Here is a 205,407-nt window from a genome sequence, read left to right on the forward strand (position 1 = left end):
TTGAAGGGGAGTCTTTTTTCGTAGACTACTCAGACTTCTCATCAGAGTAGAAATCTCTGGTTGTAACCACGTAGCTTCTCAGCAAACATGGGACCAGTTCTGCTGCTAATTCCCCGGGGAGTTAACATAAATGTTTATTGACAGTGCAGTCCTCAAGAAAATAAAGTTGCTGATTCACTGCCTTACACTGAAACTCTGTGTTTCTTCCCTCCTCTTCCTTCCTCTTTATAAGGAGACACTCTGACGAACAGCACATTTTGGGGACCCACTTGGTGTGTGTGTTCTTGGTTGCCTGTTCCTTCTTCCGTCTGTACAGCGTGGTCCCTGTAACGGCAGGGGCATCAGCCTCCCTCTTTCCTCTGGAGGACCGCCCCTCTTGGGACTCTGAGGAACAATGGAAGTCTTGGGGTTTCTCAAACTGGAAGTGAATGGCCCCATGGTGACAGTGGCCCTGTCAGTGGTCCTCTTGGCCCTCCTGAAATGGTAAGTGTGGCCAGCAGGTTCCCATGACTGTGACAATGTCAGAAACAGCAGCCCTGGAGCCTTGCTGGAGCCAGGGAGGGGTATGTGGGAGTGTGTTTTTCTTCTTTTCTAATCTAGAGGGAGTTGAGTATTAACACAGCCTCAGAATTAAAAGCAAACAGCCAGGTTAATCTTTTGCTAAAATGCATGAGATCGAGGTGTCAGGAAAGGCTGGTGATTCAGTGACTGAGAGCACTACACATAATTAAGTTTGCAAGAGATGGAAAAAGAAACAAGTTGGAAAGGTTTGGGGAGAAGTATTTCCTCGTACCCATCATATCTTCCACCTCACTTTTCTGAGATCCTCTCCCCCTATTGGATTTACAGCAGATTCAGCTCTCGGTTCATATGCCATTAAAAACAAAAAGGACATCAGAGCTGTCTGGCATCGTGGACCACTTTGCAGGAGGTCATTCACAGGGATTTCTGCAGGTTTAAGGACAAAGCAGTGGAACTGATTGCGTAGTTTTCTGATATTTGATAGAAGGGAATGGATTCTGATGAACATAGCGTGTGCCGTGCCCACAAAGTTTGAGACCCCGAAAGGACCTCGGATTTGAACTGAGAGCAGCTGCCTGTTATCTTGTTAATTCAACAGGAGGCTTTCTGAAGTTTGGCTCTGCCGAAGGCCTGTGTCTGGAGATGCAAGGGCCCACAATATGCTCCATTTATGCGTATTCACCCTGCTGGTTAAACTTATTACAGTTACCCACTCAATCCAAAGCACCTGGATTTAGGTGGCTCTGGTTTTTGAGGGGAAAGTGAAAAAATTAATGGAGAACTTGAGTTTGAACAGAATTTCAATTTATGTTTCTGGTGATAATAAAGCCTTCCCTAGATTAATAACTGGGAAAGCACTTTGAAAAGCATCAAGCATTATGCAAATGCGAGGTATTATTCTTTTGGAATTTGCATAGCTGAAAATGGAATTCACGTTTGATGTTCTATGATGATGAAATTACTTCTTGGAAATTGGCTCTGAAACTCCGCTTTAGTCCCAGTGCTGTTTTTGCTTTTTAACTGGTTTAATTATCTTTTGAACTTAGTTCTCAGTGTAGCTTCTCTTCCTTGAAACCAGCCACATGCAAAACCAGGAGCAAATGGTAGCCCTCTTTCCCTGCTGCACCCCATTTATCCATCTCAACGTGTTTCTGTGCTCAGTGATGCACACGCCTTAGTGCCAACACATAGCAGGTGCTTCATAGATGTCCACCGCCATTGTTCACAACCATTTAGGTAACCTAACAACTGAGGAAAATAAGTCTTCAGTGGTTCAGGCATATTTGAAATTCCTTATTAGTATGATTATGGATATATTGTCCCATCAATAGCTATGCTCTGACTGTGGTTCTCAAAGTGTGTCCCGCCTGAATCCTCCAGGTGGTCTCAGCATTAATGTTTAGATTATACATTTTTCTACACATTTATGTCTTTAGCATGTGTGTGTGTGTGTGTGTGTGTGTGTGTGTGTTTTCATTTCTGTATCCTCAACTCCCAGCTCAGTGTCTGACTTACAGCACGGCCTCGATAAATGTTTGATGAACGAATGAATGAATTGCATACGTTAATGTTGCTCTGGTCATGGAAAAGGGCATGTGTCCTGACTGATAAGCTGCTGTAACTGGATGTTTATAATCAGTGTAGATCAGGGAGTCACGGACAATAACACCGCACCATTCAGCAAGGCAGCTCTGCATTTGTAATCTATTCCCAGGGCCATATTAATAACCTGGGTCAAAGACACAGAGATTAGATAAAGGCATGAAGCAGAGGTGGTAAATAGGAAGTGAAAGCTGACTTCCACTTGTTATCGCAGAAATATTTGTTGATCTGTTAATGTACGCCAGGCAGAGAGTGGGAGGCTCTGGTACAAGGTCAGGAAACAGGAGGTCTGGACCAGATGCCCAAGGCTGGGGGATACATGGAGGTTCTGGGGTAAGCTTGGTGTCTGGAGGGAATAATGCTGAAGGAGAGCAGGCAGCAGAAGGGAGTGGCTATGGCCATGGCTCTGGAGCTCCTGAGTCCATCCCTTGATCCAGCTCAAGGTAACCATCCTCAGGCTCTCGACCCTCCTCTTCCAGGCAGGGCTCTAGGTAGCCTCTGAGCAACGGACTCCAGCTTGAATGAGGTGGGGTCTCCCTCCTGCTTCATTCTCTTAAGAGGTACTTGTGGGAGAAGAGGGGTGCTCAGGGAAAGCTGAGGTGGAGAAACCTCCCCCACCCCCCACAGCCATCTTGCTCCTAAGAAGAAACTATGGAGGGTGGTGTGCCCTGACCAGACTCCTTTGTCTTTCCTTTGAGAGTTACCTTTGCCATTGGGCCAGGTAAGACTGTCATGGAGAAACTAAACTCTGAGAATGAGGATTATGAGGATTGCTTCTTGCCTCCTCAACCAGCCTGTGAGTTCTTGCAAGGCAGGGGCGAGGTCTCAGATCTCATTGCAATTCCAGAAATTTCTATCCATGGCACAAATGTTCTTCTAGCGTTTGGTTTAAAGGGGGTAAAGTGAAGAAGTACAGCACCCAGGATTTAGGGTTTGGCTCCTGCCTCTTCCAGTGGCCTCATCTCCCTCATTCATCCCCCATATCCTGTTCTGAGAGCGGCCATGTTGCTGCATGAGTCCTTCCTTTGCCCTTGCTAGTCTCCATGCTTGGAATTCCCTTCTTCTCTTTCCTTCAGCACTAAGTTCAGGGGCATCTCCTCATGGAAGCTTCTCCTGTTTGTCCAGGGCACTTACAAGCCCCAACTCAGTGCTGCTTTTATCATCTCTCATCACCTCCCCTCCCCCAATGCCCAGTATGTAGCACTGGCACATAATAAATGCTGGCTATGCGTGGCTCAGTTGGTTAACCGTCCGACTCTGGCTCAGGTCATGATCTCACAGTCTGTGAGTCTGAGCCCCGCGTCGGGCTCTGTGCTGACAGCTCAGAGCCTGGAGCCTGCTTTGGATTCTGTGTCTCCCTCTCTCTCTATCCCTCCCCTGCTCATGCTCTGTCTCTCTCTGTCTCAAAAATAAATAAAAACATTAAAAAATACATAAAAAAAATTTTTTAACGTTTATTTATTTTTGAGAGAGAGAGAGAGACAGAGCTTGAACAGGGGAGGGGCAGAGAGAGAGGGAGACACAGAATCCAAAGCAGGCTCCAGGCTCTGAGCTGTCAGCACAGAGCCCGACACAGGGCTCGAACTCACGGACTGTGAGATCATGACCTGAGCCTAAGTCAGACGCTTAACCGACCAAGCCACCCAGGCGCCCCTAAAAAAATTTTTTTTTAAATAAATGTTGGCTGAAGGCTAATTCCAGCCTCTGATCTCTGCTGGTACTTTTTTGCCGGTTCTTCTCTGAGCCTTTATAGTTCAGTACAAATCTTAACAGTTTTGCCCATATGAGTCACTCCTTTTCCTGAAAGCCTGTTGTGTTTTCAGTTTGTACCAACTTGGTGACTCCTTTTTAAATTGTTGCAGGTGTACTGTTTTTGTATCCCCACCCACCTTGTAGAACAGAGACCATGCCATGTACTTGATAAATACTTCTTAATTGTTAAGTGTACATGTGAATTTGGAAAGAAGACAAAAGAGTTAATTTCACTTAAAAAGAGACCATTATAAAATAGGCATAGTATATTTCAGTAGTTCTCCTCAAAGTGAATTTGACACGATTTTCAACAATACTTATTTAAGTTGACAGATATGTGGCTGAGTAGCATGAACTGGGGTATAAGGAGATCAGGGCTACTCCACTGGGGCTGGAAGACGGAGCAGACATATAGAATATAGTAGCTAGGAGTACACACAAAGGTGTATGTATGAAGCACATATGAAGCAGTCTGGAGCCTGCTTCAGATGCTGTGTCTCCCTCTCTCTGTGCCCCTCCCCATCCCCGTGCTCTGTTTCTGCCTCTGTCTCTCTCAAAATAAACATTAAAAAAAAAAGAGTATCCCAAATATTAATAGTGGTTTTTCTTCATTGGTGGGATTATGGATGATTTTCATTTCTTTTTTTAGTCTTTCTACATCTTCCACATTTCTTTAATGAGTATGAATTACGGCGCAAAAAATTGTTACTTTATGTTATTTTTATGTTTTATTATGTTACTTTATGTTATTGAAAGGAGAAGGAAATTGTTCTTCTCTAGTAGTGAAGAGGAAACCAGTTTTATGCTGTGGGAATGGAGGTTTCGGGGCTATAATCTCACTATTTCCACCAACAGAGTAGAATATACAAGGGGAATTTAGAGTAATGAGGGAGCTTCTTGGCTAATGAGGCAGTGTGAAAGGTAAACTGTAGCAGTTCCATTAAGTAGCTAAAGAGTCAAAGCAGGTAAATACATGAATACGCTGGCAGCTGAGAAGTGCTGTCTTACAGAGATGCAAGGGCTTTTCATGCCAGGCTGCATTTAAGGCTCAGGAGCCCAAGACTCAGAGGAATGAGTCGACTAGTTGTGAAAATAGGAATCAGGGTGTTTTAGAGTTCTGATCAAGTCTCATTCTAAGATAACGTTAAGGTAAAATGTTATTGGTGATTATCAAGACTTAAGACTATAATGAAAATCACTGTACCTGGAAGTTTCTTTCTGATAGAGCTTGCTTTACATATAGGAGGACTAGATTCTAATTCTAAACCCAGACCATATCTGGTAATCCAGATAATCTAGTCCCAGACCATATTTAAAAGAAACCATTGCTCCCTGGGATGGAAGGAAGGCTCAATATCCACAAATCAATAACACAATATACCACATTAACAGAACGAAGGAGAAAAAAAAAATCGCATAATCATCTCAATAGATGCAGAAAAACCATTTGATAAAATTCAACTTCCTTTCGTGATAAAAACTTTCAATGAATTAGGTATAAAAGGACTGTGCCTCAGCTTGATAAAGGCTGTATATGACAAGTGCACAGCTAATCTTATACTTGACAGTGAAAAGATGAAACCTTTTCCTCTAAGATCAGAACCAGACAAGGATGTCCACTCTCACCACTACCATTCAATATCAAGCCAGAAGTCTTAGCCATAGCAATTAGAAAAGGAAACGAAATAATAGGCATCCAAATTAGAAAGGAAGAAGTAAAACTGTCTCTGTTTATAGATGACATAATCTTACATACAGAAAATGCTAAAGACTCCAATCAAAAAGCTGGTAGAGCTAATAAATAAAGTTTATGAAATTCAAATTCCTTAAAGTTGCAGGATATAAAGTCAAACATGAAAATCAGGTGCATTTCTTTATAATAACAACAAACTATGTGAAAAGAAATAAAGAAAACAATCCCATTTACAATAGCATCAAAAAGAATAAAACACTTAGGAATGAATTGCATCAAGTGGGTAAAAGAGCTGTACACTGAGAATTATGACACTGATGAATGAAACTGAAAAAGACACAAATAAGTGGAAAGATATCCTGTGTTCATGGATCGGAAGGATTAATATTGTTAAAATGTCCATACAACCCAAGGTAATCTATAGATTCAATGTAATCCCTATCAAAATTCCAGTAGCATTTTCCACAGAAATAGGAAAAAAAATCTTAAAATTTTTATGGAGCCATGAATAACCAAAGCAATCTTGAGAAAGAAGAACAAACCTGGAGGCATCACACTTCTGGATTTCAAACTATATTACACAACTGTAGTAGTTAAAACAGTATGGTTCTTCCCTAAAATTAGACATATAGACCAATGGAACAGAATAAAACATCCAGACATAAACTCATGCATATATGGTCAATTCATTTTTGACAAAGGAGCCGAAAACACACAATGGGAAAAGGATAGTCCCTTCATTAAATGATGTTCTGAAAACTGGATCAGTTTTGCTTGTGATAAGCAAAAGAATGAAATTGGACCCTTATCTTATACCATATGCAAAAATCAGCTCAAAATGGATTAAAGATTTAAATGTAAGGCCTGACACTGTACAACTCCTAAAAGAAAACATAAGGGCTAGCCCTTTGACATTGATCTTGACATTGAGGTTTTGGGTGGGACACTAAAAGCCCAAGCAACAAAAGCAAAAATAAACAAGTGAGACCACATCAAATTGGAAAGCTTTTGCACAACAAGGAAAACAGTCAACAAAATGAGAAGACAACCTACAGAATGGGTGAAAATATTTGCAAGCCATATATCTGAGAAGGGGTTAATGTCCAAAATATATAAGGAACTTAGACAACTCAATAGCAACAAAACAAAATAACCCATTCAAAAAATGGGCAGAGGAACTTAACAGACATTTTTTCAAGGAAGACATACTAATGGTTAACATGTCTATGGAAAGGTGATTAACATCACTAATCATCAGAGAAATGCAAATCCAAAGAGAGATCACCTCACAAGACAAGAGATAACAAGAGTTGGTGACGATGCGGAGAAAAGAGAACCCTTGTGGACTGTTGGTGGGCACATAAACTGGTGCAGCCACTATGAAAACAGTAGGGAGGTTCCTCAAAAAATTAAAAATAGAGCTACCACACAATCCAGCACTCCTACTCTTGAGGCTATATCAAAGGAAATGAAATCAGCATTTTGAAGGGATATCTCCACTCCCATGTTTCCTGCAGCACTATTCACCAATAGCCAGGACATGGAAACAACTTAAATGTTATCGACCCATGAATGGAGAAAATGTGGTCTACATATACAATGGCATATTATTCAACTTTAAAAAAGGAGACCTGCCATTTGTGACAGCATGGAGGAACGTGGAGATTATTATGCTACATGAAATAAGCCAGACACAGCAAGACAAATACAGCATGATCGCACATATATGTGGAATCTAAAATGTCGGCTCATGGAAGTAAAGAGTAGAATTGTGGTTGCCAGGGACTGGAGGATGGGGGAGACATACTTTTAGTTATAAGATGAATAGGTTCTAGAGCTGAATGTACAGCCTGGTAACTATAGTTAGTAATGATGTAGAATACATGAAATTTGCTAAGGGAGTAATCTTAAGTATTCTCACCACACACACACACACACACACACACACACACACACATGGTAACTATGTGAGATAATGGATATGTTAGTTAGCTTCATTGTGGTAATCATTATGTATCAAACACCAAGCTGTATACCTTAAATATATACAATTCCTTTGTCAATCATACCTCGATAAGTTAAAAATAATAATAATTAAAAAAGCAAACACCACTGTACTGGAATATGGAGCCCAGCTAAGAAAACTTGAATTTGTCAGAGTAAGGAAGCCATGTAGGTGTTCCCTGGTATAATCATAGGTAGAGGGAGGGGTGTCTGGCTGCAGAATGAGGGTATTTGAAAATCAGTTGGCTACCATTTTCCCAAGTTCTGTTCCTAACAATGTTTGGGAAATTAACCATAAGGTAAGCCTTCTTGGAGAATCATAGCATATCAAAGGTCCCAAGAGGTTCTGCAGTAAAGAAATCTGTTTAACTTCATTTAGTCCAGTTCTTCCTAAACTTATTTGATTAAGAAACACTGTGGGGGTACCTGGGTGGCTCAGTCAGTTAAGCCTCCTCCAACTCTTGGTTTCTGCTCAGGTCATGATTCTCACAGTTCGTGAGATTGAGCCCCACATCGGGCTCTGTGCTGACCGTAGAGCTTGCTTGGTTTCTCTCACACTCTCTCTGCCCCTCCCCCTCTCACATTCTCTAAATAAATATGTAAATAAAGATTAAAAAAAACACAAGCGAACAACAACAAAAAAGAAATGATGTGTAGGATCATAGAGAAAAGGTCAATTTTGACCAGCTGAGATATTCCCTTGAAATGAGTGGTTGGATGTGTTGTTGGTGATCAGGCAGCTGCGTAGTCTGGTGGAAATGGAGGAGCTGCCGAACAGAGGAATAAAACATGAAAACTATCCTTTTGCAAGCTCTGAGGCACCAGGGTTGATGATATTTACTTCAGAGCATAGAGGGTATAGATAGTCTGGAGGGCAAAATAGGGCCAACAGGCACGCTGGCTCCAGTTCAACATCAAAGTAAACGAATAACCACAGCTGTCTGGCTATGGCAGGAACGCTGCCTTGGGAGGTGGTGAGCGTCCCTCAACATCCACCAGGAATGCTGCCAAAGCACTTCCTACATGGCATGGGCACTTGGCACAGATGACCACTGAGTGCTTTCTGGATCTAGATTCAGTGTATGGAAGGTCTGCACGGAGCCTAGCTACCACCAGGGAAAAGTCAGATAAAGCACAAGAGATCCACTAGTGACTGCTCCCTCTTCTGCCTGGACACACCTCTTGTCCCCAGCAGCAGCTCCCATGGTGAGGAGAGCGTGTCAGCTCCCACGGTGAGGAGAGCGTGTCCCAGGCAGGAGCCTGGAACACTCTCACAAAGCAACTTCGTGGGGCCTCATTATGGCTTCATGCAGGACACTCTTCTAGCCTTCCAGCCCTTGCTCCTCAGACTTTCTGGGTCCCCAGCCCCTTGGAGGTGGCTTGGAGAAGCAGAAGGGTCTTGGACTGGGTCTGGAAACATAAGGGAGAAGTGATGTGGCACAGGAGAGAAGGGGGAAAATTTCAGGTGAGGAAGGGTCACAACATCAGGATTTGTAACATTTGGTAGAACAAGACATTAAGGGTGTGAATAATGGACACATTTTAGAAATACATTTTAAAGGCCATGGATAATTTCCAGTGCCCCAGAGCATCTAGAGAAAGATGCATGCTATTTCCCTTTTTTATTTTTTGTACTTTTGTTTAGGATATGATGGGTACTTTGGTTTAATAACTCAGTGATGAGCTTGGAGATAAAATTGAACCTGCTTAGGAAAACTAGGTCTGCACTTCCTCGAGGACCATTTCCACAGAATATTTTTTTTTGTTTTCCCTCTTTCACATAGTTATACACAATATCCCTAGCTTTCCCCTTACTTTATTGATTTTCCAGAACGAGAGTACGAGGCGTGACTATAAAGTAACGTGACTGATTATTTTAGCATACACACCAGAACTTATACAGCCAAATGAATTTTATGACCTTCAAAAGCATTTTCCTGATACGCTAAACCTTTGCTGCAGAGATGGCACTATCAGAAAAGGCATTCTTAGCACTTTCCTTTAGGAATGGCCCTGGTGTCTAGAGTCAGTCTTTTGACAGTCTCATGGTAGCCAGTCGCCATTTTTGTTGAGAATGGACTAATTTTTTTTTAAACAGTCCCAATATTGGCAAACAGGTGATTAGACTGGGTCGTCTTCTTTTCGACTCAAAATAAAATGTGATTAGAAAACAATAAGTCTTCTTCTATATTCGAGAAGTTTATGAACCAGGAAGCCTGGGGATTCCACTTGAGGGGCCACACTCCTAGGGCATATGCATTGTTGCTCACTTCCTGGTTTGTTTTGTTTTAAAGAAAACAACAGCAATGATCTTAAGACTTGTGGTCAAACCTTCTCTTCTTATCTTGTAAGGAGTTCAGGCTTCTGGTAGCATCTACTCTCTGGGGAGAGATGAGAGAAGGATCTCATTCATTCTATAAACAAAGCAAATCAGCGGATTTATGTTGGTGCTTTAATGAGGTGCTCAAGTATACGCTTGGGACTGCTTTCCCTGGGAGGACAGTGGCTCTTCCAGAAATAGAGCTATTGAACGAACCCTTCCTTGCACCCCTGAATACCATAATAACAACCATCTTCCTAGGCTGTCATTTGCCATTGAGGTTAAGTGCTCTTTGGGAACATTAGCAGTGTTATATATACAACATATATCTGAACATGGGCACAGAACTTTGGGTAGAGAAGGGACAGGGGACACTTGTTCATGCAGCTGTACGTTTGGTGCTTCAATTATTAGGAGTCACCTTTTTCTGGTTTGTCAGAAATATGTGATGTTTCACAACTTCCTTGGGATGGGCAGGGTTGGGGTGTTGTCTGACTGGGTAGATTCTGGAGCCCTCGGCTCTCCTGGCAGAGTCTTTGGTCTCCTGGCAGAGTCTGGCACTGGGCCACACTGTGGGGCCATCCTCAACCTCCATATGTCCTTGCAAAGCGGTGTCTTGGGTTTCACCTCAGCAGACGGCAGTTCCTGAACATGGTCCCAGAGAGAGGGCGACCCTTCCTTTGCTCAAAGGTATCTGGAAAGATGGTGTCAGAGATGGCCTGAAAGCAGAGCCAACCTCTACAAATAGTGGATTCAACCGAAACCCTGTTTTCTGAGCACGATGCATAGACACCCTGGGGAGAGCCAGCGCTCTGTATCCAAACTGGCTTCTGCTTCCACATTTCAGCTGAAAGGTGCCCTACAATCCTCCCCCGCATTTCCCTCCTGGCTGCACACAATGTGCCTGTTCTTCTCCCTACTCTTGCTCACTCATTACAGCCCCTGTTGTCTGAATGCCCTCCTCTCTCTGTTTAAATCCCAGCCAGCCATCAAAACCTGGCCAAATGTCACTCTTCTTGAAGGTCACCTTAACTAGGCCAGCCCTCTGGAGCTCTGCCCCCACCTTGAACACCTGTAGTGTCCTCGGTCTCTATAGCCATCCTGGCACTCACTCTATTATCTTCCTGTGAATGCATGTGTCCTGTCTTCCTGGCCTGACTCCAAGCCCCTGAGGGCAGGGCTGAATCTTAAGCCAGTAAGTGCCTTGTGCACAGTAGCTGCTCAGTAAATGTTAAAGATCATCACCATGCCTCAGGTAACGGAGATGGTGACACTGCTTCCAAATGATTACTGTTACATGTGTGTGTGTGTGTGAGAGAGAGAGAGAGAGAGAGAGAGAGAGAGAGAGAGAGAGAGCAAGCACAGGGGATGACAGGATCAATCTCCCTCTGACTTGCTGGCACACTAGTGGCCTGTGTTCCCACTACCTAGCAGAATGCCTTGCACAGGGCTCACTGAAAGAGTAAATAAATGACTTCTTCGTTCGCACACTCATTGAATGCTGAAGGCTTTCAAGGCTGTGTGCTGGTTCTACCTCATTGATGTGCAGTGGATAACATTCTCATGAATTCAGATAGATAAAGTAATTGTCACATTAGGAATCGAAGAGCAGGGCTCTGATACAAAAGGAAGGGATGGGACAGAATGTAGGACATAGCCATCTAGATGTGGCATATGAGGGATCATAGAGCTCTTGGGGTCTGACCAGGGTACCCTGACAATAGTGTGGTGGAGGGGGGCATAGGAGGCATCTAGCCCCCTGCAGAGAGGCATCAAAGGACACACACTTCCTCTTACCCTGTTCTATTGAACACTAATCCTCACAGCTTAAAGCAATGCTATCTAAACTCTTCTCCAGCATCCTCTGTTTATATTACTTCCCCATATGTCCCATTGTCTACGTAACAATGCATATTTAAGTAATGATTGATTGATTTTCCCATTTTAATCATTCAAAGACAATGATAGTAGCTCTGCCAATGAGAACAGCTGATCAATGAGATAACCAGCATTAGTGTACCAAGTTATCATTCCACTCCAAGGTAAAGAAACTTGGCATTTTAGGTAACCCGCACAATCTTATTGTCAATAAATGCATGATTTGCATTAGGCCCTTTGAAATATGGAAAACATCTCATGTACCCCCTTCCTACCTTCACAAGTCAGTAGGTATCTGGGGACCTCAGGCCGTAAACACTGTAAAGCATAGTCACTTATACATTTAAGGGTTTGAACTCTATTTGTAAACAGAGAGTGACCAAAACTGGTAGCATCATCTCACGATAAGAGGGATGGTAAAGGAAGGTCATTGGGAAGTTCTCAGGAGAAATATGGTGCCGTGGAAATCAGCTAGGTCTTTACAGTGTAGGACAGACACACTTTTTCTTCTGGATGACCTTGGGCAAATCATTCCATCCTCACTAGTTTCCTCATTCATAAGAGAAGGCTGGCAGTCCCTGCCTTTCAGCATATGGCACCTTTCCAACTGGCCACCTAGGCCAGCTCTCACTCACCCCTACCTGCCAGTCAATCCATATTCTTGCCAGTCTGGTTTCCCAAGTGGTCCTTGAATTGTTCTTTCCTCTCTCTCTGCTCTTCTACCACTGTAGTCCAGGATTCCCTCCCTCCCTCCTTCTCTCCCTTCCTTCCTTTTTGAGAGAGATAGGGAGAGTGCAAGTGAGGGGGAGAGGGGCAGAGGGAGAGAGGGAGGGAGGGAGAGAGAGAGAAAGAGAGAGAGAGAGAGGATCTTAGGCAGACTCCATGCTCAGTGAAGAGCCCAATGTGGGGCTGGATCTCACAACCCTGGGATCACGACCTGAGCCGAAATCAAGGGTCACACACTCAACTGACTGAGCCACCCAGGCCCCCCTGTAGTCCAGGATTTCAAGAGCATCCCTTGGCTGGAATAGTCTCCTAACTGGTTTCCCTGCCTGCTGCCTGGGTCCCTCGAATCTGTCCTGCAACTCTGCAGCCAGAATAACACCACAGGAACTCACCACTCTCCTGCGTAAAACCCTTCCATGGCCCTCCCTGCCCCCAGAATGAAGTCTCCCTGGCCTAGCACCCCCAAGTCTCTCTCTGATCTGGTTACTTCCCACTCTGCATGTTCATTTTCCATTGCTTCTCACCTGGCACTCCCCTTTCTGGTGCTCACACTTTCTTCCATACAGCACGCTGTTTACCATCCATTTCCTTCTCTCCTTCATTCAAGTGAGAGCCTCTGCATTCCCTGTGCTCCTGGCCCCATTGCACCTGGTTCCTTCTCTCGCTTTCCACTTATCTAAGGTGAGTTCCCAGAGGCAGGACTGGGTCTTACACAGCTTTTGCTTCAAGTACCCAGTATTGTGCTTGGGCCACTCAATACATTTCTATGCATTAACAGGCACTCACTTTTTTGTTGAGCCAAACCAAACTGAGAGATAATACACAGAATTTTGTGTGGCATGGGCCTCGCATATATAGACACCCAATACATGTCAGCTGCTCTTTGCTGCTATGAATATTATCATAGAGAATTTCCATTTGTTTCTGGCTGCATTCCACCACGACCAGCTACAATTCTCACTTGTTATATAACAAAACGTCATCGAATCGAATTGTGGATCCTTTTTTTTTAAGTTGATTTATTTATTTTGAGAGAGAAAGAGACAGAGTATGCGTAGGGAAGGGGCAGAGAGAGAAGGAGAGAAAGAGAATCCCAAGCAGGTTCTGCGCTGTCAGCACAGAGCCTTGATGCGGGTGTTGAACTCACAAACCATGAGGTCATGACCTGAGCGGAAACCAAGAGTCAGACACTTAACCGACTAAGCAACCCAGGCACCCTGAGCTCTGGATCTTAATAAAAGATTATGTCTCTGTAATTCAGCCTAGCCTGTGCTGTGGGTGAAGTTCATCTCTGCACTATTTATAAGGGAAGGACTGCTAAACAAAATCACAGTGCAAAGGTGACTGGGGAACCCATTTAGGAAAGCAAATGACTCCCAAGAACTTCACCAGTGTGTCAGTTCTCCAATACTGTCTTTAAAAACTCACTAAAAACCACTTCACTCATGGCTGCCTTTCTGCATTTGTGCAGTGATCCAGAGTTTGAGCCTGCAGTCAGACTGCCTGGATTCAAACTCTGCCCAGCCTTGTAAGCGTAAGCACGTTGGTAAGGTCTCTATGTCTCAGGGTCCCCTTTTGTAAAATAGGGATAGTAACAGTACTGGCTTCATAGCATGCTTGGAAGATTAAGTGAGTTAGGACATGGAGTAGACTTGCCCGGCCCAGTAGTGTTCAATAAGTGTTAGCTAGTTGTTACCTATTAACTGCAGGCTTATACTCAGCCGTAATTATGTAGATGCTGGGTAGGTAGATCATGATTTTGGTTTTGTTTCTATTAATTTATTAATTAGTTCTAGCACCGTTCAGAACTCTCCCATGATCTTTAGGAATGCATAAAAGTGAAAAGGGTGGAGAGCTGCATTTCAGACTAGTGGTCTTATTTTGAATGATTGTGGGCTTACATCACTAGGTTGCTTTTGACCCTGAACAGGTAAGATGAGGCTGAAAAATGCCTGTGATATTTAACAACTAAGAAGTCTTAGGTGATACTGGAGATGGTCACTAATGGGGTGATGGGGACAGAAGCCAGAATGCAGCAGGTTTCGAAGCAATTAGGAAGGAAGGCAGTTGAGAAGAGGATGGACTTTTCTCTCAAGAAGAAGGTTGAGATGTCAGCTGCCTTTCTGAGCTTCAATTTCCAATAAATCTCAAATCCGATAAATTTCAAATTCCAGTATATCTTACATCCATGTTATTATTAGTCTATTGATGGCAATTGTTTATCTCTTAGTTTAGGTGTTTTAAAAAAAGTCTGTTTCTCGAAAAGTGCTCTGTAAACCAAGCTTTAGACCCATTTGCTTTCCAGAAAAATTTAAGATTTTCCTGTGACAAAATTTACACGTATCCTCTGAGTTGAACAGTAACCGCACAATTGTTTTTGCCATTTGGCCTTTGTTTCATTGGTTGATGCTTGCCTTGCCCATGCATCAAGTGCCCATGCACTTGAGAATTGGAAGTGTCAGTGATGCATATCAAATCAGCACACAAATCCTGGTATGTCTTCCTCCACTCTCTCTCTTGTAGATCAGACCTTTCGTTTCCTGCACACTCCTGTCTAAGCCCTTACCTCCGTTATCCCTTAATTATGACATTATAAATGTGTCTCTGCAGAATCAAATCCCTCTTGTCTTATATGCAAGTAAGGCAGCCAGCCAACCAACCAATCAACTAACCACCTCTTTTTTGTGTGTTCCACTCAGCTACCATTCCACCCATCTTTCTCTTTCCAGCCAAGAGACTAGAAAGAGGATCCCACACTTGCTCACATTCTCCCCTCCCATTTGCCCTTCAGCCCCACTGAAATGACTCTCTCCATGGCCACTCCTAAAGGGAATTAACATTTCCCCATTGTTCTCTTTCTCTAGTGATTTGTAGTATTTTACTCTGATACATTTAGTCTCTGTTACTGTTGGGTATATTCCAGAGACCTCAGCAGTGCAGGGGTAGAAAAAAGGTCAAGCACCTTGATTATAATCCAATGGCCTCATTTTATAGTTGAGGAAATGAATGTGTAGAGAAGTCAAGTGACTTGACCTGTATTAGCCATTGTTGCAGTGCTGTATAACAAACCCCTCTAAACTCATTGGCAAACAATATCATTTATTTGTCTCACAGTCTGTGGGGTGGCTGGGGTGGCTCTGTTTTAGGCTGTGGGTGGGGTTCAGATCTACTTCATATGTGTTTGTAATGGGGCCCACAATGAAGAGGATACTTGGGGAAAAGCTCTACACCTGACAGATCACAGGAGTGCAAAAGATGCTAGAGGAAATAATGTCTCTTGAGGCCTCAGCCTGGAAGTGGTTTACTGTCATTTCTGCCCCTATTTCTTTGGATAAGCCAAGTGACATGCCCAAGCCTAACATTAATGAGGAGGAAGAAGACTCCGCCCACCATGGAGGGAGGTACTTAAAAGACACCAAAAAAGGATGATGATATAGAATTTTGAAACAAGGAGGGTGTGAAAAATTGGAAGCAATGATTCAATCTACCATATGCTCCAAGATTTCATGTCTGGGTCCTGATCTCTGGCGAAGCAGAAAGAGGCCACGAGTAACAAGACAAAACAAAATAAGAAACAAAAATAAAAACAAACGAAGAACAAACAAACAAAACCTTAAAGCTATTGGACACTTGGATTTTTACTGTAAGTGAGAAAAATGATCTCAAAAAAAAAAAAAAAAAAAAGGAATGGACATCGATGAGGACTCTGGCAGCCGAGACACTGACATGGAGGGTTGCGGTGGTCTTAGCTGTGGAGTGATGAACTAGCACCAAGAGTATTACCATGGGGTCACGAGCTCAGGGTAGGGGTGCAGGTTGGACCTGAACTGAGCCTGGGGATGTGACCAGGTATTTCTAGGTGAACAGACAATGGAGGTCAGGGGTGGGCTGATGACTGAGCTGGAGCATACACTGAGAACAGCAAATATTGATTCAGGGGATCAGGTGGGGAAGTGAGTAGCTAACACACTGAGGGCCCAACTTCAGTCAGGAAAAGCAAGATGGAAGGGAGGCATTGCCCAAGTCCAGAAGACCCAAAGAAGCCTAAATATGGAAAACCTAGTGTGTCCACCCTATCCTGAAATATATTATAACCAGGGGACACCCTTGCAGATTGGGAGCTGTGTTGTTTAGGATAAATGTATTGTTCTATGCTGCACAGTGAATTTATGGATGCTGTTATGCCAAGAAACGGCTATGGCTGAAAACATAAATAGTTCTAGAATTGCTTTAAATATTCTCATGAGTGCTAAGGCCTACTGTGTTCTTAAAAATATATATATGTTTTAGGATTATCTCTTGCCCTTCCAGAAACTACCCCTTGGTGCTGGCTGGTGGTTATAAGAAGAAAGGGCATATCCCAGTATCGCAAGGCCTGTTACACAGGGTGAATTTCACTTGGGGTTTCAAAGATAAAAGGAGACTTAAGTCACTTCCACGATCTTCCCTGTCATACACTTGTGCACACTGTCCTCTACGAAGTTGCTGGCAAATCCGAATTGCAAGTGCTCTTGTAATCCATAATCAGCCAAAACTTCATTTCCTTTTTCTCTATAAAATGGGTGTGCTGAGTAAAACAACTAAATATAGATGAGCTAATGTAATCATAAATACCAAAAGAGTCCCCACACCCCAGTAGGCAAAAAACAAAGCATGGCATTCAGAATGAGCTAGGGAAAAACGTTTTTGAATTACCATCTTCTTTCATTAGGATCAGGTTCTTTCTGTATCATCTTTTCTGTCCCAGGATGGCATGGAACACCCCTCTGCACCAATATACACATATTGGTTACTCTCTTCAGGCTTTTTCCAGGTTTGCTGACAGCTCTGATGGTCTTTGCACTGGGTTGAGTAGTGTTCCCCCAAAATTCATGTCCACTTGGGACCTTAGCATGTGGCCTTAGCTGGAAATGGGGTCTTGGCAGATGCACTGAAGTTCAGATGAGGTCACAGTGGGTTCGAATGGGCCCTAATCCATGACTGATGTTCTTATAAGAAGTGGGAAACTGGATGCAGACACAGGCAGAACGAAGGTGATATGAAGACTAAGACACACACGGAGGAAGCCATGTGACAGTGGAGGCAGAGTTGGAGAGAGTGGCTGTAAGCCAGGAACTCTGGGGATTGCCAGCAACTCTAGAAGCTAGGAAGAGCAAGGGAGGATCCTTTTCTAGAGTCTCAGAAAACATGGCCCTGTTGACACCTTGATTTCAGACTCTGGCCTCCAGAACTGCAAGAGAATACATTTCTATGGTTATAAGCCCCCAGTTTGTGGTGCTTCTCTTTTCTTTTGTTCTTAGGAGACTCTTGTAGTCTCCTTTTTCTTATCAGCTTTGTTGGGCCAAAGCAGACACATCAGAGGCCTGGCTGGAGGCTTAGGCCATTCCATCAGTCAGATCAAGCCTGGGCTGCACCCGTGGGGCCAGCTTTCAGTCTCAGTTTCCCCATCTACATAGTGGACATAACATGGATGTGGGTGGAGACGAAAGGGCACAATGTTCACGAAGCATTTGGTACGATGCCTGACCCATAGCAAGTGCTTAGGAAATGTTAGCTATCATTAGCCATGTGCTTTCTGAAGGCTCTCCATCCATTTTCACTCTCCTCAGTTGGCAACTGCCCCGATCTTACTCTTCAGTAAAAGCCAAGAAGGCTCTACGTATTCTCTTGGTACAGTATGATGGCATCTGGCATAGTGCTTGGCACAGAGCAGGCACTAGATACATCTTTATGGAATGAAGAATGGAACAACCAAATCTTGTTTCAATACCTCATCATAGGAGAGAAGAGCTTACATATTTTACAAGGCTCAGTAACCGACTTGAAAAACCCATGGTGAAACTTTGGACGACAGATGTACTTTAATTAAATTTATTCACACTGTGGCACAAGTGATGTGGCAGGCAGTTCCCCTGATGGCGAAGGTCAGGCTGATTCCGTAGGTCTGCACATCTGAACCAGGGCTCGGAGGGTTAAGAGCTGATAAGCAAAGGGCATTGACACTCTCAGTGATTTTAGACTGGAGCTATTGCCTTCTGCCTTTTTTTCATGCAATTTCCAGTTGAACCTACACTTGAGCATTGTGGCTAGGAGATGAGCAAAGACCAAAGAGTCAGCTTGCTAAGATTTAGGTCAATGCAAAGATTTGGGGATTACAGTAACAAACAAGATACAATGGGATTCTAAATATTTTTGAAACACTCACAATATCCTTTCGTTATTTCGATTGCCTAAGCATTTTAAGCCATTTGCTAAGCTGGAAGACAGAATTGGGTTTCCCTGGCCTGTTCTAGGCTATTGGACAGGTCACAATGCAATAGAAAGATGGGAATATTGGCTGGGTTTATGAAGACATAACCTCACATCCAATTCGCAAGTATTTTTTGAATGCCTACTAGGCAAGATACAAAAGAACAGAATCCTTCTGTACCAATACCCAATGCCCCTGTGTATCAACCCTGGCTACTCAGACATATCGAAACTCAGCTGGCCTCCACTCTGCCCAGGCCAGTCTTCACTTTAAGTTTACCTGTCCTTATATCAAGTCTTGTGGCTCTGCTGACTGACTGGCTGATTTGATCAACTGATTTGATCCCAGGGGATGACAGAGTCCCGTGGATGGCATCTGCCTTTTAGCAGGGGTCTCAGAGTCCTTAACCCACAGAAGTGAGCAGGGCAGGGCTTGTAAGACAGGTTGGGTTCCAGGCAATCTGCTGCTCTGCAAATGTAACATGACAGACTGCGGAGGCTGCCAGCTTAAGCACAGACTCCAGAACCAGACAGCTCAGCTGCTTACTGGCTGTGTGACCTTGGGTGAGTTACTTAATCTCTCTGAGCCTCAGTTTTCCCATCTGAAAAATGAGGATGATCCAAGTAGCACCTCTTGCACAGAGTGTGGAGAGGAATAAATAAGTTAATAAAAGCAAAACACTTAGAACAGCTCCTGGCCCATGGGAAACATTCCGTAATTGTTCGCTATTACTATGCAGGACACAGAGACAAGAGTAGCCCCCTCTGCCCTCTCTGCGCTCTAATTTAATTGTCTGTTAGGGTTCACTTGAGGCAGATGTCTCCTTTTCACAACAACATCTAAAGGGTTCTTTAAGGACTTCATAAAAACAAAAGGATTAACTACAGATGACTAAGTCCGCATGATAGAAACAGAACCAGGTACAGTAAATAAAGAACTTAGACAGGATTATATTCTCACAAACAATATACTGAGCTTTCCTGCTCTTCATTTGCAACCCCTCCACATTAGGGAGCTGGTGGCCAAGGAGAACATCTCTATTCTGGGTGGGATCCTGGAGGAGGTAGCCCTCTAGCAGAGCCTGAAGAATGGTTAGGACTTTCCAGGTAGAGGAAGAGGGCAGACACAACAGGCAGAGAAGAGTGTGCTGGGACCAGGGTGAGGAAAACAGACATCTGGAACACAAGATTTAAGGAGGCATTCACTTTCAGGGTCATACAAGAGCTGGGTTGGCATTTGCACATCCCTGGAAGTGAGTGCCTCATTAAATGTTGCACCCTAGATGCCTCACTTGCCTCACCTCAGTCCAAGCCCTGGAGAAGAGCATGGGTAAAAGCCTGGAAGGGTAAAATACGCTGGTATAACTAGAAATGTCCAAGTCATGCAAGATTGCTGGAGTCTAAAGGCAGGGGAAGGGACCACTTGGAATGACACTGAAGAGTCAGTCCAGGGCCAGATCATCCAAGGCCCTGTGTGCCAAATAAAGGAGTTTAGTATTTGGTGACAGGGAGCCAACGAAGAACTCTGAACTGGGCCACAACATGGTCAGATTTGCACGTTACCAAGATTCTTCTGGCATTGGTGTGGATAGCAGATTGTTGGATGAAGAGAGAAACCAGAGGCTGGGAGGCCATTTCAGGACACCAATGAAGAGTCCATGCCCCAGGGAGACAGTGATGGCTGAAATCGTGCAGTGCCAGTTAGAAGAAAGGAGAACACATTCGAGATGTTTTGAAAGCCGAACTGCCAGTATGTGAGGATTGGTAGCAGACGAAGACTGATGGAAAGAATCAAAGATGACACTGAGGTTTCTAACTGGGGAGTTAGTAGGTAAGATAAGAAGCAACTAGAAGGCAGTTAGTTATCAGGCTTCACCCAAGTCCAAGGGAAATCCCATCCCCTCCCTCCCATTTGATCTCCAGAATGTAGGCTCTCTGGGGGCTGAGATGTGTCTTACTCACCCTTTGTATGGTATCCAGTCTGTAAGGATCGCCGAACTGAATTGGGTGGCTGCCAGACCCCATCCCCTCATCCCGCTCATCGGCTAACAAGTGGCCTTGGGGGTGTCAATGTTCTTTTAGAGACGGCCACGCAGCTGGAATCAGGCCAACACAGCAACGTGTTCAGCCTTCCATCCTGGACCTGCAGGATCCTGGGGCTCTGACCTGTGCTGCATGATCTTGAGTCGGGGCTTCAGTGTGACTGGATGCCAGGGCTGACCTGGGCTGGCGTGGGGGTCTGGGAGGCAGGGAAGCAGAGGGCAGTGAGGGCGTGTGGGGAGGCTGGGGAAGTTTGCGTTGTCAGGTGAAGAGAGCCAATTTGAGGTCAGAGAGTTGGCCAGAGAGCAGGCTGAAGGGCAGGTGGGTTCTGAGGTGAGCCCAGAAAAGGCTGAAGCGGCTGAAGTGGGGGGAAAGGGGAGGTGTTCGGTGGCACTCCAGAAGCCAAGCCCGGGCAAGAGGAAGTGCTGAGGCTCCAGGCAGCATTTGGAGGCAGATGCTGGGACTAACTTCCTCTGGCCCAGGCTCAGCCATACACATTGACCCTGTGGTTAACAAAAGCCCCCAAATCTTTTTCTATGAAGCCAGTGAAGTCAGGCCTCACTCTTCCTGCTCTGCATGCATTTCGCTGTGCTCTCATAAAAATAGAGTAAAAAAAGCCAGCCTGAGCCCTTTGAAATATTAATTACAGACACCACAGTTTCCTTATTTAACCGAGGGTTGCTACCTCATTTGGGATTATTAGCAAAGCAAGACAGCCTTTGTTGTGCTTGACAAAGTGATTAATTCAGACTCTAGGTGAATTTTGGCTTTCTCAACATCTTTTGATGTGCTAAGATTCCCTAGTGAGGACAAACATCATCAATTACTTAAACAAGCCACTACCTTGAGAGCACAATTATCAGTGAGGCCCAGTCTACTAATTGGCAGATGGAGAGAGAGAGAGAGATGAACCCTCAGCTCTGGCCTGGACCCTTACCTGTCTAGGAGGAACAAGAGTCTTTTAAATCGTCTCACCGTGATGCTCCTGCCGAACTGGGGCAACCTAGTTCTTTTTCCGCCACTGCAAAAATACGTCGTGGGTGACTTGTGTTTGTAGATCTAGAAGCTGCCTGTATTCTCACTGCTGAGAACCTCATTCTTATGGGCAGGGCTGCGGAATCAGCGGTGGGGGGACTGAGAAGAGAGGAGTTCACCGAAGCAAAATTCTTTCTTGACAGGAGTTTGTAAGAAACCTGGGAGTTTGCTTTTTTCCTCTCAAGAGCCATATTCGCCAGCTTCTGGGGGAAGCAGAACGAGGCAGGGGCTTTGGAGGAGGCCACGTCCAGGCTTACGGCCTCCGGACGCATGAGGAATTCAAGGCCCAGCATTTAATTTTCAAATAGATAAACATATAAAATTATATATAAGTAGATCTGTATTTAAAATTTATAAAATTAAATACCATAAAAATTTAAAAATATTTTATTTAAAAATATTTACTATGAATATATTTTTTATCTATTTAAATTCAAGTTAGTTAACGCATAGTGTAATAATGGTTTCAGTAGAATTTAGTGATTCATCACCTATATATAACATCCAAAGCTCATCCCAGAAGTGCCCTCCTTGATGTCTATCCCCCATTTAGCCCATCCCCCCCAGCCATCTCCCCTCTAGCAACCCTCAGTTTGTTCTCTGTATTTAAGAGTCTTTTATGGTTTGCCTCCCTCTCTGTTTTTATCTTATTTTTCCTTCCCTTATGTTCATCTGTTGTGCTTCTTTTTTTTTTTTTTAATTTTTTTTTCAACGTTTTTATTTATTTTTGGGACAGAGAGAGACAGAGCATGAATGGGGGAGGGGCAGAGAGAGAGGGAGACACAGAATCAGAAACAGGCTCCAGGCTCTGAGCCATCAGCCCAGAGCCTGACACGGGGCTCGAACTCACGGGCCGCGAGATCGTGACCTGAGCTGAAGTCGGACGCTTAACCGACTGCGCCACCCAGGCGCCCCTCTGTTGTGCTTCTTAAATGCATTAAGCCATTAGTCCTTTTTTTCCTTCTCCATGCTAGAAAAGAGGTTTCAGGGGAAGATTTTATGCTGCACTTATATTTGTCATTGTATCGCTTCTTGGCCTTTTGGCTAAGATCAGATACTTGTCATTGTATTTTCCGGCGTGTCTGTGGCGGGGGGCTCAGTCTAGTTAAATTCAGTCATACAACCAACACTTTAAAAAAAATCCGGAAGTGTTTCATAAATATCACTTAACCGATTTTATGACAAAATTCAATGGCTTTGCTCTATTTTTAAAATAGAAAGCTAGGTTGTATGTGTTTCCACCTTGTGAAACTTCTCTGTGCTACTTCATCATTCTCCTTACTTCTCACTGATGCAGAAGGGCAAGGCCTGCTCACAGAATCTGTCTGTGGCCAACTGTGATGTGGAGCAGAATCGGGGAGCAGAGGGAGAGGCGTCTTCACCGAGCCCCTCTCCCTTCCTAACCACCAACTCCGATTCCACGCCCTTTGCTGCCTCAGCCCCAGAGGTGCCAATTAGTCCCCACTGGTGGGTTTTCTGGGGGCGGGACAGGCATTGGAAATCCTGGGATAGCAGGGCCCACTCAGTGTACCCCCTTTGCTCCCTCTGTCTGGCCTCCTGGTTTACCAGCCCTTCCAAAGCAGCAGTCTCTTCCAGCGCCCTCACCTGCTACGGTGACACAGCTCTTGTTATCCATGCCAGTGTTGATCCCTCCGTCCTCGGCTTAATGGTTTTCAGGAGACTGGTCCCCTTGGGAGGGCCCTGTTGCTTGAAAACTAGTCTTGAGGGGGAGTAACAACCTTAAGGACTGCTTGCCATTTTTTTCACCTGCGACAAATTCCATCCAGTAGTTGGACAGGAGGAGTGCTCTTAAGTTAGCAAACTACAAAGCATACATTTCAACAGGCATGGGATGCTTCTTTGCTGCAAAGATCATACTGTAAATGCTTAATTAACTGCTTGTCATTAGCCATGGAAAATCTGTCTGGTCCACTAGGTTGTAAGTGCCACGTCCCAGCAGCGTCTCTAGCACCCAGCACCGTGTCTGCAACGAAACATGCAGTGAATCTGTGTCGACCCAGTGATACTCTTCATTTGTAACATGTCGGTTAACATTAGCCCTCACAGTGATAAAGCACTTCACTGCTAGGACCTCACCTCTTCGGGAGGGTAAACTACTATCACAGTTTAGAATAAATCCAATGGCAAAAGCAGACTAGCTCTCTTCAGTACTGAGAGAGAGAGATACAGGACAATAAGATTCATTTGCTCTAATTCTCCACGTGCGCTCTGAGAAAGGTCTTTCATCGTTCTCTGGGCCTGGTGTTAAGCTGTCTGCTAAGCTGGGACAAACTAGACAGAGCACACTAAAACATGTGGCCTGCTCAGATTGTCCTCAAGAGCCAGGTCTTCCCAGCAGTGGCCTATGGACCATCCGTGTGAACTTTTAGGGGGTTCACAGGCTTAAAAATTTTTCCATGGTATAATGTTGATTTTTACCATTACTTCTTATTTATGGAAGCGGTAATAGTTTTCATTTATGGTCATGACATAAGGTTTCCTTTTGAAATACATGCACTTAAGTTTATTTAAAGGAAATTGGTAAGCAAGTAATAGCATAGGACATTTGCAGACACGGCAGAAATTGTAAAGATGTTATACAAATGACTGAGTTTAGAGATTTATTTCCTCAACGGACTCTCCCGCTCCGAAAAGTTGGGATAGAAATGAAAAAGCTAGCTCTGTGCTATAATAGCCATCAACTAGATGACATATTATTTGTTTAAAAAAATTGTAATATTTTCTTTAAAATACGTATCTGTTGGCTGTTTAGTCGGGAGGGCCAGTAAAGCTTAGTTCAGCGGTTGGTGCCTAAGACAAAGGCTTAATGTCAAGTGAGCCTTGGGCTTGCCTCCTCCCACCCCCAAGCAGATGTACCATCCAGTTCTCTCTAAACAGGAAGCCCTGATGATCTCATGGTCCCCACCCAGGCACTTCCCCTTTTCAGGCACACTCCAAAATAAAGTCAGGGTGTATACATAAATATAGGTTATATTTATAGAAATATAAGTTGGTGTGGTAACTGAATAATGACTCCCAAAGATGTCCATCTTCTACGTCCTGGAAATTGTGAATGCCACTTTATTTGGCAAAAGGGACTTTGAGGATACGATTAGGGATCTTGAGATAGGGAGGGTGTACTGAATTACCCTGGTGGGTCCTAAATGTAATCACGAGGGCCTTTATGAGGGGAAAGCAGGAGGAGTCAGAATCAGAGACGTTAATATGGTGACTGAAAGTAGAGATTGGAGTGATGTGGCCATAAGCCAAGGAAACAAAGAACCAATACTCCCCTGTAGCCTCCAGAAAGAACCAGCCCTGTTGACATCTTAACGTTAGACTAGTGAGATTCATTTGGATTGGTGGCCTCCAGAACTGTCTGATAATACATTGTTTTGTTTTAAACCATTAAGTTTGTGGTTATTTGTTATAATGACAATAGGAAACTAATACAGTTGAGAAAGCTTACTTTTAAAAAATTCCTTCACCTGGGGTCCCTGGGTGGCTCAGTCAGTTAAGTGTCTGACTCTTGATCTCACCTCAGGTCTTGATCTTGAGTTCAAGCCCCATGTTGGGCTCCATGCTGGGTGTGAACCAACTTTAAAAATGTCCTTCACTTTTTGATAGTATTCACCATATTGATCTTTTTTGTAAGGTATCATTCTACATTTAAAATAATTCCAAGTATAGAGGATTTAATTTAAAAGTTTCAAGCTCTATTCACATTTTTGCATAGGCATTCATGTGATTGAAGTATCAAAATGGTATCATGAAGTATCACCAAGAGGTACAGTGAAAAGTCTTCTCTTATTATGATCCCCAGATAGCATTTTCCATTAAACAGAACCACGGCTTCTTGGGAAAGTGGCTAATCTAGGTCTGGGGCAAGAAATGTACAAGATGAACCTGAAGCATCTTGACATTTCAGAAAGCAAGAAAGACATTCTATCAAAAGTACTCAGGAGCAAACTTATATGTGGTCCCACTAGCCAAAGGTGGGACAATTTGATGAATAAAGCAATCATTACAATGGATCAAAACATATCAAATATACTTAAACCCATGAATTCAAAATGATACAAAAATAACAGGAGTTACTACTGTACGATGTTATACAATCAACTCATTATTTTGAAAACTAACAATAAAAGGAAAGACTCAAGCACTGATCCTACTTTTCTTATATGAACTGCTATAACCATAGCAGATGAGGGTAAATTCAGAATTATTCCAGCTAACAGTGCAGAAGGAATATCACCCTTTTGCAGCTCCTAATGAATTAATGGATCTAGGTGACAATCTTCACAAGTCCTAAGATCAAAATAACAGAGAAAAATAGATATCATCAATCTCCTATAGTGCAGTCTGACAGAAAAAGCCTCTGGATCAGGCTTTGAACACTGCAGTCAATGGAGGATCTTTGTAAAATTCCAAAGCCCAAGTCACACCCTACATAATTAAGTCACCATGGGGGGTGGGGAGTAGGACATAAACATGAGGATATTCTGAAGCTCCTCAGTGTGCAGACAAATTCAGGAACCAGTGGTTTAGATCAGACTACCAGACTGGGACTGAAGAACATGTTAAACTACACCATGGAATATGCAACTATTGAAATTCAGACTATGGGAGACTCTACAAGACACAACCTGTTTTGTTTATAAAAAATCCAAGAGGGAAAAAGGTAGGTGGGGGGGGGGGTGGGTTGAGGGGAATTTAGAGACTTAGAGATACTCAAGAGGCATCTGACCCAATTACAACACATAGAATTTATTTAGATCCTCATTCAACAAATGTACTATAAAAGAAAAATTATGAGACACTTGGGGAAATTTAAACACTGACAATGTGTAATATTGTATGTTAACAACTTTCCATCTTTGTTGCATAGTATATTATTAAATGGATGCATCATGATTTATCTAAAGAGCCCCAAACTGACAGGCATCTAGGTTGTTTCCAGTCTTTTGATGTTGTAAAAATGCTGAAATGAATACCTCTGTATATGTTCAAGGATGCGGGTAGAACAAATTCCTAGAAGTGAATTTGATGGGTCAAAGGGTAAATGCATTTGCTAGATACTAGCAAATAGCCCTGCTATGGGGCTTGTACCAGGGTGGAAGCAATGTAGATGGAGAGAAGTGAGCAGTTATGGAGAAGGAGCTAATTTGAAGATGGAACTGTAAGGATTTGCCAATAGATTGTATAGTATGAAAAATGAAAGAGAAGGATAAAACAGGTCTAATATCAGTCAGCTTCAGGTAAGTTTCACATGGACAGCAACTGCCTCCAATCTCGGTGATTTACATCAAAAAATATTTATTTCTTGCTCACACTAAATGTCTAGCATGGATCACTTTCAGCTCTGCTCCTCCTCATCTTTATTACAGGACCCAGACTTCAGGAAAGCTCTCACCTGGGAGACTAGGGGTCTCATGGCAGAAGGAAAAATAAATGGTTCACCGTGTGCTACTCTTTTGACTTTTGCTTGGATGTGGTTCATGTTGTATCTGTTCACGCTCAGTTGGCAAAAAAGAAAAAAAAAAGCCACATAACCAAGCCTAATGTAAATGGGGTGGAGATGTATAATTCTCCAACTAAAAGGGGTAGTCATATATTAAACAATTACACACTTGACCATGCCTCAAATGTTTGTGGCTTGAGCAATGGGTGGATTGTGTTTGCAATCGTGACATAGAGATGACTAGGCAGGATGAAATTTAGGGGGAAAATTGAACTCAGATTTAGATATGTTAAGTTTAAAATGCCTAAAAGACATTAAAAGGGTGCAACCAATTTGGCAGTTGTATAAAGATGAGTTTAGTGGAGAGAATGGAGAATGGAACTAGAGATAGAAATGTGGAAGTTATTTTTTTTAATGTTTACCTATTTTTGAGAGAGAAAAGACAGAGCACAAGCAGGGGAAGGGCACAGAGAGAGAGAGACAGGCAGACACAGAATCTGAAGCAGGCTCTAGGCTCTGAGCTGTCAGCACAGAGCCCATCGTGGGGCTCCAACTCACAAACCACAAGATCATGACCTGAGCCAAAGTTGGATACTTAACCAATTGAGCCACCCAGACACCCCAGAAATGTGGAAGTTATTGATGTATAGATGGTATGCAAAGTGGTGAGACTATTAGAAGGAAAGGAGGTAGCAAAGACACTGAGGAGCAGCCTCTGTAGTAGGAGGAATGCCAACAGGGAGCAAGAGGAGGAGAGTGTTTCAGGAAGAAGAAAGTGTTGATTTGTGTCAAATGCTACTGAGAGGTCAAGTACAAAGATTGTCAAGAAATCATTGGATTGACAAGATAAGAATCATGAATGACCTTGACAAGGGCAATCCCAATATAGTGGTGGGTACAAAAAACATAGTTGGAACAGGTGGAGAAGAGACTAGGGGTATAGAAGGGGAGAGAACAAGTCTAGATAATGCTTTCAAAGGATGTTACTCTCAAGGAAGGACGAAAAAGAAGGCAATGACTGGAATCAAAGGGGTTTGCCCTTTTCCTTTATGATGGAAGACACTGCAATATGTTTGTATCCAGACAGGAATGATCCAGGAGAACGGGAGAAAGCAACACAACTGAAAGAAGACATAGTTGAGAATTCTGAGTAAGAGATGGGTAAGAAATACAAGTGAGGCTTTTAGATAGACAAAATATATCTCTCATCATGATCATCAGTTCATTAGTATCTGTTATTACTATACCTTTGGTTTCTAATAAACCTGCCTTTGTTCTCAGCATATTCTCTGTGTGTTCTCATGTGGTGGCTTATCCACAACATCCTAGCCTAGAGGATGGAAAGGAACAGGTTAGTGGAGTTAGTGGATACCAGCACCTGTTTGAAATGTGGCAGACCTGGTTTTCATTCTGACTCAATTGCTTAGCAGCACTTAAGTGCCTTCCTTAACCTCCTTATGACTTAATTTCCAAATCAGTAATGTGAAAATAATATTGATTTCTACCTTTATATGATTTATATGATCGTATGTCTGTATAAATGTATTTTTCTTGTGTTGTGACAAAGCTGTTGTCAGGCTAATGACTGAAATGAGTAGGCTTTTGTGGTTTTTACATTACTAGGGAAAGTATCAGTCAGATACGTATGTATTTATTCAGTACTCATTTATTTTCTTTTCCCCTAGAGGAGTGAGGACTTCAAGCAGTTCCCTTTTCTGGGTCTTTTGGAACAAATTATAAGGAATTTTACTTAGTAAATCTTATAGGTAAGGCTGGGCAGAAATGAAAAACAATAGGAAAGTCTTATAATTCAAAAATACTTCCCTCTGAGTTTTGCTTGTGTCCATCTTACAGCACATTTTATATTCAGAAGTTCCCTGTTAGAATGGAACTATCAGACAATGAAAGCACCACATTTCAGAATGTGTGGGATGCAGGTAAAGAAGCATTTAGAGGAGGATTTACAGCCTTAAATGCATTTATTTTTTTTAAATACTAAAAATAAGTGAATTACAATTATTAACTTAAAAAACTAAAACAGATAAACAAAACCCAAAGAAACAAAGAACAAAGAGTAAACCCAAAGAAAATAGAAGGTGGACCATGATAAAAAATGCTAAACAAATAGTGAAATAGAAAACAAGCAAACAAAAAACTAGAAAGGATCAATAAAAGCAAAACTTGGTGCTTTGAAAAGATTAATAAAATAGATAAGCCTATATAGCAAGACTAACTAAGAAAAACTTTTCTAAGCAAATGAGGAATAGAAAAAAAATGTCCTTAACCCAATAAAGGATATCTGTAAAAAATCTGCAGCAAAATCTCACTCTTGAGTTTGAAACATTAGACACATTCTTATAATCAAGAATATGAAAAAGATGCTCTCTTTTATTGCTTCTTTTAAACACTGTACTAGAGGTCCCAGCCAATGTAATAAGAAAATAAAATGAAAAGTGAAACAAAATGATTAGAAAGAAATAGAACAAACTGATATTATTTGCATAAAACATGATTGTCAGCATAAGAAATCAGATATCCCACATGTAAATCCTACAGAACTAACAAGAAAATTTAGAAGGATCACTGATTACAAGACTGGCATAAAAAACAAATAATGTTCCTACACATGAGCAATGTCAATAACCAACATATGTAAATGGCAAAGAGATATTCTTGTGCATAAAATTATAAAATGTTACTGAAGGACAGAGACAACAGAATCAATGGAGAGATATAATACATCCATAAGTGAGAATACTCAATGTTGTAATAATGTTGATACTCTATAAATTTAATGCAATTCCAATAAAAAAAATCTCAGCAGACTAGTTCATCAAACTAGACTAGTTAATTCTAAAACTAATATGAGAAAGTAAGATATTAAAAAGTAATACAGAATTGTAATAGTTAAAATAGTGAGGCATTGCCATAATCCAGACAAATGGATCAAAATAGAACCAGGCACCTCTAGTACTAAGGAGTGTGATAGAGGCGGCACTACAAATCGGTGGGGAAAGGTGGGTGGGACAGCAAGCACACTGTCTCATTGCCAAACCTTTATAGGGATGTGCTCGGCATTAGGGCAGGATTATTTTACCAGGGTCCCAGTGGCATGCCTCTTCTAATGAGCCACCTCTCATTATAGAACCTGACTCAACACTCTGATGATTGATTTGACTTCTCAAGTACTAGGAGGGGAGGGGCTCTGAGGAGGGACATCAGATTCCTGTTCCTGGAAAAGGATACCTACTCTGACAGATTAGTAAATGAACATTCTGGTTTGTAGGTTGTATCTTAGTAGATAATCTAACTACTACTAATGGAGACATGAATGTACACTAGATGGTTTCCAGCCCTGAGGACAAGCTGAGAGCATGGTCTTGGGGCAGCAGGTTCTGGGAGAGGGGACCGACCACGAAGATGCTGAACAGAGATGAGGTGCTAACAGGGGACCTGGGGTGACCTCATCTAGAAACTCAGTATTTCTAAGGAGCTCCTGCCTGGAGGCACGGCTGATGCAATTTCTACTTACAGTTTCTGTAGTATTAATGGGGCAAGGAAAGAGAAGGAAACAGAATTTAAAATCAACTAACCAGCCTGTAGAGAGTTATTTTCTTTAAAAAACAAAACAAACAACAAAAACCTATTCAGAATTCATCTGCTTATCTTCGTTTCCCTACCCAAATGTGTGCTTGGAGTAACCTCCAAGTGCTTGGAGTGATGAGCAGTAACCCATCAATGACTGCTCATTTTCCAATTAATTATTTAACCAGTTGGTGTGGCACAATTATGCCTGCCACCTGGATCAGCTATGGTAGTAATGAGGGGAGAAAGGAAGAATTTCAAAGGTGGGAGATATTTTTGAAATTAGAGAAAAAGAGATGGCAAAATATTCTCATTCTCTCTCTCTTCCCCCCTCCCCCATAATCCAAGAAATGCAGACATCAAGATACATTGATGTGTCTAAAAAGGGGGGGAAATTTTATGAGAGCATTTGGTGAAATGGATACACTGCCAGTGAGACTCACTGGGACAAACTTCCTGGAAAGCATTGTGTACCAATATTTGAATCCGGTCACTCATGGATTTCAGGTCTAGAAAAGCTTGATGCATAAAGTGCTAGAAAAGGTTGATGCACAGAGATATTCGTTGTAGTAACAGACCTTAAATCAGCTAAAAAAATCAAGAACACCCTAAATATTTACCAATAAGAATAATTTAGTAAATTATGATATGTCCACAAGAGGAATATTCTGCAGCCATAAAAATAATATTCACAGGCACCTGAGTGGCTCAGTCGGTTAGGCATCTGACTCTTGATTTTGGTTCAGGTGATGATTCCAGGGTCGTGAGATTGGGACGCGCATAGGGTTCCATGCGGAGCATGGAACCCGCTTAAGATTCTCTCTCTTTCCATCTGCCCCTCTCCCCTGCTCATGCTCTTTCTTTCAATCTCTCTTTTTAAAATAAATTAATAACATTTTCAAAAAATAATATTCATAAAGGATTAATAATACAGAGATTTATTCCCTTATATCAAGTTTAAAAGTAGAAATAAGGGAAATAGAAATAGGAAAACATTATAGAGAATGTAATCTCAAAAACAGAAAAAAATCCTCACAGAAAAAACTAGAAAGAATTACAGTAAAATGAAAGTAGGCTTTGTCTAATAGTTGTAGTGGTTTTTTTGCCCAAATCTCTGTCAAAGTTGGCAAACACTCTGCTCCCGTGTCTTAAAACCTTTTGAGAAGGCAACAATTTAAGGCCTTGTTTCTAATGTTTCCAATGTGGCCACAATTTTAATGGAATTGCTGGCAAGTCCTCTGATGGCCATACATGTCACAAGCATCGAGTAACCATGACAAAGGGCTTTTCTTCTCCAAAGAGCAGGACAGGTGGGGTTACCTGGCTTCACTGGAGAATCACGATTTTTACCCCAGGAGATGTGTTATTTGCCAAAGGAATATTTCAGCATTTCAAAAACACATCAATAGACCTGAATCTCACCAAGTAGAAATTCTTCAATAGTAATGTTGAGAACATAATGGATGAACCAAGTTGCTAGCGGTTCCCGGAAGCACACAAGTGAGAAACCACGTCTTCTGTGGCTGCTTAAGATATACAGTGAGGGAAATCCTGGAGGGCAGGCCATCACTTGACTGTCTTCTCTTGCTCCAAACCTCAATCAGCTTGACTATCTCTTTCATACATGATTCATCAAAATATTTCCTCAATTTATCGCAAGTGACTTCTTTGGCTAACCAAAAGGCTGACCACTTTTGTGGAATCCATCAAGAAAGGGCTTTGTCTCGGGGAAAATGAAATACTGGGGAACTTCTAGACTTTAAAAATTGAATCTTATTTTGAACATGATTCATATTATTCAATTTATTTTGAGAAGGTGTAGAAGACACACCCCTGGCAGTGCAGGAATTTGTGTGCTATAGCAAGAAATGACTATTTCAGCTGTGAAATGAAACCAGAGAAGGGTATCTAAGGCTACTATATATACTTTTTGATGTCATTTTCCAACTTAAGTATCCTTAAGGTAAACAATGATAGATGTCCATCATCATAAGGGATGTTTTTATTAATTCCCATCAAAGACAAGAATACTACAATATGGCGGCTGCATGACAACTGCATACTACTTGCTTTTCACAGTAGCATCCCAGGCCACCTGCACTTTTTTGATGGCACAGGACCTAATGGCACAATTTGACATAAAAAAGAAATTTCCTTCATGGTGACAATTTTTAGAGTAGCAGGAGGAGATTTTTTTAAAGATATTTTTTCATTGATTCTCTGAAACTCATTCATGGGTATTCTTGGTGTATCAGTTTCCTAAGGCTGCCATAACAAAGTACCACAAACTGAGCTTAAAACACCAGGAATTCATTGTCTCACAGTTCTGGAAGCCAGACCCTGAAATTATGGCTTTTGCAAGGCTATGCTCCCTCTGAAACCTATAAAGGGGTATCCTTTCTGGCCTCTTCCTAGCTTCTGGTGGTTTTCTGTCCATCTTTGGTGTTCCCTGGCTTGTAGTTGTGTTAACTCCAATCTCTGCCTTTGTTGTCAGATGGAATTCTCCCCGTGTCTCCATGTCTTCACGTGGCCGTCCTTTTATAAGGACACCAGCCATAAGGATTAGAGTTCCACTCTACTTGGGTATGATCTGATCTTAACTAATCACATTAGCGACCACTCTATCTCTAAATAAGATCATATTCTGAGGTACCAGGGGTTAGGACTTCAACTATTCTTTTTTGGGGGTGACACGATTCAACCCATAACAGCTAGGGTCCATGGATTGTCCAGAGAGTGTGTTGAGACAGACAGAGGGCAGCATGAGGACCCTGGGACCAGGAAGGATGAAACAAGGATGCAGAGAAGGAAGTGAAAGAAAGACAAATGGAACTCACTTTGCAATTTTGCCCAGCAGTCTGGTGCCAGTGATCCTTCCCTGTTGATTCTGGTACGAGGACTCTGGTTACTAATGGCAACTTTTGGCCAATTCCCAGCTGAAGAGGCCCAAGTCTATACTTGGAGTACACGTTGCAAAGTGAAGTTTATGGTTATGTCCAGAACATTCTCTGCTGATGCCATATGTTTGAAAATGTCTGAATTTTGTGCAGAGACACACAAGCAGTATTTTTGTAAGTGGAGTTACATAATTAGGGCATGGACTTGCATAATAATTAGCACGTGTAATTAGGCACAGACTTCTTGTCCTTTAATTAGACAATCAAGACATCTAATTAAAAAATTAAGATGTAATTACGTGGCCCAAGATCTACATATCTCTTTCTACCCATTAGAGATCACATTTAGAAAATAATTCACAAAAACTGATAGAGAAATGAAGATAGAAGTCAGATTCAAGGATGCTGAGGGAAGTGTTAAGTGCACTGGTAAGTCTTCTTTGGTTTTTCCTCTTTGGGGTGAGGGGAATTATTTAAAATATCCTAGTCTACTTGAATGAATAACTTTTGCACACTATGCTGTTGACCTTTCGTACACAAGCTAATGAAGAGGAATGATGGCCTGACTGATCCGTGTAATTCACACGTGGCTCTTAAGTGCGGCCTGTAATCATACTTGAACATGGACTTACATGTGATGTCCTGGGAACTCATTCAAACCCAGTAATGCAGCCAGATGGTGGAAAACTTCTTCCCATTCTTGGTTCTCCCTTGTGACTACTTTGAAAGTAGACCCATTGCTCAGAGTAACACAAACCAGCACTTAAGCTGGGTTGTCCTTTCCCTGAATTTCTGAATATTTGATGAAAAATTTGTATTTTAAGTGCTTCTTGTTGGACTACAGGTGGGAAAGGGGAAGGTCAGAGACTACCACGAACATTCCATCTTTCTAATGATAAGTGAATGATTTTTAGAGCAGCATTTTGTTCGTCTAAATTCTAGTACTCCCAGGAAGCTTGGCTGTAATGATATGTTCTAAATTTTTCCTTGCTCCTGAATTGAGATTTGGCTGATCTCTGCATGATGCTAAACACCCAGTTTGACTCATTAATTTTTCTGAACTAACTGAACTTTTGACCTAATTGGCTGGCTGATTAGGGATTTTAGCCATATGTCCAGGTTTTTCTAAGCCAGTTCTGACTTTAACTGTGTTATCCCTCTGTTCCCATAAACTGGTGAAATATCCTAGTAATTCCAATGTTTTGACAGCTACGCTGCACTTCTCAGACTGCTGCTTTCTCCTAGAAAGTGGCACAGAAATCTGTCGGGCCACGTTTCCTGATTTTTGGTTAAGAAAATATGCTTCCCATATGGTTTCAGGACATGAAAACAAAGACATAAAGAGGTTATAAGCAGTTGGAGATGAGGTCTTATCTCCATGGTGTGTTTTCTCCCTCCTGGTTTTTATTCTTCTCTATTAGTCCATGCAATGTGATGAGGGACAAATTATGTGCAGGGGTCAGTTTTGACCAGGAAAACACAAATTTGCACAGGGAACTTATTTTTGCCATTGTTACTTTTTTTTTTTTTTTCTGCTTTGCCTTCTGATAATTGTCCATGGTAGATGTAGAGACAAAGGAACTGAACTGGGGAGAGGTACATTTTTAAAAACAACGTATTGATGGAAACTTTAGGTGGGGAAGGGGCATTTAGACCACACCATCACCTTGTCTTCTAACTGTGACATTTTAGGATTCCTCCATCTCCAGCCTGTCACTCAATCAGGAGGAATTTCCTGGGTTCTATTCCACTCACTCGTCTCTACGTCTCTACCTCTTTGGTCCTTAGACACTGTCAACCAGAAACCACTCCTTCCACCCTTCCCTGAGGAGAGCTCAGTAATTCTGTTTCCTAACAGGGCCAACGTATGAATGAAAACTTCAGGTCCTTGGTTTTTAAATTTTGCTTTTCCCCTCAGGTACTCCACATCAGCGTTTTCAAGACTGGAGAAGCTGGGCATCAGACATCCCAAGCCTTCTCCTTTTGTTGGAAACTTGGCATTTTTCCGCCAGGTAAGGGAAGCCTTACATTGTCTTCCAGCATAAGATATGCTGAGCCCAGGGCAACTTTACCCATGAAGCACTGCTCCCATCTACATCGCCTACACTGGGGTGGTCTATATGTGAAGGCACTGTGTGTTGAGCCTTCCCCTACTGAACGAATTCTCACATGATGACAACAATCCATTGTTTATTACTCATCAGCATGCAGTGAGTCCTGTCACCCATTCATTCATCCATTCACCCCAAAACGCATTGACTGAGTGTCTAAATGTGCCAGGGCCTGGGATATGGAAGAAGCAGAAGTTACTTCTTCCCTTGAGTGCACACATAAAATCATGGTGTTAAACATGAGATAGGATGTACCCTAGGGTTTGACTGGGCAAGAGAGATGGTAGCTGTGGTGTCTTTCAGAGGAGAGGGAGATCTGTCAGGGCTAGAATCACACTGGAGGACTTCCTAGAGTAGGAGGTCCTGCAGGAACAATAGTCACAAAGACAAGAACACAAACCAGGTGGGGAGCAACGATGTGTGTGATCTCACTTAAATGAAAAACAAGGCACAGCTTGACGAGCAGCCTGGACTTACTAAAAGCTGAAGATGGGGGAGCACTAGGGGAAGCAGCTGTGTGAGACAGCAATGGGCTGGCTGGCTGGCTAGTGTGCTATCATTTTCAAGCAGGAGAGGGACCTTGAAGTAAAGGGTGACTCTGCAGGGAGGAAGATTTAGGTTAAGTCTAGGTGAATCGGTGAGGGCTTGGCCCAGGTGGTCCGTGTGAAAAAAGAAGGACATTGGGGGCAAAGTTAGTGACTCCTGGAATGAATTGGGTGTAGAGAATTCAAGGTAAATGAGCTAAGTGCCTCTAAGTGTTGAGCCAGGTTAATAGGGAGAATGGCCATGAGTTGACAGAAATAGAAGGTCAGGAAGGCAGCTGGTTCAGGGAGATACCCTTGGCCAGAATGACATGCAAGTCGATATGTCCAGTAGTCATTTGTAGATACAGCCCCAGGACTCTATCTTCTAAGGGTATTCTGTTTTCCCTCATTGGGTTTTCTCAGAAGCCACATGGTTTAATCTGTGAACTCATGGCCGTGTTGCCACCAGCCCCAACATCAGGAGCCGACAGGTCCTGCGTGTGAAGGGCCGCTGAGCCAGAGACAGGAAGGGCTAAGTGTGGGCCAATCCTGATCATATCTGTTCAACATGTCTCTAGCATTTCCCCACCCCTACCCTCAGAAAGGCTGGCCCTCAACACCAGACAGATAACAATAGCTATTTCTGTCCTTTTCCCTCCTCCTTTCTTTTCTCTTCCTTTTTGTCCCTTTCTCTGTCCAGTGTTCTTTTCACTCTTTATTGTTGTTGTTCTGCTCTTCTTCGGGTTTTAAATACCTTCTCCTCGTCTCTGTCTTGGGGGGATGTTCACAATGTGAAGCCTGCAAATAGCGATCTTATCAAGGCTTCCTGTGAGTTCTTGAAGCAAGTGTGAAGAAATTTCTGAGTGTCAAAATAGAACAACACACTGGATAGGAAATTAAAGTAAATAAATTTCACCTATTTCAGGGGGTGGGGGGAATGATCAGTTGCATTCAGTTGAGTAATTTAGTACTAACATTTTTGAGGAAAAAAAAATAGTATAACCGTCCATGTGAAGAGAACACTGTGCTCCTGCCTCTGGTTAATTTCCACATATGCTCCTTTTCAGCTCAGCATCCTTGTATGTGCAAACCTTGCCAAGTTCTCTCCAGAACATAGTAATTTCAGCGACTATTTTTATATTCATAGAAGCTTTCTTTGATATATGGCAAGCTTAGACTGCGAAAGTCTATGTAATAAGAATGAGATGTGTTTCCATTAAGGATATCCACCTCTTCCCCCCTTCCCCTTCCCTACCCATCACATGTCTCCCTGTGTACTCCATTCCCACAACACAGGGATCTGTGTGACATCTCCATCCCTTCACCCCTACAGCTCCTCTGTGTATATTTGCACACACACTCCATCCCTACAACACTACTGCATCCCTACAGCACAATGGATCTGGCACCTTCTGACCCTCCACCCCACGTGTAACTCTAAGTATACTCGTTCCCTGCTACAGAACATGTCTAATGTTTAGTCCTACTTAGGGTATCAAGTTACTCTAAGGTTCTTATTAGTCCTATATCAAGTTACCCTAAGGTTCTTATGTTTTGACTCTGTTGGTCTTAGTTAAAAATTGGATGAGGATCATGATAATTCAGAACTTGTGATAATTTGGATAGATTCAGCAGGCGTTTACACATATAGTGGCTGTCAAGAGAGGCTTTGCCAAAATTAATAATAATATAAACCAAACTGCCGAGGGGAATGTTAACATAGTTGAGAAAGCAAACGGTTTTCAAATATTTTAGAAGCAATTATACACAAATACTTTAAGTACAGATGATCTCTTCTGTCCATTAAAGCAGAACTGACCGAGATTTTTCCTCAGCGATATATTTTTTTAGGGCTACCTGTTTATTCTAATACTTCAAAGTACTTGAAAGCAATATAACTTCAATTCTTTTTTATTGTTTACGTAATTGTGTTCTCACAGTTCCAGACTTTTTTCCTGAATCAATTTGAATACTCAAAATTTTGTTTAATCTTATCCTTACTATAGTGCTGTGTTTTCTGCAGGGTTTCTGGGAAAGCCAAATGGAGCTCAGAAAGCTACATGGACCTCTGTGTGGGTAAGAGGGAACCTCACTCTTCTACCTCAATTTCTGCATGTTCTGATAAGGAAGTAATAACCAAAATGGTGATGTTGCATGTGCTTAGATCTTCCAAGAATCCACAAAGAGAGTGCCTGGCAGTACAGATAAGGCACTGAGAGGAGGCCCCAGGGTTGCCCAAAGGGGCCCCATCCTAGGCTGAAAGAATACCATTTCCCAGCCTTTAAGACCCTGGGGGTCTTGACCATCTCTCACCACTGCTGCGATCGGACACACTGGTCCCCGTGCCTCAGTCCCATGTGCCTTGATAACCCATGACTGGTCTTCTCAAGAACTTACCTAAACCTTACTTGGACCTATTTTGTTCAACTGTTTGTTGACCATGTTTTGTTCAGCATGCTGTCAGTTGTACGACCATATAATCTACCATCCAATACAGTACTGTATTGAACGTGAAAGGGGGTGCTGTTAATAATTACCGCAGGACAACAGTGGAAACTAAGACTGTCCTGGATATATTGGGACATATGGTCACCATAGTTTTCAGCCATGTAAAGTAATAGAGTGTCTCTTTTTTCCTTGAAGTTTCCCTTTTTATGCCTGAGTGTGCTCCTTCTTTAAAAAAAAAAAAAATAATAAAATTCCAGAATCTGGTGAACAAACATATGTTCATATCATTTACTCTATTCAAGATTTGACAGACTCGAATCATATTGATTCTCAACATGTGTCTTTCCACACTGGAGCCCTAATCGTTTTAGTCTGTTTTCACATCACTCCTCTTCAGCCACTGGGTGATTTTTCCCAGCTCCTTCTCCAGACCTCCAGGTCTGTGATCACTTTTTTAGGTGCAGTGAAGTTCTGTTCCTAATGTACATGCTAATGGGGGTCCAGTGGTTTGTGAATTCTTCTGTCCGTGGGACCCATGGATCCCATCGTTCTCCCTGGGGGTGATTTTCAAAAGAGATTGACTTGTACTCTGTGGAAATAAACCTACCCTGGAAAGCCACAGTTTTAGCCAAGTTGTTCTCTCTGCTGTTTTGTTTGTTATGTAATCCTGCAAAAGTGATAAATTAAGATGTCATACTAGATGTTCTCCGTATTAGTCTGTTATTGCTGCATTACAAACCCATCTAAAATGCAGGAACTTCAACAACCAATTATTGTTCACCACGTTGCAAAGGCGTGGTCAGAATAGATTGATGTAAACTACACTTGGTTGAGCTTAACTGGGCTTTCTAGTGAATCTCCCAGGCCTCTGGGTAGGTAAGCTCATTTAGGACAGGCTCTTCTCAAGGTGAAGGCAAACATTCAGGAAAGAAAACCTAACAGCACAAGAACATTTAACGTTTCTGCCGCATCATGTCTGCTAACATCCTATTGGCCAAATCACGTTAGAGAGCCAAACTCAAAATCAGGGGAGGGAGCACACTCTGTGGTGAGGCCAAAGCAAGTCACTTGGCCAAGACTGACACTGATGGGGTAGGACGTGGCACGTGTCTTTCAATAATAAGCAACTCTACCTCTTTAAGATCCCTTTTAGCTTGGTCTTTACTTACTTTTTTTTTTTTTTTTAAGTGCATTGCTTCTTGCTTTAAGCATGATAGATATTCAATAAAGGCTAGGGGACTGACCCGTTTACCTTTCTCTTACTCTGGTGCTGTTCCATGGCTTTTTAAAAGTTCTCAGTCCAGGTCTAATAGTGTCATTCTGTGGCTGACTTGCCAGTGACCTTGGGGACTGTCCCATACATTTCTGAGACGTAGCATTGATTCAGAATGACAGTAGCTTCCCTGGAAGTAGGAAAAGGCCTCCCGCAGTTTGAATTCTAGGAATCACTTCCCTTGAGCACTTCTTGTGCAGATTTCCAGAGAAGAGCACTTGGGTGTTTTAACATAATTTTAAAATGTCAGATAAAGAGTTTATAACTAGTGGGTGGTGTGGTGTGCATGTCTGTATATGAGAGAGAGAGGAAGCGAGAGAGAGGGAATTAGTTTCCTTGACAAGATATTCAATCAACCCCACCCCCTAACTTTAAGTTAACACTATTTATCCTTTTCATTTCAAGAAAACTTAAAGAGAATGACTTCAAATTGTAGAGATCGAAATCGCAGTATCATCTCTACTCTTTGTTCCCACCTCTGGTAAAAAGGGGAAGAAAGAAAGGTGATGGCATACTTTCTTCCTACAAAGCTATCAACCTTTTCTGCTTTAGAAAAAAAAGACGAGTCATAAAATGCTGACTTGTTGTTAAACATGTCCCTTCCTGGATTTGGAGGCAATACAGTGGTGGGCAAAGTCCTGACTGAGCTCTGTAATCCGGATGAGACTCCGTGTGCTCACCTTTTACAACAAAAGGGATGAATTAGCCTATATTTAAGGTCCATTCTAGCCCTAAAAATGATCTTGTGACTGCTTAAGTTTTAGCAAAATAATTTCCCTGGTTGGGAATGTCGAGGATGAACTATGTTCAATGAAAGATCCTTCCTTTATACAGTGATTTGATTTAAGTTATATTAATTTTTAGACTACCTTTAGTTTTTAAGCAGATATTATCAAGACCAGATTGGTCCTCTTAAAAATTGGAATGATAGCCTGATTCGCCATTTGACAAAGGAAACCCCACACTGTTGACACCAAATAGAGATGCACTATGTCATTAGATGGCAGGATAGTACTAAATGTTGGAAGGAACATGGCAGAGAGGATGTCCTCTCTGCTCTGAAATTGAACACCAAATATGGGGATTATTATGCTTATTACGTGGTTGTTATCATAGCAACTCAGTCAGAGAAAGGATCCCCAAACTGAAGATGGGCTCCTTATCTACTTTCCCTCCCACTCACTGCCATGGGGAAGATACTGCTAGAGAAGCTTTCTGCCAAGAAGGGCTGACAACATCACTGTTTATTATCACCACCAACACCACCACCACCAAGAACAAAATGTCTTTACCAAGTATCTAATTATGTAGCCTGCTTTGCCATACTCTGTGCAGATAAAACTACACATGTAGTCTCTGCCTTCTTTGAACTTGAATATAAAGCAGATGGACTGGCATGCATACCTATACAGCTCTTATTCACAAAACTTGATTAGAATTCTTTTGAATTGCACAGAGTTGACAACATAATAGGAAGAGAGAGAGGCTTTACTGCTTTAGATAACCTTGAGTCGATTAATGGTTACTGGTTATCTTCTTCAGTCTGAGCATGAGCCCCAAGTTGGATTTATATTCCTTCCCAACTCCTAAAAGAATGGTATCAACATAATCCCCATACATTTGTGATTGGATATAAACAGGATGGAGATTATTTTCCCTTCTAATTTGTAACTGACTTTACAATCCAGTGGATGACAGCCTTTATTATGCTATTACTATTAATTACTTATAAATACAGCACCTAAAGTTCAGCTCATTTGCAACTCCTAAAGGCTCCTATCTAAAGCTTCTTATCCCTCATACCATCCCTCTTGTAAATAATGAGGCTTTTAGTTAGCCTCATCCCCATTTCTTCTTGCCTTCACATCCTTTTGATCTTGATTTCTGGTATAAACTTAGCTCCCCCTTGGATTTTCATGCTTCTTGGCATCCATCACCTATGCCCCTCCATTTGATTAGTGGCCCCTCATTCTTGTATCCCTTTATCAAGCCAGATTTGTTAAATGATCTCATATATTCTCATTAGAACATTAAGTTGTAAGTAGGCAGGCATGCGCATTGTACATAACTCATAAAGTACAAACAAGTATACAGAAAAAAGTAAAACTGACTCCCACCTTGGGCCCTTAGCCACTCCTCAGAAGCAACCTCTGTTATCAATTTCTTAATACCCAGATGGATAATATATGATTGATGTTGTTCTTTATCTTGCTTTTTTCATTAATGATATTTGTGAAATTGTCCCATTTTAATACATTCATTCTTGTTAAATGCTATTCTATTTTTTAAGGATTCCATTGTACGGATGTATCCTAATTTTAAAAACAAGTTCTCTGTTGATGAATACCTTTTGTTCTTATAAACAATACTGCAGGTAATATTCTCGTATATACACCATTGCTGTCTTGTGTAAGTATGTCTGTAGGATAAATTCCTAGAACAAATTATTAGATCAAAGATTATCTACATTAAAAAAATTGGTTTATTCTCTTTTTTTAAAGTTTATTTATTTTGAGAGAGATAGAGATAGCACAAGTTGGGGAAGGCAGAGAGAGAGGAGAGAGGAGAGAGGAGAGAAGAGAGAGGAGAGAGGAGAGAGGAGAGAGAGAGAGAGAGAGAGAGAGAGAGAGAGAGAGAGAATCCCAAGCAGGCTCCATGCCGCCAGTGTAGAGCCCTGATGGAGGGTTCAGATGCTTGAAGCCACGAGATCATGACCTGAGCCCAAACCAACAGTCAGACCCTCAACTGACTGAGCCACGCAGGTGTCCCAAAGATCATCTACATTTTTAAATTTTATTTTAAATTGCTCTGTCCAGGAGTTGTTTCAATTTACATTCTCATAAATAAGTGTATGAGAACACCTGGTTCTCTCATGTGATTACCATTAAAATATGGTGGTCATGATTTTATATCTTTATCATGTGATGGTAGTTTTGATTTCTGTTTTCCTAATTGTGAGCAAGCCTCAATATCTTTTCATATGTTTAAAATCCATTGTATTTTGTTTTCTACAGAATTCTTTGCTACCTTTCTATCAGGTTAGAGATCTTCTCCCTATTTATTTGTAGAAGCTCTTTATATATTAAAGAAAATAGCCCTTTACATCTAATATACATTGCAAATTTTCCTTCTTTATATTAACTTTGTTTATTGTGCATATTTGCAATCAGAAAACATTTTTTTATTCTTCAATTTAATCAATTTTTATGATGTCCACATTTTGTATCTTACTCAGACATATTTTTTAACTTCTACTTTTCTAGTGTTTTTTATTCTAATTTTAAAAATTTAGATATTTAAGGGGCACCTGGGTGGCTCAGTCGGTTGAGTGTCCAACTCTTGGTTTTGGCTCAGGTCATAATCTCACGGTTTGTGAGTTCGAGCCCCATGTCAGGCTTTGCACAGCTAGCGCTTGGGATTCTCTCTCTCTCTCCCTCTCTCTGCCCCTCCGCTGCTCACACACACACACACACACACACACACACTCTCTCTCTCTCTCTCAAAATAAATAAACAAACTTAAAAAATTTTAGTTATTTAGTACATCGGGCATTTATTTGAGGGGAAGGACAGGAGTAGGCATTCACCTTTATTTTTTTTGGATGGTCGTGTTCCATCTGGAAATTCATTTTTTTTCCAACTGAAATGAATGTCATTTTTATCATTTATTAGCTCTCATATATATATTTCTGACTTCTGTGCTCCATTCTGCCTGAGCACTTGCCGTGCTACATCAAATAACCTCGTTTGGATATCATGCATGTAGCACCTTGTGGTACCTAGCAGCAGTAGAGTGTTCTAAGAGCATCTTTGCAAGTCTCAGACTCTGAAGCAATCTACCTCTCAGGGAACTTTGGGTCCCTGGACTGAAAAAAAAATCAATTTAGCAAGCAAATAAGACTTTGGTTAAAAAGACGTGGCACTTAGATAGAAGGTTCATGCCCACAGGAGATCAAGCTGTCTCATATGTGTCCAACTTGGAGGTTTTTAGCAGTGTTTTTATTTAATTAGCTAACACACATGAACTAATAGCACCTTGTCACCAGGCAGTGAAGAAGTTGAGAACTTTAGGATACATATGGAAAGGCAATGAAAATAATAAGGTCATTTCAATATTTTTTAAAGCTCAGATTCCATTATGCCAGCCATTAGAAGAGTGTGTGCTTCGGAAGTGAGTGCCATCCAAAAACTTCTCGCCATCATGCTTGTATACTATTTAGGTGCAGCTGAAAGGGCAGAACCGAGATGGTTTGCTTTAATTCAGTCATATGGCTGGGTCATCAACGTGTGGGACATTTGCTGGCCCACTCCCCTAGATCAGAGTTAGAGGGCTCTGAAAGACTCAGCCCTCTTGCACCCTTGTACCTCCTGGTTGGTCTCTAAGAAGACACAAGACACTTGAACACACTGGGCTTGAAAATGTGGCAGAGGATGGGGTGGGGTGGAAACTATTGCTCTGTTCAAGAAAATACAAGCATTCAGACTCACACTGGGCAAGTGATACGGGGCGATTGTTCTCATTTTTAAGCTGGACTGAGCTCAATAGAATCATAGATGGTGGAGAATGGCAGGACTCAGGTGGGAAAGAAGGCACAGTTGCAGAAAAGCCATATAGGTGCTGATGCACAGGAGTCAAACAGTGAAGTTTCTGCCACTGATTTGGAGTGTGTGCCTCACAATGAGACTCATTTAGGTGTTTGACCCAAAAATGTGACTCCATTTTAAGAGGAATCGATGAGAATGAAGACTACAATGACCACTGAGAAAACACGGTATCCCTGAAGCCCTGGAATTAAGCACAGAAATCCTCAACTATATTTACATTACTGGCCATGAGGCCAGACTAGGGGGCAAAATTTGGGTCTCCTAGCTTGGTAAAAGTTGAGTCTTTCACAAAAGTGTGGGAAAAAAAGCTTAGAATCACCACTTCCAAGCAAGATGAGTCTGAAAGCAAAATTAATATGAGACCCAATGATCTGTATGCAATAACTATTGGCCATCATTCAGTGAGTTAAATATCCATATTCTCACTGATCACAATAGATTAATCGCTAACACTCAGCCTGTAAGGGCCCACTTTTAAATGAGCAATTACACTGGTATTGCATTTTGGGGGGGAGTACATTATTTTATAAAAATGAATACCCTGGTATAATTGGCTGGTGTTTTTTTTTTTCTAGGAGACTTCTAAGAGAAGGAAGAAAATTGTCAGTAGGAAAATATGTGACAATTATCACCACTTGAAACTTGTAGCCCAATAGGTAGAATTATCAAAGGAACAATTGTCCTAAGATAACTAGGCAATCTGGACCAAAAAGGACAGAAGAGGGGTGCCTGGGTGGTTCAGTCGGTTAAGCGTCCAACTCCTGATTTTGTCTCAGGTTATGATCTCACGGTACATGGGTTGAAATTCTCTCTTTCCCTCTCTCCCTCTGAAAATAAATAAACTTAAAAAAAAGAGGAAAAGGACAGAAGAATTCTATTAGCATCTCACTTCTCTTGAATAACCTTGAATAGACTCTTCACCTCTCCTATCCCTATCTTGGTCTTTTGTCAGACCGAATGGTGAATTACTACAAAGCTTCTGTTCTTCCTTGTGGTTTAAGATCACCTTTTATTTTAGTCTTCATCCAAAGACCCTTCTAAAGTTTACCCATTTATTTCTGGACTTGTAATCTCTTCTTTAAAAAATTTTTAAAAAATATTTATTTATTTTTGGGAGACAGACACAGTGCAAGCAGGGGCGGGGCAGAGAGAGAGACAGGGAGACACAGAATCTGAAGCAGGCTCCAGGCTCTGAGCTGTCAGCACAGAGCCTGATATGGGGCTCGAACCCATGAAGCATGCAATCATGACCTGGGCCAAAGTTGGACACTTAATTGACTGAGCCATCCAGGTGCCTCTTGGACTTGTAATCTCTTCTTTTACCCACTATTTCACACCACTTCCTTTCCCCTGTTCTTACTCAATGACCACCTGTAGGTGGTAGTTGCTGTAGGACTACTACTGTGCACATCTTTGTGACCAACACTCCTAAAGATCAAGAACCTATGTTAATTCCTCTTCCTTGGCTGGAAAAAACATCAAACAGAGCATGCCAACTTACAATAGAAAATGGGAGTTCAAATGCCGGCTCGACTCTCCTATTTGCCACTGGTTAGCTTAATGGATTTAGGCCACTCTCCCTGCTTCTCAAAGCCCCAGTTTTCTCAAAATAAAATGAGGGATGTGGACTTCAACACTTTAATTATGAGCCTCAGTGAATTATATATTTTACATTGTGGTCCAGGACACACACACACACACACACACACACACACACACACCTGAAATAAAAGTCTTACAAAAGAATATCTGATTTACTGTAAGATCCACACTGAACTATTCTATTATTTCATGAAAAAAAATTCAAGGTGGTCACAACTCCCTAAATCGGTTTTATAACCACTAGTAAGTCAAGATGAGCAATTTGAAAAGCAAAGGGCCAGATGATGCCTGAAGCCCTTTGCTTGATGGCTCAACCCCAAGAGTCTGCAATTGAAAACTTTTTTTTAAATGTAATGTTTATTTATTTTTGAGAGAGAGAGAGAGAGCGAGCGAGCAAGCTGGGGAGGGTAGAGAGAGAGGAAGACACAGAATCTATGAAGCAGGCTCCAGGCTCTGAGCTGTCTGCACAGAGCCCGACATGGGGCTCAAACTCATGAATCATGAGATCATGACCTGAGCTGAAGTCGGATGCTTAACTGACTGAGCCACCCAGGTGCACCAGTAATTGAACATTTTTATAAGCCCCTGTTTTTGTGGTGGTTTAAGACTCTGGGAAATCTCTGACCAGATCGGCAGCTGAAGTAGAATGTAAGCCGAAACCGTTCCTCTGGAAACGGGGCTCCGGTCCCTGACTGTAGAAACAGGGCCAGCACTGGCTGCCCAAGAGCACCTTCCTTCTTTAAAATCACAAGTTCAGGCATTGTTAAAATTACTTCCCAGTCTTAACACAGAATCTTTCAAGCTAAAAAAGCTTAACAATATATCGGTTGACAATTTAAAACATCTCTCGTGAAGATTTTTGCACTGAGGATAAATACCTAAGTAATTTATGCAAAAATCCTGTCTTAGCTTGTTATGGCCATCATTGCTTACTTCTAGTGGATAGGGCAGCAGAGGGAATGGCCTAGAAACTGGAAGTGGCCCCATTCACTGGGGTGTCCAGGTATGGAAAACTGACCAGCCTGTTGGTGTTGATAGCAGGGTCCAGCTGATGAGCAAAGCACCATGTTTAAAGGGTAAGAAATCAGCAGTTCCCCATTCTAGCGAACACTGGCCATCGTGGACAGTTCAGGAGAACGCTGCCCACAGAGAAGGTGTCAGTTGGACAGTAATCAGGCCAGCAAGCAGGAGTCAAGAAGGCCTGTCAGTGGACAGTAGGGCCCAATGAGGGGGTGTTCTGAGAGTCTGGCAGGAGGCATGCAGCAGCTCAGGGGGAGAGGCGTGGGGACAAATCATGTACAGGCACTCAGTCCTAAGACTGGGAGCATGATGTGAGGCCCAGGATGCAGAAACCAGACCCAACCCTGTTATCAGCTGGGGACAAAAGATCTATCCTGGCTGGAACAGATCAAGGTTGAGGATGCTGGGGGTTGTTCCACTTCAGGGGACAGGCTGGACTGCAGGTGGGGAATGAGCACTTGACTGGGGAGAGTGCAGGGTCTCAGAGGCAGGGAAGTCAGCCTTAGATTTTCAGTTTCACATTCCTTGACATATGTTTCCGAAATCTACCACTATAGCAGGTTCAAGGTAGAAGGGAGCTCATTCTCCATCAGTGAAAATCCAATATGGCATCAACAACTTCTTTACCTCCCTGATAACGGCCCTGCACAAATGCGCCCCCAAAGAACAGAACATCTCAGATCGAAATTGCATAAAACCTCTATTTCAAGCTGATATTTTCAAATAATAAATTCCATATTTAATTGAATTGTACCTGCAACAAATCCAAGTTGTTAAACCCAAAATGCAAAATAGAATTATGTAACCTAGCCATGAATCACTGTGGCATTTGCCAAGGCATTCTCCCATCTGGAAGCAGGTCCAGATAGCACATGGCATTACGCATACCTCTTCTGTCAAGAACTGTTTTGCACAGATAATCTCAAAAATTGCACACACTTACCCAATTCTTATGGCTCGCAACCCTAATTAATTGAGAATGCAAATAGCATTCCTATTCTGTCCAAAAAGAAGAGTGACAAACCATCTTTGATTTCAAGATTTTAAAGAAGTTATTACTCAATACAAAGGAGCAACTAATTCCCGATTCACACAGAACTTAAAGTTCCTCTTTATCATTATTTTGGGAGCAGAGAAACTTTTTTCAAGTTCTTGGAACACTTGAATGATTAAAAAATAAAAAACAACAGTTTTAAATCTTGTTACTCATGTAGGGCAAAAGGCAAAGGCATCTAAATAACTAATAAGTCTAGATACATACTACAAACTTTCACACAAACAAAAATCACATATCATCACACACATTTGAAATTCTACTAAATTTTGAACTATCAGATTTTGTCTTTAAAATGGACCATACTCTTTTTTCTTCCACGGGACTCTTAAAATCTTTTAGAGTTTGGGTTATTTACTATGCACTCCGATTATTCCTGGTCAGTCTTATGTGTAACACTTCCACAGCTGTGCACACGAAGTAATTCCTAGCAAGGGACTTCCAGGTTTTATGATGCCTGCATGCCTGGGGCACACCATAGCAACTTAATTACTAAAATAGGTTCCCTGATTATTGTTTGCATCTCAAGACCATGCCCCTAACAGCTTCTCCCCCATCACACCCCAAAACTGCAAGAATTTTGCAACCTATTATACAAAGTTTTCCACTCTGAGTAAGGTTCTGGGTGTATTGGCCTATTTACAAAGGCCTGACTCTCTGGCATGTTCTTCGGGCTCCCCACATTAACCACTAAGGAGGCACTGTTAGCAGATGATGCTATTTTTGCCTCTGTTTAAAGAGGAACTTATAACCTTTGCCCTGGGCCTTTGGCTGGTGGATGGCCCATTACCACGTGTTAGGTAGACGTGGTCTTTTGTGTTACAACACTTGCCAGCACTGCCTGATACTACTCGGGCCATAGAGGAAGTGGGCATACAAGTATTGATCAAGACTACTGCCTTTCCCAACAGGACCCTTGGGGAAGGAAAGCCAGGTCCTCTCGGGGTCACCCTCCTCCATCTCCTCCATTGCTAATGCAGTGCCCGGTGTATATCAACCACCAGAGAGGCCATCGTTGAGTGGACCTTCCACTGTCCTTTGAAGGGCATCTGTAACTGTCCAAGTTCTCTTCTCTGATTCACTGCCAGACCACAGGTTTTGTCTTATGACTGACATGGCCACTGGATTTTTCCCAAAGACTCCAGCCTAAAGATTCTTAACTGCTTCCCCAAAGTCTTAGATGACTCTGGTAGAGTTTGGGTTCCTTGGACCATCCCAGTTCTTTGTCCTCCTTAGCCTGCGAGCCCACCATGATGCTTTATCTCCTGAATGGACACTTAGCATCCTGAGCTCTACCCTCCCCCACATCCGTACTTGTTAAGGAGTACCAGGCTTCAGTGTCTGAGACCCCACAACTGACACCCACAGAATAAAGATTCCATCTGACTCAACAGAAAGGGTCATCATGCCTCCACATCCCACGGTTGTGGCATTAATGGGTCCCCTGATCCCTGGTCATATCCAGGTACTGAGGATGGCATATGCATGAAGGACACTTGGCTGGAGGGATTTTTTTAATTTATTGTGCTAAAACACAACACAAAAGTCACCACCCTAATCATTTGTAAGTGTACAGGTCAGTGGCATTAAGTACATTCGCAACCATCACACCACCCATCTCTAGATGGGTTCTAGATGAACCCTTTTCATCTTGAAAAACGAACTCTGTACCCATTAAACAACAATGCCTCATTCCCCACTTCCTCTAGCCCCTGACAACCACCATTCTACTTTCTGGCTTTATGATTTTGACAGACTTACTTCACTTAGCATAATGTCCTCAGGGTTCACCCATGTTGTAGCATGTGTTGGAATGCCCTTCCTTTTTAGGGCCAAATGATACTTTACTGTATGGACATTCTGTTCATCCACGCATCTGTCTGTGGGCACTGGGGTGGCTTCCACCTTTTGGCTGTTGTGAACAACGCAGCTATGAACATGAGTGTACAACGTAGCTCTTCGAGACCTCACTTTCAGTTCTTTCAGGGACATACGCAGAGGTAGAACTGCCGAATCACATGCTAATTCTTTTTTTAACTTTTTTTTTTTTTCAACGTTTTTTTAAATTTATTTTTGGGACAGAGAGAGACAGAGCATGAACGGGGGAGGGGCAGAGAGAGAGGGTGACACAGACTCGGAAACAGGCTCCAGGCTCCGAGCCATCAGCCCAGAGCCTGACGCGGGGCTCGAATTCACGGACCGTGAGATCGTGACATGGCTGAAGTCGGACGCTTAACCGACTGCGCCACCCAGGCGCCCCACTTTTTTTAACTTTTTGAAGCACCACCGTACTGTTTGCCGTAGTGACCGCACCATTTTCCATTTGGAGAACATCTTGTGGCAGCGCTTTATTATTCCCTTTAACCATGGCTAAGTGGCCATGCCTTCTTGCCTTCAAACCTGGAGCGTGAACTCCTGAAGAGGTTTAAAGTTCTCCTTGTGCTCTGGAATCCAACTGGTCAATGTGAACCACACAATCCTCGTTGGAATGCATGGCCCCAGCCATCTTGCCCTGACTTCCTGTTGACTCTACGCCAGTGAGCACATTCTTTACCAGACTAGCCCTGTTATCAACAAATACTTGAACTGCACCATAAATTCAGTTCGTTTTAATAAATTCCCAGTAGTCCCTCCCGGAGCCCCTTCTCCCCTTATCTCACTCCCTGCCAAACCCTTTACAATTTATGCCTTTGCTTTCCAATTCTGCTTTCAGTTCCCTCCAAGTTTCCTCTTTCCCACCAGGTCATTGTGGCCTTTGTGTCTCATATAAATTTAGTCCTCTGTGTCTGGGACTCCTGTTGACTTCTACTTTCTCGTTCGCAGGGCCACTTCTCTTCTCCTTGGCACTGGCCCCTCACTATCTGGGCTTTCTACCTGAACTAACTTGTCAAGATCGTGGCCTTGCAATGTGTAGCTTGTTATTTGCCCAGCTATGGCAGAGGCCTGTGTTCTGGCTTTGTGATTGTTTGCTACTCGAGGAGGCACACTGAAGTTCCCCTTTGTCCCCACAGTCTCTGCACCAAGTGTGCACTCACTGAGAGAGGCTGACTGGCTTCACAGCCATGCACGTCAAGGAGAGATGACAGGTGGCCTGTAGAGAGGAACACACACCCAGATGTAAAAGCTTTGGAGAAAGTGTCAGGGTTTTGGCTGAGATAGAGAAAGGGAGAGTGCAGGCCGAGGATGTGCTAAGCAAATGTGATGTTTGGGGCACTGATGGGGAGCACAACCTTGACAGTGCAGGAGAGGAAACAGACCTAAGCCGTGGTGTTAAGGAAGTCGGTTACTTGAAGGAAGTTGTGTAGAGGTACAGAGTAGAGACAGAAGGCAAGGTGTGTGGGTGGGGGAGGGGTGGGGATGGAATGTACAAACAAACAATCATTCTAATAGCCCAGGTGAGCCATAACAGTGATTTAGGTCATCAGAAATGTAAGGTCTAAAGGAGAAGGAAAATTTTATACAGAAAACGTCATGTAGCAGCAGAACTGAACAACTTGTCCATTCTAAGGAATAAGACACGAGTCCACATTAATCACCAAAGCTGGCTTTGAGTTTGGGAGACAAGATGGCTATTTCCCCCCTACAGAGGAGGGGGAGCATGGCCGAGGGAAAGACAATTCCACCTTTGCCACAACAGGTCGGAGTTACGGATGAGACATGGGGTCCTGGGTGGCTTAGAAACAAAGCACCTTAAGGATCACCGAGTCACATTAGGAAGGCGACAGGAGGGTGTGGGTCCCAGAATATGCTTGGAATCTGGAGTCTCCGGCCTCCCATCCTTTAACAATCTAATGTGCTGTTTCCCACAGAGTGTCCTTTGGACCATTTCCATGGACAATAATAATTGTTACATGGAAAATAAAAAGGGGGAGTTCCCCCTGGTCAAATGCTAGAAACACTAGGTTAGTCAAAGGAACACAGGTCTCTTTATTATAGGACTTCTCAGAACCTTTCATGTAATAATGTGCTTGGAACATCTCCAAGTGAGAAATATAGTATGCAGGGTCTATTTGGCCACAGAACTTTTGTTTTGTTTTGTTTTCCAGAATATCTCTTGGGACTAGAATATAGAGAACAGGCTTTGAGAGAAAACACTGATCTAATAAATAGAAGCATTTTAATCCCAACGTATTCCACATAAAAAACAGCCATTGATAAGAATAGCTTACTTCACCATTGTGAATTACCTGTGTTGCAACCAGCAATTACTAATTGCCTCCATTTCAAGGTTCTGTGTGTGTGTGTGTGTGTGTGTGTGTGTGTGTGTGTATGCGTATGTGTGTGTGTGCATGTGTGTGTCCATTGTGAGACATCGTGGAGAACAGGAAACACACTGCCACATGTTTTGCATGTTTATTTATTCTCTTTTATCCTCATACCTTTCTCTCATTCCCTTTCTCTCTCCAACAGACAACCATACCATTGTCCTTAACACGTACATGTTCTTGCAAACTGTGTGTTTGCATGTATTTTCTTTAGCTAATACCAATGGTAGTGTCCTCATTCCACACTCTGGTTTTTTCACTTAGTGCTATGCTTTGCAGACTGTCATGTCACTGGGCTCCATAGAGTCTGTGGCTTGTAACCACTGCCTGTCCCTCCTCAGGGTGCCCCCACCCATCTTGCCCATCCACTCTCCTGGAGGGGGGGACACCCAATGGCCTCCAGCAAGCCATGCTGCAGTGAGCCTTTCACAGATGCTTTATGGAATTGCGTGCGCATTCTACAGGCATGTATCTTGCTTCTAGTACTGTAAGAGACATATATCTTTGTTCCCTGGGGCCACTTATGTAGTAAATATTAATCCATAACTGTTTTCTGGTGTTCTATCTGGATCTTGTCCTTTCAATACAGTATCTCACGTGACCACCTCAACAACCCTGCGGGTTTGGCTGGGCTGACTGCATTGTCCTCAATTTATATGGAAACATAAGGGACTTTATGACGAGAATAATACATGGTTAGCCAGAGATGTGTGCAGGGCTGTGCAGGTTTTGTTTTGTTTTTTCTTTTTTTCTTTTTTTTTTTAAATATGAAATTTATTGTCAAGTTGGGTTTCCATACAACACCCAGTGCTCATCCCAACAGGTGCCCTCCTCAATACCCATCACCCACTCTCCCCTCCCTCCCAGCCCCCATCAACCCTCAGTTTGTTCTCAGTTTTTAAGAGTCTCTTATGTACTGGCTCCCTCCCTCTCTAACCTTTTTTTTTTTTCCTTCCCCTGCCCCATGGTCTTCTGTTAAGTTTCTCAGGATCCACATAAGAGTGTTTTTTCATTTCACAGGCTCCATGCCCAATGTGGGGCTTGAGCTCACAACCCTGAGATCAAGAGTAGCGTGTTCCGCCGACTGAGCCAGCCAGGCACCCCTGGTTCTCTTTATTAATCCAAAGCCTTTTCTGTTCCAGTGTCCCTTATTATTGTTCCTCGGATGCTCTCATGCGTCAAACACTCCTGCCTTAGGACATTGCCCCTAATGATAGCTCACATCATTATTTGTTTATTGCCCTGTGCTCCTGCCAGCACACAAGCTCTGTGAGGACATAAAGTCCGTCTCTTCCCTGCTGGGATATTCCCAGCGCCCACAACAGTGCTGGACGCAGAAAAGGTGCTCAGGACGTGTTTGCTGAATGACTGGAGAAATCACCTCTGCCACCTCTGCGCACATGCCTTTCAGGGCAAAACCTCAACAGGAAAGTCTTGTTATTTTGATGATTTTGGTGATTAGTATTATTTCTTTGGGACATAATGAAAGGAATTGGGGAAAGTCTCTCACTAAAATCAAGGTTTGGGGTGGAGGGGTCTAGTGGGGCTCCCCCCACTTAGATCATTCATCAGGCTCTTAGGGGGGCCACTAACCCATGTCCCCTCCCGAGGGGCCAACCTTCTCCTAGCCTAACCCTTGGGTGTCTCCCCAGGGTGCCAGAAAGAATACTGGATTGGGAGCCAGATCTAGATAGGTTCTGGTCGTAGCTCAGCCATTCCCAGCCATGGGACTAGAACAAGTGACTTAACCATCATCCTCAACCCTGAAAAAGTACTTGAGTGCCTATTACTTCACAGGTCTGACATGAGAATCAAAGGAACTATCAGTGAAGCCTGCCCAGGGAGTGGGGTTGATTCCTCCACTCTTCAGCTCAGTCTTTGAAAGGTCTTCTTACACCAGCAGGCACCCTGTGATAATGCCAACTTCCGGGGCTGTCGGTCCCTAGCCAGGTGTAAGGCGAGTTTCACTCCTTTCTGCTGCGGGTCCTCAGGAAAGCTGGGCAGGACTGTCTCTAGCTTTTCCCGTCTCCCAGGGAATTCCTGTCCCCTCTCCTCCTCCTGGCCATGGCAAGTGTCCATGTGGTGCCCACCAGTCACCTTACCTCTGGGGACCTTTATTTTCCTAGCTATGAGATGGGGAGGTTGGGCTAGAACAATCATCCTTCTCTAAACCACTATGATCTGGGCTTTAATTTTCTTTTCCTGCCCCTGTTTTACCCCAGCTGTGTCTAAAATCCTTCTGCCTTTGAATTCTCCTTTCTTCAGAGCCACACACCTGCTCTGATACCTAGCCCAGGACCGCACGCCCCTCCCTGTTCCTGGGGCTCCTCCCCTACCTCATTGTCTTTCTAGAACTGACTCTAGCTTTTGTTAAGCCCTGCTATTCATATTCTAAGTCCACATGTCTTTCAGAGAGAGGAGATTTTGCTACAGAGTCTCACACAAATAATATGCCCCGCACGTACTCTCTGCAACAGGACACACACCCACTGGAACACACACACACACACACACACACACACACACAGCCCCCTCCAATGCCCAGGAATCTACATGCCTGGGCATAACTGTGTGGGCGCAAATATTCAGGGACAGCCAAATGACTATTTTAATGTTTCTTTGTCCCTGCGGTGCTATCTAACTATTTATTTAGTAGCTTGATGCTGTTTGCATCAACAACTTTGCCTTATAGGCTCCTCTTCACGTTTATGATTCTTACTGTGAAAAAAATTGCTTGCCTAACATCTGTTCTGAATTTGTTTTTTCTGTATTTCTATTTATCTATTCCCTACTGAATTAAATTTGCACCAAGGACAGTATCCTGGATTGGACTCTTCAGTGTCCTTCAGGATTTCTATACACTTCAATACATCTCTTAATTACTCTTTTTTTTATTGTTATGAGCTAGACGTCTATACCCATACTCACACAGGCAAACTGGTTTGTAGCTTACCTCTGCCTGTCCCCCTCTGGGGAATAAGTTTTATTAACTGAATAAATTAAATGGGCGGGTATATTCAATAGTGTAGAGAGGTTTATCGTTATAGGTTTGTTTCAGATAATTTTCCCCCTTGCTGTCCAGTTCCCTTTTTTCACCATAGCTCTGTTCTGGAGAACGCTCGACTGTAGCTTGGCAGAGTCACAACTCACCAGGACTGGAAGGGCCACTTCATCTTATAGGTGAAGAAGCTGAGGATCAGGGGGAGAAATTAACTTCCTGCCCCAGAGCCAGAAACTCACGAAAAATGGAGCACTGCTTGAACCCGTGTCTCCTGGCTGCCAGGCCTGGGGTTGTCCTTTGGCAGCAGAGGCCTTGGGGTGGGACCCTGCCACCACGTTCATACTGTGCCATTGCCATGGACCTGGGCCCCTCAGGAGCACACATTTGCATGTTTTCCATGGGTGTGGTGGGGTTGGGTTAAGGATATTCGGGGCAGGGGGTGGGGCACGCAGGCAGGGAGGGTCATGGGCAGGGCCGTCTCTCATGGACTTCTCTGGGGGTGCTGTGGTTGCCTAGCCTTTTCCAAGCTGGCTTGTGTGAACTCAGCAGAGTCCTCACTAACCCCACACTGTCACCACTAGAAACCCACGTCAGCATCGACAAAGCATATTCTTGGCAGTAGCCAAGAAGGTCCTGAAAGAAGGGTGGTGAGACCTGTTTTCTACCTGCTACCTGGGAAATCTACCAGGTGTAGGGACTGGACCCCCAAGACTCAAGGGCCCAAAGTCCAAATGCAATGCTGTCTCTGCCATCTGTTCTTGGCTCATCCTGGGAGGAATGTTCCCTTCTACCCTCTTTATCACTTTTCCAACATTCTTTTCAGCGTCTGTGTCCATGTCTTCCAGTGGCACAAAGACAGAGGGGACATTTCTCCCCTTATCTGGAAGAAGTCACTGCTGGCTCCACCCCAGGCATCGTCTACTCAACAGATATTTCGGTCTTGGTTATATGTATAGATAGCACTGAGCTGACGGCCCTGGGGAGACCATCCCTCCCTTCCAAAAAAAAAAAAAAAAGTACCTCTTGTTTCCTGAAGAAATTTGGCATCTGATTTAGAAGAAAAACACAGACAAGGGCCAAGTTACACCAACATGCCAGGTAGTAAATGACTGAATACATGATTAAACAGACAACCTGAAGCCATGGATTGGGTAGAATCATGGACCAGTGAAGGCAGAGAAGGCTTCGAGGAGCAGGTGGTACTTGAGCTTGGTCTTGAGGGATGACAGGGAGATGAGGAGGAAGAGGGAAGAGTATTCCACCCAGTAGGAACAGTCAGAGAAAGACCCTGGGGTGGGAATGGTTGGAGCAAGAGAAGTTGACATCTGGACGTGGGGACAAAGGTGGATCAGCTTGGTCCACGTTGACCCGTGGTCCTGAAGGGAGACTGGAGGCTCTCTGGTGACTACATGCTCATTGGCTGGACAGGTCCTTTCCCAAAGGGGGAATCTGAGCAGCTCATCTTGGTGCCACCATGTAATGGAAACTTTGATTCAAATGAAATCTGGCAGAGCCATGGAGTTGCAGTGCGGAGGTGATGTAAGGGTTCTGCGTGCTCAGCTGCCCCCCAGGGGACTGTGCACAGCCAGAACCGAGATCACCAGTGCTGGTCACGAAGGCAGACACACAGGTGAGGAAGTCAGCCAAGCGGCCCTGCAGGTAGATGCCTCCTCCATAGTGGTGGAAGATAAATAGCAAGGGTGGGCCACAGATTTTAGAAGGAACAGGAACCAGGTGGCTTTTGGAATGCCGGATAAAGGTGAGGAAAGAGAAACAAGGTTCTGGAGTTTCAAGTCTGGCTTCAGATCAGCCTGGAGCAGGAGTTGGAAAAGTCAGCAGGATACCAAGTGATTTCCCAGAACTAGAAAGGCAGATTCAGGACCATCCCTCCGTTTATTATGATGTGTGAGGTGCCCTGCTAGCTTCTCGGGGATGCAAGGGAAAAAAAAGGATAGGGCTTTGTCCTCAAAGAATTCATAGTAGTAAGGAGCCCATCAACAAATAAAACAGAATGAGATGCAAATCAGTGGAGGGGTGGACCAGGTGCTGTGGAAACTGCAAGGAGTGAGGGGTCTGAGAAGTTTCCACAGCAGAGGGAACAGGTGGCCCGACTAATCACAGAGGGTTTTCCAAACTAACAAGATGGAGACAAGACATCAGAGGGAAAATTGGGTGCATAAGATGGGGCCTGGAGATAACTGCGAATTTGGGGAACCACAGATAACCTTTTTCATAGCAACTGTATGTGGCTGTGGTTCCCAAACCATGTGCTAAGGCAACCCAGGGTGCCACAGTGAATTTATAGGGGCTTCCTGGGATATTTTAATATTCATGGGGAACACAGTGACATCTGTTGGTCACTGTGAGAAGCACCTTCAATTTATGTGTATTCCTTTTTCCAAAGTCCACTGTTAGAATACAAATAATCATTGAGTTGTTTGGAGGTAATTTGCTTAAAAATGAGACTCTTGGGTACTTCCTTTGGCCTTGGGGGACTATGAAAAGCTACTGCTATGAGTCCCTAAGGGTGCCATGAATTGAGAAGGTTTGGCAACCTTGGTGGAAGGGGAACAGGGCAGGGAGAGAGGTTACGAGCTCCTGCAGGGAGCCCTCATGACAGGCCCAGAAGCTTAGACTTGTTACTTCAAACAATGGAGAAACATTAGAAGTTTATCAGGTGTGGGACAACATAGTCAGCGTCTATTTTCAAAGGTAGTTTTGGCCTTGAGGGGGGAGTTGGTTTGGAGGCACAGCCAACTGGGGGCTACTGCAGAGGTCCTAGTAAGAAAGACGGCGCCTCAACCTCGCAGCATTAGAGGTTGGGACTAATACACACGCTCTGTTAACATTACGGAACTCCTACGGCTTGCCCAAAACTGTAGTCTCAGTGTTAGACACCAAAGAGAAAAAAAGGTAAGATCTCTTTGTTTAAAGCACTCACAATCAAGTGGAAAGACAGCCAAAAAAAAAAAAAAACCCATCTCACTACAGTTAGTGGAGAACCACTAGCGGTTCACCAGGCAGGAAACTGAGAAGGAGTGCTGTTCCAGGAAAGCAGGGAACAGCATGTGCAAAGGTGTGGAGGTGAGAGATGATGGAGGGTTTCAGTGAATCGGGATTATCAGTAGCGGATCTTGGGGTTATGGGGAATATGGAGGGACAAGGCGGAAGAACAAGGCAGGGGCCAGATTGTGAGAGCTGAAGACTCCCAAAGCCCTTGATGATGACCAACCATTGAAGGGTTTTCAGTAAAGGACTGGTACAACTGGATTTGCGGTTTACAAAGTCCTAGATGGATAACTGAGTCAGAGCCATGTGTAGATGAGCAGCAGGTGGGGAGATAAGCCAGAATGATGGAGACGTAAGTCTCTGAGTGGGAGATCCAAAGTCCAGCCAGGAAGTGAGAGACCAGAGACTCTACCAGTAGGAAAAGGGCAGGAGGAAGATGCTGAGCAAGCCCCAGACCCCACTGAAGAGGGGCAGGGCTGATAAAGGGCCAATTCAGGCCATAGGCTTTGTTGGGTCTGAGGTCAGGGTCAGCCCCAAGGCGTGAGCACCCTGAGGCTTTCCGGCGCAGGTGACCCACTCCTTGCTCCCAGTGATTCCAGACTCCATGGGCCTGTGACTCTGTCACCACTCCTCTAGAAAAGTATCCCTGGCAGCTTGAGTCTGCTCTGCCTCTGCTAACACAGGCCTCCTCAGCTCTAATGACAGACCGATAGCAAGATGCCTCAGTGAGCTGAGCAGGGACAGACCTCCAGGACTCCTAGGGCCATTCTTCCTTCTAGCACTGTGCCAGCTGCCCCGCCCAGGGGAGCCCCTAGGAAAGCCAAATGCCCTAGTACTCCTGGACCTCTACTTAGCCTTTCTAAGAACTTTCTGGAAGTTGAGAGTCTGAGACTCTCACAACTGTGCCTGCCCGGAGTCTAGGCCCCCTCTCTGCACTGAGCTCCCTCCACTTCCAGACCAGAGGTCAGACTTAAGGCCAGGACAGCAGTTATCCTTTGAGCATCCTCAATCTGCTGGGAAATCACACTGTCACCAAGGCAAGGATTTATCAGAGGCTTGATGTTTAGCAGCTGCCAGAGTCACTGAAGGCCTTCATCCGTTCTTCAGTCTCTACCTGGAAACCAGGAATCTCTGGTGGAGCATTCAGATTCCTTCTGAGGACTTTGGGGGGAGGGAGGTCAGCAAGTCACCTGATCTCCCCAGGGGCAGCCCCCATCCAGCCTCTTCAGCTTCTACAAAGTGGCTCTAGCAGGGTGCGGCATGCCCTCTGGGACCCACAGGGGCCCCGTGCTTCTGATGGAGAGGTTATCATGACCAGCATTTACCTAAAATGTGGTATTGCAGACAAAGCATTCTATTTTTCATCTGACCCTCATAACAGCCTCTTTCATTAAAGAAACTGGTGCAGGAAAGTTGCAGTTTACTCAAGGTGACACAGCTGTTAAATCACAGGGCAGGGCCTTGAACCCAAGCTCCAGCAGCTGCACCACTGCCGACCCCCCACCCTGACTCTTGAAAGACGCAGTGGGGCCGATCCAGTGAGAAACCCTTTTTTTTTTTCCTTCTTTTTCTTAATACAAAAGTTACAGGCACTCATTATAAAATACTGGGATGTTAAAGAAATACACAATGACAAGTACAAGTCTCCCGTAATTTCCTGCTCCAGATACGTGCACTGTTAGCTAAGATATCTTCCTCTAGACTTTTCCCAGGGGCATTATTACCATGCCTTAGCATAGCACCTGACACAGAGTATGTGCTCAATAAATGCCTGTTGAATGAACAGTCAGGTAGACTATTGTTTATTTGCACAACCACATGCACTATTTGACAATGTGCTCGTCTGTTCAGCTGTGTAACATGGCCATCCTTTCGTGTTGGTTCCCGTAGCTGCCACTGATGACCAGCCCTGATAGCTAGGTCACCCCTGACAGGGGCAAGCCTTCTGGAACAGGGCCAGGCAACCCATGGGCTCATACCAGCTGTCTACCCTGCCTCGGGTCCCAGAAGACAATTGTCACCTATTTCGATTGAACTGACTGGTCAGTTAAAAAAGAAGAACAACAACAACAACAACACAGAAATCTGATAATTAAACAAGTCAGACAAGTGGGTCTTCTTGTTCACACAACACGTCACTGATTTGCCCAAATATTCTCTTCCAGCAGGTGCTTTGTAGTTCAATAAGCAAATTCTTATGTGCATAAATAAATATAAATTAATATAATTGGCTAAGAACTTTTACCAAGAGGTGAAGCAAGCAGTTACCTTGGTAATTGGACTGGAGAAGGGGTCCTGGTCCATGAAGCAAGAAGTCACCCTGAGTTTCCTCCTTTACAAGACAGTGGCGGCACAGCTGGCTTCTGGCTGCTTCCTCTTGCACACCTGCTCAGCACTGGAGCCACACCACACCGGGGCGTCGGCCTGGGAGAAGGGTGTCCGTTGGAACAGATGGCAGCACAGGCAGTGATGAGGGGCTCGGGCTTCCACAGCTGTCGGGCTCGGATCAAGTCCTCCCCTTGGGCAACTTCTCTAGGTCTCAGTTTCCCATTCTGAAAAGTGGGTATAATAACTACCCCATCCATTTTCTATGAGGATTAAACGAGTTAATACAGCAAGGTGCTTAGAACGAGGCCTGGCAGGTAGTAAGCACTCAATAAAGGCCAATAGCTGCGGTCAGCTTCAGGGTTCTGAGGAGGGTCCTCAACCCATACAAATACTACTAACTGATTTTGCTGACATAGGGAGTTCCTTCACACACTATATACAGAGGAGACTTAAAATTCAAAGACCATGATGGAATTTCCTTGTCAATTCATGGGAATTATAGGATTGAAGGCCACACCAGACTGCAGAGATTGTCTTGTTTTACTTCCATATTTCAGAGGCGAGGACGCTGAGGGACAGGGTGTTTGCAGAGTACACCTGCAGTGTTTGTCTGAATGAGTTACAGCACTGGATGATCCCAGATCTAGCCTCCCGGGCTCCCATGCCTATTACTTTCCAGTATGTCACCCCATCTCAGGAAGCAGTAAGACGCCCCCATACCGTCACACCAATGTACAAAGCTGAGATCAAGCCCTCTTGGGGAAGTACATTTTGAGAGGCAGGATGGCATCGGGTATTCACAAAGTTGAGAAGGAAAGGGGGCGCCATATGAGTTAGGACTTCTGGATTACAAATGATGGAAACCCAACTCAAATGAACTTAAGTACAAAAGCTAACCTAAGCTTAGAGGATCCAGGAAGACCGCAGCAGGTGGAGACTTGAATTGGACTTAGTACTCCCTCAACACCCTGTTTGTCTTAATCTCTGCCCATCCCTGTTAGCTCCTTCTGCAGACAGTTCCTACCATGTGGTAGAAAGATGGTCACCAACAGCCCTGTATTCATTCATCCCCAGTTCAGCAGCTCCAGGAGAAAGACCAAGTTTCCCCCCTGCAGCCTCCATATATACATCCAATGAAGGATTCCAACTGGCCCTCATTGGGTCATGTATCCACCCCAAGACCAGTCACTGTTGCCAGGGAGATGAGATACTGGGATTGGCATCCCTGGGTTGTGAGTCCAAGTCCATGACCAGATCCTGGGGATGGACTTGGTGGGTGGAATGGAAAGGTGCTATAATCAACAGCTCCTCCAGTACTGCATGGAATGGGGAGGGTGCTTCCCAGTGGAGGGCTGGGTAGACTGGAACACCAAAACCTTCCCAGGCATCCAAAAGGAAAGCCTGAAAAACAATCTTCATTACATGTTTCTCTGTTCAAAATGTTTCTAGGAGCTCCTCAAACTATAGATGAGTGTTTGTATAAATATAAATTCACAAGATTACACAATTTACATGTAAAATGGGGCCAGTTTTCTCATGAGGTTCATAAACCAGCTCTGAAGCAATTCTAAAGGAATTGTGACAAAATTGTTTTTAGCATTAGCAATATTACTAGAAAAAAGCACAAAGACTCCCAAGGTGCCCGCTTGGAAGGACAACTTCCATTTGAACGTGGAAGTATTATTTTGTTTTTTTGAAAAATCCAGATTACATGTAAAATTATTTCAGCAATAACTAAATCGACACAAATGTATCACCAAAATATGTGTGCACCCCAGTGTAAATGCATGTGTTTTAGATCTAAGAACATAAGGAAATGAATGTGAACTCGGGTTAAATATGGAACAGGGCTTTGAACTTGGGGTTTGTGGGTGGCCAACCTGGTTACCGTCGGTCACATCAGGATTCCCTGGGGAGCTTGTTAAAAAATAAAGGGGACTGGGTTCCACCCCAGAGATTCTGGTCAGGTAGGTTTGGGTGGAGCCAGGCTGTATTTTCTGAGTGTTTAACAGACAGTTTTGACCAGCCACTGTGGCTGAAAATCACTCCCTTCAGACAGTATTTCTCAGATTATGGAAGTTGTCTTCTGGTACCAGAATCTGGAGAGCCTATTAAAATGCAGATTCTTGGAGCGCCTGGGTGGCTCAGTTGGCTAAGCATCCGACTTCAGCTCAGGTCACGATCTCATGGTTTGTGGGTTCGAGCCCCTCATCGGGCTCTGTGCTGACAGCTAAGCCTAGAGCCTGCTTTGGATTCTGGGTCACCTTCTCTCTCTACCCTTCTCCCACTCATGCTCTATCTCTCTCTTTCAAAAATAAAATAAACATAAAAAAAACTTAATGCAGATTCTTGGCCCCACCCAGGCCTAGTAGATCTGACTTGGTGAGGATCAGAATTGCTCATTAAGCTCCCAGGTGACTTAAAACATTTTTTGTTTTGAGATAATTAGATAGATTAGATAGATTTAGATAATTTTCTAATTATTTTCTAATAATTTTCTAATAGTTATCTAATTAGATAAATTAGATAGATTTACAGGAAGTTGCAAAAAAAAAATCCATACAGAGAGGTCCTGGGTACCTTTTACCCAGTCTCCCCCAGTAATGACCTCTTACGTAACTACATTAGCAAACCGGGAAAATGACAATGGTACAACCCATAGTGCTTATTCAGATTTTATCAGCTTTACACACATTTGATCACACGCGCACACGTGTGTGTGTGTGTGTAGTTTTATGTAATTCTGTCAGATATGTAACCACTACCACAGCCAAGATACACAACTGTCCCATCACCAGAAGGCTCTCTAGTGCCCCCACCATTAGAGCCACCCCAACCCATTACCACTCACTTCCCTAACCTCTGGCAACTAGTAATTTCTTCTCCTTCTCTACAATTTTGTTATTTCAAAAATGTTATACAGAGTCATGTGTCACCTCTTTAGATTGGCTTTTCTCACTCACATAATTCCCTTGTGATCCAGTTAAATCATTGCATGTATCAATAGTTTGAGGGGTTTTTTATTGCCACATAGTATTCCATTATATGGATGGATCGCCGTTTGTTTAACCTTCCATCTTTTGAAGAACATTTGTGTTGTTTCCATTTTTTGTCTATTACCAAAAAAAGCTGCCATGAACATTCATGAACATGTTTTAGTGTGAACATAAATTTTCATTTATCTGGGATAAATGCCCAGGAGTGCTCTTGCTGGGTTATATGGTAAGTTTTCCTTAGTTTTACAGGAAGCTCCCAAACTGGGACTCCTGGGTGGCCCAGTTGGTTAAGTGTCTGACTCTCAATCTCAGCTCAGGCCTTGATCTTAGGGTCATGAGTTCAAGCCCTGTGTTGGGTTCCACGCTGGCTGTGAAACTCATTTTTAAAAAAAAGAAAGAAACTTCCAAACTATTTTCCAAAATGGCTGTATCATTTTACATTCAGATGTAATTCATGAATGATCTGGTTTCTCCAAATGCTCATCAACATCTGATGTTATTATTATTTTCTATTTTAGCCATTCTGATAGATGCATATCAATATCTCATTATGATTTTAATTTGCATTTCCCTCATGGACAATGAGGTTGAGCATGTTTTCATGTGTGTCATTGGCATCTGTATTATTCTCCTTGGTCAAATATCTGTTCCTGTCTTTTTGCCCATTTTTTATTGGACTGTTTGTGTTTTAACTATTGAGTTTTAAGAGTCCTTCATAGATTCTAGATGCAAGTCCTTTGTCAGATATATGGTTTGCAAATATTTTCTTCTAGTCTGTTGACTGTTTTTTCATTTTGATAGGGTTTTCAGAGAGCAAAAAAATTTATTTTGAAGTTAAATTGATCAATTTTTGTCATTTACGGATTATACTTTTGGTGTCAAGGCTAAGTACCCTTTGTTTGGTCCTAGATCCCAAAGGTTTTTTTTCTACAAGTTTCATGTTTTACATTTAAGTCTGTAATCCACTGTGAGTTAATTTTTGTAGAAAGTGTGAGGCTCAGTTTTTTGCCACTACATAATCAACAGCTCCAGCACTTGTTAAAAGGCTATCCTTCCTCCATTGAATTGCTTTTGTATTTTTGTCAAAAATCAGTGGAGAATATTTGTGTGGGTCTATTTCTGGGTTCTTTATTTCTGGGTTCTCTATCTCTGGGTTCTGCTCCACTTATCTATGTCTATTTTTCTGCCAATACCACACATTCTTGACTAGTGTAGCCAAGACTTAGAATCTGGTAGACTGATTCCTCCCCTTTCACTTTTTTTTTTTTTTTCAAAATGAATTTAGTTATTCTAAGTCCTTTGCTTTCCATATAAATTTTAGAAAAAGGTTGTCTATGCCTACAAAAATGTTTGCTGTGCTTTTGATAGGAATTGCACTGAACCCATGGATCAGTTTTGAGAGAACTGACATCTTTACAGTGTGGAGTCTTCCAATCCATGAACATACTGATTTTTTTAAAAATATTGAAACAGTCATGTATACCTATAATAAAGACCACTTAGTTGTGGTTTGTAATTTCTATACATTGCAAGTTTCAATTTGCTGATATTTGGTTGAAGATTTTAGTATCCAAATTTATGAGAAATACTGATCTACAGTTTTCTTTTTCTGTACTGCCTTTTTCTGGCTTTGGTATCAGAGTTATACTTGTTTCATAAATTGAGTTGGGAATTGTTCTTTCATTTTTTATTTTCTAGAATAGTGTGAAATTATTAATTATTCTTTAAATGGTAGAATGTTCCATTGAAACAATCTGAGCTGGGAGAGGTCTTTTCCAAGAAAGTTAAAATTATGGATTCAATTTCTTTTATGGTTATAGGATTATTCACATTGTTTATTCAATCTTGAATGATTTTTAGTAGTTTGTGCTTCTCAAGGAATTGGTTCACTTCTTCTAAGTTGTCAAATTTATTAGCGTAAAGCTATATCATCCCTTACTATTTTAATGGCTGCAGAATCTGTAGTGATAGCCTGTTTCATTCTTGATATTAGTGATTTGTATCTCGTCTCTTTTTATCTTTATTAATCTTGCTAGATGTTTATTAATTTTACTGATTTTTTTCCAAGAGCCAATTTTTTGTTTCATTAATTTTTGTTTTCAATTCCATTCGTTTTTTCTCTTTATTATTTCCTTCTTTCTATTTGATTTAGGGTTTTTTGCCCTTCTTTCTTCTAGTTGCTTGAGGTAGGTACTTAGATTATTCATTTAAGAGTTTTTCTTCTTTTGGGGGTGCCTAGGTGGCTCAGTTGGCTAAGTGTCCCAGGGTCTTGAGATTGAGCCCCAGATCGGGCTCCATGCTGAGCATGGAGCCTGCTTAAGATTCTCTCCTGATCCCTCTCTCTCTCTCTCTCTCTCTCTCTCTCTCCCCCCTCCCTCTCTCCCTCTGCCCCTCTCCCCTACTTGCTCTCTAAAAAAGAAAAAAGAAAGATTTTTCTTCTTTTCTAAGATAGCACTTAATGCTACAAATTTCTGTCTCAAAATTACTTTAGCTACCACCACAAATCCCAGTTTGTTATCTGATTATTATACTTATAATAATGTGTTTGTTTTTTATTCTTCTATTCCTTGTTTCACTTGTCTTTCCTTCTAGTAGGTTACTTGAACATTTTCTAGAATTCCTCTATGACACTAAAAATTTTTTTGTGTGTATCACTTTGTATAGTTTTATTAGTGGTTGCATAAATATACATATGTAATTTATCACAGTCTACTGGTATAGATGCTTTACCACTTTGAGTGATATGAAGAAACTTTACTTCCATTTTGGTTCCCTTATCTTCCTTACTTTTTTAAAATAATAAATAAATGTTTATTTATCTTTGAAAGAGAGGTAGAGACAGAGTGTGAGCAGGGGAGGAGCAGAGAGAGAGGAATCCGAAGCAGGCTCCAGGCTCCGAGCTGTTAGCACAGAGCCCAACAAGGGGCTCAAACTCATGAACCACAAGATCATGACCTGAGCCGAGGTTGGACACTTAAATTACTGAGCCACCCAGGCACCCCTACCTTCCTTATTTCTTAACTACAATTATCTCAAGCACAATCTCTTTTTTCTTAATGTTTATTGATTGATTGAAAGAGAGAGAAAGAGAACACACATGGGGGAGAGGGAGGGGCAGAGAGAGAGAAGAAGAGAGAGAATCCCAAGCAGGATCCGCACTGGCAGTTGAGAGCCTGATGTGGGTCTCGATCTCATGAACCATGAGATCATGAACTGAGCTGAAATCAAGAGTTGGATGCTTAGCCAACCGAGCCACCCAGGCATCCCCTTAGGCACTATCTCTAAGTATATTAAACCCCACATCAGATGGTGTTATCATTTTTGGTTCAGTCATCAAGTATGATTTAAGAAACTCATGAGAAGGCTAGTCTATTATTTTTTAGGTATTCTAGGTTAGTCTTACCTTTCTGAAGTTTCAAGCTATCTTCTGTTATTATTTCTCTTCTGTTTGCAGAATTTTCTTTAGCCATTCTTTAAGGGTAGATCTGCTAGTGACAGGTTCTATTAGTGTTCTTTCAACTGACAATGCCATTGTTTCTTCTTCTTCCCTGAAGTATATTTTCTCCAGGTATAGGACTCATGATTGACAGCCCTATTCTTTCAGCATTTGAAAAATACACCACTTCCTTCTGGCCTCCACGGTTTCTGATGAGAAATCTGCCATCCTTCAAATTAGTGTTCCCTACAAATAATCCATCCCTTTTCCCTAGCTGCTTTCAAGATTTTTCTGTTCTTAATTTTTGAAAGTTTAATTATAATGTCTTGGCATGGATTTCTTTGGGTTCCTCCTAGGGCTTCACTCAGCTTCTTGAATCTGTAAGTTTATGTCTTTTGCCAAAAGGGAGAAACTCTCAGCAGTTATTTCTTCAAACCCAGGTGACTTATAAGCACATTTTATATTTGAGAAGCTTTGCTCTAGAGTGGGTTTCAGGGGTTAAAGAACCCCTCAAATTGCATACAAGATGCTGTGAATGTCCATGTTTCTTAGGAGAATGTCTGCAGCTTTCACTAGATTCTCAAGAGTCCATGACACTTGCCATAAATTTTACAAAAGGATTTGTTTATAGTCATATTGAGTAAATTTTGGTCTTCTTGGTTAAAAACAAGAAAACCTAGTTAGTATCATTTCTTTCCTTCTGTCACATCTGTTGAATTCCTGCATCTCCAAGATTTTCCCAAAAATTTTGGAAAATATGATCACTTAGGTGAATATTTTCTGAGTGCCTAATATATGCCAGCCAATTTTTATTTCATTTCCCCCCTAATCAGTGAGAAAAGGAAGAGTTAAAAAAAATTAAAGCCATTTTTAGCTTATGAAAAGTTCCCAGCAACTAATAATTCAGAGTAAATTTTGCGGCTTTCATACCTTATGACTTTACCCTTTAAAATCTATCCCTTACTACTCTGAGCTGGATAGGACAGTGATCTAATTACATCCTGAACATATAACTTCATAGACTAAAAACACGGCATTATGCAGTGGACTCATTTATCATTGGGTTCACTTGGGTCCACTTCATACATTTGGTAGCCAAGTGCTCATAGTTTCCCCAAGCAGACTTGCCCCTGGACAGTTGCACAAGCAGGTTCCTCTGCCTGGTACACACTCACCCCTTTGCCACCCACTTTCCAGAACTAACTTCTGCTTCTCTTTTGGAACTCAGTTTGAGAAGCACCACCCCTGAGAAGCCTTTATTCTCTTCCAAGCACTGAGGCAGGTGTGCCTCCAATGTGACCCCTGCTTGCCAGAGGCCACACTGTGTGCTGATGACCTAACTTTCACTCCCACTAGACTGTGTGACCCTTGAAAGCTGGGACTGGGTCTTTGTTGCTGTTGTGCCCCCAGAACTTAAATTAATGTAACCAGACATGTACTCAAGTGTTGCTTCCACTTAGAGTTCACTACCACCAGCTGTCTGGCTGATCCTTTCCTCCCTTTCTTCATTAATGTCAGAAGTATCTGTTGAACTCCTTCATGTACAGGTGTGGCAACCAGATGTTCAGCCCTTTATCAGCAGGTTTAATCTTCCCTGAATTTCCACAGCATTTATTAATTCACTTTAGACTTTTTCCAAGGATCAGTATATAAAAGTTTTGGCCTTCTTTGGCTAGAATACCTGTCTCCCCATTTGGGGGCAATATGGACAACACTGATCTCTGCCATTTTTACTTCCTTCTGGATCTTATAAGTGCCCTAATATTATGTTCCCATTTACAGATCTGTATTTTCTATCAGGCTATGAGCTCCTTGGGGGGCAAGGACTCTGTCTTATTTATCCCACAGTCTCTAAGGACTGGTGCATGGTGGGATTCCAGAAACATTTGTGGAATGAAATGAGATGTTAGATCATCACACTATACTATTCCTTATAATCAGCACATGCACTTCCTTATCTTCTCCACATCTTTACTTCCTATTTGTCTTTTATCTTCCATTCTAAGCCACTGTGAACTCTTTTGGGAAAGAAGAAATGGGTAGATTAATACAACACATTTTAAAGTAATTTTTTTACTCCCTAGGTACTATCTTGGTCGCCGGATGTTTATTGTTATCTCTGATCCAGACATGATCGAGCAGGTGTTGGTTGAGAACTTCCATAACTTTACCAACAGAATGGTATGTGGTTTTCTTTCTGCATATGGATGAATGGAGAATCATTCTAGGATTCAACGACTGTGCATCACATCTAACAGGGATGTGATTGGGCCTCTTATCGCACTTAAATCAGTTAGACTCAAAACAGCTCTCCGATGAATTCCAGTTTTCAAAAGAGACATACAGAACTGGTACAAAAGAATGGCATTTGCATTTAAGAAATGCTTCCAGAAAGCTACAGCCCAAGAGAAGTTCTGGTTAATAAAAATGCTAAAACCAGAAGGGTTTTTTTTTTTTTTTAAGCTTTGCTCAGAGCTAGAGGAATCCAGAGGGCACAGGTCAAGTGACTGAGGAAGACAGAGTAAGGTTAATAAATATCAGAGGCAAAGCAAAATTTCAAGCCTCTTGTGCTTACACCTTTCCCAGAGCATATAAAAGTCATAAGGCTGGAAAGGGGAGACAAGCAACATTATAAGGGAAATTTGTCCCCTCATAGCAGGAGAAGCCTTGTAAGAGGGTTCCCTGGTATCAGTTCAACCCAATCCACTAAAGAACGCACACATTCCATCTTTTTTAGAAAGCATATATCCTACTTTTTATCTTTGTTGAGAATTCCCAAAGAATGAAAGAAGTGACGAGGGTGGCAGAGGTCAGTGTTGTCCCTATTTTCCAAAGATGGGGATATAAGAGTTCTAGCAGAGACCAAGAAACTTTATGTTGATTCTTGGAAATATTGTCAAGTGAATTGATAAATACTTGCTTGTGAGAATTCAGAGGCTCACGATCTTTTTTTTTGGGGGGGGGGGGCAAATTAAACTCATCTTCCATTCTTACAGGAATAGTAGGTACTGTGTTCACTGTTGGTTATTTGGCAAACTTCTGCACACCCACTGTATTCCAGGCACTGTCTAGGTTCTGATTATAAACAGACAGAAGATCTATTCTTGCCCTGAAGGAGCTCATAGTCTAGTGCCAATGGCAGACAGGCAAAGAGACTAGTACAATCTTGTATGGTAAGCGCCACTGTAGTGGGAACCTCTGTGCCATCCAGGATGGGGGAAGAGCCTTAAAGATAGTAGCATAGCTCCCTGTGTTCTGTGCTGGTGGAGCCGCCCAGAGTGGTTTTTTCTCATTAAATTTCATGAGAACTTATGAGTTTGGTACAACTATCATCTCTCTTTTTCAGACAAGGAAACCAAGACCCAGAGGGGTTAAGTGACAATCCTGGTCACATGCCTAACAGGAACAGGGATTCATATGCCACCTCCCAACTCAAGTCCTTACTGCCATCTCTATTAATAGTTGCCTTGGGTGACATTTCCAGATTTTAAGGTTTCACTGAGTAGTTGGTTGCTCATCCCAAAGCAGCTCATCTTCCAGCCCCAGAGTGCTGTGTCCAATTGCAGACACCATGTGGCCACTAGAAGGAGGTGACCGCCTGGCTTGCTAACGCCGTCACCTCAGGTGCATTTGAAGGGAATGCAGAAGTTTAACTGCTGCCTCTAGATGCTCCTCCCCAAATGGGATGTTGCCACCCTGCTGTGCAAAGTCCCTAAAGCTCTTCTGTGCTGCTGGGATCTTAGGAATGGAGTCTGACAGTTAAATGCAGCTGTAGAATGCTGCTGGGCCAGACTCAGTAAGGAGTGTTGATTAAAGAAGCAGGGGAAGGGGCCCCTGGGTGGCTCAGTCGGTTAAACTTCCAACTTCAGCTCAGTGATGATCTCCCAGTCCGTGAGTTCAAGCCCCTCATTGGGGTCTGTGCGGACAGCTCAGAGCCTGGAGCCTGCTTCAGATTCTGCGTCTCCCTCTCTTTGTCCCTCCTCCACTTGTGCATATGCTCTCTTGCTCTCTCTCAAAAGTAAATAAACATTAAAAATTTAAAAAAAAAAAAAAAAGGAGTCACCAGTGAGTCACTGGACCCAGGCCCCCAAGCTGCATCCCATGCAGGTAAGGAAGACACTCATCGAGCCTGCCTGACCATCCCCCTCCCCCACCCAAGCAGGGATGTGCGATGTGGCAGCTGTGTGTCCCTGTATAGCTTCATGTGACACTCAGGATGTCACCAGGGCATGAAATCCCAGGAGCTGACCTGGAAGAGGGCTGTGCTCTCGCTGATGTGCCAGGGGCAGGCATATACCCAGCACACAAGTTCAAGCAGGGGGCACAAAATAAAGTTGCCTCAGCTTTGGCCAGTTTCTCTTCCAAACTCATGGTCTGTCCTCCCTTTTTCCATCCCCCAGATTAATTTTTGTCTACTTCCCAGACCAGGATCTGTGAAATATGGTTCCATTTTCCTTCTTCCACTCAACACAGTGCCCACGGAATGAGGTTCAAGCCCCCCAGGTGAGACTGAAGGGCCTCTGTAATTTGGATTCATTATGTAAGCTCCAACCTCACGTCTCCCTGCTTCCCAAGACAGGCTGTTGCTCCAGCTGGACCGACCCCTCCATTCTCTCTGTAAACTGCTCTAGAAAGTCCCGCTCCTGTGCCTTTGCTTGTGTTGAGGCACTTGCTAGAACCGGAGGTGGTGTAACAGTGGGTCTTGGGTTTACCAGCAATGTAAGCTGGAGTAAATCATTTAACCTCTTTAAGCCTCTCATTCTGTCTTTGGGAAATGAGGAGGTGATCTACCTACCTGGGCTGCTGTGAGGCTAAATGAGATCACACAGACATGCCCCACCTATGCAGGTGAGACAAGCACTTGGCATGCATTAGCTACCAAATCAATGGGAAGACCCTCCCCTTTCCCTACAGCCACTCAACCCTAGCTCTTCTTCCAGGCTCTCCTCAAATTCTGCCTCCTCCAAGAAGCCTCCCTGCTTCAATCCACATTTACCTTTCCCCTTGTCTGAATACTCACAGCATCTGTCATCAGCACCACATCATCACTGACCCCATTGTGCCTTCTGCTATTTACAGCTAAATGAAGGTGTGGCTTTCATGCGAACTCAACTCTTAGGTCCTTCAGGGAGTAATCCTTCTCTTTAACACCCCATGGCCCACATACATGAGGACTATTCAGTTCCAACTGAACTGAACCTTCATCACCGTAACATTGTCCCCAGAAGAACCAGGTATTACCTGAACCTGGAGATTCAATACACACTTCCTCTTCTAGATCATTCCTAAACATGTAAAAAGACCCATCAAAGATTATTAGATCTCTAGGAAACCCCAATGTTTATAGTTTTCCATCTGGGAATGTATTCACTTATCTTTAGCTTTGTTGATGGTCTTTAAGCCAATTCCATATTCATGATAAAACAATCCTTAGTGACTCAATTTTTTAAAAACCATCTTTAGAGTGGGATTTTCTCACAGGTTTTTGAAAGTCAAATTAAATTGGGTTCTGTGGTTCCCTCTTATCCATATGCTTATTTATGTGCTCAAAGAACTCAAGGAGATTAGTGAGGCATGCTTTCTTCATACCGACACCATGCTGCCTTCCCTCTAATAAGCCATGTTTACTTAAGTGTTCAGCAATTTGGCTTTTATTATACATTCATTCAGTAAACATTAAACGCTTACTCCATGCAAGCTTCTACCAAATGGTCCCTTGTGATACAGAAAATACCTCAGCATATTAGTTTGATCCATTAAGTGAGAAGGAACTTCGATAATGCACGCTTTCCTTTTTTGACTGTGACAGCCCATCTCTGCTCACAAATGTGGGCTTGACTTACGTGTGTCCCAGAAGAGCCTGGCGGAGAATGGCTGTGATGTGGGAAGCTGGGTCTGGCCCAAAGATTTGACTGATGGAGCGCACTGACTGGAGCTGGTGTGACATCACAGAGAACTCTCTGACACACATCAGCACGGAGGAATTATTTGAAGTCAGAATTGATGAATGAAATATTTTTTTTCTAACTCAAGAACATTGGGATGAAGAGACGATGAGTCAGACCCAGGGTGGCAGATCTCATATCAACGCTTTCCCACTCACACTGCTGGAGGTCCTCAGTTCTGGGCAGGGTCTCCACGGCATCTCGCCCGCTTTCCAGATGGAGTCCTCTGGCCCTTATCAGGGCACTAAGTGCTTCCTGAAGTGCCTTCATGATGGTACCACCACAGTTTACCATTAGACCCAAATCAATTTTAATGTTTATTTATTTATTTATTTATTTATTTATTTTTGAGACAGAGAAAGACAGAGTGTAAACAGGGGAGGGGCAGAGAGAGACAGACAGACAGACAGACAGACAGAATCTAAAGCAGGCTCCAGGCTCTGAGCTGTCAACACAGGGCCCGACGTGGGGCTCAAACCCACAAGCTGTGAGATCACGACCTGAGCTGAAGTCAGATGCTTAACTTACTAAGCCACCCAGGCACCCCCTTCTTAGCATTTATGGAACCTCAGATGTCCCAGCACCTCAGGACCCAGCTTTTTTATTTAGATATCTTTAATTAGCTCTTCTTTGCTATCGGGTACTCCATGAAGCCATGCGCACAGCTTTTATTTTTAAAGATCTGTGGGAAAATGGAGCTGGGTTCACATGACTGGGCAGAAATAGTCATAACCAGCAGGGGAACTTCTTATTCCTGGCCTCTCCTCAGAGCCTAGGGTTGGGGAAGCTGTAGGAAGGTTGATAAGACGTAGGGTGGTCTGTGGTCTATGTTACATCGGTCTAGTTGGATGCGGGCATGGAAACAACATGTTCAGTCACTAAACCTGCTGCCAGGAGCTCTGTGTTCTGGACCAAAATGGCAGCATGGTCCATGGGGTGGGCTGTAGGCTGCCCATCCCTAGTTCTACCCCCGGCATGTGGAGCAGAGGTGGTGGTATGTGTGTAGGGTGTGGGTACCAACCCTCATGTCCTCACAGGCAACACTGGGGGGCCCCCTGTCCAGCGTAGGTCCAGCCACAGCACTGACTCACTAGAGTCGCACCTATAGCCATGTAATGGATTTGGTGAGTGGTTTTATCCAGAACCATCAAGACCCAAGGGCCTGGCTGCCCCAGGTGCCGCCTCTCACCACATACAACATGGGAATCATAGGTTTTCCTTGGCACTGGCAAAGATTACTCAAGTTCTGAGGCAAATGAATCACTGAGAACCTTCTTACCCTGTGTATCTGCAGCAGCACCCCATTACAGAGAGTAACAGGGGCGTACTGCCTCGTTACAGAGCTCGTCAGCAAGCAAGCTCCATCCAGGGCTCCAGGTGGATTGGGCCACCTGTGCTGGGGCCAAGGGACCTGCCTGTTGGTTGGTGTCTGGTGAGGCGGGGGTGGGGGGAGCCCAGCCGGTTTGCATACAACTGTCCCCTACACCGGCAACCAGCACCTCTCCACTGACAGCTTTTGAAAACTTGCTCATCTAGAGTTTCTGATTCCCTTTCCCTTAAATAAAATGTTGAGTAAATGAAAACTTCCAGGTTTTCAAACGCAAGCGCTATGATTTACACCGAGAGAATGGTCTTTGCGCACTTAGGGAAGTTCTCATCACTTCAGTCAAACCTGGAATGCTATTTTACCTTTGTGATTTTTTTAAGTTTTAATTTAAATTCCAGTTAGGTAACAGACAGGATAATATTGGTTTCAGGGGTAGGATATAGTGACTCAACACTTCCATAAGACACCCAGTGCTCATCCCAAGTGCCCTCCTCAATCCCCATCACCTGTTTCACCCATCACCCCCGCCCCCCACCTTCCCTCTGGTAACCACCAGTTTGTTCTCTACAGTTCTCTACAGCCTGTTTCTTGGTTTGTCTCTCTCATTTTTTCCCTATGATCATTTGTTTTGTTTCTTAAATTCCACAGGTTAGGAAAGTCATATGGTATTTGTCTTTCTCTGACTTAATGCACTTAGTAGCCTTGTGTTTCTTGAGAAGGGTCAGGGTACATGATAGGTCCACAGCTCTGAGCCAGGCAGACATCCATACTTAAAACCCAGACTGCCGAAAGCCAGAAACAGATGTGTGCGATCTCATTTGCCTGAGCTCTATTTTGAGCGAGGACTCTCTGGTTTATATGACACACTGCGTTATGCACAGAAAACCCTCCAGCCTGAGCTGGGAGCGTCTCATCCTGGGATGGGCTATTCATGGTTAGTCCCCAAGTGACAGCCATGATGGGATGCCCACAACCTGTAAGCGTCCCCTTTCCCTCGCTTTCCCCATGTCTAGACATGGCTGGCCCTGAAAAAGCCAGGTTCAGAGAATTGCATTTGGTCTGTAAAACACACATAGCCTCACGTTTTCAACTTGGTAGGTAAGTGTGCACGTTAACATTTTTAAAGGCACGGAGTGCATCATGAAGCCTTAGGAGTGTAGGAATTGTGCTAAGTGGTATTGATTCGAATGCTCAAATGCTCTTCTCTCAGTGCCTTGCAGTTTTTTAAACTTCAACATCTCGCTGAAAATGATTTCATATTCCGTGTCTTACGAGGCCCTTGGTTCAGCAGGAAGCCATCTTTACAGATTTTTAAAAGGAGATAAGTAAAATCTTGTTCTTGTATTTATACCTTATTTCTTTAACTTTTATGGTGACAGATTCATCTAGAGATGAATCTCCTCTAGAATTTGGGGGAGAGAATAGTAAATAAGCCACAGAAGCAATGCTGGTGTCCCAGTGGTTGGATTCCTGAACATCTCAGGAAGTCAAGTCACTGTGCCTGTGAGTACTGACCCTCATGCTTCTCTGCTCAATCTCCTTTTAATGACACCCCATTTTCCCCCATTCTCCCTTTACTTCTAAGCCATAGCCCAGCAGCATGGTGAAAGGCACTTGGCTTAAAGAAATTAAATCAGAATCTGCATTTGCTGCCTTTAAATAGCTGAGTAACGTGGACCACTCCTGTCATTTCTCTGAACCCGTTTCCAGTCAAGTATGAGCATTAGACTAGCTAACCCCTGGGTCTCTCTGGTTCCCAGTTCAGGTGCAGTCAGCACCAGTGGGTAAACCATGGCATCCCACCAGCATCCCAGAGAGCCATCTTGAGCTTCATATGCAAGGGTCCCTTGGGCCCAAGGGAATTTTTCCTTCCAGCCAAGTGCGACAGGTGCTAGATCAGGGACACCCTGCCCCTCCTCAACTCTGCTTCTGGCAAGAAACTGCTAAGAGCTTTTGAAAGTTTTCCTCAGAAGATTTAACAAGGCCCCCTGACCCCTTCCCCAGTCAAGAAGAGCCTGAGCTGTGGGGCATGGGGCTAACAGAAGTGCAGTTCCAAACCTGTGGTTTCCTCCTCTTTGGCAGCCAAAATGCTAAGAACTCTATATCAGGCAGGGCCACCAGAGTCTGTATCAGGACTTTGTCCAAATTAGAAGAGGTCCCCTTCCTTCCACTAGCAGATGCCAAGTTGGAACATGAAGCCTGAGCTGGGTTGAGCCCCCACGTGCCCCCTAAGCCAGCCTCCTTCCTCAGAGGCCATGCTCTCAGACCACAGCGAGGGAGCATGGTGTTTCTCGGGACCATTTTCTACTGGCCAAGAGTGCATGGATGAAAACTGTCCAGTGGGGATGGAACACTTTTGCTATTTCAAAGCACCAGACAAGAAGCCCTGTTTGGTTGGAATCTTTGAACAGCCAGATCGCAATTGTCACACGTTGAAAGAACAGGTTTTCGGGATACAAAATTTGGGGTTATCCAGGTGAGAGCATTCTAGAGTTTTTGTTGATTAATATAATAAGAGGCAGTGCGACAGGTTTCACACATGCAGGTGAGGAGAGAGACAGGTGGTGCTGTGGAGTACCAGGTCTTTGGTACAAGGTTGTGTGAGAATCTGAAAGAAACTTCGCAGCCATGGGCCCGGAATCTTGTGATCATGGCATACTTTGATGTTAATATTTTTGCAGCCTATTTGACACACTTTTACACTAAACAGGTTGGCAGGACGAGCATCATGACCAGTGATTTATAACCATATCCTGTTCACCTGTTACCAGCAGCTCTGGGTGGCTGCTGGAGAACTGTTGTCTGCCTTGCCAAGGCATCATAGAGATCATGCAGACCTTAAGTCAATGTTCTCGCATGTTCCAGGACACAACTTTTTTTTTTTTTTTTTTTTTTTTTGGCTACGGCTTCGTATTCTTTTACACTTTTTGCATAATGACATGCGTACTCGGTTATGGCAAATGCACCATGGGCATTTTGCAGCCTTCTGGGAAGAGTGGGTGGTTCTCATGTGGCTCTATCAGGCCAGTTGAGAGGCACTGGTTTGGCCCACACTGATCACCCAATAAATGGTGAACACATGTGAACACAGAATGCCAAGATGTTGGTTTTCTTTTGTAACTTGGTCCTCCGGGTGATGGGATTCTTCAAAGTTTTCAAGTTTATGCTCAGCTGGTCTAATAAGAAGCTACACTCCCTTTTAAGAGATCTTAACTGAAAAGACAAACACATTCAGCTGTCTGAGGGAAACTTAGCAGGGGAGCCACGAGGCCGCTACTGATCTGTCACTGCCTGGCAGGGCAGTGTTTCCTCATTCCTGGAGAACCGCTCCCAAGATTAATGAAGTGGTGTGAAAAGCACTTTGTTAGCTGTAAGATCAGCAATATTGGTTGTAAACCACCCCATTCCCACCCTGCAAGTCAACTGTGAGCAACTCTGAGGGCAAGGATTCCATTCTTTGTCTTGAAAGTCTCAATGCTAGCATAGCGCTTGGCACATAGTAGGAGCTTGATAAATGTTAGCGCTTGCTAACGCTGTGACCAATAGGACTTTAGTTGGCGGGGGTGGGGGGAGGATGACTCCCAGTTTGGGGTTTAGTAGGCTAAGTAGGCTTTTTGAACTTGTTTGACTGTGGCCTACAGTAAAAACATATTTTCACATCATGACACAGAATACACACACAAAACCACATTCTCTCTCTCTCTCTCTCTCTCTCACACACACACACACACACACACACACACACCTATCTTGAAAACAACAAAATTCTTATCCTTACTTTGTGAAATGCTCCTCTGTATGTTCTACTGTGTTATATTCCTTGTGTCTCTTAGCTTTTCTTTTTTAAAATGCTGGTTGCCATCCACTCTGTTGATTTCATGGCTGGTTATTGCCTGCAGTCTGGCAACACCGGGCTGGAGAGTGAGTGGAGGTGCCTTCGCTGAGACTCAGGACACAGGGCTGGGTAGACAGCCCTAGATCTCTGGATTTTTCTTCCTGAGTCTTGTGTTCCCTTCCTATCTCCAGACTTACCAGTCCCGTACCTCATTCCTTTGGGGGAGAGCTCTCTGTACGGAGCTCTCAAGGCATCACTCAGTCAATCAAGTCAGTTATTACGTGGAGACCAGGCTGGAGCAGGGGAGGGGAGTTAGTGTTTAATAGGCACAGAACATCTGTTGTGTAAGATGATCTGTTGTGTAAGCATTCTGTGGACAGGCAGCAGAGATGGTTGCACTGTGTGAATGTACTTAATGTTACAGAACTGTGTGCTTAAAAATGGTTACAACGGTAAGTTTTACATTATGTGTATTTTGCCACAATTGAAAAGTGTATGTGTGTGTGTGTGTGTGTGTGTGTGTGTGTGTGTGTGTGTAGGCAAACTAAAAATCAAAAAACAGCCTGCAGGGGCCCCCTGGAGATGAAGCCTCAGGGTTGGAACAATTCTTAAGCATCGTTTAGACCAATCCCCCCTTGACACTCAAGCCTCTTGTGCAGAATTTCTAAAAAATGGATTACGGTCACCAGCAATGGGGGCTCATCGCTCAAAACAGGTTATTTTATCTTGGAATAATTCTGACTTCTGACTGTTCAGAAGTGCTCCTTTAGAAAGTGAGCTGGAATTTCCCCCATCACTTCCAGTATGGAACCCACCTCCACCTCTCAAGGTCACCAAAAACCACCTAAATCTCCTCTTCCACATAATACGTATTTGATAAGTAGTTTTTCAGTGCATCCTAAGCACACTCTCTGCTCTTCCAAGTCTTCTGTTTCCAACTACATGTTCCAAAATCTGTCAGACTGTCCCCTCACCATCCCATGGCTCTCCTGAAACGACCAATCGGCTGCTCTCCCTATTACAGCATCATCTCTAGAAACCAAAACATTACTCTAACCAAGGCCCTGAAATTTTCCATCACAAAATGGAGAATTCTAATGGCAGTTCTGGGCCAAGAGGAGAGCACTGGCAGGCAAGCTGACGAGGGACATATCTGAGGACAACATGGACAAGTTGCACGGAAGACCAGATTTGTCCTCTAGATGCAAGATTAAAAAAAAAAAATCTCATGGATCCATTCCTTGGGTCTGAAGGATAGATGCAAAATCCAATCAACCATTGCTCTTATCTCTAATTTATTCTGTTTCATCAAACCCCAGAAAGCACCCAGCTCTCCTTGGAATGAGATGCTTTATTTCATGTAACATGGCCCAGGACTGGGTGTTTGCCAATATGTAAATTTTCCTTCTTTGACTCCAGAACCCAAACAAATGGATTATGTTCCCCAAATTCCATGAAGGTAATAATTCTGTAGAATGGCCACGGTCCTCCTAGAGTTTCATTCTAAACAGAGAGAGGCATTTCTCTGCAGAGAAGTATCTCAGCAACTTTGTTCTAATATATAATTAAATCCCCTCCTGGATACTTTGCAGTTATGTTTTATAGCTTATTTTGAATGTTCATATTTTATCAGAAAATTATAATTTTCCTCTAAACACGAGCTTTTACGAGGCTTTTGAATTATGATGGCTGGCTTCATATTTCAACTACAAAACAGTGAAAAGAAATAGCAAAAACTGTCCCTCACACATTGTTCCAAAGAGTACTAGGTCTTCCAATCCCCCTGCCTTCCTGTACCCCACAGCCCTGGGTCTGGGTGCACTCTGACCAGCTGCGGGGACCCCAGTTTTGATGACTTGGGTAGGAGTAGCTGATTTCAAAATGGAACAGATCGGCCTGGGAAGAAGAGTGAGGAGACCTTGTGTTTTGCATGCTTTCAGACTCAGCTTGAATATCTCCTCCACTGAGAAGCCCTCCTAGCCAGTCAGGCACCTATCATTTTCTAGCCTTGACCTACTTCTTTCTCATGACATGCATATTTGTTAGTTCAGAGGCTTACTGTCTGCATCCCGAATAGACTATCAACTCCAAGAGGGTCAGTGCGATATCTTTTTTTTTTCAATGTTTATTTTTGAGAGAGAAAGAGAGAGAGAGAGAGAGAGAGAGAAGGAGAGGGAGACAGAGCGTGAGTAGAGGAGGGGCAGAGAGAGGGGGAGACATAGCACCTAAAACAGGCTCCAGGCTCTGAGCTGTCAGCAAAGAACCCGATGTGGGGCTCGAACCCACGAACCGCAAGATCATGACCTGAGCCAAAGTCAGACGCTTAAGCAACTGAGCCACCCAAGCACCCCACCATGTCTTCTTTATTCAACACTGAGTAGCCAACTCCTTGCACATTAGACACAACAAATGTTTGCTGAGTGAAAAAAAAAAAAAATGAATGGATGAATGAATAGAAGAACTCGGAAACATGACAGGTGTTCTCTTAGAAGTGGCTCCATTGGGACATGCCTCTGAAAGATTCTGTTTTCCCTTTCCCTCCCCCCATGCTCCCCACGTTCTCTCTTGCTCTACATACACATCACCAAAGACCCAGAGACATGAGTCCATCAACTCCCAGCCCAACCTGACCAATCCAGCCACACAAAACCCCTCACCACAAAGTTCAGACGTGAAACTCAACCCCGGGAAAGACTAGCCCATCTCTGAGAAGCCTTCTGTAGGGTCCTGGGGGAACCCTCACTCAGCAGGGGGAATGCACAACACGTAGAAGTTGCTGAGTTGTTTGTACAGTAGTGACCGCACTATGACAGAGCCCACCCATCTGCAGCCTCCAGGCTCTCAGCCATCGTTATCCATGAGGCTTCACATGCTTCCTCTGCGTCCTCGCAAGAGAAATCTCCTCATTTGTTGGTCACTGGTGGACTTTAACCCAAGTGTTTACAATAGACTTGTGTTGCCACCAAGGTGTCTTTGGCTCCCTTGTGTCCTAATCTTCTGCTTCTTGTCCTCAGGTGTCTGGCTTGGAGTCCAAACCCGTATTGGACAGCGTCCTGTTTATACGTGACAAAAGATGGGAAGAGGTCAGAAGTGTCCTGACTTCTGCTTTCAGTCCTGAGAAGCTCAATGAGGTAAGACGCGGGAAAAGCAGACTCACCCCACCCCCTCCCCGAAAGAGGTTTCTTCTCTCCAAATGGCGATGGAGCGCTGGTTCACACCACATCACTTGTCCAGAAGGTGCATGAAAATGCCCTGCCCACTGGGGCCTCCTATGCTGCAGGGCATGTATCCGAGTGTCTTCCATTTCTCCAGCCTCCCACATCTCCAATTGCTGCGAAGCAATTGTGAGTCTACAGGCACTCCTGTGAAGTCCCAAGACTCTGCCCCAGGCATTTTGGGGGCGCCCAGGAGAAAACCGGAGGAGTGCCCTCTCATGCTTCCAGGTCAGATAGATCACCTGGGGATCTTGTTAAAATGCAGATTCTGACTCAGCAGGTCTGAGATCCTGCATTTCTAATAAACTCCCAGGTGATGCGGATGCATCTGAAAGGTGAAACACCTCTTACACAGCAAGGACCAGAGAACAGGTTGAAACACAGGTGAGCTGTGAGTCCAGTCAGAAATAGGGAAGAGGTGGCCGTGGATCACTGGGGAGGAGTGAACTCTAGGCACGCAGGCATGCCCAGGTTAACCTTGGGGGCCAAGTCAGTGGACCAGGGGGCATCCACAACATGCTACCAGCTCTCAAACTCTGGGCTCCCTCTTTCCCCCACCCACAGACCCGCCCTTTTCTTCGGGCTGTCTGTCCCGCCTCTTGGCCAAGTTCTGTCACACTTGATCTTCATTGATGGCCTCTCAGTTGCTGGTGCGCCTTCGGTGTCTGCTCTGAATTTTGTAAGAACTCGGGACTGTGCACTTGAACCCTTCTGATGTGAAGCACTCAGGGACTGCCTCAGTCAGAGTCCCAAGTGCCCCGGGGAACTCCAAAGCAGGCGTCCTTCCAGACTCATCCACCATGTCTAGCTGTTCCAGAAAACCTGGGCTCAGAGCGGCCTGTCTTCAGTTCAGTAAGTGAAAGCCGCTCTTAATCACAAGATGCTCATCCGTACAGTCCTGATTAATTCCTAGAAATCTTCTAAAGCCCCGCCCCCAGGAAGAGGAGAGGTCCCATACTTCACAACTAATCCCATCCAATATAACTCACTCAGAAACCAGTGGTCCTGCCCACGTTCAGTGAGGTTTTGTGTTTCCACACAGCCTTTGGTATTTGAGGGCAGAGGGTGCGCTGAGCTCATATAGCACCAGCTAAAGCCCACCAAGCTTTTATCTGTGCCAGCACCACTCTGAGAGCTTCCCATTTATATTAACACGCTTAATCTTTACCACGTCCCTTTGACGTAAATGCGATTATGAGCACCCTCATTTGGCAGATAAGGAAACTGAGGCACAGAGAGATGAAGTTTTGTGAGCATGTCACACAGCGTGTAAGTCAGAGCCAACATCCTAATCCAGCTCCTGAATACGCTTAACCTCTCTGTTTGCCCGGCTCCTCTACCCTATGTGTGATTTTTGAACGCTGTTCTAAGGCTCCGTGGGACTGTCCCAGGGGCTATCTGGAGGGCAGGGGAAAGGGGAGCATATGGGGGCTATGTTGGAAACCTAGGGGGCTCAGGAGCAACGCTTCTGTGTCTTCCGCCTAAGTTTGGAACCAGCTGAGGCATGGAAACACCTTTCACACAGAGGAAATACAAATTTCTCCTTTCTTACCGGTACGCCCTTTGAGAAACGTAGCTCTGCCATCTGGTCACGTGGGCCTGCCAGGAGTTCACCCGGAAGGGGACGCTGCAGCCTTACCGGCAGGAGGGCAGAAAAGCACACGGGAGAACGGAGCCAGATTCTGACGGCTGCCCATTCACGCTCAGTCCCTTCCTCCCAGCTCCCAGTCTGATAAGGGAGGGTGTGGAGAGCAGGAGACACCGCCCTCCTCAGTCGCGTGGACATATGGGAATCACCTGGGAGCTTCGAAAACCATTGGTGTCTGGGTCCCACGTCTAGACATTCTGATTCAATTGGCCTGGCTTGGAATGCAGTCTGGGTCTGAGGCTTTGCAACTCCCCAGGGTGTTGCCAGCGCTTCCGATGTGAAGCCAGCGCTGGGAGCCACCCCCTCGTGGAAGTTCCCCGAAAGGAAACACTGGGAGGGGAGGTCTCCCCTCAGCTGAAGCAACGGGCCCTGCTCCACACTTCGCTGTGTTAGAGACTGAGACTCAGGTGAGGATCTGTTTGAAGAAAGGGCCTGCTCCTTCAAAACTTGCACAGCTGGGGTGCCTGAGTGGCTCAGTCGATTCAGCGTTGGTTAAGTCGATTAAGCATCAGCTCAGGGCATGATCTCACAGTCCGTGGGTTCGAGCCCCGTGCCCGGCATCGGGCTCTGTGCTGACAGCCTCGAGCCTCCTTCGGATTCTGTGTCTCCCTCTCACTCTCCCCCTCTCCTGTTCGTGCTCTGTGTCTCAAAAACAAAAAAAGTTAAAAAAAAAAAAACTTTTTTAATAAAAATAAATAAAATTTGCAAAGCAGCGTTTTGACCACCCAAACAGGCGGAGGGAGAGTCACCTTTATTACATGTAGCCAGTAAAGTACTGAGTTAACCAACAGTAGAGGAAGGAGCGAGAAGTAGGTAAATCATGGGTGGACATCACTAGCTCAAACGTGTGGCGGCACACTTCTTTGTTTCAGGAAAAGGTGATTTGGCAGGTGATTTGGATGCGGAATCTCATCATTTGTTAAAAAGAAAATGATGAAGGACACCAGATTGGGTTTTGTTTTTTTATTTTTTTTATTTTTTTTTTCAACGTTTATTTATTTTTGGGACAGAGAGAGACAGAGCTTGAACGGGGGAGGGGCAGAGAGAGAGGGAGACACAGAATCGGAAACAGGCTCCAGGCTCTGAGCCGTCAGCCCAGAGCCTGACGCGGGGCTCGAACTCACAGACCGCGAGATCGTGACCTGGCTGAAGTCGGACGCTTAACCGACTGCGCCACCCAGGCGCCCCAGATTTGGTTTTTAAAGTAAGCTTCAAGAAAGGGAAGAAAGCTTTCTTGACAGATTTAAGCTATGTTTCTTCGGGGAAAAAAAATAAATCCGAATCTTTTTTCAAGGTCTAGATTTCTTTAGCACCTTATAGAGTATACTCCAGAAATGGGTATGATGTCATTTCCCAAACAACCTCCATGCTCCTGGGATCCAAAGCATTTTCTCCTCCTGGTTCAGAAATCAAATTCTCAGAACCTGAATTAGGTGCAGAAAATAGAGTTCCTCCAAGTGTTTTACTGCACTGAGGTACCTAGGGGAAGGAGGGAGGTCATAAATGACAGGGAGGGAGGCAGAGGGAGCCGGAGGTGGGAGAAGAGGGGGAGAGGAAGAAATTTCTTTTTTTTTTTTTTTTAAGTCTATTTTGAGAGAGAGAGAGCGTGCATGAACACGCAAGAGCACGAGTTGGGGAGGGGCAGAGCTAGGGAGACACAGAATCCCAAGCAGGCTCACTGCTGTCAGTGCAGAACCCAGACATGGGGCTTGAACTCACAAACCGTGAGATCACGATGTGAGCCGAGATCAAGGGTTGGATGCTTAGCCAACTGAGCCACCCAGGTGCCCCCAGGGGGAAGAAACGTCACAGACTGGATTCCCTGGGGTTTGCCTCAATTCTACCCCATTACTTAACATGCACTCCCAGTAAACTTAACTCTCTTGAAAATCTTCTTTCCACTTAATATACCTTAAGTTCTTGGGTTTCCATTAGAAAGGATGCCATTCCAGTGGCAGCAGTAGACCTCCTTCTCCCCACCTCCGGAGCATTTAGACCGGACGAATTTAAGGTTCTTGGTGGGGGGTGGGGCATCTAAATAGATGCATCAGCAAGTAGTTGACTGCAGATCTGGAGCTCAGGAGAGAACGGCAGGAAAGATGGTCCTCCAAAACCCAGACATGGGCGAGCTCACCCCCAGAGTGCATGCAGTCTACCTAGGAAGAGAAGAGGGTGGTGGGGAGAACCACATCTAAGTGCAGGGCGGAGGAGACACCTACAAGTAAGCCTCGGGAAGAAAAGCCTGCGAGTCCAGGAGAGAGTGGAAGGGAAATGCATGGCAAGGAGCAAGGAGCAAGGAGCAGCCAGAGGTGTTCAGCGCTGCTGAAATAGAAAGGAACACCAGGATGAAAAAATATGTGGCAAAGATAATGTTTTCAAACATTAAATCACATGCCCTGTGATTTTCTTTCCTGCACTGAGTCAATGGTGCGTGTTGCTCCCGAAGGAGGAAGGGGGTGCCTTCCAGAACAAGGCGGTCGGTGCTCAGTCTTGAACAGCAGATCGGGCTTTCTCGAGTCCTATTGGGACAGGGGTCTTGGAAGTTAAACAGTCTTGGGAGAGAAAAGAGTTTTCCTAATTTCAAAGGGAGCTTCCTTTGGAATCCGAAGAGCAAGATTTGGGGCTCTGAGCGTGGAGCATCACTCTACACCAGATTGTAGACAGGGTGGAGGATATGACAAGGGGGTGGCTTTTTATCCTGGGGAAGATGGGTGGAGGGGTGGGGGAGGAGGGCAGGGTACCAGACTTTAGTGCCCCTGCCCAGCATAAGCGAGTCACCTTTATTACATGTAGCCAGTAAAATACTGAGTTAACCAATAGTTTTGGTTAACCAATAGTTAACCAAACTAACCCTCTAAGTTTCTGGATGCATTCTTTGGACCTTAACCTCCCACTGGCCTTTGCTCTCTATGTCACTGGTCCTCAAACCTGTGTGACCAAGGGCTGCACCAGAATCACCTAGGATCCTTGTTAAAATACTTAATTCTAGGGGCGCCTTGGTGGCTCAGTCAGTTAGGCGTCCGACTCTTGGTTTAGGCTCAGGTCATGATCTCACGGTTCTGGAGTCCCAGCCCTGTGACGGGCTCTGTGCTGGCGGCACAGAGCCTGCTTGGCTTCTCTCTCTCCCTCTCTCTCTCTGCCCCTACCTCGCTCTCCTTCCCGCTCTCTCAAAATAAATTAATAAACATTTTTTAAAAATACATAACTCTAGCCACTCTAGGACCTACAGAATGAGAATGTCTAAGGGTGACTGAGAACCTGTATGTTTTACAAGTTCCCTGGCACAATTCTGGTAAGAGAGTGGAAAGCACTGGTGTGAGTCTTCCTCTTGGTCCCTTGCCTGACCATCTCAGACTCAGGGCTTCCCCAGACTTGCAGGAGCTGGGCCCCAGAACTCTCTATGCCCTTCCCTGCTTTGTTTATTTTTCTCTGTAGTGCTATTGCCAGTGAACAGTCCATTTACTTTACTTCTCTTTTCTTTATTGCTAACTGCATTGCACTAGGCACAGAACAGGCACTCAATAATGATTTGCTGGATGAATGAATGGATGGATGAATGAAGAATCAAAGAGTCAGGAAGCTTTCTACTGAAGGATATATGTTGAAACTAAGATAAAAGAAAAATAAAAGGAAATAGTTTTATCAAGGAAAAATTAAATTAGGGGAGGAGGCAAATCATTGGCTTTCTCTTTGGAGTCACGAGCCTATACATGCAGAAACAGAAAAAAACAGGCCACAAAGACACAGAGAGGAGAATGAGGCACAGAAGGACATGATGTGGAGGGGCAGAGGCAATAAGAGAGGCTCGGACAACAGACCCGAGCCTGCTCTCCACTCGGTTTATGGGCATCTGAGTCCGTTTTCCCTGAAATAGCTTTGAAATATCAATATCTCCATTCCTTTCTGAATTTGTAAGTAGCTTGGGGACTTTTATTATCAAACTGCAGAATTTATTCTTGAAATAAAGATTTGCTTTCCCTTGGAATTCTGAGGCTTTTTTCCTTTAGCACCTTGGTGGTCTGAGTCCTTTACTACCTGTGTCTGGAAGTGTCATTAATATTCAAAGGCTCTAGATGGCACCGTCTTTATCTGTGTGCATATTAGGCAGCATGGGTCAGCAACGCTTGAAAGTTATTTTAGAATCAGCATTATATCATGAAGCCATATTTTTACTTAAAAGAAGATTGGGTTTCGGCTTAAGGCTAGGCGTAACACAGAAAGATGCAGAACTGGTGAAAACGTAGTTGCTGCATCCCTGATTCCAGAAAAAAAGGCCACCGAAATCATAGTCCAGTGACAGCCAAGCTATTGAGGTTTAAGTTACAGGACTGCTGAGCACCGCTGAGGAAACAAAGGATTTTTTTTTATTAGAGAACATTTTGCCCAGCTGACCTGCCAGAGTTTTCACCCTGTCCCCTAAAAGATTAAGTTTTTAAAAAGGGCAACCAGTAGATTTATTGAGATTTTTAGAGTCTTGTGCTAGATTCTTTACCAAAGACTATTAATGAGTAACCCTGGGGTTGTGTAAAACTTTATTAGGGGTCAGGAAGTAAATAGATTTAATTTTAAGAAACAAAACTGGGACTAAATTAATTCTCCTCTGAGGGAAAAATATAAATAAGGGGGATTCCCTGGGGACGGAGGTTAGCACTAATCTTATTTTTGAATTTTATAATTCATCTGAAAGAGGGAGCACACCATGAAATGTACACATTTGTATATTCCTCTAAGCTCTTCTGATTTTAGAAATATCACATCAATTAGAATAAGTTTCTAACATTCTTCTAAGATTGTGTAAGTCAACACAAAAGTGGCAGCTAGCTTTCAGTGTAACCAAGAAAATACAAAATAATACATTTAAGAGAAAAGCATGAAAACTATACTTCTATGACAATGAACTTTCAAGCTATGAATTACTACTGAGGAAAAGGGTTTGACAGGACCCGTGGTCATACAATTCCGGAAAATACTGCAAACCATCTTCTGAGCGATTTGCTATCTACCTTAACATATTAACAGGTTGGGAGAGATCTGCAGTGAAGAAATCCGTTTAATCTTGTTCCGAGCTTAGGTTTTCGTTAAGTTTTTAGTAGGTGAAAGCATGGGTCGTTAACATCAAAGTCAGCTACTGAGAGAAATGAGGCCATGGGGCACTGTGACTTTCGTGGTAGAATCCATGAAGGGCGGCCATTTTTAATTGGCTCCAAATTGGTTGGACCACGGATCCAACCCAATATGGTGGCTTGTGTCTTCTCAGTCCTCAAAGCACTGTAGAAGTGATGGTTATTGCCTCATTCACTCACAAAACTAAGCTGATGGTGACTGAGCAGATACAGGAGACCTGGAAGCTTCAGACATGACAGCCTGAGCCAGGCTGGGCGTGTCACTCAACACTAAATGAGCCAATCATATCTCTGTGGACAGGGACTCAGTTAAAGAAAAGCCAGACCGACAGGGAAGGCTGGTATCTCTCACAGTCGCCCAGAATCCAGCTCTCTGCCTAATTTTTCACTTTCATCCAGATGTTTCCTGTCAGGAAGGCACAGTCAATAATGTATGAATCTTAAAGGCAGAGGCAGATGTGGTTATTATTCCCTCCAGGCCTTTCCTGCCTTGGAGAAGACATATTACTCCAGAATGACTACAATTTTAAAAAATTTAAGTTGATATAGCCAGCTTATGAGTAAATGCATAGCTACGATCGTTTCAGTGCAAAAGGCTTCACAGAATTACAGTCTTCATCATGGTTTAGTTTGGCCTTTAAATTTTCACCGTACACTTTCCGGATGATCATGCATGAGGGCTTCTAGGACAGGACCCAGGCTTCCAGTAATGTTGCAGCAAGCAGCTTTCTCTCGGCTGCATGAGCCTGCAGCAGTCTATTTTTAATATTTGCTTTTATTTCTTAATCTTTTCAAACAATAAAAATGAAAGTCATTATAACCAAGTGTGGCTGTGGCAATAAATACTTCGGAGTCCAAAAAGACATTGTCCCTGCCTGACCAGTTGCCCATTTTGCAGAATGTCTGGGTATTTATCTAGCAGCAAGAGACCATTATCTTTCAACACAGTTGTATTCCACTGACACCTAATCTCCTAATTAAAATCAGTATAATGATGGACTGCTTAAATTCTGGTTAAAATGTTCCTTTTCCATTTGCATTTAAAAGAAAACACACTCCTCATCACGGGTACCCCATCCTGGGCTATAATTTGGCTTTCCTTTGCCAGAATCATAATGTCACTCTGACTTGCCACTGGTTAAATCTAACCGAGCATCTAAATGTGCCTCCCAGCTTGGCTGTTGCTTGGCAACACCAGCAGCCACCTCCTCATCGGGGTGAGTTCTAATTGGTCACAACTCTTGACAGGAACCGCTGACTTATTAGAAATGACACTTGATTATTCACCTAGATGGCTAGAGCTGATACTTAGCAGCAGGAAATTCTGCATAAAAATAAGTTGTGGATGTTTTTAATATCTGGATGGCAAAAGGAGATAAGTTTTGTTAACTGGTATTAATTTTTACATGTTAGCCACCCGTTTAAAGCACTTTAAGGTATTAATCTTTTCATGTTTGGAGCCAACAATATGCTCAAATACCATCTCCCATCCCCATGAGCTGACCCTTATTTATTTAGAAAAATCCCCCTCCGACATCAGTTCCAAAACACCACTGCCCTCAGGTCTGAGAGTGCCAAATAGAATGAAACATTAAATTTATAAAATTCAATGAAGGTTTATTAGTTCCTGTCTTTAAGGGGTTTATAATGCATAAGGGCAACAAGGGCATATTCCTACATGATTACCAAGTATGGAAAACAGTGACAGAGTTCACATCCTCTTTGGAGCATCAGAAGCCACTCTGGGGGGCAGGGGGTAGCATTGGAAGTGAGTCCTGAAGATTCGACGGAGTTTCGACAGAGGGAGAAGGTGCATTGCAAGTGGAATGAGCTACAGGAACAAAGGCATCTGGATGAAAAGTACAGGATGTGTTCAGGGAACAGAGGAGTACAAATTGGCTGGAACACACAGTACATGAGAGAAAACTGGAGAAGTAGGTTGAGGCACCGCCAGTTCTGTGCCCGGGGCGTGTTTGGTGCGAGCTTCACTGGAGAGTGAGGAGCTATTAGGTACTTGAAAGGGAGGGAGTAAGGAAAGAGACTTCCCCTGGACCCGTGCGACAGACACTTGTGGAGCACATGAGGACAGCTACAAGTCAGACCTCTGGAGTCTCCCCTTTCCATGGCCCCAGGGGGACAGCTCCCAAGGGCCATATTTTGATCTCAGGGCTTTTTTCAGAATCCCTCTTCATATGTAGACAAATGAGTCACCCCGCCTATACACCATCGAGGTATGGGGGTTATCTCATTTTGAAGCATAAGATAGTGCAGGAGAGCAGTGCCAGGTGGCTCAGTCAGTGAAGCATCCGACTCCGGCTCAGGTCATGATCTCCTGGTATGTGAGTTCGAGCCCTGCATCCTGCTCTCCACTCTCAGTGAAGAGCCTGCTTTGGATCCTCTATCTCCCCCCCCTCTGCCCTTCTCCTACTTGTGCACTCATGTGCGTGTGCACAAGCTCTCGTGCTCTCTCTCTTGCAAAAATAAATAAACATTAAAAAAAAAAAAGGTAACGCAGAAGGACCGTCTCCTTCCCTCTCCTTGCTCAGGAAATGGGTCTTCCCTAGCACTCAGGCCAACTCTGTTTTCCAAACTTCCAGGGCTCTGAAGGCTTAATGGTATTTATTTGTTTTCCAAGTTCATGGCATCATAGCTGCATGAAGTGAAATTATAACCTAGAAACAAACAGACTGAGGAATAAAGGGAATGCGGATTCTGATGTTGGAGGAAAAAGCAACAAGCCAGAAGTCAGAGGATCTGGATTTCTAATTCTCACTTTTACTAAATCATTGGAGCATAAAAATAACCAGATTTAGGTCTTTATGTAATTGTGAAGTCAGCGCATCAAAGAAATACAAAAAGACTTTCTTACGGAAGTAGAGCAAGTAGAGGGGTCATGGATCTAACCCTTTACTGTGCCCAACTAGGAAGTTGCCTGTTCTTTCCATGGTCTCTAAGTCACTTTCTCAATCTGATGCTTAGTGACCGCCTTCGAATCCTAGAATGTCCATGGAAAGGGACTTCAGAGTGCATTTCAATTGGCCCCTCATTTGGGGATGAGGACCCCAGTTCAGAGAGATTCAAATGACTTGCCAAAAGTAAGAGGTAGAACCAGCATGGGTACACGGTCTTTCATAAGGGCCAGCTCCCAGCAAACAGCACTGCATTTAAACTAAGATAGAAAGGGCTCTTCAATCTATGAATGTTCCTTCTATGTCAAGGCGCTCAATGAGTATTCAGTCAATCTGCCATCACATAGACACTTCTAGATACTCAACTGAATGTGTTGCACTGAGTTCATTCCTGACAGAATACTGACAACTTCAATAGTACATGACAATATACAAGAGTGGCCCCAAGAAGGTGACATGGAGAGTGTATTATCTATTGCTGTGTAACAAATTACCCCAACCAAAGCTTAGCAGCTTAAAACAACAAAACTTTATTAGCTCGTGGTTTCTGTGGGTCAGGAATCTGGCATGGATAAGCCAGACACCTCTCTTTCAGGATCTCTCTATGTAGTAATCAAGTTGTTGGCCTGGGCTGTGATCTCATCTGAAGGCTTGACTGGGGGAAGATCTGCTAATCTTACAACCATAGTTATTGGCAGGATTCCATTCTTGGTGGGCTTTGGAAAATAGGATAAGTAGCTTGTTCTTTGTCCTTCAGCCAATTGAGATACTTAGATAATAACAAGTATTTTCTTTTTTGAAAAGAATCTTTTAATGTTTATTCTTGAGAGAGAGAGAGAGAGAGAGACAGAGCATGAGCGGGGGGGCTCTGCCAAAGAAGGCTTCAGGCTCTGGGCTGTCAGTACAGAGCCTGACGCAGGGCTTGAACCCAGGAGCTGTGAAGATTATGATCTGAGCCAAAGTCGGACATTTAATCAACTGAGCCACCCAGGCACCTCAGCAAGTATTTTCATTAGACCAATCTGGTGTTGAGCACAGAATGGATTGAAAAGTGAAAAGAAAGGAGTCTGGGAGGCTCTTAAAAAAATTTTTTTTTAGTACACCTATGTGTCAGGCACTACACAAAGTACTAAGATTACAAAGATGCTTCCACCGCTTTGTTCTTAAGAAGCAGGATGACAGCCGTATTCCAGGTGACAGGTGGCAAAGCCTGAATTAGAATAGTCAGTGGGGAGATAAAGATGATACAAGGAAGTGATATTAACATGGTGAGGCCAGAACAGGTGGATCAGATGTGGCACTGTCTATGAGGAATAAGAGGAGAGAAAATGTTGCCAGGTATCCAAACCGGTCTGGGATCATGGGGGTCCTCCAGAGGACAGCCAACCTACCTTCTAGGGCCAAGCCTTTTATGTATATGATCTCTATCAAACTCTTCAAGGGAGGTCTAATTATTCCCATTTTGCAGATGAAGAAACAGACTCAATAAAGTTAAGCAATTTGCCCAAGGTCACACAAGTAAAAAGTGCCAAGGAGAGGAAATCTGATAATTGGCAGAGGCTTTGGGTATTTGCTCTCCCAGGGTCAAGTGTATTTAACAAGGTCAGCATCTTAGCCTCAAAGAAGGACACTCCAGTGATGAAATTCTGGGGATCACCTAAAAGGAGAGAAGAAAGCCTCTGAGCAGGAGAACTTCTTACCCCTTGTCATTATCTCACGAGTTCTCTTTTGACTACTCAGAAAGCTCTCCCCGCCTTCTTGAATTAACTCTACTGCCCTCTGTCTATACCTTGACTCAGAATTCCCTAAACATAGTCAGTATAAAATATATATATATATATATATATATATATACACACACACACACACATATATATGGATATATATGGATATATCCATATATATGTATATCCATATGTGTGTATATATATCCATATATGTATACATGTATATATAGATATATATATATATATATATACACACACACACACACATATATATATATATATCCATTTTTTTAACTGGATGATTTAACCATACAGTCAACCCCAGGTGAGCAAGGACTTCTTCCTTGAACAATTTCTTTTCCAGGCTGAGGATGATACTTTACACTTGATGGTGACTGCTAGTTACCAAACAGCTGACCAGCCATACACTCAGCATCTTCTAGAATAAAGACAACCAATGTGAGAGGTGAGAGAAGGAAAACAGGTAACTTTCCCCCAGGGGGCATGGCTGCTAGACTGTCATCCCCAAAAAGAAATCCTTCTTTTAAAACCTAATAACGTTAATATTTTATCTGATGGTAAGCATAGCATGTGTGCATTGTGAAAAATGTGGGGGAAAAAACAAAAATAAAAATTTCTCATTATCCTTCAAAGATGAAATGTAACGATCCAATGAGAATCTTTTATTAAGATCTGACGATAGCATTGTGTGTTCATCTGTGCGTGTGTGTTTGCACAAGCCACCTATGCCTGCCTGTCTGCAAATCTACGGGAATAACTGCTGGGCTTGTGGATTGTATAAAGATGATTGCAAGCCCATCAAAGAGAGCTTTTGTTTGTATGCAACTCGTGTAAGAGTGAATATTCCATAACTACTTGTGTATAATGCAAGGAAGAAAAGTCTGAAATGATGGCTATTGGCCAACATACAGATCATGCTCTACTGTCTTATAATATTTTCTCTGCATTGCTTTTTTAAAACATTTTTCATATTACATGCCCCATCTCATATCACGTTAACCCAAATAAAAATGTCATTATCCATTCAGTGCAAAAAAAAAGCAGGCAGAGCATGGTAGAAAATTACAATCATGCCAGTCAGCCGCAAAGCATTCTAGTTACAAGCACGTAGAGGAACCGATGGTGGGCAGTGGGGACAGCCCCCCTTTGCACTGTCCAGCATACAACGGGATTCAGTATGGATGGACCCCTCTTTATACACGGGGCACACTTCGGAAGAGTTAAGTGGAAACCGTATTTTATGTCGCATACCATTTTTGTTACATTAAGGAAGCTGGAAGCTTGATATCTAAAAGGACTTCCTTTCAAACAGTATTTTTCTTTTTACCATGTTCTTATTCCTCTAAAACAAATCTAAGAGACATTTTGGTATATGGGATCTTATTAAAATAGAGTTCACTTGTACCACCAAGTTTATTAAAATAATGGAAGAATGTAGCCAGTGAAGCCAGTCATAGAAAGGTGGCTGAGAGAGTACAGAGTTCTCCAAACACAAAGGTAGTCTAAGAATTTTTGAGAATGATGGCCCAGAGGCCATTAAAAATGACCCATTTAGGGGCACCTGGGTGGCTCAGTCAGTTAAGGCTCCGACTCTTGATTTTGGCTCAGATCATGCTCTCACAATTTGTGAGATTGAATCCGATGTTGGGCTCTGTGCTGACAGCATGGAGCCTGCTCGGGACTCTCTCTCTCCCTCACTCTCTGCCCCTCCCTTGCTCTCTCTCAAAATAAATAAAATAAACATTTTTTTTTTAAGTGAGGGGCGCCTGGGTGGCGCAGTCGGTTAAGCGTCTGACTTCAGCCAGGTCACGATCTCGCGGTCCCGGAGTTCGAGCCCGCGTCAGGCTCTGGGCTGATGGCTCAGAGCCTGGCGCCTGTTTCCGATTCTGTGTCTCCCTCTCTCTCTGCCCCTCCCCCGTTCATGCTCTGTCTCTCTCTGTCCCAAAAATAAATAAACGTTGAAAAAAAAATTAAAAAAAAAAAATAAAAGTGACCCATTTACATGCACTTTTGTCCTGATGGATTATTAAGTGGACAGTTTGTGAGCATTTAGAAAAGAACGCAGTTGGCATAGAGAGCCCACCCAGTTATCAAGAATCAGTCAGGATAGCCATCCTCATCCCTGTTTTGAGCGGACTTCAGGACAGGCATGTGAGGTCAATTACATTTCTATTTGGGCACATCATTTGACAAAGTCTTCCCCAGCCAACTGACTGGTAGTTGCTGCCTGGCTGAATATTCACTTAGGCTCATGCACAGCTGGCTGAGGGGCCAGAAACGGTGATGACTGACCGATTGTACGTCAGTCATCGTACGTAGATACGTAGCTACGTACGTAGTTACGTAGCTACAGCTACGTAAAGTAGCAGTGTGGTGGGGGGCCACGCGGCTCCGTGTTTGATCCTGTATACCAGTGACAAACTGAATGGAGGCTTAGAAGGCACACTTATCAAGTTTCACGTGGAACCAAAAGGACTAGGCAGTGTTACAGGAGAGGAGATCTGAATGCGTGAGCACATCCTTGGCCCACCCACACCGGGTACAAACACTCTAGGGCTCTAAGCACTTGAAGCTCCATGAGCTAAAAGTCCTTTTCCCCAGGATTTTCCTCTCCAGATGCTTCTTCCAGGAGTCTTGGCAACAAGGGGGGATCTCGGATGCTCTGCCATCTCTTCACTGTGTGTGTATGTTCCTCGCTGAGCGTCTGCTCCTTGACCTGCCATGTGGCTGCCCAGGCCACTGTCCCTGGTTCTGGGAACTGACACAGCCCTGAGCTTAGACTACAGCTCACTCTTACTCACTGGGAATGTCCTTCTGCTTCTCAGGATGGACTCTGCCAGAGACGCTGTTCTTTCCTTACCCTCCAGAGGGGTAAGGACCGTGGGGTTGGCTTGCAGAGCTATGGGAAGGAGGGGTCCAACAAAGCCGATGTCCCTCCAACCAGCCACTCAGGCTGTCCCACTGTGCCGGGGCTTCTCCAATCACCTGAATGTTTGAGGGGGAGTTAAGAGCTTGTTCTGCTCAGAACACACAGCAGGACAACTTTTCAAGGCAATAAATGTAATGTAAATGTAAATTCGCTTCTAATGAATGGAGCCTAAAGTGTCAAAAAATCAATTGCCTATGGTGATGATTCATGGTGATCAAAAACCTTGTGGTTTTTGTTGACTGGAACCTCAATGTTTGCCTGTCATATGTGTCTTCTAAAAAAGTCAACACACACCTGGCTTGTGATTGGCAGGCAGGGGAGTGATCTATTTATGATTTTTTTAATATTTTTTTTTAATGTTTACTTATTTTTGAGAGGGGGGAGGGGCAGAGAGACAGAGGCAGACACAGAATCCAAAGCAGGCTCCAGGCTCTGAGCTGTCAGCACAGAGGCCAACACAGGGCTCGAACTCACGAACTGCGAGATCATGACCTGAGCTGAAGTCAGACGCTTAACCAACTGAGCCACCCAGGCGCCCCAGAGATGTAATAGGGGATCTTACCTGAAATACCGTGCTCCATTTATGGAGCTGCCTTTCAAGAGTGACACTGATGACTGAGGGAGGCAGGGAGAGAGAGAGAGAGAGCCTGCGCAATGAGATTGGAGAAGTCTGGTCTGTGAGGAGAAGCAGCACCTGCCGTCTGAGTATTGGAAGCACTACCAAGAGGAAGAAGGCAATGAAAGCGGTGCGAGGTTGTTAAAGGGGGCAGATTTTGCCTCAGAACAACATATATTCTAACAAGTAGGTTAACATTTTGTAACTTTCCCCAAATCCTCGAGACTTTAAGAGCAAAGACTGAGGCTTACATAATCATTCCAACTCCTTCACTCGTTCAACAAAGAATTACCACGGGCTAAGGCCCTGTTGTAGGTTCTGGGGCCATAAAAATGAACAAAAAAGACAAAAACCTCCCCTGGCCTCCACGAGAAGTTATATTCTAGTGTCAAAATAGTAAAATCTAAACATATTTAACATTTCAAAAATGTTTTCCATAAGAAATGGTCAGAACGAGGTATTAGGGCGGGCTGCTTTAGCTACGATGTTGTTCTAGAACGGGCACTGGCTGGAAGGATTCCCCTTGATGTTTCTGACCTGGCTTTGCAAACATGAGGGAGAAAACAGAAGGTCATGTGGCTGCCCATTAGCTCCACAAAGAATTCCATCCACTTGAGCCAGACGGCTGGGGTCAACGTGGTGGCGGCCAGAAGTGAGATCCAAACTTGCTGGATAATAATTACACAAATGTTCGCGACACCATTCTCTGTATCTTTCTGGGCATATGTTAGACGGATTCCAAAATGAAAATATTTTAATATTAAAAAGGGGGGGGGGCGCCTGTGTGGCTCAGTCGGTTAAGTGTCCAACTTGGGCTCAGGTCATGATTTCAGAGTTCATGGGTTGGAGGCCCGCATCGGGCTCTGTGCTGACAGCTCTCGAGTCTGGAACTGCTTCAGATTCCATGTCTCTCTCTCTCTCTCTCTCTCTCTCTGCTACTCCCTGTCCCCGCTCACACTCTATCTCTCTCTCTCTCAAAAATAAATAATAAAACATTAAAAATTAAAAAAAAAAGAAGAAAAGAAAAGAAACTCAGCAGTTTTCCTGGGTGGGCATGGAAGGCCTCTTGATGTCAAGGGTTCCCTTATACATACTCAAAAGTTGTAAGCAGTTGAAGCAGAGATGAATAGCCATCCAACAGAAATGCTCTAAAAATGATTTTCATATTGAATAAGCAGTTGAAATGGACGACCTCACGTTCCTTTGGAGACTGAGATTCTATACTCTAGTAGAAGATCTAAAGTATAATTGGAACCAAGCAAACATGGATTTGGGCTAATTCCAGAGAGAGTACATATGGATTGTGGTCTATTTACTCTCTAATGCTAACCAAATGTCATGCAACCAAGTAGTGATTCTCATTTCTGTCTAAGCACTTAATGATCATTTTTGTAATTATTTCACAGTATTTACTCTACATCCTTTCTTCTTTTTGCTTCCAAAAGAACAGATTGCTTAAGCTAACGTAGACATTTATGGCTATTGTATGCTATGATATTTGTGAATTTCAAAACTTCCTCTTGAATCTCGGCTACAGGAAGGTTGCCTTGTCCATTTTCCCAGGAAGGACCACACATAACCTCTGTATCTGCAGCTACTTTAGGTGTGCTCTCTGCATCGTGTCCTAATTACACCTTTGTTATCTGCTATCAGATGACTCCCCTAATCAGCCAAGCCTGTGACATGCTTCTGGCTCACTTAAAAGGCTATGCGGAATCTGGGGATGCTTTCGACATCCAGAGGTAAGGGTGCTACATGGCTACATGACAGATGAGAAATTGCACTTCTGAATTGCTGCTTCTTGTAACGGTACATAATTGCTGGACAATTACCTCGGGACCAGCAAACTATGGAAATGCTAGAAGCTCATAAAAGCATGGGTGGACTGAATAATAAAAAAGGAAACCCCCGTAAAATGTGAAAAGAATATGAACAAAGGCTAGGGTAAGTGTGGCGTGTGGAGGGAAGCCTTGAGTGGGCAGCGGTGTGTGGTTGGACACGCCCTCCGACCTCTGCAGACCCAGGAGTGGGCAGGAAGGACAGGGTCCCCGGGGGATTGGGAGGGGGGGAAGTCTGTGCATTTTTACTTCAAGAAAAATTGTGGTGCACCTCAGCCTGGAAGCCATGACTTAGTGGTGAACACCAAATTTAAATGACTAATTATTTGGCTTTCCCTCCAGTTGTCCTCTGCTAAGTTATGGCTTACAGAGTAGGGCGAGAGACGCAGATCAGCCAGAAGCTGGCTCGTTCTTATTATCACTGCTAATAAAATAATAACACAATTATCATCAGCATTTAAATTCTGCCATTGTGTTTACAAAATCTCTCATACACTTTCTCTCTGGTCATGAGATGCATGAGTTGGCTAAAGATAAGATGGGCTGAATAGTTACAAAAGCAAAGTAAATAACTTAAAAATCCCTAACTCTTCCAAAAAAAAAAAAAAAAAAAACCCCTCTTAACTCTTCAGCCTTTAGGATCAGATGAAATCACATTCAGTAGGCAAACTGCTTTTGCTATAGTGGGGACATGTGTAATCAATTGTAGAAATGTTTTCAATAAAGCAGTCAAAATAAAAGAAGTCATCTGGAGATGTCATTTATCCCTTAATGATAAGCTGTTGGTTAGGAGAAAAAAGGAACTACATATGTGCCTAAGTCAAGCCACAAAAATAAGAACTTTTAATTATAAAAGGATATGCATACGCTGTTGGTAGCCTTTTTTAGAAATAACTTAACCTGACTGCTCCTCTAAGATAACAAAAAAGGATCATTCTGGTTTAAAATGGCCATTTAAGGGCAGATTTCTTAGAGCCTAAGAGGTTAATTTTTCCGGAGCGATTGCCAGACACTTTTCCTTCTGTTTGTTTCTAAAGTGCAACGTGTGTTTTCTGTAATAATATACATATGTTCATGAAGCTGGTCCCAAAGTTTGTCTTGAATTTATTTGAGTGTGAAGTGCCCTTGTTTTTTGTTTGTAACTCTTACAAAAACTGTAAAATCATTGGGAGGAAGAGGGGAAAACAGAGCTAATAAAACTAGACAACCAGGTTGTTAATTCGTCAATCCCAACTTGCTATTTATCAATTAACCACTCGATCCTGGCTTTGGACCAACGCTGCACAGCTTTGGGGTAATGCTTATGAGCTTTGGGTCCACTGTTTTCCCTCCTCCCTGGGGAGGATGGGTTGGAGCATATTTCTTGAAATCTGACTGCGGCTGATTAAGGCTGCCTGAAGCTTGCAAGGTGAGGAAGTGATGCTCTCCTCCCCTCCCCAGTCTGTGTTTACATCAGTGATCAGATACGTTTTGGTGTCTCCTCCCAAATTCTGTTGCCACGCTCAAAGGACCCCATTCCAGGGGCTCCCCTCTGACCACCTCCTTTGAGCTCGAGCAGGTAGACGATGAAGTGGTGCCTCTTTAGTAGCGTGTGTGGTGGGCAGGCCGACGGCAGGGTCCTTTCCAAATCCAAATGGTCTCCTGTCCCGCAGGTGCTACAGCTGCTACACTACAGACGTGGTTGCCAGTGTCGCCTTTGGTACCCAGGTGGACTCCCGGGGAGCTCCTGAGGACCCCTTTGTGAAGCACTGCAGGCGTTTCTTTGCGTACTCCATCCCCAGGCCGATCCTGGTTTTAATCTGTAAGTACAGCTCCCGCCCAGGGCAGCAAGGCAGGGGTCCAGCAAGCTGGCCAGTCCCCGTGACGGCTGGGTGGCCCAGGCATCTCTCGCCACAACTCCAGGTGCCTCTGAGAGTCACCCTGCGGAGTCCACTCTGCAGAGGCCTTATGTTCCCAGGGCCACCCAGGCTCCTCTTGTCACCACTCAGGACTACCCATCACCAAGATAGGAAGTGCCCGCCCCTCTCACCACCGCCACAGCAGCAACAGCAGCCGTGACCAGCGCTAAGTGCTTTGCTTGCACTGCCTGTTAGTGCTGTGTTCACTAGGAGAGAAGTATTCTCACCCACTTCACAGATGAGAAAATTGAGGCTTAGAAAGCCAGAGCCTAGACTGGAGCCCAAAGCCTTCATTTTCTAGGACATATTTCTCCCCTCCAGCAAAATCCCCTTTGGAATTTCTCTGCTTGAAGCCCAAAGCACAGTAAACTAGAAATCATACACGAAGGGTGACTAGCAGGTTACCTAATGCTGTGGAGACTGGTCGATTTATTTTATTTTTATTTTAGAAGTGAGTTTTTACCCTCTGGCCAATTCCAGCATCTTCTTGCTTTTATGGAAGTATTGAAGTGTGGCTATTGTTGTTATTGATTATTGCCCTAACTTCTAACCTTTCTGCCAGGCTGCTAAATTGTATTCATTCCTTGGTCAGTTTCACTCCCATTTCTGAGTCCATTTCTGTGGAAGTCCAAGTCGCCTCCATCAGACCCGCAATGAAATTATAGGAGGAGTTGCTGAGGGGTCAAAGCAGTCCCTTTGCCCCTTGCCCCCTCGGCCCCCTGGGAACTACTCCGCTGACTCAGCTCCACTTGCTGTTGACCATGGACATACCCGGGGTGGGGGGGATGGCCCCATTGTCCCAGCCCTGCTACTACTCCTCTCTGAACCCACCTCCCTGCTATCCCACATTGGTTCAGACTCTGGCTCTTGAAAATGGGCAGAGTGCTCTGAGATCTGCTGGGGTCCAGAACTACCCTCTCTATCCTGGCTCCTGCGCACTGCCTGTACGCAGTGAGCCCACTGTCGATGCTGGGAAGCTGAACTGACCTGAACCACACTGCAGCGGCTCAGCCCCTCAGCCTAAGACACCCTCTAGGAGGGGATAAGTGTCCCCAGGTGGCTCTGTCCCAAGGCCATGGCAGCAAAGGCACAGGCTTCCTGCCTGGCACAGCAGGGGAGATACCCAAGGGGCCAGCATTCTTGCCACCAGCTGCCCCTGGGCAGCAGCTCTTAGAGACCATTCAGGTGGAGCTCTGGGGACAATTATGCAAATAACCAGAAAGTTAAGAAAGTGGGGGGAAAATGCAAATGATCGGAAAGTTAAGAAAGTAGATCAGCTTCCACCACTTGCTAAGATTTAAAACAGGGCCTATAATCTGTCCTTTCTTGATGAAATACAAAGGCCTTGAACCCTCAGATCTAGGACCTGGAAAATTAATTTCTAAGTATGAGACTGAATTCTTGGGAGCCAGATGGAAGTGGGGATTCAACTGTGCAGACATTTACCGAGTGCTTACAATGTGCAAGGAACGTGAGGAGTCGGGAAGTGAAATGAGGTCCAAACCCTGCCGCGAAGAGTGCAGATCCAGAGGGGAGCCCCAGCTTCCAATGACTAAGTCAAGGCCAGGGTTTGCTTCCCTGGCAACAGGCATCTAATAGCCCTGGGGTTATTGCCGCCCCGTTTTCAGTGCCGCTTTTGTTTTTTTTCTTTCAAGTATCATTTCCATCCATAATGGTCCCACTGGCCCGGATTTTGCCCAATAAGAACCGAGATGAACTGAATGGCTTTTTTAACAAACTCATTAGGAACGTGATTGCCTTGCGGGACCAGCAAGCAGCAGAAGAGGTAACGTATCTTACTAGGGCCTGTCGTTGAAATGGAATGGGGCCTAATTTGGTACAGTTCTGTTTCTTCTGTCTCTTCCCTACCCACCCCACACACCACACTATGCTGGCCTTCAGTGGCCTACCACTTAGAGCCTTCCAGGGCACTGGAAGGAAAGGAGAAGGGGTGAGGAGGGGGCGAACAAGAAAGAGAAAGGGGAGGGGGAAGGATGGTGGAGAGAAACCCAGATCAAATTGTCCATGCTCTGCCATGGGTACCCCTCAAAACTCATGGCCTCTCTATTTCAAGCACAGGCAATAGCAGCCCCAAAGAATTTTCTAGGTAAATTTTCACATGTACTTTTCATCGGCATATTCTGTATACTGAAAACCGGCAAGATGGAGTTGTAGAGTGAACAGCACTACAGTTTAGGCAGCTCTCAATTAATCCCACATTGACTTTCAGCATGGAGGATGTTGCTGCAAAATCTGGGGCTGAGGGCCCTCTCACGCTTCAGCTGAGACTCAGAGACTTCTTTCCTCCTTAGACTTGCACCATGCTTGGTGCATAGTAGGAATCCAGTAAATATTTGCTGTTTGAACTTGGCTGAGAATAGAAATTGGACTTTTCAGTGTTTGGAAAATAACGTCACTGTTGGATGCATTCATGCATGTATAACACTATTCTTTAAGGGCCTCGTTGCATTCAAGAACATCGCTTCGAGAGGGAAAAAAAACCAGGGCTAACATGTCTTCTCTGGAATTGACTTGTGCAAGCTTTAAAAGAGTTGCTCAAAGATGGGTTCACAGGGCTTAACGAGGGAGGACGTGAGGTCCCTTGCTGCGCCATTGGCCCAGAAAGAGATGGGGGGTTAATTAATGCCTGGATGCACCAGCGGCCTCATCTGCCTGGCTTCCCCCTCTGGAGCCTGTGAGGCAAAGGAGTCTGGTTCAGGGTGCAGGGGACGGTGTATAGAAGCTCACAGCCCCTTGGCCCGCACCATGGTGAACTCCACTTGACGCCCTTGGAGGTGTGGGAAGAATCAGCTCGCTGATATCACTGGCCCAGCTCCGCCTAAAAGGACAGAATATTCTCATCAGGTTCCTGAGTCTCCAGAATGAGGATGAAGCCCTGGGAAGGAGGGGTGAGGAAAGCCGCATTTTCAAACCTCAGTATCGCTCTGAAGGGCTTCCTGATGACAGTTTTGTCACACACCCCACCCCTCCCCCAGCCCGAAACCCACAGGCTGTGGAATCGGGCTGAAAATTCTAAAACTGTTGCACCGAATGGCTTACTAAGAGGTGAGGGGTTTATTAAAGATCCAATTACTGGGATTGCCTCCAGCTCTTCCTTTTATAAACTCGAGAGCTATTTGTTTCAAACAATGAGCTGATCTGAGAAAAACCTCCCAACCACAAATCCAGGACTGCCCGTGTCAAGACAGAGCTATATGGTTACTAAGAAAACTTGCTTTAAACCCATCTAAACTCTGCAGACATTCCATCAAGCAGATGTGTGTTTGCGCAGTGGAAAATGCAGCACAGATGTTAAAAGGTAAATATTTTTCTAAGCTCTAGCCCGATGGGTGGATTAGACACCTACATCTATCAGGGTGCGTATTTTCCTTGGATATAACCATAAAGCAGCACTGTTTCAGTCCTAAATGGGCACTGTTCAAATAGCCTCTGTGATGCAGTGCAAATAAAAGAAACCCATCTACACTAATGCTCTTCTCCAGCGCACGGGCCCTGGAGAGCAGCCCTTTCCTCCGGCCTCTGTAGCTGGAGGTGAAGACAGATTTCTCCCGAGCTCCGATGGCCTTCTAGCAGCCTGCCTGAGCAGGGGATGAGAGCAAAGGATGCCAGCTGCACTTCTACCAAAGCCAAAGGTGCTCTCCCGCCCATGTCGTCCCCACTGCCCTCCAGCAAAGCCACAGGTGAGCCTCAGGGAGGACTGCACAGCACCCTGAGGAGTTTCGCACTCACCAGCGGATAGGCCCACGCGTTCTCCTCCAGGAGCCAAGGTAGCAGAAGGTACTCACCTCCCACATGAGCCATCATGCCCCACCCTGCCCTGACTCTGCCCGGCCAGGCTGGCAGTGGAGCCACGACAGCCACCCAGATGTTGGCAGAGCATCAGGAAGGAATCTGGGGGAAGCCAGCTCTCGAGGATGCCGCCTGGAAATGAGAACGAGCAGGCCGGGGTGGAAAGAGGCAGCCAAGTGTGGCTGACCTGAGCAGGTTGGCAGGACACGGAGGCCTTGGCTCCTGAGACTCAAGGTTCTTGATGCCCACAGGCTTAGCTGTGACCCTGCTGGAATCTCAGCAGATGTCTTGCAAGGTCACAAAAGCTGGGCACCAGTAGAGCCGCAAAGGCCTCATGACCCAAACTGCCTGCTCCAAATAACATCACTTGTAAGCCAATCCAACACAGCCTTTTTCAAAATGCATTCCCTGCACAGCCTTGTTATTTGTGGGATCGTTTATTGCACACCTAACGTGCTCAGCGCAACAACGCGGCGTGGGCTGGGGGGAGGGGGTGGGACACAGGGTCCTGCCCTGGACACGCTTACACTCTCTTGGAGGAGAAAAAGCAACAACAGGTGAGATAACAGCAATCTTAAAAGATGGAATTAAGTGCTGATGTGTGGGACACAGATTATTAATGCAATAGAAATTCAGAAGTCAATGAATTGAGAAAACGCTGCACCAAGCAAAGTACTTTGAAATTATAATATGTTTCTGCTGGTGGTTCTGATACTCTCCTTTTGCTGTTTGAGCCCCATAAACTTCAGAAAAGAGTAACATATTGGTTGTCACCCATCACATTAAAGAGCTTTTCAAAGAAGGGGTATGCCAGGGATACACTTTGTCCATGTGAAAGCAATATGCAAAAGCTTCTATGGTTACAATTAGTGGCAGTAAAAATATAAAGAATATGCAAATCGCTGATAAGGGAGGTAGGGGGAAATGGTAAGAAAGCTCTAAGCACTTACATGGGTTAAGGGATCACTGGGGACAAAGGGAATGGGGGAGGTCTTTGAAGACAAGCTTCCCCAAGGCTAGTTCCTTCCCGCCCCCCAAGTTCTGCCAACTTCCTACTGTGTGAGGAAAATGTATGGCCACCCATCCATTAGCCCTGAATGGTGCCTAAGTGCACAAGGGAACGCGTACTTTCGTTTAAATCTATATGATGTTTTCATTGTTTTATTGTTGGAAAACCAACTAACCAACCGACAGTACAAACATGCATAACGTAAAAACTCAAAGCCCCCCGCGCTGGTTTCCCCGCCTCCTCCAAGTTCACTGTGAACTGCTGGGTATAGATACTGCTGAACATTTTCTATGCGTGAACAAATGCGTGTAATTATATATATTGTACATGTACTGTTTTTACAGAAATGAGGTTCCACTGTGCAGGCTGTTCTGCAACTTGCTGTTTTTTCCTTACCAAAATGGCTTAACACCCTTCCCAATCAGTCCAGATGAACGGCCTCATCCTTTTTCAACGGCAGCATCACAGTCTGCTGTTTGCTGAGAACCAATGCCATGTAAGGGACACTGGGGGTTCCAGGTTCTTGCCATCTCAGATAACCCCACAACGAGGGTACTGGTTCCCATCAAGCTCAGGTGTGTGTCTTCGTCTGTGCCTCCGTCACGTGACTCTAAGACCAAAATGGGCATTTTCTCCTTTTGTCCCTTAGAGGCGGAAAGATTTCCTCCAACTGATCCTGGACGCCCGACATTCCTCCACCTCCGTGGGCGTGGAGAGCTTTGACATGGTCAGACAAGTCTTCTCCACCGACTGTGCAGCGGGTCCCTCCCACCTGCACCAGCCCAGACGCCTGTCCAAGCCTCTGACTGTGGATGAGGTCGTGGGCCAGGCCTTCATCTTCCTCATTGCTGGCTACGAGATCGTCACCAACACGCTCTCTTTTGCCACCTACCTCCTGGCCACCAACCCTGACTGCCAAGAGAAGCTTCTGACAGAGGTGGACAGCTTTAATGAGAAATTCGTGAGTACAGTCGTCCTTGTGAAATCCACAGGAAACATGATTTTGTGTTCGTAGAAGTGAAACGTACTTTTGATAACTTCCTTGCGAAAATCACATGCTAAGTGTATGAGATGAAATAGGGCCCACCTTCTCTGCCTCTCTGGGTTAGCAAGTAAAATGAAGTGTTCAGAACAACAGAAAAATAAAAAGAAGGGGAAGGGAGGGGAGGGGGAGAGGGAGAGGGAGAGGGAGAGGGAGAGGGAGAGGGAGAGGGAGAGGGAGAGGGAGAGGGAGAGGAGAGGAGGGAAGAGAAGAGAGGAGGGGAGGGAAGGGGAGGGGAGGGGAGGGGAGGAAAGGAGTATTGTACACATATGTTCACTGTCTAGGGCTATCCATGAAACCAGGCCTGGCTCAGGGAGGTTGCAAAGTCTTAGAAACAGGTGAGGGTCAAAAGGCAGGGGCAGGAAGGAGGTGTGGTTTCCCACTGCTATGACTGTGGAGTCAGCTCTGGGAGGCAAGTGTGAGGCAGGAAAGGGGACCAAGCTGGAAAGTGGGAGCGGGCATAAGGATGGGCCAACCCAAAGCAGGAATGAAACCCGGGTGAGCACCAAGCAGGAGGGCCATAAATGGAATGAGGTGAAATGCGGATGGTCAGCGCAAAGTCCAGATTCTGGATATTCCTTCTAGATGAGGCTCCTCTTTGGTGAATCTGAAACAAACTTTCAAGAATGCCGAGCTAGGCTACTTTATCGCCGCATTTTTTCTGGATGCTTTTGTGTGTATTGCTTTGACTTACAAGTTGTTAAAATCATTTTTTAAATCTGTGCTTTTAAAAGGAAGACCATGGGCACCTGGGTGGCTCAGTCGGTTACGCATCCAACTCTTGATTTTGGCACAGGTCATGATCTCACAGTTCGTGGGTCTGAGCCCCACATCAGTGGGGAGCCTACTTGGGATTCTCACTCTCCTTCTCTCTCTGCCCCTCCCCTCACTCAAAATAAATAAATAATAAATAAATAAATACATACATACATAGATTGAAGACCACCATAATAGACTTCTATTACATGCTGAGCCTACTTGGGATTCTTACTCTCCTCTCTCTGCCCCTCCCCTCACTCTAAACAAACAAACAAATAAATAAATAAATAAACAAACAGATTGAAGACCACCATAATAGACTTCTATTACATGCTGATATAATTATTACATTCACAATTTGGGGAGGTAGCCTGTTCTGTTATTAGAATCATCAGCAGCTTTTTAAAAATATATACTGAGCTGGAAATTGCTTCCCAGTAAATTCCACTTCTTTAACCCACCAGGGAAGTAGATGCAAGGTTAGCCTTTCTTCACCAATGCAGTTCTCCAATATTTTGATATTTCAAATATTTGAAAACTTCATTAACTGTGTTACTAATTGCCTCAACTTTTTGGCTCATCATGAGCTTATGGTCAACGTAAAGTTCCACATTCTTATGACATCTGCCAAGCCAGGTCTCCCCAGTCCACTGCTTACACAATTGATTTTTTTGAGCCTAGATGCAAGAGTTTATATTTATCCTTATTATTGCTCAACTCAGTCAAAATAATTTTGAATCTTGATTCTGCCATCTGTCATATTAGCAATTCTTCCAGCTCTGTGTCATCTGAGACTTGCTAAGCCTGCCTCCTATTCCATCCAAGTCATTGATTAAAATGTTGAACAGGACAGGGCTTCCCTCCAGGTTGAAATTGATCCATTAATCAATATTCTTTGGGCACGGAGTCTCAACAAGCCATGCATCCAAATAACCCTACCACCTATTCCTACCACCCATCTTATTCTGTTTCATGGGTACTTGTGGTATTTTTCTGTCTGTCTTTTTGTCTGTCCTTCTGTTTGTTTGAGAAGGGACCCAAGATGTCTGAGGTATGTTACAGAAAAAGAAATAAGAGGAGCTGAAGGGCATACCAGTTAGGATGCATTTAGCGGCACTTAACAAAACCCCAACCCAAACTGATTTAAGCACCAAAAAAAAAAAAAAAAACAAAAAAACAAAAAAAACTGGTGGGGAGGAGGGACTTAATAGTACAGATCACTGAGCAGCCTAGGAATAGATGTGGCTTCAGGCAAGTCTTTCTGGGCCTCAAATATGTGCTCAGGTCCCAGTTTCTCCCCAGTTCTTGGTTGTGCCTACTTCATACTGGCCCCATTCTCATTGTGCTTTCTTCTCAAAGCCCAGGCAGCCTGCCAAGAATGTATAGGACTACAGGCTTCCCTGCTCATTACCAAGGGCAAAAAGAATCTGTGGCCCCAAATTCTCAATAACAATCAGGTGAACTCTGGCCAGGATGCTTAGGTCACTGCCCATTCTTGAACCAACTATCATGGCCATGGGAATGGGGGCATGGAAGGGCTTCAGCCAGTCAATCCCACCCCTAGAGTCAGTCACACCCATGTCATATGACAGAGAACTCGGGAGACGCCTGCCAGAGGAAGTTCTGGTTGCTATCCCAGGAAGGCAGCAAAGGCAATAGTGAGAATTTGCCCCTTGGTCTCAAACAAACCAGAACACAGGTCAAACTAAAGACTTTTAAGCATCTAGAGAGTGGTCAACAGTGTGGGAGATAGGGCAGTGTATTGAAGAAGGAGCAGCAGCTCTAAGAGGTAGAAGTCATGATCCTTACCTTCATGGAATTTAATCACCAAATGAAAAAAAAATTGGGAAAAAAATACCTCCCTTCCAAATGAAACCCTCCAGGCCAACAGAAGGCATCAAGTAATCAAGTCTAGAATGTGTGGTCCAGCCTCCTTCCAATCACCCCAGCCCAAGATGGGGCTTCTTTCCCCCAGAGAACCACCTTCCATGGGGCTGTGCAGAATATTACAAGGCACTGAGACCCTATGGGGAAAAAAACAGATTTTGGTAGGTAAAGTTTTTCAAACTGTCATGTGCATAAAAACTATCTGGGAAGATTGTTTAAAAATGCAGAAGCCAGGGCCCTTTCCTCAAAGATTCTTATTCCGTAAGTCTGGGCCAGGGCCTAGGAGCCTGCGTTTTAGATAAACATACCAGGCGATTTTGATACAGGTGATCCCAGGTTCCACTTTAAGAAGTCAGCCCTAGACTCTCAGGGTCCAAACCCCTCTTCTAAGAAGAAACAGGGTCCAATGCTCTGCCCCAGCAATGGAAGCTCCCTGCCCCCACCAGGTCATTTTCTTTCTCTGAGACAAACTGGGACTGTCTCTGAGAAATAGGAATACATGGGAGTTATCATTTTTAAAAAATTGATTTGGCAGTCGCAGCTGTGTTAATAGTTGTATAAGTGTAACACATGGTACCCACTCAATGAATATTTGTAGGTCCTTCCTTCCTTCCTTCCTTCCTTCCTTCCTTCCTTCCTTCCTACAGTCAGAGTTCTGTTAACATGGGCCATCTGTCAGGACACGGAAATGCAGATTAGATGTTCACACATTCGATATTCTCCTGAAAATTTGCATGTAATGTAGGACTTGTTATAATTTTCCTGTTGCTTTCCATTCAACAAATATTTCTTGAGTGCCAGTTAATGCCAGATTCAGGCCCCAGACCCTACCCCAAGGACCTAGCTCTTCCACGATACCCCTGTAGAACCCCACACATCTCATCCGATGATTTCTCTTGTATCTGTCAATGGGATCGCTGGATTCGAGCTTCAGGGTTTCTTTCCTCTGAGTTATATCCTTTTATAGCAATGTTCTATGAGAGTCCGACAGAAGCTATGTCCCTCTCCCCAAGAACAAGAGTGTATATGTACACTGTATCAATCCAGGATTTTTTTTCTGTTGATAGTGATAGAAAACTTAATCCATATTAGCTCAGGGAGTTTATTGACCCACATAACAGAAAACTCCAGAGAGGAGATTTGTCTCGGGTGTGGCCTGATGCAGGGGCTCAAACTCTGTCACTGGAACCCGGTGTTCTCTCTCTCCCCATCTTTCAGCTCTATTCACTCTAGGCATACCCCATTCTCAGACAGGATCTCCCTTAGTGGTCTCAAGACAGCTGTGGAACCAGTGTGTTGAACAATCTGAACTACGTGAGGTACAAACACGGAAACTTTTTGTGTTTTCTCCAATTATCATTTTTTTTACTGTGCTCTGATGATCTCCTTTTCCCTTCCCTTGATGATGGCTCCAATAGATCTCAAAGATTTCTGGTCACTTTTCGGCACGAAAAAGTCCAGACTAGTCTGGTCCAGTTTAAAATTTCAGTCTCTGATCCAATTTAATGTCCTTCCATGTCCTTAGCTCACGCTGACCTGTGGCCTGAGGAAGCTGCCCCGGGGACAGCCTGTGGTCTGTTTTTAATCCATCCTAGCCTTTCCCTGTCCCTCCCGGGCCCCCTTCTCCCCCCAGGGTTGGGGCCGTCTAACAGAAGTCCCATTCCCACACAACGGAGGCTTCTCTCAGCACCTCCCATGGCGCTGGCACGGGGCCCTGCAGGACTTATCCCAAGGGCTCACGGCTTCTGGCCGTTGGGATCTCCTGGACAGTCAGCCCCCTGGAACAGGTTACTGGCAAGATGGCTCACTCTGAGCCTCCATGCCTCCTGCAGTGTCCACGTGACCCAGGGGAGACACACACCTTGGCCACACCAACAGTGGCTGCCCCCTCTGCCCTGACATCTCTCTCCAGTTACTTTTCCTCTGCTCAAATAGGCAGGGAGGGCAAATGAGCAATTCTGCTGTATCCACAGGTGAACGAAATGGAGAATGAAATGCCAGACTCAGCCAGCCGCCCCCAAACTCTATGGGTGTTCTATCCTAGACCCCATCCCTTGGCTCGGGCCCCGGCAACACTCCTCTCTAAGCTGATGATTCCTTGTTCCGACGAGTGTTCCTTCAAGTCCTCGAATCCTTCGATAGGCTGATGGGAGGGTAGTGCGGAGCCAGCTCAGGGGCGATGTGAAGCAGCGAGAGTCTCTTTCTTTGAAGTCCCAGCGAAAGGCTCACAGCATCTCACTGGTAGCGACTGGGCCACACGCTCAGCCCTCCACCAATCACAGGGACTGAGGAGATTATGATGCTCTGATTGACTTAGACCTGGGTCACTTGCCTCATCCCTGGAGTTGGTGCCTGGGAGCAGCCTCCCAGGAACCACTGAGACCTCAGATGGGGGGAGAGGGAGATCCCCAAACCCCTGTTCCTAGGAGTGGGGGGAGAATAGCTGCTGGGTGACCAGAAAACGGTGTGTCCACCCAAGTACCCAGAATCCATGGTCCCCAGATCAGAAGCTCCCACTTTCAAATTTCTGCAATCACACACACCTTTCCGCTGAACTTTCAAAACCCAGATTTCCTGAGCCGTGGGATGTAAGTCCAACAGCACATCACGCTGCTTGCACTCTTGGGCTTCTCAACCGTGAGCATGGCCTGCTCTTATGTCCTTCTCCTAACAGTGTGGCCACTTCATGCCACATGTCCCGTGATTTCCACAGAGCCAGTCAATGCTTCCTTATTGGTTACAGTGAAGTCCCGGTTGGCGGTTGGCCTCGCTGCCTCCTTTATCAGTCAGGATGTGAAACTGTCAGCAGTGCAAGTCACTAATTCAGCAGAACTCAACTTCTGGCACGCATAAGGACACTTGGAGGTCTTCCCTCACTACTGAAGATGGTCTTGGTACATGTTTTACAATTCACACATTCTGTCCCGTAATAGTCCGTGTCCTGCCACCTGTTTTGACCCAAGTGGCCTTGATGTCTTTCTCATTTCGGTGTACATATTTCTGTTTCCAGTTATAATATGGTTATAACCCACTTTATAATTCCTGCTGCTTTGTTCTAAGGCCATATGTGTTTCCTTCCAAATCATCTGGCTTTCCTCTCAATCCACCACCAAAATTCAGCTTAAAACTTTCCCTCTCAAGCCACCCAATCACTTGCCCCATGTTTCCTTTGCCCCATGTTTCCTTAGTCCTATCGAAGGGGCACTACCTTCACTAAATTCAAGCACTGAGGAGCAGGCAGCGATTTGTACGTGTGCTACTCATAAAATTGAGAAAGCACACCAATTATTTAATAAGACCTTTGTAACGTAGATGCTTCATTGTGTTCTCCAATATCTAATTTTGAAAAGGATCGGAGGGAAAAAAAAAAACCCAGCCTCTTTCCATATAAATTGTGTTTGCTATAGCTTCAGCACTTTATGTGGAAATTATTGACTTTTGATCTGGCCAAACCATTCTCTCTTCTTCTCTTTGGTGCCGGACTGTGCCAGCCGAAATTTATGACCCATTTTCCTTCTGTTTAATTGTTGTTATAAATCTGCTGTGCAGAACCCAGTTGTAAATTTATCACAAATTGGGCTAGATTGATATACAGCCTCTCTTTAGGATAATTTGAACACAGTTATGCCTTAGAAGGAAGGCCAGATTCTTAAAACTTCTCTTGAAGAGCTGCTTTGTAACCATTATAAATATCTAATTAAAATACAACTTACTCTTTCTTTTTCTCTTAAGGATAAAAGCATTCCATGCTGGGTATTTCAACTGATTAGCTCATGCTGCTAATGTGAGCAAGGTTGAGGATTTGTTCCTTGAAGCAGCCAGAGGATCTCAAAGGGGGAAAAAAAAGCATATTTTGTGGCCACACACACACACACGCCATTTTGCTCCCAACTGGCTGTTTCATAAATATACATCCTTTGTCACAAGAGGAAGGTTGGGTGGAAAAAATGTGTGTAGCTTCACACAAATTCGTCCTCGCTATGGAAAAAAAAAAAAAAAAGTCTCCCAGTTTGGATCATACCCAGGATGAATCTTCAGGGTCGTCCTCACACCGGGAGTAGGGCATAGCTGATTTTAAGATTCAGGGGAAAAACTGGAAATGGGTTTTCCCCCACTGGACAGGTTCCCTCCCCTTTTGCCCAGGTCTGCTCGAGTCCTGCTGTCCAACATTTTAGGAAGAATATGTTCAGGGGTCCTCGTCGACACGCTCACCCGGCCCCGTGGGGCTTAGAGGTGCATCTGAGCCCTTTCCTGCAGATCCCATAACAGCACAACAGGACACAAAGCTGAGACGTACAAGGCAAGAGGCAGGAACTCAGAACAACTTACAGCCCTAAAGTCATACCAAAGAATCAAAGATAAGAGCAGGGACACCGGCATGGTGAGGCTGGCAGCAACAGACCACTAGACTTCCACGGCGGGGCCTGAGATTCTGCGTTTCCAACAAGCGCCCAGGTGGTACCAACACTTCAGTCCATGGTCGACGTGCTGTGAGCATCCAGCTTCCAAACCCTCAGGCCTGCCTCTCCCCGGGTTGTGCTCTATGTGGCAAGCACTTATTCCTAATGCCAAAGCACTGATACTCCATGACCATTTACGTCTTGTTAATAAATTATGAATTTTTTTCAAAACGATCCCGAAAAGAATGATGCCACTCTCACTTTACTGAGAGGGAAAGTGAGGCGAGGGTCACCCAATCTTGGGTATATCTCTAGAGGCGTGCTGCCTATAATCCTGAACTTATCTTGCTTCTCCAGGGTGGGAGGCTAGGGGGAGCTTTTGAGTTGATCTGAAGTCATCTTCAAGGCAGATGAAGATGATAACCAGAGCCTTCTCTCACAATGCACACGCAGACTGGAGACCTGTCACATCCAACAGGTACCCACCAGGCTGGACCTTTTAGGCAGGGAGCTCCTCCTAGACCAAAAGCTCCCCTAATGAGCCCTTAGTGTACATGGTAGCTTTAAGAGTCACCAAATGAGAGTCCATGCAGAGATTACTGTGGTCAAAGAGGACTTCTTTGGTGCTATTCCCCTGGGGGCCTGGAGCAAAATCTGGACTATTCTCACTGCAGGTGGAATGTGTCCAACTTGCCCACTCCCTGTCCTTCATTCTAGAAGAGTCTGACCTAGAAAATGAGCCTCTCTCACCCTTTCCTGGCATCCCTATAGCTAATATTAGAGCACAGAAGTCTTGACAGCCTATAAGCGGGGCCTCTCTGGGTGTGTTCTAGAACTCCATCCTGGAAGTCATAATTTGTGGCTACTGCTATGAAAATACCAGTTCCTGGAAAGAAGACAACTCAAGAAAACTCAACTCAAGAGTCCCTGAAGCAGGGTGACCCATCACCCCGGATCAGGTGGCAGCCCCAGTTTTTCACCGCCCATGTGATTGTTACGTACACGCACTGATCTTCATGATCCGGGTCACCTGCCCATTTTTTCCCTTGGGGACACCTGCAGGAAGGCAGGGACCAAGTGTGCTGTGAATGAGTGCTGCTCAGGGCCAAGACCTTCCTGTGCCACCACCTGGGGCTCCAAACTCTTCCCCACGGCCTGGAGACGTCCACAGCCCATGCCCACACGCCCACCAAGGAAACTCACCCTCCCTGGCCTCGACCCCCTCCCATGGGTTTCAACAGTGACAGCCACATCCTTAGACCTCACGCCATCCAGGAACTCTGAGAAGCCCTGCTGCCTCTTCCTCTCTTTCCTCTCCTTCTCGTCCTGCTCCTTTTCTGTCTCCTCTCCTCTCTCTCCAAAGTTCACCACACTATTTAGTCTCCTTGCCCTTGTTCTGGCTCTAGTCCCCGAATCAGAGTGACACAGAAGTTTCGTGGTTCCACCTCCTGACCCACTGCCCACGTGGGAGCCCCTGGCACCCCAGAAGCCTGTAGTTTTGTACCAAGATGTCCCGAATGGGGGCAGTGGGGGCAATCAAGCGAGAGGCAGGTTGAAGAGCAGGAAGGACTTACAGATGTTTTTCCTGTGCTTCCCAGATCAGCACTTCAGCACTTTGAATTTTTAGCAATTAATGCTCCAAGCTGTCCCCACCTCGCGAGTCCCCGCAGAGAAGTTCTGTCTCAGCAGAGGGAGAGGTGACCCACAAGGAGTGGTTCCTTGGGGAACAGGCCACACCAATCAGCATATATTTGGTGCCTTTCATGTCGCAACTCGGAGTATTTTTTTTTAATTTTTTTTTCAACGTTTATTTATTTTTGGGACAGAGAGAGACAGAGCATGAACGGGGGAGGGGCAGAGAGAGAGGGAGACACAGAATCGGAAACAGGCTCCAGGCTCTGAGCCATTAGCCCAGAGCCCGACGCGGGGCTCGAACTCACAGACCTCGAGATCGTGACCTGGCTGAAGTCGGACGCTTAGCCGACTGCGCCACCCAGGCGCCCCACAACTCGGAGTATTTTATATTCAATATCTGAGCCTCTAGAGGGCCAGGCTTTGTGAAGCAAATAAGCTGGTGGGGTCAGTGCACATCAATCCAGAAAAGCAAGAATTAAAAGTAAACTGGGGAAAGTGGGCTCCACAGGTGAAGCTCGGGGTTCTGTGGGTCCTCTTGGCACTGAGGTAGATTCTCAACTGAATGGCTTATTTATTTAACTACTGCTCTCATTCTGGGCCCTTAAAACATCACAGGTATGGGTTGTATTCCCAACGATTAGCTTTTGGAATGAATGAAGAAAGAAAGAAAGAAAAGGAAGGAAGGAAGGAAGGAAGGAAGGAAGGAAGGAAGGAACATATGCATTTTTTTTTTTTAACTCCACTTAACTCCAGTGACCAAAGCTGCTTTCACCCCAGTGGAGCAGGACCTCAGAATGGTCTCAGCTGGCACAAATTTAAAGACTCCCATTCGTTTTTCCACCCATCCATCACTAGCCTTAAATTTCACCACTTAGAGATCCTTCCTTTGTTTCACCACAGTATCCATTATTAAAATGCCACTTACTCCTGGGAGGGGCAATATAATGAAGTCCCCGCTAGGATATGAGCCCTGCGAGAGCAAGGACGCGGCTGCCTGGCACACTGCTACATCCCAGGGCCTCCAGCAGTGCCTGGCACATAGTAGGCTCGTGATGAATAGGTGTTGGATGAATGAGCGAACGAACAAATGTTCGTTTGCCCCTTCTTTTCTAACAGCAGATAAACTGAAAGCAAATTTGAGTTGGGGAGATGTAGGAAGGCGCACAGGAGAAAACAAGGTTACTGCACCCTGGGAGGAGGAGATGGGGGGCAAAGAGACAAGGTCACGGCCAAGGGAGATGCAGGTAGATGAAGGCAGCACCCGGTGGTCTGTAGTCCTATAATTGTGCTGGGACCCAGAACCCTGCATGCCAAGGAACGGAGGGAACCTGGGCTCTCAGGATCAGAGGGGATCTTCGGAGCCATCTAAGGCAGCCCCCCACCCAGGACAGATAACATGCCATTGCACTTGAATGCTTCCAGGAGCAAGGAACTTGCTACCTTATCCTTACTTTAAGTTGAAATTTGCCTTGGTTAATTGTCCACCCACTTGCCTACTTGTTCTGCTTCTCTCAGTTCATGGTATTTGTCTAGTGGAATCAGCAAGTCAGTAGCTTCCGCCTGGGGAGGCAGGGTGGGGGCTCCTTCTATGCTCACCAATCGTCAGCGACTGGGGATCTCAGAGATGGAGAGAGAGGAAGGGAAATTGAGAAGTCAGTAGAGAACAGGGACCTTCCTAAAATGTTTGCTTGTAGCCCAGACGTTCAATTTACTCTGTTTTCTGGCAAGTCTGTGTTGCCCCAGGACTGTAGGCAGCATTATCTTTTATTTTGGGTGTTTTGTGTGTGTTGCGTTTGTTTTTTGGTTTTGGGGTTTTTTTTGTTTTTAGCATCTTGTTTTACAGCTGAATATGGTACGTGTGAAAATAGCAACCACATGAGCTTGTTAGCCCAAGCATATGAATATTCCAGATCAGAAGGGATGTTTGACTCCCCTATGAATTGCAATGTGTAAGGTTTATAAAGTTAAGCACTTAGAATTCTGTCTTTAAAATTTAAATATTTAGATTGGGTCTCTAGGACACAAAAGGCAATGCCTGTTTCTCACTCGCTTAATTTGATTTTTTTTTTTTTCTTTTTGGTAGCACAAGTTGTTTTTCAAAGCCTCATTCCTTGAACGTTCCCTATAGGAGGAATGTAATTAAACTCCACTGGCCTCCCCCTGCTGGGACCAAACTGGGGCCAGAGCTGTAGCAAGCATAAAGCAGATACCCTGCGAAAAGAATCCTTATTATAAAGATGAGAAGAGAATCAACTTCCCTCTGGTTATGAACAAGAAGCTTTAGAAAGCCACCCAGGCTCTTTCTTGCAATGGGCTTAGACTCCAAGACATTTTAATTAGTAATTTAAGACTGGAAGGCAGAGGATAAACTTCTCATCTCCTTAGCTATAGGCAAGAACATCAACTCGATGAGAAACTGGTTCGAGTGGCTGAGGAGGAGGGAGGGCCGGGGGGAGGGTGTTTCTTGGAGAAGCACAAACTTCTCCATGGAAGTGGTATACCTAGGTATCCTGGCCTTGTCAGTCACGATTTAGGGGTCCCACTCCTTGAAGGCAGTCTTCCCTCTTGTTGGCAACAGGCACCGCCTCTCGCTGGTGCACCTGCTTGGTTGCAGAGTCAAGAAGCTCTCACTGAGGGGAGGGCTCCCAATCACATTCAGACCAAACCTAGACTCTTCTCTGATCAAGGAGGCACTGCCATCCGAGTGAGGGGACCCCGAGACCTGGGTGCTATGGCCCTCGCCCTGCCAACGGCGCATGTGGAGGCCCTGAGCTGCCACTCACTGGCAGTGTGTCATGGAGGACTGGCATAATAATATCTGTTCCTCAGTCTTCCTGTCTGTAAAATGGGGCCAGCAACAGTATATAGCTTGTGAGGTTGTCTCGAGAATTAAGTGAATGAACCTAGGTACGATTCTGGGCACAGGGCCAGTGTGTACGCTATTATCCCCCATTCCCCTTTCTGTGCCTCAGTTTCCTTCTCTGTGAAAGGAAGAGGTCGAACTAGACTTCTTCGCTGGAAGAGATGATGAATGATGATTGAATGTTTATATGCCAGGCCCTAAACTAAGTTCTTTACATATAAAAGTTAACTCGACTCTCACAACGTTACGAAGCAGGAACTATCACCATCCCCATTTAATCAATGGGGAAAGAGAGGCTGTATGGGTCAGGGATATCCAGAGGAGCAGAACCAATGGGGGGAAAGGGGAGGGGGCAGAGAGAGAGAGAGAGAGAGAGAGAGAGAGTTCTTAAGGAATGGACTCATTAGATTGTAGGGACTGGCAAGTCCAAACTCCACAGAGCAGGCCAGCAGTCTAGAAACTCAAGTCAGGATTCAATGCGGCAATCGTCAGACTGAATTTATTCTTCTTCAGGAAACCTCAGTTTTTGCTCTCAAGGCCTTTCACTGACTGGATGAGGTTCATCCACATTATCAAAGGTAATCTCCTTTCAAGTCAACTGATTGTACATGTCAACCACATCTATAGAATATCTTCACAGCTACACCGAGGTCAGTGTTTGATTAACTAGTTGCGTTCTGTGGCCTACCCAAGTCCGCATGAAAGGCTAACCATAAAAAAAAAAAAAAAAAAAGAAAGGCTAACCATCACAGAAGCATCGAGAAGATAATCTGTCAAGGGTTATAAACTAGGATCGGGGCCTAACTTGGATTAGAACTCACACCTCCCCACCATGCAGTCTCCATTCTTTTCAGCATTGTCTCTCACGTTCAATGATTCTGAAGCTGCTCCTCAATGGGTCAGTGACCCTCGTGGGTCAGTGATGGCTCCAGCGTTTCTATAAAGGGGGGCTTCTGGGCTGCCCCTGGGGTGGGGAGCTTGTAGCTGTGTCTGTCCCACACCTTCACGGCATTGAGAAGAATGCCAGTTGTCCAAGCAGATGGGGGCACACACCATCATCTGTCACCTTCATCTGCACCATGGTGACCTGTCATCCTGGCTCTCTGCTCTACGGATAAGTTTTCCTAGAAGGTCTTGGCTTTGTGGTGGCTTTTCCCCCATCATTCTGGAACTTTTTCAAGGCCCGTTCTCTGAATATATCAGTTCTCTTTCTCTGTGGCCCACACAGCACAAGATGAAGAGTACATGGCAGCTTCTTCAATGATCTGCCCCCCTGGATGCCTACCTCACGCAGCAGGAATATTCCGGACACAAACATCATATCCCAGGGCTGCTTTCTCCCACCACACACCACTCTTGGTGCTTTTCTCATTTTTCTGTGACACTGGTCTTGTCTCATGTATTGTACACAGTCCTCCAGCCATCCCAGGCTTTCCCTTCGGGTCCCACGCCCCTGGAATTTCCCAGCAGTTGCCTTTCATTGTGTTCTTTGCTCAAGAGCGTGAAATGTGCATCTGAGACATTTGTCCTGCAGCCGATTACCGACCTGGTCCTCTTCTGCCATTACCACGCCACTGTAGACAGCGAGCTCTGTCCTGCCTCTCGCTGGCTCCCCACTGGACACCAGACTAGATGCTCTCCCGGCTGGCGCCAGCCGTTAACTGCTGCTGAATGCCACCTTCCTCGTCCTGAGACTATGAAGGTGCTGCCTGCCCTCTGTCTCACAAGGATGCTCCTCCTGCCCAACTCCTCCCTGATACGCAGCTGCTCCCTGCTAAGGCCTACAGAGTGCTCCCCAAATCCCCTGAGTCTCTCACTCAAGTGGACCAAGGCCTGGGGTTAGAGGGCAGACCCCAGCCCACCTCTAGGCAGAATCTGACTTCAGGCAACTAGAGACCTCCCGGCACTTCCTTCTCCTATCCACTCGACCACTGGGATTGAGGGCCACATGCAAATTAAGGCCCAAGAGCAGCCAGGGGTAGTCCCCGTCCTTGAGAACTTACTAGAAACCAGATATTTGGGAGCCACCCCCGGTGATTCTGATGTAGCTGGCCCGCAGCAAGGCGGGGCATCATGCTTCTTGAAAAGTCTCCAAGCGATTCTAAGGTACACCCAGGCTGAAGAACTGGTGCCATATTCCCCTGAGGTGTATCTGCAAACTTAAACAGTGACCTTGGGTTGGATAATTAAGGACACGACTAACTTTACAAATAATCAGCATGATTACTGGAGTTGCTTTTTACTTTTGTAGAAGTCACTCATTTGGTCACCTGGAAATAGTGGGGCTTCTGCCACTGTGTTGTGGGGCAGATCCAGCCCACCCAGAGAGCCAAGCAGCAGAGACTCTGCCTGCACTGCCCGCGAGGTGACTGCTCTGAACACTCAGCAGACCAGCCTCTGCGAAAGCACCTCTTAGATTACGACCCTTAGACCTGGAGGACCCCAAACCAGAGGCCATCTGGTCTGGGCCCTCCCACCCCCCTGCCCCCCACAGGAGCAGGAGGGGCTGTTGCTCCATCTTATGGACAAGACAACTGAGGCCTAGGGAGCTCCCTCAGGCCACGTGTCATCTCAGAATGAAGGGAATGTGTTTGTGGCCGCTCAGAGCGTGTCCCTCCCTCCCTCTCTCTCTCTCTCTCTCTCTCTCTCTCTCATCCTTTCACCTTTCTCTCAAAAGCTCATTTAATGATTCACCAGCCTGGCTGCAAATCAGTGATTTGTAGACCTGAAAGACACTAATGATGTGGTCACCACCATCATCATCCTAACAGTAAACATTTATGGACCACTGTAATTATTCGCGATGATTTTATGTATGAAATAAATCTGACCTAACTCTGTAAAGAAATGGGCCCTATGAAGCAAGATGATTATGTCAATTAGAAATCACCTAGAAACACTGAACGGAAGTGTCTCAAGTTCTGCGACACACGTACCATCTGGCGGTTTTGTTTCTGGGCTTGATTCACTGAGTCACTTTGTACAATTTCAGGGGGCATTGTCTCTCTTCCTTAACTCAGTCTCTAACCTGCGGCCGGTAGTAACTCTCTATTTACCTTAGCTGTGTTAAAGTTCTGCTACAGAACTACCCCATTTCCAATTTGTTTTCATCAAGGAGTGATCCTTTGGGGTCAAGTATTCAATATCAAACAATATTGATAATAATTATGATGGGAATAATAATAAGAATGGCTATTCATTGAACACGTGTTCTGTGCCCGACCCTGGGCCAAACAATTCTAACAACCAGTTCGCTATTTTTAAGTACAGAAAATATTTCCTTAAAGATTAGGAAATTGAAACTCAGAGATTAAGTGAAGGGCTCAAGGTGGAAACAGAGCCTAGATGTGAACTCAGATCCACTAGCTCACAGTTCCTAGATGCTGTCTTGGGACTGACCACTAGGTCTGTAGTAGATTGTTCTATGAGAGCAGATGGCTGTCTAAAACCACACGTTCGGACACATTTATGACCCTTACGTTAGCACTGTGATAGCCAGGCCTCTCTCAGGGTGTCAGAAAGTTCCCAGAGTCATTTTTCCTCCTCTCCTGGGTGGTCCCCTCCTTGTCTTCTGCCAGGATAAATGGCATTTGCTACTTAGATCTTTGGCTTTGAGGAACTAAGACACCCTAATAAATCAAGATGTGTCAGTCTCAACCATAAAAAATTAATTAATTTACTTCAACAACCAATAAACAGATCAAACAACATAAAAATCTACGGCAAAAGAAAGAAAGAAAAAAAACCTAAGCCAAGAAGTATATAGTTTCTTTTTACTTAACGTTTGATAAATTTACATTCTCCTCATCTGCCCTTGGGTGTCTTAAAAGGAAATTCTATCAATATTTCCACGTAAAAAAATTTTTTTTCTATAAAATCCACATCAGAATCCCTCTAGTCATTGTGTTTCTTGGGTTTCAGACAGGCAGTTTCTTCCTTGGGAATAATTTAGATGTCAAACCTGTCATTTATCATTGTATCTAGTAGCATTTTTCTCCCTGACCCTCAAAATTTAACTTAAAGCCCACTTAGTAAGGTCTGTGGGTATCCTGACAAATACCCTTCTCGGGCTCTGTGAGATTTCTGGTGAGACAGGCCACAATCCAGCAAAACAAATCCTGTCCATTGCTGGCATCTAAACACTATCCCATTAAATGTCCACACTTGATTTTCTTTCCTACAACTGGAGGAAGGGATGAAAATACCACCTATGCCTCCAACCCTGATTTCCTCCATCAAACTTGAAAGCCTTTGGAGCTGCAACACACATTTTTTTCTGATTAGTTCATTCACTTCCGTGTGAGTTAGGTGAAGTTTGGTCCATCGGTTTAATCCATCCCTGCCAGTGCTCCATCTTGGATAGTCATTTCCAGAAAGGAGCACCTCCTAGTTGTCCAAGTCGAATCATTAGAGACTTCTGCCTTCTCAGCTGGGAACGCCAGTGACCAAGAAAGCAACAAACTTTCCCCTAGGGATTTGTCTTCCTTAGCCATTTTCAGAAAGTCTGAAGTCAGCAACCTTAGAAGAAAAATAATTTCATATCCCCTCCTCCCCCTGCTCTCCCTCCTTCCCTGTGTCTTTCCCTGTGTCCTTAGGCAGGGTGACATGCTTCTGCTTGCTGACCCCTAGACAAGCTCGGCTGTTGGCCCTGTGACTACACCTGTCTGTTGTCACATCCGGGCACATGATAGGTGCTCAGTGCTTAGGTAAATGAATGAATAAGTGAATGAATGAAAGCTAAAGTTGAAAGAAACTTAAGAGACCATTCAATCGAATCCCTTTATTCTACAGGTGAGGAAACTGAGGCAGGGGGCTTTGGGAGACCACCCGAGATCACGAGGTTTTGGTGTGGTTTCCTGACTCCAGGCCTATGCCTGTCACCTGTGCCTGACTCCGAGCTTAGCCTGTGTGCCCTTGACCCTACGCTCTGTCTTTGGAGCAGGGAAAGTCTGCAGCTGTGGTCAGAGAGCGAGTGCCATCCAGCTCCCAGCACGAAAGACTCTGTGTTTTCTCCTCTGGGTGAACAAAGAGTCTCTTCTTCACTGTACAGGCCTCACCTGCCTTCCTCCCGGTAATTCCTGCTGCCAGCAGTCTGTCGTCTAAGCCCAGCCTGGCATTCTTCGAAGATTCCTCATGGCCATCTGCTCCCTGTCCTCTAAGCTTCGGCTCTGGGGATGTAATGTGCCCTTAGCAAGACGTCAAGACATTACCCCTCCCAGCCTTCCAGAACAGACACCGGCATTTCTTCCACAGACAGTATTCCACAATTAAAAAAAAAATTATAAAAGCTAAAAAAAAAAAAAAAAAATACTGGTGGCATACCAGTAGCCTCCAAGTGGGTGACAGTCATCAGGGAAAAACTTAAGCAAATCAGCCTGAAGATAAGACATTATCTATTATACTCTGAATGTTAAATTAGTCAACTGGTGGGCATTTCTATAGCTACGCTACAGACAGGGAACAGCAGAAATTGCTTTCTTCCCTTTGGGTTTAATCACCAAGAAATGTGAGGGTACAGAGATTAAAAACCAAATAATCTCCCTTCCTGCTTGTCCAGTCAGGCTAACCTTCATGCTGCACAGTGTTTACTGGTGGGAAACTGCCAACTTCTAGATGAAAGACGGGGGTGGGCAGGGGGGTTCTCTCCTGTTATTTCCCCGCCAACCTGCATTCCTTCGGGAAAGAATGAAAATGGAGGGAAAGCGGCCCCTGGTCACTCACCGGGATTGTTCTCATGGATCTAGACAGACCATAAGTAATTCAGTGAGTCACTCACAAAGACTCCGCTTGTCTGTGGCTGCAGCATTCAGGCAAGCCAAAGGCAACCAGCACCACCAAAATGCAGCACAAAACTCTTATCAGAAGATACCATTTTTTTCTAAATGTCATATATACAATTTTTATTGGAGCGTGATGACAGATAGTGAATAACTTAACATAAATTTGCATAATATAATACAGCTGTTAATTTATGATCATATTAAAGCACAAAGTTTTGTAGTTTGGGCACTTAAAAGTCGTAATCTTTGGAAACTTTCCCTCCTGTTTGCTCTTTATTTATTACTTATTTAGGGTTGCCAGATAAAACAAAGGGGGCTAGTAAAATTTAGGTATTTCTGGAAAAAAAATTACAAAAAAGGGGTGCGCCTGGGTAGCTCAGTCGGTTGAGTGTCTGATTTCAGCTTACGTCACGATCTCACGGTTCATGGGTTCAAGCCCCGCGTTGGGCTCTGTGCTGACAGCTCAGAACCTTGAATTCTGTGTCTTCCGCTCTCTCTCTGCCCCTTCCCTGTTCATGCTGTGTCCCTCCCTCTCAAAAACAAACATTAAAAAAAATTAATTTCTGATAAACACAGAATCATTTTGTAGTCTAAGTATGTCTCATGCAGTATTTGGGACATGGTTATACTAAAAAATGATTCATTGCATAGCTGAAATTCACAGTTTGCTGAAGGCTTCTATTTTTATTTGATAAATCTGGCAACTCTATTCTGACTTCATAAATACCTTATCCCCTACTGGCTCTATGGTCACACTGGGGGGAGCAGGTATTGCCTATGGTAGGGCTCTTGGGATCGTTACGCAGAGTCAGAGGGATCAGATCACAGAGGTACAAATGCAAAGGGAGAAACTAAGCTAGGCAGCATACCTGAGTTTTCCTGGGGCAGCCCTGGGAGTGTTAGAGCGATGGTTTTCAAACTTGTTGACCACAACACGTCGTAAGAAATATATTTAGAAGTCAACCCAGTACAGACATACCCACGTAATTAAACAAACGTTTTGTGAAACAATATGTAGTCTTCTAGGTGTGATATACTCTATGTTCTATTCCATTCTATTTCCTTTTTTAAAATGCTGCTCTTAATCCCCTAAATTGAATTCACAATTCCCTAAGGGTTCATAGCCCACATTCTGAAAAACACTGGGTTAGAGGGTTATAACTCAGGAAAGTGAATAAGGAGCTTTTTTTTTTTTTTTAATCCACTCTACAAATGAGGAAATGTGTCAGATCAGTTAAGAGACTTTCCTAGTCCATTTCACTAATTTGTGGCTAAACTAGGAATGAAATTGAGGTCTCTCAGCTCCCAAGCCTGTGTTTCTGGTTTCATCCTACCATACTTTCTAGTGTCCATTTTCCCTATCTCCAACTTATAACACACATTCTAGGATCCACTTTTTTGTTTTATTTTACCTGATTACACTATTCCTAAACCACTCTGTTATTACTTCAGATTCTTCTAAAATTCCCAAGATTTATATCATTGCTGATCTAAACTGATTATATCATTGCTTATGACATCCACCTGACTTCTAAAAACATTCAAACTAATTCATCTTGGCGCTGACCCTTTGCTCCGCAGCATCTTACTTCCCCTCTGCGCCCAACCTTGTCTCACTATTTTGGTGCCTCAGGAGATCTGTACAGTTCCATGTACTCTCCCCTGGAGACAGGCACTGCCAGAGATGTAAGAAAAACATAAGAATCGTAACTATTACTTGTTACCATTTGTTCCCTCTAATAGTCCCTTTCGGAGTTGAGAAAACAGAGGTTCAGAGAGGCTAAGTGTGTTTCTCAGGGTCACACAGCAAACACAGACTTGAAGAGCTCAAGTCTTTTTGCTCTAACTCCTATGCTCTGCCATCAGCACATGGAAGTGTGCTGAGATGTCCGCAGACACCTGGCAGGAATACTTCCGGCAGGAATACGCTGGCAGGAAAAAAAAAAAGACATCAATCCAACAGATATCCATGGAGGCTGTATATTTTCTCACATTCTAAGTCTAGATTTTCAAACCACATTCAGGACTTTCTGGAATCTTACAATCACTCAGTTTACTATCCTCTAGATCTTCTCTGTGACCATCCACTCCACGTGTACTTTTTTCCTAGCTGTGATGACAAAGTCCAAAGCGACGCGTGGTCCCCAGGGCACCTTTCCCGTGTCTCCTATCGTGGCCCTAAAAGAGTACATCCTGGCTCGCAGAATCCAAATGCAGAGCTCCTTCTGGTGGTAGCTCAGCAGTCAGTCCGTTTACACGGAGAAGTTAACTTGGCGCTCTCCCTCCACCCCGCAGAATAATCTTGCCTTTGGCTTCCTCATGGCTGAGCACAGGGAGCCACAACCCACCTTCCTCGGGGATGCACGAAGCAAGACGCTCATAGCAAGACTCACAGACAGCAATTTGCAGCTCCCTTTCCCCAGTTTATCTTCCTCCACCCTGAATGGAGCTGGGCGGATGGCTTAGACACAGGCTCCAGGCTGGATTCCCTGCCTCAAAGCCAGGTTGAACCCCTGAACCAGCCACATGACCGTAAACCTCAGTTTCCTGTTAAAGGGGATAATAAACCTATTGGCTCCATTCGGTTGGGGCTGATTAGATGAGGTGACACGTGTAAAGCACTTAGCATGCAGTCCTGTGCCTATGCCCCCCAGAAGCATTTGTTTCTATTTTGCTGTTGTTTCGATGCTTCCTGTCACTCCCATTGTACAGATGTCATCTCAGAAGCCTTAAGGAGACACGTGTCCCTTCATGTGCCTCTGATCCACCAGGGTCTCAGCACGTGCATCTGTGCCCCTCGGCCAGCAGCCCCTCTGCTGCCACTCCCGCATCCCTCACTGCCCCTCTGGGGTCCCTTGCTGCCCCTCCCTTTCAGCCTGGAACTTTTCCTGCCCTCCTTCCCTTCCAACAGAGTTCCTCTTTTCACATCCTATTTCCCCAGAACACTATTTTCGGCCAGAGACCAACAAAACAATGGTAGAATTACCAAGACCCGAGGACTTGGAAGGATTTCAGACATTGCTGGTTGATCCCGAATGCCCTCTCCTGGGCACCTGCTCGGGACCCATCATCCACTGGTCACTCCAGGAATGAAGGGCTCACCTCTTCCATGTTTCAAACAGCTGGACCAGACCATTAATCCACAAATCCATTTCCCTATAGTTTCCATCTATAGCTTCAAACTCTGGGCCCAAATGACCCTTTAAAAGACTGCCCACCTCAGGCTTCTGCAAATTTTCTCCATGTGGCACACTTTGAAGTCCCTTGCCCACCCTAGTCTCCCTCCAGCCTGTGTACCTCTAGAGGGTGATACAGCCGGAGTAGCAGGCTGACCCAGGGTGCGAGCAGATGGTGCAGAGGAGAGCACAGTAGCTGCTTCCATGATGGTTGTTTCCAGTGACGGGGACGGGGGGGGGGGGCGGCCATTGATAACCCGTTCTCCAGTTACCTTCCCTGAATTTGTCAAAATGTATCTCAATTATTGCAACTCCGTAGAGTAATAAGTCCTACAAGTTTCAAATACACTGGATAGAGGGGTGCCTGGGTGGCTCAGTCGGTTGAGCTTTCGACTTCGGCTCAGGTCATGATCTCACGGTCTATGAGTTCGAGCCCCGCGTCAGGCTCTGTGCTGACAGCTCAGAAACTGGAGTCTGCTTTGGATTCTGTGTCTCCCTCTCTCTCTGCCCCTCCCCTACACATGTTCTGTCTCTGTCTCAAAAATAAATAAAAACATTTTAAAAATTAAAAAAAAAATACACTGGATAGAAAAGGTACTTCCTTTGATTTCCCCCCCAAAATTAACCCCTTCAAGCGTTCCAAAGCATGGTAAACAACTTCATACTTCACCCTCTTCAAATCTTTTCTTCAAAACACTTAGCTCTGTTGTGGTTTTATGTGTATGCAATTCGTCTCTCTCCCCCCACTGGCCCAACTGGAGGCTCCAAAGAGAGGGACTCACTATGGTAGCCCCAAAGCCCATGGGAATCCTGGGGGCCCTAAGGAACGAGGGAATGGATCTGTTATAGGCTCTGATCCCACCTCACCTCATCAACCCCATCTCCTTTCCTGTCATGTGCCAGACAACTGGGGGTCTGAGAACAGAGATCCTGCATTGGGGCGGCACCCAAGAGCCCGTTCCAAGCATGGTGTCGTGGCGGGGCCTAGTCTTCGGGTGAGGTGTGAGAAGCCAAGCGGGCATCTTCAGGGAGAAACCAAGTCAGAGAGAAGGTCAGACCTGCCAGAGGAGAGTGGTCAATCTAAACAGGCCGGCCAGAGGGGAGGAACCTAGGGCTCAAGACACCAGGATGGATGTGGGTGGGGGGAGGGGCACACAGGGCTCCTCAGCTCCTCAGCTGAAGCGGCAGGGAGCACTCACCAAGTGCTTACTGTGTGCCAGGCATCGGTAAGTGCCGTCTGCAAACAGGCTTTTTGCCGACTACGCGAGGTGTATTTGTATTATCTCCATCTTACTGGGTGAGAAACTGAGGCTGACAGTGAAGCTGACCACAGTCACACAGCCGAGAAGCAGCGAGACGCAAATTCCGATGTGGGCGATGTGACTCCTGTGGGCTTCTACCCAAGGCACAATACTGGCTCCCGAGGTGGAAGCTTGATGTGGAAAGAGGGGGAAGACCCTGAAAGAATTCCCCAGGCTGTCTGCACAGAGCTAGACTTCATATAACGTTCTGTAAGCCATGGGCTTAAGCAATGCCCTGGGAACTTAAAGATACAGCTGAGACTCAACCCTCAGGCCCCATTTCCTGTGGGGTGTTACAGGTGACTCCAGGGTGCAGCTGAACTTGAGAACCAGCATGAATCAAAACGCAAGGGGAAACTGCTCTTCCCTGCTCTTTCCACGGCAGAGCCCAGAGGCCAGGGGGACCCCAGGACGGGAGTCTCACTTCCATTCCTCAACAGGGACTGGAGTTTCAAGTTCTCACACCCCAAGTGAGGCCGAAATGGGCTGGGGCAGAGGAAATGTACTCTGGCCAAGACTGACCGACAGTCTGACGACCGGGTACAGAGGACGCATGCGGCTTTTCCGTTCGACTGTACTGTACTGTTTCCAGCTCGACTGGCCAGTATTCTTATGGGAATGTTCAGGACCCCCTCCTTCCTTGGCTACATACGTGTGAAGTCTCACCCCGTGTTTCCTAGCTTCACTCCTCATAAATCAGTTTTCAGGGCCTCTGAGCCTAAAACAGTTAGCTGCAGAAAGCACAATTTTGATTACAACATGATACTTCCACTAAGAGCACTCATCAGAAAGAAAGGTAACGCACAGGCACACAAAGAGCTTTCCGAAGTGAATTCCAGACGTTTTTGCTCTAAATGCATATGACAGTTGCCCTATTTTTAATTTACCTTAAAAAAACCACATTGGTGGGGCGCCTGGGTGGCTCAATCGGTTAAGCGTCCAACTTCGGCTCAGGACACAATCTCACAGTTCGTGGGTTCGAGCCCTACATCGGGCTCTGTGCTGACAGTGCAGAACCCGCTTCAGATCCTCTGTACCCCCCCTCTCTCTACCCCTCCCCCATTGTGCTTGCGCTCTCTCTCTCTCTAAAATAAGTAAATAAACATTTAAAAAACACCACACTGGCAAGCTAAGTGATCTGGGGGGGTCCCAAAAACCAGAGCAGACTGCCCAGGCCAGCCTTGCCTTGGCCTAGAAGACCTAGAAGACCTCACGGGACCTCCCTGAGCTCAGGGAGTTAAGGGCTCTGTCACAAAAAATGGTGTTTTCTCATCAGACAGATTTGCAGTTTTACAAAATTCAACTCCCCTACCAGAAATCCAACCCTACCCACCATTAGTCTGAGCTTTTGGAAAAGACTCTTTTCTTAGATTACTGGGGAAAGATCACAGCATCCTACGGTCTGGGCCAAAGGGAGCAAGACATCAGAACGGTTTCTTTGGAAGGTGGTGACTCATTGTGGGGTTAATGAACCTTGAGAAGATCCCACAGGGGCCCTCCTCCTGCTGCCATTTAAGACTGTTGTCTTGTGCCCTTCCCTTAGGAAAAAATCAAGAACAGCTGGGAATTGTGCGATCTTCAGGAAACTCTGCAAATATATGTATCAGTCTGGCCAGGACCCTCAGGGGTGGCCCCACACTGACCCAGGGACAGTCTTGGAGCAACTGCTCTTTGTGAGGAAGCTCGGAGCCAGCTAGGGTTAGAGAGAGAAGAGGGGTAGGCGACCTGAGCTAGGAGCCCTGAGCCCCGCCCCCCCACCCCCAGTTTGACAGGACACTATCGCACAGAGCAGGGGCCTCCTCACGGGCCAGTGAGCTCCCCAGGTGCTCATGGGGGTTACAGGTCCAAGGCTCAGGAACAGGACAAGGCAGAAACTCTCCACAGCTACCACATCAAAAGCAAGCACTGTAGAATTCCCTGAGGCTCCCTCTCCTTTCCCAAGGAGCCGCCCCACATCGCTGCCCATCTGGGACGAGGGCCCTCACCAGCCCAGGCACTCTGCCAGGCACCCAGGAGGACCCAAGAGGTCTCTGCAAGGGCTTTTCGCACTTCAGCTGGGAGAAGCCACTGCACACCCCCCACCTGCCTGGCCGGGGTTCGCGGACACTCTGGACTCACAGAGTCCTGTCCTCCCCCAGCCACCGCAGGGGCTCCCTCTTCCCGAACGCTCCCGTCCCTCCAGCCCAAGTATGTGCTCCTGCCTCAGTTTACGTGCTATCTTATGAAGCCTTCAATCGTCCCCAGGCCGCCCCTCTGCCGCGGTCATGGAGCAGAGCATGAGCACACCCTTGTGTGTCCTTCTCGAACCGGGAAGAGAAAAAAATCCTCCTTCCTTGCTTTCCTTGTCTTGGCCCTGTCAGCCTTTGGAGGGCAGACAGGGGTTCTCACTCACACAGCATTATTTCTGCCAGGCTGCACCCTCTCTCTGCCTGCTGACCTTGTGCACAAACCCTTCTGAGCCTCGGTTTTCTCATCTGTAAAACAGAAACTCAATAAAATGATACACGCGAAACTCGCCCTGTGCCTGTCCTCCAGGACTTGGTCAATGAATCCTCAGTGTAGCTGCGAGCATTCCCTTCTTATAAAAACACTGTTGGTTCCGCTCTCTGCTCCTACCCCTGCCCTGCCCCAGGCCAGGCTTTCTTTCTCCTGTCCCCACCCTTGTCCCAACGTCACCTGGAGCTGGCTTCCAGGCCCCTCACTCAGAGGCTTGGCCCGGAGGGGAGACACGGAGGTCATCACAAAGGTGGCAGCTGAGGGGCAATGGGGTGTCCTTGGTCCAGCACCCCACTCCTCTGTCACAGCCATACTGTGGGGCCAGCACTACGGGCAGGAAAGCCGCCAGCAGTCTGTGCTCCTGGCAAACACAGCAGTTCGAGAGCTAACTTCTCAGATCTGTGTCTTGTGTGGCAGGATGTGAGCCGCATGTCCTCCTTATGTCTGCTGGGCGGTCACCCCACCACCTCTGGTCCTGACTCCTGGGCCTCCTGTCCAGGACCCTGTAGAGCAGCAAGGTCCTTGCCCTTTGAGTTCCTGGAGGCCATCTGCTGTCACCCTATGATGGGCAGGAAACATGGCCTGGCAAATGGGCCTGGCCCAGCTCAGCCACGCCCACCTCCTTAAGGCCACTTCTCTGTCCCCAAGTACCCAGCTTCCCTCCAGGTCCACACCTCCAATCCTCCCTGGCCCATGGCCGTGGACTTGACCCCAGGCTGCCCGGAGCTACCGTCCTGCAAAAATGCCTCGGCCCACCGGCTCCTGCCCGGGGCCTCCTGATGTGACACTGCCACCTATGGCACCTCAGAGACCCCAGTCTGCCCCCACCTGAAGGTCAAGTCCCTTGAAGAAGCCTCACTGCAACGCGGGGGACAGGCACCCCACACCTGGCCCTGATAGGGAGCAGCAGACGCAGAAGACAAAAGAGACAAACAATTCCTGAAGATCCACGGCGAAAACAAATTGCCGTAATTAACACGTGCCACCTCCACGATACATGGGCTGCCACGTGGTTGGCGTGAAGCAGAGAGGCATAAACTGCAGAGAGCACGCACTCCAATAAAACGGCAATAAACGATGCGCCTGTGAAGGAACTCGGTTCAATTCTGCTCCAAAACCTTGTTTAAGTGCTTTTATTGTTTCTGTGTGAAAGAGCACAAATGCTTTTTGAAAATTGCTTCAGCATAAGCCTCCCCTTCTCTGGGAAGTGTTTCCGATGCCCCCCAATCCCTGCCCTGAGCAGACTGGGTGGCCCCCACAGGGCCCCCTCCATGTCCCCATTCTGTGCTCCCCTCCCTGTGAGCCTCAGCGGGGGTCCACAGGGCTCCTCCCCCCCCCCAGGGCCCCCACCCACCCAGGGGCACACAGCAGGCGTGGGGGACACACTCCCGGTACAACAGTGGTCTGGACCAGGTGGTCTGCAAACATCAGGGGAGCCCCAGAGGTTGGTTGCTAAGGGCACCCTTGGAGGACAGATGAAATTCTTCTTATTGGAAAGATCTTCAAAATAAATAAATACATCAAATAAAAGCGTAAAGATAGGAAAACATAAACAGAATCTTTTTTCACAGAGGGGAAGGGAGGGAGTAGTAATGTCCCCTCACGTGGCCACAGTCACCTTTTTTGGGGTTCCGTCCTACATTAGAGGAACAGCCCAGTATCAGATAAACAGCAACAATGACAACAAAAACGGGTAACAAAAGTTCCCCGAGTGGGGACCGGGCTGATGTCCCCGAGGGCTCATGCTCTGGAAGCTCTGTCCGCAGGAGCAGCTGCTTGCTCGAGAGCGATGCCCCTAACTGAAGCCTTCGCTGGCTGCCTCGGGGGCCCACAGGCCCAGCTTGCTCAGCAGATGGGGGTGATGAATGGGGAGCCTGGGCTGGGAGCACTCAGCCTCTCATTCCATGAGACCCTCCTCCATTCCATGAGAGATAGGAGTCTCCCTGGGACCCTCTCTCCCCACACTTGGGCATGAGAAGGATGGCAGGGAGTGACCATCATCTCTCCGGATGCCCACGCCAGGGAGGTGAGCCCTCCACCTCCTGTAACGTGGTATGAAGGAAGCATCTGCCAGGCCATTCCAGAGACGCCCGGGGGGGGCCCACCTGCAGGCCGGCTGGCCCAGCCTTCCCTCTGGACCTTAGCAGCCCCCCTTCCCCTGAGGCTCCAGCCCCGACCCAGCCCACCAGAGGCTGAGGTAAGAATTCAGCGTCTCAGCTCCTCTGAACAGAAATTACTATCAAGCCTCTGAGGAACATGCTGTCTGATTTAGCGAGTCTCCTCCCACCCCCAAATTTAATTACAAAAAAAAAAAAGGTTTCCCCCCCAAAACCTCATCCTCATGTATTCAAACCCAGTCCTCCGGCAGCAAGGGGAGGAGGGATGCTTTTTGGTGTCCTTGGGCCCACCACTGTCAAGGCAGCTCATGTTAGCTGTTACTCGGGGGCCCGTGTTTACTTAGCCTCGCCACTGCAGAGGCCACTCTTGACAAGGAATCCTTTTCATGAAAAGCCACCAGCTGCAGAAAATCGGCAAGGGCTAAAACCGTGTCTGGTGACAGAGGTGACAAGACAGCCATCATGGAGGGTACGAGGCAGCCCTGGAGACAGACTCTGACTAAAGGCCAGCTCTCCCAATGTCTGGCCATGGGGCCCCGGGCAAGCCACCCAAACTCTGGGAACGTCCACCTCCTCCGGGGCAAAGCGGAATCTTCCAAGGTGACAGGAGGTGTTCTGCAAGGCTCTTTATTTAGGGAAGAGTTGAGGCAGGTCTGCAAGAGCCTCTGCGATGTCTTCCAGGGCTCATCTTCTAGCATCTTCCTCCCTCTTCTGATTACAGGAGTGGGGGCCTCTCGCCAGTGTCTCCTCCAAGGCAGCCCCACTGAATTCTTTTTTTTTTTTAATGTTTTTTAAGCTTATTTATTTTTGAGAGAGAGAGAGAGCGAGCAGAGGAGGGGCAAAGAGAGAGGGAGAGAGAGAATCCCAAGCAGGCTCCACACTGTCAGCACAGAGCCTGATGTGGGGCTTGAACTCACAGACCTTGAGATCGTGACTGGAGCCGAAACCAAGAGTCAGACACTTAACCAACTGAGCCACCCAGGTGCCCCAAGCCCCAGTGAATTCTTAATTCTCACTGGCACAGTCGTTTCCATCCCTCCTGGGAAGACCCCACGCCTGAGGCTACCGTGGACTCACCGGTCCCTGACCAGCACTTCTAGAAACAAGCAAATCTGATACATGCACTCCTCACCTCATGCCCCAAAGCAGAATTGCAAACAGAGCTTCTTAAGAAAATCCCAATTGGCACCCTCTGAGGAATCCTTACTACCACCCTTTGAAATGTGATTTGTCCCCATTTCACAGACGAGCAAACTGAATCTTGGTGAGGCTTGATAACTTGCCCACTGTCCTCCAGTCAGATCTGTTGAATTCCACATCTCTGCTTTTCCACTTACAATTCTGTCTGTCAACCGTGAAATGCAAAATCTCAAGAGTTGATTATAAAAGAGAAAAACAGTGAATTGCTCCTTACTTTTTTTTTTTTTAACTTCAAAAACGTACTCATAAGTAGGGCTGAATATATTTTAAAGCTTAGCTGGGTTAGTGGGATTTTTTTTTAAGAGCAGTAAATGAGCCTATGTGAGCACAGGCAGAGACAAGCCACCCCACCTCTCTGAGCTGTGGGTCCTCATCTGTGCAGTGGGGCCCCCGGGGGGTTGAACTCATGGACCTACTGAGGCTCTGAGGCTCTTTATCATCCTGTAACTAATCTCCTACTCATGTGCCGGCTGCCAGTTCCTGTGACTCCTTTCTCCTAAGCCAGTGAGTAGACGTACTACACTTTCCTCGCTAAAATCTGGTCCCAGACTCCATTTAGGCCTCTGGACAGCATTCTTGGGCAAAGGAGACTTTTTTCTTTTTTTCTTTCCTTTTTTTTTTTTTTTTTTTTTAGCTTCAGCCTAGCCCTCCCCACTTATATCCTGAGATGGGAAAATGGACTGAGCAGGCAATAGGGAATTTAAAATGAGCTGGAAAAAAAAAAAATCCTGCCACAATAAATCGCATCACAGTGGAGATCTCTATCTAACCAGAAAATTCTCAGTCCAGACAATGGCTCATTTATTTCCAACAATATTCAATACAACAGAATTCCAGGCCAACAAAAGGATTTCTACAGGTTCTTGGAGTTGGTTGCAAAGGGATTTAACCTACATAGAAAAGAGAGCTGTTCAATTATAGATTCCCAGGCGTGAGGGAGACCTTTGTAAATAAATTGTAAGGGGTCTTGCTGAAAATGCGGCTACTTCCCTGGGGAGCATCTCACCTACCGACAGTGTGAGGCCGATGTACCACGGCCCTGCCTAGAGGACGTGTGGGTAAATATTTGGGTAGAGACGGTTGCTGCCGGGATGGTGGGCAGAGCCAGCTATCGGAGGAAATGGCCCTCTCTCCCAGGCCCAGAGATGATACATTTCTAGAAACATCCAGGCAGGCAGCCTCTAAAGACTCCTGGGCTTTCCAAACACATTTCCTATTCTATGGTCAGCAAGACCGCGTTGTGAGCATGGGCGGTAAAGAGGAGGCAGGAAACAGGAGGGTGGGGAGGGGTCTGGAAGCCAGCCTTCTAAATTTAACATGCAGTTGCTTTTAGGCAGAGTGGATAAAAAATAAATTCCAGTGCTTAAAGCTCTTATCTTTGTTTACCATTTCCCCAAACAGCACCTGACCTGGGCTCTGACTTTTAGACTGAATTATCAACACGCACACAGGAATGAGGGATGGGGGGGGGGGTGCTGGGGGTGGAGGTGGGGGGTAAATAGGGCAAGTTCATCACTCTCCACCTTCACGTGACATTTCTTCAGCCAGCAGGTGACCCAGGATCTGCTAGCGTCACAGGCTGTCCCTGGGTAGATGTGGTGCCATTTGGGGGGGGGGGGGGTTAGTCATGATGCTTCAGACCATCCTAGATGTGGAAGTTACCATGAGGTCACACATGTCTACCTCCTTTCAATGAGGGATCCATGAATATCCTCCAGCAACCTCTTCAGATGCTCAGTGACAGCTTTTGAAAATCTCCAGTGTGCATGGGGCTTGTCTATTTCATGAAGTTCTAGTCATCTGAAAATCCTTCCCTATATTGCATCAAAACTGTTCTCCCCACGCCTTATACCATCGTCCTGGGTCTGCCCCACTAATGAGAGGAGCAGCACGTACTTTTGCTTTGTCACATGTCTGCTGCTCAGTCGTGTGGCAATGCTCTCATTTCTCCCCCTTGGTTTGCTCAGGTCCCCCGAATTCTTGGAGTGTGCCCCTGGAAGTGGCATGCCGGCCCCAGCTCACTCCCCGTCGCTCCATCCCCTCTCCACCCGCTCATCTGTTAACCCTGCTGATGCTGGCCCACCCCTCCCCCATTCAGTTGACTGATGCAAAGGCCATTCCTTGTCCTTTATCTCCATGGCTGTGTCCAGGAGACCCGAGACTATCCAGAGTCTCTTCCTTTCCAGCCCCTCAGCCTCCTTTCCCTGGGAAGCCCTACAGTTCAGTCCTTGGTGCCCTGCTTTTCTTCCAGCCCCCATCCCGGGGACTCATCCCCCTCTGTGCAGCTGAGTGGGACACCATCTTCCCCAACACAAGCCTGCCAGAGCTGAGCTCTCCTGGAGGAGGCAGCCCACCCAGACTGGTCCTCCGTCCATCTTTCGGCACCCCCAGGAATGAAACCTCGGGATCGCTTTCATCACTTCACTCCCTGCCCCCTTACATCCGAAGACTCACCTCCCTGGACTAGTCTTCCTTCCTTACGATGACTCTGTATCAGCTGCACATGAGAGTTTTCCAGGGACCGTTTAGAACACTACTAATTCCTGCACACCAGTCCAGACCAACTAAACCTGAACATTTCGAGGTAGGGCTCCGGGCTCGGTGGGGAGCAGCCAAGATGGGGAATCACTGCTTGCACTGCTTCTCTTTCAACCCCCTGCCCACTCTGACCACTGCTCTGTCGTCAGAGACCCTCACTTTTGCCCAGGCTATTACAATAGTCTCCTTGTTGTCTTGTTGACCAGCTCTTCCTACTGTCCTCCTATACATCATCTGTCAGAGTTACAGTCATTTTCAGTGTGTCACTTCTACTCATCAAACCTTCAGTGGCTCCCTATTACCATAATAATAAATCTTTGAAGGAACAAGTAAACAGTTTCCCAAGTACATAGTGAGTTGAATGTATAGGACTGTGTCTTGTCTCTCTCTCCCCCTGCCCCCACACTCTGCTAAAGGCATGTGACAACCATGTCCTAGACATACTATCTATGTGGGGACAGAGTGAACAAAAAGCATCGGTCTGCAAATTAAATACAAAACACTCTCTCCCTGGTGCAGAGAAAGTGAGCTGGGCGATTTAACCGTCACTTACTTAGGGGCTTATCTCTTTAAACATCATATACCACTTGGTTGTTAATGGAGAGAACAGAATCCTAAATATTACATAACAACAGATAATCCAAAGACTCGAATCGAGTTGATTTGGGAGTGTGTTTTATGCTTATGAGTCCTTATGTCTGGTAACTGGGACAGTTCTTTAAAATCAGGTGATTAGAGATGTGTCTTATTTGTCTCTACCTCTCCTTTTCCCTACACGCCCACTAGAGGGATAAATAACTCTGCTCCCAAATAATACACTACTTTTTTCCTCTCAACCCTTTCCTGGAATAGAGATAGTGGTTGGGTTTCAGCGAGTTGGAATCTGGCGGCAGAGGGAAGAGGGTCAAACCCATAGTGAAATTAAACAGAAGGAACTGGAATGTATGTCAATGACCTGTTTTCCAACTGATTCACTTAAAATTTGAGGTACAACCAATTCCCTTATGACCCAGCAAAGCCACTCCTAAGTACAGAGCCAACAGAAATGTGTATGTATGTCCACCAAAAAAACATATACAAGGGGCGCCTGGGTGGCTCAGTCGGTTAAGCATCCGACTCTTGATTTCTTGATCTCATGGTTCGTGGGTCTGAGCCCCGCATCGGGCTCTGCGCTGACGGCACGGAGTCTGCTTGGGACTCTCTCTCTCCCTCCCTCTCTCGCTGCCCCTCCCCTGCTTGCACACACACTCTCTCTCTCCAAATAAATAAACTAAAAAAAAAAAATATATATATATATATGTATATATATGTATATATATATATACAAGAATGTTCAGCTTTATTCATAATGGCCCCAAACTGGGACGACTCAAATGTCCACTCACGGTGGAAAGGATGAGTTGCCGGGGGAGCACCACCCAATCACTCGAGCGGACACACTTCAGCTCCACACCACACCATGGCTGAGTCCCCAAGATCTGGCCCTGCACACACACAGACCAGCCTGGGCAAAAGCCCACAGATGGCATATTCTGTTTATACACAGATTTTTTAAAAGGCAAAAGTAATCGCTTGTGTTACAAGTCAGGATGGCAGTTGCCCTTGAGGGGGCTGTGATTGGACAGGGACACGGGGGCGCCTCAGAGTGCTGGCAATATCTGGGGGCTTGATCAGACATGGTTACGCGGGTGCACTCGCCCTGTGAAAATTCACCGAGCTCTGTGCTTTAGGTTGTGCTATATATTTTCCGTATGCATGTGATTCCTCCATAAAATGTACAAAAGGAAAGGAAGAGGGGAAAATGGGTGATAGGCATTGAGGAGGGTGCTTGTTGGGCTGAGCGCTGGGTGTTGTATGTAAGCAATGAATCATGGGAATTTACTCCCGAAGCCAAGACTACACTGTACACACTGTATGTTAGCTAACCTGACAATAAATTAGTAATTAATAAATAAATAAATAAATAAATAAATAAAATATTTTAAAAATAGGAAAGGAAGAGAGGGAGGAAGGAAGGGAAAGAGGGAGGATGGGAGGAGGGGAGAGGGAGGGAGGTCTGTGCAGTACAGCATGACGAACAAGTCTTGGAATTTGAAGATCTGTATTTAGTTCTGACTCTGCCATTTACTAGCTGTGTGACCTTGGTTAAGCCACTAACCTCTCTGAATCTCTGTTTTTTTTTCACCTATAAAATAGGCAGCAAAAAAACTGTCCTACCTACCTCACAGTGCAGTTGTGAGGACCAAATGACAGAACTGATGTAAAAATTCTATTGTACCCAGTAAAATACTGCAGGGGGGCAGAGTGCTATTATTATCTTAGATCTCCGAAGACAGGAATTCTTATGGAAAGTCAGGGATATTGATAAGGCTCAACCCAGGGCCTTCGGTGGTAAGGGCTGGCACTCTGGTGTGTGTGTGTGTGTGTGTGTGTGTGTGTGTGTGTGAGCGCACACACAGGCGGGTTTGTGTTCTTTCATTACAATCTTGTCACCTAATCCCTTAATGGCCTGGCCTCAGAGTACAGGAGCACCTGGAATAATCCAGGGGTTTATGTGAGATGGGTTCTCTTTCCTTTTAAAGTGGATATAAATAGACATACACACTCTCCTAATTACCTTTTCTAAGGCATGGATGCATGTCTGCATCTAAATCTGCCAAATTCTTTAAGTTAGCATGTAGGACTTTCTGGGCATTGGCTAGGCAAAGCAGTGATGTTGATAGAAAGATCCCCCGCCCACCTCATAGCCCACCCTATCCCTCCATCCCCCACTGCTTTTTGCCCCAAGCCTGGAACAGCTCACATGGGCCCATCTATGGAATCTCAAAGCCAGGAAGTCAGAGCCTCTGTTTAGAGAACTGGTCAGTGAGGAGCCCAGATCCCCACTCAGGCCTCGCCTGCATCTTGGGGACCGGGCGCAGGGGGAAGGGGCTTTTCTCCTGGGCTGGTGGTCAAAAGGGCAAAGCGAAGGTTGCTACATTTTCCGCAGTTTGGCTTCATACTATTATCATATGTTCCCCAGGGAATGAGAGTGAATGGAAATCTTTATTCTTCATATGGCTGTACAGCCCCTGGCTGTCCCCATGCTAGCATGTCCAGTCTTAAGGGATTTCAAGCTCCCTGCTTCTAGAGGGCAAAGGCTGGCAGAATTTAGCCCACTTTATATAACACCACGTCCGGTGACATACGCGTGGGCACTCACTAGTGCCATCCGATGCTGCCCTTGTTAGTCCTCAGGAAGGACAAAATTGAAGCCGCCTCCACTTCTATTTCCTTTCACAAAATAAGAAAACGTTAATTTTTCTATGAGGTCCCTGGCTCTCCAGGAAAAATCTTTTTGAAAGCAGTGACATTTTTATTTGCTTTTTCTCATTCTATCTGCACACACCCTGTGTGTGGTGTAAGTGTAGGTGTGAGTGACGTGGGGGCAGGACGTGCATGTGTGCACGTGTGGGTGCGTGTATGCACACGTGTATGTGTGTCTAGCTCTCGAAGAAAATGGCACACAAAAATCTGAATGTAACAAGGTGACCTTAATAGGTGAGGGCAGTATTATTTCCTATTTGAAAGGATTTAAACACAAATTTTCCAGAACGTTCCCTTAACCATCAGGTTTATCCCTTGCATTTAAATATTGGTTTACAGATCTAAGCTCTAAGAGTAAAAGACTAAGAGACCAAGAACCTTGGAAGTAAAATTAGAAGTTACTGCCCACTGAAAATCAACATACAGATGAAAAAACCTTCTGGAAAATCAAGGAACTCTGGACTGAGAATGTAAACCACAAGGCAAAGATTCAGTTTATTTTTAAATCTCAATTTTTCCAATACTTAGTAATTAAATATTTACTATTTAATCAATGTTCCCCAAAATCAAATATTAAAAAAATATTTAACATTTCTTTTTCTTTTCAAACTTGTAAGAGCACAGTGGCTTATGTTATGAAATAAATTCCTGCTGAAATAAGTTTCATGGGATTTTAAAATCACTTTCTTCCTTAACACATCCTCATAGAGTCATTTAATTCATGCAACAGACAGCCTCGTGATGAAATGAGCTCCCTGCCTCCAGATAACGTTCGAACAGAAGAATTACCTGTTCCTTTGGTACATTACCAAAGATGCAGAGATCTTTCACCTTCACAGTCTCCTCCACCCTGCCCTGTGAGCCAGGCATGACCCCAACTTACAGACCAGGTGACCTGCTGATGTTGCCCTTGGCAATTGCCCCAAGGCCACAGCTGCTGGGCGACGGATCCAGGACAGGATCCAGGGACGGAAACCCTGGCTGGACCTAGTGACTACCCCGAGGCATGGCCAAGGTCGGGGAGCGAGGCCTCAGTAGCAGTCTCGCTGGGTGGGAGGCAGGACAGGTTGATTCTAGTTCTGAGTAATATGGCCTGCGTAACCGAAGTCAGGAAGAACCCTGGGGGATGGCTTTTTATCTTTATCTTTTGGAAACACAAGATGCTTAAAGTGCTTCTTGGTTCAAAATGAGAGGATGTTCTGCTCAGATGCCCCTCAGTTCTCCCGACATTCCAGGCCAACCAGGTGCTCCTCAGCCCTGAGCAGCACAGAGGGTCCAAGCACCCAAGGGCAACAGCAAGGGATGGGATGGGCTGGGCCAGAAACCTCAGCTCCGAGCTCCTGGCCTCCTGCCTTCGAGGATGCTGCTGCTATTGCAAACATTTGGGGTGAGCTGGCCAGCCTTTCTTCTAAGGGAAAGCATTCTCTTGACTAAGCTACCCTCTTTCCCTTTCTCACTTCAAGTGAATTCTACACCACCCCCTCCCAACATTTTTTTATTGGGTAATTTTTTTTTTCTAGATGCCAAAGACAAATACATAGCACCCAACGAGCACAAGTACCATTCCTGGTTCATTTCTTGACAGTGCTCCACCACCGACCACGCCCACCACACTTCTGACTCAGCCCAAAGGCTGCCCCGCGTGGGACGGCTTTCTGCCTCTTGTGCCCAGAAAACTGCCAAGTGTCCTACAAGATCCGGCTCCAAACCACACCTCTCCCACTTGGCCAGCCTGACAGAGCCATTTTTAATTCTGTAACGCATCTAAAAGGCTATGCCACAGTACTGTTATTTCAATTTCTATTCAGTATTTTAACTTTTTTTTTTTTTGAAGGAAAACTTTATACAAATTAGAATACTTGAGGGGACTATGTACGCATCACCCAGCCTCAACAAGAGGTCAACTATGGTCATTTTGGTTTCATGTATTTCCCCACCTTCCCCCAATTCCAGTTTTTGGGGTTTTTAAAAATAAAAATCTCAGAAGTCTTATGTCATCTGTAAATATTTCATTCTACGCCTCTAAAATAAAAAGACTCTTTTCTAAAACAGGACAGCCATACCATTATCACATTAAAAACAAATGAACTGGTGAGCCTGGGTGGCTCAGTTGGTTGAGCATCCAACTTGTGATTTTGGCTCAGGTCATGATCCCAGCCAGGGTCATGGGATGGAGCCCCATATTGAGCTCCATGCTGAGCTGAGTGTGAAGCCTGCTTAAGATTCTCTCTCTCTTCCCCTCCCCACCATCTCTCAAATTAAAATAACAGCAAATAAACCATAATTTCATAAGTATATCAAATATCCAGTCACGGTTTAAGGTCCTGTGATGGACTCACGGATTTTTTTTTTTTTTTAGATTGGTTTGTCCGAACCCGCATCCAAACAAGCCCACCCACTTTTCGCTGGCTTTTTTATCCATCATAAAGACCTTGGCTTAGGCTTCATTTTCTCCTGTTAGCTTCCCTGATTCCAAATGCCTGGGATGTGCGTCCTTCTGTTCTTCCACAGAGCCTTGTGCTCACGGCTCTGAAACCCTCACCATTGGTTTGCATTCTAGGACGGACTATTAGGTCCAAGACGGTGGGAAGGGTCAGTGTGTGTCAAAGTTATGTGCCCTGTGCCTAGCACAGTGGCTGGCCAATAGCACACATCTGCTCAGCAGTGTCGAATGAATAAGTGGATGAATGAACTCTCAAACCGAACTGTTTCCCGTTCCTCCTAAGTCTATCCTACAGCACATTCCACATCCAGTATAATGATTTGCTTAGAAGTCGGCTTCCCCAAAGAGCAGAGACTTGATCATTTCTGGATCCTCAGCACCTGACAGCAGGTGTGCATCGAGAGATTGCTGAATGAATAAGGATGTAAGTTTTCTACTCCAAGTTCTAGCTGTGAGTTTAGCCTCGCAGTTTTCCTCTCTGGGTCTCCTGTTTCTCATCTCTATGATGAAAAATTCGGATTCATGATTGCTAAGTCTTTTGGGAGTTTAATTTGTGATTCTGAGTAGGGGCCCAGCCTCGCAAGGGAGTCCCCATTTGCCATACACTTGCTGCCCTCTGCTGGTATGATTGGTGTAGGACCCCTTTATTCCTGATTTTCCTGAAAGAACTACTTCGAGGCAAAGGTCCAGATGGGCAGACTGGTCTGTCAGTGGGACAGGGATTTGAACCTCATTACCTTACCTGGGTTTGATTAAAATGTGCAGGCATGAACCTCCCTCCATCCCATCTGCCCACTCCTCCCACAGAAAGGATCACGGGGGTAGATCGCAGAAGGACTAATGCAGTGAGTGGTCTCAGCCCCCAACACATTACAACCACGGCGGGGGTTGGAAAGAACTGGGGCCCAGGCCCCACTTCAAACCAACAGTTGAGTCCCTGGCTGGGCAGGGCCCAAGCATCCTTATATAGTAAAAGTCGGCCCACTGCTTCTAACGTTCCATCATGCAGAGAACCGCGGGACCGAGATGATGTTTACATGTGTATCTTGAGCCAAAAGCTTGGAAGCACAGTAAAAAGCTCATCCAGAGAAAGAATAATGAAGACTGTGACTTGATCACATCAAATTCCCTTAGCCTACCTTTAAAAGTTTTCTTTCTTTGACAAATGCTGACAGCTTCTAAACCATAAATTTTGTTTGGGGAACCAATTCCATCTACCGTTAGGGACGTTGCTTCCACATCTGGTTTCTTTTTCTTTTTGTAATACGGTTCTATATTCTGGTGCACAGTACCACCATTTTTTGTGGGGTTTTAGTTTTTTGTTTGGTTTGGTTTGGTGTTTTGTTCGTCTGTTTGGTTTGGTTTCGGGGTTTTTTGTTTGTTTTTTACATTTTCTGCACATGTTGATAAGTCTCCTTTGGTTGCAGATAACAGAATTTGTCTGTGGCCAACTTAGACCATAAATGAGAAAATGCTGTAAGGGCACTGATTCACCACCCACTGGGCTAGTGACTAGTCGGAGGGTGGCAAACAGAAACTGGAACTCTAGGGGACACCAGGAAATGGTCTCTTCCTGTGTCATCTGCCTCTACTTCCCTCTGCACATTTAATTCATTTCTTGTTCTCACAGCCAACTGGAATTTTCTACTTATTCATCCACAAGGCAGAACATGGTCACCAGCAGATCATGACTCACCTGAGCTCAGCCTCCACCCGCTGGAGAAAAACTCCTTTTTGTCTGCACTAGATCCAAATTTCCAGAATTGTACCCTTGGGTCTGAGGCCCACCCTTGGGCCAATCAACCATGGCCTGCAGGGCCAACTATGTCATTCTTTTATACAAAGTGAAAATAGGGGGCCCCTCATTCAAAACTCGGGGAAAGTGCCATTAACGGTAAATACAAAGGCTCTCCCTCTTTTCTTCTCCTCCAGCATGAATCTTACCATTCATCTTTATATCATGCAATGCCGGTTTTAAATGTAAATTATCACAGGGCATTTAACTCACATGCAGGATCACTGAAACTACACAATTTGTATTTTGTGACTCGCAGGCCAGAAGAAACAAGCAAAATTCAAACTACTAAAGATTACGAGGAAGAAGAGGGGTTCCCCAGGCTCCCCCAAGGGGGTACTCCATCAGGCACGGGGATACCAAACGGGCTGGGGACTTAGGCCCCCATGCATGTTTAGGGATCCTGCCCCATCCTGCTAGCCACTAGACCCCTGCACGTGACCCAGCCGGGGACAGGGTCTAGGGAACTTGAGCCAGGCATCACTCCTTCCCACAGGTCCACCCCCAACGCCATAGCAGACTGTGACTCTTCAAAGATCTTTAAAACCTCTGTGCCGGGACACACTTGGTACCTGGGCCAAAAGCAGGCAGAGGCTGGCCCTAGCCAATTCGCAGCCTCTGGCCAGTCCTGAGACACACACCATGATGCTGCCAGCCCAGGGCAGGCACAGCTGTCACTATGCCCACTCATGATGCCTCAGGATACATGCACCCCATCCCCACCCTCTCTGTGCCTGAGCCCAGGCCCTGGACTGGGGAGGAGGGCAACTGTGGTTACAGGGCACGTCAGGGAGAGGGGGGCCAGGCTGGGCCCCAGGCACCAGGGGCGGGAGAGCAGGCAGCTGAGAATGGGTCGTGGGGAGGTGGCCAGAGGCGGGACCACACACAAGTGAGGCTCCAAGCCCTGGCGCATCCGCCACTGTCCCATCAGACTCTACTTCCAAAGTCCCAATTCGAAAGTAAAAGGATTAAGAATCACAGATGGCGACCAAAGAGCGTTAAGCTCCAAGCACAGGGCCTTCTCAAGGGCCACATGCTCACTGAGCAGGCCCTGGCGGTCTGCTGTGGAGGTGGAAACATAGGGTCTGGCGGTAACCTTCCGAAGGAAGGGTTCCCAGAAATGAGGAGGAGAGTGAGTTGGGGAAACCAATCGTTACTATTTTTTACTACAAAGTAGAAATGGAAACCCCTCCTTTGCCGTCCAAATTTATAAACATTAAACTACACATATTCTGTAACTTGACTTTTTTACTCCACAGTATACTACAGACATCGTTGAATGGCTGCATTATATTGAAAGGCTGTTCAGTGATAGATTAGCTAAGATACTTACCATGGACTCCAAGACTCCATGTGTCCTGGCCCCTGACCCCATCTCCTACCACTCTCCCCTCTGTCCCCTTGAGTCCCCATTCTGCTCCAGCCAGCTGGCCTGGTGTTATCTCCCTCAAGCAAACCAAGCACATCCCACACAGGGCCTGCCCACCTGCTCTCGCCAGTGGAGTCCCTCCTTCACCGGATGGCTTTCTGGCCCCACCCCACCGTTTCTGGTCTGGTCTGTGGTGGGGGGCGGGGGAAGGCAGGGATCTGCATTTCTAGGGTGACCCTGATGTGGCCAATCCAGGGAGCGCTCTCTCTGAGAACCACTGGCTCAGATCCCATGTGGCCAGCTGCAGGCCTGGGAATGGCTCCCAGCGGGTGGAACAAGGCCACTCAGGGCCCACCCCTGGAAAGTTGGGGGTTGCAGCATGGATTTGCCCACCCCCCGCCTGGTACCGCCCTCTACTGCTCTGGGAGGGGAGGAGAGGAGAAAGCACATCTCCAAGTTGAAGACTGCTCTCGCACCAGGACTCTCGCATCAGGTTGAAAGAAATGAAGCTGTCCCCCACCAAGCAGGTGTTTGGCTCTGTAGGGAGTGGGGAGAGAGAGAGAATTTGGGGAAACCTAGCAGAACAGCGAATGAGCCTCCCTGACCCCATCCTAACCCTCCCACCCACATCCTGCTCCCCAGCTCATATCCCATGTGTCCCTCCTCCCCAGGCCAGGGGTGAGGGTGACAGTGCCACTCCAGTGGGCATTGTCCAAGGGGCACCGGTGTCCCCCCAACACGGGCTGCTGGGTCATGCTTTTCCACACCTTCAGTCTCTAGTATCTAATCAGTTTTCCCCAACCTTTCCTCATCTGATCAGTGAAGAACAGAATCTCCTCGTTTTCATTTGTATTTTTCATCAGGGCAACTTGTATTTCTTCTTCTATGTTTTGCCTGTTCATATCTTTGACCATTTTCCTAATGAGTTTCTTTTCTTACTGATTTAAAACAGCTCTTTAGTTTCTGTTATCAGAACTTTTTTTGTGACTTCACTATGCATCCTTTAACTTTATGATGTACCAGTTAGTATCTATGTGGCCACCTCTCTGAGCCTCAGTTTCCTCCTCTAAGAGATGGGAGAACAGCTGTCTCGCAGGTTTGCAGGGAGGAGGAAGTCAGGTTGTGTGCATACAATATGTGGCCACCACCTCATCCTCCCTCAATAAATGCTTGCAGCTGAAGCTGCTGTCATTGGGTTGGAACCAAACGTCTCTATGACACTCAGAGATCCCCAGGTGCCAAACTGGTCCGGCGGGTCCCCAGTAATATACAGCACCACGAAACAAGTACAACAGGACATGTGCAGTGCTAACCCAGTGCAGTTTGGATTGAACTGACTTTGCACTTTGTGGCATCTCCACTTCCGAGTCTGCTGAGTTGGAGCGGGACTGTAAAGCTAATGGAGAAGCCAGAATGCTGTGTGACTTGGTATAACTCAACTTTCTTCCTTTGTCACGACTCCTCCATCAGCCGGCCCCTGACTACTGCAGCCTCCAGGAACACCTGCCCTACCTGGACATGGTGATTGCAGAGACCTTGAGGATTTACCCACCAGCTTTCAGGTACGCCCGAGTCCCTCCCACGGCCCCAACACACTGCCCAAAGCCCCTTTGGCATCACTGTCTCAGGTCCTCACTAGTCCTCAGACTGTCACAACCTGGGTTATCAGGAATGCTGGAGTCAAGTTCCTGGAGGATGAGGTCTGAGCCTTGGGTTTCTTTGTATCCCCTGGGGCACGATGCCTTCCATGCAGTAACCACAGCAGTAAATGTCTGGCTCATTTTCCTTTCTGTTAACTACCTTCTCAAAGCATCACTGGGCTTTTCTTAACGACCTTCCTACCCAACCCAAGCCAATCTCTTTGGCCTCCTAGCCTGGAATGGCTTTCACTAGTCATTCATTTGGCAACTATTTACTGAGCCGAATGCTGTTGCAAGCACTGGGAAATGAGCCATGTACAAAACAGATAAAACCCCTGCCCTTGGAGTTGACATTCCAGGGGGCACCTTCCAAGGCCTGGGAGGCGTCTCCTCACTCTTCAACAACCCACACTTGTCCTATCCTTCAAACTCCAACCCAAGACTCACCACTGCAGGCCATTTGCCTCTCCTCCCCCAGCATTTTCACACTGACTGTACTTCATATTAGATTCTTGGATACTTTTCAACTCCTCTGCAATATTTTGCCCAAGTACATCCACTCACACCAACCTGTAAGTGCCTTGAGAGCAGGAATCTGGTCTTCTACTTCTTTCCAACTCCCCTTAAGCGAGGCCTTCCAGGGAGCACAGCATCTTAACTTGGGTCCCCAGACCCTTAGGGAGGGAAACAGTGGCCAGATTTCAGGTTCTAGAAACAGAAGCAACACAAAGCATTTAACCCTATATATTGTAAGTTCCACTCTGCATGTCTATGAATGAATATACCACATAATCCATTTGGAGGTAGCTTTTGCCATTTTAAGAGAAAATGTGGATGATTTGAAGGTATCTCAAAATTATATTCCAACCAAAAACATCACAGAGAGTGTGACTGTAGCGACTGTGCAAAGTGTTCAGACCCAGAGCAAAGAGACAGAATTCCACAGAAGGGAGTGAAATCACATGGTCCTCAAGCACACAGGGTTTCAATCTCCCTGATCTGGGAACAGCCAGTAACTCCAGGGCCAGATTCTATGGGCCTTCCCTGATTTCCTTGGGAGCTGCAGAGCAAACTGTCTCCAATCTTCGTTTTTTAATGATTTATATCTAGCTTCCTTCCAAGGGAACTGTGGGCATCTGCTATACACATTAAAATGAAATTCGAAATAAGACATTCAGTGATAGAACAAAGGCTGTCTAGAGGAAAGAAGCCTTTACAGGACCCTAGAGATGACCGATAACTGGAGTCAGGTCCCTGCTCGGTTGTTGAGGCTCCTGGCCGAGACAGAAACCAGCAGAGTTGAACGGTCACGTTCTCTAGCAGGAAGAAAGTCTATCAATGATCAAAGACACGTCATTTCCTGGATCTGAACCCAATCAAGAACTCATCACGCGAGACCTTGTGGAGATGATGTGTTGAGCGAAAACGTGAACAGGCTCTTTAATGCCAAAATGCTCTGATCAATTCTCCTAGTGACCTTTTTATAAACAGTACTATGAAAAAGGAAGCCAGCGAAGGCATTGCTCCAGAGAACCAGCAGCTGGTTCGGGAAGGCAGGACAAGATTTGCTGATTCCCTCATAAGGTCACATACAGTGCCAGTGCTCCGTAATCACAGAACAAATTTAGATAGAAAGTCAAGACAGGTTCACATCACTGCCCTTAGTTTGCTGTGTGACCTTGGGTAAATTCTGCACTGCTCTGTGCTTCTGCTTCCTGTGTGTTCAGTGGGCACACAACGTCTGCTCGGCCCGCCCCACAGGAGTGGTGAGAATCAGTGGGACAGAACATCTGAAAAGCCACACCACTCTAAGTGGAGCACCACGTAAGGTGCGAGGTGAAGAGAAAGGACTGACCTTTCCAGTCAAATGATCTGCTTCCATCCTGCTCCAATCCTGGGCAAGCCGTGATCTCCTGGGCCTCACCTTCCTCCCCACCTACTCTGTTGGAATTTTTAACGTATCAGCCCCGCTGACTTCTGTTATCAAACAACAGAAATGAGAGAGGCAAGCCATCGTTATTTTCAGCCAGACAAGAAGCCAATTCGCTTCAGCCCAAGCAACAGATTTGGTGAATACAGGCACAGTGAGAATTCTATGTTATTTTACTTTATTTTATTATTTTAATCTCAAAAAAGCATCTTGGCTTTTCCCAAGCACTGACACACCATTATTCCCCCCAAATCTCAGAATGGCCCCTGTGGAAAACATAACTCTTGTTGAAGTGTTATCACTGTGAATCCAGGTTTCTATGCAATATAATTCAGCAGATTTTTCTGGTCTTGTGTGTGGCCTGGCCTAGCCCGGCAGGAGGCCCAGCCATATCCAGAGGGGGTCTTGGATCCAGGTCCAAGATATTTCCAGTAAAGACGACAAAGAAGGGGATGCCAGGGTATAGCCTAGTTTGACCCATTAGAACTGAGGCTGCATACATCAGAAACCCCCACCTTCTTGCTCTGATTTGAGCCCCGGTGTTCTGCTACCAGCTCCAAGCACATATTAATTGCATTGGTAGCTTTAACAGAGTGTTAAATCCCACAAGGAGCCTCAGATTGCTCTTAATTTCTCTTAGAAGTGAGAAGAGTATATAATAATAATTAGGATAACAATTATATCTCCCCTAAGATATTTAGGAAAGTCCAGTCCTATAATCTGAAGTAAAAGCCAGCATAGATTATTTTTAATTTTAAAGTAATTATCTATATTACAAAAATAATATGCTTATACTTAAAATAAAAACAAAAACCACCAAAACCAAAAACCGAAACAATACAGAAGGGTCCAAAGAGAAAGCTGACACCTCTAGTCCCCTGCCATCCTCCACCCCAGTCTCATCCCTTAGAAGAAATCATAGAAGTTCAGGTATTCTTCCAGAAATGTTATGTTCATATGAAAGAATCTATAGTCTAGCCCTTAAAAATACAATACATGGTGCCTGGGTGGCTCAGTCGTTAAGGATCTGACTTTGGCTCAGGTCACAATCTCACGGTTTGTGAGTTCAAGCCCCGCATCGGGTGAGCCCTGCTTCTCTCTCCCTCTGTCTCTCACTCACTTGCGCCCCCTATCAAAAAGTATATAATATAATATAATATAATATAATACAATACAATACAATACAATACAATATAATATAAATATAATTTTTAGTATAGCTATAATTCTTAGTATATATATAATTTTTAGTATATATATATAATTTTTAGTATATATATAATACATATATATAAAGAAATGGGACTGTGCCATGGCCACTTGGCACAGTAAACAAGCTGCCCAAAAGTTTTCCCCTCGAGTAGAAGTTATCCATAGTGACACAGACAATGACCCGAGATCAGATTTTCAAACCCAAATTTCCTTTAGGTAAAGCAAAGCGGTGGGCGAGGGCAATTTAAAGAGGCTTGACCATGAACGGAAGATGAGGGAAAGCATGGCCAGGGGAGTAACCCTGCAAGCCCCTCCCCAGAAACAAGCCCTTCAAAGGTACCTGTGCTCCCCTAACCAGGCCTAAGAGAAGCTCTTCAGGCTCGATGGATGGATGCACCGAGATCGATGAATGCATTTTCACTGAGCGCCAACTGAGTCTAAAGAGCCTAGAGATTGCAGGGTCCTGGGCAGTAAACGGGGTTGCGGGGGGGGGGGCGGTGTGTGGAAACCATCCAGGTCACCCCCGAAAGAGGGCCGGACCGCTTGTCCCCCTATACCCCCAGCCTCATTGCGCACTTCAGACTCCGACTCCATTTGCCCCAGAGCACAGCCGAGTTCTGCTCATTGCGGCTGCGCAATCGAGGCGGGGGGGGGGGGGGGGGGTGCTGACCCGTGTGTCCCCGCAGGTTCACGCGAGAGGCGGCGCGAGACTGTGAGGTTCTGGGGCAGCGTATCCCGGCAGGCGCCGTGGTGGAGATGGCGGTGGGCGCCCTGCACCATGACCCTGAGTACTGGCCAAACCCCGAGGCCTTCGACCCTGAGAGGTGAGCTCAGTCCCTTCAAATGGGCCCCCGAGGGACACGAGAGGCAGGCCCTTGGAAGCGGCCAAGGGGAAACACCGATTTAGTAAAGTTGTCCCCAGTCAAAAGTCATGGGAGTGAGATATTTGTGAGGCATCATTTCCAAAGGAAATACCGGTACCATTTTTAAAAGCCCCCAACAGAATCCAGAGATGTAGCGTTTCAGCAGCCCTGCATGCAAGTAACAAGGCAATTTCAATTGGGGGCCCTCGGTTTCTTCAAGCCGGGAAACAGGACACAGGATCGTATTTCAGGTGTGCTCTGGAAAGCAACAATAGATTTCCTTTTTAAAAAACTGGAGCTTGTTCCTAAGTAAGAGTTATCAACTAAATTTCTCCCTGAATTCATGAGATCCAGCTATGCTAACACAGTAGACCTGGATCCCCACTCCTGCCCCCTACACGGATTTGGTCCGTTGCCTAAACTTCATTTCAAGGATCCCAGATTTAAAATGAGCAGGCGTCCACACCCTCCGCGTCAGAATCAATCCATAGCCCTTCCTTGTGTGATCTGGCCATGGGGAGGCCCCGGGCGGGCTGTGTCCACCTGTAGGACTTACAACATTCTGTGGAAAGGAGCCCCGACTCTACAACCTCCTCACTGGGAACCTGTGGGCGGTGGCACCTAGATCAATAACATCGGGTGCGTAGCGGCTCGGAAATACAGTAAATATCAAGCACCCTGGACTGCAGCTGTAAGGCTTACAGCATCACCTTTGGAAACAAAAAAGTGCGTTAATCCTAGTTGAAAAGGGGCAGGGGGTCAAGGGCTCCTAGGCCCAGAAATATGCACAGGTAAGAAGCGAGCTGTGACAACACAGTAGTTGACACCTGGCTCTACTGTCACAGAACACATGTGGCAAATGCTATTTGGTAGCAGGTAGGAGAGAGTTCCTGTGGAAGGGCCTCCCATTAGGAAAGCACCCAATGGTTCAGGTGTCACTTGAACCCAAAGGGCAAGTGTGGGCAGGGGAGATAGCTGTCCCGAGTGGCACCAACAGATAAACTCGCAGGTAGCGGAGGGCTGGTTCCGTGGGGAATTCTGCTCAGGAAGCTGGTGATGGCCGGTGCCCTCCGCTGGCTGATGGGAAATTTGGTGCCACAGGCCCAGGGGAGGGCCGTGCTTTCTCAAGACTTTTATCCTCGTGAATCACAGCCTTCAGGCTCGTTAACAGCACAATCAATTCTTAAGGAGAGGGCGAGAGGGCAAAGTGGGCCTTCCAGGTGATTCCTTTACATCAGCAGTGCCTCTCGGGCTCTGCCAGACCCTGGAGAGGGCAGGACTGAAGCTCAGGGATCAGCAGCCACCTGCTCCAGAGAGGGAGGAGGCCGCGTGAAAACAGGATTCTGTTGAGCACGGTGGGGTTCAGGCCCACTTGGTAGGAGCGTGGCCTCAGATGAAGGGCTCCCTCAGCCACACCGAGTGGCTGCAGAGGAAGGGGAAGGGAGGCGGGGTGTCCGCGGCCTACCCTGACCTACCCTGACTGCACGGCCCTCGCAGGTTCACGGCAGAGGCCCGGCGGCGCCGACGTCCCTTCACATACCTGCCGTTCGGGGCGGGCCCCCGGAGCTGCCTCGGGGTGCGGCTGGGGCTGCTGGAGATCAAGCTGACGCTGCTCCACGTCCTGCGTGAGTTCCGGTTCGAGGCCTGCCCAGAGACGCAGGTGAGCTCGCTCTCCCGGGCACAGGGGATGCCCACCCCAGTTCTCATGGCGGGGCCGATCCTTAATCCCTCTTGGCCTCAAGAGGCCTTGATCAGTATAAGGGGGTTGGTAATAACACCTCCTCCCTGTTCATGCCGTGCGAGGCTTAAATGAGCCAGTACAGGCACTCAGGTAAGTGCCTGGCACATTATCCGAGTGTTAGCTGTTATTACTGTTAACGTTCTGTGTACAGGGAAGCTGTACCCCTTCTCTCCTCGGCAATGAGAACCCAGTAATCCCCCAGAGTAGGTTTTATTATCCCCATTCTTCAGATGAGGAGCTAAAATAAAGCTCAGAGAGGTTAAGTAACTTGCCTGAGGCCTTATACTACGTTTACCATATACCACAGGCTCTGTGAGGGCAGGAACCAAAAGTCTGTCTGATTCATTGCTGGAGCTTCCAGCAGCAGGTACAGGGCAGGTACTCACACCTTCACTGAACAACTATTAGCAAATGAATGACTAGCCAGAGAGTGAAGAAAGGGGCTCACACCAGATTGGGCTCGCCCCCAAGCCTCCCTCCTTCCTCTACAGGGAGCCACCTCTCTGCCATGTTTGCTGTTCCCTACGTAACAACACTGTGCCCCTCCATGCCTGTTCAGAGCCCCTGTGCATGGCTGGACAGGGGGTGTATAAGGGAACAAATAATAAGTACCCAGTGATGAATGGAGAACTAGATTCAAACAGTGGCATTCATTGCCTCTGACGAACAGGGAGACTGGGTTCAAGGCTAGACAGAGAGGTGCAAACTGGGAACACAGGGCCAAACCAACAGAGACAAGAGCGGACCCCTACCTGAGGTAGGAGTTCCACGTGTGCAGGACTTCCTTTTGGGATTTGTCTCACTTACCCTTGATCTTGACAAACGGCACAGCAGCCAGACCATTGTCCCAAAACACTGCTTATGGCTGGCATTCCCCAGCTCAAGAACCAGCCATGAGTCCCTGAGCCTACCAGCTCTAAGGAGAGCTCGTCTGAGCCCACTTTGTATTCCCTGCCCCAAATTCCCACCCCGAGAGTTCTACCTGCTCTTCCCTACCTAGAATGCCATCTCTCCCACTCCTCTGTTCCCAGCCTAATCCCATCTTCCAAATCCTTGGGTATTCCCCTATATCCTGAAGTGGCCCCTGAGAAGTGCTGCTCACAAGGCTTCTCCGACTCCTAGCCCCACCTAAAGGGCACGTTCCTCCAGGAAGCTCTCCCTGAATTTGCCAGCCCCAGCCAACCTCCTTTTTTGAAGTCCAGTAGTGTTTCCACTTTGTCTATACCTGTGTTAATACAGTAGCAGCTAGCCACATCTGGCTATTTAAATTTTAATAATCAGATTAAAAATTTAGCCCCCTGTTTGCACTAACCATATTTCTAATGCTCAGCAGTCACATGTGCTACTGGTGGGGTAGCACAGGTTTAGTCCATCTTGTTTCTTGGTCATAGAACTTCTCTCCCATCTGAACTAAAACCCCCAAAGACATCTGAAAAACCCAAGGCCCAGCACTAAGGCCCAGTGATGCTTCTTTCCTTTAAAGTGTTCACATTAGCCACTGAACCATCATTTTACACGGGGCTCAGGGGGACACCCTGCTTCTTGAGTAATTCTTTGGCTTTTATTCCAAGTCCCCAGTCCACCACCCACCTGCCTTGTAAGCTGGACATAAGGAAAGCTTTCTGAATGGCAGTGAGGCTAGACCACAGCACTCATGAGAAGGGAACAGTATGAAGCCACTCTCCCAAAGCCACTTGAAAAGAGGGGATGCTGCTTGGCTACTGGCAGGGCACCAGGGAGTGAGAATAGTAGGAGAGGGGACAGTTTGAGACTTTGCTCTTCACTTGCCAGGCATGTGACCTTAGACATGTCACTTGGTCTCTCTGAACTTCCATTTCTTCATTTGCAAAGTGAGCCACCAGTACCTCTTACACAGGCTTCTTGGGAGGATAAATGTGGGACTGAGTACCCTCCTTACTTACAGTATTTTTTTAACATGGACAAAAGGGCCGAGCACCCATGTGCTGGTGGGGCCCCAGCACCCAGCCTCCCTGAGCGGCAGCTTTGCTGGCCCCTCAAGGCCGTGCTGGGGAGGCTGCTCTGCTCCCTCAGCCCTGCTATCTCTCAGATTTCCACAACCCCACTTCAGGCCCAGTTCCAAAAAGCTTTCCTATAGATGTGGTTAGCTATAACAAGTATCTCAATCTCCTCTATTTTAGGTACCACTGCAGCTAGAATCCAAATCTGCCCTAGGTCCGAAGAATGGCGTCTATATCAAGATTGTCTCTCGCTGACAGTTTTATGAGGACACCCCCCCCCCAAATGCAAAGGAAACCTTGATGTGGAAATTCAGATTTGGGGGAAAACATCACTGAAGCAATTGAAAGGGTGCCCACCATGCAAGTATAAAAGAGGTCTTTACATAACTTTTCCCAAATGTTCCTGAACATTTAATAAATGTTTCTTGCACTTAGTTTTAACTTTGCTGATGGTGTAGGAACCGCTGACCCACCTCTCAATAAGAGATTGCTGATAAATAGGCAAAAATGTAGTTTTGTCAACGTGACTGAGAACTCAGGGTTTTGAAGGAAGTCCTAGCCTCAGGATGGAAGGAATCTACAGGGCAGAGGACACGGGGACACTCCGGTGAGCTGCCCTAACAGCACCACCTCGTGGGCCTTTCCAACTTCCGGTACATTATGGTGTCTAACTTAAAAAACTGTATTTATCGGAAGCTTAACTCCGACAAGTGGCTCAAAAGCTTTCTTTTCCTTTGATTTTCCTAGGTAAGCTAATACTAACTTTATAATGTTTTAATGCACAGAAGAGTGATAGAGCCTAAAATGCACTAAAGGCATCGTAACTTCTCTTCATTTTGATCAAAGAATCCAATACCGAGGTGAATTTATTAAAACTGTCGTGTTGCTGAGAAGTTAAAATTCAACAGAGAGCTTGCAGGGTGAGTCCCACATCTGCCACCAGCAGTGTGTGGTCATGACTGCTGGTCTTTCCACCCTCCTGTGCCTCATTGTCTTCATCTGTAAAACAAGGGAGCTGTCCTAGATCAAAGCTCCCTCCTCTATGTAACATGTGCGCAGCACGAAGGGGCTAAATGCCCCATAGGTAACATTCTGAGCGGGAATCTGGAAGCCTGGATACCCAGAGGCTGACCACCCTTACGCTGTTTCAGGAGAGCTGGCACAACAGGTGTCCACGGATCCATGGCTGTGGATCCTGCCTCTGCTGTTTGGTCTTCTCCTGCTCCAGCCAAAAGGACCCCAAGCTTTCCCCCAAAGTCCTTCCCTAGAGAGCCCTCTTCTCACTTTCTGGCCTCCCCAGAGATAGGAAGGCAGCTTTGTCGCCCACCACTGTCCCAGCCCTGGGTGCTGCCTGGCCAGCCCATCACACAGCCCTTTCTGCAACCTTGCTGCCACCACGGCTCCTCTCAGGGATCAAGCCTCTCTGACATGTCTGGCCCTGAGGCTCAGACTCACTGGAGAAAGCCACACATTCCCATTCCTGGGGATCTAACCTGTCTTCCCAGACTGCCCTGCCCGTCTCCCAATCCCTGACCCCCTATGGCCATCAAGTAACCTCAATGCTGCAGAAGGGCCCAGCTGAGCACGTGGCTTCCTCCTGAGGGCACAGCCTATGCCTGGTACCGGAGCCCATCAGCTCCATTGGCTTCCCTCACCTGTTCTGTCCAGGTGCTCACCATGTTTTGAAACAGCAGGCGGGGGGGGGGGGGGGGGGGGGGGGGGGGGGGGAGGAACAGGGAAGCTTCCTAATGTTCTAGAATTGCTAGACTCGGCTCTTCCATGGTTTCAAGCCACAATCCCTAGCTCTCCTGAAATCCCACCATACACATGCAACACTAGCTAACGGGGCAGGAGATGGCACTGCCTGGGTCTTCCACAAAACCCTTTAGCTGTATCCCAACCGTGTCCTCATGACCTATCAGTCACACACACACACACCCTGGGTCCCACCACGTTTTTGCACTAAGAGAATCACCGTCATTTTGACATCTTTCCATCACAGTGCCCACCCCATCCCAACAATCTGGCAAGATGGACCCCATCCTTCTCTCAAATTTCTGATCCAAGTAGGTGTTCTTCCTGGCTTGCTTTCTCAAAGATGAGCAAATCCAGGGCCTCTGGATTTGATGAGTCTTCGTAGCTCACTTGCCAATTCTGGAGCGTGCGATCACCTCCTACCGTTCTCCAGCCATTCTTCCCACCCACACTCCCAGACCATCCATGCCACCCACTACTAAGCTCCCAGCAGCCACGTGGTTAATGAGCATGGAATCACTTATATTTAAGATGTAGCAGGCAAGCACCTGATTTAATGGTTCTCCCCGACACCCTTCTGCACCCCCCCCCAACACACACCTGCTATAGTAGGACCCTGACTTAATCAAAAAGCAATGAATAAAACTTACGATTAGTCAGGACATGGGGGAAATATTTTGGGGGCTCTGAAAATCACACCATGTACAACCAGGTGACCAGCCCTGCGGGTGGGTAAGATAGTACTGTTGTTTCATTCCTCCGGTCATAAAATTCAGTTATGACTGGTCTTGATTGGCTGACCTGTGTAAAGTTCCAGAGCACTCCCTAACCCTGCTCCAAAGAGGGAAAGAACTAAACTGAGAATGTGAGGACAAAGCAGCAGAAGTGAAGGCATCACATGGGGTGGACACACTGTACTAGGAAGATGGGGGGATGGGTAGGAAAGGTGTAGGGGAGGTGAGAAGCCCACTGCTGAGGACTAAACCCAGAGACCAACAGGTACAGCCACTTCATAACACGGAGCCACCCTGTCAGCCCCTCCTCCCCCAGAGCAGAGCCAGCCAGCACCCGGTAGAGACTCCCATAACCTGCTGTGTGTGGACGACACTCACAGAATGCACCCCCACACACACACACACACATCTACAACACACTCTACTCAGTAGCCAATCTGGGTTTTGTGGAACTTGGGATTTATAGGGGTTGGAGAAGGAAAAAAATCCAAATATGTAATTTTTACGCATTTAACTGAGATGTATGACCATGTGGCCACATAGTTAGGACCCACCCCTGCAACGGTTGTGGAGACAGCCCCAGCAAGTGAGGGGCCCTGAACCCTCAAGTTCATCAGCCCCATGGGTAAGTCCACACACAGCCCCCGAGGCCAGTAATGGAGGCTCCGTTATATCCAGACACCCAGAAAAGTGCCTGTATCCAGCAGGTGCTCGATAATAGACGCTGAAGAATGAGCTTTGCTTGTTGCCCACCTCAGATAAATATTTTTTATTTCCATACTCTGTTGTGACATTTGCAGCACAGGTATTCCAATCTCACAGGAACATAAAACCCACATCTGGAGGGTGTCCAGTGTACTCAGGAGATGCAGCAACGGGTGTTGGTGGGCAGAGCCTGGGGGCCCTTGGGAGGACCATGTCACCTGCCAGGATTAAAGCGCTTCCTCTGAGGGATGCTGACCCTGCCAGGACACAGGGCCACTGACAGGACTGCGGTGACACCACACAGTAGCCACTTGCTCTAACCCTGTGATATATGGGCCATTCCAAGGCCAGAAGCCCAGGAGAAGAGCTGCCTGGATCAGAGCCAGAGCCACAGACACAGTGACTGCCGCCTGTACCGATGGCTACTGTGTCATTCTGACAAAAAATTAAATGAGATGCCACTGAGACCCTGAAAAACCAAACCACTCACTGCAGAGAAAGCAACTTAAATCTAAAATCAATCCATAAAATAGTATCTAGAAACTCTGTGCCTGGTGCCCATCAGCTGCTAAGTCAACAAAGAGTGTAAATAATAAAATTTTAACACACTACTAAAAAGTAATACAGTCACCTACAGTCACTTCTGGTTAGTTTACTAATGAGCCCAAAAGTGGCTTAAAACTAAAAACGATCATCAGTGAGAGATTAAGAATGTAACTTCATCAGGAAGTCAATGTTAAATGAACAGTTCATTAAAAAGTTTTCTGTTAAAAGAAAAAAAGAAGAAAACTTTCCCAAACAGCTACTCCAAGGACAAGAAGCCTGAAAGGCACTAAAAGCATCACCGCACGCTCACTGCCGGCCACCAAAGAAAGATGCTAAGGAGAAGAGAGTGGAGACCCCCGCCACGGGCTTGGTGGAGCTGGTGTACTGGATGATGTACTCAGGGTAGATCTGGTGCTTCTCGAAGATCACGAAGATGGAGGGGTCGGACATGCTGTTCACGCAGCTGTCATAGAAGACGTTGCCGTGGCCTTCCTTGGCCGGGGGGCGGACGAAGGACGCGCTGCCTCGGACGAACTCCCCGACCAGCACCCGGGCCAGGAACATCGTGTGGGACTTGGTGTCAGATTTGCTGTAGTGGTGGGAATATGCGGCGTCGCGGGCAAAGTAGCTCCCTGCAAGGACACGGGCAGGCTCAGCTGGTATCGGGGCACAGCCCGCAGCCTGGAAGGGGAGGCTGGGGTGTCCTGTCAACCAGGCAGTGCCGATGGCCTCTGTCCTTCGGTCACCATATGCCCCTACCTCCTGTCCTCCCTCATGAAGGCCAACAGAGGAGTCTCCAAACTTGGAGACAGAAAGATCAGATTCCGACTCTGTCCCTCAAATCTGAAAGGTCCCTGGGCAAACTACTACTTAACCCCCAGATCTCAGCTTCCTCAGCTCTCAACTGGGCCTGTCACACCAGCCTCACAGGGTTGGCGTGGAAAGGGAACAAGACCCCGCACGGGACACTGGATGCCAGGAGCCCCACGCAGACAATTATGAAGCTGTCGAACAGGAGCCTGCACTGGAGGCCACCACACGCACAATCGGAAATACATCTGCCACTGGCTTTCTCTATCCCGACTCCACAGTTGCTGCCACCTCCAAGAACAGCTGATGGACAAGCAATGGGGTCAGAAGAGGGGCTGTTCACTACAGCATCACATTGTGGAGATGCTTCAATCTAGCAGCCATGTCGTGGTCACGTTAAAGATGGCACCATATATGCCACCTACTTGCACATGGGTCAGGATAAAGCCACCGTGGCAAAGTATTAAAGCTGATTAATCTAGGTAGAACTTATGCTGGAGTTTTAAAAATATTGTTCTTGGAGCACCTGTGTGGCTAGTCGGTTGAGTGTCCAACTTCAGCTCAGGTCTTGATCTCACAGTTCACGAGTTCAAGCCCCAAATGGGGCTCTGTGGTGACAGCTCAGAGCCTGGAGCCTGCTTCAGATTCTGTCTGTGTCTCCCTCTCTCTCCACCCCTCCCCAACTCATGCTTTGTCTCTTTCTCTCAAAAATAAACTCAAAAAATTTTAATAAAAATAAAAAATAAAAATGTTATTTGAGACTTCCCTGTGAGTTTCGAAATTATTTCCAAATAAAGTTTTAAAATAACCCAGAAAACAGAGAACTCCCATTACAGCTGGCATGACACGCACACAAGCGTATCTGAACTGTTCCAATTCCCATTCTAACGACTGGGGGGCATGGTCTGGGGCCGGACTCAGGGCTGGGAAGGTACCTGCTCTCCTCACCCCACTCTTGCTCACCGTTTCCAGAGCCTCCATTCCACAGGGACACAAAACCCCAGCTGCTCAAACCTAGGGTCAGGCTCCTGACTGCACACAGTAAGAACAAGGGTGCCACCAGCTGGGTCCGTTCCTCACTGAGTTTGATCCAGCTCATCAACTCACCCTGGCTCTCCCATGCCCTCCATCAATTTGCCTTAAAATGGCCACCCGGGCCCCAGGGGTGGGGGGGAGGTAAAGCCATGTTCTGCCAGTGGGGCCACCTTCGCCCTTACCTTTGCCGTAAGAAGTACCATGAAGACCACAGACTCTCCAGTCAAAGTTCTGCTGGCAGATGGCATCAACGAAACTGGCACTGGTGCCATGGAACAGCTGCCTCTCATCTACCACCTTCCCTCCATTTCTCTTCTGCATCTGCCCTTTTTGCCTACAATTACGGGAGAGGAATGTATGTTGGAGGCAGAGGGTGCTTGTTGCCAAATACAGGCCACTCGACCCAAGAAGACACATTTTATTACAATCAGCAGGAGTCCAAGGCCCGTGAAACCAGCCATGGACCAGGGAAAGAAGGTGAACAGCGGGACTGGAGTGAAAAGGCCTCCAGCGGCTTCTTGAACTCCCAAAGCAGACCAGTCCTTGGAAAGCAGACCTACTTCTTCTTCAGCACCTTGCTTCTGCATGGAGCTCAGCTGGGGGAACTGGAAGATGCTGGTCAGTGGGGGCCACCCCTTTCCCCCTCTGTGTGCTACCATGATTTCATCACTGGGCCCCAAATACAGAGGACACTGCTCCAACCCCCTTTCTGGGGACAGGTCAGCAGGATCCCAGGCCTGCCACAGTGACCTGCTGAAGATCTCCTCTCAACAAAGCCAAGTCCCTAGGTGCCCAAGAACATGCTAGTCCTCGGGCACAAAGATGAGACCCCCATTGTGTGGCTGTCAGGACAGCATCTCTCTAACTCCTCAAGGTGTGGGTGGCTTCCATTGACCAGTCCCGCTGACCTTCAGGCAGAGAGGCAAGCACTGGCCTTGTCACTAGGGCAGCTTCAGTCCCCTCGGCACTGAGGGATGTGCCAGCACTGAGCTATAAGGATAGTGAGATGGGGAGGAAAGTGGGGACACAGCTCTGGCTGCCATCTCAGATTGTCCCTAAAACCTAGGACATGTTTGGCAAGCAGCTAGCTACTGTGTATGTATCAGAGGGAACGGTCACCAGCCCACCAAGAGTGAGCCCCCAACGCACCACTGGTAGACTTCCCAGAGGGCCAGATTTTGGACTCGCTCGATCTTCTGAACAAAGTAGAAAGGCAGTGTGCGGTTAAAGAGGTTCCAGACCTTCTGATATTCATCCGATGCAGAACTGAGGGCAATCTTCTGCAGGGAGCAAATATTTTTTTCTCTGTTATCATCAAAGCAGAGGATATACATCAATCCCTTCTCAAGGTTGCTCATAAAACACCAGAACTGCCAACAAGCCCAGATAGTGATCACCACCCTCCCTTTGCCAAGAGGTGTAGTGTCTCCAGGCGTGAGATGTATGCAAGTTGTGGTCACTTCCCTTTTGTCCACTGTGAAACCCTCCTGAAGGACAGGCAGGTGATGCTTACGTCAGCACCACCCTGGTGTCCCCAGGACATCCCTTCTCCTCCTCTGTACCCACACAGGGCAGGCTATATAGCCTCCAAGACCAGAATTGGTATCAAAAATGTGGAGTGCACACATCTGGGAGAGAGGGGGGCCAACCCTGTTAAAGCAGGTTCAGGCTTATGGGCAGCAACGCATCAGGAGCTCTCAGGCTGGCAGACAGATGCACATCAACTCAGGAGCACAGTGAGACTTGCAGGCATGGTGCCTGGCTGCTGCGTCCTCCCAGCTGAGTCCACCTCTCCCCTAGTGTCTTGCTCTGAGGAACAGTACTCCCTATGGGCCAGGAGATTCCTAACCAAGGGCAGCTGACACTTACACAGCGACCATCCACAAATTCCCACACCTGAAGCCTGCACCTAACCAGCCTGGCTCTGCGAGGCTTGGCCCAGTGACGGCCCAGTGATAACCCATTTGGGGACCCGTGAGAAATCCCTCTGTAGCATCCCCTACCCTTACCCTGAGTGCCGTCTGAATGTCCATGGGCTCCTGCAACAGAAATTCTGACTCTGGTTTCCCTGGTCGCACCCCAGGGAGGACACCAAACTCCTCTCCCCTGAGTGTGGAACCAGCCTGCCCCTTCCAGACCAGACTGTCAAGGGCTCCCATACCTGTCACAGCCTGCAACTCAGCCCCACAACCAAGCACTCCACAGCACGGCCCAGATGTCGCTCCTGCTTCCCAACACCTACACACGCCCTCTATCCTGACCCAGGCTCTCTCCCTAAGAAGTTTCCATCGACCTGTATGCTCTGCCCCTACCTCTGCCTGTACAAGCACCAGCCATCATTTAGGTGTGGACCCAGTGACATCTTCCCTGCTCCCCTCGGTACAGATACCTCAGCCTGCGGTGCTGAGTGCTGCTGTTCAAACTCGCCCAGCCCTTTACACGTGTGTGTGTGTGTGTGTGTGTGTGTGTGTGTGTGCGCGTGCTGCTGGGGTCTCTGTGCTCTGTCCAACTCAAGAGGAGTCCTCTCAGGGCAGAGAGCTGGTCTGCAGTGCTCTGCAGGAAGCCAGCAGCAGAGGGCAGTCTGAGGGCCACACGTACACAAGGCAGTCGGACAATGGCATGAGCACTCCACAGAACTCAGTGTAGCTCCTATTCGCTGGCAGGCACTACACGAGCCAGGTGAGTCGCTATTCCTGGTCTTCGAATATCCGGCACCTTTCAACAGCAACTCCCCCTCTCCGCATCCCTCATCATACTTAAGTCCTCCCCTGGTTTTGTTTTCTTGCTTTGTAAAACTAATACGTATTGGCCGAGCAGCCGTTAAGCCCCTTATTTCTGCCCTTCCCAGAAATTTCTAAGTCATCATGCTCCATCCACAATACATCCTCTCCCCTCGGGGCCACAACCACCTTCTTGGTGGTCATCCAGGCTTAAAATCCCCTATACCTGAAAATAACAAAACCCGACAGAACTCTCCCTTCCTGCCCCGGCCTGGCCTCATAGCTTCCTCAGTGGTGGAGTCAGTTCACTCACTAGGTCACAGAACGCCCTCCTCCATGGACCAAAACGGTGCAAGTCCCATACCTTGAAGCCAGGGTCTGGCAGGGCCGAGGGGTCCCAGTGGTCTGGGATGCTCTTTGGGCCTTGAAACTTGACACTGCTACAAAATGTAAACAAATATCATTTTGTGAAAGCAGGTAGAAGGTAAGGAAGCACCTAAACACACACTATCCACCATGTGGGAGCCCATGTGGCCAAAACGCAAATGATAAGGCACAAGGGATCCATTTCTCACCTGTATCCCAACTCTTGTATGAAAGGCAGAGAATAACTGATTAGAGCAGCCTAAACTCTCATCATTTTAACATTCAAAGAGCTCTGCAACTTTTTCTAAGCAGCTTCAATTAGGTGTAATTGGCATACAAGAACATTTTTAAAAACATAAAATCTATGTCAAAACCAACTTGGCAGTAGAAATTTGATTGAAACTGCTAAGAGGCTACTTATGGTCTGTATATACCCTACTTAAATTGACTATGCTTTTTTTTTTTTTTAATGTTTTCTTGAGAGAGAAAGAGAGAGACAGCACACAAGTAGGGAGGGCAGAGAGAGAGGGAGAGAGAAAATCCCAAGCAGGTTTCATGCTGTCACAGTGCAGAGCCCGACTTGAGGATCGATCCCACAAACCATGAGATCATGACCTGAGCAGCTATCAAGAGTCAGACACTTAACTGAATGAGTCACCCAGGTGCCCCAACTATGCTTAATTTTACTGCTGCAATATTAGCAAGTTTAATTACAGGTCTCACATAACACCAGCACCATAGGATCTTCCAAAAAAGATAAAGAAAGATGGAGTTCTAAAAGACACATGGCTCCCCCCACCCCACCACAAAAAAACTTAAAAAAAAAAAAAAAGACACATCACACAAAGGGTCTAGGAACAGGGATGGTGAAGCTATAATTCCAAATTTTTCTGACTCCTTTTCAGAATGGTCTGTTCTTCCTACAAAAGATATTCCTTCTGTTTCCACTGGCATAAGACATGTACCTTCATCCTAAGCCTCAAGGAACTCCCACAAATAACTTTCCTAGGAAAACAGCACAGTTTAAAAATAACTAACCAAGGTCCCATGAGCAAGAATCAGCCAGAAAAAGACCATGAAGACCAAAGATGCTGAAATTAGGAGGCAGATTATAAAACAATTATTCTATGTTTAAAGAAATAAAAGACAAACTTTAAAAACATATGTAAGGAGCTAAACTATAAAAAGATGAAGATTTGAAAAAGAATTAGGAGGAACTTCTAAATATGAAAGATACACTCCTTGCTAGAAGTTTGAAGGACAGGCTTATGAGCAGGGGAGACCACCTGAGAAGGGAAGAAAAGAATGAGCTGAATGAGATGCTAAGTGGTAATTCAGAATGTGGCCCCACAATGAGGAGGTGGAAGATGTGGGGAAGAAGCTGGGACACAGAGAAGAGGGAGAGACAGAAGGCCAGAATCTGGTTGGAACCTAACCGAACCTCGAAAAAGAGAGGAGAGAGGAAAGGATGGAGGCAATCTTAAAGAGAACAAAGGAGACTCGCTGGCACATAGGTCTAAGAAGCCCCAAGAATCTCCAACAGGATAATAAAAGCACATGCCCAGCCTCACCAAGGTGACAGTGCATGACAGCAAGACCAACGAAATCTGCAAAGCAGAGGAAAACGAGGGATTCTGGGAAAGAAACTCCAGTTAGACCGACTGCTGATTTCACAAAGACAGCAATGGAAACCAGAGGACAGTGGAGTGACCTCTTCGGCATTCCAGGAGAAAATAACCACACCCCAAAATTCTACAGCCAGTGAAACTATCTTTGAAGATTGAGGGCAAAATAAAGATGTACTCAGGCAAACAAAAACACAGAATTTTCCAACAGACTCATCTAAGATAATTTGAAATTACAAAGTGGTAAAATGTGAGTAAATCCAATGAAACATTCATAGTATAAAATAACAGTACCTCAAAGTTAAAAAACAGAGGAAGATAATGGAATCAGGTATATGAAAGCCCTTATATTAGTTGATACAAGCACAAAGATACAGACTTGACTCATACCTAAGAACACTTATTATAATTTCTAAGGTGGCCAAAAAAAATAGTTATACAATGTATAACTCTTCCAAACTAGAAGGGAAAAAAAAAAATGAAATGACAAAAAATATCCACAAGGAGGCAAGAAAAGATAAAATAAGACCCAATCACATGAATAAAACATTTTTATGGAGGATATAAGGACAGTAAGGAACTAAACCGGATAGCTGATGTGTAAATGCCATTTCGAACTTTACGTTAAACTCTTGTATTATAACTGTGGAATGTGGAGATCATATTCTGTGACCCTGTCATTCACATAAACAGAGAAGTTGTATCTCTTTTTATCTATTTATTCTGAGATTGAGAGATCTCTGAGCATGCATGATCAAGAGGGGGAGGAGCAGAGAAAGACAGAAAGAGAATCCCAAGCAGGCTCCACGCTATGAGCACAGCACCCGATGCAAAGCTCAAACTCATGAACTGTGAGATCATGACCTGAGCTGAAATCAAGAGTCAAACGCTTAACTGACTGAGCCACCCAGGTGCCCCAAGAAGTTGTTTCTGAAAGCGACCTACTCTAATAGTCCCACTCTGCCACAGAGGCCCAAGCAGACTTGCTTTCTAGAGTTACAACATCTGGCTACTGTCACATGGGTTAGCAGGAAGAGCCACAAACTTCACTGCATGGACACTGACTCTTAGCTTATGCAGCAGAGAGATCCTAAATCGAGTCACATCTCAGTTTGAATTTAACCAAAATGATCACTATTATTTCTGATGTGTGGTGTGTTTGTGGCCCCATGAAAACAACATTACAGTGACAATAAAAGACATCCAGTCTCAGAAAGGAGACAGATTTTTTCCAAACCGTATCTAAGGTAGTCTCTGGATAGGGAAAGAATGAAAAATAAACTTTCAGAAGTAGAAGCAGCCACAGTTAACTGAACTCTAAATCCAGAAGCAATACACAGAAGACATGGGTAAATTTCACTAAAAAATAAAAAATAAACATTTCTGCATGGTAAAATATTTCATAAACAAAGCTGGCAAATAACAAACCAAGAAAAAAGGTTTGCAATTTGTATAAGAAACTGAGTGATGGGGCACCTGGGTGGCCCAGTCAGGTAGGCGTCTGACTTCAGCTCATGTCGTATCTCACTGCTCCTGAGTTTTTGAGTCCCGCATCAGGCTCTGTGCTGACAGCTCAAAGCTCAGAGCCTGAAGCCTGCTTTGGATTCTATATCTTTCCGCCCCTCCCTGACTGATATTCTCTCCCTCTCTCAAATATAAATATTTTTAAAAATTTAAAAGAAGAAACCGAGTGAGCTCTCCAAAAGATAAAAGGCTCTTAATATTTACGAAATATACCAGAAGTCTGACAGAAAATTGGACAAAAAGACAAACCATCCACAGAAAAAGGCAAATGGCTGTTACAGGTTAGGAAAAATATTAAACCTCACTCGTAAGAGAAAGCAAATTAAAATACACTGATATACCCTTTGCCACCCACGAGAACAGCAAAAGTCCAAGAGCTTGATGTGAGGCAAACAGGCACCTCAAGCATCCTGGGGCAAGTGCATAATGGTCCAACCCCATCAAGAGAAACCTGCATTTACCTTCTAGGGCTTTAACCTCCATGAATATGAAACAGCACATACACCAGATCATCCATTGTGCCGTTACACTTGTGACAGTAAAAAATCTAAAACAACGCAAAATAAAACCTCTAAAAGGAACAGATTAAATAAACGAGGGTATATACAGGTAATGGAGAGCCACGAAGACAACAACAGATTTCAGAAGACTTTAACGTCTTCTGACGTTGAAAGGAAATAATTATTTTTAAGTGGAAAAGAAAAGGTACAGAACAAACAATACATTTAGAATGTTACCCTTAGCACAAGAAAAAACAGAAAATACTGTATATGCATTTGTTTATTTTTAAAAAAAATTTTTTTTAACGTTTATTTTATTTTTGAGACAGAGAGAGACAGAGCATGAACGGGGGAGGGTCAGAGAGAGAGGGAGACACAGAATCTGAAGCAGGCTCCAGGCTCTGAGCTGTCAGCACAGAGCCCGACGCGGGGCTCGAACTCACGGACCGCGAGATCATGACCTGAGCCGAAGTCGGCCGCTCAACCAACTGAGCCACCCAGGCGCCCCTGTATATGCATTTGTTTATTTTTGCAAAAAAAAAAAAAAAAAGATAATAAAGATAAACCAAAAACTTATACAAACAGGTCCTCATTACGGAAACACTGGAGATAACAGCAGGCAGGATACGGACAACTGAGTGTACCTTTTGCTTGAATTGCTAATACCTTTCCCCTCTATCCTGTATCAAACTCTCCTCTAAATAACCATGCTCCACAAATACAACCACTGAAGTCCATCTGTGAGACCTAGAAGAGCCAACAGAGAAACTGCCAGTTCTCCATGAAACGGCTAACAACACTGGCTGAAGTCTCAGCTTAAGCCGTGACACACCCAAATGTAACTGGTACTGTAGTATCTCTTGCCAGCCAGGCTCCTCTCCCCCATCATGTGGCTGCGTGGATCGGAGAGAAAGGACCCCTTCCCCAGCTCCAATCCTGGCACATCTGCACCAAGCCTAAAACTAGTGGTTCAGAGGAAGTCTGATCAGAGCAAAGCTCATAAATATACCCCCATCAGCCGCAGAAGGGCCTTCTCCTGCTCTGAAATGCTTACAAGGCAGGGCGCTACCCTAATGGCTTCTGGCAACTGTAAGGGAACCCACTCTGAGGATGAAGCTGGCCTGTTAGTGCCTTCAAGTATCCGTTTTTGGTTTTTTGGTATCCCATGAGATTCAAGTCCTGAAATACATGGATTTTTATTGATCTAATTCCATTAGTTTTCTATTACTTTAACATTTTAAAATATTCAAGTTTAGAATTCACCTAGTCAACTGAAAATAAAACCTGATGAGCCAGGTTCGAGTCTAGACTGATCACAACTAACAGCCTTATAATTGTGTATCACCAATCTCCTACCTACAAAGATAATTCTCTGGTTCAAAACATTTCCCAAGTAGTGGAATATGGATGCCAGGAGTCAAATTGCTACAGGTGACTTGGCATCAGAACTGCCATTCATTCATGATGCAAATGGAGAACAAAGAGCAATGTGCTTTTATCACAAGCAAAAACCATAGCTCACTATCAATAAAAAACTCTGGGACTAAAGACAAAAAACCCAAAGAGCTACTGAAAAGATCCCTTCCAAGTTATAACAAAAGAAAGTTACATGAAGATAGAAACAGAGAGAAAATATTAGGAGTGATATTATTACTATTTCTTAACCATTCTCTCAAATCAGTCTAAAGTCAAGAACTTTTTTGGTTTCTGGAAAAATCTGCACAAGAGTACCTTTATGACTCAGTAACATTACTGGCACACTTAAAACATATGTTGTGTTTGCTTTGTCACTTTAATGCTTTATTAAAAATTAATTGATCTGGGTGGCTCAGTTGGTTAAGCGTTGATTTCAGCTCAGGTCCTGATCTCACTGTTTTGTGAGTTTGAGCCCTGCATCAGGCTCTGTGCTGACGACTCAGAGCCTGAAGCCTGCCTCGGATTCTGTGTCTCCTTCTCTCTCTCTCTCTCTGCCCCTCCCCTGCTCATGCTCTCTCGCTCTCTCTCTCAAAAATAAACATTAAAGGGGTGCCTGGGTGGCGCAGTCGGTTAAGCGTCCGACTTCAGCCGGGTCACGATCTCGCAGTCTGTGAGTTCGAGCCCCGCGTCAGGCTCTGGGCTGATGGCTCAGAGCCTGGTGCCTGTTTCCGATTCTGTGTCTCCCTCTCTCTCTGCCCCTCCCCCGTTCATGCTCTGTCTCTCTCTGTCCCAAAAATAAATAAACGTTGAAAAAAAAAAATTTAAAAAAATAAATAAACATTAAAAATAAATAAAAGTTAATCTGGTAATTAGTATAATACTCTAACGTTCACCTCTCTATAAACCTGCATTATATTTTATACTCTTGTAATACATGCTAATATTTCTCTATCTGAAATGTGCTAGGTGTACCCTGATTTTTCAGATTCATGAACTCTCAGACCTTTTATAAAACACTGATATTAATACCAGCACTCTGGCATTCAGTGAAGGAAAGTACAAAGGCACATGGAGGAGGGGCGCCTGGGTGGCTCAGTCGGTTAAGCATCCGACTTCGGCTCAGGTCATGATCTCACAGTCCAGGAGTTCTAGCCCTGTGTCGGGCTCTGTGCTGACAGCTCAGAGCCTGGAGCCTGTTTCAGATTCTGTCTCCCTCTCTCTGACCCACCCCCATTCATGCTCTGTCTCTCTCGGTCTCAAAATAAATAAACATTAAAAAAAAATTTTTTTTTTTTAATTTTTTTTAACGTTTATTTATTTTTGAGACAGAGAGACACAGAGCGTGAAGGGGGGAGGGGCAGAGAGAGAAGGAGACACAGAATGGAAGCAGGCTCCAGGCTCTGGGCCATCAGCCCAGAGCCTGACACGGGGCTCGAACTCACGGACCGCGAGATCGTGACCTGGCTGAAGTCGGACGCTTAACCGACTGCGCCACCCAGGCGCCCCTAAAAAAAATTTTTTTTAAGAAAAAAGGTACTTGGAGGAGAGCTAGGCAGAGACGGGAGTGTGGGCGCTTTTGGTTATGGAAGCCAACAACCCTCTCACTGCACTGGCTGGTCTGAGTAGGTTTTCTGTACACGCAGCACAGCGCACCCCAACTGACACACATGCCACCTACCAGGTTTGCTTCACCTTCACCTCCTGGGGAGACACGTATTTGGGTCTCCGGCAAACCCTTCTGACCGTGCCATAGACCAGGTTTTTCTGAACAAAGGCTGAAAAAAAAAAAACACCAAATGTATATACGCACACAGGACAGCAAGGTTTTATAAACACAACTAAATGGGCTGGAAAACTAATCCAAATGTGTAGTATAGGATCAGTCTGCTAAGAAATAAAGCAATTTTCACATTTCAAATATCCATAAAGAAAATAGGTATCCTTAGGAGACTGGGTTTAATGAACACATGAATGATGAGTAATTGACATAACAATTATACATGAGTACTTTTAAATTGTTCCTTCCAATTTTGTTTAAACTATTATTTTGCTTAGCAATTTTTCCCAGCTTGGATATAAAAAAGCTTCAGCCCAGCCTGAGACTAAATTACTACATCTTAAGCCAGTGGGATTTAGTTAATATAATAATTTTACTCTTATGACTTTTTTTCTTAATTTGACTGAACTGATTCCATAGCAGTATTAAACCTTTTAAACCTGTACCATCTTTTTTTTAAATTTTTTTTTAACGTTTATTTATTTTTGGGACAGAGAGAGACAGAGCATGAACGGGGGAGGGGCAGAGAGAGAGGGAGACACAGAATCGGAAACAGGCTCCAGGCTCTGAGCCATCAGCCCAGAGCCTGACGCGGGGCTCCAACTCACGGACCGCGAGATCGTGACCTGGCTGAAGTCGGACGCTTAACCGACTGCGCCACCCAGGCGCCCCAAACCTGTACCATCTTTAACAAACAAAATTCTTGCCCCATGCCCACCCCAAAACCCTCAGGGTAATCCTGAGGGTTGGCGGCGGGTGGGGGTGGGGGAGGATGACACTGACCCTCAAGTTGAAAAATCACAAATGCCTATGAGCTAGATTCCATGTCCTTACCCACCAGGAAAACCCTGTCAAGTCTTACTTTCTGAACCTGGAGTACAAAAACAACTTTTTTTCATTTAAAAAACACTTAATACTAACTTATAGATGTCTATAACTTACATTACAGCATTTGAACCTATGCTACGTTATCACCTACATGTGTGTCCCTCATGCTGTAGCCCAGGAAGTCGTCAAGAGCAGGCACTCCTTGGGGGTCCCCCACATTCTAATCAAGAACCCATAATCCAGACATGGCTACCACTGCCCCCATTGTTGTCCACCACTCAACTCCCCATCAATAATTAGCACACTTACATGGGTTTTTATTGGCCTGTTGACTGACATCATGATAAATCTGAAATGGGCTTTCACTAGTGAAATGATTCAAGATATGTGGACTGGCTAAATATATGTCAGACCCACTCCCAACCCTCCCGTGGACAGGGAAAAATAAGACATTTTCTCTAACTTACGTTACCAGTGATACATAGGCTGAGTCCCTACACAAGCCTGACCTTTGGGATTCTACCCATCTGTTGCCAGCTAACAGTTGTCAGAATTCTGCCTCTGGAATCTTGGCCCTGGCAGTGGCCTTGAGCAGCACTTATAACAAGAGTCCCTAAAATGACAATACTGAGTCTTCCCCCACCACCTCCCTGAGGCTTCCTTCTCCTCCCTCAATCCTACAGTACAAATCATTGTGTGTGTTTCTTAAATGTACTTGTTTCCTAATAATACTTAGTTCATAAATGTGTCTGGCAGATTTGGGTCCGAGACTTGCTTTCACTACACCTCTCAGTGAGGCAGTGAGACGGGAAGCTAACTCATCTCAAACTACTTCTGTGCCTGCTGTTCTCCACCATCAACAAAAGTAATTCTCCTTACTCACATGAGCCTGGGTCAGTCTGGGGTGAACTCGCTTCTTCCTGCAATTTGCAGAAAACTGCATTCGTGTGCTCTTTCCCACCCTTACCCTGATTTTCTGTTACGTCCCCTGGGGCTGTGGCCCAGGGTGAGAATGATCAAGGTTGCATCTGACATTTCTGGTTTTGATATTTTCCAGATACTTAAGAACAGTTGCCAGCAGCAGTCAGATGGGTGCTAGCCGTATAGACCTGATCCTCATGGAGTTCGCTGTCCCCTTTAGTGTATTTGTACCTATCAGACCGTGGACTGCAAACCACCTGATGTACAGCTGGTGTTCTCCAGCAGAGACTGAAGGCTGGTAAGCAGTTCTCATCGCAGAGCAGAAGAAACTTTTAAGTTCTCTGTAAGGGCAAGTCGAGGGGGCAGCGATTCTACCTTAAGCAAGAGGATAAGCCCCACAACCACAAGAAAAACAACTGGCTAACAACAGGCAGGTAAAGTGATTTTAGGATAATTCACCAGACACACTTTGCTGCCCTTTATCCAGAAGAAGGTCCATAAAAATAGAGAAAACAGTAAACCATATTCAAATGAAGGCCCAGTTATTCCCCTTAAAAGGACTGAACATTCAGAAGGATTCAGAGTTTAAAATGTGAGTAATGTAAGGGGTGCCTGGGTGTCTCAGTCAGTTAAGCACAGGGCATGATCTCGCGGTCTGTGGGCTGAAGCCCCATGTCAGGCTCCCTGCTGACAGTGCAGAGCCTGCCTCAGATTCTGTCCTCTCTCTCCGCCTCTCCCCAGCTTGCACTCTCTCCCTCTCAAAAATAAACATTAAAAAAACACAAATGTTGGGGCACTTGAGTGGCTCAGTCAGTTAAGCATCTGACTGCGGCTCAGGTCAAGATCTCACAGTTTGTGGGTTCGAGCCCCGCATCGGGCTCTGTGCTGACAGCTCAGAGCCTGAGCCTGCTTTGGAGTCTGTGTCTCCCTCTCTGCCTGCCCCTCCCCCACTTGCACTCTGTTTCTCTCTCAAAAATAAATAATAAAACATTTAAAAAAAAATAAAAAATAAACAAATGTAAGGCAAAACTGAGTTAAACACAGCTGGACTAATAAATCCAAGAGAAAACGTCTTCAGAGAAGCTACAGAAAAAAACTAAAATTTAAACAAAGGAATTCTCCAAAATCAGTCACTACATGAACTGGCCAAAGAGTATCTGGCCTGTTTCTGTCTGTCTGCAAAGGCAACCAGGACAAGTCACTTAAAGCCCCGTGTCAGAACATCTGGAGCACAGGATAATCTGCTTCCCAGCAACTTTTAATGAAAGTGTGCATCTAGCATGTGTTTAATCTGCAGCCCACCTAAACCACAGGTGCCTACAGAGACAACGACATGGAGCTGCCATTCGAGGGAGGACACAGCAGAACTGCTATGACAGGAATCAGGGACTCAAGTTAACCCTTAGACCAGAGGGACTCGTCGTCCATGGCCTATAGGCCCACCACCACGGCACGCATGCAGACCACCCCCATCCCTCCACACTTCGGGCCCCCGTCTCCATCTCGGGGTCCTCTCTCACCACCCCCTCCCCAGGCAACTTCTCTTCCATCCCACTGGGTTGGCATCATCTGTTTACAGATCTGTCTCCCATTCCAGATGTGCAGCACTTCTGGAGCAGGGACCACCCTTACCACCCTTTCCTTTTCTCTCCTGGCCCTCAGTGTGCACATGGACCTTTTCCAGGGTGCAGGTGGAGAAGGCAGAGCCAAAAGATGGCCAAGCCCTGCTGGGTGGGGGCAGTGGGTCAGGAAGTACCTTTGAAATCTAACTCATATTTGTGCTTTCCAGCCTGGAACTTCAGAATGGCTGCCTGAGCATCAGACCCAGGTGCACAGTATGCCAGGTAGGCCTTCTCCAAATCGCTGCTGCAGACGGTGGTCACGGGGTGCTCCATGCCCTACAAGGGAAAAGCCAGACGCCTGGTGAAGCCAAGAACCTACAATGATGAGGAAAGCTGCCAGGTGCTACCCACACCACACTGCAGGCATGACCACGGTGCATATTCGTGTCACGCGGGAGGCAGGGGAGCTGGAAAAGAAGAGCCAGGGAGTAGGGGTGCGGCAGGAGAGGGAGGCACAGAATAGAAGCCAGCACGAATGCCTCCAAAAGCTGCCCAGAAAATGAAAGGGAGTAAATGCAGATCCTGGCTAACCATACCAAGATAACCAGGATGGCAGCAAAATAAGACATAGCATTCACTCCTAATGGATGACACCTCCATTCAAGGGAAGGTGAACACCAACGCTGAATTCTCCAATCTGCATGAAGGGATGGCCTGAGCATGGCTGCCTCTCCTCTGCCCATTCTTGTACCCACCACCCTGCAGTCAGAGCTTAGTCTTCCTGTTTTCTTTTTCTGGGCCCTTGGAGAAGCTCTTCTGCTTTCAATCACCCATTTTGATCCCACAACTTCTATCCAACTACCTCCAAGCTATCTAAAATTTGGGGATGGACCAAGCTTGAATTTTGGCTCCTTCATAACTGTGACAAGTTATTTTAACCTCTCTGAACCTCCACTATCTCAGCAGAACAGGAAGAAAACTTAAATCATACTCCTATCATGATTCCACAGTGCCATCCCATCCTCAAAGGACTAGGAAAATAATTAAAATAAGGCCTGCAAAGCACTTAGCACAGTGCCTGGAACAAAAAGTAAAGGTGCCACAGAAATATTAGGAGTGTATCTAGATACATCAGTCTCAAGTTCAAAGAATCTGGTCTGCAGACAGACGTGGAGAGACCACTTAAGGTGGCCACTAATGTCAGAAGAATGGAGGTGTGGGCCGGACCCTGGGACACCCCAACATTCATGAAGGAGGGTGGAAAGAAGAAGCCCATGAAGGAGACTGAAGAGGAATGAGACAGGAGGGTGAGGAGGGAGCGGGCAAAGGCTGCAAATGCCACAAGATTTGGCACCTGGGCCCATGGCCGTTTGCCAGCTTCTATGGCACAGTAAGGGCTGTGTCTGGCAAGGTCCCACGTCCTGCCAACGCTCCATGAAAAGTGGCTAGATGAACAAGTAACAGGAACACAAGTTAGATCCTGGAAAATGAAGGAACGAACAGGGGTCTTTACAGGGGTCTTTAGAGATGAATGGGTTGTTCAGGCCCAAAAGGGTGAGAACAACTGTAGAGGTTTTAGATCAAGGCAAAGCAGATCACAGGAAAGGGTGCTAACTCAAAACGTCTATCAACATGAGCAGCTTGTTGAGAATGATCCAAAAAGGATACAGGTCAGGGTAAAGCATCCTGGAGCCCAACACCTCAGGGACATTGAGTTTAACGCAGGAAAATTCAGTGGGCCTGGACAGTAACACCTTTATACACAAGATTAGGTTATGGATTGCACTATGCCACCTCCTTTGCTGTAAAAGATATGCTGAAGTCTTAACTCTAGTACCTCAAAACTTGACTTTATTTGGAAACAGAGTCACTGCAGATGTAGTTAGTTAAGATGAGATCATACTGGAGTAGGGTGGGCCCCTAATCGACATAACCTATGTCCTTATAAAAGAATGGCCATGTGATGACAAAGCAGAGACTGGACTGAAGAACCTACAGACCAGGGAAGCCACCAGAAGCTAGGAGGAGGCAAGTATGATTCCCTACAAGCTTTAAAGGAAACATGGCCCTGCTGACACCTTGATTTCGATTTCCAGCATCCAGCTGTGACACAGTAAGTCACTGCTGTTCTAAGCCACCCAGCTTGTGGTACTTTGTTATGGAAGCCTTAGGAAATTAATATAGGGTGGAGGTAATTTGGACTGAAATTTGGCTGTACCTCCTGAGCTTGGGAAGAAAAGAACCTAGCTTTCTGAATCAAAAGAAAATGGTCCTAAACTGGCCATTAGCAGAAAACTAAGAAAGAAATCCAAATACAGGATGACACCAGAAGTGTACGGGAAAGAAGAGCTGGAGTTGACAGGTCACCCTATGAGGCAATTCAGCCAATGGTACCACATGAGACTGCACAACCAATAACCACTGAATTCACACAAGTGCATCTGCGCCCCACCATCACGTAGCACATCTATGATACCCAAATACAGGTCATTCCCAGAGATTCTCAATGTTCTAAGTGAAGTTATACACTCTGACTATACGGAGTAAATGAAGAGCAGCATAGAGAAAAAAAGGTAAAGCCCTGAGTGTGGGTTGTTTGGAGGAAGAAGGCCCCCACTTCCTAAAGTTGTGATAATGCAGTTTGCCAAGTCACCTAGACAATCCTACTTTTTCACGGGATGCCCTTAGGGTCTCATGTCATCTCATTCAGCTCCCCGAGAAGGGGGACACACCACAAAACAAAAACGTGAGAGGTAGTCACATTTGCTAAGTGCTTTTCACCTGCCATGAGTTCCTTCATCAGGTCACCAGAGAAGTTCCATTCATGGAACATAACCAGCCCCTCATTCTATCCCCCTCCTCGATACCAAGCATGGCCTCTCCCTCCTGCTCCCGACCAAACCGAGAGCAATGTTGGGGAGCCTCCCTGAACATATCTGCATAGCAAGGAAGGAGAGGGAGATGGGTGGGAAAGAGGGCAGACAGAATAGCCAATGAGGAAAGGCTGGCACTGCAAGAAATGGAGAAGTGTATGAGGGCTAAAGCAAGGCCACTGCTGAAGTGACCATGTCCAACTCAACAGTGGCCGTGGGGGCAGCAATTACTCTGTCCTTCAACCCACCAACATCTATGACCTGAGAACTTGCAGGGTATAGGCAGAGTCTTCCACACAGGGCACATGTGTGGCAAAAGAGAGACAGAACTCCCTGCTCTCATGGAGCTCTCATTACAGGGTTCCCAGAGAAAAAGATATCCTAGGTGTAAGTCAAAATAAGAAAGTAAAGCTTTAATATGGCCTTATACAACACAGAAGAGTACAAATGTCTATCAGACCACATATCCCAATTTTCATTTCGGAAAGCTGTTCCTATAGAAATGGTGACCTCCCTATACTTGTACCTCTACAGGCGCCCAGAGGGTTCCCTTTAATGTAATCCAGCCATGAACATCTTCAAATAATTGACAGCAACAGTTATCAGATCCAGATTCCAAACCAATACCTGAAATAAATCAATTTTCTTACACTTGCCCACGTTCTATGAAGTTGCTGCTACAGAGAAGTCAGAAGCTAGTTTCAAAGGGCCTTAAAGTTTATTCTGCAGCTACACAAGTCTCCTATACACACAGGCACTTGCTTTGGAGCTATCTGTTCAACAGTTAAGGGAGGCATCTTTCTATCCCATGTAACAAAACCAATGAAGAAATGTCCTCTTGCTATAATTTACACTAGGCCATGTTCTCATGAGGCCAACAGATACCTAATCATACAGAAGAACTCCCAACTACCTAGTTTTATCATAATTCTCCCCAAGCAAGTGAGTCACAGGAGGATTTGGGGCTCTTTGTCTCTATCAAGGACTCCCCAGAACAATCCTTGTGCTCATGTCTGAAATGGCTCCTCCATCGGGGGCCCTCAGGAGAAAACACCTGTCCTCTTTCCATGACACTTACTTGTCTTCCATACTCCTGCCAAGAACCAAACTCATCAGTCCAGTACCAAACCCAGTCAGTGGTGAGGATGAAGTGTGGAGGTTTAGTAACCGAGGAGGCTGTGGAGAGGCGGCGGGCTGGGGCAGCACCAAACATCATGGAGTCAAAGTCTAGACAATCAAAGTGAAAGTTGCTGGCTGACTCAGCACAGAGGATCCTGCAAAGGAAGTGAGAGGTAAACTGAAAATTCCACCAGTCAAGCGAACACTCAGGTGCTACCTGTGGTCTTCTAGATGCTCAGCTGGTAGACGTGAACATCAATGTGACACGTACCTCAGGGGGGGAAAATGTTTCCAAGTGGGGGGAGGGGAGTACAAGTTGGTTCTTATAAAAAAAAATTTTTAATTAAATCAATAAATCTCTGCAAGATTGATAAGAAAAAAAGGAGGATATTGGAAATATAAAAGGTAAAAATTAAAAATGTCATAGACACTAAAAGAGGTGTTATAATCAAGTGTATGACAATTAGTTTAGCAATAAATAAAATGAACAAACTCCTGGAAAAATCATTAAGTTTACCAAAATTGACTCAAGAAAAATAGAAAACCTGACTGGTTAGCAGTTTAAAATCTTCCCACAAATTAAACATTAGGCCTAGATACTCTTATAGACACATGGTCATTCAGGAAAAAAATTATTCTAACTTTACATAAATTTTTTCAGAAAAAAGAAACCATCCCAATCTCATCTTCATGAGGGTAGACACTTAAGATAACAACCAGATCAAGACAATATGAAAAAATTATAGACCAATCTTATTCAAATATGAATGCAAATATCTTAAGTACTGGCCATCCAAATTCAGCACTGTGTGTGAGTTGAGTATGTGTGTGTCTGTGGGGGTGGGGGAGGGGAGAGAGAGAGGAAGAGAGAAGAGAGAGGGAGTGGGAGAGAAAGGGACAGAGGGGGCAGAGGGGGAGAGAGGGAGGAGAGGGGGGAACAAAAAGGATGAAATTAAAATGCTATTCACAAATATTAATGTCTAGATAGATATCTAGAATATATAGATAACTATACAGATAATTCAAACATTACCAAGAGAGTCCTCTGAGTTCAGATACCTTAGTAAAGTTGCAGATACAACAGCTGACAAAAGTCAATTGCATTTCTATACATCAGCACAGAGAAAAATTTTTTTTTTTACTGGGGATGTAACATATAACATGACGACTACAGTTAACGCTATACGGTATATTTAAAAGTTGGTAGGAGAATAAACTCAAAGTTCTCATTGTAAGGAAAAAAATTTGTTTAGTAACTATATGAAGTGATGGATGTTAACTTATCCAGATAATCATTTTGCAATACACACGTATGTCAAGTCATTATGCCGCACACCTTAAACTTCTAGTGTTGAAAGTCAATTGCATCTCAGCACAACTGGAAAAAAAAATTAAATCTCTAACAAATGATATCCAACCAAGACCCTAATAGAGAAGTTATAAAAACCACCGAAAGATATTTTAAAAGATTTAAATAATCACATGCTATCATGTATATGAATAGAAAAATCTCAGCATCATTATGGTGTCAGTTCCCCAGAAACACCAAGTGAATGCAATATTAATTTCAAAAATCACAACAGAAATTTTTGTGAAAACCAATGACATTTAAAAGTTTCTAGGGGCGCCTGGGTGGCTCAGACAGTTAAGCATCCGACTTTGGCTCAGGTCAAGATCTCACGGTTTTTGAGCTCGAGCCCCGCGCTGGGCTGTGTGCGGACAACTCAGAGCCTGGACCCTGCTTCGGATTCTGTGTCTCCTCTCTCTGCCCTTTCCCAATTGTTCTCTGTCTCTCAAAAATAAATAAATGTAAAAAAACTTTTTTTTAATTTCTGAAGAGGAGCAAAAGAACAAGAGCCCTGGCAATTCAAAGAAAGAGAAGACAGGGATTTGCCTTACCAAATGCCAACACTTAAAGCTCCACTAGGTCAAGACAGTGCGGCACTGAAGCAGAGACAGACCGACCAGTGAACGACAAGAAGAGAGGACCAGTGGGTGTATTCGCTGATCCAGTGCCTGACACAGGTGGCACTTAGAAACAGGTGCAGAGCTGGCCTACTTAAACAAGTGATATTTGGCACACCAGCCTGAAAATAAGCTATAAAATGTGTTAACACTGCCAAATTGGGCTCAGTTTTGATGGGTTTAAAAATAACTGCTAGAAATGGATGATGGGAATGGCTGTACAACAATGTGAACGCAACGCATGCCACTGAACCTACACTTAAAAATGGTTAAGATGGGGCACCTGGGTGGCTCAGTCAGTTGAGTGTTTTACTCTTGGTTTTAGCTCAGGTCATGACCCTGGGGTCACGGGATACGGCCCCATGCCGGGTTCTGCACTACGTGTGGAGCCTACTTAGGATTCTCTCTCTTTCCCTCTCCCCACTTCTCTCTCAAAAATAAGAATAAAAATAATGAGAAGAATAAGAAAAATAAAAAATAAATAAAAATAAAGGGGTGCCTGGGTGGCTCAGTTGGTTACGCATCTGACTTTGGCTCTGGTCGTGGTCTCAAGGTTTGGGAGACTGAGCCCCACATTGGGCTCTGCGCTGAAGGTGTGAAGCCTGCTTAAGAGTCTCTCTCTCTCTGCCCCTCCCGTGTTCTTGAAATGAAATGAAATGAAATGAAATGAAATGAAATGAAATGAAATAATGAAATGAAATGAAATGAAATGAAATGAAATGAAATGAAATAAAGTAAAGTAAAATAAAATAAAATAAAATAAAATAAAATAAATAAAAATAAATGGTTAAGATGGCAAATTTTATGTTATGTATATATTACCACAATTTTATATTTTTTTAATTAAATATATTTTTAAAAAGTAGTTTTGCCAAAACCGGTGATTCATCTGTGTAAGAATGAAACTGGACCCATATTTCACCACCTGCAGGGTAAAGATTAAACAGTCCTTAAAACGTTAAGATTTTTTAAAGAAAATTCAGAAAAATTTCCTTACAGTCCTGGGATAGGTAAAGATTTCTTATGACTCAAAAAGTAAAAGCCGTAAAGAAAAGACGGATAAATACTTATCTATATTAAAATATACCATAAGCTGACAGGAAGAGTTTATCTTCAACACACATTTAATATCCAGAAATTTAAAGAATTCCTAAAACTAAATAAATAACTGAACACACAACCTTCCCCGTCAACAAAACAGCCAAACTACAAGAAGAGACATTTCACAGCAGAGGAAGCTCAAGTGGCCAAGAAACAGGTGAAGAGACACATTACCTCATTAGGACCCAGAGACCTGCAAACGCAGATGCCACGTGTGCCACTTTAAATCCCCAGGCTGCGAAACGTTCAGATGCAAACAATACCAAACGCTGGGGACACGGTCACCACAGACCAAACGGGGGTGGAAAGTGGCACGACCATTTAGCGCCACCGGGCAGAGCTGAAGAGGGAGCCAGCCTACCTCCCAGAACTCTCATCCCCAAACTTCAGGCCTACAGAAGCCCGCTCGCACGCACACCAGGAGACAAGCAGAGACTCGAGCACAAAGCACTGAGAGAAAGACACCAGACGTGGTGGTAGAGCGTATGCTCCATTCAGACAGGGTTCAAGAACAGGCAAGACTAACCTGTGGTGACAGATGTCCAAACAATGGTGGCCTGGGGGTGGGCACGGATGGGAAGGGGACAGGAGGGGACTTTCTACGGCGATGAAAATGATCTCTATTTGGATGAGTGTTACATGAGCGCATGCATTCATCAAGACTCACTGAACTACACGATTAATATTTGTGCACTTCCCTATGTGTAAATTCTGCCTCAGAAAAACAGAGGGGAAGAGTCAGCCAATGCATCTTCCCAAGGGGAACCATTTGTTCCACACACTTCCCCAGCACCAATTTGCACACAATTGCACTCTTAGCACAAATTTATTTTTTCCACCTTAAAAAGAGTGGGCTTAAATTCTCTTCATGGCAACATATTTTAGCAAGTTCAATCCAAGATATGGTGAAGTATTTGAAAATAAGGCTCCCTGGACTTCCCCACTCTGAATCAACTAAGTGAAAATACTGGGACACACACAGAAAAATCAAAAAGTTAAAGGCTGAATAGTAAACAGCAGTTCAGCTGCATGACTTTACATGCAAAGGCTAAAATTTCACAAATGACTGCTTCTCGCTTTTCTGCATTAATCAATGTGGATATATGTTCACAATCAATCCCAGCAGCAAGTAATTCAAAACTTATCTGGTACCACCAGTTCCTTTCCCCATAGCTCCTCCCTGAAGGAGATAAAGGCACCAATCCACAGTTTGAACAGTAACTTCCAATTTCCAGCCCAAGCTGTTTATTGGGGTGTGTGTGTGTGTGTGTGATCAAACCTAAACTCTGTTGTGTCTAAACTTCCCACACTGCACACAAAAGCCCAGTCACAAAGCAGACACCAGTAATGTATTTCATACCTGTCTTTTCTGGGATTGCTATATGCCTCTTCAATAAGCTCCATTTTGTCCAAATCCTTCCATTTGCCTCTGTCCAAGAACTGCCATCGATATGGCAAATGGAAATGAACTTTATTGCACTTATCTAAAATAAGAATATTAAGAAGTAAGACATCTTGGCAATACATAGCATGACCCAGGCCCATGGTTCTCAATGGGGGTGGTAATGCCCACTGACCTGGGAACATTTTGGAGATCTGTGGGGGCATTATTTTTAGTGCAGTCATACCTGAGCATCTAAATACTGAAATACTGTGTATTTTATTATACGCACTTCCGTTTTACATCTCCCCTTTCAATAGGGCGTTACATCAATTTTTAAAAATACGTATGTTGGCAGGTAACATTACATTTGAATTTCATCTCATGAGCAAAGAAGCTGACCATGAAAAGGTCAATCAGACTGCGGGAGGCAGTGTGATCACCCATTATCACTATCCATGTAGCATGTGGACAGGTAGCAGTCACACTAAAAACTGAACCAGATTCATCTCTATTAGAAACCCATCCAAACCCCGACACATCTGACCACAGGCAGGTGAGCAGTGTGGTTCCAGCCTGTTTTGATCTTCTGGCTGCTAACATACTCACCACCTCGACACATCCCCACATCATCCCTGAAGGTATTTATATACACTGCCCTGCCCCTGCCAAAACACACAAAATGGCCCAGGTCTACAGTTTCAAGCCAGGTGCTCCCCCTACATCTTCCCTGTGCACCCTGGGACCTCTGTCACTCCTAGCACATTCTGCCTGCCTCGCCTTGGCTCATGCCAGCCCCTCATCTGCAATGCACCTGACACTTTTGTTACTTTTCAATATCCTATATGAAATTCTGGTACATCCCCACCGAGGAAAGGCACACTGGAAAGAAAAGCAGCAGCAATCTCTTTGCACTCTGATACAGACCTACTTCCAAGGTATATGTTATTAGGTAGAATGATACACAAAAAGGTGCAGAACGCCTCTACTTGGGTAAAAAGGTAGAAAAGAAAAATGAGAAATACTCTAAATACATATACATACACATATTATTCCTTGCAGAGGGGAAGTTGGTAGCCAGGGACAAAGTTATGAGCAAAGACTTGTGTTGTTTTCTTTTGAAGTTTGAACCACAAGAATATATTCCAAAAATTAAATGTCTAGTTAAGTGGGAAAAGATACAAAACAGTGTGCACAGTGCACCTACGTGAGAAGGAAACTGATCAGACATACATAATTGTGTACATATAGAATCTTCATGGAAGGATAGTCAAGGAACTGGTAATAATGACTGCTTCTGGAGGGGATCTGGGTGCTAGAAAAAAGAGGTGTGAGGGAGACATTTCTTACTGGCTGTCCTTTGTACATTTTTAACTCATCTGTCAAAATATTAACAATGAGGCATGGCTAATTTGACACTTGAAAAAAATTAAAACTTTCTAAAATTGTATGCAGGCTTTTCAGACATATCTCAATGCCACTTCCTTCCCACAGGATCTACAAAAGTTACTTTGGTCCAGGAGGACCATGGAGGAAGGTGGGCAGGCTGCCTGAAGGTGTCAAAGGCTAGGCCTGATGCCAGGCAGACAGGACAGACAAGAGCACCCAGCCAAGACTCAGGGAACAAGAGACACCTCAACCCAGGAAATCCCCTCCAAGTTCACCAAGGCTGGATTCAGCCACTCTGGGGACTCAGGACATCCTGACTTGTCCAGAGTTACAGCGTGGACAGCTCATACCAAGCCAAGAGACCTCTTGGACTCTACCAGGGATATGCACAATACAGTAATAATGAAGGGCTCAACCTGGATAGGTAAGAGCACAGCTATGGTCCAGAGGTCATAACCACGTAAGATTTCCTGTTCCCTCCCTGAAGGGCACGAAGGGAATGACCAGAGTTAGGAGCATTCAGTCACTGCACCTATATACCTCAGCTCAGGTGAGTCCTGGACAGCCTAAAGACTCTCTCCTTAAGAAGATCCCCTTCAAGGAAGGCACACCACCTACCACCCTCCAGGCTGACACTTCCTTGGGAAGGACACAGGGGCACAGGGAAGGCTCTGTGGTCAAAAGACTGCAGGCCCAGGCTTCCAACTCTTAATGTGAGCTCAACGTGAAGACCACATCACTCAAGCCTAAGAAAAGAAGGTGCCATACAGGCCACTGCAGCCACAGTGGCTGGTTAGAGCGGAGTCCCAGTTGATGAGTCCCCTTCTCTGCCACATCTTCTCTGGTCCTCCTGTCCCTTTTCTCAATTTCCTCTCCCTCCTTCTAACGTTCCCCTCCTTGTTGTGGCATTCTAGAATCTAGGCCTTCTGGAAGGTAAGTCGCAAAAACAAATTAATTTGGCAAAGTACCACATCCATATCCCCTCTCTCCCTACATCACTTGAAATGATAAACCAGAGAGAAGAACAAATTGAAAAATGCTGGAAAAACGTAAACAGTGCTATCAAAAGACCAGAATTATTGAAGAATCCCTAAGAATATGAAGGACACAGAATCAAACTGAGGGAGATAAAGAGAAAGAAACCCCTGCAAGATATGAAGAGATCTACCATGGAAGGGGGAAATACTGGGGAGAGTGGTCTAACAAACTCAGAGTTACACGTAATGAAAGGCAAGAAAGACACCTTGCCACTCACAATGAAACTAAATGGGACCCACCAGAGCAGGAACTCCCTCTGTGCATTGCTTGTGCCCAGCAACTTTGCTATTTGTCCCACAGAACATGTGACTGTGAACGTAAGTGCTGGAGAGAGACAAGCATGTAAGAGGGCCATCAAAGCTCCCACCCCATTCCAAGGATACACACTAGCAGCCCAAGCCACCGCACAAAATGTACTGCCCCTTCCCCATTAAGCCTCGACCAGAATCCACATCACCAGCAGACACTGCATTCTGGAGTAGGTAACCACGAGTCACCCCACATGTGAGGGAGACTAACACAGACAGGAAGCTAACTCACACAGAAGAGCCAACACCAGGGCACCTGGGTGGCTCAGTCAGTTAAGCGTCAGACTTGTGATTTTGGCTCAAGTCAAGGTCTCATGGTTCATGAGATCAAGCCCCACATCAGGCCTTTTGCCGTCACCACAGAGCTTGCTTAAGATTCTCTCTCTGCCCCTCTCCTGCTCATGCTCACTCACTCTCTCAAAGTAAATAAATAAATAAATAAATAAATAAATAAATAAATATTAAAAAAAAAAAACCAATACCCAAGAAATAATTATTAGAGTATATAGATTAACAGCTAGACCTCAATTTGTAAAAGTGAAACCGATAAAACTAGGCGGAAAAAAACATGGCGCCATTTTCAGAGGCATGGAATAGGCAAAGATTTTTGAGACACAAGAAAACTATAAAACAAAAAAATACTAAAATCCTCACTGATATTAAAACTTTTATTCCTCAAGGGGCGCCTGTGTGGCTGAGTCAGTTAAGTGTTTGACTCTCGATTTCGGCTCAGGTCACGATCTAAGCATCATGGGATCGAGCCCCGTGTCAGACTGTGATGAGTGTGGAATCTGCTAAGATTTTCTCTCTCTCTCTCTCTTCCTCCCCCATCCCTCCCCTGCTCATGTGCTCTCTCCCACCCTCTAAAACAAAAACAAAACAACTTTTATTCCTCAAAAAAAAAACACCATAAGGAAAATGAACATTTGTAACTGACAAATCACTAAATTCTACTCCTAAAACCAATATTACGCTATATGTTAAGTAGTTAGAATTTAAGTAAAATTTTGAAAAAGAGAGAAAAAAAGAAAAAAAATGAACATAAAACCACAGACTGGGAGAATTTATTTTCAATACCTACATCTCACAACCACTTGTATAAATAATACACCAAATCCTCACAACTCAATAATGAGAGATCAAACCATCCAATTAAAAAATGGGCAAAACAAGGGGGCACCTGGGTGGCTCAGTCAGTTAAGCATCAACCCTTGATTTCAGCTCAGGTCAAGATCTCAAGGTTCTTGAGTCTTAACCCTGCACTGGGCTGTGTTGACACTGCAGAGCCAGCCTGGGATTCTGTGTCTCCCTCTCTCTCTACCCCTTCCCTATTCATGCTTTCTTTCACAATAAATAAGCTTTTTACAAGTCACAAAAGACTATGTATTATATGATTCCATTTACATGAAATAACCAAACAAATCCATAGAGACAGAATGTAAACCTGTAGTTGCCAGGAGCTGGGGTGCAGGAAGAATGGGTACAGGATTTCTTCGAGGATCATGAAATGTCCTAAATATTAACTGCGATGATGGCTGCACAATTCTATAACTATACTAAAAACTATTAAATGGGTAAATTGTATGGTATGTGCATTACACTCAATACCTCAATCAAGCTGTCATAAAAAAATCAGAAAATTTAAACAGATACTTCATTGAAGATATACAAATGGCCAGTGAGTACATGAACAGAAATGTTCAGGGCGCCTGGGTGGCTCAGTCGGTTGAGCAACTGACTTCGGCTCAGGTCATGATCTCACAGTTTGTGGGTTTGAGCCCCATGTCAGGCTCTGTGCTGAAAGCTCAGAGCCTGGAGCCTGCTCTGGATTCTGAGTCTCCCTCTTCCTCTCTGCCCCACTCCCACTCACGGTCTCTCTCAAAAATAAAAACATTTAAAAAAAAAACATTAAAAATCATTATCATAGGGAAATGCAAATTAGAACCATAATGAAATATCACTACTCATTAATTACAATGGGTAAAGTTTAAAAGACTGGCAATACCAAGTGTTAACAAAAACACAGAGCATCAAACTCTCATACATTGTTGGTGGGAAGGTATACCCACCAGTTACTTATAAAGTTAAACACTTATATACGTTCCAGTAATTTCACATCTAGGTCTTTACTCAAAAGAAGTGAAAACAGGGGCGCCTGGGTGGCTCAGTCAGTTAAGTATCCAACTTCAGCTCAGGTCATGATCTCACAGTTCATGAGTTCGAGCCCTGCCTCGGGCTCCGTGCTGTCAGCTCGGAGCCGGGAGCCTGCTTCAGATTCTGTGTCTCCCTCCCTCTCTCTCCGCCCCTCTCCCGCTCACACTCTGTCTCTCAAAAATAAACATCAAAAATAAAATTTAAGTGAAAACATACACCCACATTAAACTTGCACATAAATATTTATAAAAGTTTTATTTGTAAAAGCCAAAAACTTTCAACACCTCAAATGTTCACCAACATATGAATTGATAAATTGTATTCAATCCATCCAACAGAATACAACTCAGCAATAAAAAGGAGCAAACTACTGATTTGCCAGCATGGACAAATCACAAAAACATGCTGAGTGAGAGAAGACAGGTACAGTAGAATACATGCTGTATGATTCCATTTATATGAATTTCTAGAAAGGGCAAATCTACAGTGACAAAATGCAGATCAGAGACTGTGTGAGGTCAGGAAATTGGGGGGTGAGGATTCACTACAACAGGACAAAGGGACCCTTTAGAATAAGGAAACTCTTCCATTACCCCAATTGTTATTACCAAAACTCAGTGTATACTTAACATTTTTAAATACTTAAAATGTTATTGTGTGTAAATTATAGCTCACTAAAATTGACTTTAAACACATACATGCATATATGATACATATTTCTTGAGCTAGCATTCCATTTCCAGGAATCTAGCTATGGAAATACCTATGTGTACTCAGATGCTCAATGGAACATCACTCTTACTGGACACTACAGTTGTTTTTCAAAATAAGGTAGACGCACACATACCAATGTAGAAAAAAATCTTCAAGACACAATGTTAAGTGAAGGAAGCAGGTTAAATAATACCTATCACATGTTCCCATCTGTTGAAAAACATGCGAAACAAGTATCATAACCACACGGCACGTGTTTACCTTTGGGAAGGGCTGAAGGAGGACTTCAGACTTTACTCTGTATTATTGGACTCTTTCACAAAGTGAAAGTATTCCTGAATTGCTTGGGTGGCTTTTAAAGACTGAAAACAAAACAAGAAGTTTGGTGGTTGTTTTTTAAGAGCAGTCACCGAATTTGAGAAGGAAGCTTTCTTCAGTCAAAACCCAGGACAGCAATAAGAAGAAAACAAAGCTTTAGTAAATACAGACAAACACGTACACACAAGAATTGCTACTTGAGATAAAAGAGGGACCATGGAGAGAAGGGGCACCTGGGTGGCTCAGTCAGTTCAACGTCTGACTCTTGGTTTCGGCTCAGGTCATGATCTCACGGTTCATGAGTTCCAGCCCTGCATCAGGCTCTGCTGACAGTGTGGAGCCTGCTTGGGATCTCTCTCCCTCTCTCTGTCCCTTGTTCCCCAGCTTGCCCACTCTCAAAAAACAAACATTAAAAAAATTTTTTTAATTAAAAAAAAGAGGGACCATGGAGAGAAACCCCCAACTTAAGTTCTTATTCCCCAAGAGCACACACAGGCATCTCCTCCTCACGGAGGGCCTTCCAGGTTTCTGAAGCATTTCTAAGTCTACAACCTCCCTTTATAAGGGACACTTATATTTGTTTCCACTAGACGGGCCATCTGTGCAGGTCTGTGACCTCACGCTAAGGTGATCAAGGGTCAACACTTGACACTGAATGAACCAGTTATGTTCCCCAAAACTCATCTACAGTCTGATTTCAAGAAACTCAATTCCTACCATCCTCAACTCCCCAACAAAATCGCTTCAGAACTGGTTTGGCAAAGTGCCACACCAGCTCACCATGAAGAAGGCCCCAACCCTCTCTGGATGGGGGAGAGGGCCCTGAGGGGTGGCCTTAGGGCAGAACTCTTGAAACACATAGCAGCTATTCCACCTGCAAGCGGATGAAGGGGATTCCTCTGACTTACCTTGAAAGCTACAACTTTTCCGGATGTGGTACAAGCAGATCTGATCATTCTCCTCCTGGTTAGCATTGTTTAGGGATACACAACCTGAACTATCTCTTCTTTCTACAAGGAAACACCACAGAGATGTATCAGCATCCACCAAAGCTTCCAGTGTGGAGTCAGAGTAGTTCAAGATACAAAGGACAGAAAAGAGGGGCGCCTGGGTGGCGCAGTCGGTTAAGCGTCCGACTTCAGCCAGGTCACGATCTCGCGGTCTGTGAGTTCGAGCCCCGCATCGGGCTCGGGGCTGATGGCTCAGAGCCTGGAGCCTGTTTCCGATTCTGTGTCTCCCTCTCTCTCTGCCCCTCCCCCATTCATGCTCTGTCTCTCTCTGTTCCAAAAATAAATAAACGTTGAAAAAAAAAAAAAAAAAGGACAGAAAAGAGCATTCACTTCCCTGCATAAGACAAAAGTAGGCCAGGTAATCTCACAAAATCCTATGATGTTCAAGATAAAATGACCCTCAGACATACAAGTGGACCCCCTCTCTGCTTTTTAGGGGAGGAGCCAGGGAACCCAAAGCCACACAGTTGCTTGCCAAATCCAGGACACCGTGGAGAGGCTCTTTTTTCTCAGCTCTATGCTCCCAATCTTAATATGAAACCTCCTTAATAACTTTACATTAATTGCAAGAATTTTAACTTAAAACAGGCATGGAGGGTATTTCAGAATTTATCTTTACTAGTGCTCCAATGAGACTTTACCTAACAATTACATTTACCACCGCACCCACCTACCATAATACAAGAAAACAAAACTCATTCGCAAACCCTCTCTATTCAGTATCGCCTGTTAATTACGTTACTCCTTTTCCTTTTTCTTTTTATGGGCCCTTCAGACATCCACAGGGTGGGCCTCAAAACCCACACCTTTGGGGCCTTGGAAATAACCTCCCTTGCTCCCCAAGGACAAGTATCCTTCCCTCCCTTTCTAAGGCCATAATCCACTTGACACTCTTAAAAATCTATTTAAAGCAAAACCTGTCTACATCTAGCTTCCTACTATTGAAAGAAATTAACCCAAAATAACGGAAGAAAATGTAAAGAAAACACATACATGGCAAGGACAATTTTTAAATATCAAAATCAAGTGAGATTAGATGTTGGGGTGCCTGAGTGGCTCAGTCAGTTAAGTGTCCAACTTCAGTTCGGGTCATGATCTCACAATTTATGGATTCGAGCCCCACGTGTGCTGACACCTCAGAGCCTGGAGCCTGCTTTGGATTCTGTGACTCCCTCTCTCTCTGCCCCTTCCCTCATGCTCTGTCTCCAAAATAAATAACCATTTAAAAAAAAATTTTAAAGATTAGAGTGTTAAGTGTGTTTGCTGGTAGTCCTAGCAACACCTAGAACTGATATTTTAGGAAGTGGTCTATTAAAAATCCTAGATGCCACTATAGTTAACAAATTCCTTTATTTAAAAAAAAAAAAAAAGTATACTAGCATGCTCAATCACTCACCAAATGCCTGCATGCCCACTATGGACCAGGCACTGTCTAGGTGCTGAAGACGAGCCGCGAACAAAGAAAATTTACAGGGACTAAAAAATCCCATTTATTCATGCCAAGAAGAGAGCTGAAATTAAAATATGCTTCCTTCACGGTAGATCAGACCTGTGGGGAATTCATTCAGTCAACCTCAAATGGCATTTGTCTTGCTTGTTCATGGCTAGGATTCCAAGTCATCTTTACAACACCCACTGGTGAAGGAATCACCAACTGACTTTACTAAAAGCAGCAGTGACTTGCCCAAAGTCATACATTCCATTAATGGCCAGCTGGAATCTACGGGCCCCAGCCCAGGGCCTTACCAGAAGTGGCCTGTGGGCCTGGAGGAGGAGGGTGCCCTCTGCTGGAGGTGGAGCTCCTATTCTTGATGTCATGGGCATTTCTGTATATGGAAGGCAGCCTGTTCACCAGATCGGAGTTCATGCCCAACTTCTCCAGTTTCTCCAGATTCTCAGAATTAGAGATATCATGAGATCTCTTACAGCCAGTGCCAAACTTGCATTCACCCTGTAAAAAATACTGGCAGATATGGAGTTTGATACACTGCTTTTGAAAGGAACAAGAGCCGTAGGGTCCATCTCCTTTGTTGTAATGAAGGCAGATCTGTTGACAGAAAAGGAATAAAAACACCAGCTTAGGAAGGTCTCACAGGACACCACCCCACTACTGACCAGTCCATGGTCAGAAGAAGTTCCTCCAGAGATCTGGCCAAAGCTGTGATTCCGTCATCCACACAAGCCACACAGCTCTGAGAACATCCTCCACTCTAGATGGACCACTGCTAACATATGCCCTTGGATAAAACGGGAACTGGGTGGACAGCAATGAGCAGAACAAGCCTTTCCACTGGGGAAATCCAAAGAACTTCCAACTGATCAGAGCTGCTCCCTTCCCAGGAGACAATTCAACATAACTCACATAGCAGGAGGCTAACAACCCATATACTCCACCTACACCCTTCCCCCACTGACTCACCAACTTTCCCTAAGCCAGGCTTCTATCTCCCTTCTTTCTGAAATTCAAGGTCAAAGAGGCTCTGAGCGTTTAAAGCATCTTAGAGAAGGCCAAATACAGCCCTTTCGTTTCTCAAGAGCAAAGTGAAACTCAGAGAAGTTCACTGCCAGCTATCTACATCTGGCACACGCAATGTCTGTTGAACTGCGTTGTTGGTAAAGCTGGGACTTAAACCTGAATCAACTGCTCCTTCTCTACATTCCAAATTCCTAGAGACCACCAAGGGCCTACCCACTCAATTCATACACTGAACAAGAGATAGAAAAGCAGCAGAGGGCTGCAGAACCCAGACTTAGATATGCAGGGACCCCACTCGGGACAGAAGCCCCAAGGGAAAAGGCTAGAAGAGACTGGGCCCTAACCTTGATTTTGCCACTTACAAGACGCCTGACCTTAGACAAGTCACTCACCAGCTCTGAATTTCAGCTTTTAATCCCTAAAATGGGAATAATGCTACCTCCATCATTGGGTTATTATGAGGATTAAATGGGAAATATACAAAGTGGCCGAGACAATGCCTTGGAACATAGTGGGTGCTCGATTCATGGTGGTGGCCCCAACTGTCCATCTGATAAGGGGACTAGCCTGAGAGCAGAAGGCCTGGCAGGAAAGCTGCACTGGATCTGAGTTTATGGTCACAGTTCCGGTTGCCGGCACTGTGCTCTAAAAACCACCTGCATACCCAAGAAGACAAGAGGCTACACACTCCAGACTGGTCACCTTCGGATTCATTTTTTTATACCACTGACAAGTTGCTCACTCCAAAACATTAATGTCCACTCTCCAAACACAACCCCCCACCCCAAGTCCTTCCTGTGATACCAAAGGCTGCATGGATCAGTCTCTACTCACCCATTTCTCCTTCTCTCCTCTCCCAACCTAAATCTAAGCTGTGCTCACCTACATGCTGTCCCCCGACCGTGCCAGGTTCTGTCCTCTGTGCCCCCCTTCTTCCCAGACCTTCATCCTTCATTCACCCTTCAGCATTCAGAGCAGGCACCGCCTACCCCAGGATGCCTTCCCAAGTGCCCCAACTGCCTGAGGCCAGAGTGCTCACTTCTATCGCAGCACCTAAAATAGCACCTTACAATCACACACTGATTTGTCTGTCTCACCCAGTAAACTTGCCTCCTGGAAGGGCAGAACAGGGTCTTTTATCTCATCGGCAGTGCCTGACCCGTAGTGGTTATTCAATAAAGGTTAGCTGAATCAACAGTAATTTTCAAAAGGCAAGAGAAAAGTTACTATCTATTACGTAGCAGTCACTAAACCACAAAGCACCGTTCTCAAATGAGTGGTTTTAACTGAGTAATATGGAAGCATTTTCATTAAACCAGGTCAATCTAATCTCTGTAGCCTTATCCCAGAGAAAGTGCCAGAACGTCCCATAAACCTGTGCTGGCCACAGGAACACACCACTCGGATCTGCTGCAGAGCACCACTTACTCAGCTCAGCTGCTGCCCTCGGGAGCCACTACCTGATTCACACAGAGACCATGCTCCCACGGGCTGCTCCTAGCCAACAATGAGCTACTTTAGCTCAGAACTTCGTAATGGCCAAGCAGCAGCTTTCTTAGAACTGTGCTCCAGTCAGGGTCTCCTCCTACCCGGTCTCCTTCCTTCCCCCTCTCTTGCAACATCACTGTCCAAAGGCTCCCCACCTCCTTCTGCTCCCTCTCCACTGGATCTCTTACACTTCTAATCCCATCTTGGCGTCTGCTTCTTGGAGGGCCCAAGATAGTACACGGCCATTACAGGGAGGTTCGGTTAGCATCTGAAATGCATTATGAGCATCTGAAATGCACATCAACTAAAGGTCAAAATTCCCTGGGTGCAACTAACTGATTTAGTAGAGAGCTCATCACCTGCCTGTCAGCATCTCTGAAAAATTTCCTCACAGAACTCCTGGGTTTGGCAATAACACACGGTTCCAAGTCCTGCTAGACAGAGAGGAGCAGGCTGGAGTCTCTTATCCCCTCATCCCCATGTAAGGAACATCCTGTTGCAGCCACTGGCCAAACAGACTCCCCCGATCTCATGGAAGCCCTGAAAAGGAGATACCGGCCCAAATGACACAGAAGGAAAGGAGGCCTCTAGACGGGGCAAGGTTGGCCCAAGGTCACAGGTCTAAAAATCAGCAGAGCCAGGAATTCAATCCAGGTCTCCTTCAAGTAGATCCCTGTGGCCACTCTGGGGTCCTTGGCTCCTCTTCTGCCACAAGATTTCCTCTCTCCCGACCTCTGGCTTCTCCCCCGTCACTTGCATACATACACACCCCCTCCTGGAACTCACCTCTGGCAAAAGCCAGGGGTCATTCTGAAACAAAAGCTGGCAGAGCTCACTGTAGCTGAGGTGGTCAACACCGTGAGTTCTCAGCACACTCAGGTTGTGATCTGTCGTCAAGCTGTGACTGTTTCTACAGTTCTTCCTGCAAAGAAGCAGAGCTGGTGTCACGGTTCAACTACGCCTCCCCGAAATTCTTAGGTTGAAGTTCTAACCCCCAGTGACTGTATTTGGAGATAGTTTATAAAGAGGTTGTTGGGCTGGGGGGTGGGGGCCTAGTCCAATCCAACTGATGTCTTTATAAGAAGAGAAAATTAAGATAAATTAAGACGCACACTTGTGAGGACACGGGTAAAAGACAGCCATCTGCAAACCAAGGAGAGAGGGCTCAGAAAGAAATCAACCCTGCCAACACTTTGATCTCAGACTTCCTGCCTTGAGAATCGTGAGAAGTTTCTGTTTAAGCCCCCAGCCTGTGGCACTTTGTTATGGCAGCCCTAGCAAACTAATAAAGCTAGTAAAATCAGTCTCGAAGATAATTTTTCAGGCATCGTTCTTGACACTGCTTAGGAGCATCAGAAAAAAAACCCACATGTCTATGCGATGAAAAAATGTAATGCTTATTCACAAAGGAAAAGGCATTACCTTGCAGGCTCGAGGGCCTAGGACAGCACTTCTCATCAATATCTGGTAAGAATGACAGTGCCATCCCCCAAAGAAGAGTTGCAGTATGACAGACAATGAGCACTTAGCAGACACTTGAACACTGGCTGAATAAATGAGCGTGGACACCTACGGTTATAGGTATGTGCACAGACACACTCACACCCTGAGGCTCAGACCTCTTCTCTGCTCTCCTCCTCCGTTCTTTCCATTAACAAGCCCTGGCTGAACATTCACTGTGAGCCACGTACTGGCACCACGCCCTGATGATCCAAACACTTCAAATGATTTCCCAGGTCACCAGGACCCGGAAGAGTCAGACAAATATCATTTGCTTTACTCAGACTCTGCCAAACCTCACGTGTTTATTGTGAGCATCTCAAAAGAAAACCCAACCCGTGACGGACTCCCCCAAACCTGCACCTTTCACAAGCTCCCCCAGCTCAGTAAAAGACCACTTCCCTCCTTCACTGCACAGACTGACAACCTTGGAGTCATCCAGACTCTTCCCCTTCTCTCCTCTAGCGGAAGTAACAGATATGGAGAGGACTCTCAAATGGCATGGTCAGCTGTGCTGAGAGTACGTCTATGCAGACGGGAAGGGCACCTGAGCCTGACAGAAGCACTCAAGGGACAGTGCCTAAAAGGTGTAAAGCCTGGGCCAAATATTTAGGTTGAGGAACCAGGCAAGAAGAGGAAAAGATTCTAGGCAAACTTGGTGCCACCAGAACCAAATATAGCTAATAATTAGGATAATGACGGCAGCAATAGCTACTAAGACTTGAGCATTTATCACAAACCAGGGATTTCCTGAGGTTTTTATCAGTTAAGTCATTCAGTCCTCAACAAGTCTATGAGGTAGGTGATATTATCCTCATTTTGCAGATGAGGGAACTGAGACACCGATACAAAGTCACCTGCCCAAGATCGTGCAGCTAGCAGGGAGTGCAGCCAGCTTGAAACAAGGCAGGCTGGTCTTGGGGCTGTGCTCTTAACCACGATGCTTACTGCTCCTCAGCAAAGGATGGAAGTCAGGGACCTGGGACCCTTCCCAGCTGTGACCAGTGGGCAAGAGCAGGAGCCATGATCTATTTCTGAAACAGCGGACCCTGTGGTTCAGGGAGACAAGCAGAGTACAAGAAAGCATAGAAAATGCAGCCAACCGCACCCACTCTCCCTCATGTGACCCGAAAGCAGTTGAAGAAGGAAGGTTCAATTAAGTGTCCTGTGTGAACCGCATGGAAAATGGAACAGGGAAGAATTTAAAAGAAAACTCAATCATCTAGGCCAACAGATACCAGACTCCCAGATTTCCAAGACAAGTAACACGCAAGCCCCAACCTTGGGAACTAGCTGAGAGAAGGGCTGCCATCTTTGTTTCACCAAACACAGACGTTAACAAGATCCACCAGTTACCCCATCATTAGATCCACCCATCCACCGTTTATTACGTCCACCTTCTTCTCCAGCTACTGCTCCTCCTTCTCCCCTGAAGTGACCCATCCACACCAGTCCCTGAGGGCCCAGTTTGCCCAAGGTTCCGCCGTCAGCCTCCACCTCAGACCTGACCCGCTCCTGGGGCTGCAGCCGTCAACTCCCACGCCAGCACCTGGGACCCTGGCCATGCTCTCCCAGGCTGCAGACTTGGAGAGCTGCCCCTGGACACACTTCTGCTCTCTCCGCCAATAAGAAAGCAAAGTAAGAATCATCCCTCAGTCAACAAGGAAAAAAGAGAGGTATGAGTCATCCCTCAGCCAACAATAAGATAACAGCCATCACCTCGCCCCCATCCTGTCCCCACACTCTCACCAACTCCCCATCTCTCTCTAATTTCTCACACACACACCCTCCCCTCTTAAGGCCTTAAGCTGGGGGTTGGAATATTCTAATCTAGATATCTCTCAACAGCTGCTTCCCAGGGGCCACATTTCCCAGCTCCCCGCCTCCCTCGCATCTAGACATGATGGGGGTCATGAGACATCCTGTGGTCCAGGGGACAGATGGAAAACTGTCCACCCCTTCCAGACCTGGGAAAACCTCCCCCCAACCCTCCCCTGTCCGTCTTCTCCACCTGCTCCCCGGAATCCGAGACCCAGAATGGCCTAAAGAGCCATGGGCCAAGGAGACAGAGTCTAGGTCAGTCGGCCTGGGTCCCTGAATGACTGCATGGATCAAGACCACTACCTCATGCTGTCTAGAGGACCTGACGGGAGCAAGAAAGAAGTGAAGCCAGAAAAAAAAAAAAAAAAAGAAAAGAAAAGAAAGAAAGAAAGGAAAGGGGAAAGAAAAGGAAATAAGGAGAAACGAATTCTTCTACATAAGCGGACTAGCTTCTCAACAGGAGCACGCATTTTCTTCCCAGTGCTACGGAGGCCACTGCCGGCTTGTAAAGCAAGCGAGCAAAAGCTGAAACAGGCTTTCGAAGACTCCTTCGCTGCCGGGCAGAGAAAGCCCTCGGCTGTGGGGCCCCTCAAAGGTCGCCCTGGAGACCGGGCGTCGGGGGGGCTCCGGAAGCCAGAGGCGGCTTTTTCTCGCGGAGAACCCCCACCCCACCCCACCCCGCCACCCGCGGGCTGTCGCAGCGGGTACCGCGCTCCAAGTCCCTCTCTGACACTACAGGAGCCTTGGGGACACCGCTTCACCCGGAGTCCCTTACACGGCACCCAGTATTCAGCAGGTGCTCAATAAACGTTCGCTGTAGAGAATTAAGGGTGGGGAGAGGCCAGGGAACGGACGCCCCCCGGTCTCCCCAGACTCTAGGAGGGGCCCAGGGCGGGCTGGGAGAGAGCAGGGTCCCCCGGCCCCGCCGTCGGGCTCCGGGCGCGGCGCTTACCCGGCCCTCATGAACTTGCAGGCCCCGTAGACCAAGAACTTGCAGAGGTGCAGCTGAGCGCACAGCCCCACGCAGCCCGGCTTGGGGCTCTGGTACGCGCGGCACAGGCGCAGCGCCGAGACGGCCACCACGACGCGCTGCGCGGAGGCCGCCGCGCCGCCCGCCCTCGCTGCCACCGCGAAGCGGCCGCGGTCCCGCAGCAGCCGCTCCAGCGCGTCGTTGCCGACGCCCTCCCGCAAGCGGCGCCGCAGCTCCTCCAGCTCCAAGGCGCCCCCGGCCGCGCACAGCACCTGGGTCACCTCGCCGAGGACGCCAGCCTGCGCCATGGCCGCGGCGGGGGCGCGCTGCCCGTCGGAGAGCTGCTGGCGGGACGCGGGCGGCGGCCGGCGCGGACTGGGCGGGCGGCTCCCGCGGGGCTCAGACGCCAGCTGGAAACGAAAGCGAAAGCGAAAGCTCCCGGGGGCCCGGAAAAACGGAACCTGTGCCGCCTCACCACGCCCACCGGCCCGCAGCTGAGGGGGCTCGCCGCCTTCCGGCCTCAGGGCTCCCAGCTGTGCGCGGCCGCCGGGCCCCGCGGGCCGCTCCCCCGCTCCGTCGGCAGCCGGGGGGCCCCGGAAAGCGGCTCTCCGGCGCTCCAGAGAGAAGCAGCCTGGTCCTTCGGGGCAGCGCCTCGCGGCTCTCGAAGCGCCTTCGCCTGGTGGACGGGGGCGGAGATGCCCGGGCCGTGCGCAGCCGCTCGCCGGAGCCCCGAGCATTTGGAAATCGCGCGGCCGCCGGCCCCGGGAGCTCTCCGCTCGGGCGTTGGCCGAGCAAACGGGGACGCCGCCCACCTGGCGACCGAGCCCCTCAGCCTGACTGCTGCCGACGGCGCCGGGCCGTATCCTACACCACGTGACCGCGATCACGCCGACCCGCCGCGCGGCTCGGGCGCTACTTTCTCTTGGAGCCGGCGCGATCCGCGCCGTTCTGGGCGGCGATCCCGCCGTTCTAAGCTCCGAAGCGTCTGTCCTGTGCGAAAGCAAAGCCATTTCTCCTCAGCCCTGCTCGATAATACAGTGACCGAGCGCTTAGAGACCGCTCGGGGTCCCGGCACACTCCCGGGGTGGGGGGGCGGATGGAAAGGTGAACTGTTGGCGCCCTTGGGCAAAGTAGTCCCTCAGCCCCTAGTAAAGTTTTGAAGATGCATGACCTTTGACCCAGCAGTCTGTCTTCTGAGAATCTTCTAGCACTAAAAGGAACAAATTCCACATATGAATGAAAATATACGATATCGGTGTTTCTCTGATTTATTTCACTTAGCTGACTTGACAGTAAGCTATGTTAAAATAAAAACAAAAAATAAAATTAGCCCTCCTAAGAAAAAAAAAAAGTAAAAGCAACAGTAAGTTCTGGTGAGAGTGTTTGGCGGGGGGCGGGGAGGAGGTATGATGCTGGGAGCAACGGAGGGGATCCTTGTCCAGACTCTGTTACAGGACTTCAGCAAGCATGCATTACATTTCTACAGACCTAGAAGGACGTCCGTGACGTGTTAAGGGGAAAAGCGGTACAGAACCGTTTATATCAATAGCGAAAAGAGAACCTATTTGTGTGGCGATGTGGCTGTTTTTGAATGAGCAAGGAGAAGGCTCAGGAAGGACACACACTGTGCCAAAGTTGGCTCATGAACACTGGCGTCGGGGAGGATGCAGTAAGGGGCACTAGGAAAGTGGGAGAAAAATGAGGGGCGGGAAGATTGCAGGGGAAGGAAACTTAGGTACGATGTTAAAATTCTCCATAATATTACCGCAAAACGGTAAAAATCTGTTAAGTGTGTGGATGGTGAGTATAAAGTAACACGCACAAATGAATTAGGGGGTGAGGGGCAGTTATCGCTTGGCTTTTAAATGTGGATTTAGTGGCGCCTGGGATTTAGTGGCTTAGTCCCGGTAAGTGGTGAAGCGTTGGACTTGGGCTCAGGGCATGATCTCCGTTAGTGAATTCCAGCCCGCACTGAGCTCTCTGCTGTCACCGCAGAGGCCGCTTCAGACCCTCTGTCCCCCTCTCTGCCCCTCCCCTAGCTCATCTCGCCTCTCTCTCAAAAATAAAATAAATATTAAAAAAAAATAATAAATAATAAAATAAATTTGGACTTTAAAACATCGTGGACAATTTTTTAGGTTTAATTCTTAATTTAAAATTCTAATTTTTAATTGTGGTTTTACTATTGTTTTGCGGTTTTGTTTTGTTTTTTTTAAAGAAAGGATGACAGCAGTGAAAATGGTGGAGTAAGGACCTCAGAAAGTTTGCCCTTCCAGGTGAAAAACTGGCCAACATGGCCAAAATCCCTACTGGAAATTATAAAGTTTTGCAGCAACTCATTTAGCATTTAGTCAAGAAAAAAACAGCTGAGGGCCTCCCTGTCGAAGCTTGATCTCGGGGATCGTCAATTTAAGCCCCACGGCTGGGTGTAGACTTTACTTAAATAAACAAACAAACAAACAAACAAAAAGCAACAGCTGAATCTAGGCTGAAAACATCAAACTTTGTAGCACTTCAACTTCCACTAATCCTGTCTCCTCCTCAGTTCCTTGGCGGCCTTGAAAGCTAACAGCCCACACTGCTGGTACCAGAGAGGGCAGAACAGGGCTGGAGCTGTTTCCAAAAGTCCTTGTTAGACTTGTCCACTGGTTCCCTGGAAGACCTTCCTGAAAACACTTGTATTCATTCGTCCTCACTGTAACTAGCCTAGTCCTAATGGCTTCTCCTCAACGGTGTTTGTTCAGTGTTCTAACATAACCACTGACTGAGGCAATGGATAACAGTCGAGGCAAACAATAAACGAATCAAAAGCTTAACAGGAAAAGCTGAAGGATGAGATGTCCACTGGGGCTTTGAAAAGCTGCAGTATATTTCTAGGAATCTAGAAGGCCATACACATGCCACCCTGATTCCTTCCCACAGAAGTCACGATAAAGACTCTTGCCCGCATTTTTCCCACTCCCTCTGCCCCCTTGCCAGTGTTGGCGGTGCGTCCCTGCGTGGCCCTGCAAGGTGTGCCCGCCTCCTGTTTCTGGGGACTTGTGAATATAAAAACATCTCCCTTCATAACAGACATTTCCCTGTGTGTGCATCTTACCTGATTAAAACAAACCCCTTTTATTTATTTATTTATTTATTTATTTATTTATTTTTTAACGTTTATTTTTCAGACAGAGAGAGACAGAGCATGAACAGGGGAGGGTCAGAGAGAGAGGGAGACACAGCATCCGAAACAGGCTCCAGGCTCTGAGCTGTCAGCACAGAGCCCGACGCGGGGCTCGAACTCACGGACCGCGAGATCATGACCTGAGCTGAAGTCGGCCGCTTAACCGACTGAGCCACCCAGGCGCCCCAACAAACCCCTTTTATTTTTTTTTTATTATTTTTTTATTAAAAAAAATTTTTTTTTCAACGTTTTTTATTTATTTTTGGGACAGAGAGAGACAGAGCATGAACGGGGGAGGGGCAGAGACAGAGGGAGACACAGAATCGGAAACAGGCTCCAGGCTCTGAGCCATCAGCCCCGAGCCCGACGCGGGGCTCGAACCCACGGACCGCGAGATCGTGACCTGGCTGAAGTCGGACGCTTAACCGACTGTGCCACCCAGGCGCCCCTAACAAACCCCTTTTAAAACACAAGTCACGAAGGGTTTTAAGATAGAAGAGTTTAGAAGATTCCCTACTAAACATCCACGCGGAAGATGCCCAGCCTGCACTTGGATCTGTGCATCTGGCATTTGTAGATGAGGTCAGAACAAGAGCTGTGAACATATAGATGGCTAAACCCACAGGACCGATTAGATCACCAGGTAGGAGTGTAAACTGAGAAGAGAAGTCCAACGATCTGCCCCTCTAGAGCTGAGAAGGCTGAGAGAGAGCCGCCTCTGAGGTAGGAGGAAAACCAGAATTAGGGAATCACGAAAGCCAAATATTTCAATATTTCAATATTTCAAGAAAGGATGATCACCTACGTTGAGTGTCATCAAGAGACTGAGTAAAAGAGGGTAGAGAAATGCTTTATCCATTGCTGTGCAACAAACCACCCCAAAACTTAGGGGCTAAAAACAATGGCTCCGTTTTCATGATTTTGTGAGTCGACAGAGCTCAGTGGGGTAGTTCTGCCTCACACAGTATAACCAGTCATTCCTGGGGCTGCATTCAGCTGGGAGCTCAGCTGGGACTAGAACATCCAAGATGGCCCCTCACCTTCTGGGATCTGTGTGACTGCTCATCACTTAGCAGTCTGTCCCAAGCTTCCTTATAGTGTGATGGGTGGCAGAATGATTAAGGATAAAGACTGGAGTGGGTTGAAGTGTGAATGGGCAGTGAGGACATGAAAACAGCAAATGGAGTTAGGGTCTGCAAGAAATGTTGCTGTAAATGGAAACAGAGGAAATGGTGGTAACAACTAGCCTTACTTACTAGAGGAAGGAGGGGGGTGCAAGGTCTAGGAAGCTTTCTGTCCATATTTTGTCCTGAGGCAGTCATAACTAATGCATAGTTTCATTCTGTATAAACTACCCAGTGGGGAGATGGTTGATGTCAGGTGAATCGTTGATTTGGGTGGGGAGAGGGGCGATTTCAGGACAGCATCCAAGAATCTGGCTTGGGCAACTGAACGTTGGTGAGGCCACTCACATAGAAGCCTATTTGCGATTCAGCGTGGGAATTTGGGATCTGATACCCAAGTGTAAGGTGTCTCCACCAGGTGGAGTTGATCTGGAGTTGGGGAACCAAGCCTGGATGAGCTTGTGTTCTGCTGGTCCTGCTCTTGACCAGGCTCCTTACCAGGAATCGGTAGAGCCCGAAGTCTCTGCTGGGCTCAGCATACTTAACACGCTCATCCGTGGCCAGGCCAGCTGCGTTACGACTTGTCTTCCAAGGTGAGCCCTGCCGAACTCCCGAGCAATTCCCTTTCCGAACATTACACTGCCCAGGAATTCAAGCAGAGCGACAGCACCCTTGAAGGGTCCTGCTTCAAACCTCTGAAAATAGTGCTCTTTGGAATCAAGTAATTTTTAGCAAGCTCTTTTCTTTTTGGATAGAAAAAAAATCCTTTCATAATTATGTACCACCCAAGTAATTTGTTTTGTGGTTTTAGACATTAACCATTACTGTTTAACCATTGCCATAGCTCCAAAGCAAGGCACGCCTATATAATATTTACAAAGCAACTACAATAAAATTTAAAGTTTTAGGTTCTATGTGAGCTATATAACCCGTTTATCTCATTAAAATCTATTCTGTCTTATTATTGTAAAGAAACTTCAAACACCCATTTTTATACTATATTGGTGAGTTTCCACAGCTCTTAATACTTGAGACCGAATTCTACAATTGTATTAGGTTCTTTTCCCATTGTTCTGCCTTTTTCTTTTACCCTATCTCTTCCCACCCCCACCCCCCCACCCCCAACCATCTCATCCCACTGGTCGAGAGAGAATCTTGGTAAAAAGGACTGTGTTTATGTTTATTCAGTGTATTTTAGTGAGATTTGTGCTAAACCCTGGAATAGAACACACTCAGGCTGGTAGTTCGAACAAAACAAGGAACAAAGACACTGCAGAGCGAGAAGAGCCTCAAGGGAAGCAGGGACGGGGCAGAGAGTACAAGAGGAGGGAGGAAGGGCTCCCTGGTGACCTGCTCTGTGTCCATTCAGCGGCCCTGACCTGTGTGCCAAGCCCCACTTAGGCGGCCAGTACAACAAGAGGGTCTGATTTCTGAGGGGTGAGATAGGTACCCCGGCGTGAGGAGTGTGTTCTTGGGCAGCTAACCCATACCCTGTGGTGGAACCCACTTGTCTCCTATAATTTCGAATTTGACAAGTTATTTGAACTAGGAAAAAAAAAAAACCAAAACATAAACCCGAAGTGTCTACAAGTTCCCAGCCTCAGAATCTCCTATTCCCCAGGTCACCAAGCACCACTAACACAACATGCTTTATTCCAGACACAGATAGACCTCAAGTTCCTTATGTAGGGCAGCTTCTAGAGTAAATGATTAGGGGAAGGTCAAATACTATTCTTACTGTTACTGAGAATCTGTCCCAGGTTTTATTTGCCTTACAGAAAAGTGTATGGAATTTACACATTACTTTCTATGTTTAGGCCTTCATTTTTTTCTTTTTCCAACTCTGGCATGGAAGGGATGACTTTACAACACATCAGAATTAGCGCTTTTAGAGTGTAAAGGGTATTTCTGGGTCCGAGGGTGGGAAGAGCCCAGGAAGCAGGGAGGGAGAACCTTCCTGGAAGTGAGTGAAGATGAGGACCTGGGGACCTGGATGGTAAGGAGTTTTTTTTTTTGGCGGGGGGGGGGGGGAGGTAGACTCTGGAAGGCAGGCAGCCGGTCTTTTCTCTCTCTCCTTCTGTATCTGGGCTGGCCCACCTACAGGGTGGAGGTGCAGAGGGCGGCAGGAGAAGCTTCAGAGTGGGGAAGGCGGCGGCACCAGCAGCGAGGGAGGCAGCTGAGCCCTCACGGGGGCCACATCCAGGCCCAGGAAGCGGCGTAGGCACCGGGCACAGACCCTACTGGGACCCTCGGGATGCGGCTTTGGGATCCGCTGTTGGGTTCATGTATTGTAATGGTATCCCATGTTCCCTGTTTACAGCCTGTTCTCCACTAGAAGGTGAGATTCTAGATGATAAACCAGTGTTTCATGTGTGCGTGTCCCTCGGAAAACTAGACTCAAAGCTGAGTGACAGAAAACTTCTGAAGATATTTCAGTCCAAAATGGATACCTACAGGGAAATGTTTAGAACACAAACCATTTTGTTTTTAATGTTTATTTTTTGAGAGAGAGAGATTGCGAGAGGGGAGGGGCATGGAGAGAGAAAGAGAGAGAGTACCCCAAGCAATCTCCACGCTGTCAGCACAGGGCCCGACTCGGGGCTTGAACTCACAAACCGTGAGAGCACGACCTGAGCAGAAATAAAAAATCGGGCACTTAGCCGAACTACCCAGGCGCCCCGAACACAAACCATTCCTAAGGACCATCTATTCCTTTTTAATAACGGAAAGTATACAACTAAAATAATGAGAGAATGCCAAATGCAGAGGAAATACCAGAGCTTTTAGGTAGGCTTTTGATTAAAATCTGTTTTATTAGCAGTGTGAACCCACACATATTATTTACCCTCTCTGGCCTCAGTTTCATCTGTAGGATGGGGAATATAGCACCTACCTCGCTGGGTTACTCCGAGGAAGAAATGAAAATATCCCTTATACGCAGGAAGTACTCAAATGGAACAAAGATAATGAGGGCTTCTGTCCAAAACTCTGTGTTCGGCATACCACCTGATTCTTCTCAATCTAAAATGAGGGCTGGGTCACACGACACATCTCACAGTGATGCGTCTCAGTCTCACTGCTTGGTGCAAACACAAAAATCAAGCTAAGTCTACGGAGAGTAGGTCCTGATAACCGGTACCAAACGAGCCTGGTGAAGGGTCAACATCCCGCAGGTATACAGACCGACAGTCTGGATTTTTACAAAAGAACAGATTCGTTCAGATCTAGGTCTCAATCGGCTGGACCAGAGCAGGCCGGTTTAGAAGAAAGAGGAGGCATAAAGGTGCTTTGGGTAACACTCCCGTAACAGCTGCTGAGGTGGGCTAAGTGTGCGTGCTCTGGAACAGCGACTCTCTTGCAGGTATTAGGTACAGGAAGGGCACAGGCCTCTGTTATCTCTGTAGCCTTGGCTCCTGTGACCTGCGCTCGGGGTCCTCCTCCTGAGCAGACTCAGCCACTCTCTGCCCCCTTCCCGGGCCCCTCTTCTGCCCTGAAGTGCTGCCCCCACCCCGTACTCCTTCTTCCTCCGTCCACGGCTCCTTTCTCGCTGTGCCGCATATCCTCCCTGACGGGGCTATCAGATCCCGCAAAAGCACCACGTCTGAAAGGGAACCCGTCTTTCTCCCTGAACTAGCGCTCCCACCCCACCTTCCCTGAGGCGGCTGGTCACCGAGGCACCTCTTTTCTCCCCCACCTTTCACATCGACCATAAGCTCCCTGACGACTGGGGCTGTTCCGTTCGCTCCTGTAGCACCGGCACTAGAACAGCACCCGGTATACTGCAGGTGCTCAAGCAATCTCTGTGGGGTGACCGGGTTGGGGACCATGAGTGCTCTTAAATGTCCGTCAGGAAACACCCCCATCCGTGGCCACAACACAGCAGCATCTTGCCAATTAGCCTTTGTTGT

The 205,407-nt window shown here is 45.7% G+C and overlaps 2 protein-coding genes and 1 long non-coding RNA gene across 4 annotated transcripts; 1 reads left to right on the top strand and 2 right to left on the bottom strand.

The window, feature by feature from the left end:
• The first annotated feature begins 249 nt into the window (after positions 1-249).
• Positions 250-155,194, top strand: TBXAS1 (thromboxane A synthase 1). The gene is made up of 13 exons (XM_043589705.1): positions 250-483; positions 35,686-35,779; positions 38,426-38,478; positions 69,523-69,619; positions 81,560-81,676; positions 98,387-98,475; positions 100,224-100,372; positions 102,125-102,255; positions 105,938-106,249; positions 146,866-146,957; positions 150,864-151,001; positions 152,538-152,700; positions 154,941-155,194. The coding sequence occupies exons 1-13, from the start codon at positions 395-397 to the stop codon at positions 155,013-155,015; spliced, it is 1,599 nt and encodes a 532-aa protein (XP_043445640.1). The 5' UTR covers positions 250-394; the 3' UTR covers positions 155,016-155,194.
• Positions 124,131-150,026, bottom strand: LOC122488395. The gene is made up of 3 exons (XR_006298605.1): positions 148,891-150,026; positions 147,606-147,743; positions 124,131-125,329 (listed from the first exon to the last, which is right to left on the bottom strand). It is a non-coding gene; the product is annotated as an uncharacterized LOC122488395 (long non-coding RNA).
• A 2,809-nt stretch (positions 155,195-158,003) lies between the features above and the next one.
• PARP12 (poly(ADP-ribose) polymerase family member 12) lies at positions 158,004-198,127 on the bottom strand. Of its 2 annotated transcripts, XM_043589703.1 has the most exons (12): positions 197,192-198,127; positions 193,705-193,840; positions 190,701-191,001; positions 188,853-188,954; positions 182,003-182,126; positions 177,536-177,731; positions 173,779-173,920; positions 170,175-170,271; positions 163,430-163,505; positions 161,495-161,625; positions 160,528-160,679; positions 158,004-159,132 (listed from the first exon to the last, which is right to left on the bottom strand). In XM_043589703.1, exons 1-12 carry the CDS (start codon positions 197,944-197,946, stop codon positions 158,807-158,809), a joined length of 2,538 nt encoding a protein of 845 aa, XP_043445638.1. In that variant the 5' UTR covers positions 197,947-198,127; the 3' UTR covers positions 158,004-158,806. The 2 variants fall into 2 exon arrangements, with proteins under 2 accessions (XP_043445638.1, XP_043445639.1); XM_043589704.1 differs by lacking the exons at positions 158,004-159,132; positions 160,528-160,679 and adding an exon at positions 160,747-160,950 and having other exon boundaries at positions 197,192-198,077.
• Between the last annotated feature and the right edge of the window lie 7,280 nt (positions 198,128-205,407).

Source organism: Prionailurus bengalensis, chromosome A2 (assembly GCF_016509475.1).
Source record: "Prionailurus bengalensis isolate Pbe53 chromosome A2, Fcat_Pben_1.1_paternal_pri, whole genome shotgun sequence".
NCBI classification, from domain to species: Eukaryota; Metazoa; Chordata; class Mammalia; order Carnivora; family Felidae; genus Prionailurus; species Prionailurus bengalensis.

Coding starts and splice junctions, on each gene's coding strand:
- TBXAS1 (XM_043589705.1), top strand. CDS start 395: ATGGAAGTCTTGGGGTTTCTCAAACTGGAAGTGAATGGCCCCATGGTG. Junction 38,479..69,522: donor CTACATGGACCTCTGTGTGG/GTAAGAGGGAAC, acceptor TTTACTCCCTAG/GTACTATCTTGGTCGCCGGA. Junction 151,002..152,537: donor GAGGCCTTCGACCCTGAGAG/GTGAGCTCAGTC, acceptor CGGCCCTCGCAG/GTTCACGGCAGAGGCCCGGC.
- PARP12 (XM_043589703.1), bottom strand. CDS start 197,946: ATGCTCGGGGCTCCGGCGAGCGGCTGCGCACGGCCCGGGCATCTCCGC. Junction 193,841..197,191: donor TGCAAGTTCATGAGGGCCGG/GTAAGCGCCGCG, acceptor GCTTCTTTGCAG/GAAGAACTGTAGAAACAGTC. Junction 177,732..182,002: donor AGCAATCCCAGAAAAGACAG/GTATGAAATACA, acceptor CTTCCTTTGCAG/GATCCTCTGTGCTGAGTCAG.